We start from the raw sequence: 277913 nt of genomic DNA, 5'->3' as shown, positions 1-277913 counted from the left end.
TTGATCTTTCCAAAACATTAGTGTAACAATTACGTATTTTTCAAATAAGTATACAAAGATCAAAACATTCTCGACCCATAGGCTACAAACAAACAATGATTTGAGGGAGAAAACAAGGCATGCCTTTAAAGGGTTTTGAATGGTTTGGACTGTTAAAACATGATTGCTTTCAAAATTTTCCTTTTCTTCCATTTGATTCAACTCGAAGCCATTTTAAGTGTCATGAGTTTTAGTGATAGGACAGCAAAAGACGGTCGTTTGGAAGATAAAGATGGCCCAAAACCTACCCAAGATAAGCCTTGTGTATAACAATGACATGCTATGAAGCAAGGATTTGTAGTGGACATCACCACCTACTTCAATTAGTGCTATCACCACTCTACATTACATCTAAGAATGTACGTTCCTTATGGCGCTCTTACTATTTAATCAGTTTGTAAAAAGGCAGATTTCAACTGACTGGAAAGCAGATCCGCTCAACTTTCTACTCCTCTTGAGCTGTCTTGTCGTATCTAAAATGGCTTCGAGCATTCTACTACAGTTGTCTACTCACTAAGATGGGTAAGTCATAGATTTACTTCTCAAATGTCACGATTGGTATCAAATCTATAATGATCCGGTCTTAAGAAAGCTTTCTGTGCATCCCTATAAAAGCATTCCCCATCTCTCTCAAGCATTTTGCCAAAGTCATTGCAATTTGAAAAGAAAATTATAAAAGAGTTTATAAATTGGGTCACGTTTTATCTTTATAAATAGAGCAAGTCGAGAAATTGGACAAAGATAAAAACTAGAATATAATCTTCATCTCCGGCCCAATTTAGCTAACAATGAGAAAGCTCCCACGCTTTCTTCTCCATTACACACCAATTCATAAGAAGCCTTATGGACTATATCCGTGAATAAGAACATGATCCTCCATATGATATATATACTGCCCAAGGAAAAGAGCATCATTTCAAATCACAAGTTTATATCAAACTACCTAAATAAGAAAAGATCCATAAATTATCTAAAAATGTTTTCGGGTAGCTAGTTTAGATTTCTAGAATATCAATTTCAAAATCAAATTTCAACACTTCATTTTCAACTCAGATAAATTTAACATAAGTTTTGGCCAAAAATCGATTCGAACTCGTTATTTTCGAGCTTATGGTAATAATTATTCTTGTTGGTCTATCTGAATCCATACCATTTCCTAAGCTAATTAAAGCCTTCCTTGGAACACCTATATTAACCTCTCCTAATCATATGGAAAATGTTACAACAGCCTCAACAACAAATATCACATTCAAATGCATATGTTAAATTGTTGAATTTCCTCTACCAGTGCAAGCTGAAACCTTACTTGGAGCTCCAACGACATCGTCAAGGATCAACTGACAAGCTGAATCATTTATATAACAGTGCATCACGGCCTGGACCGACACCTACGTAATGGACAGGTATGTCAACAAGTTGTTCAATCCTTGATACATATTCTTGTGCAGCCGTAGGAAGGTCAGAATAGTCTCTTATTGAAGAGATGTCACACATCCATCCAGGCATTGTTTCATATTCCACCTACACATAGGAGACAAATGGGAAAAATTAAATTAATGTTGTTAGGACTTTAGAATCAGGTGTTCAAGATCGTCAATTTAAGAAAATTTGAATGCCTAATTTATCATGAAAATGATTGGAACATCAAAGAATACTAACTACAAACAACATCAAAGAATTGTCTTATCTTGCAAATCTTAGTAAAGAGCATATTATCCGAAGCATTCCCAACAGTTTTTACTGAGGCAACAATGAAAGAACACGTGAAAAATGTAGGGAAAATGAGAACAAATAAGAAAAGTAATGCGTAATGCTTGCCTTTATTTGTTCAAGAAGACTAAGATCAGCAGGAAAGGATTTGACTGGTGTTCCATCTGGTGTCTGATAAGAAACCCCCAGTTGAATCTCAGGCAGTTCCGAAAGAACGTCAAGCTTCGTAAGATTCAGAGAAGAAAAGCCATTAATTTGACAACAGTACTTTAGTGCAACTATATCAAGCCAACCACAGCGACGAGGACGACCAGTTGTGGTACCAAATTCATGTCCAGCAGACCTAAGTAGGTCACCTCCTTTCCCTAAGATCTCTGTAGGAAATGGGCCAGAACCAACTCTAGTAGTGTATGCCTTCACCTGCAAAGATCAACAGAGAACCTTATGGGTGTGCATATACAATATATAAACTGTCACTCATGCTTTTCGTTAGTACACCAAAGAATAAGATCAATGATACTTGAATATCATTAAAGCAGACAAAAAAAAAACACTAAGAATATACGAAAATGTCGTGAAAAGTTTAGTAGAAAAACTCACCACTCCAATAAGATCACCCACAACTTTTGGAGCAATCCCAAGACCAGTGCAAATTCCACCCGCTGAAGGACTAGAGGATGTTACAAAAGGATATGTCCCAAAGTCAATGTCAAGCATAGTTGCTTGACCGCCTTCAACCAAAATCTTCTTATTCGAAGAGATGGCTTCATTAATGAAATGCACGGTGTCAGTGATAAATGGTTCCAATCTCTCAGCATATCTTTTATACTTCTCAACTTCTTCCTTCAAAACTTCAGGGGTATAGTTAAAATCTTTGAATCTCGAAGCAGCGTCCGAGAGTAGAAGGTCCATAGTTTGAGGAAGGGTGTCCAAGTGCCTCAAATCTCCCACTCTAACGCCATTCCTAATCACTTTACTAGAGTAACAAGGTCCAATTCCTCTCCTGGTTGTTCCAATGAAAGACTTGGCTAGCTCAGCTTCTCTTAGCCCATCCACCTCCTGATGGAAATCAAACAACAGATGGGCCCGATCAGAAACCAAGATCCTCCCCTTGCACGAGACTCCACTTGCTTCTAAACGATCAATTTCTTCAAAGAAACCAGGCACGTGCACCACAACTCCATTTCCAATAACACATGTAGTATTTTCATTAAGGATCCCAGAAGGGATGAGATGAAGAGCAAACTTCTTCCCTTCTGCATTATATATTGTGTGCCCAGCATTAGCACCACCCTGCAAATCAGTTTGATCTTTCAGAAACCTAAAGTAGCATTCACATCAGGGTATCACATAAAAACACGACAATGGACGCTGGACAATCTATAATCAAAAGCCCTCTTTTGCTGTCACCATTACAAATAGAGCAACACAAGATTAAAGATGATGCTTATATGCTTTAAAAACAAAAAGAAAGCTAAGAAATGGAGACAAAAAGGTCAAACTAAAGAAACAGAGAGGCTGAAACTTGAAACAGGAGAAAACAAGGTTGACAGGCAATAGAAACTAGCAAGTCAATCAATAAATCCAAATGCAATAGCAGAAGCAAAAGAAACAAGATAAAAATCTAAGCCCCAAAACCCTCCAAAGAAAAGAAAACAAAAAAAATAAATAAAAGCAATCAAATCTAGAGAGTACCTGACAGCGAGCGACAATTTCAAAGTGCGGAGCCAGGATGTCAACGAGTTTACCTTTACCTTCATCACCCCACTGGCAGCCCAGCACTCCAGAAACTTGACTGAGTTCCCCAATTCGTTTCAGTCCGTCCTTCTTTGCCGACTCCGGCACACTCACAGACGAACTAACCGCCGCCGCGGGGTTAGCAGAGCAGCAAACAAAGAGCGCTGGATGGCGTCCGGAGACGAGTCTCCGGCATGTCGGCGATGCCGATTTAGTGGCGGGGAAAAAAGTGGACTCGAAAGCAAGGGAAGAGATGTTCATGGTGAAGAAGAGAGGGTTTGACGAGGGTTTAGAGAAGCAACTTGGAGAATTTGTATGAAATGGCGAGTAGGTTGCATTAGAGGGGGAAGGCGCGTGGACTCAAACTCCTTAATTTTCACTTTAAATTCTTAACTTTCACATTAAATTCTTAACTTAGCTCTCATTTTCATCGTTCATAGTTTCTTCCAACTATATTGTGGACATTTTCTCACTAATTTTTTTTTTGAAAATAAGCTCTCATGTTGTGTCTATGTCTTCGTGGAACCATACTCGGGGTGAACGTAAATTATTTTTTTCTTGTAATAGTACACCCACGCGTCTTCATCAACATTGTTTTTTAACCAGAAGACCGAGAGCTAACGATCGAGACTTTGGGCTATCTGGACACATACTTCGTGCAATGGTTCATGTTCTTCAATAAGTTTTAGGGATGTTCAAGGACTCGAGAACCTAACCAACCGAAACTATAAAGGTTGGATTTAGTTATATTTTTTCAATTTGAGTTGGGTCGAATTTTTGAAAAAAATGAAAAATTTGTGTTGGCTCTTCGGTTGACAGTTTTTTTGGTCGAGTGAACCCGAACAACCAAAAAATAAGGTTAAAACTCAACCCTACCCTACCCTCCTATTAAGATTATTATAAAAATTAAGAATATTTAACATTGTAATCCTGTTGTAACTTGTAAATGTTCATAAATGTTCGATATTTACGCTTCATGAGATTTAAGTTATCAATGTAACATGCATGATAGATAAATTGATTTTTTTAAAATTAAAAAAAAAAAAAAAAAAAAAAAAACGACCTAACCCAACTTAAAAATAGAGGGTTAGGCTAAGTTAGGTTGTGAACTCTATTCAAGTTGTCGGAGTTGCTCGGGCACCCGTTCAACAAACTAAGCGTGGAGCTTCCAATCTAGATGTGATGCAACCGAAGATAAACAAAATTCTAAGCTAAACCAAGCCATTTTTTCCCCTTTCTCTCAAGTCAAAGTACAGTATGTGTTAGTCATAAACCATTTCCAGAACAGCATTTCATTTTCTGGTTTGCCTATCAGAAAAACAAAATGGTTCATCACTAAAACCTTTTCCTGAATACATCTCAAACTACTCGAAAAATCGTCGAAACTCTTCCATTGTGCATCAGCACTTCGACTCGGTTCTAGCTGAGTAAACCGGAACCGCCCATGATTCTAACAAGCTTCAAACCCAACATTGTATTGCTGCTGCATCACTTGTACCATCCAGCAAGCAAATACCTCAGCAAGAAACAGAAGCAGCAGAAAACGCCCTGCTCGACGACACGATCGTTAGAAGATTAGACAGAACAAAACATAACGAAGCGTTTGACTAGACTCTGTTTGCTAAATATGGTTTAATCTTCACCTGGAAAACAAGAAGGTAGGTGCAGAGTGATTTCTCTGTTTTTCTCCCAAATATTCGCAAGAAAAAGTTGACAAGTGTTCCATCATTTGTTCCAGTCAGTAGTCCAGTTTGAGGATCAAACCTGAGGGCAAGAAGATAATAATAAGAACACTAAATTATGAAGGAGGATGTCTTTTTTTAGAAGAACATCGAGATAGGATAACGAATACCGAGGTAACCGATGACGTGGACATGCGATAAATCCGAATAACTGCGAACACAAACATATCGCACGTTAAACGATGAACTTATACAGATAAGTCTTACACAGACACAGACAGATAGAGAGTATCAAACCTGGGGGAGTGAGAGAAGGAAGTTAAGGACTTGAGGGAAAAAGAAGATCAGAAGAGTTTCACTGCAGCAATGAAAACCATAACCATGAGTTTGATCCTCTTAAATAGGATCCGTTTGTTTAGTACTTTGTTTCATTTTTCTCCATAAAAGCTCGGTTTCTTAAAAAACGATAAGAACTAATGCAAATAGGGCCCGATTAACGCCAATACTTGAACGTATGGCATGATAAAGAAATCGAGGATTTCTCAAATCCTTGAAACAGTATCGTCGAACAAATGTCGTTCGATTGAGGAGGTTTTTCACGTGGATATGATTGAAGCATGGAATAGGTACACAACATTTCAGTTGTTTAGGCTTGACTGTTACAAATGATATCAGAGCAAGACACATGGGTAGAGTCATACCAAAGCCATCTTCTTTGGCTGATTGGAGATAGAAACGATAGAATTTGAAGAGATAAATGAAAATTGGCATAGTTCTAGAGAGGGTTGCAACACATCTGTGAGATCCCACATCGATTGGAGAAGGGAACGAAACATTCCTTATAAGAGTGTGGAAACCTCTCCCTAGTAGACATGTTTTAAAACCGTGAGGCTGACGGCGATACGGCGATACATAATGGGTCAAAGCGGACAATATCTACTAGTTGTGAGCTTGGGCTGTTACAAATGGTATCAGAGCCAGACACCGGACAGTGTGTCAACGAGGATGCTGGGTCCCAAAGGGGTGGATTGTGAGATCCCACATTAGTTGAAGAGAGGAACGAAACATTCCTTATAAGGGTGTGGAAACCTCTTCCTAGTAGACGCATTTTAAAACCATGAGGCTACAGCGATACGTAACAGGCCAAAGCAGACAATATCTACTAGAGGTGGGCTTGGGCTGTTACAAATGGTATTAGAGCCATACACCAGGTGGTGCGCCAGCGAGGACGCTAGGCCCCAAGAGGGTGAATTGTGAGATCCCACATCGGTTGGAGAGGGGAACGAAACATTCCTTATAAAGGTGTGAAAACCTCACCCTAGTAAACACGTTTTAAAATTATGAGGCTGACAACAATACGTAACAGGCCAAAGCGATCACTGCCTCTCGAGTAACACTACAAGAAAACCTTTTTGTTTTCATTTGTGGTATTTATCAACTTATATAAAGGTGAAGTTAAGCCAGAAAGTGGAATGAAAAGATCAAAACATAGAACAAAGTACACACCTAAAATGGCCTAAAATCCCAACCACAGCCATAGTCATCCCAGCAAAGTATGTGTAGGTATCTCCGACAAAGACCGATGAAGGGTACCTAAATCAAGCAAGCCATCAGAAAGATAAACTGGTACAACCACAAATTTTGTACAGCATGATATATATATTACCAATTGTAAGCAAGCAAGCCCAACGATGTGGCTAATAGGGGTTGAACAAGATAAATAGAAAACGTGTGCGCCTGCTTGTACTCGAGATCCGCCGATGCTCCAATTTGCATGATATTGTGAATCAAGATCTGGAAAATTGGTAAGACATGTCATGCTGAAGAAAAGAAAATTGGATCACATCACTGCAGCTTGTTCAATACTTACAGCAAATGCAATGACAACCGTTTGCCCAACTTCCAAGCCATTTAAACCAGCATGAATGTTAATGGAGTTTGTACAGAACACTGCCAACAGTCCCATATAAAGTTTATATATCCATCCTGCGAATCACAAATTAGCAGAAATTAATAAATAATTGTGAGAAAATGCATAAATAATATTCATGAGCATATTCATGAGCTCATGGAGTCCATCTCTAGCATAAATTATCTATTGACATCGTATTTTTTTTATGATATCGTACATACTATTAATGGCCTGAGAGCTACCTTCTTTCCTTTTTGGATGTCATGGTAGTCTACTAGGTTCTTAGGGGCGTCTATGTAACAGCACAAGCCCACCGCTAGCAAATATTGTTCTCTTTGGGCTTTCCCTTTCGGGCTTTCCCTCAAGGTTTTTAAAACGCGTCTGCTAGGGAGAGGCTTCCACACCCTTATAAAGAATGTTTCGTTCCCCTCCCTAATCGATGTGGGATCTCACAATTCACCTCCCTTCAGGACCCAGCGTCCTCGCTGGCACTCGTTCCCTTCTCTAATCGATGTGGGACCCCCAATCCACCCCCCCTTCGGGGCCCAACGTCCACCACCTCGTGTCCACCCACCTTCGAGGCTTAGCCTCCTCGCTCGCACATCGCCTCGTGTCTGGTGCTGATTCCATTTGTAACAACCCAAGCCCACCACTAACAGATATTGTCATCTTTGAGCTTAACCTTTCGGGTTTCCCCTCAAGGTTTTTCAAATGCGTTTGCTAGGAAGAGGTTTCCACGCCCTTATAAAGAAGGTTTTGTTCTCCTCCCCAATTGATACAAGATCTCGCAGTCTATGCGGTACAAATTTCTTCTCTCATTTCCAAGACATTCAGAATGAACTCCTTAGAGCTAATCCATTCTTTGGGTGCACACAGGTCAAGACCTCTAAGAACCTCTACTATACGATGTCATATTCATGAGCTCTCCAGGCCATTAACAATATGTACGATATCATCAAAACCTCCGCTAATTGCTAAATACGATGTCATATTCATGAGCACACGGATCCCACCTCTACTAATGCATAAATAATCTTACCAAGATCTAAAACATCCATTCCAAGGTATGGAATCAAAGGCTTTGGGATTATAATAGTCGTGTGTCCAGCATAAGCCATCAACAAAGGAAGAGCAGCAAAGGATGGCAATAGCAGTTTCCTGCTCTTTACAACAAATAAAAGAAGCCATTTCATTTAGAACAACAACAGCAGCATGCTAGAGGATCATTCTTAGAAATGAAAAGAAAACTTAAGAGAGAAACTGAGTAGAAAATACTCACACTCTCCAGGGGACATCAAGAACATCATCTACAAATCCAAGCAATGTCATAAAGCAAATAGAAGCCAAAGCTGCATTGTACTCAACAAGCCACTGCATTTGTCACGTTATTAACAATTTAATCTTTGAAAAACATATATAATCCACGGCCACGAAACAGAAAAAGTTAGCTTCCCAGCAACAATGACACGATGAGCATTTTTTTAATAGGCTAATCCAACTTCAAATGGTGAAATTTTTTATAAGCTAGGTTGCTCACATTTGAATCTGATTTGAAGTTGAAGTACTGAAACACGATTGCCACGACCAAGAAAGAAATCCCGACAACAATTCCCAATGACTCAGGCCTGCAAAACATGTTCAAGTATCAGAAAGTGCACCGAATGGTATGTTCAGTTCAAAACACATCATGTGTTGATAACGAATTCTTTATAGAAGTAAATATCCAAAAGCACACAAGAAAATCAGCTTTTTTTGTTCTATCCTCGTTTATTTATTTTATTTTATTTATAAGAAACTGAGATTCGGTTGAGAAATATGAAAGGATACACAAGGACATACGAAAGGACAAACTGCACAAGAAGATCCCAAACCTAAAAAACGGCCTCCGAACCAAACGAATAACCCCTAATTAATACGTTCCCAAAGAACGTCCCGAGACTGATCGACCCCTTTGAAGATCCTACTATTTCTTTCAAGCCAAACACACCTACAAAAAACCAAGCCTGCCAAAGAGATTTTTCTTTATCCTTAAAAGGAAGGAACACCACAAACTCCTCCATCACGGCACTACAATCTCGATTACGAACAAAAGAAACCCGATAGGAGTCCGAAAACTGACCCCAAATCAATTGTACAAACTGATAGCTATAGAACAAATGATCCATATCCTCCCATGCTCCTGTGCACAAGATGCACCATTGAGGACCCAAAACTAGTAACCAAATAAAACTACATTCACAAGAGACAATGAACCAATTCAAAGCTCTGATGAAGCTAATAACCATACCGACGTTTTAGAGCAATAATAATTAGATTGTCCATCAAATTGCTTGTTTTCTTGATCTTAAGCTCAATTTAGTCTACTTGACCCATAAGAATCCCCGTAACCTAATTTAAACTAAAAATACACGCCAGATTCACAGCATTGATCAAAAATCAAAACGAGAACCCACCCAGAGAGTTAATCAGTCTGAATAACATATCTAGCAAACAAAAACAAAATCATGTTCAGAAAATGGCTAAATCAATGATAGTTTTGAAATCACTTACACTTTGACAGCGCCTTGAGGGGTACCCCGTTTGTTGATATCATAGCCAAACAAATTACGCCTAATAACGTATCTGGAAGCCACAGGAATCATCCGCAGAGTGACAAAGAAGCCAGCGAGACTGAGTCCGGCATTAATGAGAATCGATCTTCTAATCTCTTGGTCGATCTTGTAGCGATAGAAGATAAGGTAGAGATATGGAACAGAGAAGAACAGCGCGAGCTTGAAGATGAAACCTGCTTTTGGTGGCGCAATGGGCGGATCATCAGTTGTTGCGGATTTGGTTTGATGGGTTTTGTCAATTTCTTTCGGAGAAGGTTCATTTACTGATGGGTTTGCAGAAGCTCTCTTGCGAGCAGTCATGGCGGACGGTTGTGAGTCTCTGTGCTTCTTCTTCGACTGCAAAATGCAAATCTAAGTTCTTGTTCTTCTGGGTTTTCTCGTTTCTCATTTTTGTCTATTGATTCTGTGTCATTGGACCAATCAAATGGCGACAAGTGATCAAGCTTACCCACTGGGTGTTCGCCATGTGGCGTGTGTCCAAATTTGTATGGTCGACCCATTTAGAACGGGTTTGTTTTCGAAGTTTGAATCTTCATTACCAATTGTCTTAATGATGGAGGTGGAGTGTTGCGTAAAAGCCAAGAATAATAATAAATAAATGTAATTAATTCGATAACATAATTAAATTATATATTTTTAACTCAAAAATGAAAAAAAGAAATTGATCCTGCTATAATATATAGAAATTTTAAACAGCAAAAATATGTAATTGAATTAAAATTGAATATTATTGCACTTACTCTTGCTCTTTTATTTGCAGTATCTTGGACTTTATGCTTAAAACTTAAATTTTAGAATTGAAGAACGGAAAGTCAAAAAACGAATATGCTAGAAAGAAGTGCGGGAGTAAAAAGGAATGTATAGGAATATATATATATACAAAAGGTAAAAATATTTGTTTATTATAAAAAGAAATATTTCTGTGTACTAAAAATGTCAAGTCAACTTTTCCTTAGCTAATTGACTTAAAGAAAAAAGAAAAAAAAAAGACAATAAAGACTAAAATGATACTAAATTCAAACTTTAGAACCAAATATAAGAATAAGAAGCTTACATGTGCCGTAAGCTGAAGAGATCCCACGAAACATCAGCAATCTTCTTTCCATAAAATTATTCTTTACATACTAATGAACCTATATATATATATATATAGAAAGATGGAACAACAAAAGAATTGTCTAACTACCAAATCAGAGTGAGTGAGAAAGAGTAATTTACAAGGGCGAAATGGCTTGGAGACCAAAACTGAAAGCCAACCTTCATGCTTATAGGGACTCGGCAAACTGGGGGGCCTCCATATCTAGTTCTTGTCTCATCACACAGCTCAACAGCCACTCACTGTTGAATGTCCATATGCCTTCTTTTATAGCCATTAACGCTTCCTCCACGTCTTCCTCGCACGCTACAAATATCGTTTCCGATACTCTACTAACTTTACCCAGCCCATTAATAACCTGAATTTTCAAGCACAAAAAGTTCACCAAATAAGAAAAAGATGCATATATTCTTAAGAGGTCAACCGAATCCTACATAAAAAGATTTAAATCTTATTTTGACCCCTAAACTTCAAATCCTTCCATTCTGGTCCATGAGCTCTAAAGGATATTCTATTTTGTCTCTAACAATGTTCCATTTAGTCCAACATAGTTATTAAAATAAAATGTTTATTTTAGTCAGAACTTCAGTAAATTGATAGTGACTTCAAGTATGTATATTTATGTATTAACATAACATATATCCAAATCACAAGTGTAGGAGATGAGTGTTGGATAGACAAATATTAAATAACAAAATAATATATGAAAAGACCACACCAAAATGATATCTATGAATTCAAATATATATTTTAAACATAGGCAAAATGAAATTAAACATATCAAGAACAGAGACAAGCCACACAATGCATCATTGCCACTAGAAAACTATTCCTGCATCATTAAAAACACAGATATATTTGTACACTGATACACAAAAAGGAACTCCAGATTTCGATCGAGAGAAGATCAAGAATTTCAACAAACTAGGTAAATAAAGAAACAAAGATGAACTATGATTCTAGTATGCCTCCTAGTAGCGTATCATTTTTATATAACATGCTCAATTCCTGGAATCAAAACAAGCATAGATGTCAGCAGGTTTTGAGAACTTCAAATAAGCACTACATATTTACACGGGAGGCTAACTATATTATAGTTGTTGAATTCGTAATATAGAGAATCAAACATGCTACATTGAAATTTGTTTACGAGGCAAGATTTGTACAAAAACAGAGAACTTACATTTCCACCGGCTGACTTGACTATCACGGAAAGAGTCTTCGGGGGTGGTTGAGCGTGAGCTGATATGCAAACATCATACCCTTCAAATAAAGCTCCAGGACGAGCTTTTGCTCTGAGAACTGCAGTTTTTAGGCTGGCTCTATATTTGGATGTGTAGTCGTCATCGTTTAGCACGTATGGAAACTCGTCTGTAGATCAAAGAGTTACTAGATTACAAAAATTATGTAATATGAAACACGAAAGAGGTAAGAGGTAGAAAATATATGACGCTCGAATACTAGTAGGTTATTCTAACTCACCTACAAATCTGCCTTCCCGATAGCTTTCTTTTAACCAACTAGGGGAGACAATCCAGGCTCTGTGCAATTGCAATGAACTTTTAATTTTAGTTACAACAGTAATATTCATGAGCAAGAGCACAATGACACGCTTGAAGACACATGATAATACATATGCTCGAAAGTCATGGAACTAAGAAACAAAGTTAGAACACTAGCTTGAAGAAGTAAAATTAGTACAAAAACACAAAATCTTTAGAAACCAAGAAATGCTATTACGATCAAATTAAGAATATTATTAGCATATTAAGTATATAAGTAATTAGCTAGGAAAGTCTTATGATGATTTGCTATAAATAGAGTGGATAGGAAAGAATGAGAGCAGGCATTGGTTTAGTTGCCTTAGGCTTGAATGAGAGTGAGAGTTAGAGTATTCAATAAAGGAAAGGTCTAAATAGCTTGAAATAACTTGAAATATCTTGTAGTTCTTTTAGCTTCCAAATTCAATACTATTTCCATTTTTTATTCAATAAAGGAAAGGTTTAAATGCCTTAGGCTTCTAAGGTTGCAAGACTAACCCCGAACAGAGAGCAGTGCAGAAATTGAGAGTTTTCCGGACTTTTCCTGTTATGACATGGGTGCTTGTACTCCCATCAGATGTAAGAGAGCCACCAAGTTCCTCAATCACCTGAATCAGAAAACAACTGAACATTAGCTAAGTAAAAATTTGGAATAAAAGAAAAAATTCTAGATCAGTATTTAAAAAATATATACAGCTAATGCCATATAAAATAGATACAGAAACATAATAAAATATACATGTGAACATGTGTCCCGAGGACAAATATTCATAATTCAGACAATGATATCAAAATATGTTGCAATACGTTAACAAAATGGTTAGTCTCAAGCTTCATTTGTCCAGTCTAGGTAGGGATATTAATTGATGTTCTAAAAAAATAAAATTCAACTTCCACAGCTTCATTTGCTTGCATAGGATGCCATAACTAAAAAGTTAAAACACTTGCACCAGCTGTCTAATCAAGCAAAATGACTGGGTATGTAAACTAGTAGAAGCCAAATATGCCTCTTAAGGACTAAATGGATAGGTTCAATGACTAGGTATGGGACCTCTTAGCAGAAGTTCATGAGGGGAAACACGTGGTAGAAAATAAATACTTGAGACAATATAGAGAATACTGAGGATATAAAACTTCAAAACATCAATTGAAAAGTTTCAGAAAAGGAACATGAATGATGAACGTTCAAGAAAGTTTATAAAATGGTATCATACCTTCACGAGCTGAGTTTTCTTAGCTTCATCAGCAATATTCATCAACATTATTCTAAATGATTTTCCTAGCGTGTGAAGTCCTTTGCAAACGAGGTCCTTTGATGCCACATTAACGCTTCCAAATTCTTCACAGAAATTTTGTGTATATTTACTGGTTGAAGGATTTTTAGGAGGAACACTAGCCAAAATCTCATGCTTTGGATTGGCTAATGAGCATGCTTGAGAGCAGGTATCAGATCCATTACTTTCAGGAACAAAACTTCTGTTAGAGTCTGGATGGGAATGTTGCAGATGGACTCCTTTTACTTTCTTCGACTTCAGTGAAGAAAGTGATGCTTCCCAACCTCTCTTTGCTCTCTGGGTAGAACAGGGACATTGTATCTCATCTAAATTACCAATATTCTTCGTCAATTCTGCAAAACTAGCTGTCTTGCTGTTCTCTACTTCTGCAAAAAAAACTGGACCATTGCAATCAGGCACTACGTCCTGGTTCTGAGAATCTGTTAGCAACAAACCAGGTTTTAGCCACCGTGACTACCAAAGGAAGGAAGGAAGAAAGAAAGAAAGAAAGAAAGGGGGAAAAAGCTTTAAAACGAAGAAGAAAATCAGGTAGTGGACAAAAAATCAGACATAAATCTTAATTGATTGAGACAGATTCAGCCCAATCTGCTTAATGTCGTTTCCCCAAGATAGACACCTTTATATGTAGACCTCCAATAGGTTTAAATAATAGCTGAATTGAAGAGGCACTTCTCGCCATTCTCTAGCACCTTCATTATTCTTTTTTAATAGAAAAACTGAACTTCTAAGCAAACCTGCATACATACATTTCAACTAATCTTGCAAACCCTATTACATTTGGTTGTCAAAGACACTCGTAATATATTAAATCTAAGTTGATGACCACAAAGACTTGAGCTTATTTTCTCTAAGCCTTTTATTATTTACATTGGCATCTTCATGCTTACAACTTATTATGTCATGTCAAGACTCATTCATGAACAAAATTGTTTAAATCAACCATTATGAGGCACTTAAATAATATATGAAAAGTAACTTTCATGTACTATCCTACAGAAAACCTAAATTATGCATACCATGAATCTTGTTTTCTCCTCCAAGGTGCACCAAAGATACAAACTCTTCAGGTTGGAAATTCAAATTCTCAATGGTCTGCTGGTCAATTGCATTCGAAACCTTGCAACCTTGACTGGCGACACTAGTTCGTTTGGCAAGTTCATACGATGTAGGGACATCAGGCTTTAATAGAGTACATGACTTTGGCCTGTCTGCCGAACACGTTGAACTTCCCTGGTAAATGTGTGAAACCATGAGGGTAGAACCACCCGGAAAGCATAAAGCTCTACGAATGTCAGCTCTAACAGGTATTCTACGAGCTTTTCCCTTGGTGTCCACTTCTGCTATGGACAAAAAACCCTGCATTCACTTCAAATATTAGACATTTTCCATATCCCATATAAACTAATATGCATTTTCAGAAGATATGTAAAAATTGTGTGATGCAAAATTTTATCAACAGAACAAATCCACACCATGTTTATAGCAGATGTGTTCGATCACTAGTACCTGTTTGGACCAAAACCCTTCGGATTCCTTGTCTCCCCAACAGAATATTGTGCGGATCCCAACACTTTGAAGTCTTTTTCTAAGTTCCATGTATAGTATGCGACAAAAACCCTGAAAGAGGCTAGTACAAAAAATGTAAGCTCCGAATCTCCAATGGATCCAATAGCAAAAGGAATTACTTTCCATTAATGATATTCAAAACTAAATAAAGTTAGAACCCTCCACCCCTGAGGTGAGGGGAGGTAGAGGGAGCGAAAGAGACCTTGTGTTGGTAAGCTGAACTGACAGCAGCAAGAGGAATCTCAGCATATTGCGTGTCAGCAGGAACTATTTGGTAGGTAATTGCAGCTATGATCTGTACAAAAAGAAATATACGGGAATTAGAAATCCTTAAAAAAATAAATAATAAATAACATATAAAACCCATTATTCTTTAACTAGAAACAATTCATTCAGATATGTCATGTCAGCACATGAGATTTTATAACTCAACCATGTATGCAGAAAGCATCAAAGATTTACCTTTTCAAACTCCATTGGCTCAAGAAAGAAAACATGTCTACCAATGAGATGTACAACAAGAAGATACAAATTTGAATATAAATGGTGACTAGTACATTCTGAACTTCAATGGTGTATTAATAACAAGAAAAAACAAGGGCCAAGGACATAAGAATCGATGCACGGCAAGCAAAAAAAAAAATTATGAATTCTTTACAATACACAAGGTCATGACCCAGTTTTAAAAAATGGATCCATAAAAAACGCGCCCACACAGGATTTTTGGAAATTGACTATCGAATATTGATATAAGTGATATGAAGATGATAATCATCCTGACAAAACTTGGAGTAACAACAGTAAATGTGTTCAAGCTTACCGTTCCTGGATCAGTTGTGGATTTCAACAGCAAAGTACAATATTTCCTGCAGGAAGGAGAGATGATTGTCAAAAACTTAAATAGCACAGCACTGCATCTAAGCATCATCAAAATAATTTTAGACTGCGAAGATTAGCTTTAATGGATGCAAAATACATATAAATCATCATTGATTACAAGTCATAATCATGCAATCAAAACTAGGAAAGGGTAAGGAAAAAATTCTGTACCCATTAGATACACATTTCTCCATAAAAGTTGATTGCTTTCCAGTATTTGCAGCATAGACCATTGCGGGCAGTTCCCTTTTGTATAATAATAATACTGCCTAAAAAACCAACATTAACAAGTTTAGAAGTGACCACGAAAAGGCTAATTAACTGTGTACCAGGATATAAATCAGAAGTACCAAACCAAATAATATTAATTAGCTCTGGAGATGAAATGTAAATCTGTTAACAATATAATTCTTCGAATAAGTTGCAACTCTTGGTAAAAAAGTGAAAATATAAGGATAAAAATATTGAAAGTTGCAAAGTACAATCTGAAAGCTGCCTAACTACACACTTAACTAGGACTTATGTTGATCAAGGCTAATTGGACTTTCTTTTGATCAAGGCCAATTGGAATGTCTTTTCTTCCCTACATCTACAGTATTCTTTTGGGGGATTCAATTTCTGTTTCTTAACTAAACATGAAGAGGAAAGCAACGTTGTCAAATGGTAAATAATGAATCTATAATTGCAGCAAGCCAGAAGAGAATTATGTCTAATGCTCCAAGCTTTCGTTGAAATTTTAGGACGAAGCAAAGTGGGGGGTTTCAATAGAATTCCTATAATTTGGTTATGTTTGATTTCGTTCACCTCATAAAGTAAGACTACTCTTTTAAAGATTTAAACTCAGATTCTATCAAACGTTAAAAATTACACTTCTATATTTGACATGTTGAACAGCCTGAACTCTAATTAAACAAAAAATGCCACAACGCTTAAGGTAACAGAGCTTGAGCAAAGTACTGCGGTATAATCTTTTCTTTAATTAGTAGTCGTGACAAAACAGCAGCCAATGAAGAAAACCAACAGCAAAAGATAGGCACAGATATGTACCTGAAGATGAGATTTGCTATCACTATCAAAATCATTCGGATTAACGAGCACAAACGAATACTCCCCCTGAGAGTGACATTTCTCTCCCATCCCTAAGCAAAGCCAAAATTAGAAAGAAATAAATCACGTCTATAAAGTCAGAATTCATACAGTTCAAGCATTAATTCTTATTACCTGTTTCATCGCATTCTGGGGGATTAGCATCAACAACATGCCCCTCTTTCCCCACTAGCACAAATCAACAAACAAAAGAATAAAATTAACCAGCATGAGAAACAATAACTCCATCTGAATTATCATAATCCTAATCCGAAAACGATAATCATTGTTCAGTAGATCCAATACTGAATCAGATTTTTCCACAGCGGCAAAACGAGAAACGAAAGAATAAGCCACGAAATCATTCCGAGTATCCACAGAGGATGAGGAAGGCGTAGAAGCATACCGATTGGGGTTCGAGAGCGGCGTGCGGGTCTCTGCGTTCGCGCCATTGTTGCGGGTTGTCGCTTAGCTTCCTGTGGAAGTGTTGGAGAGGAGTAATTTATTTCATTTGGGCGGGAAGAGGGATACGTTCGTAAATAAAATAAATGAGCGGCAGCAAATTATTAGTATCAAGTTAACCTCCATACGTGGTAAATTTCGTGGGAGACTTTTACCGCGCAAACTTAATCCAATTCAACTATTTTTTGTTTTGATTATTTATTCAACTATTTATTTTTAATAAAAATCAAATATTGATATCTAAAATAACTTTTTCCATAATTGATGAAAAATAAAATCAGGGAGTTAAATAAAATTAATATATATATATATATATATAAAATTAAATTGCAAGTAAAAATAATATACCGTCCATCTAGCTACGTATTGTCTGTATCACATGTCGGATGTCCTGATCATGTTTGTCTATAATGTATTGTCTGTATCACTCTCAAATTACCGTCGTGCTACGTATTGTCTATATCACATGTCAAATGTTCGGATCATATTTGTCTATAATGTATTGTCTGTATCACTCTCAACTTACCGGTGCTACGTATTGTCTATATCACATGTCAAATGTCTTGATCATATTTATCTATAATGTATTGTCTGTATCACTCTCAAATTACCGTCGTGCTACGTATTGTCTGTATCACATGTCAGATGTCCTGATCATATTTGTCTATACTGTATCACTCTCAAATTACTGTCGTGCTACGTATTATCTGTATCACATGTCAGATGTCCTGATCATATTTATCTATAATGTATTGTCTGTATCACTCTCAAATTACCGTCGTGCTACGTATTGTTTGTATCACATGTCAGATGTCCTAATCATATTTGTCTTTGTATATCTCTATAATGTATTGTCTGTATCACACGTCAGATGTCCTGATCATATTTGTATTTAGATGTCTTGATCATATTTGTCTAGGACGACTTACCATTTTATGGTCACTTCACAAAAATCATATCTACCTCAACAACTGTAACTAAAATATCCGAGAACGCAACTAATCGTCAATTCTTTGTACCTGAATTATATGTTATTTAAACCATGATATTTCTTTCATTTCTTACAAAGATAGGACGTTATTTTCTTCATTCTCGCTGTTATTTTCTTCATTCTCGCTTATGTTTTGTCAAACATCTCTGGCAAACGTAACTCGAGACTCAAACATACACTAACATTGTCCACAACGCCCGAATTTCTCACGGTTAACTTATAACTGCGTTGAAACGAGTGTTGCAAAAAAAAATCATACAATGCCGACTCGGGTAGACCCTCTACTAGGGTATGAATCTAACCCAACCCAAGTTAGCAGAATCACCCTCCCACATTTAACTAATTTTTGTAAGGATTGAACAAAAAATGCTGCAAATACATCAACCCATCATCCAAACTCACATATCTCCAACTCAATACACTCATCATTCCCACACTCACGCTTTCAATCCTAACCTTATCACTCTTTCCACCCTCCCCATTTTTACACACCCCCAGTTTCAGATCCGCCACTATGCCGCCGCTCACCTCCTTCGGGCAGCACCCCGCCGCCGGCAGCTCCTCCGAGAACCACCCGTCCGCTCTCGGCGCCATTCCCACTCTTCCTCCACATTCAATCATTGTGAACACCGCCCTCCATCCTTCCAGCACCACGTTCCACACCACCCCCACCTCCTCTCCAGCTCCGATCACCACCACCTCGTCGCCGTTGCTGACATTTATGTCGAATTTGAACAGCCCGTTTCGGTCCACCGCTAGCTCGCCGCCGTGCTTCACAACGGTGAACATGGGTTCGGGCACATCTACAAAATTTCATAAGGGTTGATTTCAATACTCCATTTGGTTTTATAAACCCTATCAAATTCGATTTAAATTATAAATTTAGATAGAGCAATTAGATTTTTCCTTTATTTTTTTAAAAATTAAAAAAATTAATTAATTTATGGTAGGTTGCATCCTATTTAAACGAACCACCATGAAAATCAGACTTTCAACCCGACCTCTAGTTCTTGTACTTAATAATTCAAGAATTAAGTTAAGAGAATAAAAATGATTATTACCCTTTTCTTCCTTCTTGGCTCCGGCACCGACAATACAACGGTCAGCTTTGTCGGTGCTGGAGACGCTGATGACGAAGACGAGGTCGGAGAGGCAGAGGATGGGTTTTGAGGGAGCGGGGCGGCGACGAGCTGCAGCGGTGTGGCCGAGGCCAAAGAGGCGGCGGAAGGACACGGGAGGTGACGTGGTGGCGGAGGAGGCGGCGAGGTTAGTGAGAGAAGGGAATTTGGCACTAAAAATTGGCTCCCAGAGATTGTTGGAGGCCATGGAAATGGACCAGGATTTGCAGACGCAGGAGGCGGTGGCGAGTGTTCTGGGGTCGAGGCGTTCGGCGACGAGAAGCAGCACCTCCCACGGCGGCGGGGATGGAGGAGGTTGAAGAGATTGCGCCATGAAGAGCGAAGGAGGAGAATGGATGTCGGTTTGATGAGGATTCGACTAATTTGATTATTTATAGAGTGGAGAGATTTGATTGGTGCAACGTGGAAGTCAAGGGTGCTATTGCATGGAGTCCTTTTGCCACGTCATACAGAATGTTTGGGTGGGAGGGGATCTCGTGTTATTAGATTTGGTGTATTTTTTTATTTTTTACATTTAATTTCTCTTATTTTTAAATTTTCAGTCCTCAATTTCCAAAAAATTATTTTTAATTATTATTATTTAAAATTAAATTACTCTTCAAACTTTGAAAACATGATTTATGTTTAAACTTTGAAAACATGATTTATGTTTATTTATTATGTAAAATTTGAAAGAATAATAAGAAGAAGAAAATGGAAGTCAATGGTTCTTTTATTTCAAATACATTTTATTTTTTTTTCGGTCTTATTTTTTTAGGTATTTTTATTAAAAATTCCAAACAAATAATATGGGTCAAAGTCATCAATTAAACTCTTAAATTATCGTAACCAAAACATTTTATATATTTTGTTTGAAAGTGATGTATAAAGTTATAATCACATATTTAAACTCCTTAAAGTTGTTTATCATCCTCTCAGACTTCTAATATTAAAATAATTTAAACTTCAATTAAAAATTGTCACAAAACTTATTGATTTGGAGCCAAGAATGATTGTCATAGGCAAGTAAACACATCGAGATTTAAAGCCACGAATTCACAAAACATCTCGATTAATGTTCTATAAGATTTGTTCGGTTCGAGTCAACACACAATTGCGTAACCCATCCCAACTCCTATAATTCAGATTGGGTGGGTTTGGGGTTCGAGTTCAGAAAATTAACTAAATTCAGGTTGGGTGGGTTTGGGATGTCGGGTTCGAGTTCAAAATGTCAAGGTTCAATGTATACCTCTCGAAGTGATTTAACAAATTTATAGTGGGCCCTTCTAGTTTCCATTTTTTACATTTATTTCTACAAATAGCCCTTAAACAACTCCAAAATTGAAAGGGACTCCTCACCTTCTTTCATATTTTCTCTAAAGGAACAAATTTTGCTTGACCCATTAGTCTCAATGTGTCCTTTTTTCTTCCTTAAATATAATAATATAAAAAAAGTAGACAACGAAGACTCATCGGTCTCATTTAAAAGCTATTTCCTTTATTTTTACACTGTTTTTGGGGGACGCATAAAGTAAGATGCACAATGGTGAACAAGTGGGCGTTGCAGCAACTTTGCTTTATACACAAGTCACTTTGAACAGAAGATTTTAAAAAGAAAAAGAAAAAACTGCAGATTTGTTCTTGTGCTTATATCAACATGTTAAACCTGAAAATCCAAGCAAGCTGATCATCAAGGAAGTTCTTGGGCCACCTTAAGGAAGTTATTGGGTCCCTTCATTGAGAGAAGCTTGAATAAACTCCTCGAATTCAGCTTCCATGGTGCGGAGGTCTTCGTTGCCTTCAAGATCTAAGGCCTGTGGCAGAAATTCAGCAATGTCATAATCGTCTTCGCCATCCAAGGAGAAGTCGCTCTCTTCTTGGTGTTGGCTCAGCCAGTAGTCGTGGTACCATGTCGAGGTTGTGACCAGTTGCCACCATTGCGGGGAGAAATCCTCCACCTGGTAGGCGGCCGGGATGAAAAGCGGAGCGTTCGGGTTTAGCTTTGATCTTTCTTCGGATGCTAGAGACATTGTTTTGTAATGAAATTCTACGATTGCTGTTTACGGACCTTCAGAACCACAAACAAAATCAGCCAAACATTTAAAATCCAACAAACTAGGCAAATGTGTAAAGCTAGGGCGAACGTTTTCGTTCTTTGTTCTTCGAATTCGCTAAAATTGACCTCGCCAAGTCATGAACAAATCTGATCCAGTTATCTAGATCAATCAAATCAAAATATCACAAAACATACAAAAAAGAAATCCCCGTTCACTACGATTACATCAGATCGCAAAGAAATCAACGCACAAAAACAGATAAATCGAAATCACACAGATCGCAGATCAAGAAATCAAAGAAACACAACCGGATCTAAAGCAAAACCTAAGAGCGCAGATCAAACCAAAATTTCCCTCTCGTTTCGTTCTCCCAGAGCATTCTGGAGATCAAAACGGAAAAGAAAAACAGAAAAGGATACGAAATATTTACCAGATCAACGAGAGAACGGGGAATTCTGGATTGACCGAGTAGGAATTTGGGAAAAACAGTGAGAAATTTCGAAGTCTTATCCGTAGAGACTGACGGATTTCAACGAAGCCCTAAGGTTACCGAAAGAGAAGCCGAGAGGGCTTTTTTATAGGTGGAGAAAAAGAATCTTTTATTTATTTATTTATTTATCTTTCTATTCAAATCTGGCGCGTGAACTTGATTAAAGCGCGTCGTCGTTGTTGTTCCTTGACTTTGACGGATTGTTATCAGCGAGGAATTGGAACATGCCACGTTCGAAATTTGTCTGGTAACGACCGTACCTGAATTTCATGGCTTATATTTGTTTCAAATTTACTATTTTGCCCTTTTTTTTTTTTATAATTATATTGTGTGGGTGGAAAAGAAAAAACGTGGAGATTTACTGTTACTTATTTATGGTGGAATTGCATCGTTTTTTAACGGTACCATTCACTCTCCCTCTCGTAACTTTCTTTTATTATCAATTAATTTTTTATTTTTAACCATTCAAATATGATTTCAGTTCATTTATTTACACCACCTTATTCTAGCGCCATAATATTTAAATGATTTATTCTCTTAAATGTAGGGAGCTATACAGCTGGTCCTTAAAACACTCTTATTGTAATGCTCTAAATTTATTTTCATCACAAAATAAATAAATAAATAAATAAATAAATAAATAAATAAATAAATAAATAAATAAATAAATAAATAAATAAATATATATATATATTATTATTTTTTACCTGAAATTTGTGGCTATTATAGTAATTTTGAATATTATTATGGTAACATTTATTTTATAGGGCTAGTAGAGAAAGGGATGATATTAATATATTTTTAGGTTAAATTAATAAAAATATTCGTAAATTTATTTTCATCACAAAATAAATAAATAAGTAAATAAATAAATAAATAAATATATATATATATATTATTATTATTATTATTATTATTATTTACCTGAAATTTGTGGTTATTATAGTAATTTTGAATATTATTATGGTAACATTTATTTTATATTGCTGGTAGAGAAAGGGATGATATTAATATATTTTTAGGTTAAATTAATAAAAATATTCGTAAATTTATTTTTATCACAAAATAAATAAATAAGTAAATAAATAAATAAATAAATAAATATATATATATATATATATATTATTATTATTTTTTTTTACCTGAAATTTGTGGTTATTATAGTAATTTTGAATATTATTATGGTAACATTTATTTTATATTGCTAGTAGAGAAAGGGATGATATTAATATATTTTTAGGTTAAATTAATAAAAATATTCGTAATTTTTTAAAATTTCAAAAATACCCCTTCAATTTTGTAAAAATTTGAAAATATTTTACGGTTTTAAAAAATACATGAAAAAATGAAAAGCACTTTTGCTCTATCCCATTTCCTATAGGCATCTTCATCTTCTCTCGCAGTTCTCCTCCTTGTACTCTCAGATCCATCGGCGTCCCCGCCAAATCTGACCGTCTCTTGGCCGCAGCCGGCCTTCCGTTTTTATCTTTTCGGTCAGCGGCGGCAGCCGGTGGCCTTGCTCGCTAAGCCCTCTCTTCACGCAGACCTTCACAGCTGGTTGCAAGCGTCGGCGATATCAATTGTAGATATGGTGGTTCCTCCCTCTCACCGCGTGCAGGTATTGCTTGATTTCGAAATAGTCCCATCGATTTCAAACAATTCTGAAATCGAATTACGAGGACCTGGCATTTTAGCTTACAGCTCATGTTTTGTTTCTCCGAACCAGTTTTTGCAATCATCATTGCTTGAATTATGTATCCTTGATATGCTGCCTGAAACCATGGATAGATTTCGATTGCATCGTTGTGTTTCTTTTTTATATTATTGCGTGAAGCGTTTTTTTTTTCTAGGAAGATTTATTCTGGATGGAAATGGTGATTGCAATATCGTGGATGAAATTTCTTTACTACATTTTTCTCAATATGCACCTGAACTTAATCTCCACTAATCTTGCGGGACAAGCACTTAACTCCACAACTAGCATTTAGTTGTTGCAAAACTCTTAAGATTTTAGTAGCTTGATAGGTGGCCACCGTCCAAAGTTCCTTTTACTCATTATACTTTCTATCCTGTGCTACAATTAACGATCATTAGGTCAATCCTACTGATTTGAATTTACTTCATGCATTATAAGGGTAGCTACTTAATTTTGTAACTTATACGGGCACTACTAATTTTGATGTGCAGATTGTTGTAGTGTGGGAATACGTGATTGTACAGAGGATATAATAACCGTGAGGTGAAAATGAAGGGGAAGTTTAGACTATGGTGGCCCAAGCAGCATTCACCATGTGAACTGTCGTCTTTTTGTCTGTTGTTTGGTTGGTTTGTACCTTCTTCGGATTCCCTTGACGTTGTAGTGGCATTCACTTGTAGTGATGATTCACTGTCTCAACTCCAAGGCGACCTCGAGGTATAACGTTCTTCTTCTACACTGTTGATATAAGCTTTGTGCCATTTGTGCAGTTCATGTGATGAGAAATCTTATCAATTCATCATGATTTTGTAGAGTGGAATTGAAGTATCTAAATTTATTCATGATGATGTATGTGAGCGAATTATTAATAATGCTCATGTGAGGCAGTTGAGATGTGGAAAGGAACAATTGAACTATAGAAATAAGGATGGAGAATTGGCGGTTATTTGATCAATATTCATCTTTTAGTTGCTTACATGTAGACAAGGGTGGAGCCCAACACGTTCATTAGGAGGGCAAAATTTTACATTCTACCTTTATAATCTAAGACAAACTATGGGGGAAATTGCTCTCCTTCCTTCCTTCCTTCCTTCCTTCCTTCTTCGCCTCCCCCTCCATATTGATTATTTCTTTATCTCCAATCAACTTGGATGCATAGCTATGACATAAGTTAATGATGAACATACTAAGTAGCTGGACGTAATAAAGAAAAATTGTAATCGAGCACGTGGGGTGTTCAGGCCATATTTCACAAGAATTCATTGCTTTTCTTTTTTAAGGAATCAACTAGGTCATAGTCATGCAATTACTATAGGAGCTAGTCTCTTCTGAGTCCCTGAAAGAACTTACAAGTATGGTTCATTATTATTTGGACCGCTCACTAATATTTTTCGTCATTTCATTTCTTATGATGGGAATACATTTTTAACCGTTATTTTATTCCCAAAGAAAAGTCAAATGAATATATTATTATCGTCTTCCAGGAAGTCATCTGTAATACAAACAGGACCATGCCTGCAATTTTGCGTGATAAGTCAGTGTTTTCTCTACTTGGTCAGTCTGCTCCAAAAGGTTGTAATGGAATTTCTTCAACTGACAGAATTGATGTATTGAATGGAGAAAAAGGTTCTTGTTGTCAACATGAATGCTGGATGAATAGAGACGGTAATGTCACAGGCAGCTGTAGTAGATCCACCGCTCAATGCCATTATTTAGGTGGGTTGTCAGAGCAATGTAGGCGAGTCTATAGTAGGAGCAGTAATTTGGTGTTCTTGGTATTTGATTCTGATAAGAAGCATGGAAAGTCAGAACTATTTTGGATTCCTAAATTGGACTACCTTTGTTGGAATGGGCAGAAAGTGTCTAATTGTGATGTCCACGTATGTAAGTCATGATTAATCAAGGTTTCTTTTGATTTGTTCCAAATCTTTTAACTGTTAAATCTTGGTTAACTGTCTGGTTTGAAATTATGTAGGTCATATTCTATGATCCTCCTGTATATAACCACCATTATTTCTCTTTGCAACCTTCCAATTCATACGAGCAAGAAAATTCATCTTTCAAGAAACCAAAATGGGTTGATGAACTTCAGCAAAAGGAATCAAGTTTTGACTTGGTAATGGAAAATTTAAGGATTCCCGTTTTCAGGCTAGCAGGATAGTAGTTTCTTATATGCCTATTTACCATGTACAGGATACAGTCATTTTGGCTATCAATTGTGCGGCAGCTGCTAAAAGACCACTTGAAAGACACTTGCATGCTAAAAGCTCTCTTCAGTTTTCTATCGTTGACAGGTATTTCTCTTTTGGCTTTGATTCTGGAAACTGAACTCTATAAATATTTACCTTTTTATTTATTTATTTATTTTTGAACAAGAAACCAAATTCCATCAATATTTACTTGAACTGTTTGATGTTCAGCACTTTCTCTTTGCAGGTGTTATTCATTCATGTGGAGTCTTCTGGCTGTGTCTATTGCTTCACTTTCTACTCTCTTCTACATGACTTTTCAGTTTTCTTATAAACTTCATAGTCTTGGACTACAATTATGGACATCTGATGTAGTCTCAAAAATTTTCATGACCTCATACAATAATGCCCATATTCGGTGTTGTCAAATTTTGTATTGGCCAATTATACTTCAAGAGCGTGGCGTGGGGTAAGAAATTCTATTTGGATGTCTTTCCTGGCTCTATTAATTTTCTTTGTTGTGGGGTTTTCATTTTCATAAACAATGAACTGTTTTTTCTTTTTGTATCTTCTACTTGTTTCGGAAGGTTCCTATCAAATGTTGAATATGAGGAGAAAGTTGCTTTACAGAGGCATTCAATGTGGTCAAGCATAGCTGCTGATATTTTCCTGGGAAATGTGGTTGGTGTGGCATTGTTATGTTATGCAGATTCTACTTGTTCATTGATTGTTAACCTTGCTAGGGATGTCACAAATAACATATTGCGTACGGGTTGTGTGTGGTTGATGGGAGTCCCTGCAGGTTTCAAGTTAAACATAGAATTGACTGGAGTTCTTGGCATTGTATCTCTCAATGCAATCCAAATTTGGTCTACGGTTTGGTTCTTTTTTAGTTTTATATTTATTTATGTTGTTAAAGCGCTTGCTATATCGGGGATTCTTTTTGGAGGGACATTGCCTGCTGCATTTACCTCAGATCTGATCTCAGTTGCAAGTTGCCATGTGTCGACTCTTCATTGGTTTTTCTCCCTCATATATTCATCACAGATTCAAGCATTAGCAGCTTTATGGCGCCTTTTTAGGTAACTCCTTTTTGAGACCCATTCTAATTGGGCATAGCCGTTCTGTTTATCATGAAATTGTAGCTAGTTATAATTTAAACTGACACAAGTTTATTACATTACAAGCATGATGGGATGATACGTAGTATGGCCTAAAATCAGTATACTCTTACATATATGTTTAGAGTAGCTTAAAAAACTTCTATGCCTTGGTTTGATAGTCTTGATAGTTTTCTCTTCTGTGTTCTTCTGGAGAAGGGTGATGGCTGGGGTGGTGTAGCCTACCACAACAATATCAAAAAGCTCTTTTGACGCTTGAAACTATCTGAATGTAGATTCTTTAGATATTTGCATGCAGGCTTTCAATTGTTTGCTGGTTTTTGAAAGTTATGGCAGTGCGTTTATTAAAACTAGGAATTCGAAGCCATTCGGCTCATCCCCATGCTTTTTGCAGGTGTTTTTAGTGGAGCCTTGAATTAAAATTTTCGTAGATGATTTCTTATCAATTACAGGGATGCTTGACACAGATTCAAACTTTTCCCATAAATATATACTTTTTTTTTGTATTGGGAGAAGCCGAAGGCATTTGATTGGAGAAAAGGAGAAACTGATGAACTCTCAAAAGAACCTTGAATTAAAATTTTCAAAAGATGCTTTCTTATCGATTCTGACAGAGTTTCAAACTTTTCCCATAAATACATATTTTTTGAATTGGGAGAAGCAGATTGCATTTGAAAAGGAGAAGTCGGTGGAGAGTTTGAAGTTTCAAAAGAGTGTAATATTAGTAAGCGACTTGAAAAACCTTCACCTCTAAAAAGCGTCCTTCCTTCAATGCCCAGACATCTGAGTGAGAATATAGTGAGGTGTGACTTAGAATGGGGTGTAAGGAAGATAATGGCTTAATCAATGATGGGAATAAGTATGTGCGATCCAATCTCTAAGTACATCTTATTCTTTTTTCTTCCTTAACTAATACATTATTGAATATCAGTTTCAGACTTGTTGAATTTTCTTGTAGTTGTTCTTAATGTATCTGAATCTCTTTGCAGGGGTCAAAAACAGAATCCTCTTCGGAAGAGAATAGATAGTTATGACTACATTGTGAAGCAACATGTTGTTGGATCGCTAATTTTTACACCACTATTACTTCTTTTACCCACGACTTCCGTCTTCTATGTCTTCTTTACCATTCTGAATTCATCTATCAGCTTCATCAAATTGCTAATTGAAGTTATAATTTCCGCTATTCATGCTACACCCTATGCCAAAATTTACCTTTGGTTGGTGAAGCGGAAAAGATTTCCATCTGGGATATGGTTTGAAATCATTTCTTGTCACATTAATTCCACGGGTTGTCCAGACAAAAACTTCTCTGAAAACGTCGATTTACCAACTAAGATCTTGGAGCGGAGCGAGGAGGTGGTTGTGGGAAGATCTTCAGTTTTGGTTTCATGCCTTCACAGCAACTTAATGGGCATAGGTCAGTTCTCTATCATAAACTGGACTTTTTGGCGATCTTAAAAGATGAGAAACATAGGCATAAGATAAAAAGATCCTCTCAATATAACTATTTATGGATATCTATTTGTACTTATTTCAGAGTAAATTCTGCTAGTGTGAACATTGTATGGTTATTTTTATCCTTATAAATATAGTTTATAATGAAAGTAAACTATATTTAAGTCCTTGAATTTTAAAAAGTAGTTGCCACATGAAGTTATGGCAAAGCGCTACTTTGAAACAATAAAGAGGTTATGTGATGAATAAGAAAGACTAAATTGAAATACCATAGGCAATGTTTACAAAATATGTTTCATTCTTTTATTTGATAATTATTTTGTGATACTGTAATGTTAGGAGAGCTGGTCCTGCCTCACTACAGAAATATTTTCTCTGGCTTCTCCCAGTCGGTACTAGCTTCTACTTTTCACGGAGTCCTGACAGGAACAAGGTAAAGAAACTGCTTATATTCATTGTGTTACACATCTTACTCCAACCCAGGTTTAAAATGCTGATAGAAATTTCAAAGTCTTGATTCTATGAAAATGACGAAGTTTCGATTTTATGGAAATGTTGATGGAGATATTATAGTAAGATTTTAACAACAAAAAAAATTAAAAAAACAAGTAATTAACAAATAGACTTTTTACAAATGAGTTAAAATACTTATTGTTAGTATTATATTTATATTAGTTACATTTTGTTGCTACTTTTTTAATGTTCATATTGATTCACACTACTTGGACATGTGGTAATATCGGTAGAAATTTAATACTATGGATGTTTTAACTACTACCTGTCTTGCTTCTGCAGAACGACATCGACACTGAAGGCTGGCCTTCCTTCACCGTTGCCTTGGATGTGTCTACCATACAGAAAGTATTGGCATCTATGCCATGATTCGATTCTCACATGCAGGCAAACGCCGCCTTGTACTTCATGATCTGAGCATGCTAAATCCTAGTTTTCAGAATTTCTTTTGAAGTCGAAGCTTGGAATCCGAATGGTCATTGGGGTATGTCTAAAATACAGAGGGTATCAAGTTGCTTGGAATGCGCTCAGATTTCTCCTTGTATTGGCCTTATGCTTAAACTTTTGGACGCTGACAACGAGCAATGGTATCATTCAGGAGCTGCAGGTTCCTACTCACTTTATCTTCCACCTCTAATTTTTTGTTATTAATTGCATTCCGACTGTCACCGTTATAAAATTTATTTACCCTCATAGATTTAGGGCTCTTTATTCATGGATTTGATGAACTTATGTAGCTGGATTTGTGTAGGTTGTATTCATATCGAATAGAAAATTAGTTTTAAAAGTCTATATTTGTATGGTTGGCGTTTGGTCTGTTGGTATGTTAATAAGCACAGACAAATTTTGGCTAGCGCACGTCTGTTCGGTAATAGATGTTGGACACTTACTAAACCACACTAGTTGTACAAAGTATATATAGTTGTACAAAGTTAATATATGTTCAACATTTACCAGGCAGGTGTCGAGCACTCATCAAGCAAATTAAATGAACACATGATACTATAAGATATAAGAAAAATATATATGCAATTTTTGTGTATGAAATACATTTCTAAGCATATAAATGCATAAAATTTAATCTATTATTTTTGAATTTTCTTATATAAAAATGATATATATTTTAATAAACATGCGAGTATTGTAGATTTTTTTTAAAATGATGTGTTCGCTTCATATCATCGTGTTTAAGTTATGTCGAATTTATATATTAAAAAAAATCAATTTTTATTTCCCGAACTTGGGAGTATTCTATCTTCAACCTTCGTCACTCCAAAACCCTAAAATCTAATTTGATAGTTTAGTCTTAGAATCAATTTGATAATGGTCACGTTTATGTAACTCAAGAATCCCTCATATAGGAAGAGCTTTGAGAATTTCTACGTTTTTTCTAAAAGAAAAATAAGAACAAAAATTAATTAAACAAATTGGAGTGGACACAACATAGATAGATATGAAGGCATAGACAGCATGTACCAAAAGTCGACATACATTATCTTAATGTTGCGTGGGCACACCACACCACACCACACTGGCTCGCCTAAGCACCGCCTGTTGTCGCCAACCAGTCGACCTTGGCACCTCATTCACGCCGCTCGCCGCTTAACCACAGAGGATGAGGCTCCGTACGGGCGCCAGCAGCTTACATGCACGTCGTTGACTGCCTTGCTTCGTCGTCACCTTGTGTGGGACTTTCATCCAACCATCAGGACACCAAATTTTTGGAGGTTGAACGTGCTGTCCAACAAGATTTATCAACCTTTTTAGATGAATTAGGATAGAAACCCACTGGTCTTTATGATTTCCATTTTGATTAACATCAAATTATCAACATGTAATTACACTTGTGTTGCCGATGATGAGATAAACTAGGCTTCATTGCGTGTTAAAAGCAGAAGCAAAAGCTCTCGAGTGCCTCATGAAAATTAGTTGCCCATTCTTAAGCAAACCAGAGACCCATTTGAAACAGAGTGGTGGCATGTTTGAGCAGAAGAGAATTTAATGATAACCTTCACTCTGAAGCTGCTGAAGATGAAGAAAGGAAGTGCAGGTCTGTACGAGGCATTTCATCAAACAGGTAAGGAGCATGAAGTGCAGTGGAAATTATCCTCGATTCCCATAACTCTGCATCTTATCTCAATCGGGAGAATGGATTTTTAACGCAATAATTGAAACATAAATTCATCCCAAAATCTCAATAAACACAGAAGAAAGAAGAACGCGGATACTTCTAATCATTTAACCCTAAACCTCCAAACCACCCAAATCTCTGAGATTTCACGCACAAAACCAATGGTTTCTTCCATCACAGCCCACATTTCAGATTCAAAAAGCAAAAAGAAAAAACGAAAAAATAAAAAGAGAGGAGAGCAAAAAAAGTTAATTTAGTCTGTCAGACCGCCATGCGACCATCCCAGGGAGGGCGAACCTACCCGAGAACGATCATCTACAGCCGCAGGACCAAAGGGTCCGTAAACCGTTAGTCACGCTCTAGTCGCACAGCAGTGGTTCATCCACCAGACTTTGGTTCTTGTCTCCTTAGAACTCAAGGACACAGTTGTACAACCTATAGAACAGATCCTGTTCAAGTAAGGTCGTGCCCTAATAACTTCATCTGCTTACTTAAATACGCTTTCTCTTATTCGCCAATTTCCGATGTGGGATATCTGACACACTGACTTGGGCCAAATCAACAACCCTAAATACCCATCAAATCAGCTCGTTTAGAAATTCACAATTGTCAATTAATAATATATCTTTATTTTTTTATGATATTTTTTTTTCATATATATACCACTTTTTTTTTTTTTTTTTTTTTTTTAATAAAAACTATTATATTAAATTATAAAAACTAATCGATGAGATTTTATTAAACTTCAAGATATAAGCAATTTTCTAATTTAACCCATTTTTCATGTGAGAGTTTTTTTTTCTTAAATTAATTGATTTTTAAAATATATAATCACTTTCCATTACTTATTTTTATATATGTATATTACTAAATATGTCTTAACCAATTGAACTATACTCAAAGTTGTCGAGTACATTTGGTATTAAATATATCTGTTAGACAAAATGTCATAACGAATCGTTCGAAATGTGTTTACTAGTATAATCTACCAAATCGGGAAGTGGAATGGATTTCCATTTTCAAGTGAAAGATGTTGGTTTAAACCATGCCTACAAACCGAAGATGATCTAAACAAGTCTTTCAAAGAAGCACGTGAGACTAGGAAGTAGTTCCACAATCTTGTACGCGTTTAACATGCGTAGTAAAAAATCCCGACACGAAATCTAGATGTAATAACTCAAATCCACCGCTAGCAAATATTGTCCGCTTTGACCTGATAAATATCACCGTCAACCTCATAATTTTTGAAACGCGTTTGTTGGTTCCCCTCTCCAACCAATGTGGGATCTCACAATCCACCTCCTTTGGGGGCTCAACCTCCTTGTTGGTACACCGCGCGAAGTCTGACTCTAATACCATTGGCTTGAGCGGTTACAAATGGTATTAGAATCGATCATCGCAAGACACTAGTCGGAAAAGGACTAGACCCTCTCCATAGTAGATGTGTTTTAAAATTGTGAGGCTGACGACGATACGTAACGAGCTAAAATAGGCAAAAGATCAGACCTCAAGCCAACACCATGAGTATATATACTGATAGGTAAGTTATGAAGAACTTCTCTTCTATGATAAACTATATAAGGTGTGAACTAAGAACAACATGCTAAGAAGATGGTGGCTATAAGCTATAGCAAATTCATAAACTTATGAACAAGTTCATCAAGATGATGATTAGCTTACAACAAAGAACTCTATATTCATCTTAGTCTCTATCCTTTACGAGATTTCCGATCATGTTTACCAAAGACGGAGTTCCTTTTGCCATGATTTCAATCCGAGAGGCATTCGATGCGTGCGAGAATAAGGAAAGTCCAAAGAGTAACAGCTCGGGAAGGAACAGTCGAGACGACAAAAAACCGTGCCAATAACGAGGTTCAAGATCGAAAAATGCATCAAAAAACCTTCTTGTTCCCTTTAGATCAAGCTTCAACAAGATATCCATCCCGAAACAGAAAAACTCCCTCTGCCTCCTCCGTTCGATAGGCCATAAATCTCCCCAAACTTCAGACGATATCTCGTCTCCCCTGAAACGTCCATCCGAACCAAGACACCGAACTATTGCACTGGCAACAATAGGTGCTGCTGCTAGAGTTCTTGCTACCATATATCCCGTCGAAGGGTGCACCATCCCCGCCGTTCCTCCGATTCCAACGACTCTTTGAGGAAGAACAGGCAGTTGTCCACCCATTGGAATGACACAGTGCTCATCTTCTTCAATGCTCTTCACTTTTATGCCTAAGTGCTTCAATCTTGCATCCATTCTTTCCTGGATATCGCTCATCTGTAATCCCGGTCGAGCTACCAAAGAAGTTTCTTCGAGAAATATTCGATTCGACGAAAAGGGCATCGCATAAAGAAATGTGGGAATTTTGCTATTTCTCTCCTTCAAAACCATATTGTTATCCAAATGTGAATCCCTCCAGTCCATAAACACCATCTTGTCAACGTCGAACGGATGTTCCTCGACCTCGGCTAAAATCCCGTATGCTACTTGGTAGCCTGGATTGTAAGGCTTATCGTATCGAACGAGGCATCGAGAGAAGCCAGTAGCATCAAGAACAATGGCAGCTTGAATGGTCACACCATCATTACAAATTAACAAAGATTTAAACTCCTCATGTATAACTTTAACAACTTTAGCTTCATGAAACTTAACACCATTGGCAATGCACTTTTGCAACATTTTTGACTTAAGCTGCTTTCTATTAACCCTCCCATAAGGTCGACCAAGATCTTTCGTCGATTGTTCATTCGTGAACACGACAGCACCGGACCATGTCGTGTCGAGACAGTCGAGCAAATCCATTGCCTCGAACTCATCCACCCAAACTCCATAATTGTTAGGCCAAATCAACTTGGGAGATGGATCAATTGAACAAACTGAAAGCCCTGCCTCTGAAACTTGCTGTGCAACAGCAAGCCCTGCAGGGCCACCTCCCACAACTGCAAGATCGACGACGAGGCCTCTCGACGGATCGTACATGGGAAGCTCAACCTCAAGAGTCTCCTTCTTGGCCTCAGGAACAAGCTCCAAAAGAGCACTGCTTCTCACATTGACACAACCCCCTTTTTTCCTTTGAATCTTATGAAACTTTGTACTCCTCAAACCATTCAATTTTTCAGAAACCCCATGTAATGGTTGCATAAAACCATATTTGGTATTGATTTTAAGCAAAGAATCCATGGTTTTCAGCACAAAACTCCCAAAACCCTAAACAAAATACACTAAACAGGGCAACCACAAGCAGAATTTTCAGGGAATCCCCACAGAAACCCAATATCCAGAAATCTCAAGCAAGTATAAGCAGTAAAACGAGGAATCGAAAAGGGGTTTTCAAAAATTTCAAGAAACCCTCAAGAACTGAACAAGAAACAGGATAAATTCAATGGAAATCGGTGTTAAAGATTAAGATGCGTGTGTTTTGAGGCGAACCTGAGGAGGCGGAAGGAGCTCCATTCGGTTCCAGTGGATTGGAGAGATGTGGAATGCGTGTGGCCAGCGCCAATTGATGAACTGACGCTGCCGTCCACTCTTCTCCAAGAGATGGAAATTAGAGGAATTGGAGAAGATTGGGGATTTGGGCGTGTCCCCACTTGGGGCATGGCCCCATACTTGCCAATTAATGGCGGTGATAATAGGAGTGAATATCGCTTGCTCAATTTGATGTCTCCATTGCTTAAAAAGAGTTTGACAATGGTGGCTGTTCTAGTTTTAGATTTAGTGTACTCTCCAAGATGATTCCTCTTTAATTCTGATTACGTCATTAAAACAAAGTCGGGAAAAGTAAACAAGACAAGACAGTCGACAACAATAATAATTAATTAGTTAATGGTGCATTTAATTCTCACACGATGCAATGGTGTCGCTTAAGGTGACAGAACAACCTATGCTCAAGCCTATAGTCGCATCCCCGTTTTAGTACATTTTGAGGCAATTAAGGTATGGTAGGCCTAGACGTGATTTAGCCGAATGGTCATACAAAATCTAAGTGGGAGGAGTTGACAACTGGTTGCATCCCTTACACAGTAGTACATTATGTGGCATTCCATGTCTACCAGGCTAAGCGTAGACATGATTCTATCGAACCGTCATACACTTAGAAAATACAATACAGAAACTATACATCATGAAAGTAGTAAAAGAAAGCAATAAAGTGATACAGCTAAGGATTATATACATTTTTATGCGAACGAGCATGATTTAAGTAACCTATCTTTGAGATTAAGATCAAATTATTAGGATGTAAGTGTAGTTGTGTTGCCGATGATGACATGAAGTAGCCTTCATTGGGTTTAAAAGCAAAAGCAAAAGCAAAAGCAAAAGCTCTCAACTGCCTCATGAAAATTGGTTGCCCATTCTATAGCAAACCCAGAGAGAGACCCATTTGAAACAGAGTGGTGGCATGTTTGAGAAGAAGAGAATTTAATGATAACCTTCACTCAGAAGAAGAAGAAGATGAAGAAAGGAAGTGCAGCAGGTTTGTGTGAGGCATTTCATCAAACAGGTAAGGAGCATCAAGCGGAGTGGATACATATTATATTCTCCACCATTCCCATAACTCAAAACGTAAATTCATCCCAAGATCTCAATAAACACGGAAGAAGAAAGAAGAACGCCGATACTTCTAATCATTCAAACCACCCAAATCCCTACGATTTCACGCACAAAACAAAGGGTTTCTTCCATCACAGCCCACATTCCAGATTCAAAAAGCAAAAAGAAAAAACGAAAAAAAAAAAAAGTTTTTTTGAGTCTGTCAGACCGCCATGCGACCATCCCAGGCAGGGCAAACCTACCTAAGAACGATCATCTACAGCCGCAGGACCAAAGGGCCGTAAGCCGTTAGTCACGCTCTAGTCGCACAGCAGTAGTTCATCCACCAGACTATGGTTCTTGTCTCCTTAGAACTCAAGGACACAGTTGTACAACCTATAGAACAGATCCTGTTCAAGTAAGGTCGTGCCCTGATGCCTTCATCTGCTAAGTTAAACAGGCTTACTCTTATTAGGCAATTTCCGATGTGGGATATCTGACATGACTGACTTAGTGACTTGGGCCAAATCAGCAGCCGTAAATATACCCATCAAATCAGCCCATTTAGAAGTATTTTTATTAATTTAGCTTTAAATATATAATTAAGTCTCAATATCCATTTAAAACAGACGCATTGCCATAAGCGCATACATACCTGTTGTCTCTTTCTCCCCCAAGTCTCCAAATCCTCCAACTCCAATTTCTTCGGCTACCAACTGGTCAATTCAATTCGTTTACAGACCTTTTTCTGTATAAGCGCGGGAAGAATCGATCTTAACCCACTCCACCAGACACCATCAAATGCTCAAGCTTCTTTCTCTCCGGCGATCCCTTCATCTCCACCACCGCCGTCCCCAATTTCCACCCACCGTCGCCTTTTCCAAACCCCCTTTAAATCCCACTCGCCAATTTTCCACTGTTTCTCCTCCACCGCCTTCGTCCTCTTCCGAGTCCGAGCTCCGCAAGTACCTTGGCTATGGCGCCCTAGTCATTTTATGCGGCGCCGCCACTTACTACTCCTTCCCTTTCCCCGAAAACGCCAAGCACAAGAAGGCCCAGATCTTCCGATATGCGCCTCTCCCCGAGGATCTTCATACTGTGTCCAATTGGAGTGGAACTCACGAGGTTCTTACGAGGGTGTTTCACCAGCCGGAGAATTTGGAGCAGCTTGAGGAAGTGGTGAAGGAGTCTAATGTGAAGAAGGCTAGGATTCGGCCTGTTGGCTCGGGGCTTTCGCCTAATGGGATTGGACTGTCGAGGATGGGGATGGTGAACTTGGCGTTGATGGATAGGGTCTTGGAAGTGGATAAGGAGAAGAAGAGAGTTAGGGTTCAGGCGGGAATAAGGGTTCAGCAGCTTGTCGATGGAATCAAGGAGTATGGGCTTACTTTGCAAAATTTTGCTTCTATCAGGGAGCAGCAGATCGGTGGCATCATTCAGGTTATTTTATGAGGATTTCTGTGGTTTTGATGTTGTTCAATTGCTAATTGAAGTACTATGTTGGATTGTCTGCTGCATTTGATCAATTTGAACACTTGAACTTCAATGCCATGGCTGTATGCCGGATAAATATGAGTAGTTGTCTGTCCAGGGCTGTAAATTAGTTTGTTTGCAGTGAAGAAATTTGATCTTACAAGCTTCCCATCTATTTTGATTGGATTGTATTTTGTATTTTGTATTTCTCCTTGTGATAGAATTGTCATGGATATGATTTTAATGGCTGTCCAAGCTTAGAAGTAGTGCTAGTACCATTCAAGAGGTGAATTTTGAGACAAAACATATCTCGTTCGAAAGAGAAACGATCAAATTGTTTTTGTATTCACATTGTACGGGGTAATAATCCACCTTTTGTGGGATTATTCCCTGGAAGAGAACGGAAATAGGCTGCGGATGCTGGTCGTGGTAGGTTCGAGGATCTTTTATTTGTCCTCAACAAAAGCTAGGATATTCATAAAAAAGATTTGATTATTTAGGTGGCAATAACATGTGGGATGAGATGAAAGTTTGGTGGTTTTTATTCTTTATGTAAAGTCTTTTTTAGTCTCCTTTGATTTTGTAACTAAAAGAACATATCATCCTGTCTTTTGGTTTCTTTAATGAAATGTTTCCAAACCTCCTCTCCACAAGGTGGAGATCCTGATATCATGTAATATGACATTTTGATTGTCATGTTTTTTCTTGAGCTGAGCCGATTATGCTTCTAGGTCGGTGCACATGGTACTGGTGCAAAATTGCCTCCCATTGATGAGCAGGTTATTGCTATGAAATTGGTCACGCCAGCCAAGGGTACTATAGAGATCTCCAAAGATAAAGATCCCGAGCTTTTTTATCTAGCTCGCTGTGGTCTTGGCGGCCTTGGAGTCGTCGCTGAAGTAACCCTCCAGTGCGTTGAGAGACAGGAACTTGTGGAACACACGTATATTTCGAACATGAAAGACATCAAGAAGAACCACAAGTAATTATGTACTTTTTGATTGTTTATTTTATGCCATTCTATAGTATGTTGCATACTACAGTTAGAAATGATAGTGTATTGTGATATAATTTGATTTATTTTGTCAGTGAACCGTCTAAGTTCTGAAGTTCTCTATCTTTGCAGGAAATTGTTGGCTGACAATAAGCATGTGAAGTATCTGTATATTCCTTACACGGATGCCATTGTTGTTGTGACTTGCAATCCTATCTCAAAATGGAGAGGTCCTCCCAAATTTCAACCGAAATATACTAGTGATGAAGCCATACAGCATGTTCGTGATCTCTATGTGGAATCTCTTAAAAAATACAGGTTAGTGCCGTCTTCTGTTTGAGTATTTCGTTATCTATAATTTTAGGATGTCGGGAATGGGTTGAAATGGAGATAGTTAATATTTATCATTGTGAGATCCCACATCGGTTAGGGAGGAGAACGAAACATTCTTTATAAGGATGTGAAAACCTCTCCCTAGTTGATGTGTTTTAAAAACTTTGAGCGGAAGCCCGAAAGGGAAAGCCCAAAGAAACAATACTTGCTAGCGGTGGGCTTGAGCTATTACAACGATATTAGAGCCAGACACCGGGCGATGTGCTAGCGAGGAGGCTGGGCCCCGAAGGGGGTGGGGATTAGGGGGGTGTTCTATATCGACTGGAGAAGGGAACGAGTGCCAGCAAGGACGCTGGGCCCCGAAGGGGTTGGATTGTGAGATCTCACATCGGTTGGGGAGGAGAAAGAAACATTCTTTATAAGGGTGTGGATACCTCTTTCTAGTAGACGCATTTTAAAAACTTTGAGAGGATGCTTGAAAGGGAAAGCCTAAAGAGCACAATATCTGCTAGCGGTGGGGTTAAGCTGTTACAAATGGTATCGGAGACAGACACTGGATGATGTGCCAACGAGGAGGCTGAGCCCCGAAGGGAGTGGACATGAGGCGGTGGGCTTGGACGGTTACATTTATAAGGGTGTGGAAACCTCTCCCTACGTTTTAAAAACCTTGAGGGGAAGCCCGAAAGGGAAAACCCAAAGAGGACAATATCTGCTAGCGGTGGGCTTGGACGGTTACATTTATCCTCTTGAATCACTTTTTATTCCTTTTGTTTTGGTTACCCCTTATCTTTTGGTTGATATTCATTTTTTTTATCATGAATTTAAAATTTTGTTCGAAGTACTATTCATTTCATTTGATTGCTTGCTTGATAATTGCAGTGCTAGTGATGAAAGAGATATGAATGAGTTTTCATTTACTGAGTTGCGTGACAAACTACTTGCCCTTGATCCTCTTAACAAAGAGCATGTTGTGAAAGTCAATCAAGCAGAGGCTGAATTCTGGAGGAAGTCGGAAGGATACCGAGTCGGATGGAGCGACGAAATTTTAGGTTTTGATTGTGGTGGCCAACAATGGGTCTCCGAGACTTGTTTTCCTGCTGGTACTCTTGCAAAACCTAACATGAAGGACATTGAATACATAGAGGAATTAAAGCAGCTTATTGAAAGAGAAAACATACCTGCACCTGCTCCCATTGAGCAGCGCTGGACTGCCTGTAGCAAGAGCCCCATGAGTCCAGCTTCAAGCTCAGCTGATGATGATATATTCTCTTGGGTAAACTCTAAACATCAATCTTTAAATTTTCTCTCTTTCAAGTTCTGAATCTATACTCGTGCAGCGATAAAGCGGAATGTTTAGAGATACCCTGCAAGATCTTAGAACTTATAGTTCATCGTCGTTTTTAGAGTTAGATTATGATTTAGATATATGCAAAGTCTTCTTGTAGATTAGATTAGAGGGAATGTCCTCGAGTACGTGGGCTATTCGGCATAAAGGGACAAGCATGAGATATTTTTCAAGACATAGCCCACTGCTAGCAGATATTGTGTTCTTTTGGCTTTACCTTTGGAGCTCCCTTTTAAGATTTTTAAAACGCGTCTACTAGGAGGTTTCCACACCCTAGTAGACAAGTTTTAAAAAACTTTGAAGGGAAGGCCGAAAGGAAAAGCTCAAAGAGGATAATATTTGCACGGGCTGTTACACGTAGTGAAAGTATAAATGAAGTGTCATAAAGTTACTTCTAAACGGGTCAACTCGAGTGTGGTTCGTTGTTTGGTTATGTTGTGCATTTAATCAAGGATCATTTGATGCGAACAGGTCGGAATAATAATGTACCTGCCTACTTCAGACGCACGCCAGAGAAAGGAAATAACAGAGGAGTTCTTTCACTACAGACACCTCACTCAAACACTGCTGTGGGATCAATATTCCGCCTTCGAACATTGGGCTAAGATTGAGGTACCCAGTTTCAAAATCTTGTTTCTAAACTACCTCGAAGTATAACGAACGATTAACCGAGCAAAATGGCGTGAAAAGTTGACGTCTTTGAACGAATGTACTCTCAGGTTCCAAAGGACAAGGATGAGCTTGCAGCTCTTCAAGCAAGACTTAGGAAACGGTTTCCTGTCGATGAATACAACAAGGCACGACGGGAATTGGACCCGAACAAAATTCTTTCGAGTAACAAGTTAGAAAAGCTGTTCGTGTCATCGGACGTGGTCTGAGATGCACATTTGTTCTTAGTGATCAATAAGTTATGCTATATCCAGTTGGGTAGGTGCTGATTTCTTGTGTTTACTGTACATTTTTCACAGGAATGCTGTATTTCTCATCTCCTGTGGTATATTTTTGCCATAAAAAGTCTACTTGTGGAAGGAATTTCTTCACGTCACGTTGTTCATCACAGTTTCAGTTTCAAATAATTATACCAAAATTTTGATACTGATATTTACTTGTGAAAGCTTAGAAAATTGATATAATTATAAGCTTCCGAGAGGTAAATAAGGCTACAAATTGATACATTTATGAACGTTGAAGGTTTTAACTGATATAAATGTTCGGTTATCATTCACTAAATAACCATGTTTCGAGCTTATGTAACATAAAATAATGATAAATAAAGTTAGAAATTTAGATGATATTTTGAAAAATTAATGTTATATATGAAATTTTTATAAAATCACAAGAACTAATTATTATATTTTAGGGAAGAAATTGAAGGTTTTTGAGAATAAGAAAAATTATGTAAAAAATAAAAAGAAATATAATAATAAAAAGATATATTAGTAGTGTGCAATTGTGTATTTCTAAACTAAATTAGCTGATTTGATGGGTATTTATAGCTGCTGATTTGGCTCAAGTCAATAAGTCAGTCAATATCCCACATCGGAAATTGGCAAACAAGAGTAAGCGTATTTAAGTAGGAAGATGAATGCATCAGAGCACGACCTTACTTGATCAGGATCTGTTCTATAGGTTATACAATTGTGTCCTTGAGTTCTTGGCTAGAGCGTGACTAACGGCTTACGGGCCCTTCGGTCCTACGGCCTGGGATGGTCGCATGGCGATCTGACAGACTCAACTCTATTTTTGGTTCTGCCCTCCTTTTGTTTTCGCGTTTTTTCTTTTTGCTTTTTGAATCTGGAATGTGGGCTGTGATGGAAGAAAGCCTTTTGTTTTGTGCGTGAAATCTCAGAGATTTGGGTGGGTTGAATGATTAGAAGTATCGGCGTTCTTCTTTCTTCTTCTGTGTTTATTGAGATTTTGGGATGAATTTACGTTTTGAGTTATGGGTATGGTGGAGAATATAATATGTATCCACTCCACTTCGTGCTCCTTACCTGTTTGATGAAATGCCTCACACAGACCTGCTGCACTTCCTTTCTTCATCTTCTTCTTCTTCTGAGTGAAGCTTATCATTAAATTCTCTTCTGCTCAAACATGCCACCACTCTGTTTCAAATGGGGGTCAACCTGTATGGAGACTTAGAAATGAGAGATGTTCTCTAAGTGCGTCAATGAGGTCTAGCTGGGTCGGCGACAACAACCGATGCTGGGGCAAGCGACTGTTGTATGCGTGTGCTAGACGGTTGTAGGGGCATAGACAGGCAACGGTTGGCACAAAAAGAAAATGAAGGAGAGAAAAAAAGAGATGCAACTGGTGATTGACTGCTGGGCGCTTCATCTGGGGCTGCGTGCATCTCTGAGAGGAGGGGTTGGGCTTAGCTCAGCTGCTACGGTTCTATCTTCCTCCCCTTCACAGAATTTCATCTCTTTCCGTGCCTAATCTCTTACTCTTGAAAGAGTTGGGATACTTAGCATCGTTCCATCTTCTCGCTCCCAAGTAGCCTCTTTAGACCATTGACTCTGTTATAAGACATTGACAAGTGCAATCTCTCGACTACATAGCATCTTCACTTTCATACCGGAAAATCGTATAGGCTCTTTTCATAATTCAAACTCTCACCCAACCGTAAAGATTTAAAATCTGTCACATGTGACGAGTCTGCTATATAATACTGTTATAATATTAACACATGAAACACGTTAGACTTTTGAGAGGGTAAGTGGCAAAGCCAATCGATAAACTATATGTCTAACTCACGTATTGGCTTAATTTCCTTTGGAGCCCAAACTTGAGAGCACCTTCATGAATGCTGTTACCTTCAGCAATACCTTGTCTTGCATCTCAAACTCTAAATCTCTACGTCACACATTAAGCCAATGGTTTTCCAGCATACGATAAACAAACAAAGGGTATAAATTGATACTTACAAAATCACACCATTTTAATTGATATAAATATAGTTTAGGGGTCAAATTAATACCATTCCTGTAACACTTGTAACCTCCAAAATTTACGTTCCTTATTAAGTTCTTCAATTTTGAATTGTGATTTTTTTGAGTGTATACATCGACTATTAGATTAATTTATATTGAAAAAATAGATTAAATTACAAAATTACCCCTCCATAATATAGATAAAAATAGAATTTTAATTCATATATTTTGAAAAGTTTAAATTGGGTTAATAAATCTTGAAAATATGATTAAAAGACTAATTTGAACGAGTTCTCACGATGAGAAAATTAAAATTTAATGTAGAAAAAAAATTAAATGAAAAACAGTGATGGTATATATATATAAATATCATAAAAAATAAAGATATATTAGTAGCGTACAAATGTGTATTTCTAAACTAAATGGGCTGATTTGATGGGTATTTTACGGCTGCTGATTTGGTCCAAGTCACTAAGTCAGTCATGTCAGATATCCCACATCGGAAATTGGCAAATAAGAGTAAGCGTTTTTAACTTAGCAGATGAAGGTATCAGAGCACGACCTTACTTGAACAGGATCTGTTCTATAGGTTGTACAACTGTGTCCTTGAATTCTAAGGAGACAAGAACCTAAGTCTGGTGGATGAACCACTGCTGTGCGACTAGAGCGTGACTAACGGTTTACGGGCCCTTTGGTCCTGCGGCTGTAGATGATCGTTCTTGGGTAGGTTCGCCCTGCTTGGGATGGTCGCATGGCGGTCTGACAGACTAAAACCTTTTTTTGTTTTTTTATTCGATTTTTCTTTTTTGCTTTTTGAATCTGGAATGTGGGCTATGATGGAAAGAAACCCTTTGTTTTGTGCGTCGAATCTTAGGGATTTGGGTGGTTTGGAGGTGAAATTTTGGGATGAATTTATGTTTGAATTAGTGCGTTAAAAATCAATTTTTCCGATTTAGGATGCAGAGTTATGGGAATGGTGGATAATTTCCACTCCACTTGATGCTCCGTACCTGTTTGTTGAAATGCCTCACACAGGCCTGCACTTCCTTTCTTCGTCTTCAACCCAGTGGAGGCTGTCGTGGTTGAAGTTGCAGAATGAAGGATGTCGTCAGGGAAGGACGAGCTTAGTAGGTTTGAGTTTTATTTATAATGAGTGGGTGTGTTCAATTCATTTGAATTACCAAATTAATTTTGATTCTAAATGTTTACCTCTATATCTAAATGTACAATATTTGATTCTTAAATGAGATATGAGATATGGGATCTACTTGAATTATTCACATGAAACTAATGAAGACCACAAAACAAAATTTACATAATAATTACTTCAACCAAAAATATTCATAGCAAGCAAGCCAGCAAGCAAGCAGAAAAGAATAAAAGAATAAAAGAATAATGTTTGAAAGACTGTAGACAAAAGCAAAGCTAAATGTTAGCAACAGCCAATATCTCCTCCTATAAAACGACTAACTACTCTATAGATGATTGATTCTAAAGCCCAAGGTTGCAGGATTCAACAAACTCCAAGTCATAATCCACGTACTTTGTCCAATATGGCTTAAACTGGGAGATAGCAATGTCTAACCATGGCTTCATGTTCCCATTGAAGTGCACAACTGCAGCATTTTCAATCTCTTCCTTGCTAATGCTGGGATTGTAACCGAGTCCGAGAACGTGCCATGTCTTGTCCAGTGGCTTCGTCGTCGACTAAAATGTGATTAAACCAGGTGGCAGTGTCCCCAGTTTCCACAATGTTCGATTCTCATTCTGCACATACCATAATAAATAGTCAGCCAAGATGAAGTTAATTGTGAGTTCAAGTCAGAAACTTGAAATGGGTCTGTCCCATTTCGTCAAAAAAAACTTACCATATTCTGCCAATAGTGATAATCTTCTGTGCAGTTTTCCCTTCTCCATGCGTCCAAATCGAAGAAGTTCATCCCGTAAGCCCACGCACACGCCTTGGGATCGAACTTCTCTTTGATTAACGGATGCGAGAAGTTCATGTACTGTGCATATCTATGGAACGAGCCAAAACAAGTCTCCACTGCACCATTTACTTTCCCATTCATATCAATCTTCCACAGGCCAGTCAAGTCCTTCTGCACCACTATGTCATCATCTAAAAACAAAATTCTGTGTAGTTTTGGATACATCTCAGGCAAGTAAAACCGCAGATGGTTCAAAATCGATAGATACTTGGGGTTTCTGAACTTCATATTCGTCGTGTCCTTCGTTGCATTCTCAACGCTGCTCTCGAAGTAAAACCTCTGTAAATTTGCAGACTCTAATTGGCGAAGCACTGGAACGTAAGAAGAATTCAAGAACTTATAATCCTCCACTGCCTTGACTTCAATGTGAGCGCCATTGTAGTCCTTCAATTTGAACATAACTTGCATTGCTCCAAGATTCATCTTGTCAGTGACAACATGAAACACATGCTTCCATGGCTCTTCGGCGTTCTTCACAGCAGAGTTAACTACCACCGATGCAGCAACGACATTATCCGAGAATATGGCATAATGGTACAGCTCTGGATCCTCTATTTCGGGCGGTACTGGCTTTCCTATATCTGAATATTTTCCAGGATTTGCAATTCTCTCTTCCATCAACCTCATTGCAATGCAATGCAAACTCTTTGGAAGAGACTTGGCAGCAATCAAACTCGAGAAAGCTCCTTGTTTCTTCGCCTTCGTCAACTGTTCATTCACTGCAAAAATGTTATCCTTCAACTTCTGGATCTTAAGTTGATTGTCGAATGACTCTTTCGCTTCAGAAATCACTTGTCTGGTGACTTTGATTCGCTCTTTCACCTCCTTCTCAAGTTGACGAAGCAGAGCCTCATCTAAAGAAGAGGTTCCACGCTCAAAAAGACTACTGTAAGCAGGTTTACTATTGAGATCTGTATAGTTCTGAGCAACATCCGTGCAAACCCTAACGAGCTTTGAGTACTCAAGCTTAAGCCTTCGAGCATAAGATGAATAGGCATGAAGCAAATTGCGATTGTCATCGGCTTGCTTCAGGATCCGATCCAGCCGCGGTTTAAGAGGATCCGATTCCACATCCAATGGAGATCTTCTCACGTAGTTGATCCGATGAGAGCCAGTACCAGAAACAGAACCAGAACCAGAACCAGAACCAGAACCCTAATTACATACAACAAATAAACTACATAACTAAAATCATACTCCAACGAACTTCAACAAAAACAAATAACAAATAAACAACACAATAAATCCAAATATCCGAAAATCAAACGCATTCATAAAAACTAATCAATTTCAAGCAGAATTCCGAATTCGGACTAAACATCAATCAGTGCCGGATCCAAAACACTCCGATTTCCAAGTCAAGTGATTAAAAGAAAAAAAACATAACACAGGCATTAATTACGTTTCTCAGTAAGCAAGAACAAAAAAATCATGAGGACAATGAGTAGAGCAGTTACCGAAAGGGGGAGATTGACAGTGTGAGTACAGAAAGAGATGATCGAGAGAAAGACGACGACGAAGAACGCAACCGAGGCGAGGACTCTGAAGGAGAAGATTCTGGCCATGTTTCGAGGAATTCCTTCCTCTTTTCCGTGAGTTTTCCCCACTCAGATAGAGAGGTTGAAGAACAGAAATTTAAATCAGAATCTAAGAGAGAATTAATAAATATATATATATATATACTTTTAAATTCCAAATAATTTTAATTAATTTTTTTTATAGATATTTTAAATATGATTTAAATAAAATATATTATTAAATTTCTCTCCATTTCATAATTTGTTTAGACTCAAAACTTTTCTGAGTATTTTCTCTCCAGAGACTTCCAATGAGTCGTAGTTTTACGTGTTCGAGTTATAGTGAGGAAGATTTTCAAATCTTGTAGAAGTTTCATATTGTCGAAACACGTACTTCCCGCTACGATTTCTATAGAGGTATGATTCGTATTCTATTCGATTTATATATTGTTTGGTTTATGCTCGTTAGGTGTTCGATGAAATGTCTAAGAGAGACTTGGTTTCTAAGTCAGTGATGTTGTTTGTGGACATGTTCAACAAAATCATGGGTGAAGTTCCGCTCAGCATTGGGACATTAACCACACTCATATCAACGGCAGCGACATCTGATTTGGAGCTTCTGATCCCAGGTGAAGTTCTACCTTCCTTTTGGCTATTAAAACTGGTCTTTTTTTTTTTTTTTTTTTTTTTTATGGTTTTTTGCTTACTTCTTTGTTGGATATGTATGCCATGTTTCTAGAGTTGAAGATTTCAATTATGTTTAGAGAAATTCCTCATAGGTCCGTCGTTACCTGGGGAGGAATGATGTCTAGTTTTATTATCAAAAGAGCAAGTTGAGATCTTCAACCAAATATGCAAGCAGTTGGCATGAAACCGAGCGTTTCAATTGCTTAAACCAATTTGGGTGCTCATTGTCACTGTCCTACTTTTTCAACTACTCGGTATCGTGATCTTGACACGCTCACGACTAGTCTTGAGAGGAACCCAAGCCCCATATTCCTTCTTCGCCCGACTTTGTGGCTTCGTTGGACCTTAGGTGAGGTTTGTCTTCACCCACCGAATATAACTTGTGTGAAATCCATGCTTGTTCGGCCACACATGTTGGCTGCGCATGCATGTACAATCTTCTGCGACCAAATCGACTTGCCTCTACAGTAGGTCAAGTCATTCGGCTAGACCTTGTCCTTACTTGAGGCCAAGGTTTTTCATGTGCAATGTTGCATCTCAAATCATCTTAGTTCTTAATTAACATGACCCACATGTCTTGATGTCATCCCAAGTCATAGGGTGTTGTTAGCCATCACAACTCCCTCGGTCATGCCATCGAGAACAGGCCCACGTGTCGTTCATAATATCGGGACATTCCGAACATCCATCAATCTAGGTTCTATTGAGGCATTGGACCCTCCCGTGTATGTCATATCATTTACAGACTCCGTACCGGATAGTGGGTGTATGATTCAACCTCTGACACATGGGTTAAGGCACAATGTTGGCACGGGACACTGTCCTTGAAAGACCCATTTCAAAGGAAGTCGTCTAAGACACTCATCTTGTAACGCTCGTCCTCACTGTGACACACGTATGTGCCATAAGATAGCTTGCTTAGGCCACAAGGCCAAGGGTGGTGGGGAGCTAACATCATGCCTTCCTTATAGTACATTTTGAGGTATTTCCAATATAGCAGTTATAGACATGATTTTTGCGAATGTACATACGGTGATGTGGATTGTCCATCTGGTGTCCGATCAAACTCCAAATTTGGCGAGCTTTCATATTTTATATGAATGGACTTGACTCCAGAACCACATGCCCAAATTTCCTCTGGAACCCTGACTTTCGAGGCTTAGGTCGAGACCCTACCTGACCCTTCAACAAGCCTATCTTTAACACTCAAGTCTACTCATTGCCCCTATCTTGTTTATCCTCGTCTTCTCTTCAATGCACACGTTATATGGTGTGTTGGATGATGCACCGTCCTCTTCGATCGCATCATAACACTCTTTTATATTGGCCCTCGCGTGGCCAGATGGGCACCACTTGAGGGATGCCGTTTTCCTTGTCTCGACGTTAGAGTCACAATCTACCCTATTCATAGTATGATTGTGACACTCTGCAATGTACATTGTACCTCATCCTAATCTATGGATTGGAAATTGGTCGTACACATTATGAAACATCTCTCATGAGCATGTATGTAAGAGATGGAAGCATTCCTTCTGCTAGAACATGTTGGCTAAAGATATTGTGGCTAAAGATATTGTGGCATGGACTTGGATGATTGAGGGATATGAGCAACGCACAAGCTGTTGGAAAAAGGGATAGTGAAAGAGATAGGAATAGATGAGAATAGATAGAAGCTGCAGTGCTTTATTAATGTCTACTGACTTGATGCTTGGAGGGTTACACAATTCCAGTATTTATAGCTAATACACTGGACCATAAATAGTAAATCATGCAAATCTAGATAAATTCAAATCTACTAACAATCTCCTAAAATCTCCTAAAATCTTGGTAGTTTGAATATTTGAATCGTATCTCAACTACTTCAAATCATATTCATTTTGAATACTTTGAATCATATCTCAACACTCCCCCATGATTCAAAGTTGCAGATGTAAGTACAGAGTTTTTCTTCTGACAAGGCCTTCGTAAGTATGTCTGCTTTAACCCGTACAATGTCTGTCTCAACTTGTATACCTTTGTTTCTTTGTCTTCCTTTATGAATCCCTCTAGCGGTGTTACATAAACCTCTTCTTGTAAATCTCCATAAAACTTTTCGTTTGGTAGGTCAACCATATCCCATGTTCCATCTTTCTTAACGGACTGCATCTCTACTACCATGGCTTTCTTCCCGTCTTCTTTTTCAGTTGCTTCTTCATAATTCATAGGGTCTGAAATAGTAAGAGCAAACTGACATGATGCATATATGTCAGCTAAAGATTTATACTTCCTTGGAGGTGTCTCATCCGAAAGTTCTTCAAGAGAAGAATTGCTATTAAGTGATGCTGAAGATGATGAATTTGACACACTTTGTGTTGCAGTGGATCCACTGGGAGATGCACTAGAGTTGACCCTTGTCTCTTCATTTGGGGAAACTTCAACTGTAATCTTTTGCTGCTCCTGTTCTTTACTCCAATCCCAACTCACGTTTTCATTAAATATTACATCTCTTCTAACTAAAATCTTTTCACTAACGGGGTTGTATAGTTTATATGCCTTTGATTGAGTACAATAGCCAATGAAAATGCATTTTTCAGATTTTTCATCAAGCTTTTGACGAGTTTGAGGATGTTTCAAAGCATAAGCAACACAACCAAAGATTCGTAAATGACTTACAGATGGTTTCCTTCCATGCCATGCTTCATAAGGAGTTCGATTCATAACCGCCTTTGTTGGTGAGATGTTTAATAGATAAACAGATGTTGCTACGGCTTCGGCCCAAAATTGGTTTGGAAGTCTCCTTGCTTGTAACATACTTCTTGCCATCTCCACAATAGTTCGATTTTTTCGTTCAGCGATTCCATTCTGTTCTGGAGTGTAGGGAGCTGTTAATTCCCTTTGGATGCCCTCTTCTTCACAAAAGAGATTGAAATCTTTAGATATGAACTCGCCACCTCTGTCTGTGCGAAGAACTTTAATGTGACAGCCACTTTGGTTCTCTACCATAGCTTTAAAAATCTGGAACTTCTGAAAAGTTTCTGACTTATGTTGTAGGAAGTAAACCCAGCTCATGCGACTATAGTCATCAACGAATAGTAAAAAGTATATACTTCCACCCAAGGACTTCGTTTGCATTGGCCCACATAAATCAGCATGAATTAGTTCTAGATAATGTGAAGCTCTTTTAGCTTTTCCAACAGGAAAGGACTTCCTAGTCTGCTTGCCATAAATGCATCCTTCACATAAATTAGTTGAGTCAATTCTTGGTAATCCGAAAACCATACCTTTATCCCTAAGTATTTTCAGGCCGTTCATATGAAGATGTCCATCACTTCTCCAACTGTTATCACGACCACCATGGAAGTTGCGAAATCCTCCTCTTCCACGACTTCTACCTGCTAAATGAATATTCTCTCTTTCGTTATTGGTTGTCTCCTTCACTTGTAGTGCCTTTTCTTCGTTTCTTTCTGATGCTCTATTGATTCTTGCCTCATGAGCCTGAAGCGAGCCCATCAGTTCATCAACGGAGAGTATGGATAGATCCTTAGCTTCTTCTATGGCGGCCACCACATGGTCAAACTTTGGAGTCAAGCTTCTCAACACCTTTGCAACAATTGTTTCGTTTGAAATTTTCTCTCCATAGGTACGCATCTGACTGACTATTGCCATTGATCTTGACAAAAAATCAGCAATTGATTCGCCATTCGTCATGAGTAGAGTTTCAAAATCACGTCTTAGAGATTGCAATTTCACTGTCATGACCTTTGAGTCTCCTAGAAACTCCTTCTGTAGAATTGACCATGCCTGCTTTGATGTGGTTGCTGCTGCAATTCGTGAAAAAATAGTCTCATGAACTGCTTGCTGAATAATGAATAGAGCCTTGGCATCGTTTTTCTTGGTTTCTCTTAGTCTCTCCTTTTCTTCTATTGTGGGTTCTAATACATCAGCAAACCCGTGCTCCACCAAGTCCCATAGCTCCTGCGATCTGAGCAAGGTCTTCATCTTGATGCTCCACCACTCGTATTTCTCACCATTAAATATTGGTAACAACGGTGCAGAGGAAGAAAAACCAGCTACTGCCATTTTTGTTTTGTGAAAGAAAATAATCACTCGCCCTCGTGTCGAACGAACCTGGCTCTGATACCAAAATTGTTGGAAAAAGGGATAGTGAAAGAGATAGGAATAGATGAGAATAGATAGAAGCTGCAGTGCTTTATTAATGTCTACTGACTTGATGCTTGGAGGGTTACACAATTCCAGTATTTATAGCTAATACACTGGACCATAAATAGTAAATCATGCAAATCTAGATAAATTCAAATCTACTAACAATCTCCTAAAATCTCCTAAAATCTTGGTAGTTTGAATATTTGAATCGTATCTCAACTACTTCAAATCATATTCATTTTGAATACTTTGAATCATATCTCAACACAGGCTAGTGTTGGTCAATGGCATGAAATTGAAAAATTACGTAGTGTTGTGTATGAGAAAGATCTTGTCAAGAAACCAGGTTGGAGCTTCATTTGAGTTCGAAGGAACAATTCATGAACTCGTTTCAGGAGATAGATCATACAGCAAGACCAAGGAGAGTTATGATTTATTGGCATATCTTAATAGGAGAGAATAGGAATGAGTGGTGTCTGGAATAGCCGTTGCGTATTGCCGTTAGCCTCACGGTTTTAAAACGTGTCTACTAGGGAGAGATTTCTACACCCTTATAAGGAATGTTTCGTTCACCTCTCCAACCAATGTGAGATCTCACAATCCACCTTTCTTGGAGGCCTAGTCACTAGTACACCGCTCGGTGTCTGGCCCTAATACTATTTGTAACAACCTAAGTCTACCGCTAGTTGATATTGTCCGCTTTGGCCCGTTATGTATTGCCGTCAGCCTCACGGTTTTAAAATGCGTCTATTAGGGAAATGTTTCTATACTCTTATAAAGAATGCTTCGTTCACCTCTCCAACCAATGTGAGATCTCACAATCCACCTCCCTTAAGGTCCAGCGTCTTCGGTGTCTGGCTCAATACCATTTGTAACAGCCTAAGCTCACCACTAGTTGATATTATTTGCTTTGGGGTGTTATGTATCGTCGTCAGCCTCATAGTTTTAAAACACATCTACTAGGGAGAGGTTTCCACACTCATATAAGGAATGCTTCGTTCCCCTCTCCAACCAATGTGAGATATCACAATTCACTCCTTTTGGGGGCCTAACATCGTCACTGGCACACCGCCCCGTGTCTGACTCTATTACCATTTGTAATAGCTCAAGCCCACTACTAGTTGATATTGTCCATTTTGGGCTGTTACATAACGCTATCAGGCTCACGGTTTTAAAACGCGTCTACTAGGGAGAGGTTCTCATACTCTTATAAGAAATGCTTCATTCCCCTCTCCAACCAATGAGAGATATCACAGTATGTGTTTATTGTTTATCTGTGCAACAATAAGGGTGTCTTATTAAACTTGAAATTCTTTGTCATAAATCTGTATGTCAATGATCCCTCGTAAATTTCTCTCATCTCTGCTCGACAAACCAACTTAGTTTTTCAGTAGTTGAATTGAAACTAGGTTCCACCATGAACTATATTACATGTGATTGCATTCTCCGACCCCAATAATAAAGTCACTTGATGATTAGTGCTAATACTCAACAAGTAACGTCAAACGTATTCGAACGAGATTGAAACGCTAGCGATGTTGAAAACTTGTTTTATGGACACACCATGTAATTGTATATCATGTGGGTGACTGATTTGAACATTGATGATAATTATTGAACAAAAAAGAGGAAAAGGCTAAGACTATATCTATATATATTGTACATATAGGTCTACTGGTGCATCAACCAATATTGCACATAAACCAGAAAATAATTTCTGTACGGAAATAATTATTTATTTTAATAATTTTGCTTCACTTTTTTTCCTCTCTAGTTGATAGAAAGTCACATGTGCTATCAACTTGCACAAAATAAATTATTTTCACTTACCAAAGACAAATCATTGCATATGGTTATTCAATTTCTTTGACCTAGATTTTGAATATATATATATATATATCTATATATATATATATATATATATATATATATATATATATATATATATATATATATATATATATATGAGATGATCGATACATTGGTTAGTTCCCAACGGATGTGTTCAAGCAAGTTAAGATGGCTAAGTTGTCCCAAGATATGGGTTGACATTATGATGCATGGGTCATATTGTTGGGAACAGAGATGATGATGAGATGCGACGTTGTGTCATAGACGATGGAAAATACATGTGTAGGCGGCATGTGTGGCTGAATAAGCTTTGATTTTGTACAAGTGATGTTCGATTGGTGAATGCGAACCTTGCTTAAGTTCCGACGAAGTGACAAAGTAGGGCGAAAAATGTGAATGGGGCTTGAGTCTCCCTTAAGACTTGTCGTAAGCGTGTCAAGATCACGATGTCGCACAATTTGAAGGAGTATGACCGTGATAATTGTCTGTGAGGATGATCTTAAAAGAATTGAAAGTCACTATGTGCACTTTTCTTTTCGGTGGTTCAATCATAAAAACTTTTAAGCATGCTTTCGTTAGAGCAATTTTATGCCGGGTGACCTCTTATGAATTTTCTTATAATGCATGTGAGTGAGGACAAAACATGGTGAAAAAACTCGTGTTAGTATGTGGAGATAGTCTTCACTCTTATGAGCGATAAATAACATAACGCAAACAAAACATGTTTGAAAGACTTGGGTTGGTCTGTGAGTATAAATAGAAAAAAAATTTGTTTATTGAATAAGATTGGGGAAGTAATCATTATCATTATTTTTGGTCCATATATAGGAAAAGAAAATAGGCATTGAATGAACTATGTAAGAGTAGGGAACTCTATCCATTAATTTCCAATTCTATATATCTATGCTATATGACGAATTAAATAGTCATCTATTTTTGAAGTGGTGACGAGTAAAATTTGACGACGGAGTGTCATTCCAATCAGTTGGAGTAAAGTCTCGGGTGCTTATGAGGTGACAGATAATGAGTGGTTAGTTTTTTTTTAATTATTTAAACAATCCTACTTATCTACTATTCATGTTACATTAATAACTAATATCCGTTACAAACATTAAATACTTTTAATTTTCATAATAATCTTAAAAGTAGAACAGGATTGAGTAGGTCTGGTTGAACCGACCAAGAGAATGTCAACCCACAAACAAATCCAAATTTTTTCTTTTCAAAAAATGAACCCAACTCAAATCGAAAAAAATCAAACCCAACTCAACTTTTATGATTTGGGTTAGATAAATGTTTTATTGAAATTTCGGGGTCAAATCAAATAAAGTCTAACGCTTTAAATCAACTAGATTATTCAAGTAAATCTTACCTATAGATCTCTTGAAACAAAACAAAAAAAAAAAAAAGACAAAACAAAAAAATGTTTGACCTTATCCCATTCGTTGACAAAACATGTAACACGCATTGGTTCAAACATAGGACAACCCAAACTTGGTAGCTAGGGTTTTAATCACCATAGCTGCCAGCATTCTTAGTTGAAGAACCAATATATATATATATATATATATATATATATATATATATATATATATATATATATAAATGCATGAAATGATGGGACATGTAATAATGATTTGTAATAAAATTTGAGCCAAGTGTTCAGTAATCATGGGAATTGTGGTACAGTGTCGGATCAGTTCCTTCAGCTCCCATTTGAGCTGAACCAGAATTTGCTCCAAGATTCAAATAAACCAATCTTCCATTGCTTCCATTGCTGCTGCTGCTGTGATCTTCGCTCATTGGAGGATATATTGGTGTTGAAGATGAAGCATTTGCATTGTTGTTGTTCCCTTGTTCTCTTGATATCACAAGTGCTGCTGATTGAACCAACTCCAAGCATAGCCTCAGCTTGTTTGGTTCTATGTGTGTCATCCCTGGGACAGCTCCTTTGAATAGGAAATCCGAGGTTAGGGTTCGGAGAATGTCGAGCGGTGTCACCCCATTGATGGTTCGGATCGTCGGGTCGGCATGGTGGTCGAGGAGGACCGCCACCATGTCCGAGGACACCATCTCGGACGCAATGTGTAACGGGGTTTTCCCGGCTGGCCTGGCCGGGTAGTTCACATCGGCTGCTCCGAGCTCGAGCAAGGCTTTCACGACTTCTCTACTGCAATTCTCGACGGCGTAGTGCAATGCTAATGCCTCGTCGAGATTTAAACCTTCGCCCATGACCATTAGCTTGACGAGCTCTACGTCGGAGGAGTCCAATGCCCTTTGCATTCGATGAATCTTTTGCTCCTCTAGGTCGGCTGCCGCGCCGAGGTGGTGGTGGTGGTGGTGATGAGGTATCGATGATCGACGAGTGAGGGAGGATTTGAGGCGAAGCTCCTCGATTTTGGCGACAACGTCGAGGGGAATGTGTTTCGCTAGAACTTCGGTTGGGAGGCCAGATTTTGCTACTAGATGAGAACAAGTAGTCCATAGATGGTGCATGTCTTGCTTTCTTGATGCAATTAGAACTTTCATTACATCTTCAATTGAAGCTTTCTCCACCATGCTCACCAATTGCTTCTGTTTGTTCCATAATACACCAAAATTATGATCTAATGATTGAACTAAGTCTTTAATCTTCCGCTAAAAGTGCCTAAAAGTGCTTAAAACGCGTCTACTAGGGAGAGGTTTCTTCTCCAACCAATGTGGGATCTCACAATCCAACGTTGTCGCTGGCATACCGTCTGATGACTGGTTCTGATACCATTTGTAACAGTTTAAGCCCACCGCTAGCAAATATTGTTCGCTTTATTGCTGTCAACCTCACGGTTTTAAAACCTTGTATGCTAAGGAGAGATTTCCACACCCTTATAAGGAATGTTTCGTTCCCCCTCCTACTAATATGGGATCTCCCAATCCACCTCCCTTGGGGCTAGTGTCCTTGCTGGCACGCCGTCCGGTGACTGACTTTGATATCATATGTAACAACCCAAGCCCAATGCTAGCAAATATTGTCCACTTGTTACATATCGTCGTCAGCCTCACAAAACACGTATACTAGGGAGAGGTTTCCACACCCTTATCAGAAATGTTTCGTTCTCCTCTCCAACCAACGTGGAATCTCACAATCCAGCATACTCGCTGGCACACCGCTCGGTGACTGACTTTGATACCATATGTAACAACTCAAGCTCAATGCTAGCAAATATTGTATGCTTTGACCTGTTACATATCGTCGTCAGTCTCACAAAACAAGTCTGCTAGGGAGAGGCTTCCACACCCTTATCAGAAATGTTTTGTTCCCCTCTCCAACCAACGTGGAATCTCACAATCCAACGTCCTCACTGGCACACCGTCCGGTGACTGGTTTTGATAAAATTTATAACAACAAAAGGTCATCGCTAGGAAATATTATCAGCTTTGACCTATTACATATCACCGTCAGTCTCATGGTTTTAAAACACATCTATTAGGGAGAGGTTTCCACATCTTTATAAAGAATGTTTCATTCCCCTTTCCAACCAATATGAGATCTCAAGATCCACTCTTCTTGGAGGCCGAGTGTCCTCACTGACACACTATCCGGTGACTGGTGACTGACTCTGATACCATATGTAACAACTCAAGTCCAATGCTAGGAAATATTGTCCGCTTTGACCCATTACATATCACCGTCAGCCTCACAAAACGCGTCAGCTAGGAAGAGGTTTCCACTGTTTCGTTCCTTTTTCCAACGAATACGGATCTCACATCAAGAAAGTGTCTAACAGACAAAGCCACAAGTTCATGAGTTCATGAGAGAAAAAAATAGGACCTGAGTAAGCAAAGCGAGCTGTTCAACTCCAAAAGATCTAGCGGCAGCAAGAGTTTCAAGAACAAGATCAACGGCGGAGGAGCAATGCGTATGCCAACACCCTCTCTCGCCGCAATTCGGCCGTGGCTCATGCTTCTGCGGCAAAATCGAGACTTGCCCACTATACAAAAACTGAAGGAGAAGCAGAAACACCTCATATCCAACACTATTAACCGGGATCACTCCCTGTGGCGGTGGAGGCGTATTAGCCCCACCGCCACGGGAATTCGAACCCAAAACCGAACCGAATCGAGAATCAAGAACAGACCCACAAGAGGAGTCGGAGCTGCAAAAGAACTTCCTAAAGAAGAGGCTGCGAGCGGCGAGGATGCAGCGGTGGGCGTGGACGAGGCGGCCCTCAACGCTGAAGGTGACATCACTGAAGGCTTGGCCGTTGATGAGAAGGTTAAGGTAATCGAGGGAGAGAGATCTTAGGGAGTCTTCAAAGGTCATTGCTGAACAAAGAAGAAGAAAGGAGGAGGTTTTTGAGTTTAGGGTTGAGGGAAATTTTCAATTTTTATTTTTATTTTTATTTTTATTTTTATTTTTGATGGATTGAAGGAGAGAGAAAAGGAGTTGGTGAGTTTAAATGATTGATATCAATATCTGTCGTTGTTGTTCAAGGAAGAACTCTGGATGTTCATAGAGGAGAGAGATGATTATGGTTATGAATATGAGTGACTATTCTGAGACACCGAGGTACTCAAAACAAAGACATGTTAGCATAAATTAATGTGGGGATGTGAGATAGAGATAGTAACCACTCACGGTCTAATAAATATTGTCTGTTTTTATCTATAATGTGTAATTGTCAGTTCATGGTTTTAAAACATGTTTGGTAAAGAGAGATTTTCGTACTCTTATAAAGAATGCTTATTATGTGTAACTCACGGTTTTAAAACGTGTCTGTTAGAGAGAGATTTTCACTCTTATAAAGAATGCTTATTATGTGTAACTGTCCGCTCATGATTTTAAAACGCGTCTGTTAGGGAGAGATTTTCACACTCTTATAAAGAATGTTTATTATGTGTAGCTATCAGTTCACAGTTTTAAAACGTGTCTGTTAGAAAGAGATTTTCACTCTTATAAAGAATGTTTATTATGTGTAACTCTCATAGTTTTAAAATGCGTCTTTTAGAGAGAGATTTTTACTCTTGTAAGTAATGCTTATTATGTGTAACTGTTAGCTCATGGTTTTAAAATGCTGTCTGTTAAGGACAGGTTTTCATATTCTTATAAAGAATGCTTATTATGTGTAACTGTCAGCTCAGGGTTTTAAAATGGGTATGTTAGGAAGAGATTTTCACACTCTTATAAATGATGCTTATTATGTGTAATTGTCAGCTCACGGTTTTAAAACTTGTCTGTTAGAGAGATATTTTCACACTCAGAATGCTTTGTTCTACTCTCCAACTGAGATCTGGTTTAGTTTCCTTGTCGCGGTTTGATTTTTTGAACCTTCAAAAATCGGCTCGTGACAAATTGGTATTAGAGCTAGACACTGGGATATGAGTCAGCGAGGACGCTAGGATCCTAAAGGGGTGGATTGTGAGATCCCATATCGGTTCGAGAGTGGAACGAAACATTCTTTATAAGGGTGTGGAAACTTCTCCTTAATAGACACGTTTTAAAATGGTGAGGCTGACTGCGATACGTAATAGGTCAAAGTGGACAATATCTACTAGCGGTGGGTTTGGGCTGTTACAATATCTTTTATTTATTCATTCATTTTTCACTTACAGGATTGGGCTGTTACGATAAAACTTGCATCCTTCCATTAACCGTAGAGATAATGGTGTTAGTAAGAGAAGTTGTTTTTACGGTTGGTTCAGCTCATAGTTCAATCAACCTCGAGATAACATATCATAGATTTTCAATAGGGGAATCATACTCTTACTAAGATTTTGTGTCAGTTAGAATCGAGAAAAGTAAACGAGTTTTCTCAGTTCTCAGATAAACGTATCCTCTGTCAACGACAATTGACTTGATTTCCACTACTTTTTATCCAAATAATTGTATGAGAATAATCAAGATTAACAATGTGATTAGTAGTACTAATTAACAATAAGTGATCATCAAAACAATTTAGAGACTTGAATAGACCAAATTACACAATGAATCAACTTAAAACCCTAAAAAGGAAGCCAAAAAAAAAAAAAAAAAAATTGTTTATCCCTAAAAGGGTATATTTCAATAATAGTTTTACCATTAGTTATGGACAGAACAGGAGACAAAGACGAGTTGTCAGGAGCGTAGAGGAGGTAGGATGGACAGTTGGTCGGATCTATTATGGATCGTACATGGACGGTAGTTGGAGTCGGCAACTCTCTTAGGGTTCCCTCATCTGGGATCCTTGGAGAGGAAGATCAAGTTGGCCCTTGCGAACAACTTGATGCACTATCTCCCTTCAACCCTTTGAGCGAAATGCGGCAAAAAGAAAGGAAAATCCATGAACTGACCCCATCGTCTCCACTCCAAGGAACTACGAGATCACCCCAAGGACGCCTTCGATATCCAGTGGTCGTAGGCCACCATAGAACCCTGTTCAATAAGTAGAAAGCATTAGCTGTCTGCTATCCGATTAGACAGTAAGGGTCAATCACTCATAGTATCACGTTTAAAAAATACTCATAAACTTTCAAAAGTAACACTAATACCCGTTTAGAGATTATTTATGAGGTGTAAATAGATAATTTCCGCTTATATATTACAAGATATTATTTTTGTAAACGTTCATACTACTTTTAAAATTTAACGTGTATTTTTTAAATGTGATTTTTTTTTTTTGAAAGGTAAGGATTAAATTGTTATAAATTAAAAAAATTTAAAGATTAAAAATGTTATAATAATAATTTTTAGATGTCGTGGAATAAGAGTGATAAAGTCAAAAACCAACCAGTAGATAAGGTTACATATTGACAAGATCTTAGGGCAATATTTGAGTAAAAAAAATAGTGGAGATAATGATAAACTGCAACGACTGTGTTCACATGTGGGAAACAGACCAGTAACAACGCAGAGCTGTGACCCAGATTTTGGTGTATTTGAGCGGCCGGCAGTTGCGGAGACTGGCTACCATATGACGGCGGCCCCGCCGTTGGGTGGCTGGAGAGACGGCTTTTTTTTCTGATGGGGACGGTTGGAGAAAGCATATATTATTTACTTTTATTGACAAATGATGAGATTCTGTTTCCCACTTCCACCTTTATAAGTGATAAGACTAATCATAATTTCCTTAGGCACTAATAATTATTCAATATTAGAAAGTATATTACCTTTTTCGATAGTTTTATTATAGAAATTTTAAGTTTTAAACGTGTTTTGCTCTGAATAATTTTATGTTAGGGAAAAAGCTCGTAGTTAGACCTTGAGTTGGGTCGATCGGTCCGTCTACGGTGAGCATCGATTGGCTCGTCCCTTCTATCGGCAATGCGCTCCTGGCCTTAGCTGGTCGGGTCGTGCCTACGGCGCTGTTAATTTGAAGAAATTAGAGTGCACAAAGCAAGCCTACGCTCTGTACACATTAGCATGAAATAACATTATAGGGTTTCGATCCTACTATGTTGAACTTCGGGATCGGAGTAATGATTAACAGGGATAGTCGGGGGCATTCCTATTTTATAGTCAGCAGTGAAATTCTTGGATTTATCTTAAAAAAAATTTCTAAAAAACATGTGGATGAAAACAAAGCACGTTGAAAGAGCTGATGACCATGTGGTCGGAATGTCGGAGCCATCAGATGTTGAATTTGAATTTTGGGTCTCGGGCGTCATAGAAAAAAACTTAATCGATTGATTGACAACCCCTTGACTATGTTATGATTTTTTTTTTTTTTTGACTATGTTATGGTTTTTGAAGAAGAGGATTTAATGCTATGTTGTACCTTTTTGTATTAACTCTTCAAGGTTACACTATCAAATGCTTCTTATAAGATGTTTTAGGTTTAGATTTCCTCGATATTCTCTAAAATAATGAATTGCATAAGCCTAACAAAATGACTCGAGTAACGGAGAGGTATACCACAACTGAATTAGAGCGCTTTTGATGATCGGACGGTTAAGAAAAGCTTAAAAGAATTGAAAGTTACGACCTATGCCAACGAGATGCACATTTCTTTTCGGTTGCTCAATCATAGAAACTTCATGGTTAAGCATGCTTTACTTGGAGCGTGATCGGTAGAGAATTTTCATAGGATGCATGTGAGTGAAGACAAAACATATTGAAAGGACTCGTGTTTGTATGTGGAGATAGTCTTCACTCTTAAGAAGCGAGAAGTAGGAAATGTGACCATGTCGCAAGGGATGCAGGGGAATGTCGGGGCCATCAAGTGTCGAATCTGGATTTGGAATCCTAGGCATGTGAAGGTTAGATTAGGTCAATAGAAGGGTTTAGAGAATAAAATCGTTTTAGAACTCGATCGCTCCAAATAAAGCATGTTTAATTCATTGGTTCTACCCAGTGCTATATGCAGAGGCACATAATAGAACCTATTGTTGCTGGTACTTTCTTCTCGGTTCCTTCTTCCATAACCCGAGCTCGGAGAAGGAAGAGATAAGAGAGCCCTATGGAGAATGTGATCAGAAATCCATAATAGAGTCCGACCACAACGACCGAATTGATTGCTCCAAATAAAGCATGTTTAACTCATTGGTTCGTCCCCAAATCACATCGGTACTGGTCTGGTGCCATTTTGTCATGACTCATACCTAGGTTTCGATCAGATAACATGGTCAAGTTATTTATTTCTAACTTTTAAGAGTGAAAACTATTTGATATTTGATAGAAGAAAGTTAGTGTCACCGAATAAAACTATAGAGAGAGAAAACGTTAAAGAGTCAGATTGAAAAAAAAAAAAGTCGAGTAATTGAAAAATTTTAGAAATAGAAATTATTTGATAAAGTTATCATTGTAATGGTCGAGCTTCAGGTAAGGGTAAAACCGTAATTTTACTTTCAATTATTGCTTTGATATATTTAAAAAAAATTAAGTCTAGACGTTAATATGATTGATTTGGGCTAGTCAAGCTCGTTAGAGTCTTTGAGCTGAGAACGAAGGTAAATTTGGCCCTTCATTGTTTTCGAAAATCCTTTCGAAGAAGTATATGTACTTTTTCAAAATGTCAACTAGAACATAGCTCAATAGTCAAATCGTTCAAGTTTTCGAGATTGTCCTCAAACCATACCTAAATTAATTACTTAAATTCATCAAATACATACCTATATATATATATATATATATATATATATATATATATATATATATATATATATATATATACACTCAGCTACTTACTACAGCCAAATTGAAAGCCGACAAAGAACAGAAAGACAGTGCAACAAAAAAAAAAAAAAAAAAAAAAAAAAAAACATAGTACTGTGCTAAAACAGTAGCTCAAAGCTCAATAGTTTTGGCTGACCCGTTGTTGTTATGTGTGTAATGATTCCACTTGCATGTCCTGTAATAGACAGCCCTCCTTTTCTAAGCCTCATTACCCCCCTTTGATTTCAATGCTCTAAACATCCCATGCAACCTCCCCATACTTTCCCATGTCTTTTATGTCAATTTCACAATGCCAACTTTGGTTGAGCTAACTCATACGACTACGTCATGTCGTCTTCAAGCTCGATGTGTCATGGATGCATGATATCTGGGGCTCGAGGAAGTACGGAAGTGATATTAATTCGTTGAATTAGACTGATGTTGAGAGAGTCGAGAAAGAAAATTTGAGTTACTCTTTGAATCGTCTAGCATTTGGCAAATGAGCTTTCGTTTTCTCTCATTTGATTATGAATAATAATCGAAAGATGTCAAATGATTCGTATAAAATCATTTCAGGTCTAACGGAAAAGTGAATCTTGAATGATTATATATGAAAATGAGATCCCGATCGACTTTTCTATGACAAAACAAAGATGGATGGTTGAGAGGAACCTCTCTTAGTAGCACGTGGTACGAAACAAACCAAGGTGGAAACTAGTGGACATGTGATGCCCGAGTAAACGAAAAGTACATGAATGAACCAAGATCACATCCAAAATGAGAAATTTTCATACCCTTATAAAAAATGTTTCGTTTCTCGCTCCAACCAATGTGGGATCTCACAATACACCCCCTTAGGGTTCAGCGTCCTCGTTGGCACACCGCCTGATGTCAGGCTTTCATATCATTTGTAACAGCTCAAGCCCACCGCTAACAGATATTTGTCCGTTTTGGCCCGTTACGTATCACTGTTAGCCTCACGATTTTAAAACGTGTCTACTAGGGAGAAGTTTTCACGCCTTTATAAAGAATGATTCGTTCCCCACTCCAACCGAAGTGGGATATCACATTTATATACAAAATTCAAATACTATTGCAGTTTCTCTTTCATGCATTCAATGAAACCTTAATCCCAAAACCAACAACCATATTCTTTCTCCTTTTCCCTCGTTCACTCTCTATCTCATTCTCGATTTCTCTTAATATATGCCCGGACAATGGTTAGCTACAAATTTGAGGTACTTTTACGACTTCTCTTTCATGTATTCAACTGAAACCCTAAATCTAAAACGTTCATATTCTTTCCTCATTTGCTATGTCTCTCTCCCTCATGAAAAGCAAATCAACGAGCTCTCGTCACAATATGATTGTCTGACTACCTATTAATAACGACTCTAAAATTTACCGATTCTCTTAATACGAAGATCGGACAATTTTACGCTCGCTCTCCCCCTCATTCTCTAGTAATTTGGTGTATTTATAATGAAAAGACGTTTTGGGGCCCTTTGGGAGGGTGCATGAAAAGGGGATTAATGGGGTCTCAGCTGTGACCTAATTCTTCACGCAAGCCATGAACATAAGACCAACATAACTTTCCCAACTAAGATCTTAGGGTGCAACATCTATACGTCCCATCACCTTTAATTCCCTTTCTCTAATAATGCATTTTCCTTTGTCCTTTAGATATTCATTCATTTATATTCCAACCTGTTACATGTTCGAGACTACTGCTAGTAGATATTGTCCGTTTTCGTCCGTTACGTATAGTTGTCAGCCTCATGATTTTAAAATGCTTTGTTTTCTCTTCAACCGATGTCGGATCTCACATATTATAGAATCCAAATTACAATCGTTTGTTAGGGAGAGGTTTCTAATAAGGATACCAGCTAGGGTGACTAAATGTAATGTCTCGTACCCAAGATTCGAATAAGGATACGAAATCTAGGTTCGGGTCGTGGGCATTATACAGTCTAAATGGTATTAGAAATTAGGATTTTTTGCAAAGCTAGAGGTTTTTCTTTGTATTGCTTCTTGTAATTGCTTGTTCGGGTACATGGAAGTGATCAATCATTGGATTCATATCAGATACGAAACTTAGCTTCGGGTCGTGGGCATTATACAGTCTAAATGGTATTAGAAATTAGGATTTTTTGCAAAGCTAGAAGTTTTTCTTTGTATTGCTTCTTGTAATTGCTTGTTCGGGTACATGGAAGTGATCAGTCATTGGATTCATATCAGATACGAAACCTAGCTTCGGGTCATGGGCATTATACAGTCTAAATGGTATTAGAAATTAGGATTTTTTGCAAAGCTAGAGGTTCTTCTTTGTATTGCTTCTTCTAATTGCTCGTTCGGGTACATGGAAGTGATCAGTCATTGGATTCATATCAGATACGAAACCTAGCTTCGGGTCGTGGGCATTATACAGTCTAAATGGTATTAGAAATTAGGATTTTTTGCAAAGCTAGAGGTTCTTCTTTGTATTGCTTCTTGTAATTGCTCGTTCGGGTACATGGAAGTGATCAGTCATTGGATTCATATCAGATACGAAACCTAGCTTCGGGTCGTGGGCATTATACAGTCTAAATGGTATTAGAAATTAGGATTTTTTGCAAAGCTAGAGGTTCTTCTTTGTATTGCTTCTTGTAATTGCTCGTTCGGGTACATGGAAGTGATCAGTCATGGGATTCATATCAGATACGAAACCTAGCTTCGGGTCGTGGGCATTATACAATCTAAATGGTATTAGAAATTAAGATTTTTTGCAAAGCTAGAGGTTCTTCTTTGTATTGCTTCTTGTAATTGCTCGTTCGGGTACATGGAAGTGATCAGTCATTGGATTCATATCAGATACGAAACCTAGCTTCGGGTCGTGGGCATTATACAGTCTAAATGGTATTAGAAATTAAGATTTTTTGCAAAGCTAGAGGTTCTTCTTTGTATTGCTTCTTCTAATTGGTCGTTCGGGTACATGGAAGTGATCAGTCATGGGATTCATATCAGATACGAAACCTAGCTTCGGGTCGTGGGCATTATACAGTCTAAATGGTATTAGAAATTAAGATTTTTTGCAAAGCTAGAGGTTCTTCTTTGTATTGCTTCTTGTAATTGCTCGTTCGGGTACATGGAAGTGATCAGTCATTGGATTCATATCAGATACGAAACCTAGCTTCGGGTCGTGGGCATTATACAGTCTAAATGGTATTAGAAATTAAGATTTTTTGCAAAGCTAGAGGTTCTTCTTTGTATTGCTTCTTCTAATTGGTCGTTCGGGTACATGGAAGTGATCAGTCATGGGATTCATATCAGATACGAAACCTAGCTTCGGGTCGTGGGCATTATACAGTCTAAATGGTATTAGAAATTAAGATTTTTTGCAAAGCTAGAGGTTCTTCTTTGTATTGCTTCTTGTAATTGCTCGTTCGGGTACATGGAAGTGATCAGTCATTGGATTCATATCAGATACGAAACCTAGCTTCGGGTCGTGGGCATTATACAGTCTAAATGGTATTAGAAATTAAGATTTTTTGCAAAGCTAGAGGTTCTTCTTTGTATTGCTTCTTGTAATTGCTCGTTCGGGTACATGGAAGTGATCAGTCATTGGATTCATATCAGATACGAAACCTAGCTTCGGGTCGTGGGCATTATACAGTCTAAATGGTATTAGAAATTAAGATTTTTTGCAAAGCTAGAGGTTCTTCTTTGTATTGCTTCTTGTAATTGCTCGTTCGGGTACATGGAAGTGATCAGTCATTGGATTCATATCAGATACGAAACCTAGCTTCGGGTCGTGGGCATTATACAGTCTAAATGGTATTAGAAATTAGGATTTTTTGCAAAGCTAGAGGTTCTTCTTTGTATTGCTTCTTGTAATTGCTCGTTCGGGTACATGGAAGTGATCAGTCATGGGATTCATATCAGATACGAAACCTAGCTTCGGGTCGTGGGCATTATACAATCTAAATGGTATTAGAAATTAAGATTTTTTGCAAAGCTAGAGGTTCTTCTTTGTATTGCTTCTTGTAATTGCTCGTTCGGGTACATGGAAGTGATCAGTCATTGGATTCATATCAGATACGAAACCTAGCTTCGGGTCGTGGGCATTATACAGTCTAAATGGTATTAGAAATTAAGATTTTTTGCAAAGCTAGAGGTTCTTCTTTGTATTGCTTCTTCTAATTGGTCGTTCGGGTACATGGAAGTGATCAGTCATGGGATTCATATCAGATACGAAACCTAGCTTCGGGTCGTGGGCATTATACAGTCTAAATGGTATTAGAAATTAAGATTTTTTGCAAAGCTAGAGGTTCTTCTTTGTATTGCTTCTTGTAATTGCTCGTTCGGGTACATGGAAGTGATCAGTCATTGGATTCATATCAGATACGAAACCTAGCTTCGGGTCGTGGGCATTATACAATCTAAATGGTATTAGAAATTAAGATTTTTTGCAAAGCTAGAGGTTCTTCTTTGTATTGCTTCTTCTAATTGGTCGTTCGGGTACATGGAAGTGATCAGTCATGGGATTCATATCAGATACGAAACCTAGCTTCGGGTCGTGGGCATTATACAGTCTAAATGGTATTAGAAATTAAGATTTTTTGCAAAGCTAGAGGTTCTTCTTTGTATTGCTTCTTGTAATTGCTCGTTCGGGTACATGGAAGTGATCAGTCATTGGATTCATATCAGATACGAAACCTAGCTTCGGGTCGTGGGCATTATACAGTCTAAATGGTATTAGAAATTAAGATTTTTTGCAAAGCTAGAGGTTCTTCTTTGTATTGCTTCTTGTAATTGCTCGTTCGGGTACATGGAAGTGATCAGTCGTTGGATTCATATTAGATACGAAACCTAGCTTCGGGTCGTGGGCGTTATACAGTCTAAATGGTATTAGAAATTAGGGTTTTTTTAATCGAGTAGTTAAAAATAATTTTTGGAAGAAAATCCACTCCATTATTCATCGACTTTGTTTTTCTAATATATTTTGTAAAAAAGAAAAAAAAATGAACTCGATTATCAACTTATTGTTGATTAAAATTGATGAATAAGAGATTTGAATCTTTGACCCTGAGAACTTTCTTTATACGTGTTGAACTGTTTGATGAACAAATGACCTTAATCTTATTATCAAAATGGCAAACTAGATTGGCTTATGATGCTTGAATAGTGTTGATTGAACATATATGTCACGATCCAATTTTCGAGACTTTGAAGTATAGACCGTGGTGCCTCGGGATGACCCTCCTTTGTGATCGTGCAGCTTCCGAACCCTCCTCCACCTCGACCAGTAGTCAACGATCATCTGAAAATGAGAAGTAGAATCCGGTGAGTATAAACATACTCGCCTAGTGCACTCTTGTTATTGGAAGGAAACTTTATAAACCGATAGATTATAAGTTCCGTTGTTATAAAAGTAATCGGTTTTTCATTCATTAACTCTAAGTTACTTTATTATAGACTTAAAGTTGCACTTTTATACACTGTAGAACAAGTTATGGTCGTGAGTATAACTATTACAGGTAAGTCGGTCCTCAACGAGTTGTTCATAATTACATCTGAGTTGAAAGTCTATTATATTCTATAATTACATTGTATACCTCATGTACTATTGATTCTCTATTGAACAATTCAACCCAACCGTTGTTCATACTTCAAGTATGTTGACGCCTCCAACTCAACCCAATTTGAGAGTTAAGAACGTATAGATTGATCGTTAAACTATGTTTAGAGTTAAGCTCACCGCTAATAGATATTGTCTGTTTTTGCCAATTACGTGTAATCATCAACCTCACGACTTTAAAACGCATATGTTAGGGAGAGATTTTCAAACTCTTATAAAGAATGCTTCGTTTCCCTATCCAACCAAGGTGGGATCTTACAATCCACCGTCCTTGGAGGGTCAATGTTCTCGTTGACACACTGTCCGGTGTTTGTCTCTGGTATCATTCGTAACAGTCTAAGCCCACCACGTCCATTTTGACCTATTTTATATCATCGTTAGGTTTACCGTTTTAAAGCAATATAGGATCGTAAAAGTGTATAATGGTTTGATTGGTGGGGGAGAGAGAAATTATAGAGTGGGTAGGGAGGTGTTATTGGGAAGTCGTGTGATGGTTTAATGATTTCATAGTTGATATGACAAGACAGTCAGAAAAGGAAAAGAAGAGGTAAATGGTGAGTGTTTGAATTGACCTATCAAAACCCTTACACCACACACTCACTGATCATCACAGATTCAAACTCAGTGCTCTTCCACCTTCAAACCCTACCTTTGTTCGGTTCAAGTTCTCTACGAGCAAATATTATCCTTTTTAAACTTTCTCTTTTGGGCTTCGATCAGTCCAAGCCCTCTGTTAGCAAATATCGTATTTCCCTCAATGTTTTTAGAACGCATCTAATAAACAATGTTTCGTTCTCCTCCTCAACCAATGTGATATCTCACCATCCACCCACCTTGGAGGCCCAACGTCCTTACTGGTACTCGTTCCTCTATCCAATTGACGTGGGATCTCACAGTCCACCCCTTTTTGTGGCTACCCAGTATCCATCCGTCTGAGTCTGATATCATTTGTAACATGTCAACCCCACCGTTAACAACATTTCGAGTTTCTCCTCAAAGTTTTTAAAATATGATCTTAAAATCAGTTTGAATTGGTTATTGAAGAATGATATAAATACACAACAGATTAGCACTATTGATGGACAGTGAAACAGTGAACAAATTAATTGGTTGTGTAGGAGAGAGTTGCAGAAGGCACTGATTCCCACGTGCAAACTGAGGGCATGCACGTGACAATAATACGACATGGAAGAAGATAAGGGTTAGAGAAAGGGGTGGTGGGAGGAGGTTCAAAATATGAAGAGAAAGTTAAAGGAACACTCACATGTCTTGTCTTTCTTTGTTTCAACGTCTCTCTCATTCCTTTTGCCTTTTCAACCTCTCTCTTATTTATTTACTGTTTGGAACTGAAGTTGGGCACTGACCCATTTTGTATTTTATGTCCAAACCAACAGCTCTGCTTCTTTGACATGTCCAACGTATGTGTTCTTTGAGATGTCCAACGTATGTCTTGTCTTTCTCTTTCTCTTTCTCTTTGAGATGTCCAATGCATGGGTATTACTTTATTTCAGATGCTTTCATTGTCTTCTAAATTAAACCTATATGGTTATCCTCCTTTTCAACAAACAAACCTCAATAAAGAACGTTCTTGTATAACAGTCTAAGCTTACCGATAACATGTATTGTCCTCTTTAGGCTTTCCTTTCTAGGCTTCGGGCTTTTCACCTCAAGGTTTTAAAACATGTATACTAGAGAGAGGCTTCCACACCCTTGTAAGAAATGCTTCATTACCCTCTCGGCCAACAGATGTGTGATCTCACAATCTAACCCCTTGGGAACCCAACGTTCTCGCTGGCCCACCGGCCAGTTTATAGCCTTGATATCATTTGTAACAGTCCAAGCTTACCGCTAGAAGATGATGTCTTCTTTGGACTTTCACTTTTTGATTTCAAGGTTTTAAAACACGTCTACTAAAGAGAGGTTTTCACGTCTTTATAAGGAATGTTTTGTTCCCCTCTCCAACATATGTGTGCTCTCACAATCCTTACCCTTAAAAGCCCAGCATCCTCGCTGGGACACCGCTCGGTGTCTGACTTACCATTTGTAATGACCGTAGTCCACCCTAGCAGATATTGTCCTCTTCGAACTTCCCTTTCGGGCTTCTTCTCAAAATTTTAAAACGTATCTACTAAGAAGAGGTTTTTACACCTTATAAGAAATGTTTCACTTGTACTCATCTCGAGGTACGTTAGTATCAATATTGCTATTGGGGCTTAAGCAAATATGAACCCTACCATTAAAACATACACTTTTAAAGTTGGCTATGAAAGACTGAGACAGCAAAAGCAATCTAGAGAAGGAAACATTTGTTATTGTGCAATCTATGTTGCTGTTCACATTCCATCACTTTTGGACATGTTCTGCACGCTAGCTCATCTTCTACTAAACAGTATTTTCCTTAAATCAAATTTACTTCTTTTTACAACGTTGGTACGATATCATAAATGACTCATTATGAACACGTGAGGGTTCATGCCTCGATAGTAATTGGATGATTGGGTGTCTGAGATGTTCCAACGATAAAGTGCACTCATGGGTCGATTCTCAATAAACATATTTGAGCGAACAGAGAAAGCTGATGGCGTCCCGTGACTTGAGATGACATCATAAAGCATCAGTCGTGTTGTTGAGAATCACGATGGGGAGATGAGATGCAACGTTGCATTTGAAAGATATTAACCTTGTGCAGAGGTAAGGTCGATCATCATGACTTTGTTTAGAGTAGAGACAAGTCAGGTAGAGTCCAAGAAATTGACACATGCACGCCCAAGTTGTGTATATAGTTGAACAAGCTTAGTTTCTACATAAGTTATTGTAACGGCCTAAGTCTACCGCTAGCAGATATTGTCGCTTTCCCTTTCGGACTTTCCTTCAAGGTTTTATAACACGTCTATTAGGAATAAGTTTCCACAGCCTTTTAAAGAGTGTTTCATTTTCCTTCCCAACCAATGTAGGATATAACAGTTATGTTCGGTTGACGAAAGAAATGGAGCTTGAGTTCTCTTTAATACTTATCATGACCGTGTCAAGATAAGATCATGACATTACATGGTTGATTAATACTATTGGATGCTCGTATTTAATTAATTTCCAATAAAATGAAAACAAAATGAAAGGTATATATATTTTTGGTTTGGTTGAGTGGGAAGGGACAAGCGTGGGGCTGTCTTGTCATATCAGTGTACTGACTGTCCTCTCTTTGCCTCTGTCCCCTCTGTTCTTTTCACTGTTCTTTTTTTGGGACATCTTCTATTTTTTTCAACTACTTCCCTTTATTTACCATTTATTTATGGTATTTTTTCTTTCATTAATTCCCCTTTATTTATAACTATTGGTTTTTTTTATTGATATTTATTTGATATTATAGAAATATCCATATCCAACTATCCAATTTACAGACATGTAGGCCATCAAAAGCTATGGAGAAACAAGGAAAACTGCATGGCCCAACAAATCATTCATCTAAGCCCATAACCTTCGCCCTTTCCTTTTGGGTATCAATGATCTGAGTAGGTTGTTAAAAGCGTGCCAATATCAATGTAGTAGAAGCCAAGCCAAAGTCTACCTACGGTATGATGCGTTTAGTGATATGTTTGAGATAGAATACGAGAAGAATGCACAAAATGTGATGTAATGATAAGAGTAGATATGTTCACGAAACGTTAAGGTTAGGTTACGTACCGAAGTGCTATGGATATGAGAGATTGACAAAAGAATACGATTAGATTATGGGTAAAAAGAGATAAAGTGGAAGGGAAGTTTCAGCTCCCAACCATGGTTTTGAGTGGAAGGTTATTCAAATCTAGATCGAATAATAGTCGAAGTCATAGGTTTTCTAAAGCTGGCAACTAGGTTCTATTAGCTCAATCAAGCTCATCGCATGGTTCTTATAAACCATCTCCTCAAAGTTCATAATTCCTCGTGATCTAATTCTTCTGAGCTCATTTCATTCATAGGTTCTCATCATTTAGCTTTTTTGAGCTCACTTCCAGTGTCGTTAAGGTTATTCTACTTTACTACCCTGCAATCGTTTCAAGTCGTACATATAATTCTACGAGGCACGAGCTCATCATGATTTGAACTCACAACTCATATACATACTATGTTAATCGAGATAATCTACTATTAGAGATGAGTTGACAACTCTCTAATAGTTCTCATAATCATAAACATTAACTCAAACTCTAACAACTTACTATGGTGTTTGGAAGATTTTGAAGATTTTAGCTTACTTTTACTTCGAATGATTGCAAATATCATCCATGTAGTTGCAAATTCCTAGCGGTAAAAATGGTGCATACCTTCATATTAGAGATGTTCATTTAACTCGTCGAGAACAAAGAGGAGTGAGGAGTTTTCTCCTCTTTGACTCGATAGAGTTGGGGACGATGATTACACTCACTCATCCCACTCTCCTCGACAATAAATGGAAAATTTTTGTAAGATTGAAATAGATAATGGGAACGGAGATAGAAAAGCAAAGCAGTAGTAATAAACAAAATTTTGATACAGATATATACACAGTTCCACTATCAAAATCATCCAAACTGCGGCATTTCAAGTGTGATTAGCAGAACTCGAGCTATGGAGTCCTCACCTTGCGACGATGCTTGTTCTTCCCATTTCCTACTCCTACATTGAATGAGATATCATCTGGCATTTAAATTCATTGGAGGAAGTAAAGAAGACATACTTGAAGACAAGGAAGGAGTTCGACGAAATTAAGAATCAATAAATAGTTGATGATCTTGGCCATTGTGTTATTCCTCGGAATGATTCACCAGATTGTTCTTGGGAGGTTGTTCCTGTATGCAGCTCTTTGGTGTAGCATCTTCTTCAGATGCCGAGCTAGCATCGATATACTTCTCCGAACAGTCGATTTGCAGGCATTCAACTTCACTGTTTTGAGTTTCTGAATCATGGGTCCGACTTGTCAATGTCAAATCTTCCTTCTTTACGACGTTAAGCACGATCCCGTTAAGTATTCTTTCAGGCTGCAAAAAGTCTCCTTCAGTTACAACAATGCTTGAAGAAACTCGATGGCCGAGCTCTCGCATGTCAAAATCTGGGCACTCGGAACTCCGGTCAGACGTGGTTCGAGGACTTTGAGAATTTTGACTGCCACCAAATGGGTGAACCCCATTGGAATTAGCTACCAAACCTCTATTGAGGTCATCAAGATCCAAATTCTGGACAAAGTCTATGAACTTATTTGCTGATGATGTCCTCATCAATGGCCCACCAGATCTAGTCCAAGTATTCAAATCAATATTTTCTGATTCGCTATCACTACCATCAAACATAGTACGGTGAGTTCGCAACATTCTTCCCGTGGATCCTGAACCGATCGATCCACTAGGACCTTGATGGCAAGTCAAAGAAACATCAGAAAGACATTCTTCTTCGAGGGAACCAGACGAGTTTTCTCGTGCAATGCAGTTCCAGGAGGGAATTCTTCTTGAAGCGCTGAACTTGACAGGGGCTGGAGAAACATGTGAGGCAGCAGCAGCGGCAGCAGCGGCCCTCTCAGCGCTCCTTTTCAACCTCCGCATATGGTTGAGAATTGTAACACATTCATCTAGAGCAAGCTCAATGCCACAGTTGGCTTTTATTGCTGACAGCTTCTCCCAGGTGCACCTCCTACCTTGGTTCGCCGACTTTTGAAGATCCAAATGCGTAGGATTTTGTATAATTTTAGAGTACTGCAACAAAAGGAAGTTCTTCAGCAATGACACATTTGTTGTTCTAAAATGAGTTTGTAGCATCTTCTAGCATGAAAATACCTGAGCAAGAGTTGCTGGCATGACGACTGTGACGTCTCCTTCCCAATCTTGAGCAAAAAGCTTCGCGATTCCTCCCAATGGAAAACCGAGTTCCAAAAATTGGTCGCATCTATGTTTTACCTCCATTTCAGCAAGATGAGCAAGCTACATAACCAGAAACATCATGATAGAATTAACAAATAACGCATAAAACATAATGCTAGATTGAAAATAACTTATCGATTCATAGAACTGATGAACAGAGAGGGACAGAGACAGAAGTTTTATAAACAGATTGAATAATTGAAAATGTCTATAGCAGCCCATGAAAAAATAAACCAAGTAGCAAATCTATTCTCAAAACTCAAGTTCTATTTAACCTATAAAAACACATCCTGTTCGAGTAAGGTCGTGGTACGAAATGTATTTTGATATATATGGAACACTTAGATTCATATATTTTTGACATACAGTGCAGGAAAACAGGGATATAAGAAGAAAACTAGTCAGAGCACATACAAAATAAGATTCTGAGAGTTGTCATACCTTGCCAGCAAAGTTTCCCCCACAAGCTCTGAAGAATTCTTTCATTCGCAATAGTGGTGCGATATGGGGATTTGCCTGACTGACAATGAAATGGTTTACATTGAACAATTCTTTCAATTGAATCATCGGCAGATCGATCTCCAAGCTGCCATCTCTCCATCGACGTACAGATGCGCCTGAGCCCTCTTCAGGATCCAAATTAAAAGGTGGATGATAGGGAACAATCTCACCGCTTCTGTTCTTGGCCATTAATTCCTGTGCCTCAAAAAGGCCAGGGAATGCACAAGATGCTGTCACAGCACTCCATATCACAACATGAGGAGACGTTAAGTAGTTAAGACATCTAGGCGGCTCGTGCTTCCTCGGGGAACAAACTGTTATCCCAAGAATTCTACCTGTCATGTCATAAGCTTCCTGAAAAGTCAGGTTAGAAGTGAGCTGCCTTAACATCATTTGTAATTGTCGAATCTCGTGAACAGCCCCTTGTATCATTACCCTCCTTACCACAGTAAAAATACCGCCCATCTGGTCGAAAAACTGAAATGAATGCCAAGAGTCATCGAAAAAGCTTTGTAGCTCAGGCCAGGACCGAGTGGCAACAACAGCACATATGATGGATCCTACACTAGAACCAGCTATTATTCTAGGCAAAAGTTTATGCTCTACCAGAGTTTTAACCACTCCTGCATGAAAAGCTCCAAGTGAAGCACCTCCACTTAAGAGTAGGGCAGTCCTTCCAAACGCATGCCTCGTTTCGTGCATGAACGAGAGTTTCTCTTCCAATAACAATTCTTCAGAATCCGAGTCACAAACCAATCTCAATTGAGTCGAAACCTCATTTATGTACTCCTTTATGAGTATCGGAATTTGAAGCCTACCCTTGTGTAGTTCAGGGTTGCACATATTGCCAAGATTTCGGAAAAGATCAGCTCTCATCCAAAACATTATATCTCTAAGAGATCCCTCCTGGCGACGGTGTTGAAGCTCTTGAAGCTTGTTCCTCACCAACTCTTCATCATAGAGGTTCGACTCATTCAACTTTGGAGTCTCTTTATCAAGCATTTTAGCAGCATGAGCCCATTCCTCATAGGTCAATGCAGTTCTCATCATGTTTCTCCAAAATTTCCTTCGGTACGCCAATTCGGCCCTCCCTTTCACATTCGTGTACCGTTTCAACAAAAAAGCAATAACAGTAACCATCGCCAATATCCCCTGTGGATTTCTAGGATGCATCCATGATAATATGGGTGCTAAGATGGCCTTAAATCCATAGATAATATTCAGCAAAACACGAAATAGTTGATGCCTAAATTGCGACACCGATTTGCAAAACAGGATTCTGAAAGCAATTGTTCTACCTACAATGGTTGAAGGACCAATAGAAAAGGAACCAACCTTGGCCTCATTACTAATTTCCATAACTCTAAAAAGGAACTCAAGCAATCTGTCACAGGCTAATAGATTCCACACTCAGTTCTCTGTGGAGGTAAGACTAACAGATCTAAACATGAAAGAATGGATTGTGTAACAGGACAGGAAAATCAGGATTCTACAAACTTCAATACAATGGCTATGATCAATGGAAACAAGAATCGATCCCCAAATAAATTAAGAAGGCATGTAAAGTTGCACCAAATTCACAGCACACTCAATCCTTCAGCTCTTCAAAATAAATTACTAGAAGAAGAACAATGTAAACGGCAGTAATAAACCTGAATATGGCAAAAGATTCCTCAATCTGAACTTGTACAACAACAATGGATCCTCAAATCCAAAGGAAGTCCCATAAGAAACGAAAATTTGAGTTGCTTAAACGACAAGCAACGCCAAATATAACGATCAATCAGCCTCCCGAATACGAAATTCACCCACCAATCTGTCGCAATCTTCGAAAATCTAGAAACTAAATCCCCAAATCAGAAAAGAGGTAACAGAATATATACGATCAGCAAAACAGAGAGAATGCAGTGAATGTGGAGAAGAAGGCAAAGAATGAAGAAAGAAAAACACGAAAGTGAGGGCCCAAAAAGAAAGTTCTTATTGGGAAACGTGAAGAAGATAACGATAATGATAATAATGGCGAGGATTGAAGAAGATTCGATGGGGCAGGCAAGAAGATGGCGCCCCCCACAATTTGGGAAAATTTGGGTGAATCGTCTCTGAATTTGGAGGTTTCGATTTGAAGGAATTTCCGGGAAAATTTGGGTGAATCGTGTCTGAATCTGAAACTTTGGATTTAAAGGAATTTCCGATTGCTTGTTGAGAAGAAAGGAAGCTATGGCGTCAGGTTTTATATTAAAAAAGTTTATTTACGTGATTTTAGTGCAAGCCACAAAATTTGGTAAATCATTCCTTTAATGCCACTTTTTCAATGCTTTTCATATATTTTTAATGAGTTCGGTCTAATAAATTCGAAGTTAGTTCATATAATTTGTGGTGTTTATATGACTTATATGTTGAGGATTATTCGAACTGAGTTACACATTGGTTAATTTAGTGGAACATCATGGGTTTACAAGTAAAGTAGGTAGTACTATCTCCATTGATATGAGGCCTTTTGGGGAAGCTCAAAGCAAAGTCATGAGAGCTTATGCTCAAAGTGGACAATATCATATCATTGTGGAGAGTCGCGATTCCTAACATTATAATCTAAACAAGTCGAACTACTCAGCTAATTTTGTCAAAGGGTTAATCTTATTCCCATAAGTGACATGAAGGTACTCTACTCGTTTGAACTCTACATGTGAGGCCTTCTCTGAAGAAGAATGCAATTATAAAGGGAAATGGGTATCATTGATGCTTTCATCCTCAGAGTAGCACAAAAAAGAGTCCCCTTCTTGGTATCCATAGGAATCATCGAGAGAAGAAACCCAAAGGTCTTGAATGGTATCCATAGGAATCATCGAGAGAAGAAACCTAAAGGTCTTGAATTGCCACCAAAAGGTCTTGAATTGCCACCAATCAACAATGTGAACGGTTGAGCTCTGTCCGTTAGCAAAGAAACCATCCTGCGTTCAATCCGTTAGAGGCAAAGAAACCATCATGCGTTCAATCTTTTTGTTGCTTGGGGAGGTAAATTGGGGAAGAAGAGGACTTGGAGGCCTAGTCGACGAGTACCCGATTCACACCCGGATCATTTTCATTGCATCCTATACTCAATCCAAACCGTTATCTATCTACCATTGGTCAAATCAATCCCCTTTCAACAACATTACCAGAAGCCAAAGATACTCGGATTCCATTTCCTAGTACCATGACCAAAATGAACTCCTGCTTCCATCATCTCTTCCAAATGGATGTTCCAATATCTTCTTGTCATTTCTCCCCCCACTTCCTCGCTCGCTTTTTTTAAGAAAAATAAAAAAGAGACGAGCTGAAATAGAAATAAATAATTGTTCCCATGGAACCTTATCCTCTACCTCTACCGGGGAGTGACTGTTGATACACGATCCAAGCCCATTAATTTTTTTCTATTCGTTATTATCTTATTACCAAATCAACGCAGATAGTTAACAGGATGACTCCACCTTTATAAATCATTAAATCCTAGAAATGCTTGTTCTAATGATATAAATTCGTTGAAATGCAAAAATGAAATAATTCCTTGTGGTGGAACAAAATATCTCTCATTTCCCCCTCGAAAAATTGCTTATAAAAATTAAGTTAATTATATATATATATTTTTTCAATGAAAAGCTAAAAATTAATTTGCTCGTGTTTTTAATGGTATAAATATTCATTTTAATTTTTAAAATGAAGATTATAATTTAATAATATATTTTTTGTCGGTTAAAGTCAGAGGTAATATTTTCTTTGGTGAAAACGTGAACGGCATCCGAAGAGGTTGCCTGTAAGGATGATAAACGACGTCATCTCTAGACCCTCATAAATACTACTCTTTTTTTTTTTTTTAATGAAGCAATGAAATAATAATCCTTTTTTTATACACAATAATTCAAATCTTTCCTAATAATGGATTGATTTTGCTTAAAAAAATTATCATCCAACAAAGTCCCCCTCCGCTAATTTAGGGAATGATGAGTTTATAATAAAAAAATACTATCTTTATTGGTCTGAGGCTTTTTGGGAAAGCCCAAAGCAAAGCCGAGAGCTTATGCTCAAAGTGGACCTTATGCTCAAAAATACTATCTTTATTGGTATGAGGCTTTTTGGGAAAGCCCAAAGCAAAGCCACGAGAGCTTATGCTCAAAGTGGACCTTATGCTCAAAAATACTATCTTTATTGGTCTGAGGCTTTTTGGGAAAGCCCAAAGCAAAGCCACGAGAGCTTATGCTCAAAGTGGAATATCTTGTGGAGAGTCGTGTTCATCTAACAATGTTTAGGAGTGTTCATATCACTCGATAACCCGAATAACTCAACATTTATTCCATACAAATGATTGCTTGAAATGACGAAAAGATATCCACAAACCATATATGGAGTAAATATAGGAAAACCAATGCTTCTTTCTTTTTATTATTCCTTTTCTGGAGTCGGTGATAATAAGAGATAAGAGTAGAATCAGTCCCAGCACAAATTCAAATGTTTTTCAAGAAGAGAGGGAATCTTTGCCAAAAAAATTAACCTATAAGAGTGGGAGATTAGGTTTCTTTATCTATTTGTTAAGGAGAACGTGTAGAAGATAACTAATAATTGCCCCAACTATCAACATTAATTCTAAAGCTTCCTAGACTCTACTTGTTATTAGCTTATTTCCTCATCTCTTCAAGACTTGAAAGCAAATAAATTACTACTAACCTTTACTTGGAAGTTAAATCTTGCAACTACTTTGGGCCAAGTTCTCGGCCACGCTTAGCAGCAGCGACGACAGCGTTCATAAACATGCCACGAAGTCCTCCCTTCTCTAGTTCATGGATACCAGCAATGGTGGTTCCACCGGGTGATGTAACATCATCTTTAAGCTGTCCTGGGTGCTTCCCAGTTTTAGTGACCATGGAGGCTGCACCTAACACCTGTAAACAAATTCTGAATCATTTAATTCCAATTGGTAAATTTGAAGCAGAGAGATTTGAATTGTTTTTCCAGAAGCACATAACTATGCTTAGCATGTTTCACTAGGTAAGAAGTCATATGGCGCTAGAGGAGTTAGAGCCTAAGGAAACCTACCTAGACATTGGAAGACCATGAGAGTCCATGACTATACCAGCTTGAGAAATGTTTGTGTAATGCACGCTCACCGGAAATTCCGATTCACTAGAAAGCCAAAAATGTTCTTTTCTTCCTTCAAATAGACGAAATGCAATGTGATAGAGGTGGGGATGTGGACAAGCTGAAGACTTCAGAGATCCTACCTAGATCGGAGTCTGTTTTGATTGTATCTACTTTTTGTGTTAAGGGTTTTGAAACTGGATCTTATTGTACATATATGTAAATTATGGTTGCTTTTGTTTTAAACTAATATTAAAATATGAAACGTTTCTATAAAATTAATCCGTGCCAGTAGTAGAGCTATGTGAATCAGGCTTTACATTGAGAGGGTTACAGTCTGAGACAAACTATCATCTTGCACATATCATTTTAGAGTTCATTGTATAGGAAAATCAGATGGGAGATAAATAGGGAATGATTTTCAGAGAGGGGAAAGGTCTATAAACTTTAACAACATTCCTTGCATAATGTGAAAATTTGTATCATCCTCAGGTTCTACATCACATCTAATAGATAATACAAGGTTCAAATATGCAAGAAGCGTCGGCTTATTCAGTTATTTAACTATATATATTGTAGAGCATCTTCCATTGGAAATTTAATTTTCTTTTCAGACCGTTTACTTCTTAACCTTTTGACATCGACATCAGAAGGCAAGTTCGATCTTTTCCTTATTTCAAGTTTGATCGTTTTTCAAATTATAAATCACATTGTAAGATAATGTATATCCATTCCTGGCGCAAACAATAAGGAATGTCCAAACAAATAACCATGCTTCTTTTCTTTTCATTTTTAAACAAAAGGACTCTATGCTCTTTCTTTATTTACTGAAGTGGTCTATTTGTGCATATCTTGCTTTTAATTATGTGACTACGGTACACAACATTAATTACTTTAGACATAGGTCATGAGATGAATTTGACTCACAGTTTGTGAAGCTAGACCCATGGCAAGTTCTCGTGGTAGACCTGCAGCGACTCCTCCATCAGCCAAAGCTTCAATTGCTAGGAAAATGTATGCTGGTCCACTACCACTGCATATTTCCATGTACATAAAATCGTATCTATCAGCTGGAGAATGCCGATGGTACCAAAATTTGGAAGGAAATTTAATTGAAATATGCATGAAAGAAACTGCAAAAGGATACCAATCGTCTGAAAGGCTTAGTTCTCTCCCAAGACTATATAAAAATATGCTTTTCTCTAAACCTTCAAACCCAATTCATTAATGAACAGTCCTATGACAAACCTCCTAACTAATAACTAATATGTTCGGTAGCAGTAATATTAAAATAATATTCTAATAAAATAAATTTTCTAATAACATCCTAACATTTATCTTAATTGTATCCCCAACAAAAGTAGGCTTCAAAATGATTAGGAGGTGGCAATAGAAAGAAGAGAATTTTGTGCTCCGCTAATTTGAAAAACTGTGGGATTCAGCTTTTACAACATACTACATACCTCAGACCAGTGATTGCATCAAACAATTTCTCATCAGCCTCCCATATCTTACCCACAGATCCAAATAATTTAGCTATTAGTTGTCCATCCTCCTTTAACGCACCTTCTCCAAGGCTCATAACTAGTCAAACAGAAGCAGAGTACATATCTTAACATTGGTCCGTATATAAGAAACAAAATGGTGAAAATTGCAGGGTAAAACATTAATGTACTTTTTGTTCTTTTCCATGCTATGCACCTAGGTCAAAGACTAATTGAAAATCATGATATCTATCATCGACATCGTGTAATGAAGTAGTACTGAAGCTGGTTAATATATTTTGCAAGTTTGATTTGGCTTGTTGGATGAAGCTTCTTAGTAAGTAAACCAAATTATCAATCAGAAAGTTTAACAGAATTCTGCACAAACATGCTAGTATTTCAACAGAAGCCTCAATTCTCATGAAGATACGTGGTCTAGATATAGGAGAGAAAAAAAAAACCTTCATCCTCAAATTATTTTCATTATTTTTTTATAAAAAGTTCCAAGATGCCTATATCTTTCTTCCTATAAAACTCGTAGTGGTACAATACACGCACCCTGATTGGCCAATTAATTGCATCCCTCACTTCCATTTGCGGTTTTGACTGCTAGATCATACATTATAATATAATCAAAGACCGGTAAAATCAATTATATTATCCACTTTACAAAGTAACATCTTCTGGAAACAGGTATGGGTGCGGGAAGTGATATTAAATTTAAACATAATAGGAAAAGACAATACCTGATGCAGCCTCACCAACAGCCGCTGGGGTATTTGGCATAACTCTAATGAATCGGTTATGACCTGCCCATTCCTAAATGTAAAGAGCATTACTCCAAGGGCAATTTGTACGTAGAAAATGAAAAATAAAAGGTACAAGTATGTGATTAATGTGAAACTTTGTAGCAAATAGATGAGATCATAAAAAAATATAGTGAGGTTGAGATAAATTTTTAGAGTAGAACATTCTTCCATAAGCACTAACAGAAAAACATTTTTGGATGATTTTTGGAAAAACATGATTTTAAATATACGTGTGCTGTAACATTATAAACATTATTATTACTTTACTCCCGTCGGGATAACTCTGACCCCTTCTCTCGTTCCCACCTACGTATATGGGATATTTTAAGAAGTGAACATCTTTCTTAGTCGCAGAGTCCGATGTAGTAAACACTCTTGAAAGAGGCACTAAGCAAGTGTTTCTCCTAAAATCACTTTACGAGCCTTTATGTACTTCTAGAATTTTCAAAACCATTTTTTATTATCTAATGAAACACTTCAAAAATTCCGGGGTTGGTATTTTAGCACATAACCCTCAACTTAAAATACTTCACGAAGTCCAAAAAACAAGTCAGTAAAGTCAAGAACCTGCAGATCCTGTAGCTTTACTCCAGCAGCAACCGAAACCAAAAGCTTCTTCCTCGAGAGTTGAGGCCTCAGTTTCAACACCACATTCTTAACTGCAACCAATATAAGTCATTAGATGCTTTACAGCTCGCAAGTAGGATATAAAGCACTTCAACATAAAATTGATGGAGAAAACATGCTTTTTAAGCAAGAGTCTCAAAAAACAATTCATTACAACCCCAACAAATCACAAATGAAAGCATCACAATTAATCATTTCGACATACAAATCACCAGAGCTTCTATCAAAACGTCTAGCGACATTCCTCTACTGATTTTGTAAGCATTTTTCAAGAAGATAATGAGTGTTCGAGGAACACGGCTCTCCACAATGGTATGATATTGTCACTTTGAGCATAAGCTCTCATGGCTTTGCTTTGGACTTCTGGAGAGAGTATTCTTTGTTTATAAACCCATGATCATTTATTCTTTGTTTATAAACTCATGATCATTCCCTAAATTAGCCAACAATGAGAATACCACGAAAAATGAATGAATAAACAAACGAGGAAAGCAGGATCGCAATAAATGAAATGAACAACAGCCGTACCGACTTGAGGTTTAACAGAGAAGATGATTACATCACTTTCTTCAACCACCTGGTCACAAGCAATCAAAAAAGAAAAAAGAAAAAAAAAAGCAAAGGAAGATTATGGTTATGTAATAACACATAGACTGCAAAACAGAGGACTCGACTAGAAAGATGAGTCAGAGGACTCGACTAGAAAGATGAGTCATAATCTTACGTTGTTGTTCTTCGGGAGGACTCGAACCCCGAAAGATTCGAAAGCAATGCCGCGACTAGGGTTAGAGTGAACAGCCGTGGAGATTCGAGAAGCAGGTAAGAGGCCAGATTGAACAATCCCCTTCGCTATACTCTCGGCCATTTTTCCAGCTCCGATGAATCCTAAATTATAAGAATCAACTGAAATAGGAAGGATCTCCATCGATTCCGATCGAAAACTCTCCTCCGGCTACCGGCTGCTGTATCGTAATTCACCGTGGCGGCTCAACTGCGAAATGCCGTTTTCAAGAGTCCAAAATCGCTCCAACTTTTTTGAATCCTTTTCTTCTCTTTTTTCTATTTTATACTGTGTTTTTGAAGTTAAATTACATTTTTAGTTCAATTTTTAAGTCAAAACCCTAAAAAATTAATATTTTGATTCTTTTCTTAACGAGCCACGGAAAATATCTTATTTCGGATGTAGTCTCCGTTCATTCACGTACCGCTCTTCTACTTTGGCACTACATACCCACCAACTATTACTTTAGTTCGTCCCTGAACCAAATCCTACTACTAGTAGACGTTCTACTGCTAATATCACGTGTAACCCTTCATGCTCGGATTTAGAATCCATATTCGATATTTAATGATCCCGACATTCTCCTACATCTAATACGACATGATCGTGTTACCTATTTAGTACTTCTAAAGCGAACATTACTATCCTCACAAACCAACATGGGTTCTATTGGGTTTTTTACCCTCGTAATATTTTATTGATATGATTCATTTCGTAATTTTAATAAATGATTTGATATAATTATTATGAAGTATTTAATTTCTCTTAATTTATTATTATAAGAGATTATATATAACTAGATATTAATATTGACGTGTTAAGGATGAGAAATATAATTGGGAAGGTGTATATGTTTATTGATATTCATGGCTTAAATAGGATGTAAGCTAGCAACTAATACGAACAAACGAGTAAAATATAAAATAATTAAATATTGAGAATAAAATAAAATATACGGTAAATCAAATCATAAATAAAGAATATTAAAATATAATATCTCAGATATATTCTATAAATTTAAAAATGTTATTTTTATTAGTCGGAGAATAATAATAGGAAAAAATTATAAATTTAATTAAAATTACAATAAATGCATGTATTTCAAGATAAAAAAAATATATTTTTAAATTAATTTAATTTAAACGAATTCATAAAAATTTCATTTATTTTGTTCATTGAGTTAGGTTCATCCAATTTTTCGGATTACCCGGTTTCTTTGAACCCATTATAAATATCTTGCCTTCTCGAAACGTCCAAAATTCAATTTCTTCTTCGTTCATCATCTGTTTCGTTTCTTTGTCATTAAGATTCGGTGGAGATTTTATTGGATAAATTGGAAATTTTGATTTTTCTGAGATTCACGGAATCATCGGATTTAATGGAAGCAAAAATCGGCAAATTGTTCGAGTCCGTTACTTCGTTCTTCGGCGGTGGCGACCAGATCCCTTGGTGTGATCGCGACGTTATCGCTGTGAGTTTTCTTTTATTCTCTCAGATTCTCGTTTTATCATTACAATTTCTGGTTGGTCTCTGAGAAACCGAAAGAAAGAAATGGAGAAGAACTTGGCTAGGTTAAATTATGTCTTACCTCAAATTTGGCGGATTGGGTGAAGCATAAGCATTCGATTCTCACATTTGTCGATTAATTTTGGCGTGCTTAGATGCATCCCTGGAAAAGGATATGCGGTAGAAGTAATTAAACCCTGTAAAAGAAGAGATTGAATGTCTCCATACAAAAATTGGTGTATAATCGATCCAGGTTTATGGGGTGGAAGTAATTTGAAACCATGGTGAGATTGCAAATTGCAACATTTTATTTGATTTAGATTGCATATTGAAAATGCAGGGGTGTGAAAGAGAAGTTGCAGAGGCCAATGAAGGTGCCTCTGAAGAACGGAAGAATGAAAGCATCATGAGGCTATCATGGGCACTTGTTCATTCAAGGCAATCGGAGGATATTAATCGTGGCATTGCAATGCTTGAAGGTAAATCTTCTGCAAAGAATTTCTATGGGTTTTTTAGAAACAGTATTGAATTGTCTTCCATATTCGTTTTGTTGTCAACTTCTTGGTTAAAAGCTCATCCCTTCCCTTGATCGTACTAATTCAATCTTAAGACCATCTAAACAATTCCCTTTATTTATGACCAACATCCATAACAACTTCCCTAACTAATTACTAGTATATCCCCTAATACCATTACTATCACAATCTTGTCATTGATGACTGTGACATTTATGAGTGACGTTTTGTAGGCTATTAACTATGAAGATGGGTGTTTAATTCTTGCTGCTATCTGCTATGACCTGAAAGGCCAATTTGTGTTCTCGATTATATGAATTGCTTCTGTCATCCAGAAAAATATTTTCATTTTTTATTATTCCAAATATAGTCCGACTTCCAAATTTGTGTCATCGAAAAAAATTTCATATGCGGTATGTGTGAACTTGGAAACTTGGAAACGAGAACTCAAACTCTATAATCAACTTGTCTTGGAATTCAACTAGGAATGAGCTTTGACCTTAAAATGGGAGAAGCTACTTCCAGTTGAAACCTTTTCTTCTTGCTTGATATATATATTCACGTTCTCAAACTTCAGTTTGTAGTTATTTAAGATTAGCCATTTTGCTCAAGCTTATTATTTTCATGGTTCAGTTTTTAAAGTTGGATTAGCGTGTCATTTTGCAGCTTCCTTAATCAATGCTAGAACCCCTTTGGACCGGAGGGAGAAACTTTATTTGCTGGCTGTTGGATATTACAGAAGTGGTGAATATGCAAGGAGTCGGCAGCTTGTAGAACAATGTTTAGAGGTTTGTTCTTTCTTAGGCATGCAACTTGGTATTCTGCCAGCTATAAATTCAATGGTGACATTGTCTTGCTTCAATTCCTATCTAATTTAAATGCTTCAGCTTGTAATTTTGTTTGTTAGATCATGCATTTCCTTTCTGAACCATACTTACAAGTTACATGTTGATGAAATCTTAAACTATATCATCGTAAGAAGTATAGATACGGACACGAAAAGACACGTTAATGTCTAAAAAAAACTAGGATACTGACACGATGGTTGCGAGTGGTCAACAATGTTTCTTGTTAGGGGTTCTATATTTCATAACTTCCTGTCCTTCTGTTTTTTTTGTTTTTGTTTTTCTAAATTTAAATGATTTAGGCTTTTTGTTTCAAAATGTATCCAAGTCGTGTCTAGCTATCTCCAAAATTAAAAAAAATTTAAAAAAAAATGTAAAATAGTGTCGTGTCCGAAAGGTGTCCAGATGTATGTTTATCGACACGTGTCTGAAGCGTTTTCAGATGTATCCGTATCCAACACATGTCGAAGCGTGTATTCTTATTCGACACGTGTCTTGTGTCCGGATTTAACCGTATCCGATAAGAATCTGACACAAACACTCGACCTGAACTTAAGTGTCCGTGCGTCATAGATATCATCTATGATCCTATTAGTAAAAAGATCATTCCAAAACATATGGTGCACGACTCATCATACTTTTTAATCAATCAAAGGCATATTTTGATGAATGAAGGAATGACCCTTGGCACTGATTGACTTTGTTATAACTGAATTCCTTGGGTTTTTGTAGATTGCACCTGATTGGAGGCAAGCTTTAACACTTAAAAAGACTGTAGAAGACCAAATTGGAAAAGGTATAATGAAACATAAAATACCTTTTCTTGAATCTCTTTTACTGTATCGAATCATATGCTGAAGGAATTTGGTTCATGGTATGTCAATTTGCAGATGGAATCATCGGTATTGGCATTACAGCTACAGCTGTGGGACTTGTAGCTGCTGGGATCGCAGCGGCAGTTAGTCGAAGAGGTTGAAATCTACACTCTCACACCAAAATATGCACACAATTTAAGTGTTTCCCTCAAGAATGGTTGTCTAATATTATCAGTTTCGCCATGATAAGCATGTAATATTATCAGTTTCGCCTCAAGAATGATTGTCTACTAGGTGACTCCTGTATCTTCTTCTTTTTTTTTTCTTTATTTATTTTTCTTTTGTATGAGAAATACTCTCTGTTTGTATGCATCTTTCCCCAATGTTAATTTTTATTCTAGTGCTGAAAATGTTGGTGAAAGATTTTTGTTTGGAAACATTAGGTCATCCCTAAATTATAGGGATTGTTATAGGGGTCTCCCTGCTAGAAAACTTGTATCCCAACTCTTCTAAGAGTTGTCGAACGGACCAAGCTGAAGCTTCGGCCCTACGCTCTTACATGTTATGCTCAAACTTGGTGTTAACTTTTCTGGAAAGTCCTTGCTTATTCAAGAAAATTAACACCTTATGACCACCTCTGATAGAAACTGGAGATGCTTTCTGAGAAACTCTTAGACAGTTGATTTTGACTTGATCACTCGAAACAAGTTTGAAATTGATTGTGCGATGAAGTTGATATGTGGACAAAATCTTCTCATTTTATTGACAATGGTTGCTAGTAGCTCACAAGATGGGGATAGGGACCTAAAAGAATGTTATCATGCTAATCCTCAATAACCACAGGCAAGAATTTATAGTTTCTTGTTATTTTCTCTTTTAGTTCAATCATATCAGCTTAGCTCATTACGATCTAGACAGCTCAGCTCATTACGATCTAGACACATTACGATCTCGACAGGTGCATTGTAAAGTAGAACAGGTGCATTATAAAGAAAGAGGATAGATTTTCTTCTCAAAGATGAGTCGATTATTCACTGAGTTAGATAAATATTTAATGTGTTCTTTAATCGAATAAGTTATTTTTATTTGAGAGACTATATATTTTTTGGACCTAAGTTGATCAAACAACTAAAAGTGCCCAAAAGATGTCAAACCTAACACCAAGACACCTAAAATGGAGCAACAGCAAATGTGCAATGCAACTATAAAAACGGACATATGTAGGAGGCATATTAAAATGGTACTAATGGTTAGCTCATTTGCTCATAATTTCTACGCTTAACTTATTCATTCATGTTCGTCACATCGTGTATCAAATCATTCCTGGTTGGTCAAACCAATGTGCCACATTAATATCGACATAAACTTTTGATAATAAAATTTTAAAGCTTTTGAACTAAAACCCGTTATTAACTTCATAAGATTAGAGTTTGATAGATGAAAACCGTGCATGGAAAATTAAAACACTATCCATTTCATTTCAACACATTTCTTGAAGCCAAAACTCCAACGATTTTGCACTTACATCAAGAACTCATGAACAACAACAAAAAGGGCACCTTATCAATCCATTCTCATTGCACTTAGAGCACCTCCTCAACCCTCCATCTTGCCCAAACAACTTCCTACTCCCATTGCAATTAGGACATGGCACAAACCTAGCATCCCCACACCTTTCACACATAGACCTCATTCCCGCCGCCGGGAACCCCTCCAACATTCCGGCCAACTCGCCACCCTCGTTCATTTGTCGAATCTCCTCCGCGCCACCCACGTGCTTCCCGCCGATGAAAACCTGCGGTAGGCTTGTGGGCGCCACCCCGCCGAGCTTCGTCTGCAGCTCTTTTTTGAAGAATGAATCCATTGAAATGTCCCTCTCATCTACCAAAACTCGAAACCCTCTGAAGATTGTGCGAACCAAACAGCAATCCTCGTAGGTTTTTCGGATTCCTCGAAGGCTTGTGAAGTATATCACTATTGTTCTGTTTTGGGTGTCCAGGAAGTTGGGCGACCAATGATTTGAAAATGATGAGCTACGGCGGTTTTGTGCCTGATGGAAGCCGAGTTGCCGGGAAGATAGTGCTCTGGTGTATGTTGAAGCCACGTTTGGATCTAATTTTGCGAGAAGGGATTCCTCTGAAATGAACTGCCAGAATGGTTTCTTCGGCGACCATGGCGGAATTGAACTGATTTCTTCCTCCATTTTCGCCGGACTCTTCTTGACTAAGCCTTCAAACCGGTTTTCCGAGGTGGGTTTCGCCGGGATCGAACTGGGTTTGGCCGGAATTGAACTGGGCTTCACCGGAGTGTGATCAAAATCGGAGTTGAACTCGTCGTCATCAAGGCCATCCATGAGTTCCCATGTGTTGATAACAGAGTCAGGGGAAAGGGAAATCTGGTCGGAGAAATTGGTGGGCTTTTCAGCCTTAGCATGGACAGCCACCGCCGCCGGCCGTCCAGAAAACTGGGAATTGGTTGGACTGTCAATGAGGAGAAGAGAGCCATAGGTAGTGGAAGTGAGAGAAACCAAGTGGTGGGTGTCGCCCTTCTTCGCCGGCGGGTGGTGGACAATCGGAGTCGGGAGAGAGAAAGCCCGCCCAACCGCCGGCGAAGAACCAGCCGATCCATAAGCCGAAGGAGAAGAGAAAGATTCAGAATGTCGGGAGGGACGAGCGGCGGCGGCGGCGGCAACAGGCTTTGAAGCAGAGCAACCCATGGAAAAACAGAGAGAAATAGAAGAGGGGGGCAGAGCAACAATGGAGTTTTTCTCTCTCTAGAAGGAAGGAGGTGAGGTTTTTAGAGAGAGAAAGAGGGGGTTTGGTGAGAGAGAGTAATCAGAAGGAGTTGGAAAATGATGGGTTTAGGGAGTGGCGACGAAGGAAGAAGATGAAAAAGGGAATCAATTCATAATTAAATTTGAAAGTCCGGTAATTTAGTTGGGGATTTAGGGATTTTCTTTTTTTATTATTATTATTTATAGAAAAAAGAATTCCAATTATTATTATTTTCTTTTTTAACATAAAATAACATAAAATATAAGTTATCCTCAAATTAACGAGGTATAAATTTGATTTTTTTAATTTTTTTAGAATTTTAATAAATATCATGAAAAAAAAATTAAGTGATGCAAGTATAATATAGGGATTATATTTTAATTTAAAAATTAAACTGTTTTTTTTTTAAGTTTAACTTAATATATATATTAGGACCCAATGAATTAAAAAAATAACCCATTCATAATTTAATTTTTTTTATAATAAATTATTTATAAAAAAAAATTAGTTGAAAAAAAGAGAGAAAAATAGCCAAAAAAAACAACATTTTAGTTTTGTAAACACACATGAAGGTCATCTTCAATCAACGTCAGTTTATTGAAAAATAATTATTATATATTTTTTTCTTTTTCTTTTTACGACAAGAAAAAGTAATTTTTACTCCAAAAAGCTGAATTTCTCAACTTTTTAATATTTTTTAGACAAAAGATTTCAAACAATAAAAAGTGAAACTTTTGAAATCAAATTCTTTTTGGAGGTAAAAAGTTTTGAATATTCCTAAAGTCTATTAATTTTACATATTTGAAAACTAGAAACCTGAAAGGGTAAAACTAAAAAAAAAAAAAACAAGAGGAATAAAAGAAAAATAAATATATTAAAATGAAATTTAAAATATTAGTTTTATGAAAAATCCTTTATTCAAATTTAAAATAAAAGTAATTGAGTAAAAATAAAAAATAAAAAAAAATTAATTTCAAACGAAAGATGAAGTAGAATGAAATATTGAAATGGCTCGTCACAACATGACTGTCTCAAATAATTGTTGGATATGAATTCGATATATATTTTGTTGTTATTTGTTTCTGACATCATTTAACAATATGTAAAATTACCCGTTGTACTGTGTTAGGCTTTCTCGCATTTTCGGGCAAGAAGACGATGAGGATGGTGTGAAATAGAAGAGGAAAAAGGATGGGGAAAGTTGGCATCAAGTGTACTCCAATAAAACAGAGAATTGAAATGGACATATCAAAGGAAAGCATGTGAGCAGCCAAGATGGTGAGATTTTTTTGTGCCTTTTGAGTTTCTCTCTGTGCCTTTTGAGTTTTGTAATTGTGTCTCAGCTGTTCATGTGTAGTGCTTGTCAAATCCAATTTTCTTCTAAAACCCTATCTCAATCCACTCAACTTTCTATATCATATCCATAATAATCGTTATATTACACCACATTGCTAGCATATATTGTCCGTCCGTTTTAATCTGTTACGTATTGTTATCAGCCTGATGATTTTAAAATACGTTTATTAGGGAGAAGTTTTCACACCCTAAAGAATGTTTTGTCTCCAACCGATCTGAGACCTTACAATTCTCCAATCCTCCCCCTTAGACACTAGCATTCTCACTGACATACCGCCCGATTTTGGATTTCACAATCCACCCCTTTTAGAGGCTAGTGTCCTCGCTGACATACCGCTCGACGTCTGGCTCTTATACCATTCGTAACAGTTTAACCGCTAGCAGATATTGTCTGCTTTAGCCTGTTACGTTCTGCTGTTAGACTCATGGTTTTAAAACACATCTACTCGAGAGAGGTTTCCACACTCTAAGGAATGCTTCGTTCCCCTCTCTAACTGATATGAGACTTCACAATCCACTCCCTTTATGGACTCCACATCCTCACTAGAATACTGTCCGGTGTCTGACTCTGATACCATTTGTAACAACTCAAGTCCACCGCTAGCAAATATTATCCGCTTTTGTAACACACATGAAAGAACACCTTTCAATGTGCATTCAAGCTTCAGGGAGGTTCAAAACAAACTTGCAAACAGCAATAGAATATGCAAAATCTTCATATCAATGCTATATCATTTCCATTTCAACTAACAAAACCATTTATAACACCCTAAAGAAAAGTTGCAACGGTTGTCAATACGATGATCACCGAAGAACAGATTCTTATCGTATCGTCGTTTTCTTCATCTCCATGCTACATTTCAAGAAGTTCCCCCCCCCAAAAAAAAAAAAGGGCTTCTTTCAAGAAAAAATTGTAAAACCATGTCAACCCACCATGAGGCTGAGATTGTCTTTAGATTACTTCTAAAAGAAATCAATAATTCATAAAGGCTTCAGAAACAAGGCTGGTTAGCTCCACAATGTTACAAGAACTGTTTATATCTCATCTTCTTCATCATCGAAAGGGTCCAATTCAGGATAGTCACCAACCTGGAACACATTCAAATTATAATAACCAACATGAGGAAGATGGCAGCTATTCAAGTAAAGGAGGGTCGAAAACGAGGACACGAATCTAGGCACCTTAACCTATTCGATACTCAAAAAAATTCACAGGCTTAAGACTTTCCAACTCGATTCACAGATTATAAATGTTAATATGAATTGAATTAAGCAATGGGCACGATCAAAGAATGTCGAATTGGCGATGCTTATGTCTCAAGCCTACAACGATGCACGAAGGGGTTAGGTGTACTCAAGCTGTTACATTTGGGGGAAATGGTTCACCTTCCTAATTTCCCATAAACTGAATAAATCCATTGGTCCTTAAGCAGTAGATTGCTTCCAAATTTTATAGCATGGTATATTACAAAAGTTCAGAATTAAAAAATTGCCATGTAACATACTATTTGCAGTTTAAAAGTTGGAAAACAGATTAATGGAGCTGAAAATCAAACCTTCACTTTGTCGGGCCTAACCATTGCACCATGAAGAGGAGGGCAGTCAAAATAGCGGATCCCTTTTACCCTGACGAATTTACTAATTTAGCATCATATAGAATATGTAATAAAAGCTCTGAAGTGAGTGATAAAAGCTGGATTCTAACAGCTATCAGAATTTTAATCAAATAACACAAGTGAGTAATAGTTTTATCAAACTATAATACAAGAAGTAGAATTTTTGTATGAAGCACTAAATCTTAAAGAATTTAAGAATGAGCATAGTGAAAACTGTCCGGTAACAGAACAGCAATATGAAACAACTTATCCAAATTAAGCGGACCATCGTAAGATATGTGTTTCAATGTTTATAGTATTTTTTCTCCCTCTAAAAGGAAGGGTAAAACATTTTCATGCACATTTTCAAGAATGCAAAAGCCCTATTATGAAAAAACTTCATCATGACTTTCTTTTGGAATATGTGGAAAGAAAGAAATAAGAAAATATTTGCAGAAAAGACGCAGACCTACACAAAACTTTTCGACAATGTTGTTTACCAAGCTATATCTTGGTGTAAACTGTTTAATATTTTTACTTCCTATAGGTGTACCTCCCTCCTTGCAAATTGGGAAGGTCTTTTGCAAACACCACGGATTATACATCCCTTTTGTAAATTTCAATCATCAATGAAATTGTCTCTTATAAAAAAAAAAAAAAAAATTGTGACTATCAAAGTACTAAAGTTTCTAACAATGAATAATGAAACGAGGTATTAGGAAAAACAAATCAATCACATGCAGCAGAGAACAAAGGATTCTTACATGCCATCATTTTTTCCCAATGGCTCATCATATTGAACTCCAACCCAAAAACCAGGAGCAAGCGATTCGGCCCGGCCAACAAATTTTACACTGCCCCTTATCTTCCCGGGCTCAACTTCACATCTATCAGCTACCTATAATATGTAAAAGTCTAAGTACAAACTGTAGCAAAACGGGATTGAAGGTGCAGATGGTAAATACTTCACCCATAAAAGAATTTCAAGCCACAAGAGCGAATGCTAACTATAAGAAGACCACATCGAGTAATCTGTCGTGATTCAAATATGAATAAATACGAGAAGCAGGAATTCATTAGCATGTCTCCTTTGTGTTGTTCACAAAGATATCATTATGTTCAGCAAGGTCTACTATTAAGCATTCTATCCAGCCAAAATAAGGGCGCTTAAACCATGGTTTTGTTCATCTTCATGGAATCTTGGAGATGAATTGCAGATCCAAGTTAACGGGTACCAGGAAAGACGGAAAATCATATGTTAGCATTCAGTCTCATCCACAGAATTTCATTCTAAATAATTCATTTCCTTCATGAATTAGTATGACAGCTCAACTCTTTAAGATAAGAATTTCCATAGGTTTTTAAGATCACATCCATCATACAAATATAAAGCAGGTAAGGTAACTAACCTTTATATTTGCACAGAGTTCTTCCATGTAGTTATCAGATATCTGAAAATATGTGGCTAGTCAGTAAATATAGACCAAAAATTATGAGGATAGAGATAGAAACGTGTCTATAAAAGGGATGCAAGACAAAACCAGGATTTCAAGAATACTAAGAGATGTCAGTTTCACAACCCCACTTAACTGATGTGAACGAAATTACTAGGCAGCCTATACATCATCATTCACAGTTCACACTAACTAACAAATTTCAAATAGATTCCAGTTACAAAACTCTACTTAACGGCCAGGAATTGAAGTGCCTCCTATATCATTAATCACAGTTCACGCAAATGAATAAAATCTCTATTGATATTGTTAAGTACAAAAGTAAAATATATGAAGCTTACTTTACTTTCATAAGCTGATGGATTCTGGGATGCCAATTTTTCTTTAAATTTTCGGAATGTATCTGAAAAAAAGAATCCAGAAGAAGGTCAGTTATGCACAAAACCTTTTTTTCCATAAAGAACTATTTCATTGAAATAAATGAAATACACAATAGGCCGATAAACCAGAAGAGTGACGAAAAAATATCTCCAATTGGTTCTTATAGATGAAAGAAAGTAGATACAAAAGTAATTAGATGATTAAATCTAAGACACTAAAAGATGAAAAACTATTGGATCCAGAGTCGATCCATTGCCAACTATTACCCAAAGAAAACCGAAACCGCTACTCATTAGCACAAAGCCCTTTCTTTTTCTTGCATTATTAAGAAAGTGGTGCACAACTTTTAAATCCCCAAAAGCTTTTTAAGTAGCAGCATACTTCAAGGATTAAGAAATGCAGGTTCAAGACAAAGTTTGAAGATGGTTGTCAACTGCAGAGACCCAATACCTAAACCTATTGATATTATAACAGTTGGCTCTGAGTCCTCCCCCTATGACCCACAATGGCCCATTGGGGGTTTAGAGGGTCCTTCAGTGCAGCCTATTTGACAAGCAATGAATGAACTACATACAAGCTCTGCAAAAATACTAACCATCACGTTTTTCATAGGCTTCTTCAGAGATTTGGTACTTCTCCACTAGTGAGGTATCTTCAAGCCAACCACCAGAAGTAACTGATGAGGGGTCGAGATCAATAATATGTAGCCGGTACCTTAGCAAAGAAACAATGCACACCGTCTAATGAAAAACATAATCTCATATTAACCATTTATTGAGCAGAATTTCAAAGTGAAAAACGAATCAATGTAAAGAATTCAATGAAAGAAGAAGCGGTACCCATCTAAGGGAGAATAGAACCCCAAGGGAAAGGAATTATCCGTCAAATCGGAAATTTTAGCACCAGAATCATCATAGAGTTCAAGGCACATGGAGTTTACAGAAGTACCACACTTCTTCCACAACTTTTCCTTTACAGATTCCACGCTCATCTACAATTAATAATTTTAGACAAAATCCACAATAGGTAATCTTTAATCGATGCAACGAAAGCTACAAACGCGCTTGATCTTTGGAAAAGGAACAAACCTGAAGGGAAAAGCGAAAATCGGAAGTGAAGGACTTGAGATTGGCATGGGTTACTCGCAAGAGTACAGATTCATCCGTTTCGATCTGCTGCAATCGAGACGCCATAGATTTGTTCTTCTTACACTTCTTCACCTCTGTTTCACTTCCACACTCCCATGAATAACTAAATTTCGAGAGTAAAAAATGGAAAATTCCAAAATTTAGGGACTAAAAAGTAAAAATGTTATATTTTGAAATTTATTAATTAAATATAAATTATCCGCATTTTTTTTTAAATAATTTTTTTTTAAAGATAATTCTTTTAAGAATATTTCTTTATTTGTTTTTAAAATTCGTTTGTAATGGTTATCTTTATTTTATTTTATTTTATTTTATTTTTCATTTTCATTTTTTAAAATTAAATGAATATCAAAATTTAATATAAATTTAATATTTTATTCATAGTTTAATCCCTTAATTAATTTTTAAGGTTTAAAATTAATTTTTATAAAGTTTAGGGATAAAAATTAAATATGAATTAAGTTTTTGTAACCTACTACTACTGTTTACGTCTCCTTTTTCCCTCTCCCATATTTGCCGCTCGACGGAACGCCCCCACAGCCTCTCCTCTGCAACCTCACGCCGACCACCGTCTCCGTCCCTTCATCACCTGCTTGCTCGCGCTCAGGTCTGCTCTTTCATTTCTTTGATTCCTTTTTTTTTTTGTTTCTCTGATTCAACCAACTTGTAAACAGGGTACATCTTTTTTTTGTTAGTTCAAGCTTCACTGACAGCGAGAGGTTGGCTATGGCCTCCGCCGCTTCCATCTCTTTAAGGTGCATCGCCAATCATCTAACAGCTTCTGATTCTGCTGCACACTGTAACGTAACTACACCTTTGCACTTTTTTCTTTTGTTTCCTTCCCCTCACTGAAATTGTCTATTTAGTTTCTCCGAAACGATTGGAATGTGTAAATGAGGGGCCAAGTTATGATTTCCTCTCAAATTTTCTGCTTGTGGATTTCTTATTTTCATGACGTTTGGAATTTGTATCCGATTGTCGGTGATGGTTCATCCGTTTTTATGTTCTTGATTGGGTTTGGCAGGGATTCAGTGCCAAGAACTTGCTGGTGAGGTTTGGATTCCACAAGCTACCGTATTCGAGGTGTAATCAATTGTTGGTTTCGAAGAAGTGCTCTCTTGGTAGAGAGATGGATGTTAGCACGTCGACCTTGATTGAGGATGTCGGTCAGTTAAGTTAGCTTTAACTATTATGTATAGAATGAATGAATTATTCTCTCATCTTTGGGCTCACATTGACGTTTTCTTGCTTTAGAATTGGAGGAACAAGAGCCAAGCATTTCGACTATGATAATGAATTTTGAAAGTAAGTTTGATCCTTACGATGCTGTTAGCATTCCGCTATACCAAACTGCGACCTTCAAGCAAGTAAGTAGCAACAAATGTTTTATAATAACTTTAAATCTTGTCCTTCCCGACCCCAAAGAAAGCTTGTCCTCAAGCTTGAATTGTGGAAATTGTTTGGTTATATCCTGAACATTTTCCCAAGAGACATCAGCAGGTGAAGAGTGGCTCCAGTCTATCAAAACTTCTAACTGTCTAGCTTTAAATCGATGGTCCAATATAGCAAGTGGTTGAGGGTCAGGGGCTGGAATTGGAGGAAGTTCTAGATTATGATTGACACTGCCTTCATGGTATGGTTTGAGTGTGGAAATGTGGAAAATTGAGTGTAATTTTAATTCGGTTGGTATGTCTAACTTATAGGCCAGAGAACCATTTCGTTCTAATACTTCAAAAGGCCCAAAGATTTTTGCGGCAAGCTTTTGATTTTTCCTTGAAGCTAACAAAGACTAGTGATATGGTTGAAGATGTAGCAAGACTTTGTCTCCAATATTGAACTCTAATGGTCGGTGTGATTGATCATATCGATCCTTCATTCTGTTTTGAGCTTCTTGAAGGTTGTCTCTAAGGATTTGCAACATGGAGAATGACATCCGTAGCCTCAATGGTAGAATTTCTAGGAAGATAAGACAATAGTTGTGGCGGTGGTCTCCCATAGACAGTTTCAATTGGTGTGGTCTTGAGTGAGGAGTGGTAGCTCGTGTTATAGCAGAATTCTGCCCCTGAAAGCCAATCACACTGTTTGTTGGGTTGTGTACTTGTGGAACACCGCAAATACATCTCCATTGTTCGATTGGCGACTTCCGTTTGCCCGTCTGATTGTGGATGATATGCTGAGCTAAAGTATAATTTAGTTCCACACAAATGAAATAATTCCTTCCAAAAGGAACTTGTGAATGTGACATCCCGATCACTGATCAGATTTTTCAGGCAACCCATGTAATTTTAAAATATTATCAAAGAAAGATCGAGCTATACTTATGGCGTTATATGGATGGGATATGGCTAAAAAGTGCCCGTACTTAGAAAACCTGTGGAAGACCACCGAAATCACAGTTGACTCTGGAGGATGGAATTCCTTCAATGAAATCAAGTGAGACATTCACCCAAATTTGTTGTGGGATTGGCAAAGGCTGTAACAAACCAACTAGCTGCAGCGTTTCTGTTTTGTGGCGTTGACAAACATCACAAGCCCTTATGAAATCTTGCACCATGTTTTTTATCCCATGCTAGAAAAAATCTCTTGTTATCTGATGTAGCGTCTTTTGGTAATTTTCATGGCCTTGGTTGTGAAGTGCGCTAATCACTAATGAAATTGACGGAGAACCAGTAAGAATATAGACATGATCCTTGAAGAAAAGAAGCCCTTGTTTAAGACTCCAGCAGTCTGCTGAATTACCATTGTTTAAGGCGAAATTAGCTGTTGGACTAATTCAGATTGTTGCTGTTCCTTCCGTATTTCATCAAACAAATCCAAATGAGGCATGAAAATTGCAAAACGAATCTTCTGGTCTGCATCTCGGCGCGATAACGCGTCTGCCACTATGTTGTTTTTACCCGCCTTGTCTTCCACAGTTAAACTAAAGGGCATCAGCTTGCTCACCCAATGTTGTTGAGGTGATGAGAATGTGCGTTGTTCCAGCAAGAATTTGAGTATATAATGGTCTGTTCGTACCAAAAACTTCATGCCCTATAGGTAGGAATGCCAATGTTTGATGGCCTTTACGATCCCAATTAACTCATTTTTGTATGTTGGAAGACTGATGTGTCGTGCTTCCATCGCTCGGCTAAAGAATGCTATAGGTTTGTTTTCTTGTAGTAGAACTGGGTCCAATTCCTATGTCTGAAGCATCACACTCGATAACAAACATTAGTTCAAAATTTGGGAGAAGTAAAATAAGTGTGGTAGTCATTGCTGACTTTAGCTCATCAAATGCTTGAATTGCTTCATTTGTCCATTGAAAGGAATTCTTCCATAGCATGGCAGTGAGAGGTGTGGCTATAGTACCATAGTTAAGCACAAACTTTCGGTAATAGTCCGTGAGGCCCAGAAATCCTCTCAACCCCTTAATTGTGTTGGCTTGGCTAGTTAGTAATTTCCGCAATTTTGGTGTGGTCTACTTGCACTCCCTCTTGTGAAATGATGTGACCCAAGTATGGAACCCGAGTTTGTGCAAAGGTGCACTTGGTGCGCTTCAGGAACAACCGATTGTGTGCTAATATGTGGAACACTTGGCGCAAATGATGTAGATGTGCCTATGTTTGACTGAAACGAGAATGTTGTAAAAGAAAACCAAGACAAATTTACGTAGTTGATCTTTAAATACCTCATTCATCAAGGTTTGAAAAGTGGGTGGCGCATTGGAGAGCCCAAACGACATAACCAAAAACTAGAAATGACCGTGGTGAGTTCGAATGGCTGTCTTCTCAATATCGAGAGGATACATGGTAACTTGATAATATCCGGATAGCAAGTCTAACTTTGTGAAGAACTTTGTACCTCCCAATTCTTCAAGTAGTTCATCCATATCTGGTATTGGAAATTTGTCTTTGATGACCTTTGTATTGAGTTTCCTGTAATCCACACATAAGTGTCATGAATTATCAGCCTTCAGAGCTAGAATTACAGGAGAAGAAAAAGGAGATCGGCTAGGACGAATGATCCCTTGTTGTAGCATGGCTGCACATTGGTGTCCTATCTCATCCTTTTGTCCGTGGGATATCTATAGGGGCGCACCACCACATGTGTAGCGGAATTCGGTAATCACAACGGCTAGGAGGCATCCCCGTTGGTTGATCGAAGAGAGCAACATTTTCCACTAGCAATGTTTGAAGTTGCATGTCCTCGAAAGTGGTTGGATGCAAGGAATTGGGTTCAAACGCCTTCTGGGATGGTTTGGAATGTATTCCTTTGAGCTCCACTTGGCTTCCCTGTATGAAAAAAGACATACACATGATATTGAGGTCCCATAAAATAGGACCCAATGTTCGCAACTATTTAACTCCGAGGACAATGTCGAACTCCGTCAATGGTAGCACGAATAAGTCCACTGTGAAGTTGTCGATTGATGTCGGAAAAAATGTTGACAACGACTAATCCAACCCAAGGGGTCTTCCAACCCATTGAAGCGAGGGAAGTCAAGTTTCATGAATTCAAGTACAATCAAGTTTCTTCCAGAATTGTCAGAAATGGTTGCTCCAGAAATTCCCTTTTATCTCTCCTTGTTTTTGCTTGACTTTCGGCACTTGAAGAAGTCAGACCATTCTTTGTGGATTCCAAGTCAAGGGACATAACATCTAATTTCGCACGAATCTGTTCAACCTTCTCATAACGCGCTTGATTAGCCTACTCTTTGGATAAGAGTAAATTGAAGGGTTTGGTAAGCTATTTCTTGCACAGATTCACCCATAACTGCTGGCTCTGATACCATATTATTACGGTTCCAAGTCTGGGATCGAGTTATGGGTCTCTCGTAAGTGGAGGTAGACGGTGTTTGTGTGGGGGAAGAAGTAGAATTCTTCTTTCGACCAATTTTGAATAATTGTAAGGCTCAAATAGAGGGAACTTTAACACCTTTGAGTTAAAGTAGTCAAGACTAAATTGGAAATTTGTAAGTACCATCTTCATTGATGTTATATGACTATTTATACAAGTTTTATAATAACCATTGTACATCAATAAAATCATGAGTCATGAAGGATCATCCTCTTAAAACAAAGGAAATAACTAAAAATAACAAAGGAAATAACTAAAAATAGAAATGAAAATGATGTCTTTACAACCATTGCTATATCAATGGAGCCACAACTCAATCCTCCTAAAACAAAGGAAATAACTAAAATTAGAAATGAAGGTGGAGGACTCTGCATAAAGAAAAATTTAACTCATGGGTTCCATCGTGACTGCTTCTTTTTGCACGAGTGTAACGTGTGTACACTTGTAGTGACATTGTATCAGATTGTCTATTGTGGTAATGGCTTTCAGGAAGTTTTGGTTTGAGAGAAACTAGAGGGCTTTCAGGAAGTTTTGGTTTGAGAGAAACTAGAGGGTTTTCAAAGAGAGCATTTTCATGAGTTATGTGATTTTATTAGGCTCTTTGAATCCATCTGATTTTTTTTTTCTCTAATTTTTGTGTAATTATAGTATGGTACAAAGCATGGCTAACTGGGATCCTTTCCGTAACCTTACCTTTGGGATATCTCATCTCCCCCTTCTTTTTTATGACTTTGCTCCTTCAATATACCTCAAAGTAACTAGATGCTTGCACCGTTGCAGACTTTCGTCCCATACGCCTCACGACCGGTCTATATAAAATCATAGCAAGGGTATTATCAGAACGCCTTAAAAAGGTTCTCCCCTTCACAATAATGGGGCAACAAACAATTTTTGTTGAGAGGCGACAAATTCTTGATGCATCCCTCATGGCCATAGGAAAGAAAGAATAAAAAAGATGTAGTCATTAAACTTGACATGGAAAAGGCCTTCGACATCGAAAACATTCTTGTGGCAAAAGGCTTTGGGCCAAAATGGCCAAGGTGGACTAAAGGATGCATCTCATCCACAAATTTCTCCATCATCATCAATGGAAGACCAAGAGGGAAGATTTATGCCCCCACTGGGCCTTAGACAAGGAGATCCACTATCCCCTTTTTTCTTCATCATGGTAACGGACTGTCTCAGTCGCCGACTGACAAAAACAGAATACGAAAGGCAGATAAAAGGTTTTCAGATTGGTAATGAAGGCTTGAGCATCAACCACCTTCACTTCACAGATGACACCATCCTTGCCAAATGGATATGGAGAGATCATCATGAAGAAAAGGACTTGTGGTGAAATCTTATAAAGGCTAAATATACTCCTACATCAAACAAAAATCACCCCCTCCATCTTCTACAAAAGGGCCTTGGAAGTACATAAAGAAATCTCATCACCAACCGAACTCGCCATAAGGTGGGGAATGGGGGAAGCACATCATTTTGGACCGACCCATGGATTGAAAATACCACGCTAGCCTTGAAGTATCCACTTTTGTACAGGCTTTCTCTCAGCAAAAAAGCCACGATTAAAGAAATGTGGAATGTTGTCAACAAATTTTGGGACCTGAAGCTTGGTAGGAATTTAAAGGATAATGAAGCAATGGAGTGGGCCGAATTAAGCCTTGACCTTGCCCCTGTGGTATTGTCAAACAAAGAAGACTCACTAACTTGGCTCTCCACGCTAATGGGGTCTTTTCTACAAAATCCTTGATGATGGACATGGGGGAAAAAGTAGAAGCAATAAATCCCACGCTAGAAAAGACAATATGGAAAGGACATCAACCTAAAAAGGTGAAGTTCTTCCTTTGGGAAATAGCGCATAAAGCCATCAGCACAAGTAAAAATCTTAAAAAAAAGGATGTTTTACATTTCTCTTTCCAAATTGGTGTCCATTATGCAAGAAAGAAAACGAATCACAAAGTCACTTGTTTATGCAATGCACATACGCTCAGAATTTTTGGACAACGATTCTCAATATGTTCGGATGGCATCTCACATTTCCCAGGGAGGTAAAGGATTTTTTGGATATGACCTCAATGTACCACCCTTTCAAGAACACAAAAGCCCTATTATGGAAAAACATCATCATGGCTTTCTTTTGGAATCTATGGAAAGAAAGAAATCAGAGAATATCTGCAGAAAAGACGTAAACCTACACAAAACTTTTCGACAATGTTGTTTACTATATCTTGGTGTAAACTATCTAATATTTTTACTTCCTATAGTTATACCTCCCTCATTGCACATTGGGAAGGTCTTTTGTAAACACCATGGATTATACATCCTTCTTGTAAATTTCAATCTTCAATGAAATTCTCTCTTATAAAAAAAAATGTTTTCAAAGCCTAATTAATCAGTAAAGGTAGTAGTAGTTCAAATGGTCACAACTCAAACCTGTAAATTTTTTTGAATGATGTAAATTACTATTATTCTTCTAATTCTTACCTGAGTTGTTGAGACTTTAAGCTTTCATGGTTCAAAAAAGGGCATCAGTCTCGAGGCCAAAAGTTGGAGCCTAGCTTTGAGGCATTAGCCTCAAAAGCCTTTTAAAACATTGCTAGGGATTGAAGCAAAATCTTTAAAAGATGAGAGACTAATGAATAATATTTGACAATTTGGGGACCAAAATACGTAAATTGCACCTAAATCTAGGGACCAAAATAGGATTTAACTTCTATAATAACCACAAATTTTCAGTGTCTGAGTTACTAGTTCAATTTTAGATTTTAAACTAGTCTGATCTTGCGATACTTGCATCTAGTCAGGTATGTCATGACCACTTGGTTGAATACAAGCATTATAAAATGACTACTTGGACGGAGGCTGAATGAATGTATCCCTAGTGTTTATCGGTTTATTGCATCCTGTAGGTGAGCTTTTCATGAGATTGGAACTGAGATAACTAATTGTTGGAAATGTGTAACTCACTGCAATTCCAAGATTCGAAGTACATTTTTTGCTACTAGAACTACCAAACATCTGGCATTGTAATTTTTTTGTTTTCTACTTTGATCTTTTCTTTTGCGTTCTCTATCTTGTTTCTTGTATCTTTATTGACATTGTGAATTCTGTGGCTTCTTATTTAGTTTCCATTTCTTCACTTTCTATGCTTTGCAGCCTTCGGCAACAGAAAATGGCCCATATGATTACACCAGAAGTGGGAATCCTACACGAGATGCTTTGGAAAGGTGTATTATGTCCTATGTTCTTCTTAAAAAAGGAAAAAGGGTGCTGTGCCGGCACTTATACAGCATCCCCTCTCCACCCAAAATAATTAAAACCCTTGTTCTGTTGTTCATTTAGCCTCTTAGCAAAGCTTGAAAAAGCGGATCGAGCATTTTGCTTCACCAGTGGGATGGCTGCTTTAGCTGCAGTTGCTCAACTTGTTGGAACTGGTGGGTTTTGGTATTCCACTTGTGTGGTCGTTTTCACTTTTGAGTTCGTATGATTATTATATATGGTTCAAAGTCAAATATATAATATATATGATTATATTTTGGTTCTCTTTCGTTTCTATCTCAATGAAAAGTTGGTTTTTCGATGAAAAGGAAATCATTGTTATTGGTTCGAATTCGATCCTGATGGGGGAATTTTCTTTGTGACCTCTTGACCGTGTTCAGTCTTGTTCTTTTCCTTTTGAATTGAAGTCTCTTTTTATAGTTAATGATGGGATTGCTTTTTGGATGCCCTTGTATTCTTTCATATGAAAGTTTGATTTCTAATTAAAAAAGAAAAGAAAAGAAAAGAAAAACCATAAAAAAATTTATTTTCGTGGAACCTTAATTCTCCTTACGTAACTCACCCAGGGCATCCTTTAACCAAGATTTGGGGCTAGGCAATGGCTTAGTGAATTAAATTCAGCTTTTAATGAAGGAATTCCACTCGGCTAATTCTATGTCTAAGAGTCTTCTTTTAGCTCCAAATCCTAGGTCTGAGTCTTTTTGTGATGTCCCACGTTGGTTGGGGAGGAGAACAAAACACCTTTTATAAGGGTGTGAAAACCTTCCCCTAGTAGACACGTTTTTTTAAAGCCTTGAGGGGAAGTTCGAAAAGGAAAACCCAAAGAGGACAATATCTGCTAGCGGTGTGCTTGGGCCGTTACAAATGGTATCAGAGCCAGACACCGTGTGATGTGCCAGCGAGGAGGAGGTTCCCCGAAAGGGGTAGACACGAAGCGGTGTGCCAGTAAGGACGCTAGGCCCCAAAGGGGGGTGGATTTAGTGGTGCTCCCACGTCGATTGGAGAAAGGAACGAGTGCCAGCGAGGACGCTAGGTCCTGAAGGTGGGTGGATTTCGATGTCCCACAGTGGTTGGGGAGGAGAACAAAACACCCTTTATAAGGGTGTGGAAACCTTCCCCTAGTAGACGCGTTTTAAAGCCTTGAGCAGAAACCCGAAAGGAAAGCCCAAAGAGGACAATATCTGCTAGCGGTGTGCTTGGGCCGTTACACTTCTAGTTTGCACTCGATCATTTTTTTTTATTTTTGGCAAGAAACTGTGCTTTCATTGAGAGAAAGCCTGCACTCAATAGTGACTTCTCCCTTTTTTCAAGAAACTGTGCTTTCATTGAGAGAAAGCCTGCACTCAATAGTGACTTCTCCCTTTTTTGAGAAAGACTACAAGATTCTGGAAATAGCAGAGAAAGGAGTTTTTATCAGCCTAGCATCTTCCAAAAAGTGGGTGCATCTTCCCCTTGTAGTTTTAAACATAAAACCTCCCATAATCTCTTTCAATTTTTGTTAATTGAAATCCACCCATGTTCTTCCTTTTTTGGACCTTGTGCTTCTTTGTCATTCACCCCCTATCCTTTACTCCTTAAATAGCTGCTATGGCACTTCCCCGAAGTCTGTTTTTCTCAGTTCCAAACTGTCACAACCATTGAAGGAGGGTTATGCTCCTTTGTCTTAGGTAATCTACACCGATTCTATCGTGTTGTGTTTGGTGTGACGTCCAAACTCCAGTTTACTAAGTAACCCCCGGTGCATAGGTAATAAGCATTCAATGTGTATTATTGAATAATCTCATTTTTCAATTATTCAACCATTTCATTTTACCAAGTCCAATGTTAGTTAGATTAGTCAACATTTCTATGTTCAATGCAACAACAAGATGTAAGATGTTATTTGTAACAAGTAGTTTTGTTGATTGGTTAATTGGTCACATTTTATTCAGGAAAGGGGTTAGATTGATATTAGTCTGAATACAACAAAATAATTCTATTAAATCTAATAAGTACCTTGTGTCAAAATTGAGAAATTCTATGGCTCGAATCTTTAGTATTCTCTTATTTATTACCTGTGTCTATTATTTAGGTAGAATACCGTCACCCATTCTACCCACTCCCAGTTGTCCAAATCTACCCTCATTTTGTTCGTCAGAAGCTCCCAAAAGCTAACTGCCATTTTATTAAGGGGAAAACGAAGACAAAGAGAATTGAAAAGTCTTCCCACTTGACAACCAAATGAAGAACCATGGAGGTTCACCTTGGAGGACTACAATTAATGCTGATTAGGGTGGATTTAGAGACATTATATGACAAATTGGGGCCCATAAAGAAAAGGTTTAGAATCCTTCAAAGCAATCAATCAAAGCAGAGTTGAGATCAACATATTCTGGCAACTGGTTGACCATACTACATTTGGTAGTTGAGGTAACTTTTAGGATGTTAAATCCTAGGTTGGTGGTTGTTAGATGAACACGACTCTCCACAACTGTATGATATTGTCCACTTTGAGCATAAGCTGGGGCCTCCTCAAAGGGCTTCTATCAATGGATATAGTGTTCTTTGATTATAAACCCATGATCATTCCCTAAATTCGCCGATGTGGGACTTTCATCCAACATCTCCCCTCAAACAAAGTACGACTCTCCTTAATCGATGCTCGACTCCTTTTCTTTTGGAGTCTTAGTCATTTTTTTACTATGCCTTCGAGGAGCCTCGACTCCTTATTCTTTTGGAGTCCTTTGTTCGACATTTGAGGATTCTATTGACATGGCTAAGTTTAGGGCATAGCTCTAATACCATGTTAAATGAACACGACTCTCCACAATGGTATGATATTGTCCACTTTGAGCATAAGCAATCATGGCTTTGCTTTGGGCTTCCCCAAAAGGCCTCATATTAGTGGAGATAGTATTCTTTGATTATAAACCCATGATCATTCCCTAAATTAGCTGATGTGGGACTTTCATCCAACAGTTGTCACTCATTCCCTCTAAGCCTTTTATTGTTTACATTTACCCTCATTAACCACAGGGGTAATCCATGGCGGTTTATGAAACTACTCCTTTTGTTGGTGGTTGATCCATGTGAAGCTTTTTGTGCGATGTGTCATTTTGAAAAATTCTGAGCTTAGGCTTAGGGAGAGACTATGAGGTCTTTTAAGGTGTTTGTAATCTAAAGTAGTATCACAACTTTGATTAAAATAGAGGTAGTTCTTTGGAGATGTGTGAAATTCCTATAAAAACTTCAGGCAAATCTTTGAGAAAGAGCTTATGGGAAGCTATCGTTGTGAGAACGGTGGTGAAATAACAACTCGAGGTTAAAAAGAGGCATGGTGAGGAAGGGGTGGGGTGGGGTGGGGTGGTGGGTGGGGGTGTTGCAAAAGGAGAGAGAAGAAAGCATGGTTGCGGTTCCTTCATGCTGTTGATCTTGTCAATTTGTATATGAATTATTTACTTGCAATCTCTTTCTAACAGGCGAGGAAATTGTTGCTGGTGATGATCTTTATGGAGGCTCTGACCGGTTGATTTCACAAGTGATTCCCAAACGAGGAATTTTGGTCAAGTAAGCTAAATATTGTCATCATTTTTGTGGTGGTCCCACTTTGAGGATTAAGATTGTAATGGATTTAATTTGCAGACGCGTGAACACAAGTGACTTAGATGAGGTCTCATCTGCTATTGGCCCTCTAACAAAGCTTGTGTGGCTGGAGAGTCCAACCAACCCAAGATTACAAATATCAGATATTCGGGTAAGGTCTGTTTGTAAAGAATTATGGGAATTCATGCACAAGTAATTTGACTTTTCACAATGCACTTAGCTACTGATAATTTTGAACTTGTAAGCCAAAATAATTTATTGCATGGAAAGATATTCTTCCTTTGGATTCAGTTGAGCTCCTCCCCTTGGATCCAGTTGAACATCATGAGGAGTTTCAGCTGGTGCTGCGAGGAGGCAATTGGAAGACTTCTTAAATATTTTATTCATCCTTTGATATTTTGGAAATGGATTGATTTGACTTTTAGTTTGTCTCATTCAAATATATCCATAAACAGCTGGCAGATAATTCAAAACTATTCTTTTGAATATCATTCCAGTTGACCACGAAATAAAAATTAATTTAGTAGGCTTATGGGTATTATTTAAATTTATAAGAATCCCTGTCCAAGCTATTAAACTAAGGCTCTGTGTACGTAACAGATTACGAAATTCCTTGAATTCATGTTTTGAAAATTTTATTGCTTATTTTCACCTCAATGGCACACAAAGGAGCTCTAGAAGCATTTATGTGGAAAGGAAGGGTTAAATTAAGTTTTTTTTCCCTCGTATCTTTGCACTTTAGACAATTGAGTCTCTATAAGCTAATAGATTCCCCAAACATTACGTTTGTGTCCAGTAGTATCATATTGTTAACTTCATTAGTTTTATACTTATGCCAGCAAATGTGTCAATATGTAAATATCAAGCTGTCAAAGGTAGCGCTAGTGGCCCATTAGACACAAACTTTGCAAGTTTTGGCTCCAGAAGTCGAGCTTTAAAGAGAATAGACCAAATATTTATTAGACACATATCAGACACATCTTAAACATAATAAATAGATGTAAAATGTAATATAAGACAAAAGTATTAAAATATAAATTTTAATGGTGAATACATCGAACTTATTTTTTAAGCATATAACTGCATAAAATTATTGAATTTAAATATTCTTGTCATATAAAAATGATTTATATTTTAAAAGAATATATATTTTAATAAATGTGCCTTGCCATTTTTGTGTCATAGATTTGAGAAATGACTTGTTAATGTGACTGTGTATTGTCATCTCGTATCAGTGCCTTGTATTTGGATATGTATTTGTATTTGTATTTGTGAGAATGCTATCGTAGCAAGACTGGGAAATCTGGAAAGGAGGAAAGGGAAGAGTATTAAAAAAAATTATTTAATTCTTCTTTTGCTGAGATTAGCATTCTTTAAAGATACTGAAGGGGATTTGTTTCATTGTCTTGATATGATTATCTTTTCAACCTCCAATTGAAGTTCTGTCACCAAATCCCTCTGTTTACTGGAATCATGCAAATTGTTAAGTTGAATAGAAAACTATGCCTTCCACCTGTTGTGTATATCATTTTTCTTTCCACTTCAGAAAATTGCAACAATGGCGCATAAACATGGGGCTCTAGTGCTGGTAGACAACAGCATATTGTCCCCTGTGTTGTCCCAACCACTGGAACTTGGGGCAGGTATCAAGAATATTTCCCAACTTCAATGTTCAGGCATTTCAATATTGCTTTGAATATTACTCACCCAGGTCTTTGATTGCAGACATTGTTATGCACTCGGCTACCAAATTTATTGCTGGACATAGTGATGTAATGGCGGGTGTGCTTGCTGTTAGGGGAGAAAGGTACTCTTGTACTATGCTTTCGGACTTGTGAGATGTATATGTAATTTCTTTTTTATAATTTCCATTTATTTGAAGTATTTGACATTTTAAAGAAAAATCGTGTATAACTTTTGTGAGTCATTAAGCTTGATTTTTACCTTGATTTTTACTTGATTTAGTGTCTTAGAAGATCTAATGGAGCAACATTAGGAGATTTAATTTGTGGAGCAAAGATTCAAATTTAGGAGATAATATCTTGATATTTTAAATCTAGATGATTCTAAGAGTATACAAGATAAGAGGGAGGATCACAAATGTATGGTTCACATTGTCTAGCCTCTATTATAAATACCCCTATATCCCCATCAAGTTTTTAATCCCAAGAATTCAATAAAATAAATGCTACAGAGCATCTTATAAGTTCTCAAGTAGGGAGAAACTCTCCCCTCCCCCTTGAATTAGGCTCTTTCTCCTTCGGTTATTCATTTCAGTGTACTTCGATCGAGAGTCAAAACCAACATCTGGTATCAAAGTTAGAATATCAAAATAAATGCCATCATCACAAAAAGTTGTCGGAGACGATGTGACAATGATGTAGAGTGGAAAGGAGGGAGTGTAATGCTCCAGTACCCGTTACTCACGGAGAGTAACTACGCAGCATGGTCAATAAAGATGCGTGTTAATTTACAGGCACAAGGCGTATGACATGCTACCGAGCATGGTGGCAAAGTTGGGGAACGCAAGGACAAGATGACTCTTGCTACCATCTACCAATTATTCCTTGACGATCTTCTCATGTTGACAAGGAAGAACTCAGCAAAGGCAGCGTGGGAGATACTGCAAACAATGCACATGGGAGTGGAATGGATCAAGGAAGTAAAGGTGCAGACCTTGAAGAGTGAGTTCGAGGTTATCTGCATGAAAGATGGTGAATCAATAGACAACTTTGCCATGAAATTGATGACAATCGTCACTGACATCTGTTTGTTAGGCGACAAAGTGGAAGAGATCTTTGTCGTCAAGAAGTTCCTTCGAGCTGCCTCTGAGACTCATGTAGATCATTACCTCCATTGAACAGGTCGGTGACCTCAGGAACATTTCGGTTGAGGAGGTCGTTGGTTGTCTTAAGGTCCATGAGGAGATACTTAGCGGCTACGACGACAAAGAGGAGGAGAAACATCTCTCATTAGCACACGAGGAATGGTTTGCACTGATGAAAAAGAAAAATGTAGCTGATTCTTCTTTTTTAGGTACGAAGGGACGCGATAGCCACAACAAGGAAAATAGAGGCGTGGGTGTAGCTATGGTTGTGACCGGGGATGTGGTGGTAGAGGAGATCGTGAAAATCCTTCACAAAGTCATGGAAGGACAAGAGCATGATCAAGTGTTACTCTTGTGGAAAATATGAACATTATGTGGCAGACTGCCGCAACAAGGAGCGTGATGAGGAGGTCGAAAAGACTAAGATCTCACACTGATGTTGGTCGAAAAGATGTCCAACCTGTTGATGCTCAATGAAGAGAAGATAGAGAAGACCAAGTAGAGACCAACATGTGATACCTAGACAACGAAGCGAGTGACCACATGATCTAAGATCGAACAAATGTCAAGGAATTTGATGAGAAGCTCATTGAAAATATGAAGCTTGGCGACGGATCAATTGTATCGATTCAAGGTAAAGGATCCATCTTGTTCCAATGCAAGAATGACGATCAATGTCTACTTACCAAAGTATATTACATCCCGAGGTTGAAAAGTAATATTATCAGGCTTGGTCAAATGACAGAAGAAGGCAACCGAGAGTGAAGTTAGTTGGATTGTTCCTCAAGATGTTCGAAAAAATGGAGCCCTGGTGATGAACTTAAAACGGTCACAAACCGCCTATATAAGATACAAATGAACAACCATCAACATCTTTCAGAAACCTCCATTGGCATTGGTGGCAATAAAGGGAAGAAGGAACCAAAAAATATAGCTATGAAGAAACCGGAGGATACTTCAATCAGCAAAAAGTAATCTACAAGTCGGTGTATTTCATCATACTTGCCATCTCAACCAAAGAGGCCTAGATACAGGCTTGAAAGGAAACAAGAATCGTTGGATTGGAAAAGAAAATATTGAACTGTCTTGTCTAAGTTGAAAGCTGAGGAAGATCCAACTAATTCAGAAATTTCCATTTTGAAGTCTAGGACTGGTGCTGCTACTTGGAAAGAAGCTCTGTCTGTTCAAGAAGTGGCAGAATAGTGGATATTGCTTTAAGAGTGTTAAAGCTGCTCTTGAGAAGGCTACACTAGAAGAACGCACAAATAAGCGAACAAGGCTTAGGGAAGATGATTTGAGGAGAGAATTCTTCAGTACTTCGGCTGAAAGGAAGATGGATTGAAGGACAAGGTAGTGAAAATTGAACAAGCCGAGCAACATTTGACATTTTAAGGCTTGAGCTGAAAGCTGCCAAGTCAAAAAACTGGGAGTTACTTGAAGCGAAGAATCTCGAGCAAAGTCAAGTTGACGGGGGAAGATTGTGAGTCAATAAGCTTGATTTGTACTTTATTTTTTTTTAGAAGATCTAAGTTGTGGAGCAAATTTAGGAGATTTAATTTGCAAGTTTCAAGTCTTTTTCTCCTTCGTTTCGGTGTACTTTGATCAAAGGTCAAAACCAACAACTTTATGTCTTTGAAATGCATATATTTTAGTTTCTATGAAAAAAATTTCAGAGTTTGTTGTTGAGAACCCCAAGGTGGAGTATATTTTTCAGAGGTTTTTGTTGAGAACCCCATGGTGCGTTTCAAGGTGCCAAAAGAGTGAGACTTTTTATATGGTCGCTTTCCTATAGGAGGCTTATTATGGCTGAGAAGGTGCAGAGAAAGTTCCCCACTTGGTCCTTAACCCCCTCTGTTTGCAGTGTATGTTTTAAGGAGAGCGAGACAACGGACTACATGTTTCTCCATTGCCCTTTTGTTTAGCTTGTTTGTTCCTTGCTGATTACTTTCGATCTGGCTGGTTTTCTCTCTGATAAGGTGAATTCGTGGATGGCGGAATGTGTAAGAGGAAAAATATTTAGGGATAAACCTAGAATTCCATGGGGCCGTGTGGTTAGTGCAGTTTTTGAAGGAGAGGAACATTGAGAATAGAAGCATGGCAGTCAATTCTTTTTGGATTTTGGGACAGCATACTACTTCTAGGTGGTGGATAAACCTTGAAAAATTCATTTGTAACTATAGGCTCCTTGTGATTAAAATTGATCGGATGGCTCTCATTGTGTTTCTTATTTCTTTTGGCAAGGGTTTCCTCAACTCCTGGCCTTAGGATGTTTACCTTATTTTATTTATTTTTTTCTGGTTTTATAATTCATATCCTTTTGGTTCTTCTAAAAAAAAAATCAGGTGCATCGATTTTAGTTTGATAATGAGGCAAGAAGTATCATTGTGAAATTAAATCACCCTTCACCTATTCTAATGATATAAATTGTATGATAGCAGAGTATCTACTTCCCATAAGAAATGTTGGATGGGAAGAATGCAGTGGATCTTTCTGTAAATAGCTTCTTTTGTGAGTAGATTACATTTATGTTTATTTGTTGATACTGCTTCTTCATAGCTTAAAATTGCTCGGAAGTCCTTGTATTTAAAAAATCAGAACTTTTTTTAGGGTTCCCTTATCAGTCATGGCTTTTTAAAGGAAGAATCTATTTGTTATTTCTTTGGTAGCCACACTTAGAATGACTGCTCTTTCTATTTTCTTTTTATCTATAATTTGAGGACTTATCTGCGTACTTCATTTTGTTTATAAAATTTCATTATCAACAAATAACATATCAATAATGTTTGTGATAACTGGGCTGGAAATAGGGTGAATTTTACCAGCAAGTAGGATGAATTTACAGAACATTGGAGAGTTTCTAGCAACTTTTAGTAGTTTTTCTTTCTAGGGGGTTGAAGTGTGGACTTGGGTATTTGGGAGCAGTAACATTACTTTTTTTTTTTTTTTTCTCTCTCTCTCTCTTTCTTTCTTTCTTTTTATTTGTTTTTCTGTGCGTGTGAAAATTAGAAGCTGTCCAGCTTAAGCTATTATACTCTTCTGAATCACTATCCAAGACTTTTGTCGATTGCTTTAGCCTTTCAGGGAGGCAATTTTTCCTGCATATTTTACTAAAGAAATTTGAACTAGCGGTCTTGTTCAGAAAAGAAAGATATCGTCCTTGGATTTGACCGGATGGATGCATTCCTTCTTGCTTTCACTACATGTTCCGGAACCATTTGTTCTGATAACTCAATTTGCTTTACCTTGTTCCCGTTGTTCCAGCTTGGCAAAAGACTTGTATTTCCTCCAAAATGCAGAAGGGTCTGGACTGGCTCCATTTGACTGTTGGGTTTGTTTAAGAGGAATCAAGACACTAGCCTTACGAGTTGAAAAACAGCAGGTGCCGGTTCTGACCTGTATTTTATACTTTTCTCCCTTTTTATAAAAATATAAAGGTCAGTCTCAGAAACAGCAGGTGCCGATTCTGACCTGTATTTTATACTTTTGTCCCTTTTTATAAAAATATAAAGGTCAGTCTCAAAAACAGCAGGTGCCGATTCTGACCTGTATTTTATACTTTTGTCCCTTTTTATAAAAATATAAAGGTCAGGCTCAGACTCATAGTCTCAGATTCATGATTGCTTTCGTTTTACATTTATGTCATATCTTGCATCCTTGTTAATTTTTTGCTACTATTTTGTGTTATGCTTCAGCTCAAATTATAATGCTCCTTGAGGCCAATTGTGAACAATTGAACAACTTGTGTGTTCCTGCCAAATCTGCTATCAAGTACTTTATTAAAAAAATTATACTTCTCCAATATTTTAGTGATTGTAGGATATCAGAAATCTGTAATTTGAGGAAACGACATTATTTGTACGGTTCATTGATGTTTCATTCTCAGTCGCAACGTGTACTTAGTCTAACGGACTAGATGGTATACCTACTATGATGTGGTTCAGCATGTTGGAATATCACAGGTCCTATGAGATTTCTGATATCAAACGTTATAGGTTGAAGTGACAAGTCTTTGTGGAATTTGATGTGGGCATAAGTTGGATTCATCTACCCCACTGTGTATGTATAATATATGTCAACTATCTAAGAATACTATATTATTATAATTGTAATTTCGTAAATACATTAGTTGTGTTGTCCTTTGTTGTGGTTTTGACTACTGGATTCTGATAATGTATTTAATGTAAACAGTAATAACATTGTTTATTTCATTATTCATCTGTACATGTATATATGTGGATGACACCATTCATTTCTCAGTAGATTGATGTCGTTGACAGGAAAATGCACAGAAGATTGCTGAGTTTCTCCATTCACATCCACGTGTGAAGAAAGTGTTCTATGCAGGTCTTCCTACTCATCCTGGCCGTTCCTTGCATTATTCTCAGGTACAATTAGAATCAGTTTAAGCTAGCCTGTAAATTCACGGATATCAAAAAGAAAGAGAAGAAGAGAGAGTTAGTTAACCATGTAACTTTCTTTATGTTCTTAGGCAAAGGGCGCAGGAGCAGTATTGAGCTTTTTGACTGGATCGTTGGCTCTCTCCAAGCATATTGTTGAAACTACCAAGTATTTCAGCATAACTGTCAGTTTTGGTAATCATATTCTTCCCTTTGGAGTTAATTACGCACTTTTTCATGTGGACTAGTGATTAGGGATAGTCATATAACAAGTGTCGCACAATTGATGTACCGCTACCGCAAGAGTGCGATTGTAACACTATGCTTACATGCTTACTTACAACCACAAAAGATATGCTTCTCCATCCCATTGAGTGTGGAATTTCCGTCACTCATCCTTCTTTTATGGTTAAGAGTTTGATTACTATTATTTGTGTTTACAAGTTAAAAAGGCTTCTGATACCCCTACGTTTTGAAGTTTGATTTTGATGCTTAAGAAGAATTATGGTTTCCTCTCTTTGTAGGTAGTGTGAAGTCCCTTATAAGTATGCCTTGCTTTATGTCCCATGCAAGCATACCCGCTGCGGTACGGGAAGCTCGAGGTTTAACCGAAGATCTGATTCGCATATCAGTTGGTATTGAAGATGTGAATGATCTCATAACTGATTTAGACAATGCACTCAGAACTGGACCTCTGTAGAAGTGAGGAACATTCAAACTTGAAACAATCTGCAGCTTGATGAGATGATGATGATGATGATATTGATGAAGATTGTTAACTTCTGTAAAGGAAGTGAGAGTGGTATATGCAAAGACTGGCTTTTGGGTACTTGATGATGGTGCAAAATATTCATGATTGGCTTTTGGTGGATTTTTAAGATTGAAAATGATACACTTTTATCTTGATTGTTGTGACAAGTTATGAACTCAAAATGCTTTGGATCAACTTTTATAAGCAACTTAATATGTTTATTAAATTTTAACACTTCATTATTTACGTAACACTATTATTTATGAATGTATTAAAATTTATGGTAGGTTTTGTTTTATTATAAAATTAAACAACTAACAAAAAAAATTACTACATGCATTCATTTATCATAGATTTCAAAATTGAACAATCAAATTCGTTTTCTGTGATATTTTCACTGTTGTTATCGGATGCTGGCTGCAACCTACCACCTGTCACGACGCCCACATCACTGCCTCTCCCACGCCTCCTCTCTACTTGTTAAGTTCTATATCTATAAATCGAGGATTGTTCCAGTCACCATGTTCAAGGTGGGGTTCGAGTGGATATCATAGTAACTGTGGGCATCTAATTTCTTCACCTAAAATCCCCTCTTGAATCAGAACTTGACACTTATTAAGAGGTATAAAACCCACCTCAAGAGGTTTCTTTAACTAGAGACAATATAACGACCCAAGCCTACTGCTAGTAGATATTGTCTTCAATGTACAGTCAAAAGCCAAAAGTTAAAAGCCAACAAGCTTTATGTATCACTCTTACAATCTACACTCAACACAATAATCAGATCATTACAATAATCACTTCCAATACCGCAATCATCAATCAAAACATCAAAACATCAAAACATCAAACATCAACGGTTAGTTTTAGAGACTTTAATCACTTGAAAGCTACAAGGTTTTCAGAATCACTGAGAGTAATCAATCAGGAGCCTGTGTTCTCAAGGAAAATTCCTTACCCGCCGATGTCAGTGAAACGGGCGGGCGCATATATGATCAGTAAGTTTCAGATTCAAGAAGCTTCTCCAGCCCTACAACGCAATGTACAATCATCTGTGCAAGTATAGCAACAAAATGATGATATACGATGCATCTCTATTATCAGGTTGCAGCAAACCCATGTGCCTTTATCATATACAACTGCTTAAAAGTTCATCACTAAGCAGCTGGAAAGCTCCAAATGTCTGTGAAGATGCATTACATAATATACATTTCTCCTGCACTGCAACAAAGAAAAGAAAATCATGTTAATTGACATGATTATACAGATTAATATTTCCACCATTTCATGAAGCCAAGCATTCTAATTCACATCTCATTTCCTAAAATCCTATAGCTGGAAACTCGTATATTGTTGGTATATGTAAAGACTGCTTGGTATGTCGGTCACGAATTCTCCTTCTATGCTCTATTGTTTACAGCAGGTTGTCCATCTTAAACTTGCTTGGTACATCCTACATTTACCTGGGTATATTGATGAAAACGAATCGTTCAAGATCGAAAGTCAATCCCAGATTTTTTTTTTTTTTTTTTTTTTTTTTTGGTGCTAGTGTACTGTTCCCATCTTCATGGTTAAAAATTCTTCGTTAACTGGAGCAGATTCAATAGCAAGGATATTCACCCAGCTGCTCAAGCAGCCGATTCTATTATGGGCATGAATGTGCAACCTACAGACTCGCAAGTTTTTTTCCTCTACTTCCCACCGTGGCAGCCTAACTATAAAGCGTAAACATGATGTCTTTTTTTCCCAAACTTTTAAATAACACAGTTTCTCAATGAAAAACTTCAGTAGACCCACAAGGAAGCCTATTCTTGTAAAAAATAATAGGATTCCAAACAAAAGTGCTTTCATGATTTCATCACATTGGAGAATCAATGGGCAGCCCCCACAATTTCAGTGGACCAACTTTGAAAGAACGGTCAAAGAAAAGCATACATTTAAAATGATCGATTAAGCACGAGATAACTTACCAGCTAATTGTGTCTGAACTCTTCGTAACTCAAGCTTTTCGATACACTGTCCAACCCTTTACCATCTTTAAATACGAAGAAATTTTAAGTCAATAACCATCTGTTGAATATTACAAGCAACGATCAACGGATATAGAAAATCATTACCAAGACGGTCTCCATTCTCACAAGTATCAAGGATGTTATCAGCTTCTGTTGGTAAAAAAGGACATCTGCCATAGCTCTCTAGTATATCTGAAGTTCAAAGTAATGTTGTTAAGACCCATAATACATCTATATGGTCCTGGTCCACTCACTCTCCCTCGGGAAAAAGTTCTGAATTCATTTATTTAGAAATCTTCTCGAACATCTCTTAGAACTGAAAATTAAGAGACTAATTCATTCTAAATTAAACTGACATAGGAAATGAGAAAAAAAAGTACCTGAACCCTGAGAAAAGTCTGCTGTCAGATCTGAGAGACTAAAATTCCTGGTAATTTGATTAATGAACCCAAATGAAGAGGGATCCGGATCGAGTAGCGATTCGTTGAAGGATGGTGTGTTGGAATCAACACTAGCAAAAGATGCAACTGATGCATTACCAATTGATTGACGTGCATCAAGGACGTTGCCCTCTGTTCCGAACATGTAAGGAGAACTGTTTGAATATCCAGTTTCTACTTTGATCATCCCTCCATTCATTCCTTGAAACAGACCCATATTTGAGCTCTGTGGTGCAGCATCGTTCCTGGCATGAGAAGACATGTCCACGGCAGTGTGCATGGATGAGTGTACAGGTTGGGTACCATTAGAATATGCATTGCCTAAGCTGACACCAACAGGGTTGTCTATGTCATCTTGTTTCAGAGCAGGTCCTGTATGCTCTGGTGCGTAGCAACTCTGGGGTACTGTTCAAACAAGGTACATTGAATTGACAAACTCCAAATAACAGTTGAGGAATGAAAACCTCACAAGATCATCGATATATAAAAATGGTTATAGATCCCGTGGAATAGAAAATCTGCATCAGTATGAATCACATATTGACAACGTGGGGTACTTGATAGATAATAATTTCATGAAGCATTTTGTAAGACGCATAGAATAAACTCTAACATCACAAGATTACTTTCCACTTTCCACCTTCTTGTAACAGCCCACCCACCGCTAGCAGATATTATCCTCTTTGGGTTTTCCTTTTCAGGCTTACCCTCAAGGTTTTTAAAACGCGTCTGCTAAAGAAAAGTTTCCACACCCTTATAAAGAATGCTTTGTTCCCCTCTCCAACCGATGTAGGATCTCACAATTCACCCACTTCGAGGCCCAACGTTCTGGCACTCGTTTACCTTTTCAATCGATGTGGGATCTCACAATCCACCCCTTCTCGAGGTCCAACATCCTCACTGGCACGCCGCACGGCGTCCACCCCCCTTCGGGATCACCATTCTCGCTGGCACACCGCCCAGTGTTTGGCTCTGATACCATTTATAACAGCCTAAGCTCACCGCTAGCAAATATTGTTCTCTATGGGCCTTCCCTTTCTAGTTTCTCCTTAAGGTTTTTAAAACGTGTCTGCTAGGGAGAGGTTTCCACACCCTTATAAATAATGTTTTGTTCCCCTCTCCAATCGATATGAGATCTCACAATCCACCCCCCCTTTGGGACTCTGATACCATTTATAACAGCCTAAGCTCACTGCTAGCAAATATTGCCCTCTTTGGGTTTTTCCTTTCAAGTTTCCCCTTAAGGTTTTTAAAACGCGTCTGCTAGGGAGAGGTTTCCACACCCTTAAAGTTTCCCCTTAAGGTTTTTAAAACGCGTCTGCTAGGGAGAGTTTCCACACCCTTATAGAGAATGTTTCATTCCCCTCTCCAACCGATATGGGATCTCACAATTCACCCCCTTTGAGACCCATCGTCCTTGCTGGCACTCGCTCCTCTCTCCAATCTCCAATTGATTTGGGATTCTATTTGAATCTCCAAAATAGAAACTACAATATTATCGAAACCAATACCTTGTGAATAAAAGATCTTCCACCTTTAGAACTAATTTAGAGAGAGAAAAATATGTTATTCTAGTATCTTTTTTTGTTGTTGATAATGAAAAACCATTCAGTAACATCAATAGTTCATGAGTGAATCTGATGATACCTTTTTTCTGAATCGGGAATCAAGTTCATTAAGGAAAAAGGTTTTTGAATATCAAGAACTATAATACGTAACAATTAAAGTTGAAGTGACTGAATCAATGCTGATCCAGAAATTATAGAAAGTGGCTTTGTAAATAAAACACTAACAATATATTCGTCAATCCACAATGAAAATTCTAAATCAATTAAGTATTCAATGATTGATATGCATGAATCATGGATGCTCAACTATCTGTCCTCGGAGCCTATTTGCCTTTTCTTTTTCCATAAATATCGAAAACATTTGTTAAATAAATGAAATGAGAATTTAAGGCAAGACACGCTAGAGAGACCGAAGGTAGTTCTCTGTGCACCCCTTCGCCTCAGGACCTACACCCGAGGCTCCTGTCTCCGACATCAGGGGCTCCAAAAGAATGGATTGATTAAGGTGACAGAATGTTTTTAAGAGACGTGAAGACAAAAGATTACTGAGAGAGTTTACGAGGTGGTCTTTCTAGAAATGTTAAACAAAAGTTTTTCCCTCGACTCCAGTCCTCCATTTTATCTCTGTGAATCAAGGAGAAAGGGGGAATTCTGAGATAAATCATATTCTTGTAAACCCTACTATTCTTTAAGAAAAAAAATGATCATAAATCAGAGTTTCTTCCTTTGTTTAGGAGAGAAGCTGCTTTATCCGGATCGAAAAAAACATATTTGTATCCTGTATTTTATCCATTTAAATATGTTGGGCTAAGTTAGGTGATGCAATGGAACTGAATCACTTAAAGAACTGGCATTGGGGTTTGAAAGCAGAAGTAAGGAAATTCAAAGCAAGGAATGGAGTCTAAGGTTCAGGATTAAATGAATTTACTCAATGTACTCTCTTGTAAGTTGGAAATGCTTTTAGCGCGTATTCAAAGTTTCGGAGGTTTTTGGTTTCACGTTTTCCTTTGGACTTTATCTTCTTATGTAGTTTCAGATACAACTTGTACAAGCGCTCAGGAAGAAAGGCATTGAGGACAGGACTAATCCCGGATAGGGAAAGAAACCATTCATTCCGGGACATATTCAAAATTTTAAAAAAAATGAACTGACTTATTAGATATAAAATTGAAATTTACGTCTCATGAGTTTCTCAACTTTAAATTTTATGTTGAGTAAGCCTGTGAATTTTAAAAAATGTCAACTAGGTCAAAGACCGATTGGACGTCAAATTGAAAATAAAGGAACCTATTTCTCACATTTTTTAAAGTTTAAGAACCTATTTGACACAAAGGTGAAACACTTTTTAATGTACATAGACCAACCAAATAGACACAATCCTAAAATTTCAAAGCCTAAACTTGAAATTTAAGCTAATAATAATAAAATCCCTCCAATTTGGACAAACCAATGATTAAACATAATTACAGGAACTCCCATCAGGAGAGCCCTGACTATATGAAACAAAAGGACGTTTATCCCAACTAAATTGCAATCCTTTTCCGATAATTGTAAAATCCTCCTATTTCTCTCTTCCCAAATTATCCAAACTCGCAAAATGCATTACACAGAATCCAGCTTTACTGACAGCTCATGTTCGGGCATGAAGTCAACAGGTATGCTCGGGCATGAAGTCCAATAATACATATTCATTTGGCTTCCTTTGTGATAAGGATTATAATGTTCTAAATGTTCCAACTAGACCTATTACACGATCCAAGGCCAAGAAGATTCAACAAACATTCATTCTTCATCTACAAATTTGGATAGGCTCGGTTCAACCTTCATTTCATGTGTTACAAACTGATTCAATTGAGGAAGGATCATTTGAGCTTCAGAAGTAAATATTTGCACAATTGAAGTGAAGAATGAGGTTTGATTGATAATTTATTTGCAAACTTTATTTTATTATTTTAATTCCATTTAATTCCATAACTTCTTGTAGTGGGCAAAAGGGTGGGAAATTACTTGTAAGAATGGTTATAACATATTTTAGTGGACATTTGAAGGGCAGTGGGGAGTAACTTACCAATCATGGCCACTAACTTCGTTTAGTAGCCATTCGAAGAGTTGAGAGTTCCTTTGTGGAGAGACTATAAATACCCACAAATTAGTATGTAAAACGCAAATTTTTTATGAATCTCAAGTTGAGACTTTCAGCCTTAGAAATTTGAACATTATCTTTGTCATTTCTAAATTTCAAGCAATTCTTGTGGTAGATTGCATCCGAGGCGTTAGCCTTGATCAAGTTCGATTGTGGAGTGACTCAATTTAGAACAAGGTTCCAAATCTTGCTTCTAGATGGTAATTTAATTCTAGCCTTATCTCTTGGTTGATCCAAATTTTGTATAAGAAGGTGTTAGTTTCTTTGATTCAAGGGTTCTTACTTCAACAAAAGCTTGGATCGTTGAGCTGAGGATTAGGATTGCCTTATCACTTAGTGTTGCTCAGAAACAAACGAGACGTGGCTTGGATTAATATTAAGAAAATTCCTTCATTTTAATGCCAAGATGGTACTCACTAGGCTCAATTCCAAGAAAGAAAACCGACGTTTCAGCACAAGGTAGAAAGCATCGGGGTTTGAACGGAAAGTGTCTTTGCATAAAATTTCCATGAGGCAACTCTTCCTCTTTCAAGATGTCTCACTAATTGTGAAATTAAGAAACAATGAAGGAGACATACTTAGGCATGTAATAACATACATAATATAATTATCCTCAGTCACAAAAGAGCAAAAGAGCTACGCTAACATCCAATATATAACAATCCAACGAGTAAGAAATGAAGATGAAGCTCCCAACAAGGAGGAAAGCAGTCTTACTTGGTTGGACGTGGGATCCATTAGAACTAGATAACGCAGTCACAGCACATGGATGTATCTGGTGCATCATTCTCGCTTGCTGTTCAAGCAATCGGTTGAATTCAATAATCTGGCTTTTCACCATCAGTCTCAGATAATATGCATTAAAGAATTCCTGATTCTCCTCTTCAAGCTTCTGCCAAACTGGAAGACGAGCAATGCAAAAGGTTTTGACAACAATTGAAGAAGTAAACACAAAAGGATGGACTAAAACTGTTCACAACCTTACATGTATGCTTTGTTGTGTCCACTTATCAACCATGGGTCTCAAATTTACTAATTTTTCCTTTTCAATCCACCTAAAATCATCCTTTCATTGACAATATACCAAGTGTTGGGAGCATTTATTTAAGATCTTTACCTTTTCTCGAGTGTTGGATAAAGGCTCTAAAGACAATATCGAACAAATGTGAATGGGAGTGAAGTTGGAAACAAAAGCAAGGCATTAAAAGCTACTCCAAAAGAGCATTTGGTTTGAAAAAAACCTAGGAATCTTCAATGAAAAATTGCTTGAATGGTTTGAAAGATGTTACATTGTGAAACAACCATCTTTATTAACCAACAGGCATCTTCAAACATGCCTTAGAGACTTAGAGCACAACCATTCAATATAAAGACATTGAAAAGGAAAATTTTTGAGCTTCAACACGGCAAGAACCAAAACTTAAAATCAAATCTCCATGAGGCCTTTTGGGTGCACCCAAAAGCAAAGCCGTGGACAGTTTCATACCATTGTGGAGATATGTGGAGGTTTCAATTGTCCTTAAAAATACTTATCTCTCGCAGTTTCCTAGCTATTAACCTAGGCAATACATATGACATATAGGTTGTTTTCTCTTCGTGCAACAGCCCAAGCCCACCACTAACAGATATTGTTCGCTTTGGGCCGTTATGTATCATCATCAGCCTCACAGTTTTAAAACACGTCTTTTAGAGTTACACAACAGAACCGATACTCATCCAAATATTGTCCTCTTTGGGCTTTCCCTTCTGGGCTTCCTCTCAAGGTTTTTGGGCTTGTCCTGATGGGTCTCCCCATTACACATCTCCTAGGAAGAGGTTTCCATATCCTTATAAGAAATGTTTCATTCCTCGCTTCAACCCATGTGGGATCTAACCCATTAGCTTAAACTTTTAGGTCTAAAGGTAGTTTTAACATGGTATTCTAGTCATTCCTAAAGCTCGGCCGTGTCAACGAATTCCTTAGGTACCAACAATGAAATAGTGAGCTTGAACAGACTGGCAGTGTGTAACCGTCCAAACCCACCGCTAGCAGATATTGTTCTCTTTGGGCTTTTCCTTCCTAGCTTCCCCTCAAGATTTTAAAATGTGTCAGCCAGGAAGAGGTTTCCACACCCCTTAAAAAGAATGCTTCGTTCCCTTTCCAACCGATGTGGGATCTCACACAGTGTGATTCAGAGAAGAGGAATTGGCATGGATAAGAGCCAATTCTGAGTGTAGTGGAAATAGTCAAGAAATAGAATGGTCTATTACACGAGTAACAAGAGCTTATCAACAAGAAGGAATTTATCTTTTGAAGATTAAAATAAAATAAAATAAATCCAATAATCCATTCAATAGAATGTTGATTGAATGCTCGACCACTCAGATACTCACATGACTTGATCGATGATTATTTGAACAAGATAATGAGTATACAAGTAAGAACAACTATGTCCCAAAAGCAAAGTCACGAATGCCTACAAGTGACCAAAACTATGATAAATATCATAAATCTACCAAAACTATGATAAATATCATAAATCTACCAAAACTATGATAAACATCATAAATCTATCACCCACAGATTAAACAAGTAAACAAGGGACCATTAATATGTATGGAAATAAAAATTTGATACATGATTACCATGCTCTGTGAAACTAGGGTCAATTTTTTCGTGATTCAAAAGTGTTTCCACAACTTCTTTTCGGTTCATATCAAGCTGAAGGCATCGCTCTATAAGACTTCGCACCTAAAATAAAAACATAAATAGCTGGATGAGATTAGTCACCTTAAAATATAAACATAAGCACGACATTTTTCGTTCTAAGCTATTTCACTTCTCTAATATTTTTTTCTCATGTTCATGAAACAATATTCTTTTAGATAAAATAAAGATCCAATTCTCTAGTTTTCCAACAAATGTGAGAGTTTCGGGATGTCCATTACGTCACTGATAGACACGGACAACTTGCCTAGAAAGATTATTCAAGCTTCACAACATACATGGCTGACAAAACGTTTCAGCGTAATTTCAACTTTGAGTGGCTAAATGTAGCATAGATTGGCATGTACAGGCACAAATATCTCATATGACAACACCAACAACACGATCCCGAAAGGAAATTAAGGAATTTGTTTCATTAGCCTATAAAGTCAATTCATCTAACCTCACAAGTTCCTCAAGATCATGGCCAAACTATTTATGATGGTCTAGAACTTCTCTGTCATCTATTTCTACAACTAATATTCAGTTATCTAGCTTTTGAGCATCAGTTTCTTTTCATCCAATTCCCTGGGATCTATTGGGTTGAAAAAGAGACAAGGAATAATGAGCAATTTAGAACGAATGTGCGGGTCATGAAGTGTCTGTAAGTTCAAAAACCAGCTTACCAGTTGAATATCTTGACGTGAGACCCGTCTAGCAGTTCCGGTTGACATGTTTCCAAATCCAGTGCATAAGAATTGAATTGTTCAATCAACTGGCAGATCGTATTCGCCTCAAATATTCCACCCTCGCATCTAGTAAACAACCATAAACAACTAAGAATCTTACGCCAAATGAATGAGAAGTAGATCGATACATACATCAAAAGCAGTCAAGAAAGCCTTATTTATGCAGGAAACTTTAGTATTTCAACCCTTTTACGAAATTCGTGTTTCCTAATGACGGGGAAAACCATTAAAATTTCCAATTTTTGAGCCCTCTATTTAGTTTATTAAGGAACACAAGAAAAGTCACAATTTACAAAATTGGGCAACAGAAATTGATAGTAGCAACTAGCATAAACTTTGAAGTATACTCACAGTACAACTTTACATGAAGAAGTCACATTTAAATCACAACAATTGATACTGATGTAGTTTATAAGAATTAAAAATTAGTGATGTAGTTTAAATCACAAAATGCTAAGCAGCATTTTATTAAACAAATAAAGATCCCAATCCCAAACAGATATCCAATTTAAAAAAATCAAAACAAGTAGCAAGAAATAGCGGCAACAAGGTGATGTCAGAACTGCTCAAACACAAATTATACCCTAATCTTAACATTTAATGTCACAATCAGCCCTCGACACCACTCCAGCTAACAATTCAACACCAATCACAGCCAACAAAAAGCCATTACAAGCTACAGTTCCCACGCAAGAACACGAACAGAAAGATCGCCCGAGGAGGAGCCAATTTCATCCAAGCCCAATTCACACAAACGGGATAAAATCCAGAACAGAACGAAACCCTAACAAAAACGCACCATTGGAAAGCTTAATTATGTCTTTATTATCTCTCAGCACCCTCGAAGGCATAAAATATGCAGACAATCAAAATTCAAGGGATCGAAAACGCCAAAAAGAAAAAGAGTAGAGACAACAAGCAAAATTCATCGAAGTTACCAGTTAGTAGGTTGATTCCAAGAGAAGTGGAGATCTTCACAGCAAAAAAATGGGAATATTTATCATCCTAGAGAGAGAAAGAGGTGAAAAGCAGGAATTTTCGCTTTACATTGTGGAAGAGAAGAGGGCGAGCTAAAGGAGCACTGTGCGATCAACAACTGTGTAAGAATTTTCCCGGCTTCCGGGTATTTATAGCAGTGGTAATTTTGTAATTTTTGGCAAACTGTATTTTTTTAGTTATCGGTTTTTATTGGAATTAATTTGGAAAATGTGAGAATAGTGCCACGTGGGCAGTTGATGAAGGTTCTATGGGGCCCACAAAGGCCGGATCAAATTGGTATTGGTACCATTATCTTCCTTCTCCACCGGTTGATATGATTCCATAAAGTTTTAATTTTTTTTTAACTGTGCCACGTGTCTTCCTATAAATCAAAATTTACCTCTAAATTTAAATCAATTTTTATTAAATTAGTAAATTTATAGATTTTTTTTTTTTTTTGTTTAAATTACTTGATTAATTCACAAAAATTGAATAAAATGTAAAAATACAATCGTGACTTGGTAGGTATGAATAGTGGTTCACTTTCATATACACCGACCCTTCTAAAAGATTCATAGCAAGAAGGGAATGCAAATAAATAATATATAATAATTTATTTTCCTTTCGTTTCATATCTACATGAATCAGGCACATTTACAAGGTCTTACAGTTATACATATTTTCTTTTGGGGACATTTCTATGATTCGCAAATCGTTCGAACCATTATAATAACATCATAGCATATAGCGTCTATAGTAAGCTCACAAACCTTTATTGCATCTACAGTAAGCTCGAAGACCTTTATTGCAGTATGATTGGTTATAAACTTGTTCTTAAGTTCTCCCTATTCTTACTATTTCTTGATGATGTTTACTCATGTGTACTGTAAAAACGCTTAAATCGAGTTAAATTTAAGTAGATGAATTCTTAAATACTAATTTCAAAACTGAAACAATGAAGATTTGGCGAAAGTAATAATAATAACATTGAAGTAAAATAAAATTAGGAGAAAAATATAGTTGAAAGAAGTTGGGCTAGTTTCCAAAGGCCCAAAAAACAAATTAAAACCCAACAATTTAAGTGAAATAATACTTTTATAAAAATTATCATGTGAAATAAAAAAATACATTAATTATTTGTGATTAATAATTTATATAAAAAAAAAACAATACTAAATTTGTAACATGATAAAGAACATAATGTATAGAACTCAAAACTTTTATTAACGACAAAGTTACAAGCAAGAATTAGAATATTAAAATGCTACAACAAAATATCTTAGAATTAGTAATCGTCTTGCTATATGAATCGAGAGACACATAACCTGACCCGATGATACTCGTATACAAGAGCGCGAAGTAGCTAACCCGTCAGATGCTAGCAGCCCTACACAGTTCTTCCCATCAGATGAGAAGATCATAAGCTTTTGTAAACTGGAATGAATGAGGTTAAGAAACAAGAATGAAATCTTTGTCTTTTAATTTTTGTTATGATTTTGATTAGGTTGACAAAATTGGGAAGGGAATATTTCCATGAGAGATATGTATACAGGAAAACCATTCTGATCTCTACATTCCTACTGAGAGCCTGTATTAACCAGCATCATCAGGATGGGAAGAAGGAGATAAAAATCAAATCAAATCAAATGTAAAAGAAAGAAAAGGAAAGGAAAGATTTCCCATTATTCACTACACCATGGTTGTAATACCATTGTATCTAGGCCTTGTTCTATCTGGTGAAAGTCCATCTTCCATTGCCTTCCTCTTGTTGTTGTTGTTCGATTGTTGCGGCGGTGTTGGCGGGAGCAATTGCAACTGTTCTTGCTCCTGTTGCGGCGTTGGTAACACTGGTACTGATTGCAATCGATCTTGATCTTGATCTTGCAGCGGTGTTGGCACCTGCTGCGATTGCAATTGTTCTTGTTGTTCGTGTTGTTCATGTTGTTGTTCATGTTGTTGTTCATGTTGTTGTTCATGTTGTTGTTCATGTTGTTGTTCATGATGTTGTTGCTCTGGTGCTTGGGGTTGGCTTCCTGAATCAGGCTCATCTTCCTCTGTTCTTTCTGGTTTGTCACATTTGAGTTTGGTTTTCAACATGTGGGGTTTAAGCCTGTTGACGTCCGAAAGTCGGACCGGTTTCAAGAAGAACTCTTCTGCTCCTTCTTCTAAACATCTGTTTCCAATCATCAAAATTGATCCTTCAATCAGATTCAAACCTCAACAACAACACTCATAAAACCAGAATCTCAGAATTTCAACCAAATCTACTCTTCAAGACACACTTGCATCATCATCATCATCATCATCATATTTCTTTCTTTTTTTGTTCTGTTCTTACCTATTGATTCTTGCAGGTACATTCTCAGATGACATAATCACAACAGGTATGTTTCTCAGAGCCTTGGACCCCTGCAAACCCAGAGGAAATCCTTCAGAAACACTTCCTAGATTTAGTCTGTTTGACTGGAAACTAATTTGTAATAATTCCATATGTAGTTCATTGGATATAATGTTACCAAAAACCAAAGGAAATCTCAAAATCTATGATACAACAAGGACCCAGATTGGAAACATTCTACTTTTGGCATCAGAAAAGGGAAATTTCTCCTCAGAGGCATTTTAACAAACACTTGGTGTGCAGTACAAAAACAGAAATGGTACTATGAGGCAAAATACCTTGATCTTCTTCAACAAATCATAGCCAGTCATCCCAGGCATACAGTAATCAGTAATAACAAGATTCACATCCACTTCCTGAAGAAACCCACAACAGAAAAGTGAACAAACAAGAACCCCAAAACAAATTGAAAGGAAATCCAAAACATTTAGAAAAAACCAGATCAAAACCCAAAACAGAAAACAAACCTGATGATGATGATGATGATGATGGTGGTGGTGGTGGTGGTGGTGGTGGTGGTGGTTAGGAGAAACATAGGGAATCGAGTTATTTCCAGGATCATACCTCAAAAACTCCAAAGCCTTACTCCCAGAATCAACCGTAGTTACTGCCAAAGAAGAAGGAACACAAAATCAATTCATAAAAACCCCCAAAATCCGAAAAGAACTCACAAACGATTCGATTCATCCAGTCCACATACCTTGAAAAGAGGAGGTTTTAAGGAGACGCTCAATCAATTTCCGATCGATGACGCTGTCATCAACAGCAAGAACATGGAATTTGGAGTCGGAAACCGTGCCCATTGCAGCAACAGAAGATCCCATAGCAGAGAAAAAGAAGGGGATTTTTGAGAGAAATGGAAGCGGAGGAGTCGATTTAGGTGGGGTTTTGAAAGAGAAGAATGTGGGAGAAGAGATGAATAGCTTTGTACTGCAAACAAAGACCCACCAAAATCCACATCCCACAAAGCAAGATCCGACCAGATTTCCTCACCAAATCTCCCAATATTTTCCCAACATCATATACTTTCACAAAATAAAAAAACCCATTTTTCCTTATAATAAGGTAGGAAAAATCACCCCATGTTTAATTTTTTTTTATAATTATTTTTGGGTATGAGTTGGATATTAGGTCGTAACAATTAAAAAAAAAAAAACATTTCTTTCCGACATAAACGACCTGAAAACCTGAAGTGAATATTTGAATATCCAACCAAGAAAAGGATAAGATGTCTTAAACGTCGAACAGTTCCATAGTTAAAAGATTCAAATTCTTAATAATAAAATCGAATCTATTATAGGCAAAAGCGTGTAGGTCTTTTATTTAATGAGTTGTAAATTTGAATTTTGCATTATATTTTTACGATGATAAATAATATTAATTAATTTAAAAAATAAAAAGATTTTTCTTTGTTTCTTTTTTTGAGTATAAGATTTGATGGGATTTATTTACACAAAAAAGGGTTGGCATTGACATTGGAAGGGAATATAAATTTATAAAGATGGAAATTTCCTTTTCTTTTATTTATTTAATTATTTTATTTTATTTTATTTTATTTTATTTTATTTTATTGGATCAAAGTATAAAGTTATGAAATGAAAAGGAAATGAAGGGAAAGAGAGAGGGGAGAGTGTGGGCCACCCCAAATCCTCTAAAGAGATACAGTTGATGTCAGAAATTAATTTCTTTTTCTTTTTTTTTTAATCAACAAAAAAAATAATAATAAATTAAATAAGTCGAAATAATAGAAATTAGACAAGTAGATAATATGGTCATGTCAGAAATGTTATCGTTACTGTAACTATTATCCGTAAAAAAAAATTACCACAATGGGGTAAGAAAAAAAGTGGAAGGAAATTTCAATTGATTCTCTTTTTTGAAAGATATGCTTTAGATGAATGTCTTTGTCAAAAAGTAATTTGAATGAGTTGAAATTATAGTGGGTTTTATTTTATTTTTTTTACTTATTTATTTTCTTTTATGATTAAATGAAAATGTTGACTTTTTATTCATTATTATTTGAAAAACAATGTCTCGACTTCTAGAACTTGACCCGAGTCAACTAAATTCGATGGACGGTTTAAAATTCATTTCGGGATTATTTAGCTTATAGAATAATTATTGACAATTCTATGATTTTTCTAAAAATAAAATAGATATTTTTGAAAATTAAAAAAAAAAAAGTGAGGTAATAAAAAAAATTAATATTTGAAAACATAAAAATAGCAAATAAAAGAAATAAAGAATAAAACATAAATGTGTATCCTTTGACAGATTTTATATGGACCACTAAGATTTTATATTAAATTTTTTCAACTACAATATTGATATTAATGTCATTAATGAAAATTTTGAATTATTTGCCTTTATGAATTAAATCTAATAATGCTAACATTTAATTTTTCTTTAAGTTTTAACCTATACTTATCTTCATTTTTTAAATTTTAAAACTTTATATTTATTTTTTCATTAATCATATATACATATATTCATGTAAATATCTATATACATTTAACATAAAATTTAGCTATTCAAATAGAAAATTTAAAATATAAGAATTAAATATAAAGAAAATGGAAGTTTTTTTTAAAAAAAAATAAATTTTAACTTTTACCTTTTTAATTATTAAATTTTTATTTTAAAAAAGCTAGTTAAATTATAAAAAAAAATGAGAAAAATGTTTAATAAATTTCAATTTTATTATAATAGGTCATTGACCTATTCAATATCTATATATATTTTAAGTAATAGATCCACCCAAAATTAAAAATTAAATATTTAAGATTACATTAAATATACTAAATTAACTGTATTTTTTTTTAATTTAAAAATGTCAAGAATCAATTAAATAAAAATGAAAATTTAAGATATTTTAAATTTTATTTTGAAAATGTATAATATATATATATATATATATACTCACACTTTAAATATTGATAGAATAATATATATTTTTTAATGGATAGAAAATAGTTTAATAAACTTTTTTTATTCCTGACATATTCAAACATATCTGTAAAATAAAATAATTAGTATATTTGACTATGCAATTCATTATTATTTTTCTTTAAATAACTATTATCGAAAATTATTTTAATGTATTTAATTACTTCCAACCATTATTAGTCATTTTATTTTTAATAATTAATAATAATATTTGGAAATTTATTATTATTTTACATTTGAATCGTGATATGTCAAAATTATGGCTTCTTTTTTTTATTATAAAATTGTAAAATAAGCTTTAATTTTTTTTTTTTTTTAAATATAAATATTTATTTATTTTTTTAAAAAAATAAAGTTAAAAGGGTCTCTTGTTTGGGCCCCACTCACCCCATTCTGTTGCATTTTTTTCTGAACGTGATGGCTGATCTCCTACTGCTCCCCTCCATGGACCACCGTGCCCTTTAACCCTTTTATTTTCTCCTTTTTCATTTTCTTTTTTAATTACAAATTTTTAAAATTTTAAAATATTTATCGAGTAAAAATGAGATATATGAAATTGAAACCATATTCAGATAAGACGGATCGTGAGAATATCAAATTATGGTTAAGTAAGGCCAAGAAAAATTCATAGTTATTATCTATATCAACAGAATTTGTCAATCCATGGTTATACCGTAAATTTATAGAGGTTGTAGCAGTAAACCAGTCTCCTATGATAAAATAGGTATCAGATCCCACATCAGTTGAAGAGGGGAACAAACCATTGTTTATAAGGGCGTGGAAACCTCGGATTAGCACACATGTTTTAAAATCGTTAGGAGAAAGCTGGAAAAGAAAGCCCAAAAAGGACAATATCTGCTAGAGGTGGACTTGGACAGTTACAAATGGTATTAGAGTTAGACACTAGGAGATGTGCCAACGAGAACGTTAAGCCCCGAAGGGGGGTGGATACCGAACGGTGTGCCAGCAAGGACACTGGGTTCCGAATGGGGGTGGATTGTGAGATCCCAAATCGATTGAAGAGGGGAACCTACGCGATGTACTAGCAAGGATGCTGAGTCCCGAATGGGGGTGGATTGTGAGATCTCATATCGATTGGAGAGGGGAACGAAGCTTTTTTATAAGGGTGTGGAAGTCTTCCCCTAGCAAACGTTTTAAAACCTTCTGGGGAAACCTAAAAGGAAAAGCCCAAAGAAAACAATATGATCGAGTAGTGGGCTTAAGCTTTTACAATAGGCACAAGAAAATAGCAATAGACCAGACCAACTAACAAAAACGAAACCGTCTCTTCATAACCATTCATCCACAATATTGAATAAATCGTCTTCGTCTCTAGTAAATTTACCAACAATTATTTTCATTGTGACTCTCCTATTCAACTCACGAGAAATAAAAATACATACCGTCCGAAACAGAAAAACAAAACCTGTATCGAGCAGCAGAAGGATAATTTAGGTACGAATTTTGAAATTGAAATAGTCGGAAATCTTGGAGAAGATCCCAAGATCACAACCCTACAATTGTAAGATTGTAATAGGCTTTGTCCACCTCTTAGGGAACCTTTGCACATGTTCTACTTTCATTCTTTCATCATCACCTTTGTCCCTACCATTCTCTTCCCTACTCATCAGTATTATTCCATTCATACGATGGTTCGGGGTGCATTCATACGATGGTTCGGGGTGGCTCGCACCCTAGGTGGTGCACCTGAGCCAGAATGGGCTAAGTTGTTGTAGCTAGTTGAGCGTTAAATTTCTAATATGAACTTAAATTCCGTTACTTTTAGAATTTTAACGAAAGAGTGACCATTTGAAAAAGCTCGCTTTTTTATAATGTAAATTTGAGAAGTTTTAGTGGGGAGAATAGGCCACGTAAGACCCAACCACATGGGGTCTGCCACAGACAATATTGAAAGGCATAGTACCCATTGGCTTTGGCTTTTTAGCAAACATAATATGGTCCCAATTTTTTCCTTGTCTTAGGGCTTTCTCTTTCATACATGGTCCCCTTTTCTCTCTCTCTCTACCCTTTTTTCATCTGAACCCACATATAAGGTCATTCTCTGCATGTATATGAGATGATCTATTAGGGTCGTGCCCTAACGTTACGGGACTACATGTTGCGGTTACACCCTGCATGTATGACATGATTTATTGAGTTCGTGTCGTATAGGATATGAACTCCCCTCCCCCATCATTAAAATGATGCGAGTAAGATTCAAAGTTGAACGAATTAGGAGGTTGATGTCAAGTGTTACAGTCGCACTCATGCAGCAACTAGAAAGCGGTTGTGCGACACTTGTTCTAACCTAGTGAACAAGTCAGCCGTAAGAAATTTGGATTCGCGGACAGTATCCGCGTATGTTCGAGTCTCGAGTCACGTTTGCGAGAAATGTTTTAAAAAACGTGAGCGATGAAATACATTTGAAAACAACGGCTGAAATAACATATAACTAAGGGTATGAAGAATTGACGACTAGTCGCATCCCCTATAATACATTTTGGGGCATGTTACCCGTATAATAAAATTTTAATGACTATCAAACTAAAAGTCGTATAATAACAAAATAAATATAAAGTCAAATCATAATTTTTTTAAAATTTTATCGGTCGTTAAAATATCGAAAAAGCTAATATTTTCGCACCTATTGAAAGGATAAGTTGGGTAGTTGTTGACATTTTTATTGTATTTTAATTTTTAAAAATTAAATATATTCATAAATGTAAAGCCCTACCTAATTAGCTTGTTGAACCAACTCCATCAATAAACAAAAATTAATTATTTATTATAAATATTATTATGTAACGTCTCATGTCTAGGATTCAAAATTTGGGGTGGAACGAAATATTCCTTATAAGAGTGTAGAAACCTCTCTTTGACATATGTGTTTTAAAATCATGAGGTTGACAACAATATATAACGAGCTAAAACGGACAATATCTACTAGCGGTGGACTTTGATTGTTACAAATGATATCAGAGTCAATCACGGGATGGTGCAAGACACTGGTAAAAGTAGGGCTAGACTCTTTCTATAGTAGATTGAACCAAAGCAGACAATATTTACAAGCGGTGGACTTGAGGTGTTACAAATAGTATTAGAGCCAATCACTGAACAGTGCGAGACACTTTCCATAATAGATGTGTTTTAAAACCGTGAGGTTAACAACAATACATAATGAGCTAAAACGGACAATATCTACTAGCGGTGGATTTTGACTGTTACAAATGTTATCAGAGTCAGTCACTAGATGGTGCAAGACACTGGTAAAAGTAGGGCTAGACTCTTTCTATAGTAGATTGGATCAAATCAGACAATATTTACAAGCAGTAGGCTTGAGGTGTACAAATGGTATCAGAGCTAGTCACCGAACAGTGCAAGACACTGGTCAAAGTAGATGTGTTTTAAAACCGTGAGACTGATGACAATACATGATGGGCTATTATTTTGAGCTCGGAGCTTCAAACTTCTCACACCCATTTGTTATACTGAAAAAAAAAAAAGAAAAAGAGTTGACAAACAGAATTACGCTCGTGTTAACATTGTAATATAAAAATGAGGAAGAGTTTAGTGACCGAGAATTCTCGTGCTTCCTCATATATTGAAGGGTTGTAATATAAGATGGCTTAAAATGAGGTGTTTAAAAGTAGAGGGCAAATTAAATGCATCTAATTAAACAAAGTTTATAAATGTAGTGACAACTAAGTATAGGGTTGTGAATGATTATTCCATTATTATCCAAATCTGAAAATGAATAAAATAATAATAATAATAAAAAAAAAAGTATTAATAAAAGGGACAAGTTGATGAAATGTTATATAAATAATTGGTAAATATTCCCAAAAGATCTGAATGCCAAATCATATCTTATGGAAACTATATAATATACAATAATTAATTCAACCCTCTTCCTTCCCTTAATCAACCTTATAATTGGTTGCACCTGCACAGCTACACCCATTATTAGGCCTTTCTAATATTTACTTTTTTTTTTTTTAAATAAATATATATATATGTATTTATTTATCTATTTTAATATTGGTTCTTAATTTTTGGTATTTTCTCCAATTTCATCTTCTTTAATAAAATATTTGAGTTTTTAGTTAAATTTTAAAAATAAAACCTAATTTTTAATTTTAAAAATTTTGTTTGATTTTTAAAAACATATATAAATATGTCAAAATAATATTTATATGGTATATTTTATTTTAGATCGATATATTTTTTTAAAAATAGATAAATATATATATATATATATATATATATATATATATATATATATATATATATATATTCTAATATTGATTTTTAATTTTTTTGGGTATTTTCTCGAATTTCATCTTATTTAATAAAATATTTGAATTTTTAGTTAAATTTTAAAAATAAAACCTAATTTTTAATTTTAAAAATTTTGTTTGATTTTTAAAAACATATATAAATATGTCAAAATAATATTTATATGGTATTTTATTTTAGTCTCGATATATTTTTTTAAAAATAGATAAATAAATAAATAAAAATATATATATATATATATATATTATAATATTGATTTTTAATTTTTTTGGGTATTTTCTCGAATTTCATCTTATTTAATAAAATATTTGAATTTTTAGTTAAATTTCAACAATAAAACCTAATTTTTAATTTTCAAAATTTTGTATGATTTTTAAAAACATATATAAATAACCGATAACAAAATACGTAAAAATAATATTTATATGGTCTATATATTTTTTAAAAAATAGATAGATAAATAAATAAATAAATATATATATATTTTTTAATATTGGTTCTTAATTTTTGGTATTTTTCCGAATTTCATTTTCTTTAATAAAACATTTGAATTTTTAATTAAATTTCAAAATGAAACTTAATTTTTAATTTTTAAAAATATATATAAATAGCGGATAATAAACTTTTTTTTTTTTTTTTGGTATATTGTTTAAAGTTTGAAAAGTACAATTATCTGAAAAATAAAAAAATAAAAATAATAAAAAAAAAGGTAGACTTTTTTTGGTCTTAATTATTGTAAACCAAAGTGTGAATTTTGAATACCGTTATTTCTTTAATTATAGAAAAAGGGCAAGTTTTGTTTAAATAATTATTTTATAACTATTTCAACTCAAAAAATTAATAAATTAATTATTAAATTGCATTTATTTAACTATAAACATAAACCTTCACCCTCTTATTTATTATTTTCTATTTATTGAGTCAAAACATAGGGTATTTTCAATTTGATTATTTAAATTATGTTTTCAATTTCTATAGTAAGTTGATCGTTGACGTTAGAATATTTCTTTGGCCCCTCTTTTGAAATACGCTACTTCATAAAAAATTGAACAAATGAGCCTTACCGTGTGTGAGATTCCACATCGATTGGAGAGGAGAACGAAACATTCTTTATAAGAGTGTGGAAACCTCTCCCTAATAGACGTGTTTTAAAACTGTGAGGCTAATGACGATACATAACGGGTCAAAGCAGACAATATCTACAATAGTGGGCTTGGGCTGTTACAAGTGGTATCAAAATCAGTCACTGAGCTGTGTGTCAACGAGGATTCTAAGCCTTAAAAGAGAGTGGATTGTGAGATTATATATTGTTTGGAGACAGGAACAAGTGCCATCGAGGACGTTGGGCCTCGAAGGAAGGTGAATTATGAGATTCTACGTCGATTGGAGAGAGAAACAAGTACCAACGAGAACGTTGAGCTATGAAAAAGGTGAATTATGAGATTCCATATCGGTTGAGGAGAACAACGAAACATTTTTTACCCGAGTAAAACCAACGTTTGGGAAGCCATCAAATTACCAAAAGAAAAAGGTTGTAATGATAAGATAAGGTTAAAGTAAAAAAAAAAAAAAAAAAAAGGGGTTGAATTCTTGGGATTGGAGGCAATCTTTCATTGTAAATTGTAATTATTGGTAATTTAAGAGTTTGAGAGAGAAAGATTAGTGCAAGAGTTAATGCTGATTTTAGGGGAAAGATGTTCCCATCATTCTCTTAACCCTACGTGGAAGGGGAAAATCAATCATTTTACTTCACCTTAATCACCATCTTCATCCCGAGTATTATATCGTTAGGACACGACCTTAGTAAAATTCGATACCTGCGTAAAATTACTCTAGATGTGTGCTTTCATTATGTAGGACACGAACAGTGAGGCCCCACATTGGTTGAAGAGGGAAACGAATCATTCCTTACAAGGGCGTGGAAACTTCTCTCTAGTAGACGCGTTTCAAAACCCTGAGGCTGACGGTGATACATAACGGACTAAAGCAAACAACATTTACTAGCAGTGGGTTTGGACTTTTACAAATGATATTCGAGCTAGACACCGAGCGATGAGTCAACATCCTCCCAAAGAGGGTAGATTGTGAGATCCGACCTTGGTTGGAGAGGGGAACAAAGTATTACTTACAAGGGTGTGGAAACCTCTCCCTAACCGACGCGTTTTAGAACCGTGAGACTGAAGTGAGCAATATATGCTAACAGTGGGTTTGGGCTATTACACGATCCTAATGGAATCACACCATATACATGTAAAGAGTGACGAACCATGTGAGTTCATATCACGTAAGGCATGACCCCATGGCTACCAACTTTGGTATAGGTATACGGACCCTGTCAGTCTAGATAATTCACTTATAGTGATTAGTAAGCGTCTCTAGTAGTTTCCATGCAATACAATAATCACAAGTACGAGGGGAGCGACCTTGCAGCTACCAACTAGACAAATTCACTGCTAAAAAATAGTTGGGGACCCGTTAATAGTCCTCGTACACAACATCGTGATCGAACAACAAGGACACTATTTTATATATTATACATAACCTAAAAGGATAAGGGTGATTTCAAGTGTCCTTTGGGAACCCTAATGGGTCACCCAAAAGACCTCCCCATACCAAATGGACTGAAATCACAAGAGATTTGTTTTCAATATTCTAATTACTTGTAGGTTCATGAATACATTTTTTTAATCAAAATCATATGTTATATATAATTGTTGAAGGCCATGTGATCAAATCAATCCATTTAATATCATTACGAAGGGTTTGTTAACCTTGCATCACGTCACCGACACATGTCATAATTCCAACACGATGTTTAATGTTTGGTATTGAACAAGTCAAGTTTAATGACTTGAAATTTTTCGCCCCGAGCTTGCTAGGACCATAGTGAGAATATCTGCACGTTGCTCTATGGTATAGATGAATTCCACAACGATGTGTACATGTCTAAGCTTGAGCACACCAATGGCTCGCATCCCTCAACACACGAGCACGCGTTGTTTCGTAATTTATTTTTATTTGAATTAAATAAGTTTTGGGTGCCAATTAAATTGGAGAATTTAGAGATTTGTTTGTGAGTTTATAATAATTATAAGCTTAAAGCTTTTGTGTACTAAGATTCCATCTATTTTAACAGCAAAAGGTAAGAAACAAAGTGTGGTTCAAAATTAAAGAACAAACACATGGAATAGAATAAAATAAAACCCTCAAATTATAGAGAATTAGCATCTCTCTATTTGGGCCAGGCCCATTCTTAAATTTTCCTCCTTATGGGCCTTGTTCGGCGTGCCCGAATGTCGGGCAAACTAGAGGTGTCCATTTTACCTGCGGTATCTGCCCGGAATGGACAAAAAATGTGAGTTGATTATCAAGAGTAATATTTTCAACCACAAACTCAAAAAGAAAAATGAAAATAATAATGAAAAGCACAAAGAACTCAACAGAACAAATGCACGCGATCTCAAAGATGAGCGAGATGATGGAAAAGATGGACCGGGATACAACAATCATCCTTCTAGTGATGAAGCTACCTTGGATGAGGGAGGGTTCGAGTACGACTACCCACGAGAGACTTAAGAACAAACCTTCTATTTTTTCACAATTGTCCCTACTTCGAATGAGGTGTAGGTGACCTCATATCTAAAGGGAAGCATAGGTCGAACAAACCTTCTATTTTTTCACAATTGTCCCTACTTCGAATGAGGTGTAGGTGACCTCATATCTAAAGGGAAGCATAGGTCGAACAAACCTTCTATTTTTTCACAATTGTCCCTACTTCGAATGAGGTGTAGGTGACCTCATATCTAAAGGGAAGCATAGGTCGAACAAACCTTCTATTTTTTCACAATTGTCCCTACTTCGAATGAGGTGTAGGTGACCTCATATCTAAAGGGAAGCATAGGTCGAACAAACCTTCTATTTTTTCACAATTGTCCCTACTTCGAATGAGGTGTAGGTGACCTCATATCTAAAGGGAAGCATAGGTCGGAAGCTAGTTCGACGTTGACCTCACTATTTTTATTGAGGAACAAACATATTGCCGTCAACTTCACGGTTTTAAAACACATCTACTAGGGAGAGGTTCCGCACTTTTATAAGGAATGTTTCGTTTCCTCTCTAAACAATATGAAATCTCACATTTAGACACAAGGATCAAAACTAAAAAGATAGAAAATAACTGAGGCCGAACAAAGGTTTTCTCATGGGTGAGATTGGGCACAAATGAAAAGGCAAATTGGGCAAAAGTCCAAACCCATCTCGGCATCAAGCCGATCTGAGGACACCTCGAAACGTGCATCTCTCGCACTCGTAGTCTAATGAATTTAGAAAAGCTCGAATTCAGCTCGACTAAAGCTTGATTTTCATGTTTCAAGATGATTAAAATAAGATAACTAAAACATTTAGAACTTCATTCATTTAACCAAAGAATAATTGACTAAACAAAATTAAGAAGAGAAGGAACAAGAAGGAGAATAGTATGGTTTGATGAGTGAAGTTAAGCTAAGACCCCAACAATTTGCTTCACAATTTAGTCGGGTAAACCATGGCTCCATTTGGTTGATAATGGCCTTCCTTCCCCTTCCCCTTCCCCTTCTCCTCGTCTTCCTCCTCATTCACTTGATTCTCCTTCTGGTTCACAAACAGACCAAACTCCCCATCCCCATTATTATTCATCATTGGCGACTGCCACGCCCCCTGCGCTCCATACTGCTCCGCCATGAACGCATCGTTAAACTTCTCGCCCCTCTCCTCCGCATCCATACACCCCTGTTGCACAACCAGCAGTGACACATTTGTCGCAAAGCTTGACGTCACCAGCGCATCCCCCAGCACCCCCAGCTCTGGTGAGTCGCTCCACTCCGACAGCCCCGACACTAGTGGAGACACCATCCCTCTGCCCCTTCCAACAATGTACAGATTGAACTCGTTTTCCAGTGTGCTGATTGCCTTGAGCGTTTCATCCCCGTTGTTCACCGCCACTTCTGCGTATCCGATTGATGGGTTGCTTGAGATTTGCAGCAGGAAGTTTTGTATATAATCGTTGTCAATCACCTTCTCCTTCTCTGCTCCTGCTATGGCTGTAAGAATCTCGACGTTTTCTTCTCCAGGGAAGTCTGTTATGCTCATTTCTTTGACTTCGTCTCCAGGGAGGAATCTTACGACGGTTACCAGGATGCCTGGATGCTCCGACATTCGCCATGCGTAAGCCAGAGCTTCTCTGTCGTCGGGGCCACCAATGAAGAACAGGGCAAAGCTTTGTTGCAGGCGGCTGGAACGACTGGAGTCGGAGAGGCTGGTGGCGGAGAGGCCACGATCAACAAGGACAGCGACTGAGCAAGGGGCATTCATCATCACATTGTTGTTGACAAGCCCAATTGAGGGGTTCCCATCTTCCAATCCGCCATCCAGGGTGGGCTGCTTGTGAAATGGGAGTATGATCAAGTGGACGCGCTTCTCCGCCGCAATGCCACAGATGTCGTCGTGCATTGTGGCATATGGCGACACCGCCGTGAGGGAATGGACAGTGACACCATTGCTCATGTTCTCAAACTTATCGAACGCATTGATAATGTGGTCGGTCTGGACCTTGGCTTTGGCAGAGCTGGCTTTGCATTGGCCATGGACGATCAACATTGCTGTGGCACGACCGGCAAGCTCGACCAGGTGAATAGCGAACACTAAGAGGGGCGATTGCTTGGTGGGGTTGGAAGCTCCAAGGAGATGGATGATGCCATACACATTGCGGGTGGAGTGCACACAAGCAACCACTCGGAACTCTGCCTCTGGTTTGATGCTTTGAATGGTTCTGTACCTATTTTTCCTCGATGTCTTGACTGATTTGTAGGTAAAAGCCAAGGTTGGTCCAATCAGAGCCGTCATTACCCAGAAAGACATGATCATCACCGTGAAAGTGAGAGCACCCAAAGCCTAGCAAACCACAGAAAACTTCAGTCAATTTAGATTCATTATTCGTTTACAAAGCTTATCGTTTGATTACCTGCATATCTCGTCCGGCGCTGATGATTATCAAGGCAAGCAAGCCTTTGGTATTCATGAGTGAGCCAAGAGTCAAGCCTTCTCGCGGTGGCATGTTGCAAAAGATAGCCACAAGGAAAGTGCTCACAATTTTGGCCGAGGTAGCCAAGAACACGATCAACATCACCAACACCCAATCCGAGTCTTTACAAATGCTATTAAAATCCACTCGGAGGCCAGTCACCAAGAAAAACGTAGGCATCATAATTGATTTAACCAAATCTTCCACCTTCCCCATGATCAAGTCCTTCAGCTCACCCTTGGGCATGATAACTCCCCACATGAATGCCCCCACGATCGAATGCGAGCCACATGCGTCGGTAATCAACCCACACGCCACGACGCCCGTCATGACAAAGCAGATATGGAACTCATTGTAGTTCCCATCCTTGCTGCTAACGCGAACGAGCCACTTGAGTGCAGGGCGGAAGAGGAAAAGGCACATACAGACGAAAACAAACGTGGAAGAAACTGCGTAGTATTTGCCTACATTGCTTATTGACATGGTGAACACAAGAAGCACCCAAGAGCAGAGGTCTGTGATAATAGCGGCAGATAAAGCAGTCCTACCGATCTCGGAATGCAGAAGCTTAACGTCGGAGAGGATCCGCGACAGGTCTGGGAAGTTGGTGGTGGCTAAGGAAATGCCCCAAAACAAAGGCCCATGGGCGGTGGCATTTCCCATCTTAGGTTTTTTCTGGTTGCTGTTCATCAAGTGATGCAAGCCAATCCCAATAGGAATTGGAAGAAGAAGACCAAGCACAGCAATGCCAATGGACTTCCCTCCAGCACGCACAATTGGGGCCATGTCCAGCTCCAATCCAACCAGAAATATGTAATAAACCAAGCTCAAATTCGCTACAGTTTCCAATGGCAACAAGCTCTTCAAAGCAAATATGTATTTCACAAAAAAATCGGTCAGCCCCAGTAGGGACGGCCCCAGCAACACCCCAGCCTTCACCAGAAACAAACAAACAAACAAACGAACGAACAAACAGAAGTCAACTTTTCTCACAGGAATTTCATCAAACACGTAGTGGGCATAATCAAAACATGAACATCAAACGAAACTTACAAGAATCTCAGCTACAATGGGCGGTTGGCGCAGGGGTCTCAAGAGGAAAATGAGGGCACGAGAGAAGAAAATAATAAGGCAAAGTTGGAGAGCAAATACAGGGAGAGTTGTAGCGACAGGATTCTCGGCCCGCCATAGAGAACCTTCGTGGGTTATATTGCTATTGTAACATACCAACATGTGATCATCGAACCTACCTAGTGTAGAATACTCGACAGGTTGTGGCCACTGCATTGTTGAGCGTCGCAACAGCCGAAAACGATAGGTTCCGTCTCCGGCGAGTCGGCCACAACCCTGTCGAGCGAACAAACAGAGGAAGACGAAATTCAAACCGCAATGGAATTTTAGTCAGAGGGATGATGATTGATTGTCGGGGTAAATGAAGAAGTGAGAGATTTGGGGAAGAACAAGATTAGATCGTTGCAAATTCAAAAAGCAGAATGGGTTATTTATGAATTCCTCACCTCCAAAGGTTTGTCTGTTTTTCCGTTGCTGCCATTGTTATCGATCGGTTGCGCTGCTGTGTTAACGACCCTACAAACCAAATGGGGAAAATTCCACAATATTGTTTGTTCGTTGACACAAAATCAACTTGGCGCCAGGCATTATGACCCAACTTTCTATTTATTTATTTATTTATTTATTTATTTATTTTATCTAATTTTCGGTGGTTGTTCGTGTAATTGGATGATCCGAGTTGAGTTGGATTATATCAGTTCAGGGTCACGGTTAAATTTTTTAAAAGATAAAAATTAAGCCCACACAAGAAGTTCATAACTCATTAAAGATTAAGACTGAGTTGCATATGATTATCTTGTAAAATATTAATTTTTTTGATACAATATTTAATGTGACTCTATACAAACTCATTGTATTGTATAATAGTATTGTATTGTATGACACTCTCATGTCCCCCACGTTAACGATTTGAATTAAATATTATTTAAAATAGGTTAGTATTAATAGGGTTCATACTACAAGATATCTTTTATTATTATTATTATTTAATATAATATTTATTTAGTTTATCCAGTTGTCCATATATTTTGATGTTGGGCCATCATCATTTTCGGCCCACGCCTAAATAAATAAAATAATTAAATAAATAAAAGGAAAAAGGAGAATGGCTTTGTAAAAGGGGACTGCAGATTTCTGTAAAACGGCACCGCATCATTATGCCTAAAGCTTGTGGTCTCTTCATGACAGCCTACGAAACATGTCATTGATTTTAAATTAAAAAAATTAAACAAATTAAAAAAATTAAAAAAATTAAAAAAATTAAAAAAATTAAAAAAGAATTCCCTCGCTACTGGGCCCCACCCTTACCGTCCTCCCATTTACAAATACAAATTTATATATTTAAATTATATATTAAAATAATCTTTAATTAGATAAATAATAAAGTTCTAACATAAAATTAATAAAAAAAATTCTTAATTATTTATTTATTTATTTGCGTTTCAAATGATGAATGTTACATATCGCCGCAGCTCCTAACCCACTCTTTAAAATTCCCTCTCTGAATCCCCACGATCTCCGCCATCACCACCGCCATATCCATTTCTCTATCAACCCTAAAACCCTTTTTCTACTTTCTCCATTTCTTTCCCTTTCCCTTTCCCCACCACCATGGCTGACCAAGAAGTTCTTCTCACCGATGTTCCTCTTGCTGAGAAGGCTGATAGGAAGGACCTTCCACTGCTACCGGAACCGGTGGAAAAAGAGCCATTCAATGCTGCTACTCTGCCTCAAGGCGACGTTGCTACTGCCACGGAGGCTGAAGTTTTGAAGTCCGGCGATGGTGTGAAACTCACAGCTGATGTTGATTCTTTTAAGGAAGAGAGCACTAAAGTTGCCGATCTTTCGGATTCCGAGAAGAAGGCTTTGGAGGAGTTTAAGCAGCTTATTCAGGAAGCGCTTAACAAGTTCGAGTTCACTTCTCCTCCACCGTCATTCACTGCCAAAGTTGAAGATACTGTATTGGAGGCCGTGGTGGAGAAGACGGAGGAACCGATTGATGATTCTCTGAAGCTCTCCGATGAAGAAGAGCCACTGAACTCCGAAGCTAAAGTCTCCGAAACGAATGAAGATAAGGAAGCAGAAAATACCGAGAAATCAAATGAAACGACGCCTCCTGCGGCTGAGGAAGTGCTGGTCGCAGTGAAAACTGAAACCGCCGTGGACGACGACGGAGCAAAGACAGTCGAGGCAATTGAAGAGACTGTCGTTGCCGTCGCCGTCTCCGCCACAGCACCATCGGAGGAAGGCGTAGAAAAAAACGCAGCCAACTCTGAGCCAACTTCGGCGGCGCCGGAGGAGGTTTCAATTTGGGGGATACCGCTACTGGCGGACGAAAGAAGCGACGTCGTATTGCTGAAATTCCTCAGAGCAAGGGATTTCAAAGTGAAAGAATCGTTCGCGATGATCAAGAACACAATCCAATGGAGAAAGGATTTCAAAATCGATGAACTGTTAGAAGAAGATTTAGGAACCGATTTGGAGAAAGTAGCGTTTATGCATGGATCAGACAAAGAAGGACATCCAGTTTGTTACAATGTGTACGGTGAGTTCCAGAACAGAGAGCTTTATCAGAAGACATTTTCCGATGAGGAGAAACGGCAGAAATTTCTCCGGTGGAGAATTCAATTTCTGGAAAAAAGCATTCGGAAACTGGATTTCACTCCTGGTGGAGTCTGCACGATTGTTCATGTTAACGATCTCAAGAACTCACCAGGGCTGGGAAAATGGGAGCTTAGACAAGCAACCAAAGACGCCGTTCAGATCTTCCAAGATAACTACCCAGAATTCGTTGCCAGACAGGTTCTTAATCCAACTATAATTATTGTTATGATTATTATCATGTGATTAGTTGATGATTTTCTATTCTGATTTTGGATTTGGTTTTGAATCTGGGTAGGTTTTGTTTTAATCAATTTTCCTAAATCCAACTACAAATGTTGTTATGATTATGATGATGTGATTATAGTTCATGATTTTTATTCTGGTTTTGGTTTGAATTTGGGTAGGTGTTTATCAATGTTCCTTGGTGGTATTTGGCTGTGAATAGAATGATTAGTCCATTTATGACACAAAGAAGCAAGAGCAAGTTTGTGTTTGCTGGACCTTCTAAATCTGCAGAGACCCTTCTCAGGTACCTTCTTATTTGGATTGATTACAGCTTTTTGTTTCTGTAAATTGTAAAAACGATTACTGACCTTAAATTCAGGGACAATGTTCTTAAATTCTCTGATTCGATGTATGTGAAAAATGAGTTTTAAGTTTTTCTATGCAATATATGTATATTTTATTGTAATTGGGGAACGTGGGAAGATTCGAAATGGGTGTAACTCTGAATTCTTTTGTTTGGAAGTCTCTTGGGGAAGAGAAGAGAATACAAAATTTAAATTTTACAAGAACATTTGGATAAAATACTGAGTTGATAGATAATACACACACAGATACGTAACAGCGCAAGAGCTGCCAGTGAAGTATGGAGGAATGAGCAAAGATGGGGAGTTCGAGACATGTGATAGCGTGACTGAAATTACGATGAAACCCTCGGCCAAACACACTGTGGAATACCCAGTCACTCAGGTTGGTCTTTTCTTTTCTCTTTTCCTTAAATTCCAAGAAAGAGTGAAGATTAAAGGTTTTTTTTTTTTTTTTTGTTCGGATGAGTAATTAAATGGGAAAATTGTAGGTAGGGTAAACAATAAATTTGTTTTGGATCAAAACAGAAAAGAAAAAAAAAAGAAAAAAAAAAGGGATATTTGTGTTAAAAGATGTGCATTTGTTCATTGGATTCTCTGGAAATGGCAGACGAAATGGGGCATGAGGAGTGAGGGCTCAGAGTCTTTATTTTAAAGGGGTGTTGGAAATTCCCTGTTGTGTTTTGTTTTTTTTTTTTTACCCTTTTCTTCAGGTTTGGTTGTAAGAAAACAGAAGAGTATAGCATCATATCTCGTATTCTGTGTTCCACATCACATTGGATACTTGAATTAATTTTGGATGTGTGTGTGTGTGTGTGTGTGTGTGTGTGTGTTTACTAGGGATGCGTGGTTACGTGGGAGGTTAGAGTGGTGGGATGGGAAGTGAGGTACGGCGCAGAGTTTGTGCCGAGCCAAGAGGGGGGAGGAGGAGGCGGAGGAGGAGGCGGAGGAGGAGGCGGAGGAGGGTACACAGTCATAATCGAGAAGCCTAGAAGAGTAGTAGCAGCGTCTGATCCTATTGTTTCAAATACCTTTAAGACCTCTGAGCCTGGTAAGCTGGTCCTGTCCCTACACAATCCCACCTCCAAGAAGAAGAAACTCCTCTACCGCTTCAAGACCAAATCTCTTTGATAATCCTTTCCATTCCTACATTCTTCTTCTCCTTATTATTATTATTATTATTATTATTATTATTATTATTATTATTACTATCCTCCCTTTGTTATATATGGTTTTAAATTATATGAACTCTTTATGAGAAGAGGTTTTGTCAAATCACAAGGTAGGAGTCCTATCTCTTAAATAGATTAAATTAAATTAAATTGTACTAAATTTGTAATTTATTTTTGAAAATATGTGAACCTGATATTATTTTTTTAGGGGAAAGCTTTTAATGGGCTCATAATCAAATCAAATCAAAATTTTGGGCCCTAATGTTTAAAATGGGCCGTCAAACCAAAATTTGGGTTTATTCCAAATTTAGGATAAAATTGGAATGTTGTATTCAAATCAATTTGGACACAAGTTGGACATATAGGGTCATTATCACTATTTTTCAAATATTTATTCATTTTTCCTCTATGTTTCTTTTTCAACACTAACTTTCACAATATCTCCCTTATTTTATCCACTTTTTGTTGTCCTATTTTTTCATTTTTCTTTTCTCTCTATAACTAACCAACTGCAAATAACATCTAGAGATACCGATCCAAATAAGTGTGTATGTACACTGGTTGTATTCGATTGGATTGAAGAGATCTTTTGGACCAATCCAGAGTTTTCGATTGGATATTTATAAGTCACCTCATTGATAATCACAAACGTTAAATATTTTTAATGATAGTTTTAAAAATAAATTAAGGTTAGGTTGGATTGAGTTGTAACCTTATTTTTATGTCGGTCGAGGGAGATTTAGGAAAGGTTTCAAATGGTGATGGCATGGCCACCACGTTGCCTGTTTGGAAGAAAGTGTGAATTTTGAGCTTATCATTTTTGAATTATGGCACCAACTGTCCATTGCTCTCATAATTCATCTCCCATATTCCTCTTCACTTTTTAAATCTTATAAATACTTTTCCATTTTATTTTAATTTAGTTCTCAAAATTTTAAAGTATAGAATGGATCGAAAATGTGATCCAAGTCCTACTCCATCCCCTTTAATTTTTTGGTATATTTAATATTATATATTTAAAATTTTAAATTAAAAATAAAGTAGGGTCGAATAGCCTTATAAAACTACATTACGCCTTTTATGAATCTCAATTTTGTGTTACAGTTATAAACTAAACATACTTTATATATTGCTTTATTTGATCTAATGTGATTTCGAGCCTTGTACTTGTACTTGATTGAGGCAATTCAAATACAAAACGAGTCTAAGCAAATTATAATTTGGTCAAGTGATGTTTGAATCTCACCTAAGTGGGTGAGACCTATTTGATTTGGTATTGATTCTCCAACCTCTAGATTAGCTCATGGGGTCTCACCGTATCGAACTAGGTTTACTAGGCAGGTTTCGGGTTTACATAATTGGGCTACAATCCACCTAGTCACATTGGTTGAGTTGTCGTCTTCTAAATCAAGTGCTTCTTGTCTCATTTCATTGATTAGGACCCACCTAATTGAATCGTTCGAACCCACTTCGATAATTATTAATGTTCAAAGAATCTCACCCATAACATTACATATTTCTTATTATAAAAAAAAACCATCATAAAGTAAAGTTTCCCTTTCCAAATATCTTCCATTAGGTCTTCATAATAAATAACTAAACTAAATTTAAAGTGAAGCTTATCCTTTAAAATTCATCTACTACAAGCCAAGCCAAGCCAGGATGAGTTTGTTGACTCTCAACCAAGAGAGACCCAAAGAATTAAATTGATAATCCAAAAAAGTTAGCTTCAAATGAAATCAATCAAGCAATGAATCGCCCACTTGCTATCATATTCCACGGCTGCCTTTTTGCAAATTTCTTTAGAAAAAAGAGCTCCTCGCACTGCCGTCACAGGTCAAGGAATGGAACGGTGGTGATGAGGAAGGGGATATTAGAATTAGAACAAGTGTGAACCCTCAAAAAGAAAACAAAAAAAAAAACCCCAAAATTCAAAGGGTACCCCCACATCTTCTCTCCTCACCAAACGGCGTTTTTACAGATCCGAACACACTTCCCATATTAAAGAACCCCAAAAAAGTGAGTATCAAAAGGAAAAACGAGGTGGGATTTCAATTGAAGAGGCAGTGATTGGATTCTAGCTGGTGCTTGTGGATTCCCATACCCTCTATTCAATCGCTTTCTTCGTGTTTGTAAGCCCAATTCCACGTGCTTTCTTTCCACTTCTTTAAGTTTCTATAAGTATTACACCCTTTTTCGTATATTTCAGATCTGATCGCGAAACCCCATTTGGTATTTTGAATCGAATGAGCTTAGAAACCCTTTCTTTATATTGCTATTGATTTTTGTTCTGTTTTCTTCTTGTGGGTTTGTGGACGCTGTTTGATTCTGCGTAGAAATGGATAAATATGAAGTTGTTAAGGATTTGGGTGCTGGGAATTTTGGGGTTGCTAGGCTTTTGAGGCACAAGGAGACCAAAGAGCTTGTCGCCATGAAGTACATAGAACGTGGTCATAAGGTTCATTCTGTTCTTGATTCAATTCATTCGTTGTTGCTTTGAGATTAGCCTTGTTTATCATATGGATGGCTTAATTGGGGGGTTTGATGCTTTGTTGTATTGACAGATAGATGAGAATGTGGCTAGAGAGATTATTAACCATCGATCGCTTCGGCATCCCAATATCATTCGTTTCAAGGAGGCAAGTTCTTATGTTTTTTGAGGTTTCTGTAATCTAATATCATGCAATTGGTGAAGTGTTGACGAAGCTGTTGCACTATTAAATGCATCAAGTTTTGGATTAAGAAATAGATTTGAAGTTGGTTTATGATTTGCAGGTTGTTTTGACGCCAACGCATTTGGCTATAGTGATGGAATATGCTGCTGGAGGAGAGCTTTTTGAAAGGATTTGCAATGCTGGACGTTTTAGTGAAGATGAGGTCTATTATCTACTCTCTCTCTCTCCCATGCACTAGGAGTTACTAGCTTTATTTCTGAGCGGTTTCCTTGGGGTGATGTGAGATCTCATGTTGGTTGAGGAGGAGAACGAAACATTCGTTATAAGGGTGTGGAAACCTCTCCCTAGCAGACGTGTTTTAGAAATCTTGAGGGGAAGCCTGAAAGGGAACGTCCAAAGAGGACGATATCTGCTAGCAATGGGGTTGGGCTGTTGCAAACTATATTAGAGTCAGACACCAGGCGGTGTGCCAGCGAGGATGCTGGACTCCCAAGGGGGTGGATTGTGAGACCCACATCGGATGGAGAGGGTAACGAAGCATTCTTTATAAGGGTGTAGAAACCTCTCCTTAGCAGACGCGTTTTAAAAACCTTGAGGGGAAGCTCGTTCGGGAAAGTCCAAAGAGGACAATATCTGCTAGTGGTGGGCTTGGGCTGTTACAAATGGTATCATAGCGAGACACTAGGCGGTGTGCCAGTGAGGATGCTAGACCCTCAAAAGGGGTGGTTTTGAGGCACCACATTGGTTGGAGAGGGGAACGAAGCATTCCTTATAAGGGTGTAGAAGCCTCTCTGTAGCATATGTGTTTTAAAAACCTTGAGGGGAAGCCTGAGAGGGAGAGTCCAAAGAGGACAATATCTACTAGTGGTGGGCTTGGCCTGTTACAAATGGTATCATAGCGAGACACTAGGCGGTGTGCCAGTGAGGATGCTAGGCCCCCAAAAGGGGTGGATTTTGAGACACCACATTGGTTGGAGAGGGGAACGAATCATTCTTTATAAGGGTGTGGAAGTCTCTCTCTAGCATATGTGTTTTAAAAACCTTGAGGGGAAGCCTGAGAGAGAGAGTCCAAAGAGGACAATATCTGCTAGTGGTGGGCTTGGGTTGTTACAAATGGTATCATAGCAATACTCTAGGCGGTGTGCCAGTGAGGATGCTAGGCCCCCAAAGGGGGTGGATTTTGAGGCACCACATTGGTTGGAGAGGGGAGCGAAGCATTCCTTATAAGGGTGTGGAAGCCTCTCCCTAGCATACGTGTTTTAAAAACCTTGAGGGGAAGCCTGAAAGGGAGAGTCCAAAGAGGACAATATCTGCTAGTGGTAGGCTTGGGCTGTTACAAATGGTATCAGAGCCAGGCACCGGGTGGTGCGCCAGTGAGGATGCTGGGCCCCCAAGGGGGTGGATTGTGAGACCCCACATCGGTTGGTGAGGGGAACAAAGCATTCTTTATAAGGGTGTGGAAAGCTCTCCCTAGCAGACGCGTTTTAAAAACCTTGAGTGAAAACCTGAAAGGAAAAGCCTAAAGAGGACAATATCCGTAAGCCATGTTTAGAGAGACCCTCCAATTTGTAGGTTCAAGCCGAAGGCTCGAAAACTTCATGGCTTAAAATCTTTGATATCTCTCGGAATTGACCTTTGGGGTGAGCAAGGCCTTCCTAGGAACTAGTGGGGTGGACTACGAGTATAATAGAAGAATTGCTAGCTTTGTGAGCTCATGTAATTCTCTTATCTTATTTTTACAGGCAAGATATTTCTTCCAGCAGCTGATTTCTGGAGTCAATTATTGCCATTCAATGGTAGAATTAAAAGCAAACTAAGCCTCATATGGTTTCTTGTTTAAAAATTCTATACCATATCTTACTTGACACGATGCGTTGCAGCAAATATGTCATAGAGATTTAAAGCTAGAGAATACCCTTTTAGATGGCAGCCCGGCTCCACGCTTGAAGATCTGTGATTTCGGCTACTCCAAGGTGTTTGAAGATGAGAAATTTATTCGATCATTTCTCGTTAACATGCTCTTTGATTCATTTTTTCTCTGTACTTATGCTGTCGTATTGTTCGTTTCTTCTGTAGTCATCGCTGTTGCATTCAAGACCGAAATCAACTGTTGGTACTCCGGCGTACATAGCACCAGAGGTTCTTTCTCGACGAGAGTATGATGGAAAGGTACGTACGTGCATATTTTTCCAATTTCCTTGACCTTTCAAGATACGTTCACGTTTTCACGGTCGTTTATATCAAGAAACACCTTCCTTTTTGGGGATAATCGAGTTCTGTTTTCCATTAATTTGAGCACAAAGATTTGATTGTTAATCATGGCTCGCATTGTGCATCGAGATAGTATGGTTATCGGTATCATTAGAACGATTTGGAAACGGATTCTGTTTGTTCAAACACTGAAATGACTCGATCTTCTGTTTCGTCGTGTGTAGTTGGCAGATGTATGGTCATGTGGAGTGACTCTCTATGTTATGTTGGTTGGTGCATACCCTTTTGAAGATCAGGATGATCCTAGAAACTTCAGGAAAACCATTCAGGTTCATCTCTTGCCCTGCTGCATGGTAATGTTAGTAAAGTGATCATCTTTCTCACTTTTTTTTCGTTATCCTGCAGCGAATAATGGCTGTACAGTACAAAATACCCGACTACGTTCACATATCTCAAGATTGTCGACACCTACTGTCTCGCATCTTTGTCCCGAATCCATCAAGGGTATTTTTCTGTCACAAAATTATATATTCTTATCATTACCTTATTTTCGAGTTCTATATAAAATTATCGCCTTTCACTTCATATCATTAGTTTTGTTTGACATTCTGAATCTTGTGAAATGGTACAATAGTAGCGTAGGAGCGAGCTCGATCGGTCTTAATGAACTCTATAACATGCAATTCTTATTGAAATTTGATGCCAAAACACAAGACCCATCTTTGTCTCTCTAAATTTGGTGAAACTGCTTGAAATATCTGAAGTTTGTCCTATTTCCTAGCTCATAGAGTGATTATTCTCAACTCGAAGTCTCGTGGGAAACGAGCCGAAAAGGGTTTCTAGCAGCTAGTTTATTGTCTTCAATGTAGAGTGAGAACAAAACACGCTTCACTTTTGTCCTCAAATGTCGACACCCCATACAAATTCACTACCTTAGACCATCCTTAATAGGTTCTAACACGAGGATAAAATTCTAGATCTTTCAAGTGATATCTTTTTCGAGTTCATATATCCTCGAATCCTACGTTTAGTTCAACGCCTAAATATGAGTTTCTCGCTCGTCTTGATTTCATTATGATGTTTTGAACTTGATACGACAGAGAATCTCACTAAAAGAGATAAAGAGTCACCCATGGTTCTTAAAGAACTTGCCAAGGGAACTGACAGAATCAGCCCAAGCCATCTATTACCAAAGGGGTAGCCACCCGAGCTTCTCGCTTCAAACGGAGGAAGAAATCATGAAGATCGTGGGGGAGGCAAGGAACCCGCCCCCATCGTCAACGACCGTGAAGGGGTTCGGATGGGGAACGGAAGAGGAAGACGAAGAAGGGAAGGGAGAGGTGGAAGAGGAGGAGGAGGAGGAGGAGGAGGACGACGAAGAAGACGAGTACGATAAGAGGGTGAAAGAAGTGCATGCGAGTGGAGAATTCTTGATCACTTAGAAACAGAGCATAACATAGAGTATGTGGTGTTGTTATTATATTGTTAAGGTTGGTCGTTGTTATGTGTACAGTAGTGTTGAATAATTATGGCTCTCCTCCACCCTCCTCCGCATAGCAGACTTAAAGAGTAAGTTCTTAATGTGTTCATATATTGTTGGTTAAAGGTCTGCAAACTCTAAAAGCTATAATTTCTCTCTCTATTGTCACTTCTTATTGTGCTACTCAATAATTCAATGTAGTTGGACTTGTTTTTGTGTTTCTTTACCTGTTTCTATCTCTCTTTAACACTTCATCTGCTTATTTTGGAGGGCTTTTATGTATTAGGATTGGATGATTTGCGTTAAATGAACACGACCCTCGATGATTAACTTGCAAACTAAATTAGACATTGTCGATCTAATAAAGACCGACCTATCTAATAGTATACTAAGAGGTACAGTGTGAGATCTCATATCAATTGAGGACGAAAACGAAACATTGTTTATGAGGGTGTGGAAACCTCTCCTAGTCCAAAAAGGACATCTGATAGCGGTGGGATTGGACAGTTACATTCAACATGATCGCTTCCAAAAATGATTCGAAGATAACTTTTTTGATAGAGGAAAAGACTAGGAGATTGTAAGAAGAAAGTATCTACGTACCTTTTATTGCCTACACAAGACTTTGTTCATGTAGTGCGATAGTCGAATGGTAGTGAAGTGGAGACGAATGACAACGAACTCAAACGATGGTAGATGGCGGTGGTTCACACGAGGAAAACGAATCAAATTGAAGCACACTACGGGCTTGTATTGAATTTGAATATGACTAGGAGAGGAGAAAACTTGTTCATATAGTGTGACAGTCGAACAGTGGCGAAATGGAGACGAATGACAACGAAATAGAACGATGGTAAATGGCGGTGGTTCGCACGAGGAAGATGAGTCAAGGAAGCCGAACACTCGACCGGATATGAAATCGAACCATACTACGAGCCGAACGTCATAGACCCAAGACCAAAATTAGGATTAGGTCAAAAATAGCATTTCCTTATGAAAAAAACAAACAATATGAGTTGTAATGGAATTTTGATTTCACAGTTTGTTTGTTCTAACTGTCGTATGAGTTGTAATGTCATATGGGAATTACAATCCTTCCTTTCTTCTTCTCTCTCTCAAAACAATGCTGCAAGGCATCATCGTAATGGAGAAGCCAGGCACCCAAACTCCTGTCAAGTGCAAGCCTTTGACGACGTTCGTCCAAACCGACACGACCGCGTTTCGAGAGATCGTGCAACGTCTAACCGGGCCATCGGAAAGCTACACGCTGCCATCGTCGAAGGCCGCGGGATCAAAGAGGCCGACCTCAACATCCAAACTGCATGAAAGGAGGCATTTGACAAGACCAAAGCTACAAATTGTGAAACCATCTCTTTCCCATTTCAAGCCTCCTAGCTTCATTACGAGCCCGATCGGGACACCACCGAGAGCTGATCATCCTAGCTTCATTACGAGCCCAGTCGGGACACCGTCGAAGATCATGTCGAAGCTGTCGATTGGGGACGGGGAGAAGGAGCTGAACAGCATTGAAGAAGAGAAGGCAACGAGAGAGAAGAGATTTTATTTGCATCCATCTCCAAGGTCCATGCATGGCTCTGCCCAACCAGAGTTGCTTTCATTATTTCCTTTGGAATCTCCTAAAAAAACAAGTCAGAAACCATGAAATAAAATTAAAGGGAATTGATTATTTTTAATTTTTATTCGAAGCTTTCTCTCGGCGTGCCCGAGCCATGACTGTACTCGAGTTTTATCGTACTTTCGTATTAGATTACACGACTCTAAGCTAAACGACTGGACACTTCAAACACAATAGGAATAACTTCATATTAAACTCTTATGCACCCGAAACACCCTTTAAAGTAGATTTTGTCAAATTCACAAATTTTATTATAGGTTAACTATCGTTGAAATATCATCACTAGCCCAATAGACCAAGAATTGTGCGAGCCCATTATATATTTATTTTAGGAGAAATTTTATATTTTAGGAAAAAGATTTAGATTTGTTAGACTCAGATTGAGTAGGCTCTAGAATAAATACCCTCCACCCCACCTAGGTTATTCATCCAAGAAATCCAAAAGTATTCAACAGAGTGGTATTCTACTCTCGATTGGTCTTAATAAATAGTGCGAGTGTTTCCCACAAAGAGTTGTGTTCAACAACTACAATCGAGATTTTATTATCATCATCAACTTTACTCCTTTTACAAGTCAATCATCCGTGTTCATTTTTGCTCTCCAAAACTACACTCAAATAAGCATAAAAAAACATTAAGAAACGAAGCTAAACTAATAAAAACGCCTAATATCCTTAAACTTTCCAAAAATTATAAAAAATATAATTACATTTGTTTTGAAATGAAATATCATTACGTTACAAAATAAAAAATATTCATCCAATTTTTAAAATAGCATTACCTTTAAAAATAAAGTTCAAATTATTCTTACTATAAATATATAGACAGACGAAAATCGTCATTGATATCTCATAGATTATATCCAAACTTTTTAATGTTATTTCTGAAAGTTTATGAGTATTTTTAAGCGTGGTATTAATGATAAAAATATTTTTTAATTTTTTTAAGAAATATGAGAGTATTAATGAAAATTTTGTAAATTGAACAATTTTGCTTTCTACGTATAAATACCAAAGCAATTCTCCAAGAAGAGGGGAATAAAATCTTTGCTTTCTACGTATAAATACCAAAGCTTCTTCTAAACTCTACCACCAATTTCTCCCTTTGCGCCTATCTTAGATTTGCAGGAAGAAGAAATGGCGACGCCGGCGGTAGTGGGGGGTCCCGGCGGAGGAGGAGGAGCAGCAGTAGCACCAAGAGCAGGCGGACAGCAACAGCAACAAGGAGGCTTCGCTCAGTCTCTTACTGGAATCATAAGGATCGCAGTCTTTTGGTACTTCGCTTCTAAATTCTTTGCTCCCAAGAAGCCCTCTGATCCTGCTATTCTAATGTCCAATCTCTTTCAGAAGGGTGAACCGCTGGTAAGTATGCACTTGGATTGTTAAATGTGTCGTTGAATAATGGAATTGAATTGAATGTTTGATGATTCCGTTGTACTTGTTGTTCTCCCTGTTCTGTATTGCGAGTAATGGTTTGAACAATTTTGGATTTGATTTCCTTGAGAATATTTATATTTTGTTTGTATGCTGGATGCTTTTCTCGGAAATTCGAACTGAGCCTGCTGGATGCTGAGAAGAGTATGGAATAGCTTTTTCACTCTAGAAATTTTAGTCGGTTACTTATGTTTCCCGATGTTTATCGTTGAAGATTGAAGTGATTGGAAGTTCATTTTCGTTGCACTCAATTCATATGTATACGAACGTGTATGTTAAAAAACGAAGGCATTTCATTTTTTTTATTCTAATGTGACGACCACCTAATCGTACTAGGAAACTCATAGAATTTTTATATTTTAGTTCGACAGCCACCTTGGAGTTCGAACTCATTCCCTCTCTCTTTACTTCTTTTTCTTCTCTAGTCTGAATGACCTCTAGTAGCCACCATGGTGGTTCGAAGGCAATTGTTGAATATTATTCTTGGTGAACTGGGAGTTTCCTGATTTGATATTTAAGCTGTTATTGCTGTAAATAATAAAACTTAACTGTTCTTAACATCGTAGGACAAATGTGGATTATTTTTGTCTAATTTTTACTTTTAATGATAGATCCTGTTACCAGTTGCATTAATTTCCTTTAGGATATGTGGGTGTATCTTTCTGAGCATGAAAGGTTTAATGACTTTGGAGATGAAGATGCGCTTGTTTGGCATGAGAATGGTATACCTTATGCTGTTTGGGGGCAAGAAAGTAGCAGGTCTCTTTCATTCAAGTACTATCCATCTGAGGTACTGTTGAACTTATTACAGAAACATCTGTATATTGTTTTTTTTAGTCCCGTTTTTCATCCATGATGTCGGAGGGTTTTGAGGAAATAGCTCTTCTTATAGGCTTTGAAACAAAATGGAACCTTGTATGCACATGTCTTCTTTGCACGGTCAGGATACACTCCAGACCCCAATGACCCAGAGTTTCAGCCTCTTGCTACATTTGGAAGGGCACATCGTAAGATCAAATTTTTCTCCTTGTTATCTTGAGCGTCAGATTTTTCTGTTTCATCTATGATCAAGCAATGCATAATATATCAGCTCTTGAGGATGTGTACTTCTATTCATTTCAGCTATCGTGATGTATTTTCCCAAATCAAAAGCAGGTAAAAGGAGGAGTTTATTGGGTAGTTCTGAAGGTTCTGATACTGGTGAAACTCTGAAAGAGGTGATTCCTTTGTAGTTGAGTAGTGTGTTTTGATAACTTTTGTTCACTGATATAAAAGTCATGCAAAGAGATTCTAATTAGGCCACACACCCTTGAGCGATCAGATGCTTTCTGTGCCTGTTGTTTTGTTTGAACGGGGTTTTCTATGATTACAATGGTCTTCTTTTGAGGAGAATCACATTTATTATTAAGATTGTCATCATCATGTACAATTCTTTCTCCCAAGTCACCTTTATAAACCAAAAGACGATTCTCTAGAATCTGCAGAAAGATTGTAGTCACACTTTCTGTTTTTGATGCGTATACTGTACGTGACAGGGAGAGAAGCACGTTGATTGGATTGGTTAGGCTTATATAGTTCAAGTGTATAACTAAATACTTTCACGGCATATTGATGCTTTTGGCATTTAATTTGCTACAGAAGTACCTCTGATAGGGGTCAGATATATTACAAACGCTCCTTATGGGCACCAGGATATTTAAGGTCTGAGTTTAGTAGAATGACATGAAATAATTGTGTATGGGGATCATAGTTTTAGTGTGTATTTTCCATTATCTATCCAATGATTCAAATTGCACTAGCATTTCTGTTCTGTTCTGTTTTGCTCTATTTTTCTTTACAGATTTCATTTGATGGTAATCAATACTTGATCAATGTTCAAGAAATATCATTCTTATTCGAAACAAATGTCACTTTTTGTTGCTCAAGGTTATTGATGATGACCAAGTTGATCTGAAAGATGACGGTCCTGTGGAGTGGGTTTCCTATTGGAAACCAAATGTTACTGTTAATCTAGTCGATGATTTTACCCGGTATGTTTACAATATTTTAGTCTTTAATCTCTGCAAGTTTCTAGAGCAATAAAGTTATGAAAAATTTGATGTTTCGTATCTTTTTTTTCTTTTATCAATTTCTTGTAAAATTTAATTTTTTGCTTTTATGATAAATATTCTTTGTACTTTACTTTTGATAAATCAAATACGTGGGATCTACTGTGATAGTTCTCTTGGGACCTAATCTACTATGATGGATCTTTCAGCATATCTATCTATTTCTGTAACTACTGTCAGTGGCATGAAGCGTTGCTAACGTCTATTTCTTGTCCCTTGATATATATATATATATATATATATATATATATATATATCTACACACGTATATATATAAAATAACTGTGACCTCATGTTTTCATCTTTATCTCCTTATGTGGTGCATTAGTCTCGTTCCAGATCTACTAATGCTTAAGAATTTTCTTTTTTTTGCAGATATGCTCATAATGGCGTCCCACCAAATATTGCTCCTTGTATCCTTTTATGTTCCTTTGTCCATCTTCATGAATATGGTTTTTTTTTTCTTGGTATCTCCAAGGTGGTAAAGTAACAAAAGAAATATGAAAGTGGTTGATTGAAGTTCCTTTTTGTAATTTGGCTCCCTTTTGCGGGCTTTCATTTTGTTTGCCTTATATTCTCTTTTTTTTTTTTTCTCAGTGAATGTTGGGCTATTCATAGAAAAAAAAAAAGTGAAAGCTTAATTTCTTTTAAGAAAGAAAACTATATACCACAAAGCAATAAGATAAACCAATTACAAAGTTTTGTTTTTTTGTTTTTTGGCAATGAGTTTAAATCAACACCAGTACACCTTTTAGTGTAACCATGATTCGTGAACATGAAAGTAAATAGTTATTATGCTCTCAGAATTTTTTTTGGGAATGTTTCCTTCATTTATTGTTAATGAAAGTTGGTTTCTTCATAAAAAATTATTTCTGGAGATGTTTGTTGGTGGGTTTGATTGACACTATATAAGGGTTGAAGATATGAAGCTCCTTGAACAGATTCTTATCCCCGGAGAAGATTAAAAGACTAATCTCTAGTTGTGATGGGAGTAAGGGTCTTGATGGATTTTTTATGGCATTTTTTCAAGAGTAAATGGGATCAGTGTTTTTAAAGTTGAGGTGCACTGAAATACAAATTATAATTTCTTTGTTTCATTTAGTTATGCTTCTCTCTTAACCAACTGGGAGAGCCTTTTGTACCATGGTTTCTCCTTTTTTTTTTTCTTTTTCTTCTACAAATTTCATACATCAATGAATTTTTTTCTTTTTAATAAAAGAAACCCTATATTGAATAAATCAATGAAATATAGAGAAAAAGTGGAAATTGCAATGGCTTGCTGGAGATTTGAGTTACCTTTGATCAGTATTTTGAAGCGTATTCCTTTAAATTACCCTGTTTGTATAATTATTTCTCGTCTCATGTTGCCAACGATTAATTGAGTAATTGTGTAAAATTACATTGTTGTGTAGCAAGAGGTGATTTTTCATGGTTTAATGCTATTGATTTAGTATTCTTTGCATGAGGAAGGTTTGTTTGTTCTGAATGATTGACCCTATTGCCACAACGATGGTTGCATTCTCGGTCTCACTTCTTTTCCTCTTCCCAAAAGCTCTGCGCACAATAAATATTATACTCTCTGTCTTTCTTCTCTTTATTATCCTGGTAATTGCTGAATTGGCATAACAGTAGGCTGGAACATCATGTTAATGCTGATGGATAGATATCGTTTGACATGCCAGGCGTAGGAATTGAAACAGCAAATTTAGCATTGACTTTCTTGACTTAAGTAGACTTGAATGTTGAGCCCACTACAGGAAACTACTATCCAACCATTTTCTTCAATGACTTTTGGCTACTTAGAGATAAGTTGGTTCAAATTAACGGGACAGTGGACGAGCTGGTACTTAACCTGGAAGTTGCTCCCATAAGCATGACCAAGTGGCAGTTATTCCTCCAGATCGATCAGTCATTCCAGATTCACCGTAGCTATGGAAGCATGCTTGAAGGTGAGGCAGATGAGTTGAAGGTACTGACTCTCTTTGAACTTGGGTTTCTTTCTTAAGTATTCTTTAATTCTGGGGAGTGGTATTTGTTTGAGATGTTAGGGGGAAAAGAGATGATTTTTGCGATTAAAGGGTAAGGTAGAATCTCCCTTCCCGACATGTGACCATGTGAGAGAATATTCTAAAAAAAAGATTGGTTCTGACCATCACAGTTTCAGGACTGGAATCTATGCGATATTTAGGACTAGAATACTCTGAACTGTCTGAAGCTTAAAAATTCTACTTAAATATAAATAAATTCCAACATGATAACTCTCGCAGACGAATATATATTTTTTGCCTGGAAGATTTAAGTTGAAACTTGTATAAAAAAGGAAGCTATTAAGGACTGAATTAACCAAAAAAAGACCTATATTATGACATCATGGGTGTTGCATGTCTACTTTGTTGTTCTCTCTCTCTCTCTCTCTCTCTCACACACACACACACACACACACACACACTTTTCCACACATTTCCATTATGTGGGGAGGAATCGATAAGGTTGGTGATTGTGTGTATTACTTGGGCTCTTTGGCTGTTAAAATCAAAGAGTTTCTTCATTTATCTCATTCTTGGTTTTCTGGATTCCCGTAAGTATTTTATTTATCTCTTAGCTTCTGGTTGAGTTAGACTCCTAGTTATCCATTGCTTCCATAATGTTGCCGATATTCTAATTTTTCTTGAGAAATACATTTTGTTCTTATTAGTATGAATGATAGCATCTGTCTTTTCTATTTCAAAAACTTGAAAAAGAAGTGTGTTGCTTAAACGTCAATGGTTAGATAATTAATGCAATGAAATACTATTTTTCTCCGCCCAATTTTTATCCAAATGGTGTTTTGTGAATTATGTTTCAGAGGGTGTTCTTGGAAGGAAATCTCTATCTCCTGGCAGTTACTATGGTTGTCTCATTACTTCATTCGGTTTTTGATATGCTCGCCTTCAAGAATGGTAAATAAATGTTTGGTCGCTATTTTTTTAACGAGTTAGTTGTTTATAATCTTGAGAAACAACATATGGGCTTTGCTAACTTATGTTATTGGTTTGTACTTCAGATATACAATTTTGGAACAAAAATAAGTCTATGGAAGGACTCTCTGCAAAGTCTGTCATTGTCAGCTTTATATCTCAACTGATTATCTTCTTGTATCTACTTGATAATGATACTTCTTGGATGATACTTGCAAGTTCTGGCATTGGTTGCTGTATTGAGTTTTGGAAAATAGGAAAAGCTATGCATATTGAGGTAGCTATTCTGTTTAATTTCTTCATTGCTCACAGATTTTGTTTTTTTTTTTTAATAATATACATCCATATGTTAGTATATAATGGCATAGCATCTTAATAAACAGCATGCTTTCATGTTTGCGAATTTCTCTCTTCATGCACTCCTTATTGCAGACTTTATGTGGTGCAAATCCTTAGGCTTCCTTTTATGGTTGCTTAGTTCTTTTGTTCGACTCTGTTTATTAGTTTAGTTAGTTGTACCTGCCATTTTCTTTTAATGGGAAATGAACTGATGGGAATCAGAAATTAAAATGGAAATAAGGCAACTTGCCTTTACATCAGGTGAACACTAAAGATTGGGAGAATCAGAATATGTAGCAAATCAAGCTGTAAATTAGGAATATTATTTTCTTGACATTTACAGCTGCAATTCCTTCCTACGATTAGGCTAATTGCTGATTTTTTGGATCTAAGATTGGAATCCCTTTTGTATACATATTTATATTCTCCACTCAATAGTATATCAGAAAGTTGCTTTTTCTCTCATACCCAGTTACATGGGATCAGAGCTAGGCTGTTAGAAACATTGATTGTTAGGTTTAATGCTTCTTAAAGTGGAAATAGTATTTCTTAGAGGAAATCCGAAGGACATTCCATAAAGAAGTTGTCCCCCTTTCCTACCTTTGGAAAAAAAATGTAGATGAGTTGCTTCACGTTATTAATGCATCTCCAAGGACCTTTAGATGAATTTAAAGACTTTCTATCTTGCTTCAAATCGAAGTGATATGGTCCATACTTTGTAGCTATTACCTTCCTCCTGAACGAATTCTTTTCATGGTGGAAGTGCCAAGTCCACTCAGACAGTAAGCTATTATTCTTTTATTTGATACCATAGATTCCCAAAGCACCTTCCTCTAGAAGGTGTTTAACTGTAGCCCATTTGACAAGATGATAGAGATTGTTGAGATAAACCTCATTTTAGAAGTAACTAAATCTTCTTATCATAGCGGTGCAACTATGTATCTCCTCTCATTATCATTTTCCTTTCATTCCAGATTGATGGGAGTGGAAGGATATCGATGTTGAGATTTGATCCCAAGTCATATGCAGGAAATAAGATATATTTTCCTTCATTTGAGTTTGAAGTTATGCTTCGAATCAAGAAGCCTATATTCCGTTCCCACAGAAATGATACCATGTATCATGGGTTTTTATCAACCTTGGTAAAAGGTATGCCATGGCATAGTAGTAGGGTAGTAGAGTTGAGTGGTTGTGCTCTGTATTTGCAAATGGGTCCACACACTCTCAGATACCAAAAGAAAGAAAAAAAAAGTTTATTTTAGTAGCTTTCTTTTGCTGATGATTTCATTCGTCTATTATTCATTCTCTCTTATTTCTGTAAATGAGTCCCTTTTCTATCCATAATAGTATAAATGTTGTGCATGCCTTTTTCATAACATAGTGCAAGTACCTATCTTCTCTCATTATCATTTTTTCTTTCTTTTCAGATTGATAGGAGTGGAAGGATACCTATGTTGAGGTTCCGTGATCGTGAGTCATATTCAGGAAATAAGACCAAGGAGTACGATGATCTTGCAATGAAGTATTTGTCCTATGTGCTTTTCTTTCTTGCTGCTTGCTCATCTGTTTATTCACTCATGTATGAACAACATAAGAGCTGGTATTCTTGGATTCTCTCTTCACTTACAAGCTGTGTATACATGTTCGGTAAGTCACTTTAAGTGCTTTTATGCATGCTTTCTCACTTACTATGCTCTTAATCTTATCTGATGTGTGATTTTACTCAAAAACCTGATTCCTTTATTAAAAAATGCATTATGTATATTTTTTCTTATTGCTAGAGGTTACTTGTCCTGGTGTAACTGGTATTTTGGTATTTTGGTTTGTGCGAAGAGAATGCATCACGTATTTATGCACAAAATATTATGTTTTGGTGAAAACAAACAAATTGCTTGTAAGATATTTCATCCTCGAGCATTTAGGTGCATATTAGTGGATCTGCCATAGATTTCTACTGAGATTGTACGTTTTGGTTTTCTCACTTATGTGTTTATTATACTGTCATATACTGAACTTTTTGTCCTTTTTTTTTTTTTTGTTGCCAACTTTGCACATAAACTATTCCATTTGGAAATATGGAAGTTGTTGGTTTTCATGATGGTGAGATGCAACTTTTTTCTCTAAACAGGATATAACTTTTTTAAAGTTGAAATCTGTGTGCGGATATGTATGGTTAGTTTCAGTAATCAATATTGGAAGAACTGTGTTGAAAACCACTGAATAGTTTTGATTATTGAATTTGGATTCTTTGCAGGCTTCATTATGATGTGCCCTCAGTTGTTCATAAACTACAAGCTCAAGTCTGTGGCCCATCTCCCCTGGAGACAGATGACATACAAGTTCCTTAATACCATCATTGACGATCTATTTGCTTTTGTCATAAAAATGCCAACCCTACACAGGCTTTCGGTGTTCCGAGATGGTGAGAAGTTTCTCGATCGAAGTCCCTTTTTTGTTGTTGTTGTCGTCACTATGAAATAATATTCATGGAAGAGTTATTTGATGGCTGTAAATTGGTTGCACTGCAGATATCATATTTCTTATCTATCTATATCAGAGATGGAAATACCCAGTCGACAAGAAACGTATAAATGAATTCGGTTTCGGCGGTGAAGAAAATGGAAGCGACGAAGCAACAAATGCGAATGCCATTAAAGACGACGACAAGAAAACTAATTAACTGTGAGTGCTTACATGTAACATTACATTTTTTAGAATGTAGAATCCAGTGAGGCAAGTGAAGAGGCATTTTAGTAAGTATTTTTCAAGGTTTTGTTTCTGATTGCCCAGTTCTTATAAAGGATTCATGTTTTAAGCCCTTCTGCATTGGTTAGTGATATCTTCTGTCTTCGAAATAAAATTATGAAATCTGCCTCTGATATTCACTTATGGCCCTGTTTTGGAGTGTATTACCATCGTGTAGATATCAATTTAGGTGAGCTATTACGGTTGAGGATGGAGAGGGGAAGTTATTATTGTTATTATTTTGTTGAGTTATAATCTTCGAATTGTTCCAACTGTTTTAACTAATCAAGTTTTAGTTAGGGAGTGGCGCCAATCAAATTAATCCATAATGGTTTGGAGGAAAATGTATCTGGACTTGGTCGACCTGACTCATGTGAACTGATCGTGTCGTTTTTTAAAATCTAAATCCCAACGAGATTTGGAATACTCCTAAAGGATTCATAAATACCATTCTTTCAACCTTAATAAGATATAATGTTTCTCATTCTCAAATCTCTTAACATACCCAAATTCTCCGTGTTAACTTAAGCATCGAAACATGTGTAGCCTTGCAAGCTAATTTTTAGAGCGAAAGTCAATTGTGTTATCTTTGTCTGAAAATTGACAACCCAACCATAGTTCAAGTATTTTATCATGAACCAAAGTGTGATAGACATGAATCCCACGAACCAGTTACAAAATTGACACGAGGGTTCAAATGGGCACAACCGATAAAGAATCAATCCACTCCTCGAAAAGTTCATTAGGAGTTCTGCGTTGTTAACTCCTATTTAAGAATCTAAACGATCTAGTCATAGAAATAAATGTAATGATAATATAAGGACTGGAAGATTAAAGTAAAAGTAAGAAAAGAAAAGAAAAAAAAAAAAAAAGAAAAAGAAAAGGATTGAGGACCGCACCTTCCTTTATTAAAAGAAAGCCCTCTCTCCCTCTCCATTAAAATCTCTCTCTCTCTCTCTCTCTCTCTCTCTCTGAGAAACTCTCTCCATTAAAATCTCTCTCCCCTTTCCACTGGAACCCTCTCGAACGACCAACGCAACGCAACGCAACACAACACACTCACTGAATATATATATTTTTATGAATTAAAAAAAAAAAGAAAAAAAAAAAAAGAAAAGGAAAAGATTCGAAGAACCCGAACCGAAAGGGGCGAAGAAAAAAACCCTAAACCGCTATCGTTGTTGAACCTTCCTCCCCCGATCTCTGAGTCTAACCCTAATCTCCGCCGTCTGTTTCTCTCTTCTTCCTTGGATTCAGCCTCTTTTTCATCCCCACCTCTCAGCTATGGTCGTTAACGCCCGTCCCCTCAAGAGAATGAAGAGACGTGTTACTGCTGATCTCTTCGACTTCCTCTCTTTCCCTTCCTCCTCCATGTCCACCTCCGCCACCGATCATGATTCCGACCACGACCACCTCTTCACCGGCCCCTTCCGGACCAACGTCCACACCTTCCTCACCAACCACGCCCTCCCTCCTCCCCCTTCTTCCCTCTTCCCTCACCTCCTCACCTGGCAGATCCTCTTCCGCGTCGGCGACCTCCTCGACGGCTCCGATTCTCAACCCGCCGTTGTTTATCTCGATATTGTCGAGGAGGACGTCGCCAGATCCAGATCCGTCTACTGCGACCAGTGCCGTGTTGTTGGTGAGTCTCCTTCCACTCCTCGTCTCTCTTCTTTTTTTCGCCTCCTCCGCTTTGTTTCTCGTCTCCCGCCGGTCACTTTTTCAATATCTCGCGATAATTACGAGATTTTGATATGGGGGGAGAACTCATTTCCTTTTCATGTGCGGGCCTTGATTTGATGGTGTTCAAACAACCCTTCGATGCGTTACACGTGGCGGGTAGAGAAAATTGGATATTATGTCAATGTCCGAGTCATGAGTGACAGCTATTTCGGAACTTTGGGAGTACGGTGTCGCAGTGGGTGATGAGTGACTATGATCATGATCTTCTTTTTCTTTTTTCTTTTTAATTTCTTGTTATTGATTTTTTACTGTATGGTCTAAGTCTAGTTATTGACTATGATAAGTTCGAATTACAACACCGTAAGGAGAGATTCTTCATGTAAAGTGGGTGGGCGGAGGAATCTTTTTTCTTTAACAGAGAGAAGATAGGAATAGATGTGGGTCATTTTCATGGAAATTGAGGCTTGTTTGTTTGTGGATACAGCGCCCCACATCTCGGAAAATGTGACAAAATCCATAGTTGCGTGTTCCTCTTTTCCTTCTGTATACAAAATTATTTCATTCAACTCTCCTCTGGCCCCATTTCGTTTACTGTTTTTAAGTTTGGAACAGTTTGAGTTTAATACATTTTAGTTGTAAGGATTTGGGTTGTGATACCCTTGTGATTACTTTTCGAGAACGCCCAAGAGTGTGTTTTGTTTGATGTATGATGTATGATGTATGATGTATGATGTTTGATGTGAATTGTTTGTTGTTTGTAACTGTATGCCAATGATTAGGGTGGAGTGCACATCCTGTGTGTGCCAAACGATACCATTTCATAATAAAAGCTAATGGAAGCTCCATTGGAGGATATCATAAGCCATGTATGTGCTGTGGAGACGTCTTGCATCTCTCCGAGTCCAAGTGAGCTCATTAACCACACTCCTTTCCCTGGTTTATGGTTGTTCTGGACTGATCAATCCAGATTTTCTATCAATTGTTACCTTCGTTCTTCCTTTTTATCTCAATGGGTTTTGAGTGGTTATCATGATTTTGAGACTAGAATTGAGCTTAGATATGGACAAATCATCGCCTATAAGCGTTTCTGCTGGATAATCTACAAAATCCTTTGCCTTCATTATGTAATTTAGAAAATAAACTCTAATCTATTAGTCATATGAATGTGTGCAAAAGTGGATTGATATTTCTGGGATCAGATCACTGCTCTACTAATTTATCTTTCCTTTCCATTAAGATAGTATTACAGAATAAATACTGCCCAAATTCATTTGCTTCTGTTTGCATTCAGTTCCTGTTTATTTTGTGTTGCGAAGAAATAAAATTGTTATAGTTGGATGATGGCCAATAGCCATACAACCAGCTTTTTCCCTCTTTAGCGATTAATTATTTTGGCCCTCTTAGTCTAAGCATTATTTCTGCTTTTGTTTTTTTCTCACGATTTTGATGAGTTTTTGGTTATATTGGGTTTCTAGATGCAAGTCGTGCAATCATGTAACAAGCACAGATGATGTTGAAGACTGGGTGTACCAGCAGTTAGAGAACAATACTCATCTTTTACATGCTGTGGTTCACTCAAATGGTTATGGACACCTTCTCAGAGTCAATGGAAGAGAGGGTGGTTCAAGGCACTTATCAGGATGCCATATCATGGATTTTTGGGATCGATTTTGTAAAATGCTTGGAGTGAGGTAAGGCATCACTTTCACTATAGTGAATCCTTTTCAAAATTTGTTTAAAGAACATCGTTTTTGAGTCAGTTCTCAAATTTACTTGTCAGTGTCTTGCTTTTGTTGATCTCTGGATGCTCATGTTTGCTAACATTTAAGCTGTATATGGAAAAAGCATTCTGAATTTAACATTTAGGCTGGTGGAGATCTGACTCGAAATGATTTATTATGTTTGAAACCTGTGTAATTAACAAATTATGCATGATGGATGAACCAAACTGCTCGAAAGAGACCTTAAGTTCTGTAGGTTTTTTCTTTGGGGAGGATATGTCAACACCCTTTCCTTTTTCAGTGCTGAAAAGGTGAAAGTGGCATATTCTTCCTGATGAGTTTAGTTGATTTATTTGTGTTATGGGTACATGGAATGAGTGAATTTTCTTTTTATTGTCTTTGAGCAGAAAGGTAAGTGTGATGGATGTGTCTAAGAAGTATGGGCTCGAGTACCGGATGCTTCATGCTATCACCAAGGGCCATCCATGGTATGGCGAGTGGGGTTATGAATTTGGTGCTGGTAGTTTTGGAGTGACTCTTGATGCCTACAAAATGGCTGTTGAAACCCTCTCCAGCCTTCCTCTCTTAATCGTTACATCACAAGGACGGAAGCCTCGTTCTCAACTTCAGGACATAATTTCATATTATCAGTCTTTGTCAGAGCGTAAGCTTGTTAATGTGAGAGATCTCTTCAGGTTTCTGATGAGCTTAATTCATAACATTCGTAAGTCATCGTCAACCATTAATGATGTAACGGATGAAAAGCAGCAGTCGAGGGTCTTGTGCTCGTGGACTAGAAGTGATGTTACACGTGTTGAAGAAGCAATGTTGAAAGTGCTGCATGCAGTATCTGGATCAAATTGGGTAAGTTGGCGCACCCTTAGAGGTGCTGTGTGCAAAGCAGGTCCCCCGGAACTTCTTGATTATTGCCTTAAGAATCTTGGGGGTAAAGTATCATCTGATGGGATGGTTGTTAATTCTCATCGCAATCCTCAATCAGGTGCTTTTGAATACAGGTAAATGAAATGCACTTTCGTTTATGATTTTTTCCATGTTGTTACAAGTGTACTTTGTTGGAAGGCTCTGTCCATAGTGTGTGTGGTCTCTCTCAAGGGGTATCTTTGTTATGCAGGCTCGAACCGGGCAATGTTTCATCGAATACAGCCACTGATTGCACCGTGTCCTCCATCTCTAGCTTCCCATCTGAAGAAAATCTTCTGTTGGACTTGAGGTTTTTGTACGATGCCATGCTTCATCCACACTCTATGGTAAACTATGGGCCCCAGGCAACAAGGGATGCAGCGGTGAGCTCAGCCGTGAAGCTGATAGACTGCAAGCAGTTTGTAAAAGATTATAAACCTGAGAAGCTACTGACCAAGTTGAATCCTTTTTCGATATGCCTCTCATGTGAGGTTGAAGTTGTGGAAGACTCGAAAGACAATTCCTCAAGACCTCCTCCGGAACTAGTTGTACTTCCATCTAATGCAACCATGTCTGACCTGAAGCTTGAAGCATCAAAAGCTTTCCAAGATGTGTACTTGATGTTCAAAAGATTTCAAGTAGAAGAGATAGTGGACCATGGCGGTGTAGATGATTCCACCCAGGTCAAGCTATTATTCGGACAAACCGAATCAGTACGTGTGAGAGGAAGATGTCAAGGGAAAATGGCGCTGAACAGGTTCCGAATGGAGAGGGGATTGGAAAGGTGGACTGTGGACTGCAGTTGCGGAGCCAAGGACGACGATGGGGAGAGAATGCTAGCTTGCGACTTGTGCAACATTTGGTGGCATACGAGATGCTCAGGGATTCAAGACTCGGACAATGTCCCAGGGAAATTTGTATGTTATAAATGCAGAAGCTCGATTGTTGCGATGAATACGAATGGAGAAATGGAGACGGATACTCTATCTAGACTAGGGTATGTTAATTGAGATTTTTAATTTGTAAATAGTTTTGGTTTTGGGTTTGGGTTTTTGTTGGGGAGAGGAGGGTAAGGGAGAGAAGGATGAAGAGTTGATTGATTTGTTGTTAGGAGGAGGTGGGGGTAGTGAATGTGTAGATGTGGTGAGAAGTTGGGCCAAAATCAGTGATTAGATTTGCTTCCTGGTTTTGTTATTCTTGTGTATATGATGTTCAACTGATAGGCGAAACTTGGGATTTATATGACACCCACGGAAGGACAAAAAAAACAAAAACAAAAACAAAAACAAAAACAAATGAGAAGAGAGACAAAAAAAAAAAAAAAAAAAAAAAAAATCAATATTTGGTGAGGGTGTTCATGTTTTGATCAAACAAGTCTTCACTTAACTTCCAATTCCATGATATTTCTTCCAGCTACCATTCCAAATTGATGACTTAACATAATGAATTAAAAATATACTTGAAGAATGCATCATAGTCGAGATAGAAAAACTTGGTTCAAATGTTTTACATAACACGATATAGTTTCAACTACAAAAAGTATTCTAACATAAAAAGATTTCGATTGTGAAAGATAGTCACTCATATCGCACGCCATCAAACGCGGTAACGTCCCAACATATATTTTTAAGTAGGAAACTTATTAAATGTTAATGTAATTCATATGAATGATGATGTTATTGCAAATGGTTGAAAGTTGGATTTTAAAAAAAAAAAAAAAAAAAAAACAAAGAAATTTAGTCACTCCGTGAATATTTAGGTCAAGAGTCTACTTCCTATAAAAACTGTTAAACCTAACCAACGGGAACGGCCGACCTTCATCCTCAACTGAAGTGCCACTCACCAGTTTCTTCCTCCAATGACTTCCAGGTTCTCTAACTCATCACCTTTCTTCCTCTCTTCTCATCAAGTTTCAAATCTCTTCTCATTCCGCCCTTTCCTTTTCATTTTTAAATCTCAGGCGATTGAGAGCTTTCAAGCGATGGATGGCATCCCAAGGCATTCAATACAGCGACGCTCTCGAATTCACGGATACCTGCGACGATGGAATTGCCGTCAAAGCCTTGTGCGATTTGCGGGAAGGGGATGTTGTTGCAACCATTCCTAAACTTGCTTGCCTCACCGTCAAGACCAGCAGTGCCTGTCCGATCATAGAAGAAGCCGGTTTGGGTGGCTATTTGGGGCTTTCGGTTGCTCTTATGTATGAGAGAAGTTTAGGGGAGAACTCTAATTGGGCTGGCTATCTCCAGCTTCTGCCCGACAAAGAGTTATTACCCTTGCTCTGGTCTCTGGAAGATGTGGACCAGTTTCTTTGTGGAACTGAGCTACACAAGGTACGTCCAGTTCTTTTTTCTCGGCTTCTATTTTGATCTCTGCTCTGTTAGGGAGTTTATGTATGGAATTATGTGCGAACATAGAATTAGTTTTAAGGTTCTGATGGATTCCTTCGCAGCTATTGTACATCTAATTCACGAGGATGATTATATTATGACACTTCTCTTTAGTCTTGGAATGTATATGATCCATCGACTTTGTAATTAACTCAGAAATGTGGTGCCAAGAATTGCTTGGGCCTCAAATCTACCTCTGGGCTTCCCATTAATAATAATCGGGTTGTTTACACTCTATAGTGCTTTGTACGCACAAGAATTAAGAAACTAGAGATCTTGGTTATAATTAAGTTCTCGGATTGGTTAGACAAGGAGGGTGCCTTGAGGTCGGGGGGGGGGGGGGGGGGGGGGGGGGAGTAAAACTTGTTGGAAACTGAAAGCTAAGGACTGTAAGTGTGTCAGCAGCATTACCATACTTCCCATTTTCAAAAAATTGTGAGGCAATTAAGAGACTTGTCATTCCGGGTTGCGCTTTGTGTTTTGAAAACACTGCTGTGAACCAGAACCTTTGGCATACAAAATTTTTATCCAGGAAGCTTCAATTAATGCTGTCGTAGGCCTTCTTGATATCGAGAAGATTTCAACAATCAAGTTCTTGCTTCATCGGGCTACAAGAAGGTGATGAAAGGAGCTGTTGGTATTTTATTTAAACGTGTATTTTTGACACAGAAGGGTATATTCCTATGTGTTCAAGAACTGAAGAGGGATAGGGCTATCCTTCCTAGGAGATCTATCAGCTGGAGAGAGAGGGATGTATGTGACAAGATTCAGAAGTCCCAATAGTTTTTATTTACATTATGTGCTGTATATACAAAAATCTGTAAAAAAATTCTATTCATAATGGTCTTTCAATTAGTGAAAGAAAATACTTGAGGTCATATGGTTTTGTGTTTACTTCCTGCCTTCAAGTAGGTTCACTATTTTGTTATTTCTACTTATGATAAAGCGATGATGCAGTGACTTTTAAGTGTAATCTATGTAGATGATTTTTCTTACACTTTTAGGCAGACGGTAAAAGAAGACAAGACCCTTATGTTTGAGGACTGGAAAGAGAATATCGTGCCTCTTATGATGTCTGCACCTTTGATGTTCAGTCCAGAATTTTTTGGCGTTGAACAATATTTTTCTGTGAGGAGCCTCATTTCTTCTAGATCTTTCGAGATTGATGACTTTCATGGGTTTGGGATGGTCCCTTTGGCAGATCTGTAAGTTAATCCTTCTTCTAAATTGTTATCAATATATATACTTACCATTTTCAATTCTATGCATTATATATGGCCTCTAGAGTGCGGGAGAGGTACTAAGCTTATGGAAAGTCTGGCCAAATGGTAACTATTTTTTCTAAACTAAATAGTAGCAAATAGAGTTGCTTTGAGTCCTGTCAAGGACTTGTTTCTCAAAAGGATCCACCTAAAAGTGGTGGAGGAGCTTTGAGTCCTATCAAGGACTTGTTTTTTCATCTCATTTTTCTTGTCATGTGTCTTTGTCTCGTCTCGAATTAGGTATTGGAGATGCTTAGGATTTAGGCACCTGTTATGAATTATTTATACCTGTTGAATTATTGATCCTTAAACTTACGTATTATCTGTTTTTCACTTTAGTTTGAATATTTTGTTTGTCTGAACTTTTATAATATTATATTTTGATCTTCTGGTTAATTTTTCATATATATATATATATATATTTACAAAATCTTTAGTCTGGCAGTGTCCAATTTAACTATGGTGTAAAAGTTAAGAATTTTTTGGGAACATCCATGATCAAAAGAAAATATTTGAAGACAAACTTCTTGAATTTGGTATAGTGGGTCAATTTTTACCTCAAACTTTTAATTTAATCAAATTGGACTTTAAATTTAAGTTTCGTGATGTTTACCTTATGTTAGGTTTTTGTTTGAAGAATCAGTAAAAAGAAAAATATTCTGACATGTGTTCAATGGACTACATGATCAAAGGCTCTATGAAATTGTTTTGAAGAAGGATGAAATTTTGGTTAGATTTTTTTATTTATTTAGTTTTATTATTATTATTTTGAAATTGGTGAGTGTTGGTAGATTCATTGAGGACTAGAACTTGAAATTTTCTCGTATTTATAAATATAAAATCTATATTAGAATAAGTATGATGCTCAAGGAATAAATTGGAATTTGAACTTGAATAATCATCATGATTCAGTTTGAATTAAGAACTCGGTGTTTATCATCTCTCATTCAATTCATTGAAACCTAGGTTTAACCACAAGACGAATGCTGAGGATGTACACTTTACCTTGGTGTCTTCTGATGTCGAGTCTGATAATAGTACTTCTGACCTAAACGATGTACATCCATATGACGATGAGTCCAAATGCTGGAATTCTCCTCCGGACAAAGAAGAACCAGATTCTCTTCTAACTGAGCTAAACAATGCATGTGATACTGACTCAAGCTCTTCGGAACTCGGAGGTGATCCCACCACGCTTGAGATGATCATGGTGAAGAATGTCAAAGCTGGTAATGAGGTTAGTTTTTCGTTTCGTTAAATGAGAGATTTTTCTCTTCACTCATAACCAAATCTTGTCGACCTCTGTGGTTGCCATGAAAATGTTCAGTTGAAGGGGTTTGGAATAACTTTTTCGTTTCTTCTGCTGGACATTAGGTGTTCAATACATATGGTTTGCTCGGTAACGCTGCTTTGCTACACCGATACGGATTTACAGAAGCAGATAATCCCTATGATATCGTTAACATTGATTTGAAGCTGGTTACTGATTGGAGTTCATCTCGATTTTCGAGGCGATACAGTAGAGTAAGAGTATCACTATGGAGAAAGTTGGAGTACTGTGGTTGTGGCAATGAAGACACTGAATATTTTGAGATATCATACGATGGGGAACCACAAACTGAACTACTGATATTAATTTACATAATGTTGCTACCAGAGGTTGCATTTAATCACTTTGATATGACTACATCAGTATCAGGGAATTATAGTGGCGTTATGTTGTATCAAAAAGGAAACAACATCTGGGTTGAAGATTCAAAACTTACCCGGGATGTATTGTTGACTAAAGACGTTCGTAGAGCTCTCGTGTCGCTTGCAGATATGCGGGAAAGCTTATACGGTTCAAGATGTTTAGAAAAAGACGTCGAGATGGTATGTAGCGTACAAGATAGGAAGTTATATCATTCTTGGATGCTATGTGAGAGCGAGAGGATGATTCTGAAGAAACTCAGAGCTTATGCTGCTGTGGCTGGTCAGTCGTCAAGAACTGGAAGGCCATCGTCTCTGAGGAAGCACAGATGAACAAGTAATTTCATAATTTATGAGCTCATTCATCTTCAAATTTCACTCTCAATCATTTTTGTTGCTTCACTTGAATCATTCTACTTGTCGCCCAATTTTTGTGTTCTTGTTTCTCCATCTCTACTCCTAACATTTGTTATTTTGAGGAGTTTGTCACCAAGGGATCCTTTAGAAGAGTGTTCATTGTTTCAAATATTGCACTTCTCAGGTAGTCTTCAAAAGTAAAATATAACAAGATTGATAAGTGACAACAAAATGAAAGGAAAGATTAAAAAAAAAATCTATCCTTTCGGTGATCTCGACATTTCTAGCATGATAGAACACATACTAGACACGTGGCTGATCGAACTTCTTTGAGTGTAAGTAGGTAGAAGAGATGGAACGCAGCGTATTATAAGTATGATCAAGTTATATACATATATAAGTGTAATAGACTCGTACCGTTCTAATTTCTTTTAGTTTAACAAAAATGGAGAGCTTCGAATCTCATAGAGTTCGAAAAAATTTAGCATTTATATTGGCCTAAATTAATAAAAATATTTCTAAATTTTTTTTTTTTTGTTTTAAAAATGTGTAAACTGGTATTTCAAGAATCTTAAAAAAAAAAAATTTAAATACCCTTACCATTGTTTTTTAGATAAAAATACATACACTTAAAACTTAATTTTTTTTTTTTTATAAAATTTTAAAAGTATTCATGATTTTGGTATTTTTAAGATTTTTTAAAAAATGTTAAAAAGGAGTTTTTGAAAATTTTAAAAACAGTAGGCATTTTTTAAAAGAAAAAAAAAGTTTTTAACTAAATTTTTGAAACATTTGGAGGAGTATTTTTATTTTTATTTATTTATTTATTTTTTTTTTTGGAAAGTTTTGGAGTATTTTGATCTTAAATTGAAATTAGTTCTATGAAATGTTTTTTTTTTTTAATTTTTTTGAAACTGTAAAGATATTTTTAATTTTTTTAAAAGTTAAAGTATTATTGAAATTGGTGAAAATTGAGATTTAGAAAGATGGTTTTTTTTTTTTTTTTTTTTTTTTTTTAACTAATTTGATATTTATATTAATTATATATATATATATATAATATTTCCATTAGGCAAAGATTGAAAGAAGGTATGATCGTCGGCATTAGGAAATTGCCTTCAATACTTGGAGCTGCTCCATTGCAAAGCCATCGACGTTTGCCAACGAAATTGAGGATGGGCCAACATAATTCTGAACATAACGCTTCAAAATCCAATCATCAATCGCGCGTCGATAAGTTTTCGAAAGTTATCCGCGACGACCACACTGGTAATGCTGAATTTCAACTCATTTCCTATTCTACTTATACCTGTTCAGTCATGTTTTGGCCCTGAAGATTCGTCTATGTGATATACTGCCGTTTGTGGGATGAATAGTGTAACTCAGGGACAAGCACATAATTTGAATCGGATTTTTTTCGGTTCCATTTCAGGAACTTTCGTTGATTGGTTTTGGAATTGGATGAAACGATTGATAATATTTGCTTGACTTTAGAACTCTTTTGAATAGCTTAAGCAGTCAATAATTGTTATAGAATTGTTCGACTTTAGAACTCTTCAAACCAAACATCTTTTGGAAGCTCAACCCAAAGCAAAGAAACAACATTGATTGATCTTCAACCAAACCAGCTCTTCAAACCAAACACCTTTTCAAAGCTCAACCTAAAACAAAGAAACAACGTTAATTAATCTTCAACCACCCCCAACTCTTCGTGCAAAGTGCCAGGGTCGTACATTTTCAACCTTGCAGTTTCGTGATCTTGACACGCTCACGACTAACCTAGAGAGGAACCCAACCCTATATACATTTTTCGCTTGCCTTTGTGGTTTCGTTGGACCCTTAGGAGAGGTTTTTCTTCACCAACTGAATATAACTGGTGTGAAATTCAAGCTTGTTCAGCCACACATGCTGCCCGTGCATGCATGCTCAATCTTTTGCTACCCCACTGACTTGCTTCTACACTAGGCCAAATCATCTGGCTTGACGTTGCCTCTACTTGAGGCCAAGGTCTCTCATATGTAACGTTGCATCTCAATTCTCATCTTAGTTCCCGATTGACATTGCCTTCATGTCATGATGCCATCCCAAGTCTCGGGATGTCATCGACCATCATAGCTCACTCGGTCTTGCCCATCAAGAATGGGCCTATGTGTCATTCATATTATCAGGACCTCCCGAACGTCCATCCATCCGGACTCTATCGAGGCATTGGACCCTCCCTTGTCCATGTCATATCATTTATGGACTCTGTACTAGATAGCGAGTACATACCAACCTCCAACAAATGCTTGGGGTGCATGTCAGCTCACTTGTGCCGTCCGATACTATCCTTGAAAGACCTATTTCAAAGAAAATCGCCTGAGACACTCGTCTCGCAATGCTCGCCCTCATTATGATACACGTATGTGCTACAAGGTAGCTCGCTTAAGCCACAATGCCTAGGGGAGGTGGAGAACTAACACCATGCCTCCCCCTAAGGTACATTTTGAGGCATTTCTAATCTGGAAGATGTAGACATGATTTTGGCGGACAGTCATACGGTATCGTGGAGCATCCGTCCGGTGTCCAATTGACACCATATTTGGTGAGCTTTCATATTTCATATGGATGGAGTTAACTCTAGAGCCACATGCCCAAACTCCTTATGGAACCCCGACTTTCGAGGTTAAGGCCCGGAGTCCTACCCGACCCTTTATCAAGCCTATTTTTGTCCCTCATGTTGACATCGTTGCCTCTGTCTTACTTATGCCTCAACTTGACTTCAATGCACATCTCTTTGGTGTGTTAGATGATGCACCGTCCTCCTCAGTTGCATCATGGCACTCGTCTGTCTTGGCCTTCACGTGGCCGGATGGGCGCCACTTGAGGGTCGTTGATTTGCTTGTCTCGATGTGAGAGTCACAACCTACTATCTTCATAGTATGGTTGTGATATTCTCCCACACTTAACTAGTCGTCGTCCTTGATGACTTTCTTGGGGCTTAATTGCTCCATGGATTGTGACACAAAGCACCGTAGTATAAATTCTGCCATAACCAACTAAACAAAATTAAAAGAATCAACTTGCACCAACGGCACTTTAAGCAAAATACCCATTAAATTTGAAGATACATGCAAGAGATAACCTTTTAATGACTCTTTAACCACCACAAACACTTCATGCAAAACATGTATTAATATCTCTATGGAGGGTAAATTACTTAATTATTAATCTAAAGGCACTTTATAATTTTATAGGGAGTGTAAAGAACCTATTAATATCTCTATTTGGCTCTTGCACTTTTGCTTTACAAGATTGGACTTTTGTTTGGGTGGTTTTGGTTGAAATACGATTATGCCTTGAAGCATTCAAGATTTATTATCCTTGTTTTCATAGGACATCCATTCAAAGCAGTTGCGAAAGTTTTGTGGCTGTCCTTCAACTGTTTTCTTTTAGTCTTTATGGTGTGAAAGGAATGGAAGGGTCTTTGGTGATACTCGATCATCTTTTGAAGTCTTCATGGATTTAGTTTATTTAATGCTGTTTATTGGGTGTTTGGGGTTTTCCCCTTAATCATTTTATTTATCAATAAAATTCGGCTGTTTCTCTCTCTCTCTCTCCATATATACATATGTACTGGTTTACTAGAATATTTGTCAATATTGATATTTTATTGATAATATCCATAAATTGAAATCTCGATATCGACTTTGATATTTTCATTCTTGCATCCATTGTGCTCATGCTCTGAAGGTTTACTAATTAGGTGGTTGGGAGACATGCTGGGAGCAAGGGCTGACACCATGGGACCTGGGACAACCAACTCCTGTAATTAGTCATCTCTGTGCAATGGGAGATCTTCCAAATGGTCGTGCCCTTGTGCCTGGATGTGGAAGTGTATGTCATTTCGTTTTTTTATAATTTTATTTTATTTTATTTATTTATTATTATTATTATTTTTATTTTTTTTTGTAACAAACGAAAACTTTTTGTTGAAATAATGAGACTAATGCTTAAAAGACACAAAACTCCGCAGAAGAGTGGAAAAGAACAACTAAGAGGGATTACAAATAAGTGTATAAAAAACAATTCAAGTAATACTAAATCCTCTTCAATAAAGAGCCTAAAATAATTATCCAATCGAAGTATTGAAATAAACGCTAAAAACACTTAGCTCCGAGCAAAAGAGACTGACGGGGAAGGAAGATATATTGCAACTAAGAACATTTATTTATGCACATTTGTTCCAAAAGGAGAAAAGACATCTAATAACTCAAAACCAACTCAAATACACCCAAGAGTACAAAAATCCAAACCACCAAATAAACATCCCTATAATCTCTCAGAAAAAGGCTTTACAAAAATGACCCACCTCGGAACTCCAAAATTAATAAAGAATTGAAATTGAAAACGGTCTTCAAGGCAACAAGAAAAAACACCAGATTACCAAGAAGTAATTCTCGTTGTTGAACAATAAAAACGGATGATGCTAGTGATTGTGAAACTTCAAGTGTATTGCTTTTATCAAAACCAAAGGACTTTTAAATGCTTCTACAAAAGAGTCTTCAACCTAAAATTCATCATTTTGTATGTCAACTAAATGTGCTTCAGATTCCTCACTACTGAGACTAATTTCAAATGCTTCATTAGATTTAATAACATTAACAATTGGAAAGGAGATAGAATCCTTAGTGGTGAGAGAGCTAATAATACCTTTGGTTCAAGTGACATTTGAACATGAAGGAGTGATCAGTGAAAGAGTAAAAAAGTTAGTAGGTTGAAGGGGGTTGATATAACTTTATAGAGGAAGTGAGGGGCCGAGTGTCACGGTCATGCTCGTCTAAGGCGTGTTGTCCGTGGCTGCATGCCCATGCCACACCGAACACTTTATTTAATTTCATGTTGTATTGCCTTACTATTGTATTTTCTGTTTGTATGACTACTTGCGAAATCATGTCTAGGCATGCTAGACCTGATTCGCCTCACAATGTACTATATGGGGGTGTGACTAGTTGTCAACTCCTCCCCCTGATTTTGTTTGACTATTCGGCAAAATCACATCTAAGTCTGTCAGACTTGAATCGCCTCAAAACGTACTATAGGGGGATGCGACTTTGCTCTTGGGGGTGTCCTTATCCAAGGTCACCCCATCGCCTATGAAAGTTGGAAGTTCAACGATGCAGAAAGGAGGTACACTGTCTCTGAAAATGAAATGTTCACCGTCGCCCATTGCCTTAGAGTCTGGAGACAATATCTTTTGGGATCCCACTTCGTGGTGAAGACGGATAACGGTGTCATTTGCCACTTCTTCGATCAACTCTGGTGCAAGAATTGTTAGCCAACTCTACAAAAGTAGAAACTTACTCTTAACTTCAAAAAAGTAGCAACTTCAATCGACAACTTAACATATCAGCAACTTCCCTAAAAAGTAGGATCCTCGGCTGATTCAAAACCAAAACAAACTTGTAGCTTGAGGCAATTAACAAGTAGAAACTGAAACGAGGCATTCAAACGTATTAAGCTTTCTTTTCAAGAGATTAACAGAGGAATATATTTTGGAGAGATTTCATTACACGGATACTTTAAATTATTTACATTCTATAATTCATTCCTTATCTCTGAACCTAGCCTGAGGATAAGGGCGATTTTTCCCTTTGTGCATAGCAATTAGCTAGAATCATACTATTTCTTTTATAGAAAACATCAAAGTTTTTAATATGACAGGGCTATGATGTTGTACAAATGGCAAGCTCTGAACGCTATGTTATTGGATTGGACATATCAAACAATGCCATACAAAAGGCAAGAGAGGTAATAATATTATATTTCTGCATTTAGCTTCTTTCCAGAGCCAACATAATGAAAAAACAAAGGGAAATTTAGGACTTTTGGGAACTTTTGTACGAGAACTATATTGTGAATGTAGTTTTGGAACCTTAGCTGATATTTCTTCTTATCTGTTCTATAATTATTCGAGGTTTATTTTATTCCAACTTTTATTATACTTAAATGTTAGTTATAGTATATTTGTTTAGTTAGCATTTCCCTGGTAGCTTCTGCTACCTTATTTGTCTTCAATCTTTTCCCCAAGTCACCTGTATTCATAATTGCATCTCTGAATTGAAGAACTTAGGTTTAGTGGGAATTTTTCGTTCATGATTATTCTCCAATTGTTATATTGGATTTTTGCGGATTTCGCTATACTATAATTGGTTACCTTTTCTCTAATATTCCAATATTGATATCAGATCCAAGTTGAAAGGGGATTTAGTTTTGTTTATGATTTATTCTTTAAAATTAAACTTCGAATGTTTAGAATTATTTAATGAAATCCTTTTTATATCCTTCGTAATGCTATGAAACTTTGCTTGTATTTTAGGTATAATACGAATGAAGTCTCTGCAAAATTTCGTGCACATTGGTCAAGTATATTGAGTTATTTTCCTGAAACGTGAACCATTGTGCTACAATTTTTTTTACTTGCAAATTACTTTTCATTAACTTGCCTCTTGCATATGAAGCTTACGTGTAAAGCATGTTTGAAAACTTTTTCAACAATATATCATATGCTTAATTTGGTTTGGAATGGAAAAGGTTATGGCGGGTTGAAATTGTGGCATAAGCTATTGAAATTGAGTTTGAGTTTAGGGTTGGCATGAGTGTCCAAGAGTCATTTAGTCACATTTATCATAATTTACGATCTTTTTTGTTTTTTTTAGAGTAGACCCAAATGAAAAAGAAAAGAGAGAAAGGGATATTAAAAAAAATGAGCCCACAAAAGGAAGTTCCATTAATGGAAGGGACTTCAATCAAGTAAGACAAGACCTAAAGAGTTATTACAAAAAAGATTGACGCCCAAGGGGAAACATTAAACCTTGCTAGACACCATACCTCTGAAGTTCTCTCACTCCAAAGTTCCCACCGTAAGTGCACACCCCAGCTTCCCACAAAAACCTTTCTTTCTCACGAAGAGGCAGATAAAGGAGTATGAAAAGGCGGATTGAGTAACTCCTCTAGGCTCAAATGTGACAAACGCCCTATAGTCGATAGCCCACATGTGCCTCCATCTCGACCACTACATCAGGCTCCACCTGAAAAGAAAATTGAGGTAGTAAGGTTGAGTATAAAAATACTCAGTAAGTAGCTTGCTAGTAGTTCATTATTCATTTTTAAGTCTTAAGAAATTTATTTCCTTCGTCCAGTGTCTTATTTTGTCTTAGGAGTTTGTTAAGTTTGTTCCTAATAATAAGTTCTTCCTACGTTACACTCTTGGTTAGTTTGTTCCACCCAAGCTCAACTTGAGGTAATTTAGGGAAGATAATTCAAGTTCTTAGTTCTTGATCCAATTTAGACCTCCAACCCTCAAATTTCTCTTGAGCTCTCTAGGTCTTTTAAATTATCATTCTGCTACTCTCTTTCATCATCATCATCATATATATCGTGGAACCTCGAGGCGCAAACTCAGTTATAAGTTTTCATAAGGTTTATTTCTTCTGAAGTTTAGCCAACTCTCAAGGTACTACTAAGAACCTTTACCGCTATGACGGGTTCACTAAGAGGAAATTAATTGGCAAGCTCTTTAATAATTCCCACAAAGTACCGTCATGAATCATAAGTCAATTCAATAGTTATCCGGAACCCTAACAATTGAGTCAGGTTTACAACTATGGCTTAGTTGGCGAACCCTCAACCGTCCCCGTATAATTGTATAAACATCTCATGTATGAATAATGTTCAGCCAACTTTCAAGGTACTACTGCGGACTCTGCCGCTCGTGACAGGTTCATTAAGAGGAAATTAAGTGGCAAACTCCTTAATAATCCCCATAGAGTACCATCTCATAAGTCAGTTCTATAGTTATCCAAACCCCTGACAATCAAGTCAGGTTTACGATTAGGGGCTAGTTAACGAACCCCTAATCATCCCCGTATAACCGCATAAAAATCATGTATGTGAATAAATCATGAATAGAGGCATAGTATAGTGACCTAAACATGGATACTTGGTTACATTTACATTCAATTTTAGAGTTCAATTCATTCATTTTTTGGGAAACGTGCATCACAGCAGTTCAACATGTTTTTCATAGATCAAAGTTCAAGCTCAAATTTTGAGGTTGCTCGTGTTTGGGACAAAAAAGTCACTTAGGAGAAGCAAAATGTAAGCAATTGTAGCAAGAAGCAGTGCAAAGGCTGCATATCGAGCTCTAGCTTTGGAAACTTGTGAAGGGATGTGGATTTAGAAGTTTTTTTAAAGAACTCAAGTTGAAACTCGGAGTTCATTCGAAATGTTTTGTGATAGTCAAGCAACAATGAACATAATAAGGAATCTTCTACATCATGATAGAACGAAGCACATAAAGATAGATCGTCATTTCATATCTAAGAATGGCCAATTGCATAGTGGTACTAAACTATGTTCCATCTAGCATCAAATTTCTGGCGTTCTTACCAAAGTATTCCGGATGAGAAGCTTGAAGAATTCAACTCCAAGCATGCTTTGTATTCCTACCACATATCCGTTCAGGAGGCTTTTCAAGTATGCTATGTATGCGGGATATATAACAAATTTCAAAAGTTCAATCGAATGGGTATATATAATCAAGATGTGGTGATAGTTTTTCACTTTTCTTAGATCTTTGGGTAATTCATTTCGTCCATGTGAAAAATGATGTTATAAGAATACTGAGAGTGTGCATCAAATATTTCCTTTCATGAATGGATATCAAATAATGGAGATTACACACTTGCATTCTGCTTATATTATCTGAACTGAGGTGTTCCCTCCAGACTCTCTGTTACACTTGAAAGTAATCTCATTTCTACTTTTTTTCTTTTTCTTTTTTGTTTTTCCCTTACAAACTGCAGCTATCTTCCTCATCGCCAAAGATTAGATACTTTAGCTTCTTAAAGGAAGATTTTTTCAGTTGGAGACCTAAGGAATTGTTTGATCTCATTTTTGATTATACGTAAGTTAGAGTTAATGACAAGCTTATTTTCTCTTGGAAGAATCCTACATGATGATTATTGGAAGCCGTGCAGGTTCTTTTCTGCTATTGAACCTGCCATGAGAGTAGCTTGGGGACAACAGATGCAGATGCTATTAAAACCAAATGGAGAGCTTATAACACTAATGTTTCCAGTAATCCTCTTTACTTAAACACAAATATTCTCTTACATTCTTTCCTTTTATGTTCTATGGATTATTTTTACAAGCCTAGAACGCAAAATTTCACCTCATATTTCACTGGAAGTTTCTCTTCTTAAGTTGAATTTTCTTTTCTATGACGTTTTGTAACTTTAGGGCACTTTTGTCTTCTCTTTCTGTATAATTCTTTTTCTTGGACTGCCTTGTCATTTCTATTACAATAATTTTCTTTTAACAAAATTGTAAAAATGTTACGACACATTTTCTCGTCATTAAGTAAACAGTCATTTGTTTGATTTTATTTTGTATATCTGTTTTTGATTCTTTCCTTTATTTCATGTTTTAAATACAATTTTTTGGCTGGCAGATTGATAACCATATTGGTGGACCACCTTACAAAGTTTCAGTTTCAGAGTAATTCTCAACCTTCACTTGGAATTTCTTTTCCTACTTGTTTAATTGCTCCTTTCAGTTCAAATATTTATCTAGATGTTTTCCTTTTTTTCCATTTAGAATCTCACTCCTTTGTCTTTGAAAAAGAATTCATGGTTATAAATACTAGAGATCAGGCTCCTTATCTTTCCTTGTTTTGTACCTATTTTTAACCATTATTAAAATGAAGATGAGTTAGTTGTAGGTGGCCGATGGAAGCATCCTTATCCATGGGGTGATACTGAAGATGAGAGAAATATTTTCTGTGAAAGGTCTTAAGTGGGTTTGCGGTGAGAGATCAATTGGTGGAATCGATTGTTTTTTCTTATCCTGCTTTCTGCTTCTTTTAGAGCCCGATGGTGGATAAGTTTAAAGCCAAGTTTGACAAATAGAGGAACCTCCTTTTCTCATAAGCGGTACATCGGCTTTGGGTCAGTCTATCCCAACAGTACGCTCGTTTACCGTTTCTCCCTTCTTAGGGCACCAATTAAAATTGTTTACTCAATGGAGATACTTGAGAGATTTCATTGGGAACGGAGAGGGGTTTATTGTCTCGTTAGCCATTTGGTAAATTGGAGTTGTACCCCTCTCCATTCAGTAGGAGTGGAGTCTTGGGGTCGGTTCTAATTCAAACAGAGGAATAATTCCTTCCTTATGGTCTGGAGCTACTTGGTGGTGTGACCAAAGCCATCGAAGGCAGGATGGGGGAAGGTCGTGGTCGAACATTGCCAAGATATCAACATTTTCTTCAAAAAATTGAATTTTAATGTTATGAATGGTCAAAGGATACACTGCTAGGAGGACATTTCAACCCTTTCATTACGAATGTTTTATGAAATTTATAAGCTTTCCTCAAGGAAGGGTGCCTCCATTTCAAATTGCTGGGGTGAAGAACATCAAGATTGGGATTTAGAGGGGAATTGAGGCTTGTTGAAATAAACAAAATACTTTAATGAAATAGAATTCAATACTAAACCAAAGATAGACGAGTATGGTCGTCAATAATGGTAACAAACCAAAGACTAAATAGTTTTCAAATGGAACCTTAGTTATCGAGAAATCAAATGTCGTTTAGGAATTTGTTAGGAACTTCTTGGCATGTCGTAAATATCTAATCTTGGTCGTTCAATGCAACTTGAAGTGTGTTTTTGTAATCTTCATTGTCTTTCTGTTCAGGAGTGTATCTTATCTTCCCTTTTTCATTTATAAATGGTTCCTCTGAAATGATATTATCTCAAGTTTCCCTGAAGAAAAAAAATATATGTTTCTTACCCTTGTATGTCTGTGTGGCTCTTCCATAAACCTGGCTCATAATTACATGGTCTACTGAATATTGATAGGTACGAGGACGTACTACTTCCATTGGGCTTCAAGGCTGTACTTATCAAGGACAATGAACATGCCATCCCACCTCGCAAGGTAAAAAAAAAGGTTTTATTTGGCATCTCAACTTTAAAAATTGTCTAATTAATATACAAATATTACATCTAGGAAGGAAGTCAGGTGCACAATGAGCTCTATTTGAGATTATTTGAGTGTTATGGCTAAACTTGGGAATATGCAACATTATCCATGTTCTGCAATTGCTGAATGTTGAGTATGATTAACGGAAATTTCATGACAGGGACGAGAGATGATCGGAAGGTGGAAGAGGAGTTTGGCCCACGCTTCACTCTAAATTGAAAGACTTCAAGACCACAACTTCTAAAACAATTACAAAATTTTATGTTAAAACTGTGGTAAGTAGCTAAATATCCCAAGCGGCCCCTGGTCTTTAAGTTAGTTTTCTAGTAGTCTTTTAAGGACCCTTAAAGACACAAATTTAGTGACTATAAGTATAATTTGATGTAATATTAAATTCAACATTTAGATTAAAAATTAGTAGTAAATAATGATAAATTTTGTAATATTTTACAAACATCTCTCGAGCTATAAAAGTATTTTTATGCCATTAATTTCCATTTACTAAATGGAATAAAAATGGATCTTATATGGGTGATATAATACTACTTTGTAATTGTTATAGATGATTTGATCGAACATATATGTTTGGGATACCTTATATTATGCGTTTATATAAAAAAAATATTTAATTTTTCTTCATAAATCTATTATTTGAGAAAGATGGATTAGTATTACAAAATGATCTTTAATGTCATGAATGTCTCTTTGTTCAATTTTTATTTTTATGTTTATTAATAAAAATGAATTATATTTTGAAATTTTAATTGATATTACTTTAGAAATAAAATCACTCAATTTTGTGAAGAAAGACGCACATCTAGAAATGATTTTTTTTTTTTTTTTTTTTTAATTAAGGTTATTGAGCAATTCATGAACAAAATGAGAGATGAAAATGGGTTTGATGAGATGTTTAGAAAGAACTGAAAATCACCTCATTCTTTTATTCTTATGCTTATTCTCTTCTAGTAAATGTGACCTAAAAGGTCCAAAGATATCATGTAATCAGAAAGAACAGGGAAACATTCTACTTATCAAACAAAATGTTTAAAGCCTGAAAAGGGTTGTATTACAAAGAAAAACAAAAGGGTAGGATACCTTCTCCCATTATACAAATGCTTGATTTCTTATCTATCTTTAATCCAATAACGTTACATAAATATTGCTGGCTAAGACTTGCAAAGCTCTTAGTAACGTCTACTCAGTGCTCGTGTGATCAAATCTTTGGGTGAAAATAAATATTGCTGGCTAGGCCTTGAAGCAAGCCCAGTTTTCAAAAAAGAATAACATGAGAAAGATGGTATGGTTTTATTACCATCAAACACAACTACAAAAGAGCCGAAAGCACTCTTTTCAAGTACTTGTCCCAAAGCACGAAACATCGAAATAAAACAATAGTACTAATGCAATCTTACCAGAGATGAATGGAAGTGAAGAGTCAAGAGATGTTTGCGTGTTTTAGGGAGGTGGCGGTGACAAGGCCGGCGGAGGTCCGCATCGGATGGGGACCCAACATAGCAGTGCAAGAAGCATCTGTCTTCAGATGAGGCTGCACCATTTCCCATATTTTCTTCTTCTGAATCTGTGGAATTAATTTCGCAACAATAATCTCCATTCTCCACATTACATCCGTCCATATATAATGAAACACAGCAGCACAAATTATACAGCTTATTTTTGATTCGTCACAACAGGTGTTTATAATTGTAACAAAAATATTATAATTGTAAAAAAAATATATGTGCATACTATACATTAGCTACCAGAATAAACTATACAACAACCAGGGGTTGAGGAAATGGATTGGAACTCCGTGGTGGCTGCATGTAGAGAACATTTCACTAAGAACAATAAAATCTTGTGAGCTTCTTGACAACTAAATTTAATAAGCCAGGTGATTATCTTGTCAGAGTACTAGTATGGTATGCTGTGGGCTCTGTGGGAAAGATCGGTATGTTAATAATAAGGGAATACCGGTAATTAGTTAAAGGTGTCGTGGTTAGAAGATTCCACCCTCAAGATTCCAAATAAATAGGATAACTCAGACAAGAGAATGTCGTTAAGGTACAAGTTCTCCTCCAAACCGAATTACAAGGTAGATCACAAACCTTTTTTTTTTTTTTTTTTTTAATGACAATATGTGATCTAATATGTGATCTCACGAGTGAGGGAAACAATGAATGAGTGCATTATAGAATCAGATTGGGGAGGGAGATGGAAAGCACTTGTTCTTCTTTTGCTCTTTTGCAGCAACAAGCTGGAATAAGCTCCTCAACGTCTTCAATCTGTCGTATGTCTTTCGTGAATACTGCCTCAGATGGTTAGCTTTAGCTTATGCAAGGAAATTTTGGTGGACAAGCTAAAGTCTTATGGTTCAATGTGGTGGCTAGTCTTACTTTTGAATTTACAGAATGAAAGGAAATCGAGAACCTTTCAAGGGAAAGATTTCTGCGACTGGGATTGAGTAAAGTTTCACTCTTCCAATTGGAGCTCCCGTTATGATGATTTTGTAGTTACATTTGTTCTCATATTTATGCCAATTTGGAATCTTTTTCAAAAATCCCCTCGACTGTTAGAAGATATCTGATCTTATTTTTTGTACATTCCAATTTGATTAGTATACACGCCTCATTCCTTATCCAAAAAAAAGAATCATATTCCAAGACTTGCGGGATGGATATCAACAGCATCACCATGATATGGTTTTAAGGCCAATACTATCTTGGATGAGAGATTTGGAATCCTATTCAACACGTTGCCTCACTTTTGGCTTCCACTTACCTTGCCAATAGAGATAATTCTTTTATTACTGTGAACAATAGGGGACACTCGTAATTGTTATTTTTATTTGGAAATGGTATATTTTTATTACTCATATATGAGTTTGTTGATAAATTGTGGGGGCAGCTTTCACGCCTTTTGGTGTCTTCAGTGAATTTCTACACTTTCATCTATTCTCATGAAAGTTCTCTTTCTTAGTTCAAAACAAAATGTTTAGTGTAGTAGGTAGAACTCTCTGATATAACAACAGGGTCATAAAAAGTCGGAGCACATCAGACATGAATCTTAAGATGTAAAAGCACAGCTACGATAAACACACTAGTTATCAACCACATGAAACTTTTTGTTTCCTTTTAAAATAAAAGAAAAAAGAAATCTACCACATGTAGAGATGGAAAGCCTCCATGTAATGGTTTTGAAATCCAGAGTTAAAATAATTTAGGTAATTAAGGGTCGTAGATTTCTCAGTGAGGTTATGCTAGACTACGCACTGAAATATGTACACTATAAAAGGGCATTTTCAGTCTTGCAGGATTCAATTTAAAAAAATAATAAAAACAAATAAAAAAAATCTATACCTGGTTGGCCGTAGCAGCATCGGGTTGTTTTTCTTTGTCATCTTCAGATCCAAACCATATTCTTTCACCTGGAATAGAGTCTTCAGGGGGCAAAAGAAGCTCAACGTTCTCGTGCAATGAATCAGAAGCAGCCATTAGCATTCCAGATGACTTGATGCCCCGCATATTTCTTGGCTTCAAATTTGCGAGGACAACAACTCTTCTATCCTTTTTGTTGGTTATTTTTGCATCAAACGCGGGAAAAGGATATCAATAACCATATATAAAATAAAAACTTGATACAAATTTAACAATATTATCTGTGACAGACCCATTTAATCTATAATCCATCCAAACTTACGAGTTTTCAAGACCAATTAAAAAAAACCATAAATATAGCAGAGGGGGAATTCATTTACACGCTTTATGAGCATTGAAATTCTTCATAACCCTTTTGAAAAAAATGAAATTTCAGTAAGATGATAAAGCTGAAGTACAAAAATGAGGGAGCTGTTGTTTTTCCTCTAGCTTTTCTACTCTAGAAACTGATATCTAGTGTTTGCTATATGAAGGAGTTCCTAAATTTTCCATTTCTTATTGTCCAAAGAGGAAGATTGTGTCCTCTTCAATGTTGAAAAATAAAACAGCTTACAAGAGAGGAGGAAAAAGAAAAGACTCCAATGAACTACATGCCAAGGAAATCAATATATAAGTCAAGAAACAAAATGAATATACACTACATAGGCATCTCTACACCGAGTATCAAGTTTTGCTGTTGAATTAGAAATGAGGAGAGTTTCTGTTTTAGCAAAGTACCCACGATTTTCATTTTTTTTTTTTTTTTTCGTTTCTCAATCAGAAATTGCATCTATTCATCATTAGTTCACTGAAACGGCCATCTGAAGACTTAGAAAAGGGCAAAGTTTAAGTACCAGAAGTTGATCGAGAGGGATATATTTAACAAGGCCACTGCAAATAAGCCTCGGCTCGGGTTCACCAACATCAACCTCTTCTACATAAAGAGAATCAGCCTCCTGATGTCTCCAAGCCTTAATGATTCGGCCAACCCTAATATCGAGCATGTCGGCCGCATCCTTGATCTTCTTTTCCGGATCATCGTTGTGATTACCATCGTCCTTATCCGACGATGATGAAGACGATGCAATGGGGGCGTCGCTAGTGGCAGGTTCAGTCGATGAGGCAGTGCAAAATGAGAATGGAAACCGCGCACCATTTCTCGAGATTGTTCCTCTGGTTTGTTGAATGGAGGCGACCTTATCCTTATGAAGATATGGGCGTAGAGCAAAGAAAGGGCGAGAATGGGGGAATTTATGGGAAAGTGAAGAAGAGAAGGAAGAGGAGAAGAAGAGGAAACGGGCATTGGAGGCAGTTTTTGTAACATTTGCGATTGCAGCTGCCGTTGGGAGAGACGCCATGGTCAGAGCCTGTGGTTCACACTTGTGAGTACTACACCAAAGATGTTACCCTTTAGAGTACAACTCTTCTTTCAGAACACACAATACAGAAAAATATACAAAAGTACTACTTTCTCAACACATTGGCCTTGAAAAACACCAACAACAAACCAAAAAATACTACTCAAATACCTCATCACACACACTTACACAAACTCGTTGAAACACTCAATAAGTCTCTTAACCCCTTCAACACCACTCAACTAGCTGAAAATGGGAGACGACTAAATTTACTCAAAAAACATAAAAAATACAAATAACAACAAATAATTGCCCTCGGGCTCTAGTATCATTCAATATAGAACACGATCCTGTCTCGGGAAAAGGCGCATTAGTTATATCAAACTAATGGAATTATCCCACGATAGATGAAACACTGAAAGATAGACCAGTGAAACACGGAAAGATAGACCTGTGGTGACCTCTATTTACGCCGGACTTCAGATAAGGTAGTTAGGATCACAGGCGTGAAGGAGACAGGATCACACATTACCGTTAGAGGACTACTCAACAGGATGAGATAAATAGAATACTATCCACAACTAGTACTTCAATTAATTATCTTAACCCTTAGAGAACGACTCTAACTTGCTGAAAATGTTAGCACTGAGACCCATCTCATCAAACAGCTAACGCAAGGAATCAGGCAGCTGGACGCATGTACAATGGGGATGACACGACCTCCATTCCGGTGTGCAGGATCCTCTTTTTGGAGTGGCTACCCATCGCTCTTTTTGGTGTTTTTGGAGTGGCGGATTATTGGTTTTCTGTGTAATATACATAGCCTATTACCCACAATTCCTATTACCGAGAGACAGGAAAATGAAACCGGAGAAAGAAAGAAAAAGAAAGAGGCTTTCCCGTGTTTCAGATGGTCAATTCCAAAAATTTGGTTACTACTTTATTTTTTTATTTATTTATTTTGTGTACATCTCATACTTAACCTTTTAAAATATTCTTAAAAAAACTTTTTTTAAATATTAAAAAAATATTAATTAATTATTTTTTAGTATTTTATGAAATTCTAAAGTGTAAAAAGAAAATTAGTATTAATATTTTTAGTATTTTTCAATTCAAATGTGATTCATTTGCATGTGTATGGCACTAGCCTGTGCATATGAATTGGATCCTTCTCCTTTTCAACCTTGATTGCAAGTAAGGTTAGAAGTCTATGTAATTGCCCATATATTATGTGTATCATAAACAATTTACGCATGCAATTATTTTGTTTTGATACATCAACTCCAGAGCCTACACAGTGTGTGTGCTTCATGCATAAAATCAATTTCAATTCTACTACCAAATAATTATTCCAATTAAAACTTCATTAATTTGTGTTTAAACAGGGCACTGAATGGGTGTATCTTATAAATCCTATTTTAGAACCAACAACCTTTTTCTAGTACCAAACTAAAGAAGAATAATACACAAAACAAAAATCCCACATACAGCACCCACGAGGAACGGTTGGTTTTTTTTTTTTTTTTTTTATATAATAATAACAAAAAGTGGAGCAACTCCTTCTACTAATACCAAAATCTGACCAATAAAAGCTTCTAACAACCATAAATAAACTTGAACTGAGCTGAGAAGAATCATTTTTTTCAAGCAACTACGTTGGCTACCACCATTTTATGAGGCTGCTCAAACACAAACACACGAGTAGAAAAAAGAGGATTTAAGTATTCATATTATTTAATTGAAAACTAATTAAACCTTCAAAAAATTACAGCTTACCGCAGCTAATTCCTGCTCGTGTTTAGGAATAAACGCAGTATCCACCTTCCCATTTTTGAAATCCTGCAACACAACGCAACGCAATGGCAGTAATCCTAGTTAGCAGAGGCATTCAAAAATTTGACAATCCTAGTTAAAGTTGTATTTGAAACCTGATGAAATGTTATGGATTGATTTGAGTTGGATTCATAACTTGACGAGGGTTGTTCAAGTTATAGAAATCTACTATTGGTCATAAAACCAAACTTAACCCATTAATACCCCTGGCTAGTTAGCATTTCTTATTTATTTAGTGAGTGCTAAATCAACGCAAATGAGGAAAATCATTTGATCGCAAATGAAGTTCAAAACTAACAAAATTTCCAATAAATTTACAAATGCAGAATCCAAGTTTTTCTTTACCTCTACATCAAGAATCAGCTTGTGGTAGTCAATGGTTGTAGGAACACCTGTACAATAAATAACACCAATAGATTCAGCACCACTAATTAATGTCCATCAAAAACCTATTCCTCTTAGTACACACCAAAAATAAATAATAAAATTAATAACAAACTTGGTTCCATTACCGGTAATAATAGTATCATCAAGAGCCCTTTTCATGCGCTCAATTGCCTTCTCTCTTGTTGGAGCCCAAACAATAAGCTATAATAATAACCACCAACACATTAGTAAACTACTTAGCTGACTATTCAAATATACATGACAAATTTTTAAATATTCTATGAACATGGCCTGAAAAATCAAGCCTGCCTAACCTCTGGGTAAATAAGATTATATTTCAAACGGAGAACCCAACCCAACCCAAAACATTCGTGTGATTTTAAAACATCTATTCGGTTTTAGTAAAGATCTGTATCTATGATATAGAAGGCGAAGCCTAACTAAGCCGGACAATATATCATAAAATAAATGCCCTCTTCTTCTATGCACAAACACTGATCCCCTAGAAGCATGCGTATATAAGGAGCCCTCCGTGTCGTCCAAGTCTAAAGCTACAAATAACATAAGCTCAAATCGAGAGCAAATATCAGGCAAAAAAAAGTTCGGAAATTAAAAGGAATAATCAGACAAACCTTTCCGAGAAGAGAATCATAGCTTGGAGGCACTACATAATCAGTATAAACATGGCTATCCATCCTAACAAATGGTCCTCCTGACGGCAAGTATGCTGTAATTCTCCCTGTCAATTGAGAGGAAAATCATGCCTATAATTACCTTCGAACCTTATTGCTTCATCAAATTTTCATTTTCAAAGTTAAAATCAGAAAGTCAGCTGACAGACTGCCAATCTAGAATATATTTTCAAAAGACACGATCAAGAATATGGTGCAATCAAGCAACACATGCACTAAGCGGGTACCAGAAGAGCTTGGATAACCTGTAGTACATCCTTGTAGCATCATACCTGGTCCAGGTCGAAACCCTTTAAAGGCATCTTCTGCATTGATGCGGCATTCGATTGAGTGTCCGCGAAGCACAATATCTTCCTGTAGATAACCATAGACCAAAGGTTGACAAGCCATTCTTAAACAAACCTTCACTTACAAAATATCTTTTTGCCTACCTGTTTGTATCGAAGTTTTTCTCCCATAGCTACGCGAATTTGTTCCTCAATCAAGTCAACTGAGGATATCATTTCTGTCACAGGATGCTCCACCTGTTGTAATCAATAACCCATAAAAAAAGAAAAGAAAAAAAAAAGGCATGTCATCTCATTGTACTAACAGATATATTGGTCTATAGAATAAGATTTCAATTTAACCTGGATCCGAGTGTTCATTTCCATGAAGTAGAAGGAGCCTCTTTCATCCAACAGGAACTCGATCGTCCCAACCCCAATGTAACCTATAGAGGCAGCAGCTGCAACTGCTGCATCACCCATAGCTTTCCTCAACTCCGGGGTCAAGGCAGGAGATGGTGCCTCCTCTAGAAGCTTCTGGTTCCGTCTCTACAATAGTGAAATAATTTATATATAAACTTTCTGCAGAGTACAATCAAGTAATAATCTTCTTATTTCAAACTTGGTCATATTTGTAAACTCAGGATCTTCATGCAAGTCAGAGGTACATTCACGTACAACATACATTCAGTTAGAGCTTTAGTACATGGAATTTGGAAGCTATATGGATTAATAGGATCCTTGAAGAACTGAAAATATCTCAAGAGACACCTATACAGGTTTATTGTGATAACAAGGCTTAGTCATAATCCAGTTCTACATGATACAAGCAATTCATAAAGGAGAAGATTGACGCAGGTATAATATGCATATCTTATCTTCTGACGATAGAACAAATGACTAATAAGTTAAGTAAAGGCCCTTCAAAAGGACAATTCGAAAAACTTCTCAACAACCTGAATCTGGAAGACACCTACAAACTAGCTTGAGGGAGGGTTGAATTTTCTTTATATTTTGAAATATTAGATATGTATTGTTTGTATATTTGTCATATATATCTAAAAGAAATTTTCTTTACTGGTGGTGGGTCTTTCCTCCATATAAGAACTTACATTTGGTTTATAATATAGAAGAAATACATCAATATTCTCTTTCCAAATTCAAGTGAAATAAATCGAAGACCTTTCCTCAACTCCTCTAGAAAGGAAGAATTTCGGCATTCTCACTCTCTTTTAATTCGAAGTTTCCCCAAGTTCCATTAAGAAACCTTTTTCATAAACATAATTTAAATTTTCTTCTTATTTCCCAGTTACAGGAATTTTTGGTGTGCTTACTCCAAATACATTCTTGTTCTTATCAATGAATGAATGAACTGTTTGGATTTAGATAAGTGCACACAAATCTTGAAACAAGCTCAGCGATCTTAAAAAGAAAAGAAAAATATGAAATAATAAGGCTAAGCAAACCTGAATGCTGCAATCACGCTCTCCAAAATGAACAACATTGCCATACTTATCTGCAAGAACCTATATATGCAGAAGGTGGACAAATGATAAATCAAGCAGCTATATACAGTTTTACGTTTAAAAAGAAAAAGAGGAAGAAAGACATATACACATCATATAGCTCCAGATTACTGATTGAAAAGGATCTGTGTCCGGCCTCAAAACAACATTGCCAACCAAAACATGCCGTACTATATAAAACTACCCACTTGTAATGATTAAAATAAAATAAAATGAGATAAAAATGAACCCTGAACTCTTGATCTTTTTGCAAAATCCTAGGCAAGTGACTACCACTTGAGCTCATTCCCTCTAGAAGCCATTGTTATTTATTATTCCAGTAAATTGAAACTTTGACTATTTATGTTTATTTATTATTCCTTTTTTTTTTTTTTTTTTTCTAATGAAACTCTATCTTGAGATTGAGAAAAATGAAAGAATATACCACAACAAAACAAAACTAGGAAGAAAAGTTCAAGAGAAAAGGAGCAAAAATAGAAACCTAACAGACTACAAAAGTTGCAAGAAAGGGTCTAGTCAATTAAAATATCAATATCCATTCCAGTCAATAATATTCCATTGAGTTCAATATTCAATGAACAAGTTTCCATTCTATTTATTTCCTTCAATATTGTTGATTTCTTTTGTTTGATCATCCTTAACTGCTAACTATTTCTGTGAAATGTGAATATAAATTGCTTTCTTCTCTACTAAAATATAGTGTCATTGAATAATTACCTGAAACTCAATATGCCTTGGATTTTGGACATACTTTTCAAGATAAACGCCATCATTCCCAAAAGCAGCTGCAGCCTCACTTTTGGCTTGCTGCAATAAAGTAGTACTACCAAATATAATTAGAAGCTCCACCTACTCTGTATTGTACATGTAGTTCAGGTGTACCACTCTGATAGGGAGACATAGTGAAATATCCAGTTCAAAAAGTAAAACTTATGAACGAAGCTTAGGAATATATTACTCTTTACCACATAATATAGACTTCCAATAATGATGAATGAACAAAATATTGGAGGAATTTTATATAAAGTTTCTACGGGAAAATGCTATCATAGAAATTGTCTGGGGCATTTTGACAGAGAAATTATAAAATCTGAATGGATATTAAGAGATAGAAAGAAAACTTCGTAAGTGCTTCAGTTCAAAGTCTCCCTTTGAAGTTCTCTTTCAAAGTAATTTTATATCGATAATTCTTTTTGGGAAATTTTGTCATACCCTTGCCTTTTGCAGAATGATCTCTAATAACTGGTAACTTTGTTCATATAATGAAAGACTGCTCCTTTCTTAAAAGTATATAGATATTGAAGAACAAGAATTTTTTTCCTAGTGAAAAATATAAATATTTAAACTACAAAAAGAAGGTATTCTTTCAGTAAACAAATTGCATTAGCAAGTACCTGCAACAACTTCACAAATTCATCAGGTTCTTTAGCAAGTCTCATACCACGTCCTCCACCACCTGCTGTTGCCTTCAAAGTAAACAATGTTGTCAGTTGAAAAAATTGATCACAGATGAGAAATTCAATTCAAATGCAACATTGTACGGAAGAACTATATGCTGTATTATTTAAGCAAGATTAAATCAGACTCGGACCTTTTTGGAGAACTATTATACTTCATATACAGAAAGCAGTACACATAGAGCATAGATTGCAGAGGGCATGTTGTAGGTTGAAGAATTTAGAGATTGCTGACTAAAACATAAAGCAATATTCAAAAACCAGTGTCCCTAATTATGGTTCGAGAGAAACCAGAGGATTTTTTATGATGAACATAGTTCATGATTTCTGAATTATGGGTTTGAGAGAATTCAGAGAATATAGTCCATGGGTCGATCGATACGAGTAGCCCATCTTAAAGCCTCCCATTGGTGTTCTCTTTCCATTTCATTTTCTGGATTTTCTTTGCAGAACATTTGTTTAAATTGGAATTCTCTGTTTTCTCCTTTGTAATTTTTCTTACCTTTTTTACTCCTGAAGTTTGTATTTTTTGAGCATTAGTCTCTTATTAGCCTCTATTCATTTTTTTAATGAATTTTTTTTTTTCTCATGTTAAAAAAAAAATAAATCAATGTCACTACTTTAGAAATGAAACCATGTTACTTTTTTTTTTCTTTTGTAAGAAACAAAGCTTATATGGAAAACAAACGAAAGAGTACACAGGCATATAAAAAAGAACAAGTCACAAAAGAAGGAAGTATGACCATACTTACAAGAAAGACTCCAATCCAAAAGAACAAGACCAGGGCAAAATGACTGATACCCACAAACAAAAATTATAAATCTAACCACCTCTCAAACATCCTCATCTAATCCTTCGGCCTCTCTAGAAAATCTTATTGTTCCTCTCAAGCCAAATACCCCATAAAGCAGAAAAGAAACTAGCATGCCACAACCGAGCTTACAAAAGAACTTCAATTACAAACAACCTCTACGAACCCCAACACAAACACCAATGGAACCAAAATCATGTGCCAAGCAAATTTGAACCACTTTTTTATATTTCTTCTCCCATGTGCTCAATGATTTGCATATCTGTTTGCTAAATGGCCCAAATCTATTGCACCCAATAAAAGACTTGAACCAAAACCAGGTGCAAAGTACTCATTATCAGGAAAAACACACCATGCTGACACAACAAACCTTTGAACATCTCCAGTTGTCTTATATTTCTCAAATGGAACCAAAAACCTTATAAGAAAAGCAGTCTATTTAGCTAGAACTTGGATATTTAAACCTCATTTCTGTCGTTCTTTAAACAAACCTATACAATTTTATCACAATACCTTGATCATTACGGGATAGCCAATTTCCTGTGCGAGTTTGATCGCTTCTTCAGTGCTCTGGAATATGAGATATCCACGACAAATTAAAGTTATGAATTATGAAACAACATATACTCTGCTAACTCTTGCAAATAATATAATGCCCACTGACCAACGGCATACCTTTAAAAGACCGTCACTTCCTGGAACAGTTGGTACACCTGCTTTTTTCATTGTCTCTCGGGCAGTTGCTTTGTCACCCATAACTCGAATGCTGTCAGGCTGCACAATGCAACAAGAATTTCACAGTTTTCCCCACAAAATGTATAGAAGATAATGGCAGCTTATAATGGAGCTTCCACGTGAGCCACATTAACTAGGAAATCTTGAGTACTTACATTAGGTCCAATAAAATTGATTCTATGTTCTCTGCACATTTCAACAAATACTGCATTCTCAGCGAGGAAGCCATAACCAGGATGCAGCATTGTACATCCCCGACTGATGGCGGCAGAGAGGACATTTGGGATCACCAAGTACCTGGTGAAGCAAATTCGTTATTATCATACGTAGAATATGTCCAAAAGATGAACAAATCATGAGAAGATAAATAACAAATTTTTTGGGCAAGAAAGAATATTTATAAGGAAATAAAATGTCTAAAATTTAGTGAGATGAATATGAGATGTCTTTCTTTCTTTCTTTCTTTTTCTTTTTTTTTTAATAAGAGACAATTTCGTTGATGTTTGAAATTTACAAAAACAATGTATTATCCATGAAGTTTACGAAAAAGGTCTTCCCAATTTATAATGAGGGAGTTATAACTACAGGAACCAAAAGTATGCAATTTACCCAAGATATAGCATGGTAAACACTATTGTTGAAGGGCTTTGTATAAGTTTGTGTATTTTCCATGAATATTCTTTGATTTCTTTCTTTCCAGATTCCAAAGGAAAGCTATGATGAGATTTTCCAAGGCAGAGCTTTAGCATTCTTGAAGGGGTGGTATGTTAAGGCTATGTCCAATAAATTCTTTACCTCTCTAGGAAAAGTGAGATGCCACCGGAAGATATTGAGAATCCTTGCACAAAAATTCTAAGCGTATGTGCATTGCATAAATAAATGGCTACATGATTCGTTGTCTTTCTAGCATAATGGGCACCAACTTGGAAATAGAGTCATGTACGACATTCTTTTTTGTAGATTTTCACTTGTGCTAATAGCTTTATGCGCTCTTCCCCAAAGGATAAACTTCACCTTTTTAGGGTGGTTTCTTTTCCATATTGTCTTTGCTAGTGTGGGGTACTTTTACTTTTTCCCCTATGTCCATCATTTTGTAAGGAAGAGACGGTTAATGCTAGGAAGATATGTCAATGAGTTTGCTTCTTTAGACAATCCAATTGGGGCAAGATCAAGACTTAATTCGGCCCACTATGTAGCTTTGTTATCCTTTAGGTTCCTACCAAGCTTCAAGTCCCATAAATGGTTGACATCATTCAATGTTTCTTTGATCGTGGCCGTTTTGCTATGTTCCAAGAAACTTTCAAAGAATTTTACCTTCTAGATAACATTTTTACAGGGGAGACACCTAACAAATTAGATAAGAGAATTGTATCTTCTGCAAACTGAAGGTGGTTGATGCTTAAGCCTTCGTTACCAACTTGAAAAACCTTCATCTGCCCTTCATATTCGGTCTTGGTGAGTAGAAGCAATCCATCACCATTATGAAAAGAAAAGTGGATAGTGGATCCCCTTGTCAAAGACCGCATGAGGCATGGATCTTCCCTCTCAGTCTTCCATTGACAATGATGGAGAAATTTGTAATGAAATGCAGCCAATTATCCATCCCCGCCATTTTGAACCAAAGCCTTCTGCTACAAGAATGTTTTCGAGGAATATCCAATAGACATTGTCAAAGGCCTTTTTGTTTCTTTCTTTTCCATTCATCTAGAAGTTCATTTGTCATGAGGGATGCATCGAGGATCTATCATCCCTTTACAAGAGCTATTTACTGCCTAGTACTCGTGAAACAGAGGACCCTTTTAAGGTTTTTTTATAGCACCCTTGCTATGATTTTGTATAGTCCATTCATAAGACTTATGTGGCGAAAGTCGGCAACAGCGTGACATCTATATTTTTTAGATCAAACAGATGTATGTTTCATTTAGGTTGTCATTGGTAACTCTATTCCTAAAAAATCTTGGAAGACTCTCACGATATCGGCTCTCAAAGTGTTCCAACATTTTTTTAAAAAAACTGAAGAACAATGCTCTATCATAAGCTACAACTAAAAACACGAAAGGAGGACATTTGGCTTAGGGTTGGCTTGTTTAGCTAGGGGTAAAAAAGTGAAGCTTGCATTTATACACAAACAACCCAACAAAAGCTCATGATATGATAAAGACCATGGTTCTAACGTAGATTAATCAGTTACGACTGAGGAATACGGATTAAACTCGTAACCCTTAACCAAGTTGAATATTTTATGAAGCCCACGTATTCGGTGCATGCCACAATCCATAATGTGAATTGATCTCGCAGTATCTTCGTTTAAGTATCAGTAGAAAAGGTGAAATATGAATAAGATGCCTAGCTATGGTTCTGATACCAAGTATTAGAGGTGAAAATTGAGCAATTGAGACCATAAAAGGAAGCATGGGTGCCTGCAGCAGGGCGATGGTGAACAAAAATATAATCGAGACAACTTCATAGTGGGAATAAAAATAAGATCAATAGAGGTGCCTTACGATTGGCTGCTTGGTGCTTCACCAATGCAGACGGATTCATCAGCCAATTTTACATGGAGTGCGTCCTTGTCAATAGTTGAGTACACAGCCACACAAGGTATTCCCAATTCATGAGCAGTTCTAATAATACGAACAGCAATTTCTCCTCTATTAGCCACCAGAATTTTATCAGCACGGCACATAACTTGAAGGCTTCCCTTATTCTTCCACGATTTACGACTATATTGCACACCATTAGCTCCCTGTCTAGGAAAACTGACTTTCTTCGCACCCATGAAGGAACAGTGCGAGCTCCTCAATCCATTGGTAGTCCCGGCAAATGAACCCTTCATGTAAAAACAATGAAAACAAAAAACATCTCAAAGTCATATGAAATGGACAAAGAAATAGGCGAAATCATGCGAATGTAAGTGCGAATCAGGATTGGAAGACGAGGGAGAAAGACACAGACCGTGAGAAAGGGAGCACGAGCGGACTTGCAGAGAGGCATTGCGGCGTCCATGGATGAGAATGAGAGGGAAAGCGAGGAAAATGAGAGGAGAATATAAAGGGAAGCGAAGAAGGGGGAGATTTGAGATTTCAGATTTTGAGGGAAAGAGGAGAAGGCAGTGAGTATAGAGGTGTCGATGAAAACAAGAGAGATCTGATAGGAACCTCCGCCCCCACCTAATACTTAACTAAATTCATGTGAACCGGTTCAAGTTTAAACTTCAAACCCAACTCGTCTCCTTTGGTTTATAGGTTTTTTTGCCAAGACAAAAAAAAAAAAAATATATATATATATATATATATATATATATATATATATACATGCATATAGTTCTCTTGTGGGAGCTCCCGCCCGAGAATGAACGTAGTATCTTATTTTGCAAAATGGGTCTTTTGTGCATAATTCTTGGTTACGTTTGTCCGAAGTGTTGCGCCAAATAGGGGATAACCCAATGTCAGAGGAAGGCGTTCTGTACCGAATCGAACTGACAAACTGCACAATAGGACATATGGGATACTTCCGATTAGGAGCTACCCCTTCCTATCCCTGATCTTTCTGATTTTTTTGTTTCCTCGTGCCTGGACAGGCTTTCGGTGATGCGTATATGAGGGTTTCCCTCGCTCGCTGTTTCTAGTGTAACTATTCCTAATAGTAACTGTTCTTAATGTAACCATTCCTTGTGTAATTGTTACTGGTGTAGTGGGTTTGAGTGTAATAGAGGTTTTAAGGGTATTTCCCTCCCGAGATTGTCTTGATTAGGGGCATCCAACATAATTGATTTTAATTAGAAATGTCTACGGGTGGATATAGTTGATTCGTTAACTAATAAGAGAAATTTTTCATTTCCGTCTAAATGACAGTTATCTTCATTGTTCGAGATGGATTTTTACAGGTTAAATGAACATCTCCAATATAGTCGAGTGTACTTATTTCTTTCGTATTAGTACTACAAAAATGTTTTAAATTCTTGAGATTTAAATTTATTTTTATTTGTTGATACATTTTTTTTTTAAGTTTGAATTTAGTTTCTATTACATGGGATTTAGTTTCTAATATTTAAATTTGAATTTCAATTAATTATTTGAAATTAGTTTATAATATTTTAATATAAAATTATATAGCAAGATTTGTTTGTCACGTCCCATTATGTAATGAACACAAATTTTTATAAAACTAATGGAATAAAATTAATTGCATGTAACTATCTATTCTTGATCACCACGACGTCAAAAACTGTACAAGGAGCTTTAATTTTTACACGAAGAACGAGAATAACATGTGGCTTGAGTATTTTAAGAAATAATCAACAAGTGAACCCACACACAGAAAATCGTGGAGGGTCCTATCATTTCATAAAAATCTTTTCATCATCTTGAACTTTGCTTTCCAATCCGGGATAAAATTGGATATGCAGTACTTTTCCATACATGACCCACATACGCGCACACGAACAACCGAGGCAAACGTATACATACATTTGCCTCTAGCCTTCAGCTGGTGCATACTCACATTGTTAGAGCCACGAAGGGAAAGGAGATAACATAGTACCCTATCATAATATTGTCACTATTTGGGAGCCCAACGTCCTCACTGGCACAATGCCCGTGTCTAGCTTTAATACAATTATTGTGAGATCTCACATTGATTGGAGAGGAAAACGAAGCATTCATAAGGGTGTGAAAACATCTCCCTAACAAAAGCATTTTAAAATCTCTCCTCGTTTTTACGACAAAAAACAAGGTATAGTGCAACTGTAATCCTAGTAAAGAGACGAGCTCTTATACCATAAAGTTTTTCTTTATCAAGCTTGTCCCAGATAGTCTCGGTCTAACCAAACAACTAAAATCAAGAAAAGTAAACCGAGAACTAACCATCCTACAGGTGACATACTGGCAACGACATAAGGATAAAAAGAGCGTGTGGAAGTTGAACAACAATGCTACCTATGTCCAAGAATGATGAACCATATGACTTGGCTCGATCTAATCCTCGAGTTAAATACTCATATGACACAAACAACTAGAGGATCATGCATTACAAATTGTCCGAAATCAATATAAATTCAAACTTTTATTAATAAAAAATTATTAATTCCATACAAATGCATAATAAACAAAGGTAAATGGGAAGATATTAGTTAAAGTTGGTTAAGTCGGTTTTTTGAGGCTTCGCATCTGCCACGTGCCAAAAGGAGAAAGGGAGCTGGTGAGTGTAGTAAATGAATGGCGTGTGAGATTAGCTTTGCTCAGACAGATACTTTTAGAGTTTATAGAGAGGGTAATAAAAAAGAAAAAAGAAAAAAAGAAAAAAAGAAAAAAAGAAAAAAAAAAAAGAAAAAAAGCGTTTTGGACAGCGTAGATCCATGGTGTTGGCGGTGCAGTTGCTTTCCTGTATAAGCCTTTTCTTTTGCTGAAACGCCCATTCTCTCACCTAAGGACAGAGAGACAGACACGCTGATTTCTAGAGAGAGAAAGAGATTCTTCTCATTTCTTCTGTTCAACTTCAATCAACAAGGCTACCCATTATTTGTTTCTTTCTTCATTATCCTTTCATTACTCTTAATCATTCATCATTACGCTAACCAGAGTGGATTCAATCCTTCTTTTACCCTTTTTGGCCCATCCCCAATTCTTCTTTCTTCCTCAAATGCTGATGCTCTTTTAGGGTTTTCCATTTCTGTTCTTTTCTGTAATTTGGTAAGCTTAACCCCCTCTTCTTGCTTGTCTGGGTATCGAGATCTGTGTTCAACTCCTTTCGTTTTGATTTAGTTTAATCTCTTCTTTGATTCCTATGGCTTTGTACTAGCTCGATTTCGAATTCAGTACCACTTCTGTTGCCTTCCTTTTAATTTCATTTTATGCGCTTTCTACTTCTCTCTTCTAAACATCAGCTGAATCCTATTGTTATTGTCATTTTGTTTGGGCTCTGTCTCTCGTCTTTGATTTTCAACTTTTTGTTTACTAGCTTCTTATTCAATTGTATGGTAAGGTTCTTAAGCTTGGATTATGTTCTTCCCATTTCAGAGCGGCTTATGGTTCCCTCATTGGAAGGCCTTCTTGATTTCTACATGTGCTTCTGTTGGTGCAGTATGCCTATGAAGTTCCAGAGATTATAGAGCATTGTGGGTTTTGATTTAACTGCCGCTTTGTTGCTCCTATATTGATCATAAAAATATTGAAGAGGTTGTTGATCTCTGTTAGTTATTCTACCACTCCCTACTTTGTTTGTTTATTTATTAATTTCCTGTTACTGAGATTTTTTATTTTCTTTATGTATCATGCTCAATAATAGTTGTTCATGGAAGCATCAGAATGTGAAGTTTCTGTTTTCTATTAATGAATGGTGCATTGCTTAACCTAACAATGGATCTGTTAGTTGGTTCTTCCTTTGAAAAATTACAAGGAATTTCACCATTTATGTTTTCATTGGTCGAATTTTGTACTTCCTTTGAGTTTTTGCTTTGTCGATAATCCGGTCTGGGTTAATTCTGTGCTCTCCCTTACCGGTTACCTTATTCCTTGAGTAGGAATATTGCCTACGTTTGGAGTAAGAATCTAAAGACTTTAGATATGGTTTCTTCTCTTGCAAGTTTCTGTTGTTAATGGAATTTGATATGTTTCTAATACTTCTTTTAGCTCGGAGGATTCCTGTTAAAAATTATCACTTGATTACCATATCATTCCAAAGTAAATATTTTCCGAGTCTTTGAGATATTATAGATGTCCTTTCACTTTGGAATCTGCCTCTTCTAATCTTACGTTTTATTTTGTTTTTCTTTTTCAAACCAAAATTATGGATTATAGAAAGATGGCTTCTGAGCTAGTCAACTCTGCAACAAGTGAGAAACTGGCTGAAACAGATTGGATGAAGAATATTGAAATCTGTGAATTAGTTGCTCGTGATCAAAGGTGTGCCATGTAATATTCTCGATGTATAGTTTCCCACTTTGTTTGGTTTCATAAGAAGGAGACTTATTTGGAGTTTGTCTAAAAAGCATGCATGTGTAGATTAGATTTTAAAGTATGCATTTGTTTACTTCCAAGCCAGACTGCTTTTATTAGATAGACGGATGACAATTTGAAAAAGGAGATGGTCTTATTACTCTTAGTTGTAAGATTTATGCTGACAATTTTGTCATTGGTAAGAAATACATTTTATGATCATGTCATTTCATCAGTATTGCTTTCTTTGTTCTAATTGTGCAGGCAAGCTAAAGATGTCATAAAAGCAATCAAAAAACGTATAGGAAGTAAAAACACGAACACCCAACTTTATGCGGTTTTGGTAAGAAAACATTTCAATATTAGTTATGTTGATTCTATTTGTCATTTAATATAAAATATGTGCCTCCTTTCATGTTTTATGAGCCAAGTTCACTCAATTAGGATAAGGTTTGCAAATCACTTCTAGGCCTTTTATCGTGCATCACGAGTAAGAGAGAGAGAGAGAAAGAGAGCATATGGATGGTGAAGTGGCAGGATTGGAAATATTTGCCCTTAATATCAATAATGGAAGTCTTTTAGGGTATTGAAATTCAAGTGGTCACAGATTGAAGAGTGCATTCTAAGTCATGTGGGAAAGCCCTCAAGACTTCCAATCCTGCCATGTGGGAAAGCCCTGAAGACTTTCACCGTCCAAGTGGTCACAGATTGAGGATTTATGGATGACAATCGATGTGTGATGACTATGTAGTTGGCTGGAGATGACCTTCAACAAAAAGGGAGGGATGATGCAAATTTGTAATTTAATATTCTACGTTGGGAATGGTGAGAACACTAGTTTTTCGGGAGGATCACTAGCTGGGATATTGTCTTATGTAGACCCATTTCCGATGTTTATATCTTTTATCCTCAATGGGGTTGCATTTTGGTGGCATTTATCTTGCCTTCTATGGGTAGTTTTTCCTCGCCTTCTCTTGATTTTGTCTGCCCTTTCTTTAATAGGAAAACAACTAATGTGGTGGGTTAGTCTCATTGCAAGGGAATTTTTCGATTTGAATGAGGAGTGATGTTTCGTTGTTGGTCTTCTTGTTCTTCAACGTTTTTTTTTATAGTTCCCCTTTTCATTTTTTTTGTGACATTGCCTAGGTCACCTCTTAATTCCTAGGTATGGGAGGTGAAAATCCAAAGAAGGTCATTCTCTTTGCTTGACTAGTTTTACTTGGAAGGATTAACACTATGGTCAGATTCAGAGGCAATGGAAGGATTAACACTATGGTCGGACTCAGAGACACTCATCTTTTTTGTTGCGGCTGCACTGTTGCATTCTATGTAAACTTGCTGCATAGGATCTTGATCACATTCTCTAGTGATGCATTCTTTGTAAATATGCTAACTATCCAACAATCTCTAGCCCAAAGTCTGACTGAAAATCCTCCACCATTGAGGTCGGTAAACATTTTCAATGGCGGCCATGCGAAGATGTCAAAACTTGGCAAAGATGGCAACACTTCTTCTCCATCCGTTGCTCTTGTATCCACTTATTTGCTGAAGCTTTTTTTTCAGTGCCTCCTCATGCCTCCCAATCATAAGTCGTACTAGGATCTTAGATTCCATAGCTACAGCCTTTGGCTTGAGAAGACCACCAATGCGAGAGCAACAAATCGTAGTAATTACTAGATTAGACTCACGAAAATGTTGCAGTTGTGAAAGTTTTGTTATAAGAGACAATTTCATTGATGATTGAAATTTACAAGAGGGATGTAATCCATGGTGTTTACAAAAGACCTTCCTAATTTGCAATGAGGGGGGTATAACTATAGAAAGTAAAAATATTAGATAGTTTACATCAAGATATAGCTTGGTAAACAACATTGTCGAAAAATTTTGTGTCTTTTCTGCAGATATTCTCTGATTTCTTTCTTTCCACAAAATTCCAAAAGAAAGCCATGATGATGTTTTTCCATAATAGGGCTTTTGCGTTCTTGAAAGGGTGGTACATTGAGGCCATATCCAAAAAATCCTTTACCTCCTTAGGAAATGTGAGATGCCATCCGAATACATTGAGAATCGTTGTCCATAAATTATGAGCGTATGTGCATTGCACAAACAAGTGATTTTGTGATTCGTTTTCTTTCTTGCATAATGGACACCAATTTGGAGAGAGAGTGATGTAAGACCTTTTTTTTTTTTTTTTTTTTTTGAAGATTTTCACTTGTGTTGATGGCTTTATGTGCTATTTCCCAAAGGAAGAACTTCACCTTTTTAGGTTTCCATATTGTCTTTGGACATTCTTTTTTTGAAGATTTTCACCTGTGTTGATGGCTTTATGCGCTATTTCCCAAAGGAAGAACTTCACCTTTTTAGGTTTCCATATTGTCTTTGCTAGCGTGAGATTTATTGCTTCTACTTTTTCCCCCATGTCCATCATCAAGGATTTTGTAGAAAAGACCCCGTTTGCGCTGGGGAGCCAAGTCAGCGAGTCTTCTTTGTTTGACAATACCACAGGGGCAAGGTCAAGGCTTAATTCGGCCCACTCCGTTGCTTCATTATCCTTTAAATTCCTACCAAGCTTCAAGTTCCAAAATTTGTCGACAACATTCCATGTTTTTTTAATCGTGGCTTTTTTTCTATGAGAGAGCCTGTACAAAAGTGGATACTTTAAGGTAAGCGTGGTGTTTTCAATCCATGGGTCGCTCCAAAATGACGTGCTTCCCCCACTACCCACCTTATGGCGAGTTCGGTTGGTGATGAAATTTTGATGTTCCTTTATGTACTTCCAAGGCCCTTTTGTAGAAGATGGAGGGGTGATTTTTGTTTGATGTAAAAGTATATTTAGCCTTTATAAGATTTCGCCATAAGGCCTTTTCTTCATGATTATATCTCCATATCCATTTGGTGAGGAGAGCTTTGTTCTTCTTCCTTATCGAGAGAAAACCGAGGCCTCCCTTTTCTGTTGGGAGGTTTATACTATTCTAACAAACAAGGTGTGCGCCATCTTTCCATAAGTAGTTTCTGAATAGTCTTTCTATATATGCGGCCACTTTTTGTGGCATTTTAAATAGAGACATGTAGTAAGTAGGGAGGTTGGATAATGTGGCTTGTATTAGAGTGAGTCTTCCGCCTTTTGAAGTATAACGTGATGACCATGTTGACAACCTTCTTTCTATTTTCTCAATAATAATCTTCCAGAAGGAAAAAGATTTGTGGTTCCTTTTAGAGGTAGTCTAAGTACATATTTGACCATTCTCCCTTTTTACAACCATATATGCTAGCAAATTCTTCAATGATCTCTGTTTTTTGGAGATTGATATTTTGTCCAGAGAACCTTTTGAAGGTTTTTTGTAACGGCCCAGATCCACCGCTAGTAGATATTGTCCTTTTTGGGCTTTACCTTTCGGGCTTCCCCTCAAGGCTTCAAACGCGTCTACTAGTGGAAGGTTTTCACACCCTTATAAATGGTGATTTGTTCTCCTCCCCAACCAATGTGGGACATTACAATCCACCCCCCTTCGGGGCCCAGCGTCCTCGCTGGCACTCTTTCCTTCCTCCAATCGATGTGGGACCGCCCTCAAATCCACCTCCCTTTGGGGCCAGCGTCCTTACTGGCACACCGCCTCGTGTCTACCCCCCTTCGGGGAACAGCGAGAAGGCTGACATATCGTCCAGTGTCTGGTTCTGATACCATTTGTAGCGGCCCAGATCCACCACTAGCAGATATTGTCCTCTTTGGGTTTCACCTTTCGGGCTACCCCTCAAAGCTTTAAAACGCGTCTGCTAGGGGAAGGTTTTCACACCCTTATAAATGGTGATTTGTTCTCCTCCCCAATCAATGTGGGACCTCACATTTTTACTGTCTCAATCATGCCTTTTATGGAAAAGGCATCAACCAAATCAGAAAAATGGATTGTGTCATCTGAGAACTGAAGGTGGTTGATGCTGAAGCCTTCATTACCAATCTTAAAACCTTTTATCTACCCTTTGTATTGTGCTTTTGTCTACTGAGGCAATCCATTACCATGATGAAGAGAAAAGGGGATAGTGGATCCCCTTGTCTCGACCCCGTGTGACATAAATCTTCCCTCTCGGTCTTCCGTTGATGATGATGGAGAAATTTGTGGGTGAGATGCATCCTTTAATCCACCTTCGCCATTTTGAGTCAAAAGCCTTTTGCCATAAGAATGTTTTCGAGGAAAGTCCAATCAATCTTGTCGAAGGCCTTTTCCATGTCAAGTTTCATGACTACACTTTTTTGTTTCTTTCTTTCCTATTCATCAATTAGTTCGTTGGCCGTGAGGGATGCATCAAGAATTTGTCGCCCCTCAACAAAAGTTGTTTATTGCCCAGTTATTGTGAAGGGGAGAACCTTTTTAAGGCGTTCGGATAATACCCTTGCTGTGATTTTATATAGATCGGTTGTGAGGCTTATGGGACGAAAATTTGCAACCGTGCGAGCATCCAGTTTTTTTGAGATCAAACATATGTATGTTTCATTCAGGTTGCCATTAATAACTCCGTTTTGAAAAAAATCTTGGAATACTCTCATGATATCAGCTCTCATAAAGTTCCAGCATTTTTGAAATTTTTTTGAGGTAAAACCATTTGGCCCTAGAGTTTTGTCGGAGCCCAGGTGCTGAATCGCCTTCCCCACCTCTTCTTCAGTGAAAACAACCTCGAGGGAGGCAGCTTGCTGTTGATCAATAGGATTCCAGTCAAGATCGTCGTGAGGAAATTTGCAGAGGGCATTGTCCTTTGTGTATAAGGACGTGTAAAAGGACACAAATTCTTTGACAAATTCTTCTTTGTTTACTAGACTTCTGCCTTGTGTGGATAGAATTTCCATGATGGTACTCTTTCATTTCTTTGTAGCCATGATGCGATGGAAATGAAGTTAGAAAATTATTTCTTGAAAATAATAGGTACAAGGCTAGTCTAAATAGTGATTACAGGGAAAACAAACTTGGAAAGAAAAAATTTCATACAAGGAAACAATTACAAATTAAGAGCTCATTGCAAATAACGAGATAAAATATACAATGAATCTGTGTAAATTATAATTCGACAGATAGAAAGACTTTTTCCATAGCCTTCAATGAGTATTCTTGTGGAAGTCGAGCTCTGATTCACGAGATTGGTCGGAACTCCACCCATTCCCTCTTTGTCACATGGCTCTATAGTTGTTAGCCTCGTCCTTCAACACCCTTTACAAAGAGTGTTTTTCCTCTGGATAGAATAATCGAAGAATAAGAATGGGTTTTTTTGTCGAAGTCAACCGGCTTGATAATAATGGGGGTCAACATTGCCTCTTGATCTTGTTCCATTCCATCTGGGGCGATCGGATAGGACAAGTAGAAAGAAATAAAGAAAGTTTTTTTTTTTTTTTTTTCTTTTGATGAAACTGTTTCGACCCATTCAAAGTTTGGGATTGAGTTTAATTCATTGGATCTTCAGCTACCCGAAAGGAGTTTTATAATTTTATTTTTGTATCTCTTAACTAATTGGAGAAATATTTTGGTACACTTCTTGGTATTTGCTTATAAGTTTGATACCTAGTTGTCTCTTTGTTATATTATTCATAATTCAGTACAAAGCATATTTCAATATAAGTTTGCTGCTCTATGCTGGACACAACACCATCAATATTTGATCTTTTGTGCAGTTACTTGAAATGTTGATGAACAATGTTGGAGAACCGATACATAAGCAGGTGATTGATTCAGGGGTCCTCCCAAGTCTTGTGAAGATAGTGAAGAAAAAGGTGTAAATTTATTCTATTTTACTCTCATTGAATACTTGACCAGTAATTTTTCTTTAGAAGCATGAGTACAAACATGGTTATGGTCCTTATAGATATAGCGGCATGTCATTTCATACAGAATTAGGACATAAATACAACAATAAAAAATATATCTATTAAATGTATTTGAATATTTTGTAATACAACAATTCACATTAGATATTGATTTTGTTGTATAATCTACAAGGCAATGTAAAAGAAGTGATGTAATTTCCAATTATGTAAGTAGAGGATGCAAAAGAAATCCAAATCCAAGTCCAAATAAAAAAATTTCTTAACAATTCAACGTTTGAATCGAAAAGTCCCCTTCGTTTTTTTTTTGTTTTTTTATTTATTTTGTATTTTTAAAATACATAGAGAAGAAGGGAAAAGAGACAATGGGAGGGTGAGGTAAGAAAAGAGAAGATCAAAAAAAGAAAAAAGAAAGCCCGGTTTCTTATCGATAAAAGAAAAGAAAAATAGACTGTCACTTCATAATGATTGCCTTGGTAACAATTATCCCAAACCAAGGGCACCCCTGGGGACGGAACAAACACAAACAACGTTTTTTCAAAAAGAAAAACGAACTTAATACTCTAATATAAGCGTCTAAGTGTGGTCAGAGTCCATGTAACCGACATTTGGGTGGTAGCGCTTCATAGCTTTTCTAGTGGTATTTTTATTTCTTCTTTGCAATTTCTTGATTTTTATATTTTTGCAGTCTAACTTACCAGTGCGAGAGAGAATATTTCTCCTCCTCGATGCGACACAGACAGCTCTGGGTGGTGCTTCTGGAAAGTTCCCTCAGTATTATCAAGCATATTACGATTTGGTGGTAAGAAATTGCCCTCTTATTTGCTATATACCTCTTTGATTAGAAGTTATGTCTTTTGAAGCAATCTAATCATGTCAAGAGACTGAAATCCTTGTAGTTGGGCACTGTTTATAGTTCCAAGGAATGGAAGAAAATCATTAGTAGATCAGAATAATATGTTTGATTCTAATTGGATGGATGCACGTTGTTAGTATCATACAAAATTTATAATTGATATAGCTTGATGCTTGTTGAATAATAATAGTCCTTATAGGTTTATGAGTAAAAGATATTTTGGTTGCTTATAATCTTCAACTTCGTAGATTGAGTATTAGATTTCATTCCCACACATTATTATTTATTACACTAATAAAGCAAAAACGAAAGGTATTCTTCATAATTAAAGCAACAATATAGCTTAGCCGGTCACCTGAAGAGTTCCATTGAAAAATCCTTGGTACTTCATGAAAGAAATATTAGGTACTCCAAACATATGACCTACGTCTTGTGAATAAATACAGTAATTTTGGATATCTGGATACTTCGATTAAAGTCTTCATTTGTTTCTCAGAGTGCAGGAGTCCAGTTTCCTCAAAGGCCTCCTGCTACTCCATCAGATAATGCTACCCAGCAGCATACGAATAATCTACAAAATGGAGTAATAAGATTATCTGAGCAGGAGGATGCTGCTAGTGTGGAACCTCAGCCGTTACCAGAATCTAGGTATATTTTGTTCAGCTCATTCTGCTGCACATTTCAGTCTTGTTAACAACTTCTTTCCTTCTTTTTTGTTGGGGGGGGGGGGGGGGGGGAAGGTGTTATATGAAACCTCTCCCTAGCATACGCGTTTTAAAAACCTTGAGGGAAAGCCCGAAAGGGAAAGTCCAAAGAGGACAATATCTGCTAGCGGTGTGCTTGGGCCATTACAAATGGTATCAAAGCCGGACACCGGGTGATGTGCCAGTGAGGAGGTTGTTCCCCGAAGAGGGGTAGACACGAGGCGGTGTGCTAGTAAGGACGTTGGGCACAGAAGGGGGGTGGATTTGGTGGGGGTCCCACATTGATTGGAAAAAGGAACGAGTGCCAGCGAGGACGCTGGACCCTGAAGGGGGTGGATTATGAGATCCCACATCGGTCGGGGAGAAAGAACAAAACGCCCTTTATAAGGGTGTGGAATCTTCTCCCTAGAAGACGCGTTTTAAAAACCTTGAGGGGAAACTGGAAAGGGAAAGCCCAAAGAGGACAATATCTGCCAGCGGTATGCTTGGGCCGTTACATGTTAAGTCCTAGAAACTTATACTTGAACCATTTATAAAATTGCAGTATCCTTGTTCATAACCATAATTAAAGGATAAGGAAGGCTGTTCTATTAACTGGTGATCCTCATTCGTCCTCAGTGCACGTGCATTTGTTTCTAGGTGTGGAGCCTTTTCTTCACATTAGTTTTCATATCTGAATTTGATCCGGTGCTATTTTCCATACCATTGGAGTGGTGATGGTAGCAAGTAGGCAGAAGGTTACTAGTGGCAACTGATTATGGTCATTTGTTGACATGACGGCTAAATTAATATAAACATAATATAAAAAACCTTTTTGTTTATTGTTGAATTAGTAAATTTCAAATAAACTTATCTCGTACAAACAAAAGAACACATAGAATGCTGCTGGGTAGACAAGAACACATAGAAACCATTTGGTATGCAAATGCTCTGAAGAATAGTAGTGGATAAGGTTTTATTCTTGTTTTGGATACATTTTAGAAATCTAGCATAATTTAACTTTGAGTAAAATCATTGCTTATCCTGCCTGCTCTTTGCTCGGTTATTACGCAGAATGTTCTTATCATAGTTAAAGTTTTTCCCCCCCCTCTTGTGCAGTATAATCGAAAAGGCGAGCAATGCATTAGAAATTCTCAAGGAAGTTCTTGATGCCGTAGATCCTCAGCGTCCTGAGGTACTTTCCTTTGCCAGTTTGACTCTCTAATAAGCATGGATTCCGCTTTCTGCAAGAGAAAATAGGTTGGAAAAGAAACATATGAATGTGTGGGTAGTAGAGGCTTATCTTAAGTTTTCTCAAACTCTAAAACATGAAAGGGAAAAACTTACACACATTATTACAATATAATATCAACGAATGAATATAATAAGGAAAACATCAAAAAACATATACCAACTCCACTCAAACTGGTTCGAATTTGTGTTGCCCTACAACCAAGTAAACACGTCTCTTCAAGTAAGTCAATAGTATTTCCTTTGTCTGAGAAGGATGTCTTTATTTTGACGTGTCGAATTTTATCGCTTAGAAATACTCCAAAATTTCCATGTCTTTGATTTTTTGCAAGTATTTTCTTTAAATTATTCACTCCAATCTCATCATTACCCGTAAGAATAATATCATCAACATATACCATTGAAACAACCATCTTGTCAATTTTCAGTATGTCTATAGTTGGTATGATTTGCTTGACTTTGAAGAAAATCATAGCTTGTAATTGCGTTCCCAAAAACGTTCAATTGATGTTTTCATTAAAAAATTGAAAGTATTCAGAGAGTTCTAATTGAATGCTAAACAAAAATGACAATTCCGATGTCACATATACAAGTAGAGATTTGAGATAATCATGCAATACCACACCTATTGAAATTAACGCCTGTCTGATGAGTTAAGTTATTTGGTTATTTTTCGGCCTCTAGCATGCATCTTTAACTCGGCCACATAAAACCATATCATTTTAACTGCTATATTGCTACTTTACAGGGGGCAAGAGATGAGTTTACACTTGATCTAGTAGAACAGTGTTCGTTTCAGAAGCAGAAACTGATGCATCTTGTCTTGTCTTCTCGGTATGGTTCCATCTTCTCCTGTTTCTTTGACATCGCATTACTTCGGTTTATTGTCATGACATTTAGTTTTTTACTTCTACAAAAAGAGACTTGGTAACTACAACATGAATGGTCATTTTTCCTGATTCATTGGAATACGTTGCTACATTCTTTCAATTGTCTGTCCTTGAACTCTCTGATATGCAACTCTGTTGTTTCGAATTCTCGGTTCTTTTCGTATATTGTGGTTGAAATGCTCGTTAACTTGGCCATAGCTATCCACTATGATAATATTGTCGGTAGATAGCACTAATATATTCTTATGAAAAAAAAGTGCTACGTACTCGGTTACTTGCAAATGTCATCAAACCATATAGCTCTGTTGGTCTATCGTTGAGATTCCCGCTTATTTTCACGTGTTTTAGGGATGAGAAGATTGTCTGTCGTGCCATTGAATTGAACGAGAAGCTCCAAAAGGTCCTTGAAAGACACGACGCCCTTCTCTCGGGTCAGTTTATGTCCACTCATAATCAGTTCAACGGCGAAGAAGTCAGTAGGTCGAGAGCAAATCATTATAACCAAGATGAAGGAGAAGATGAAGAGGCCGAACAACTTTTCCGAAGGTAATACATATCTTCCAATGCATATTTTTTGTGTTTTATTAGATCATTCCAGTCTACTATGGTGTCATATAAGTAGAAACAAACTAAGTAGAACAACAACAGGTTGCGAAAAGGAAAAGCTTGTGTAAGGCCCGAAGACGAAAACGGTTGTTCAGAGCGACCGTCATTGGGTTCACTAGGATTATCAATTCCAGTGGAACGTGCAAACCGTCCAATCATTCGACCAATCGACGAGAAGGTGTCGACTACATCGGATATGCCGCAGGGTCAGGGCGTTGTAATACCACCACCACCAGTAAAACATGCAGAAAGGGAGAAGTTCTTCAAGGATAAAAAGACGGGCGGTGGAGTTAGTGAGCACATGAGAGGCCTATCTTTACATAGTCGCAATGCCAGCAGCTCTCGCAGTGGAAGCATAGATTTGAGCGAGTCCTGAAGAAACGGTGTGAACAAGAAAGGTAATAGGGTTTGTTTGAGAGTGTGGTATTTAATTTATTTTCACTTCAACTCATTATTTGTAAAGTTGAGCGTTTGTTGTATGAGTTTGATGTTATTTTCACTTCCATATTTGAGCATATTGTAATTTGGTCTTCAATTTTTAAAACTAGCTATTATATAGGCTTTATATTTTTCAAATTAACTCTTTTTTTTTTTTTTTTTTTTTTTTTTTTTTAATTCTTGAAATTCATTTATAATTTATTACATTAAATGTTATAATTGTTCGACGAACACGACTCTCCACAATGGTACGATATTGTCCACTTTGAGCATAAGCTCTCGTGATTTTGCTTTGGGGATTTTTTGTTTATAAACTCATAATCATTCCCTAAATCAGCCAACGCGGGACTTTCATCATCCAACAATAATCACATCACACCTTTTTGGAAGGAGTTTCATAAATTTATTTTAATAATTTTAAATAGGAAAAATAAACTAACAAACCACAGTTGACTTTGACTCTCCACAAAGTTTATTCACTTACATGAAAGGCAAAAAGATTATAATTTAAATAAAAGTTTATTTAGTTTAAATAATTTTTGAAGGAAGCATAAAAGCACGAATCTTTTTTTTTTTTTTTCCAAGTTTTAAATTTTTTAGTTAGAAAAATAATCCTTAATCTTGATTAGACAAAAGGATTCTCAAATATTTTGGAAAAAGATTATATATGGGAATAACAATGTTATTAAAATTTTATATAAATAAGGTATTTTCAATAATTTTATTACATTATTTAACTTAACATAATTAAGTGTGGTCAAATATATTTATTCTTATTAAATTAGATTACTAAAATAATTTTATATCTCAAAATTTAAAATTTAAAATTTATTTTGTAATAAATCTTAATAATTATCATCAAATAAATAATTTTAATAAAATTATATAAACTTTATGATAATTTATATTTAAAAAATTAAATGTGGTAAATTATATTAAATGAGATATATTTATAAATTTTATATTGTTATAATAGTTTATTAATAAAATTAAAAAAAAAAATCATATATGTATATAATAATAATTAATTACAATAGAAGAACTATTTTGAATCAATTAATCGTATTCTTTAACATAAATGCATTTCATTGATAAAAGAGAATAGAATTATAAAAGTAAGAGAATCGATACTAATATAGAAAGTTGAAAAAATAAAAAAAAATTCATATTTAGAAAAAGAACAAATAGGATAAAAGAAAAAGAAAAAAGTAAGTACAAAATCAAAAATATTCGAGAAAAATAAATAAATGGAACAAAAAAAAGAAAGATTTTAATAACCGTTGTAATAACAATGCGCGAGAATTTGAGACGATAAATTAAATCACATCTCATTTTTGGATCTCAAGTTTTATGGTAACGTTTAACAAACTTCTCTTAAACCGTAAAAAAAAAAATGTGACAACTGCAGCATTAACGAGAATACTCACTTTTTTTTCCTATCATTTTGGTGAGTAAAATTAAAAGTGTATTCTAAACTCGAATAGACTCAATCCAAATTATAAGGGTTGAATGATGGAAGTCCCATGTCGGCTAATTTAGGGAATGATCATGAGTTAGTAATACTATCAAAGCAAAGCCATGAGAGGTTATACTTAAAATGGACAATATCATACTATTGTGTAGAGTCGTGTTCGTCTAACATTAACATCTTAGATTGGGTCGAGTTACAAATGAAAAGTATTTTTTTTGCATTCTAATCCATCTTGCCTTGCTGTCAATGCCGATCTGAGTATATAAAAATGAAAATGGCGTTTCATCCTAATCCGATGAAGGTATGTATGTATATATATATATATATATCTCAATCCAACTCAACCAACAATCATTCTCATTTTGTTAATCCTCTCTCCCTTTCTCTCCCCATAGCAGCTAATGGCGTTTTTCCCCTTCATCCGGAGAGCCGTCTCCGCCAAACTCCTCTCTCAATCCCACTGCTCTGTTTCCAAGTCCCTTCTTCATCGTTTTTCCCCTGCTTCTTCTCCACACTCCTTTCATTCGCGGGGAGAATTGGCCTCCTACATGCGTGCAGCTATGTTCACGGATCCCAATAAGCCGCTTACCATTGAGGAATTCAACATGCCCCGTCCCAAAGCTGGAGAAGTCCTCATCAAAGTCAAGGGTTTGCCCTTCTTTTTAATCCCTTTTGTTCTTACTCTCTCTAATTCTGCGTTTCTGCGACTTTGGAATCCTGATGCACTTCTTCGTCAATTCTGATTTATAATAAACATTACGTTTCCACATGCAGCTTGTGGAGTTTGCCATTCTGATCTGCACGTTATGAAAGGCGAGCTTCCCTTCCCCAGCCCTTGTGTAGTTGGACATGAGATCACTGGTGAAGTTGTTGAGCATGGACCGCTCACAGACAGTAAGACCATAGAAAGGTTGTATTATCTTAACATTTTCTTAATCACAATTATTATTCAGAATGCAATTTTGTATGAATGATTAAATATTTCAAGCTCTTGTTCATTGCTGATAATTTAAGATTGTTAAGCAGGCTTTTGTTTATCTGCAATAAATGAGGGACATACCGGTTTATTGGTTACATTTTCTTGCTTTTGCAGACTTCCAATTGGAGCTCATGTTGTCGGAGCATTCATCATGCCTTGTGGAAACTGTTCCTGCTGTTCAAAGGTTAGTACCTCTGTCATGCTTCTGCTTGCTTCTCTTCAGTCTATTATAACCCTTTAATCCCGATTCTTGAGTTTTGAAATGCCTACTGATCATGTCTATGATTAAACATATGGAGAACTAATTTGATCAGTTTGATTACTGAATTGGGGAAGGGCCATGATGATTTATGTGAAGATTTCTTTGCTTATAACCGGGCCAAGGGGACACTTTATGATGGTGAAACTCGGCTGTTCCTTCGCAGGGATGGTAATATATGTTATCATTATTTAACTTATCTAAAATTATACTTTTGTCAATGTTGTTTTAGCTGAAACTTTTCAGATGCCTTACGAGAATGGAAGCTCTAAAGTCTGTGGGGTGCTAGTTAATGAATTGTTGAAGTTTAACACCTATGGCTTATTGTTATATTTATTGAGCCATTTTTATAGAAAGGGGTTAATTACATTCCAAGTCTTCCACATCCTGCTTTTCCTTTCTGTTTTGTCTAAAGCCTTCTATCAAGGGAGGGGGTAAAAAACCAAGAATAAGATTATAAGATACGTGTGTAGTCCTGGTTCCTAGAACCTTAGGTAGGGAACCGTATGCAGTCTTGCAGTTCTCATAGTTAATTGTTCAGTGCGAGGTTTATATATACATATGGATTTTTTTTTCTCTCTTTTGTATGGGTTTAATGACTTCTTGTCGTATTTCTCTTTTTGGCACTCTTTTATGTTGTTTAGTTATTTCCTTCCCAAGTCTACTCTTTTTTGTCTTTGGAAGCTTGTATATCTATTCTCTTTTCAATTGTCTCTGAAATCTTGTTTCTGTTTCAACATAATAATAATAATAATAATTTTCTGGGTGATTTATGCAATTTTTTTCCTGTGGGATCCCATATCGGTTGGGGAGGAGAACGAAGTATCCTTTATGATAAAGGTGTGGAAAACTCTCCCTAGCAGACACGTTTTAAAAACCTTGAGGGGAAGTCCGAAAGGGAAAGCCCAAAGAGAACAATATCTGCTAGCGGTGGGCTTGGGCCGTTCCAGTTACCCATGAAATAACTTATTGTTGCATAGTTAGTTAGAATATTGTTTTGGCAACTGTATATAGAAGCCAACTCCTGTTCCTGGACTATTGGGACTTTATCCAGAAAATGCATATGCTTGTTAAGGATCGCACTGAACTTGATTGATTAATAGGGAAGCAACATCTTTCTTGTTTTTAGTTTCTATGGGTGATTTTTCTCTTATTCTTAGTTTTTCCTCCTGCATATCTCTTACATTTTTCTCTTCTGTGTGAGAAATTTATATATGTTTCTATTAGATACCCGAGCACGAAGAAAACAAGACAATAACAATATCAAAGACAATTACGTTATAAATAGAGTCTTGAGAGAGCTCTCTCTCACCCAAGTTCCAATGTGGATAATCCCACTAAGATCATCCCTTTTTAAGAACCCTACCTTCCATATATATAACCAAGACACCCTTATCTAATTACTACTATGCCTTTACTAATATCCTATTAATATTCCCAACCTACACCTCACCAGTACTCTCACAGTTTCTTGTGACTTTGATGGTTATTTCAATTTCATTGTAATCTTTGATTTTTTTTTTTTCTTTTCTTTTCTTTTCTTTTCTGAGTTGGGGGTTTCATAATCTGCATACAATTGAATGTCACTGTTTGAACTGAAGAGGAGTGTAATTTGTGTAGGAAAACCCATATTCATGTACAGTATGGGAGGCCTTGCTGAATATTGTGTCACTCCAGCCAATGGAGTGGCAATTTTACCAAAATCGGTACCATATGCGGAGTCGGCGATTCTAGGATGTGCAGTTTTTACTGCTTATGGTGCAATGGCCCATGCAGCCAAAGTGCGCCCAGGGGATTCTATTGCTATTATTGGAATTGGAGGTGTCGGTTCAAGGTAAACAACTATATCTTCCATCAGCTTCCACTTCGTATTTCCAAGTCGTGTTTTACAATTTGATGAATATCTAATTGTTTGTGTGGATATTCATTCTAATGCCAAGTTATCTATGGACTTGGCTTGATTTTGTTAGATCAAAGTTCCTTTCGATAGCTTTTGGGACGTTTGTTTTGTCTGGCTTGTTTTTTTCCCCTTATTTATTCTTTCATTTTTCTCATTAAAAGTTTGGTTTCTTACCCCCCCCCCCCCCCCCCCCCCCCCAAAAAAAAAAAAACAAAACAAAACAAAACAAAAGATACAAAGATGTTGGGAATGTGTTTCAAATACACAAAATATTAAATATTCAATAATGCAAAATAAATAAAACACATGAGTTGACTTCCATCCACAACTGCATCGTATGAATTCCATTCACAATCAATTGATTTCTTGTAGCAATCTCTCGTTTGCTTTAACCATATTAAATCACTCATTGAATGATGGGAATTTTGGTGAAAATCAGAGCATTCATCGCCTAAATTATAAAGATATGGCATTCAAGCAGCATATTAGGAGCATGTAGTCTGAAAGTGTTCATAATTTCCAATCTGGTGTATCTTTATTTATTTATTATTATTATTATTATATATATTTTTGTAACATTATATTTCTCCAGTTGCTTGCAGATAGCAAGGGCATTTGGTGCTTCTCATATTATTGCCGTTGATGTTCAGGATGACAAACTGCTAAAAGCGAAGACAAGTGGTGCAACACATACCGTTAATTCTCATAAAGAAGATGCAATTGAAAAGATCAAAGTATGTACTTCATTCTTTAGGACTTATCCTACGTATCATGGATGATTGGATGCCAGTATAGTATGCACGGTAGATGGAGTCATTTTCATATATTCATATTTTTGTTATAGTTATTGCGTCTATTTGTTTTTGTGTGTGTGTGTGTGTGTATGTGTGGGCACTGTGTTAGATTGAGATGATTTTCTTTTTTTTTTTTTTTTTTTTTTTTTTTTGCATTCAATGTGTGAATTTTCTTTTACTTAATCTCATGCTTTAAATTATTTGTGTCATGGTTTTCCTGCGTCTCAGTACTTCATGTTATTCAAATTTTGTGTTTTTATTAAGAAAAAAAAAAAAAGTTTATTATTCAAACTTTGGGAGGGATACTTCATGGAAATATGCTTGAAGATCTTTTGGTTGAGTCATCTATCAGAGAGATCTTGTTCAAAGTTGCTGGGCGAATGCTTTAGGCCAAAGCTCGATTCAGTTTTTGTAGCTTTGTAGGAGTTTGGCTTGACGGTTTCTCGAGTTACTTTATTAGTTTGGTTGTTTGACTTACAACTGTCACAACAAATGCAATATTTGGTTGTATGCCATATAAGTACATAAGTTGTGTTCCCAGCAGCTAAAGTACTGTTTTTATGTATGCATCTGGAGGGGCATTTTTTGTGATTCCATATTGCTGCAATGTAAGTATGTGAGGTGCTGACAGGAAATAACAGGAGGAAAGGGGGTGGACATTGCTGTGGAGGCATTGGGAAGACCACAGACATTCATGCAGTGTACTCAAAGTGTGAGGGATGGAGGTAAAGCTGTAATGATTGGTCTTGCCAAACACGGATCTGTAGGCGAGGTTGATATTAACCGCCTTGTTCGTAGAAAGGTTAGCCTTTTCTTCTTTTGGTTATTGTGATATCCCACATTGGTTGGGGAGGAGAACGAAACACCCTTTACAAGGGTGTGGAAACCTTTCCCTAGCCGACGCGTTTTAAAGCCTTAAGGGGAAGCCCGAAAGGGAAAGCCCATAGAGGACAATATCTGCTAACGGTGGGCCTAGGTCGTTACAGTTATGTTCTCTCCCTGAGATGGCATTCATGCACGTTTCTTCGATGTCAGTTTTCTACTTCTCCAATTGAATTCGTGTGTGTAGCTTCAGTTGTCACTAACATTGATACTGTCACTAACAATGTTTAAGAAGGCTTCATGAGCTGGATGTTTTTGCCTCTTTTTTAAGCACAATATGAGCCGAATTTGTTAATAATGTGTGTGATTCAAGTGGGGATGTGAATTGATGATGCAGATACAAGTGGTTGGGTCTTATGGAGGAAGGGCAAGGCAGGATCTGCCCAAGGTGATTAAGTTGGCAGAATCGGGAATTTTTAATCTCAACGACATGGTTTCTCGAAAATACAAGTTCGAGGAGGCAAATGAGGCATTTCAAGATCTCAACGAAGGAAAAATCATCGGTCGAGCTGTTATAGAGGTCGCCTAATCCCTCAAGCTGTTGTAGAGGTTGCCCCCCAGTCCCTTCACTGCCCCAAATCAGTACCTTTTAATTTATGTGACACTCAAATAAATATTATGAGATAAGCTTTTTTTTTTGGTTTCTCTTGTGCCCTTTGAACTTTGGTTTGGTAAAATCATCATCGTCCCGGGTTAAAATTCAAGGATCATCATTGTCCCGGGTTAAAACTCAACGATGTATGTTTAGTTTATTTTAGTTCCTTGAATAACAAAACCATTAGTGCTTCCACAGGGAAAACAGAGCAAGAAAAAGAGAGAATAAAGGAATTCACTTCCAAGGGTAGACTTTTTTTTCCCCCTCATTTATGGCAAACCTAACCAGATCCATATCCGAGTAGAAAATTAGGACATTTGTTTTTTCTTTTATTTTCTTCTTTTGAGAAAAAAGAAAACAAATAAAGGCATTTCCATCCTCATTATGGGAATGGGTATGGAAAACTCTCATTTTATTCGAACTTCTAATGTTAAATTGATATCTCTGTTAAATCAAGATAATCAAAATATTTTTTTTCAAAAGTAAAAAATGAGTAACTAAACTAAATATATATTTTTTTAAAAAATCTAAAATAAAGAGACTTAATTGAAATGAAATTAAAGCCTAAAACTTGAGTGGGCTGCATATGTCAGCCGACCAAGTTTATCAAAATAATTATTGACCAATGAATTATTTAATCCTGCAAAATTGATTGAATCAACAAACATCCAAAAACTTAGTTGGAAATTGGAATGGGTGTTTAAATAAATAAATAAATAAATAAATAAATAAATAAAACTTAATTAAAACCGATTTTCTCTTGTAAACACGTGAAAGTTGAAACTTCTTAATAAAGTCGGTTCGTAATAGTGTTATATTTTATTACGTTTTACCTAGTTTTCATTTCTGGAAAAGCAATACATATAGTCAAGTATTGACCCCATTGGTTCAACCGTTCAATTAAATAGGTTGATGACGGTTGTTGCTTGTGCTCAATTTCTAATCAAAATTAGGACCCACTCACCACATTCAACATATAAAAAAAAAAAGAAACTCATTCACTACTCGGATTGGTATGTGAGTGCTAACCTGTGTTGTACATAGTACTACACCAATCTAGCCACCTCTAGCTTGGATTCAACGAGAACAATCCTAATATTTGTTTTGTAAAAAACTTAGATTTGAAAATAAATTAGGGAGAAAAGGAAAAAAAAAAAAAGAAGGAACAAAAAGTCAAGAACATAAACCAAAGAGGGAGGGAGTTGGATAGTGGAGTCTCCAAAGCATTTATTATATTACCAAGAAAAGGAAACACAGCTCTCCTCTCTTACTCCTTTCTCCAATAATGCTTCAAAATTTGCTCCATTCCTTCTTCAATTCAAATCAAATCAAATCAAATCAAAGCAAAGCACTGCATGGGATTTGCTCCATTCCTTGCCTTCTCCCTTCTCTTCCCTTTCTTCACCTTCCTCTCTTCCGCCCCTTTAGCCTTTCACGCCGTTTACCCCAATTTCACAGCCTCCAATTTCAAGTTCATAGACGACTCCGGCGCCTTCTTAGCTTCTCTCAACAACACTTTCACTGCCTCAATCACCAATTCTAAATCCGACTCCTCTCACTACTTCTTCCTCATCACCCATGTCGTTTCCGACACCGTCATTTGGTCCGCCAATCCCTACAATCCCGTTTCCATTTCCAGCCCTCTCACTCTCTCCCCCGCCGGCCTCTCCCTCTCCGACGACGAATCCGGCGCCGTCGTCTGGTCCACTCCGCCTCTTCCCTCCCCTGTCGCTGCCATGCACCTCCTCGACTCCGGCAACCTCCTCCTTCTAGACCATGCCAATGTTACCCTCTGGCAGAGCTTTGATGTTCCCACTGACACCATCCTTGTCGGACAGCGCCTTCCAGTTCGAAATCCCCTGTTTCCGGCTACCACTGAGGACGATGACATGTCGTTTCGGCTTCTCCTTACTGATGACGATTTGTTGCTGCAGTGGAATCAGTTGACTTTCTGGAAATTGTCCATGGATTTGAAGGCCTTTAGACATTCTTACTCTCCGGTTTCCTTCTCGGCCATTAATGGCTCTGGGTTTTATCTCTTTGCATCAGATGGATCAACGGTTGTGATGCATCTCAGCTTGAATTCCAATTTGGGGGAGCTTTTTAGATTTGGGAGACTTGGGTTTGATGGGAGATTCAAAATCACGAGCTTTGTGAATGGGGGTTTTGTCGATGAATTTGTGGGTCCGTCGGAGTATTGTCAACTTCCGACACCTTGCGGGAAGTTGGGGCTCTGTTCTTCTGGAACATGTTCTTGTCCTCCCAGTTTCACAGGAGATTCACAGAACAAAAACGGTTGTGTCCCCACTGATTCATCCATTTCTCTTGATTCTCCTTGTGGTAATGTTAGTAAGGCCAATGTTGCAGGGGAGTTGAATTCGAGCTTTTCGTATTTGAGACTAACTGATGGTGTTGATTATTTTGCTAATAACTTTATGGAACCTGAAAATCATGGTGGTGACTTGCAATCCTGTAAGGATTTGTGTTCCAGGAATTGTTCATGTTTGGGGATTTTTTATGAAGATTCTTCCTCTTCTTGTTTTCTTATTTGGGACAAGATTGGTTCCATTATGTCTGCTAAGAGAAGTCGTGTCGGATACATAAAAACTCTCCAAATGACTCCCATTTCTGAAGGAAAGGGTCGGAAAAGGATTCCACTGGTGGGTCTGATATTGATTCCTTCATCAGCAATCTTTCTTGTGATTGCAATTGGTGTCCTACTCCTCTGTTTTCGAAGATTGAGGGTGTTGGCGACATTGCAGCAGCGGTCGGAGTCTTCTTCGTCGATGGAACTGGATATGACGTTGATTCCGGGGTTACCAGTCCGGTACGGCTACGAAGAGATTGTGACTGCAACTGACAATTTCAAAACCCAAATAGGGAGTGGCGGGTTTGGTACGGTTTTCAAAGGAACTCTTCTAGACAAAAGTGTTGTGGCAGTGAAGAAGATATCAAGCCAAGGAGCGCAGGGAAGGGTGAATTTTTGTGCAGAGATTGCTGTGATTGGGAATATTCATCATGTAAATTTGTTGAGATTGAAAGGGTTTTGCGTGGAAGGGAGGCAAAAGCTTTTAGTTTTGGAGTATATGAATAGAGGGTCGTTGGATAAGGCTCTGTTTGGGGATGGCCCTGTGTTGGAGTGGAGGGAAAGGTTAGAAATAGCATTGGGGACTGCTAGAGGGCTTGCTTACTTGCATAGTGGGTGTGATCACAAGATCATCCATTGTGATGTGAAGCCAGAGAACATACTTTTGAGCCAGAGTTTGGGGGTCAAGATCTCGGATTTCGGCCTCTCCAAGCTTCTCACTCCAGAACAGTCGGGGCGGTTCACAACCTTAAGAGGAACTCGAGGATATCTGGCACCGGAGTGGCTGATGAGTTCGGCCATCTCTGATAAGACGGATGTTTACAGCTATGGCATGGTGTTGTTGGAGATTGTTAGGGGGAAGAAGAACTGCTCCTTTGAGGAGAAGGATGGGGAATACTTCCCTTTGGTTGCTTTGGAAATGCATATGATGGGTGGAAGGTACTTGGAGTTGGCGGACCCGAGGTTGGAAGGGAGGGTGAGGGGTGAGGAGGTTGAGATGCTTGTACGAGTGGGGCTATGCTGTGTGCATGAGGACCCGGCTCTGAGGCCAACTATGGCCAATGTTGTGGGGATGTTGGAAGGAGGGGTGGTGGTGGCGGTGGCTAACGCTAACCCAATTCTAGAGTCTCTCAACTTCTTATACCTATATGGCAGCAAATTCAGTGAGCCCTCAAACCTGACTCCCCAAAATCAATCTGCGTTGTGGAGAGCATTGGTGTCAGCCACAACAACAACAACACAGCCTCATCCTATTCTTGGCAACCACAAGAGTAATAGCCATCTTACTGCTTCCTCTCACCTTTCGTCCCACCAACTTTCTGGTCCCCGATAACGATGGCAACAGCGTAGCGTCTTAGATTCACCCTTTGTGTATATATGTCTTTCTTTCCTATCATATTTTGTCAACATATGCAACATATATGTCTTTCTTTCCTATCATATTTTGTCATATGGGTCACTTGAAAATTATATACAATAGTTGATAGACAAATAAGATTTCAAGGATCATATTACAAAACCTCTTTTTCAAGCTTCAAAACAGCCATAAAAGCTTCCTGGGGTACATCAACTCTTCCAATCGCTTTCATCCTCTTCTTTCCTTCAGCCTACAGCTTAGAAATTGTCAGTGCAAATGCAAAGGAAAATTGGCAAATGAATAGCTAATTCTCATCTCATCGTCTATCCATGTCAAAATAACACACCTGTTTTCTAAGCAATTTCTTCTTTCTTGTAATGTCTCCACCTAGAAACAAAGCATAAACGAGAAATTTTACCAGCTGCCCTCTAATAATGTCGAACTTTTATGATATTGATAAGCAGTGACCCTCGAACATAAGAGAAAGTGATAAAAGTTTATCCAAAAATAGAAATAACAAATAAAAAAAGATATCCTGTCGCTGCAAGAAGAGTTTCTCACCGTAGCATTTGGCAAGGACATCCTTTCTAATAGCAGATATAGTTTCACTAGCAATAACTTTAGAGCCAATACATGCCTGCCATGTCAGGAAAAAAAAAAAAAAATGGAAACAGACGTTCCCCATGAAACGAAAAGAAAAGAAAAGATAAGAAAAGATAAGAAGAAAAGAATTATCAAGAAATCAAAGAGAGGGTGATTTCAGTCTGGTACACATGACAATCAGATTGGAGCTATGCGGAGCTGACTTTTCCAGCAATATAGAAACTTCAAAGATACATGTGCACAAGTTTTTTTTACAAACGACTTTTCCAGCCGTTGAGTCATCCTATTCATATTTAGCTATACTAATGAAAGAGGAAAAGTTTGAAGGTGTTTTAGTTTACACTAATATCTTTCGACAGTAACATCAGGCTAAGAGAGGGCTATCAAAATACCTAACATATTGTTTCCTAGATAAGAATCCCATGGAGACAGCTAATCGGGCATAAATTTAAACAAGGAGGAATTTTTGGGCCCCACAACTGTAGCAGGGGTCCCTTACTCGAGTACCAGGAACTACTTGGTTGACAAACATAGCTTTTACAATTGCTTTATCAACTTGTTGATGTTGTCTAAACTAGTAATGAATTAACAAATATGGGGCATGAAAGAGTGGGAGAAGCATATGTAAAAGAGCAAGGGGCATGAGTACAAGAGGCAGTAAAGTGAAGACCCTCGTGATTTGATCTTATACAGCAGATAGAGTCCAGTTGAGGCACCTCCCGGCCCTACATGGTCCTATGTCCTATGGGTGTAGCCGGTGTAAAACGGCAAGCAAAGACCCCAATCATTTGTTGTTTCTATCCCGCTAGCTACGCTCCTATGGAATAATATTCTTGCAGGTTTTAGCCTTCAATGGGTGGGGAATTTTTTCATTATCCCAGTCTTGCGCCAAATCTTTTGCAGAATGCCCTTTCTGCTTCAGAATTTGGAGCTTTAGCTTCTAGCCTGTGCAGCCTACTTGTCGGTCCTTTGGATGGAGAGGAATGACCGCATTTTCTCTAGAACAGAAAGTCCCATGAACCAGCTTTGGGACAAGATTATCTGCTCCTGTCTGTGGGCTAAAGATCTAAATACTTTTGTAATTACTTCACTCATTCTTCTTAAATACAGACTAAACGTAGAGCATTTGTGCAGCTTTCCTAGTTCTTTGTATTTTATCAATATCTAAAGAAAAATGCTAGTTTCGTTAAAAGAAAGAAAGAAAAAAAAAAAAAAAAAAAAAAAAAAGAAAGTAAAAAAAGGAAAAAAGTCCGAGTTCATCCATCACACCTCATCACAACTCAACCCAAAAGCTTAAACTGATGAGTTATGGTAAATTTAATCATATGAATACTTTAACCCCTCCTCCCTTTTAGATTTGGATTTGGAATTTGTATAAAGTCCAACAAATGGAAATCCTTATTGACGAGGGAGAAAATGACTTTATTTATTAGAGTTCGAATATAGGACCTCTTGCTCTTATACAACCCAAAAGCTTAATGCGATAAGTTATGGTAAATTTAATTATATCCGCAATCAATGTAACTTACACTTTTCTTGGAGGGGATAAAAGAAAGTGGGGAATATTATCTTTGGAAAAAAAAAAAAAAAAAGTAAACAATGTGCATCTTCTTTGTTTCATTTGGTTGATATTTGTAATGTTTTTAAAAAAATAATGCAAGTCTTTTCTTAGAAAACAAAAAATAAATAATATATTGGTACCTTCAAGTGGCAGAAATTCAAAACATTTGGACCAAGAAAATACATAATTAAGCCATGTAACTGTTAATGTCAATCACAAATATTATCATGTGTCGAGAAAGGAAATATTAATTTTACCTGAATAGGTACTTTAAACATTTGTCGCGGTATCAGCTCCTTCAGCTTCTGAGTCAAAGCTCTTCCAACGGAATATGCCTGAAAATGGTATTTCTTGTCAGCTTCATAGCATAGCAAGTTGGTCTAAGCCAGAATAAGTAATGAAGCATTTGCTCAATCAGCGGACTGACAAAAGACACTCGCATAGTGCCTATGTCAAAACTATATAAGACAAAATAAAGTCTATTGAAGCGTTGCTTTGAAATTTCATTGTCTTTGGACCAGAAAAGGAAGAAATGCTATACCTACCTGGGGGAAAGTCAAGGAACGTCCGGACTCGAAAAGTTCCAAGCCCAAATTATAGGCGTTGTTCGCCAATAAATATATATATATATATATATATAGTACAACCTAACTACAGAAAATGACTCTAATCCACAAAAAAAAAAAAAAAAGAAAAAAGAAAAAAAAAGAAAAAAATCTAAGATCACAAGTACGAAAAGTCGTGAAGATGAAGCCTACTAGGAGGCATTAAACCTAGCCACCTCCCAAACTTCCTCATCGATCTCTCACAACTAAGACCATTTACATTGACATGTTATAAACATTTCTATCGATATTTTCATAAAATCATATTTGTGTCAAGATTGATATTACAACTTTAAACACGAGAGAATCCCTTTGAAGCACTTACCAGCACTTGGTAAGCGTACAGATTAGTCCTCACCAAGTAGCTTAATTATTTAGAACGAAATGAAGAAAAGTGTGAAATATGGAAGCGGCAGAGTCAAAAGGGACAAAATCAGAAATAAGAAGAGTAAGGAGGATAGAAAGGAGATACTCTCAAATATCTCCATCGACCTTCTAGTACCCTAAGACTTTTTTAAGAGCCAGACGACTTTGATCCACCAACTAACAGAAGAAAACAGACAGCAGGACAATAACTAACTAATTATGCATCAAGTTTAGCATTACATAAGTTCCTACTCATCCAAAGAAAAACACTACTTTATGAAGAGAGAAACCAGGAAGGTAGAAGCTAACTATACCTATCCAGAGTAATAACCAATACATGCTCGAAATTGATACCAGATTATATCATTTTATTTTTGGTTTTTAATGAGTAACAAAAAAATTATTTCTCGAATGATAGCAAGTATTCTTGTTATAAATATTACCTTATTGTTGTGCACGATTGTTGCCAATGGTTCCACTCGGTCACCATTTATCTGAATATCCAGTTTTATCAACTCACTTTCTCTATATCTGAAAGTCATTATGCAATTTTAATACGAAAAGTTAGAAGCACATCTTTAACAACCAAGAAACAAAAACTACTAAAAATTTTGACACATTTTCTTTATACTTGTGGTTTTCCTGGAATTTATACTCTTTATTTTGAAATCCTATCTCAAAAATTCAAAAAACATCCAGTTTGTGTTCGAAGATAGGTGTTGAGGGGAGTGTTAAACATATGACATCCTGCATAAGGGAAGGGTTGATGACAAATGAGTCCGTTACTTCACGCCCATCTCTGGCCCCTAATATATATGAAAGCGCCTCTTCTATTCCTTCTCGTCCATCTCAGTTACAATTATTTCATTCCTTGTTCATCTCACTTTAACCGTTTTCAATTCAGTACAAAATAATAACATGATTTTGTCCCCATAATTGACAATGTGGACATATCCACCAAGGATGCTTATATGTGAGATCCTTATTTAGTAATAGAAAAGCTTCTCTACGAAAAGAAAAAATGCAGCAAGAGTGATATTGATTGCATCATTCTCAAAAATCAAATCCACTCTATTAAAGAAAAGTGTACATGAACGATTTAGTGCTTTTACCCAGTAAAAGAGTATTCCATGCTTGCATAACCTTTGCTTCTGGATTTTAGTTGGTCAAAGAAATCACCAACCATCTGAGGGGAAGGGAGGAAATATATATCAATACTCACCACAAAAATAAAACAAAATATTGGAAGTTCATAGATGTTGAGATTTGAGAATATGAAGCTTATATACTTCGACATTTAAAATCTCTTTTAATTAAAGTCAGATTATTAAACTTTCATTTTCTTTTCCTTTTTAAGTTTTTTTTCAAGGATGTTCGGTTTAATTCTCAGCTTTTGTCTTTCCACTTTAAGTTAACCTTTAATGTTGTTTCTATATCAGCTAACTAACTTGTATCAGCTAACCAGCTCATATAAGAAGGCAATCAGATGAAATCATTACCAACCAACATTTCATAAGTTCAACAATGGCTAAATCGCATAAAATACAGCATCGGTGTTCAGCATTGAAGTGAGACAAACTTACTTCTGCTAGTGGTAGGGCATAGGTGATTGATGCTCTAATTTCGGTTATAAATTTCATTTCTTGAAATTCTCCTCTTCTTTCTTGGGCCAACTCCATCAGGGGTCCAATATACTCCTTTGGCGTAAGCATCTCAATCTATGATTAGGAACAAAAATAACACATTATATTACTTGATATATTAGATAGATATAGCTTTGAAGCACAAAAGTTGACCTTGACAAACGGCTCCTCAATTGACCTTCTTTTTCCAGGTTCAGGAAGCAAAGATGGATTTGAGCATTCAACCTTCAGAAATGAGAATTTTGTTATAACGTTAGCAAGAGATTAACACAAAGTTCAACTTCCAAAGAAGGTATTATTTATCCCATCCTATGATATTCACACACACATACGCGCATATGCATAATGGCATTCAATGAACAAAAAGAATGAAGGGGGCAGGAGCATCAATAATTCTACATTGAATCTTCCTTTCTAATTACATAACATATTCAAGTGCTCAATGAATTAAAAGGTGATGCAAAGATCAGTGGTCAACAAGCACCACTAAAATGTCACTGTAAACAAATAATAATAACAATAAATTTAATTTAACTCTTTAACCAAAACTCATTTCTCATCAAATTATTTTATAAAATGTATTTCCTTAGATCAATTAGTCACCTGTTGGATTAAAATTTTCATTATCTTTTCCATGTCCTCACCCCACCCCTTTTTTAAAGGTTTCTTTTCGTCCTTATGAACCCAGTGATTCTTGTTGGTAATCTCACCCCTGCTCATGAATATGTCACTATTCTCCTCGTTGCATAGTATAAATCAGAAAATGGGTTCCATAGCCTTTATGCCAAATCCAAAAGGGTATAGGATTTGAATTCCTAAAACCTCTTTGATACGCAAGCAGCTATATGATAGCCAAGCATTTAGTTAACCATCGTCATACTAAACATGCGGAGATAGACAGACACTAGTAAAGAAAGAGTAGAAGGGAAAATCATCTCTCTAATTTTTACACACTCTGCGCAATAGATGGCTAGAATTTTCATGAAGGCCCTGTCCAGGATTATATTTGAAGAATTGAGAGCCAAGTTTCAGTTAATCAATATACAAGACACAACTTGAGGGAGTGTGTTATAAGATAATGAGCCTCTTTATTTTACTTCATCAACTTTTCAAACCCTTCCTTTCATTGTTGGAGCACATACTTTGTATTCCCTAAAATAACCACATGGCTATGCTAATTCCCGGAACTAATAACCTTCCATATTTTTTATTTTTTACTTGTATACAGATTATTAATTATTTAACCACTTATTCATAAGGAAACCTACAGTAAGGATATGATGTTCAATCTTTGGTACAAGTGATTCGATAATTAAAAAGAAAGATTTTTTATTTTTATTTTATTTCATTTTTTTAAAAAATTAATAGCTTTGGATTGATTCAATCAAACTAATTTTAGAATTCATGAACTAACCAAAGCCTTTGTGTTTGGCTAATAGAATTAATTGGGTCATCAAGTTCTTTAAACACCGCTACAGAGAACTATTGAAATCACACGTCACTCTAGATTCATAATTACAGCAAGTAGTAAATATATACTATTTTCATTCTTCTTGCTACCATATGATAATGAAGCATAAGTCTAAGGATAGAGGAGAAATTACAGTTTCACCGTTTACACAGTTAACTCTATATACAACACTTGGAGCTGTAGTTATCAGGCTCAGGTTGTATTCTCTTTCAAGTCTTTCCTGTATAACAGAGGCATTTATGAGAAAATTTTGTTTTTAACGTTTGTTTCAATGCTGTTAGTACATAGTAACGACTATGAAGCCAACAAATTTCTTTATGAAAACAAGGTAAAAGAACCTGGACGATTTCCATGTGGAGAAGACCTAAGAAACCACATCTGAAGCCAAAACCCATTGCACTTGATGTTTCAGGCTCAAACTGTATGAAGTTAGAGTGCCAAAATGGTCAAAATTCATATTAGATAGAGGTTGCCATCACACAGATTGCAAACAATATGGACTGGAGTCGACATAAATGATTAAAATAGCTGAGGAAGTGTAGTGGAAAATTATAGCAAAACATATGCCAAACGAAGAAAGGAAAATCAGATGAAATGCACGAAAAGGAAAAATCACATGAAAAGGATGCAAACACGTATGCTCAAAGATCACTGCATAATTTCTTAAAATATAACGCAGTCTATTTCTTCCTTTAACCAAACAAACTTTTTTTCTTTCTCCTTTTTTCTTTCCGTATTCATGAATGTTTGAACCATCTACATATCTTAACTCAACTCATGAAACAACTATCTGACAATTATCAGAAAACTCAGTATTTTAGTCTACTATGAAGGTGGCCACCATGAGTTTTGAATAAGTTTCTCCCGAAGTCCGTTCACTATTTTTCACTTGTCCAAATGACCATTAGGTAGTTGAGCTAACTAAAATAAAATAAAATACAAAAACTGGTTTTCCATCAACGCTAAATTTCATATGATTTGTATCTATTTCCATATGATTCTACGAATGAATGCTACATTTAACCACTTGTCAAAATATCAGCTAAAAGTTTCTCGGATGGAAGAATCTGAACCAGTCAATCCTCGAGTGTAATGTTTTCCAGTTTCTACATTTTCTCTTTGATTTAACCATGTAAAGCAGGTCTCATGATTGGAAAAAATCTTGTTCTGGCTCAATGAAATTCAATTGTCGAGCAATTTAAACTTAAGCCTTAATTGATCTATTAAGATGAAGAGTCATGTAAAGAAATACCGATAAAGGATTTTCCACCGTATTCCAGCGTAACAGATCTAAATAATTCAATTCAACTCCCAAGAACCCCACCATCAATGCATTAAATGTTTCTTAACCACCAGAAACTCTTAATGCAAGGGACCTCACAATAAGTAACCTTTCTGAGGAATCTATATTAGTAGAACTCCAATCAAGAACTCTTCAAACAAGGCAACAATTGAACCTATTCCCCAACTCCACAACAATGAAGATAATGAAGGGTGAATGAAGAATTTGAGAGAAAAATTGCTAGTTTCAATAATAGTAAATATAATAATAGTAATAATATTTTAACTATAAAAAAACGAGGACATACTAAGAACTTCTTAGAAGGGGAGTTTTTCTCCTTCATAGAACAACATATGAAGATACTTTCGGTAAGAAGTTGGAAAAAAAATTAACTTTTCCTATCATAAAGACGATACTCCTTATCCGAGATTTTGCCAACTCAACAAGTATAATGAACCGTATATCTACCATCAATCACATTTAACGCCCATGAATAAAAGGGGTGCAATTAAACATATTAAAATAAAAGGGACTAAACTGAAACCTTTTAAATGATAGAATCAAACATTAAGACTTTATGTTGTAGTAAACAAAACTGTCCATAACAGAACAACTAAAGTGAGGCAAAGTATTTGTAATGTAGATGTATTAAAGAGTCAAAATTGAAATATATAAAAGAGAGTTAATCCTTCAATAACCTTCAACGCGGCATCATTAAGTTGCAGCTTTTCAAGAGCATCACGTAATTCTGGAAACCTGAAAAAGTAGAGCACAAAAGTTTAAGTTAAGCAGAAGCAAACAGATCATTACTTTGTAAATTTTTAGAATATGGTAAATAAATTAGCATAAGCAAGGATCAATACTGGTCTGCATCAACTGGAAAAAGGCCACAGAATACCATTGGAGTGACTTCCTCATATCCAGGTAGTGAGTCTTCGGCCTTTCTACTAAAGTGAGTAATGGTGTCCCCAACTCTGGCATCAGCTACTGATCTTATAGAAGCTGAAAGATAGCCAACCTGAAAATGAACAGGGCAAGAAAATAGAATAGTGTTGAAAATGAGTGTCAAAGTTGGGACATCTTTGTAAACAGCTCTTCAGGAAAGTTAGATAATATCTTCCACAGTTTATTCTTTGATCCCCAAAGTTCAGGGTAGGAGTTGAGTAGATAAGTTTTTCTTTTTTTAGCCTTTCTGGTGTAGGCTAAAGAGACTAAGGAGACTGGCTAAAGAGACTAAGGCATGCCTTATCTACCAACAAAACAAAGTTGAGAAGGCAAAGGTCTCGGGATTTCTCGAACCCTTGCTGGTACCAACGAGACCTTGGGAAAGTGTGTCATTGGATTTCATCACACATTTTCGTAAGAAGGAGAACACGAAACAATCCTGTTTTCCACTCTGATACCATAATCCAACGACACTTTCACTTTTTGAATTTAACATGACATAATCTTTAGATGTAAATAATGAATAAATATTTTAAATCTTCATGGTATCAACACCTATAAATAAATCCTAGCCAATGGTCAAAAACCCAAGTTACCACTCATCACTAATGCAACCTCCTCACAATTACCCCATCTAGGTTTGTTCTTGACTTGCTTGTGGGAGTTTGTGGTTCATGTTCTAGATTTTTGCTGATCGGTGGGTAGGCTAGTTGGGTAGTGACAAAAACTAAAGCTGTGTTTCACATCCCAACCCCTAATGGTTCACAAAGCCCTAACTGCCCTAGGAAAAATTCTAGTGCTTTGATACTACATTAATGTGAGAGCAAATAGCAGAAATAACTCTACTTTGTCTACAGTTTAATACATATATGCATACATGGAAGCCCTAAACTAAATATCGTATAATTATAATAAAAATGACAAAAGACTAACAGGTTCCCATTTACGAATATACTATTAAAAATACGTGGGGATCACTTAACTATATAAACAATTGCCCAATCAATCATTTACCTCTCCAGCATAAAGTTCCTCCACTTCCAACTGATTGGGAGATAAGACTCCAACCTCATCAGCAAAATAATCCTGTGGATAAAGTGGCATTACAGTTATTAGGGAAAAGGAACTTCAAGAACAGAAAATGCTTCAAGAAATAAAAGACCTTAATCCACTTTCAGCTAAGACAATGCAAAAATTCAAACTTCTCAATGTTGGGAAGAGAAGTAAGAAATAAAATGAGGGTAAAAAGAATATTGAGTGTCTAGAGAATTTACCTTTCCACTAGCCATGAAATATACTCTATCACCTTTCTTTATTCTCCCATCAACAACTCGAAAGTAAACTATAACACCCCTATATGAATCATAATAACTGTACAAAAGCAAGATAACCTCATTCAACATCTGTTCAGTTCATTATTATTAAGATTTTGATGGCAAAACCATAAACTCAAAGCATATAATCGGCGCAAAGTTTTTATTTTTATTTATTTTTATGAGAAACAAAGTTCATTTCATAGAAGATATGAAACTACAAAATCTATATATAATATATATATATATATATATATATATATATATATATATATATATATATATATATAGAGGGTAGGCAAGCTAAACCCCTAGCCAAAGAAGTTACAAAATGTAAAACTACAATATAGTTATTAGTGTGCAAGAAGTTAATAAATAGTCAATGATGCGCTAAAGCAGAGTCTTCCAATATAGCTGTTGAATTTTAGTCTGATTTTAAGAGAAACATACAAACATGGAAGCAATTTTCTGTTAAGTTATAAAGAAAATATGGGAACATCAACTATAAAACAGGTTTGCTGCTAAGGCAGAACTTTTAAATTGAAGATATTCAGTGTAAATAAGAGTCATTTAAACATAAGCATATATCGAGATAACTAAGCTAGTTGTATACCTATCAAATATTAATGCTCTGAGTGGCCTATCAGCAGTATTACGAGGTGAAGGAACCCTTTCAACAATCGCATTTAAAATTTCAGTTATACCTATCCCCTCCTACAGGAGAAAAAAAAAAAAAAAAAATCAGAAAAAGATTGGTTCCTTGAAGTAAGCAATATTGATTATTCAATTATCTGAATCCAAATGTCAGAATACAACAACAATAAAAGAAATTTTCAATTTTAGCTATAAACTTGTCATGTCGAATCAAATTTCTCCATATACTTTCAATTCTATCAAATTGAACCCTAAACTTAGACAATTGTTCAAATTCTTAACCTCTATTCAATTTTTGTTGATTCACTCGCCAATTGTAACAAAAAAGTTTAAGTTATCCATAATATCATTAATTTCAATAAAATAAAGTTTTTCACAAAATAAAGTTTGATCAATGCACAAATTAACCACTTTCTCAACGTTGCTAAAACTCGCAAAATTTCAATAAAAATTAAGCTCTAATGTTAATTCTTCTAAAAATATGAATCATATGTGTTTTGTTATAGTTCGTGGAATGAATATAAGAATACTTTTTATCACAATCTTTCACAGAAACTTATCCGAAGATAAAAATTACAACAACTTAGAAGTTTAAGATCAAGATTGCAATACTTATCTAAGTTTGAGGTCCAATTTGATGGAATTGAAATTTTCTGATTTCTTATCAAATAAACACATGCATATATGGTCTCCATCAGTAACCAGCCATTTAATGGACAAGAAGAGCAACTATGAATAAGAAAATACTGAAAACTAACCTTTGCTGAACATTGTATCGCATTACTACAATCAAGACCCACAATCTGCAATAAACGTGAAATATTATAAACTTAATTTTTTTCATTTTAGAAAAAACATAAATGTAGATGTAAGTACTTTTAAAGTTACGCAAGTTTTCTCTAAGTCCTTGTTTTATTTTTACTTTTTTATTAAATTAAACAGCCAAATCAAGTCAAATGAATAAACAGACAAAGGCTCAAGTTCGTATTATAAATAAATAAACAAAATTACAGTGAACCCTTAAATGCATGAACCGCAACTTATGCCAACTCTAGATGCATGAACTGCAACCTCAAATGGTACGTTAAAGTCTAGTATGGCTAGAGTAGAACTGGTACTAAACTTGTCCTTAAGAATAGTGAAGCTTATATGTTGTTCATCTCCCCAAAGAACTTTCTTTGGATCCAAAAGGATGACATCAAAATGGAGTCAGCCGCTCTCAGATCCTTTTCCCATTTATATGTTTGTCTATTTTCAGAAATAAACATCTTCCTCAAATGCCCTTATTTCTATGAATACTTGATAGCGTCAAAAAAGATGTTGCGAAACAAGTAACAGCTGGTCTCTCGAATTCATGTTGATTTGTGAATTCCCTCATCATGTTAAGTACATACAAGTGGTTATACAGAAAACCTGTCATGGCCCTTTTAAGACACCTTTTAAATTGGTCAATCATTCTGATATCCTCTAAAATTAAATCTAAACAATGAGCGGCACATGGTGCCCAATATAAATATGGTTATTTTGCATCCAAATATTTACCAGCTAGGGCATAGTTTGAGGCACTATCGACACTTTGCCACAGTTAAAGCATATCTCCGAATAAGAATTTGTACCTTTTCATTTCATCAAAGGAGGGGGGAGGGGGGGGGGGGGGGGGGGGGGATATATTGTTTCTTTCTATGAAATTAAAAAAACTAAAATATAATGAATAATATTAAATGGTCGAACTGTTCTATCCTTGCCAGTATTTCCATTGACAACATCAAACATAAATCCAAGATCAGAGTATTCCGGCTCAACAAAGGAAAGCATTAGTACAGGCAAAAGTGATGGTACATGAAATAAAACTATTCTTTTTTATTTATATTGTACCGACCTCTTCAATCTCCTGCGTAACACGAAGTGGATCAGCACCTGGAAGATCAATTTTATTTAAAACCTGCAACATATTACATCAATAACTCATCAATCAAATTAGTACGGTTGCTTTTGGAGAAGAAATTATTTTCTTATTACTCAAACAACACAATAATGGGTAAATATAATACAAGAGAAGTTTCAACTAATGGGTAAATATAATACCAGAGAAGTTTCAACTAATGGGTAAATATAATAACAGAGAAGTTTCAACTAAGGAAATTACTTATAAAAGGAAATGGCATTAGAAAAATACTCAAGGACTATTAGAAACCCAATTACACTATTTATAAATCTAATCCCTCAAGCTAGGTTGTACATAGATTATAAGCCAAGCTTGGAGTTAAATTCATCAATGCAATATCCCTATATATATTTCCATTCAGTTAGTTCTCCGGCCCAACTAGCATCAATGTAGAGTTCAATTTTGTTAGACTTTGTTAAACAATATTCATGATCTAGAGTGTCTTTCAAGTATCTTAAAATCCTATTTATAACCCTAACTGATGTTTGTTCGGGTTATTCACATACTAAAAACAATACTAACCGTATGCAATGTTTGGTCTAGCATGTGATAAGTAAGTTGACATTCCCACAAGTCTTTGATACATGCTATTGTCATCTGGAATTACCCCTCCACTTTGGTGTTGGACTAAATTTGGATCTATAGGAGTTTCAACAAGCTTACATCCAGGATTTCCTGTCTTCTTTAGTAAATTTAGAATATGTTACTGCTAAGAATTGACAATACCACTTTTAGTTCTTGCTAAAACCTAGAAAGTATCTCAAACTTTTTAGGTTCTTGTTTCAATTTGATGGTTTAGAGGAAGTTTTCTCTTCAACCGAAGCCCAAAATAATTGGGACTTTGGGTTGCCCCCCAATGTCCCAAATAAGTCACTGCCCATCTCCCAACATCACAACCCCGAATTCTGGCAGCTAACAACTCTCACTTTAATCAATATTACTGCCTGAAATGGCGATCTTTTCCCTATTGATCTTGAGCCCAAAAGCAAGCTCAAAGACGTCGATAATCTCCTTCAACTTCTTAGACTTTTTGTCATGAAAATTTAAGAATGAAAGGGTGTCATCTGCAATAGTAGAAGGCTCACATGGTTTTGATTCATTCACACCACAAAACCATTGATACAGCATCTGTCATACACATTCTCCAACATAGCGCTTAACACATCTACAACAACAACAAAGAAAAAGTTCAAGGGGTCTCCCTGTCTTAGATCCTCGACAGTTGAAGAATCCACTTGCCCTACAGTTTACAAAGACTGAGAAGGAAGTGTTAGTGATACAACCACTTATCCCCCTGATCCACCACTCTCCAAAGCCCTGCACAAAACATCAAGAAAAAAAATCCAAGACCACCATGTCACAGGCTTTTTCAAAATCTAGTTTGATCACCTATCCTTCTTCTTTTTATCTCTATACTCTCTGGCTAACTCTTTCTCCGCAAGTATGCGTAAAGAATCTACCTACTAGTTATAAAAGTTGAATGATTATGAGAGACTGTGTAAATAAACTTTTTATGGATCAGTTATTTAGTAATATTGCATTGTCCTGCAGCACTACTACTTGTCCATGTTTTCAAAGTGCAAGGGGGCACTCCAAGGCAACAATTCTCTTGATTGCCTTAAAGTGACAGGCACTTCGGGAATATTTGGGCATTCCTATGTTTTGGGCATTCTTGAGGTTTGAACGCCACCAAGAAGATGTATATTGTACATTGGCCCAAGAAACGGAGAAGGGGAAGCATCAATAAGAGGACTTTGTGACACTGGAGAAGTTGAATAAAGGAGAATCTAAGAATGGAGAAGGAGAATCTAAGAACGGATAAGGGGAATCTAAGAATGGAGGAGGAGAACAAAAATAGAATCAACAGCAGATGAGCCTAGGATTGGAGAATTCTGAAGGTTAGAGTTATCAAGAAGGTAGGAAAAAAAAGTTAGAATCAAGACCGACCTATTCTTTGTAAGAAATGAAAGTTTTAATTGAAAAAATGGAAAGAGGTTTTATTAAACCATTTTTAAAGTTTGATTAATTAGATATATATTTAAAAATTTAGAGATTTATTTGACACTTTGTAAGGTTCAAAGACCTCTTACACACAATCCAAAGACCAAAGTTATATCTTTTTATTTTTTTTTTATGAATAATCAAATTTTCTTTGAGAACCAATGACATAATACAAGAATGTATAAAAAATAAAGCCCACAAAAAAGGAGTCAAACCAAGGAAGGAAATGCCACAAACTTATAATTAACCTCAAAAAGTATTATTAAGGGCATAGCCGATCAAAACTATCTTATTATAATTATCAAGTGAACCAAAATGTGGCACCAATAACAAGACATAAATATAATTCAAAATGGTAAAACATACAGGAATAATTTCTAGGTTGTTCTCCAGAGCCAAATAGACATTTGCCAGCGTCTGTGCCTCCACACCCTAATACAGATTTGCACAAGAGTTACACTAAGCAAAAGATAATACAAGTTTAGCTACGACAAAAAATTACAAAAAAAAAAAGGTCAAGATTTGTGAAGCACAATTAATGCACATAGATTTCCTACAGATGAATCAAGTTGGAAGACAAATAATCAACTATAGCTAACGCAAAGAAACCATCTAGATTGACATACCTGGGAAGCATCTACAACAAGAAGAGCACCTTCACATGCAGCAAGAGATCGAGAAACCTAGCAAAAAGGGAAAGTTAAATGAAGTTGAAATATTATTGCTAGGTAAGGTATTAATCTCATGAGTCATACTTAACTCCAAAAGCAAGGCATTTTACCCTTTTTTTTTTTTTCCCCTTTTTAGAACAAGAAACAACTTTTCATCAAGGAAATTAAGGATCAGAAAAGAGACTAATGCTAGAAAAGATACAACCTTCACTTGGGAGTGAAAATTTGACAAAGAACAACAAAACAACTAAAAAGAAATATAAACATCCCAATGTAAGTAAAATGTCAAGAAAAGAATAGGCTGCAAATGATTTGGAAACTGTGCACTAGGATTTTTTTTTTTTTTTCTCGATAGGAGACAATTCCATTGATGTGTTGTCCATGACGTGCATAAAAGACCTTCCCAATTTATAATGAGGGAGGTATGACTATAGGAAGCAAAAAATGGCGCGCTAAGCAATATTTCCGAAGAGCCTAGTAAAGTCTGAGTCTTCACCATGAATACTCTTTGATTTCTTTCTTTTCATAGATTCCAAAAGAAAGTCATAATGAGGTTTGTCCATAGAGCTTTAACCTTCTTGAAGGCTTTCAAACATGCTGAATTGAAACTCTCAAACCACAGAAGATGACCTTTATTATTGAAGATCCTCAAGTTACTTTCCAATCATAACTCATAAAAAAGAGCTTTGATCACATGAAACCAAATGAGGTAAGGCTTCAAAGACAATGGACCCAAGAGAAGCTGAAGCATGTTGCCTTCTAAATTTGAAGACAACACACACTTTATCTTGAAAAAACTAAAACATCTTGAACCAGCAATCCAAATAATAAGAGCATTAAAAAAAGAGTTGATTGAGAGAATCCCCATCCGCGTAACAAAGTGAACAAACTGAAGGCATAAGAGAGGAGGAAATTTTCGTTGGCTTTCAGATTGTACTCTAGTGAAATTTCAGACCAGATGGAATTGCTTGTCTAGATTGAAAATAGTAGAATGTTAGTTTCCAACCCTCATCCACCGCTGTCTTCTGCTTTTGGTTAGTTTCAGTCATTGTCAATCCTCTTTTTCTAGTGTGATTCATTTTCCAGAGTTTGTTCGTTATGGAGTTTATTAGTTGCTGCATTTGAAATACATATTACTGTATTTGGTATGAGAATGACTTGTTTTTCATTGAAGATTTGAAGAATATGCAGAAGCCTCATCTTTCTATTTCTCATGTGCGCTGGTTTAAGTTATGTATGGTTGATTTATTGCAATCTCCGGTGCATTTGTCTTTCATAAGAAAATTAGAGATACTGATGGAACCATTGAGTTATCAACGTTTAGAACCCACCAAGGCTGGTTTTTTTAGTGTGCAGTCCGGTTTGTTTCTAAAGGAGGAAAACTTATACATGTTTCAATCAGTTTTGCTAAGAAAGGTTGGACAGTTTTCTGAGAAATGGTAACGGATTTCTTTTGAAATATGAGGAAAACGTGTCTCTGCAAAATGTTTGAAAGGTCACTTCACTGCCCTTGATTGTTGATCAATGCAACATTGAACCCAACAAAGTTCACTGTACTAAAATCTTACTCCCTTCCTCTCTAAATCTTACTCCCCTCTAATCAGCTTACATCAGAAGAAACGGCTCCCAGCTGTGTAACAGAATCAACCAATCAATCAGTTTTGAGTTTAAGTAGCTTGAAAATTGACTGTAAGCCAGTTTGCAACTATAACGATGAAGCCATTGTTGAAGACTCATTGTTTGCAAGCTAGACTCTCTTTTTCAGACAATGATTTTCTATCTACATAACATTCAGGTTTGCATAATTTTTCTTCACTGATTAAGGCCAGTGGTCTTCAATTCCGTGAAATTATTCCCCTCTTTTTAGGGAATCAGTCAGAAAAATTAATTATAAGTTGGAACCATCTTTGATATACTATGAACATCTTTTCTTGGAACAAAAGGAGTTTGGGGGATGGATCAAAGAAAGTAGCCTGAAGAATTTCTGCAAAGCATTTGCCGGGATAGTGATGATTCAAGAGTTCAATTTGTCATCAGTTGCTCAAAATGCAGAAGGATCTTTTTGGAGAGGGTATTGCTTGTGTTCATGTGGAATCCTTGGTTGTTCAAGAGGTTTACTGATTTTGTGGATTGAAAGCAAGGTGACCTTGTAATTGAATTTATTTGTTTGTATTTTCTTTTGGAAAGGAAAAGAGGGTGGAAAGGTATCTCATTTGTCATGCTGGAATTCAGTATCTAAATCTCAATCTGTTGATGGTTTGTGATTCATTTCCCTTTTGATTGGCGTACTGCTGAAAATCATTGTTCTAGCTTAAGAAGCCTGTGGTTGAGTTTTTCCATAATCTAGTAGCAATTGGAGCTCTTTTCTTTGTGCAACTTAGTTTTGGTTTTCAGGCATTCACATCTCGGCTCTTGGATGATTGCTTTCAGAAGACTTTTAAAGGGTGGGGAAAGTTTCTTACTCCAAATAAAGTTCAAAAAGTTCTCCCTGGGCCGTAGAATGAACAACTATGTCTCGATTTAAAAGAAGAATCAATTCTGCTTTATTATCCAGCTCAGAAATTATTGAAATACAGGACAACTTCATCAGCAAACCACTTCTTTTTAATTGTTTTTAAATTTTGAGGTTTTGAAGCAATAACAAGCCTCATCCATAAGATCGATCTTCTGCAATGGATTTCTCAATAACACTAACGCAATCTGGTAAGCTCATCCAAGAATTAAAAAACCGAAATGGTGAAGGCCCCAGCAAAACTTCCAGCTTCCAAAAGAATTGGGAAATGATAGGAGAAAATCCATACCTTTTTTCCGAAACCATCGTGGTATCAAAAAGCTATCCCATGCTTTAGAAATGAAGAAATGAATCAACAAAGATTGCAGATTATCATCCCCTAGCTTAGACCAAGTAAATTTCCATTGAAAAGTGGAACTTCCATAAGACCCATTTCATCAATTAATTTATTAAATTGCCTCATCCCTTTTGTTTTGATCTCACAAGGAATTCTCTCATGAACCCAGCGACTTATGTTGAAATCAACTCCTAAACACCATGGAATACCCCAATATGCAAGAAAGGAATTCAACTCATTCCACAAATGCTTTCGTGCTTAAGAATTATTTGGGCCACACAGAAATCCAGCATGTTTTATCATCTTGAAAGGAGATTTTAACCAATAAGGTGTAACCTAATCTAGGAACCTCCGGAACCCACACCTTACTTTCATCCCACGTGATGAGCATACCCCATGATCTACGATAAAATTCAACATGAACTCAATTAATTTCATTTGAACTCCACATGGATTTAATATTCTTCTAGTGAAAAGATCCGTCTTTTTGTTTCTTGAATAAGAAGTGTATCTGGGTTGAGTAGCAAAACATTCTTCAAGTTGGTTCTTTTATAGTAATCCCCCAACCTTGTATTTCTAGATAAATCTTCATGGAAAAAGCATAGTGGAATACAAACAACATATATGATAAATCACCTTACAAGTCTTTTGAGGATTGGGAGGAGAAATCTCACAGAAACGAAGACCACTAGCTGTAATGTGGGAGGAAAATTTACATGGATCAGTGTGTACACCTGAGACTATTTCATCATTTTCCGAAGTATGAAACAAGTTGGTCAAGCTATTTGCACGAGGTTCTTCAACAAATGCCTTCTTGAATTGACTCTGTTGTATCTAAAACACCAAATCTTCACTACTTAAACTAACTTCAGATTCTTCATCAGATTCATTTATGGGCTCTGAAGTCTGAATTGGGATCCAAAGAGGTGGTGGTTGAATAAAGCTTTGGGAAAAGGAGATGTCCAAACTGTGTCAAAACTCGAGTGGCAGCTTCTTCTATACATCCTCATTATGAGTTGTAGAAGCTTGAATGGTCAGAATAAATTTTCCTTGGATAAACTCAGAAAATATAACTAAAAAATTATCTTTTATTTCCTTGACCGTTTGTTAAACTTATCAGATGAAAATCCCTCACTGAATTTACAATTTCCCTCTTGTGAATTAAGCAAATGAAGTTATCTTGAAGACACGAATTGAGATGATAATTGGTATGAAATTCAGCAAACAGACAGCAGATCATACTATAAAAAGTCCCAAAATTTGATGAAGAGGGCACTTTAGAATTCATATAATTAATTTGTAATAACTAAATGGAAATCAAGTGCTTGTAATTTGTAATTTAAGAATTGATAAAGGACGTGACTAGTCCAAAAAATGATTCTTTGGATAATGCCTTTCTATCCCTATTCTATAAGTTTTGTTCCACCACCTTCCCTCACACTATCAACAATGGGATCCAACAAGACAATCATTCAAATGCAAGTATAACTTCTGAACATTGCTGAAATAAAGACTTGCATGAAATTACCTCATAAGAGAAGTCAACGTGACCTGGTGTATCAATCAAATTCAAGCAATATGCTTCATTCTTATACATATAACGCATTCGAGCTGCCTGTCAAATTGATAGTTAAGACAACTAACACAAGCTAAATATTAGAAATCATGACAAAATTAATCGACATTACAATGCAAAAATATTAGAAGTCAATACATGAATGATTGTTTCTGAAAGGTTAGTCCGTTACTAATAGCTTGATAGACTCTTTGCCTAAGGAATGGGATATTATTTTTTTTTTAAACAAGAATCGAAATTTTTCATTGAAGAGATGAGAAAAGACTAATGCTAAAAGTACAACCTCAAAGGGAGTGAATAAAAAATAAAGAAAAAAAGATTACAGAGGGTTGTCAAAGTAATAGCATATAAAGACATACGCAAAAGACTTGGATAGAGCGCATCAGGAAGAAACCTTTAAATGAGTAGAATAAAAACAATCAACCCTAGATAAATGCTTATCTGCGAAATTTTTTTGATTCAATTTCATCCAAAATCCAAAAAAAGACCTCCACCGCATTGAGATGGGCAGCTTCAAAAATTTTACACCAACAAATTTAACAACAAAGCAATCAATATCATAAATGAGACTGAATCTACTTGATTCTTTCTTTCCTCAGGAGCAGAAAAACAAGCCTTGAAGACATCTATCAGATTACTGAGATTAGAACAAAAAACAAACAGTGCCCATCAAAGAGAACCATCCTGAAGAAGAGTGATGAAAAGCTGCCCCACACCCCGGCTGCCATAACCAGTTGATAAGGAAACAAGAAGAAGATGGACCCAAAAAAAAAAAAAAAAAAAAAAAAAAAAAAGCCCACGCCTGCTACCAATTCTATTTATGAGTCCACCCCTACTGCCGTAGAGTTACCAACTAAACCGTACACTCCACCTCCATTGCCAGATTCATTGTTCTCTTAGGTATATGCTAGAAGAAAAAGTCATTTCAGAACCGGTGCAAGTCCAAACATTCAACTCTACTCAAAATGAGGATGTAACACAAGTACCAATAGATGATAGACCTAGAGCTCTCCGAAAACCTACTACAGGATGCACAGAACAACCCTTATGACACCATTTGTCGCTCAAACCACAACATGAAATGCTATTCGGGTAGTAGCGGATCAAGGTATGCAACAAGCACAAGTCAAGATAAAGGGCTCTGGTCTTGGAAGAGATGCAGTGTTAAGATCTATTCGTAGAAGCGATATACTCTTAAGTTTCATACGGGATGTAACCCCTATGCCACATAATGGTTGTAGGCCCCCGAAAAAACGACGTGTAAAAATAAACAATGAAGAGAAATTTCACCTGTCAAACTATATCTCTCTTGAAAGACTATCCCACAAGAGTTTCATTGCGAGTCTAAACTCAATTGTTATACCTAACACATTTTTTGAAACTTTATCCAAAGGAGAATGGCAGGATGATAAAAAAGAAGAAATGTCTACTTTAGAAAATAATAACGCGTGGGAAGTTGTGGATAGGCCAAAAGGAAAAAATATATAGTTGGGTGTAAGTGGCTTTTCAGAGTGAAGTACAAGGCTGATGGAACGTTGGAAAGGTATAAGGCAAGATTAGTAGCTAAGAGATACACTCAAACTTACGATATAGATTACCATGAGACATTTGCCCCAATTGCAAAAATATTGTTATACTTAGATGCCAACTTAAATTCAACTTTCACAGTATGATATGAAAAATGCATTTGCTAAATGAGGAAATCTACATGAGCATTCCTCCAAGATTTGAAAGCTCAAGAGGTAAGGTATGCAAATTGAGAAAGATTGTATGGCCTAAAACAATCACCAAGGGCGTGGTTTGGAAAATTCACAAAGGTAACGAAGGAATGTGGGTATAAGCAAAATCAAGGAGATCACACTCCTTTTATCAAGTATTCAGAATCAAGGGAATTTAGTGTTCTAGTGTATGGAGATGACATCATAGTCATTGAAGATAATGAAGAAGAAAAACTTAAACTAAGAAAAAAAATTGATGAACGAATTTGCAATCTTAGAAGGCTAAAGTACTTCTTCTATATTGAAATAGCGTACTCAACTCAAAGTATTTTCATATCACAATAGAAATATGTGACGGATTTATTGATGGAAATGAGAAAAAACAGATGTATCCACATCAGAAATTGGGAAAGTCAAAAGAAGAACCTACGGTGAACAAAGAAATGTACCCGAGGCTAGAGTTATGTGAACTTTTATGGTTAAAGATAATCCTTGATGACCTACAAATTAAGGAAAAAGGTCTGATAAAGTTGTATTGTGACAACAAATCTATAACACCTGGAATTTTAAGAAAATAAATAACAGATTTTTTTCTAAAAAGATTTAAAAAAAGAAGAAGAAAAGGAAAGAAAGTAGAATGGCACGCATGCAAGTTAGAGAAGATGACTGTACAATCAATGATTAGTTTCTTGACTTACATTCCTTTCTTTTTTGAACGAATTTGAAGCTAGCCAAATTTCACTAGTGTTATTCTTTTGACTTAATTTAGGGCATATTGAGGAATTTTAGAGAAACTTGAAATATCCTCATAGACCCGAAACAAATTCGAGAAGTCTACAAGTAAGTAACCATATGGAGTGAGTTTCTCAGAAATACTTGTAGGAGTCGATTAGGATTGGGAGCAGTGATTGAGTATTATGTTTAGAAGCCTAATTTGACCTAGTCTCATGATAATTTTGTTTAGATAATGTGAACATTTTACAACTTAATCCTATTTACAGTTATATAGCTTTATCACGTAATGAACATGACGAGCATGTTGTATGCTTTTATAAGTTATTATGCATGATTTAGGGTTTAGATAGCCTACTATTGCCCAGTCATGAGTTTGGACTATTTCTATGTGTCATAAAGTGCTAGTAATGGTTTCCATAGACTATGAGTTACTATTTCACGTATTTTGGTCCTAGCACCTAGTCATGAGTTCCGTAGCCTCTTTGGTTGACTAGGTACCTTGTAGGGACGGATCGGGCGTAACCCCTAACCAACAGAGGTTAAGGTCTACTTGTTACACATGGCTTAGTTGTCACCTATAGAGAATTTTTGGAGTCATAGAGGGTATGCTACTGAAGTACTTACAGTGGTGACTAGTGGGGAGAGTCATGGTCTTTTTACTCTTCAGCTTGAGTGGCGTAGTGACAAGTAGTTTTACTTGAGTGGCGTAGTGACAAGTAGTTTTACTGTTCTAGCCTGAAAAAGCAAAGTAACAGGTACTTACTATTCCTAAGATAGGTAGTTTTTCTGTTCTAACCCGATGAGGGTACATGAGCAGGTAGTTTGCTATCCCAGCCTGGAAAGGACATAGTGGTAGGTAGTTTTACTGTTTTAACCCGATGAGGGTACATGAGCAGGAAGTTTACTATCCCAACCTGGAAAGGGCATAGTGACAAGTAGTTTATTGATCTTAGGAACAAGTAGATGTTGCCCGGTGTCACAAGCGCACTCTTGCGGTAGAGGGACAACGATTATGCAGCATTTGTTCTCTCCCAGTAAACAAGTTAGCCGTGAGAAATTCGAATTTCGCAGAATACGTGGCGTATGCTGAAACCTCGGGTCACGTTTGAAAGAAATGTTTTAGAAAATGTGAGCGAGGAAATACGTTGAAAACAATTTGAAAGAAAGCAATGTTATAAGCTAAAAGAGATTAGGCAACAACAACGACTTTGATAGCATATTACCCGATTGGGAATAAGTGACAACTAGTCATATCCCCCTATAGTACATTTTGGAGCATTTTAGCTCGGGAGTTAAAATGAAAGCATGTAAAAGAGGTTTAGAACGGGCATGCAGCCATGGACAACATATCCTGGAAAAGCATGATCGGGACGTCTGACACGCAACCATAGACAACACGCCTTGAACAAGCATGACCGTGACACCCGACACCACTAGGGAGAATCCACTGATTAGAGCTCAGTAGGTAGTTATGTATGGAGTACGATAATTATTTAGAGCAAAAAGGGCTCCTCCAGACTTATGAGTATTACCCTAGGGTCCTTCCATAGGTCACTTCAACTCGAGGTGCACTTTGCACAAGAATGACAAAGGACCTAGACATACATGAAACCTAAAGCCAAAAGAAAATAGAAAACATCTAGGTTGTGAACTTGAGAGGGATTGAATACCCGTTAAAGGAGGTATGTTGAGGCAAGTTGTACAGTGACCTACCAAGTTTGGTATAGTTGTTTAGCCATAGTTTGGGTGATCGCTAAAAACAACTATGAGCACATAGCTTAAGTTTTCGTGTATAGGGTTAAGTCCGACAAGAGTCTACAAGTAGGTTGCTTACTGAGTATTTTTATACTCATTCCATGTTATTCTATTTTTGTTTTCCCGATGGAGTGTAGACCACTGCTAATGGCGGGAGCGTGCGGAGCCATGCAGTTGTAGGGGGTGCCCTTTAGATCGAGTCATCTTCCTTCTTGTCATTTATTATTATTTTAAATGTTATTGCTCGAAACTTAGGTATTTTTTGTAGACCATTTTGATTTGACTCCGCGGATATTACCTTTAGAATGTTTTTATGTCGGTTTTGAATGCATATTTAAATTTTAAATTCTTTGTCTCCTGTTTCGCAAAAGAAGATTTTACCGCCTTTTTTACCTTGCGTGCATGGCAACCGGTGATGTGGTATCGAAAATCAGGTCATTACAACATTAACTATCAGTATTGCCCATAATCCTATCCAGCATGATAGGACAAAATATATTGAACTTGATTGACATTTTATCAAGAATAAACGAGAGAAGGAGATAGTATGCATTAATTTTATGTTATCACAACTTCAACTAGCAGATATACTATCAAAAAGACTTCACAGAGTTGGATAGGAAATGAATGATATCTATTCCTCATCTTGAAGGAGATTGTTAAAAGAATAACTTTAATTTAAGGAATATTTACTCCCATCAAAGAAGTTGGGTAATCCCATTAAAGAAGGGAAGTAGTTGACCTCCTAATTTAGATTGATTGTTATTCAGTATCTAAGAATTTATTTTTCAAGTTTAAAATGAATAGAAAGTAAGATAATTTACACTGGCACACACCTACTTTATGTCAATTGAGCTATGTATTGCCATTTGGCAGCTTAGCTTGGGGACAATAAATTCCCTTATTGATAGGAATTAACAAGGTATATAGTGGTCAGTTTAAAGAGTGCTAAACTGGGAATGTTTTATTTCTTCCATTAGCCAACAGCAACCGTCTTATAATAAAGCTTGGTGTAAATACTTGATTTTGCCAAATCTCGCAGTAGCCTAGAGAATTGGAATAAATGGTTGATTGCATCAAAGAGAAACCAAATGAACAAACTGACCTGCAGTTTAATTGTGATGCCTCTTTCTCTCTCCAAATCCATGTTATCAAGAAACTGATCCTTCATTTCTCGCGTCTGAACGGTACCGGTCATCTGAAGCAATTTATCCGCCAAAGTTGATTTACCATGATCAATGTGCGCAATAATGCAGAAGTTTCTGATGTGGGATATAGGAACCTGCATTTCAGACCTCAGAAAGCCATACCAAATTCGGTTCCCACAAATATGATTCAATTAAAACAAATGGAAACTGAGGAATTACTCGAGCACATTTTAACATTGAGAAGACAGTTGCGGAGGTTTAAAATGAGCATCCAAGAAGCAAATATATTCCGGCAAGCACGAGAGAAAAATAAAGACGGATAAAATTGTAAACATTGTGATAGAGAAAGAACCTTCAACAATCGATTCTGGCCGGCTTCAGCAGCGCATTTAGCATCGAAGAGATGTGTTCCAGCAGTCTGACAAAGGACCTTGCCTCTCGTTGTTGGTGTTGAAGAAGAGGAAGAGGAGGAAGTGGAGAGGGAGGGAGAGAGTGGGAGTGGAAGTGTTGGGCAATGGAAGAGGGTGCTTCGCCTTGATTGGAGAAGACGACGATGTTGAGTGCATGTGGATAAGAGAGGCGCGAAGGAAAGCTCAGCCGCCATTGTGGTTCTTAGTTGTTTCGGAGCCTTCGCCGTGGGCTTAGTTTGTTGGCTTCGGGATGAAAGGCTTCGGGATGGTGTGCGTTTGTTTACAGCCACATAAAGTGGGGAAGATGTGCCGTTTTCCCACCACACCATTTCTCCGTTCTATTTTTATTTTTATTTTTTGAATCTTAAATCTGTTAATATTAAACCGTGTATTGGAATCATAAGGTCGACATCTGAATTAATTACAATTAAAAAATTGTTTTAAGGATATGAGTTGACTTCCAATCTCTGCTTTAATTTATCAGGTCCTAAAAACAATAATAAAATTCTTAAAATCCTCACAATAAAATCATTTCTTAATGAAGTTTGCAATTTAGCATTTTTTTTTACATTTTAAAAAAAAGTAATGTTTTTTTTTTAAATAAAATTATTAAAAAAAATTATGAATTATTTTCTCTTCTAAGGCATGATCATAGGATTTTGTGTAATAAGTTTTTGATATTCAGCAACCGCTGTCAAAAAATAATCGCAATTACTTCTTCCACCATTTGATTGAAAGCAAGGCCACCCATATAGTTCTACTTGTCTCATCCATGGATGGAAAACTCCATTTCCATCTATACAGTCAGATGTTAAGGGAGTCTTCTTCCCTACCTGCAAATTCCCATATTCTCGCACAACATAGGCTAAATTTGATTATATTATGTTATGGTATGATATTGTTCACTTTGAGCATAAGCTCTCCTTGGCTTTGTTTTGGGTTTCTCTAAGAGGCCTCATTATCAATGGAGATGTATTCTATACTTATCAACCAATGATCATTATCTAAATTAGCCAATGTGGAACTCCCTCCCAACAATTCTCAACATGTTACTACTGAAAAGGATATTCATTACTATACTAATTTATTGTAGCATGTACAAGAACAAATTCTAAGAGGATTCTCGAGGATAGGATGCTAGCATGTAGGCTTCAAAGTTTCACCTCCAATCAAACTCAGCAAAATGGTGGCATTATTGAAGGTAAAGAAAAAGACATCCAAATTTAATGGGACAAGAAACACTTACGAAATCTTCAAACACCATGTTGCTTACTTAGAAAAAGTTACAAAACCAAAACTCCATAATTTTGCATCTTCTCTAATCATTTTGAAAGCCAATAGATAATGAGAAACAAGGTACATGCTGCAATGACTCCAGACAGAATAAGAGTGTCCCTTGACCGCCTTCTTCTAATTGAACCTGATTATGACATCACAAACTAATTATTATTAGCCCTAAACGAACAGGAAATAACATTAAAATCACCAAACAGTTTATCCTATGTTTATAAATTTACCTAGGAGGCCGCGTATAACTGGGAATTTGTCACTTAGAAGCTTCACTTTTCCTTGAACATCTCCAAACAAAGCCCTTTGATTGCCCAAGACTGCCCTTGTAGTTTGAGCTTGACTTATTACTTCATCCATCTACAGAACAGAACACAAATTAAAATAAATAAACGTGAAGTACGACAAAACATCAAAATCCATGAGTAAAACGGTTATTTTATACAATATTAATGCTAAACTACTCAATCCCTGGACAATTGAGCGTTTCTAAATTTCAATTTTAATGGTCTACCTCTTTGGTTTTTAAGCTCAAGGCGCATATGAACTAAAACCAGACACGAGGGAAATGGTGAAAGACAAACATAGATTAATAATTAAAGTTGGATGTTTCGGGATTAGTGCACTTAAAAAAAATTTATTCTACCAAATATTTTTCTCACCATCTATAAGAGTTGATTTTTGCACATCTAGGAGACAACCTAATGCTCGTAAATGTCTACCATGTATATTCTCACATCTTGATTTTACTAAAAACATTTTGCGGCAAGGTTCTGTTCTCCCGAGCCATGAAAAAAAAAAGGGGGGGGGGGGGGGGGGGGGGGGGGGGGCTGCACTTGGGGAAGGAATTGAAGAAAGAGACAAGATAATCAATAAATTTTATGGAGGCTTACATGAGCTATACTTCCATGAATAGCAGCTCTTTCCCGCAGTAACTGCATCCTCGGTGACATGGTTCCAGGTGACTGTACCAAACACATTGGGTGGGAGTCACTTGCAAAGATGCATTAAATAACATCTAAGTAAACATATTCCATGTAACAATGTCAACAAATTCGGTTGTGCTAACCTTATACTCATTGATGTCGTCCCTAACAGAACTCAAAAGTTCTGCATGTTCCCTCATTGAGTTAATGTTTCCTTTTATTCGTTTGAATTCCTGAAACACACGGATGCCATTCATTCTTTATTACTTCAATGTTGTTGAATAAAGCATTTATGAAGAAAGTAGCAAGGTGATACGTGAATCAAGAAAAGCAAATTACATATGCAGATTCAAGTTTCAATCAGAAATTAGAATATGGCACAGCAGAACCATGAAGTCAAATCATTATCTCATATTTAAAGTTCATCGATGCATTATAACTTTTCACTCAAATATTTCTTGAGTAACAAATATATACATACAGAGAATATTTTGGATATGGTGATAAATATGAAACCATTTAGCTCATGCACGTTTGATAAAATCCCACGGGCAAAATTAAGATAGTAGAAACGAAAAATAGAATCGCATAGTATTGAAATATATAGGTAAAGAAGTACAATAACCCCAAGTATAGCCTTTGAGGTTTTAGCAACCTCCCCTATTCGTATTCTCACTCAAGCCTAAATCAATCGCCAATTAGCCAATTCCCTTCATCTCCTCCCATGCGCCTATTTATACCCAATTGGCTAATGACTAATAGACCATTGATGCTCTAATAATATTCCTAACTACCCAAATGTCATTCCCTTCATTACCTGCCCTTAAAACACACTTGTCCTCAAGGCGTGGTTAAAAAAATAGGTTTCTTCCAAAGGATTTCAAAACTGCAGACAAAAAAGGTCAACTTCTCTCTCTCCGTCTTTTCTCTCTTCTTCTCTTTCCTTCTTTATTTCTTCTTTTTTCAACAAATATTCACGTAAGCCAATCATCTAATGCCCTCCAGAAATTTGATTTTTAGTCTTGCAAACATTTTGTATTATAAAGCTCAGTTGGATCTGGAGAGTGCAGCAGTCAGCAATGCACAGTGGTGGATGATGGTCAATGACAGAGGAAGAGATGGAGGACAAGTAGATATCTAGCGAACATCTGCGCACACAGACATGGAAGAGGATAGCAGTAGCATAGGTGTCTTGCAGCAGCCACTAGGTACTTACTCTCTTCACATGGGTAAGGTGTTGCCACATTGTGTCGGGCTTTCAGTTTAAAATATAAGGCAACTTGATCTCAATAAATTTATGTATAGTCATCCAATTCAACTCATTCAACCCAAATGTTTCACTCTTTTCAAGCTCTTTGCCCTAGTGTCTTCCAAAATATTCTCCATGACATTTCATTTTTTTCCTTCTTTCTCTCGCGACCCTCCTCTACCTTGATTGGCTGCTGCCTCCAGCTAGGCCAGACCTCAACGTCTCTGCAAACCATCACCTCACATTCTCCCCCGGCATCCTTTTTTTTTTTTTTCTTTTTTTTGCCTACACTGTTGTAATTTCTTCCTTTTTAAAGCACCCTGGATGTAATTTCTTCATTTTTTTTGCCCACTTATCCTAATCCTTCAACAAAGTTCATGAGTTGATACTATTGTATTCTAACAACTGTAGCAATAGGGGATTGACACAATAGGAAGTTTCCTACATAACCCATTTACTCCCTTCTTAAGTTCAAATTCATTCAACTCATTTTTCATTAGATAGCTCCATGCTCTATGTGGTCCTTTACAAAATAAAAACAACCGATATTGGTTGAGTTATTTGAGAAGAATCAGATGTTATCTTGCATAACCTTAGTCTTCCTACATTTTCATCGTAGTAAAAATGTTTATGCTGCTATAGCTTGGCATCCCAGAACTGGTATATGCCTATAATACCCACTCTACCTTCTTCTAGGTTTTTCAATGCCTTGAAGTATTCTTCAATACCCCATAGAAAATTATTTGGTTCCTTTGCTTGCCTAGAACCATTAAGCACCTTAGGTTTTAGGATTTTCACTTCGATAGACCCAACGGTATCTTTCTTGGGAGTCCTTACAAGAGCTCTCTTTACCAAAAAGAACTTTTTTCTAAAATCCAACCATATCTAAACCTTACTTAAGAGAATCAAGGTTATTCTTTAACCTTTTTTAGTAGAAGTATAAGTAATGAAACCACCTACCATTGCATTAAACTGATCCTTCATCTTCATCATAAAGTTCTTAAAAGATAGTTCAATTCTCTAATACTGTCATTATGTTTAGTCACCTAAATAATAAGAAGCAAAATCCTATTATCCTGTGCATTATCCAAACAACCCTCCAACTGGCTCTCACAGTTGCCAAAAGTTTCTGACATATTCCTGGGAACAAGAGAGAGTTACCAGCCAAGATAAGTCATGCTTTGATATCACTTGTCACAAGGTTAAAAATCAAGATTTTTTTTTTTTTTTTTTTTTTTTTTTTTTTTTTGAGCCTTGTGTAGCACTCATAATCTTCCTAATCAACCTTGAACACAATGGGAAAAAGGGATACACACAATGGGAAGTGAACCATAAAATTGAAGAGCCAAATTTCTCATTCTGATTGTTTCACTAAAAAACTCAACATGTAAGGTTGGAGCTAAAGGAAAACGTGGTCACCAACCTAAAACTAAACATCCCAGCAATGGGAATCAGCAGCGTGCTTTATATGTTGCTGAACTCTAACAAGCTTAGAATTTAAATGATCTAAGATGGCATCTCGATTATACAAACTCCAAAAGGAGTGAAAGAGAGTAAAGAAAACAACAACATCAAGACCAAACTAAGAAATAAATACATAAAATACCAAATGAAAGAACAAAATACATAACCAGACAGCAACAAAAGAAATAATGAATGATATAAAAAGCTCTAGTTCAAAAAAAATGGTATCTTGATTGTATAGTAATTGATCCACTTATAGAAAACATAAGGAGATATAAATGATGAAAGAGGAAGGCCCTGGTGGAAACATGATAAGACGTGGTGAAGGCTTAAAAAGGTTAGAAAGGTGGGTTTTTTTAGTTCAGATAAAAGAAGGCACCTCGTTCAGGACATTGGGGTTCTGTCAAAGAGGATTACAGCACATTGTTCATAAAGCTTCCAAGTAAAACCGAATAAAATGTACCCCAAGAAGTCACATGTTTTCTTGCTCAGTCAACCCTTTCCTCCTATTCACTATGCATTTCTTCAGATAGAATTTGATAAATTTCATACCAAAGACCCAAAATAATTGCATTAAGATCACAACCATTAAGTTGAATCAAAGAATTTGGAACTTTAGATCATCAATACTCATTAGGATCTTGGTCATAATAACAATTCTTATTAAAAGAAAGTCAAAAACCTGTGTAAATTCATGGAGAATATCCCTGTGTCTTGCTAGTTTTTGATTTATAGAGGTAGCTGGTGCTGCAAATGCAGCACATCGACTCATTGAATCATTAACGTCCAACAATTTCTCAAGTAAAGATTGGATTTCCATTTCCATAGACTTCCATGATCTGTTGGGACCAACAGACGGTGAACTAGAATCCACATAACCTGATCACAAACACACAAACCATCATCCACACAATCTCATCTAAAAACAAAGACCACAATATAAAACCAGTATACTTAATCAAGCGACACTTAATTTGGGCTATGAAAAGGGGAAAGATTTTGAAGCTATCTAAATACAGAACGTGTAAAAGAATCATGTGACTAAAAAAATATATATATTCAAGGTTTACATTTAGCAAGCTTAATCAAAGTAATGCTGAAATTGGGACTGGAAGTACAAACATTCAAATCATTGGCTTAGATTGAGGCAAAAGATACTTTTCCCTTTAGTGGTGGTTGAGAGGTGCATAGAAAGTTTAGGGTTCTGGATATTCTTTTATTAACTTCCGAACTAAAATATGTTCCAGACCAATTTATATGCTACAAGGCCGGTTTGATGTTTTGGGATCATCAAACGATTTAAGAACATAAGTCAATGGATTAAACTTAATTTATCAGTATGGTATAAAGAACACAGATCAACGAATATGCTTGTGAAGCATAGAAGGCGTAAGTTAGATCTGATTTCAACTTCGAATATCCAAAAAGTCAATGTCAATTCGTAGGTTCCATTGAGGGAATTCTACATAAATTATTCTTACGAAAAGAAAGGGAAAAAAATGTGAACTGTAATGCAAAAGTTCCCGAAGCACATTGATAAGAATCTAAAGCCCCGATGGAATTAGCAGTTGCTTTTGGGAAATCATTTACAGCGTAAGGATCCAAGATCAGATAACAGATAAATATCATCATCTTAACAAATTTCAGTAGTTAAATCTTTGATTTGATTATTCATATCTCAGTAATCTAAGAAATGTAGCTGGAGTTATCCTCGACCATCTCACATAAACACTACCATTGTTCCACAACAGAGAAAGGGTCACTTCCATCCATCTCTGCAGGATGAAAACTAGTATCGACTGAAAATTACAGCTCTACCAAATACAAATTACATACAGCGATTAAAATCCGTAAAGGGCTAAAGAATCAGAGATCGGTGAAGTGAAGCAAAAAGGAAGAAAGCGAACCTCCTTGAGTGAACCTGGTACCGAGCTTCGCATAGGAGGAGAGCTTGACATCGAGATCGCCCTCGATCTTTCGAGCCTCACGCCTCAGCTCCTCCCAACCGGACTCCTGCAATTCAAGGCTCTGATCTGTCATTGCCATCTACAAAATTCACACCCGAAACTCATTTTGGTTTAGTTATCAGTATAGCAATGCTTAATTGGGCTCAATGCCCTTTCCATACTTATTTGTCAAACTGCTCGTAAGGTAAGGTATCTATATCCGTACTACAATAAAAAAGTAAGTATATTGAAAAATATATATATTTTTTGACCCTTTTACCATTAATTTTTTAGTTAATTGCAAGTATGTAATTTATTTATAACCCTTTTAACCCTTTGTTTTAAATAATTAAAGTTTTTAAAATTTAATAAATATCCCTCCTTTTTTTTAAAAAAAAAAACTCTTATTAAGTTTTCAATAAAAAAATATTAAAGTTTTGTTTTTTTTAAATATTTTTGAACTTTTAAAAGTTTCAAAATACTCCTATGAGTAAGAAAATTTTAAAAACTACTCTTACTATTAACTTTTAATGTATTATAGATATTATCATATATTTATCTATTTATCTATAGATATATTCAAATCTCTAAAATCTCCCACAATATATATTTATCTATTTGAATCTTATTCAAATACGATAGATATGGTTTCCTCTAGTATAATTTATTTAATACATGATAAGAAGGAAGGATTCACTCCACACCATAAGCATTGGTGTCTTTTGAATTTATTTAGATTAAACAAAATTAAGGCTAAAACAATTAAATATCTCGAAATAAATTAAGATGCTTTTGGCGAGTCTTTAAACTTCTCACTTTAGCTCGTCCAACGAGGTCGAATATTCCATGCTTTCACAAATTTTTCGTTCCTATGTTGTACAACCATCAGTTCGGCTTCTTCCTTATACTGTTAGATAATAAATCACTATGTGGGCTTCTATGAGTCAGCTTGACAAATAAATATTAGTTGGCGGAATCCCTATTCGTCCCAAAATACCAGATACAATGTCACACAGACAATCAACATAATTTAAGAGAAACGAGATGTCTGAGAGGTCTGAGATGTCTTTGATGTCTTAGATGTCTGAGATGTCTGAGATGTCTTTGATGTCTGAGAGGTTTATGATGTGTGAGATGTGTGAGATGTGTGAGATATTTGAGATGTCTTAGATGTCTAAGAGGTCTGTGTTAGGATCGATATCAGTCGTTAGCTCTGATATCAGTTGTTAGGATCACACAACAACGCACACGCTCGATCTAGATGAACACAAAGAATGGGATAGAGAAAAGTGCGAGGAGAACTTTGGCTAAAAGAATTTGTCTTTTTATTAATGACTTCAGGTTACAACAAGAGAGAGTACAGAGAATAGAAAAGTACATCTTCAAACCTCTACCGGACCAGATATATATATGGTTTAGTTTACTATATATAGCTTTACCAGATTTAGCCATCTACTATATATAGCTATTTACCATATATAGCTTTACCGGATATAGCTTTACCATATATAGCTTTACTATATATAGCTTTACCAAATATAGCTTTACCGGATATAACCGTTTACCAAGCTATAAATAAGTATCAGGCTCCATAGCCTAACAGTCTGAGATGTCTGAGATATATGGGAGGTCTGAGATGTCTGAGAGGTCTGTGATGTCTGAGTCTGAGAGGTCTGAGATGTATGAGATGTCTGAGATGTCTGGGAGGTCTGAGATGTCTGAGATGTTTGAGACGTCTGAGATGTCTGAGAGGTCTGAGAGGTCTGAGATGTCTGAGATGTTTGCGATGTCTAAGATGTCCGAGATGTCTGAGATGTTTGAGATGTCTTAGATGTATGAGAGGTTTGAGATGTCTTTGCTGTCTAAGATGTCTGAGATGTTTGAGATGTCTGAGATGTTCGATAGGTCTAAGATGTTAGAGATTTCTACGAGGTCTGAGATGTCTTTGATATCTGAGATGTCTGAGATGTATGAGATGTCCAGGAGGTCTGAGAGGTCTGAGATGTCTGAGATGTCTGAGATGTCTTTGATATCTAAGATGTCTGCGATGTCGAAGATGTCCGAGATGTCTGAAAGGTCTGAGAGGTCTAAGATGTTTGAGATGTCTAAGATGTCTAAGAGGTCTGAGATGTTAGAGATGTCTGGAAGGTCTGAGATGTCTGAGATATTCGAGATGTCTTAGATGTCTACGATGTTTGAGATGTCGAGATGTCTGAGATGTTTGTGAGGTCAGAGAGGTCTGAGATGTTTGAAATATCTTTGATGTTTGAGATGTCGAAGAGGTCTGAGAGGTCTGAGATGTCTAGAAGGTCTGAGATGTCTAAGATGTCTGAGATGTCTGAGATGTCTGAGATGTCTGGGAGGTCTGAGATGTCTGAGATGTCTTAGATGTCTGAGATGTATGAGGAGTCTGAGATGTCTGGAAGTCTGAGAGGTCTAAGATGTCTGAGAAGTCTGGGATGTCTTAGATGTCTGAGATTTATGAGGCGTCTGAGATGTCTGGAAGTTTGAGAGGTCTTTGATGTCTGAGATGTCTGAGATGTCTGAGATGTTTGGGAGGTCTGAGAGGTCTGAAAGATCTGAGATGTCAGCGATGTCTGAGAGGTCTGAGATTTCTTTGATGTCTTTGATGTCAGAGATGTCTGAGAAGTCTGAGATGTCTGATAGGTTTAAGTTCTCTGAGATTTCTTTGATGTCTGAGATGTCCGATAGGTCTAAGATGTTTGAGATGTCTACGAGGTCTGAGATGTCTTTGATATCTGAGATGTCTTTGATATCTGAGATATCTAAGATGTCTAAGATGTCTGGGAGGTCTAAGAGGTCTGAGATGTCTGAGATGTCTTTGATATCTGGGATGTCAGCGATGTCTGCGATGTCTGAGATGTCCGAGAGGTCTAAGAGGTTTGAGATGTCTGAGATGTCTGAGATGTCTGAGATGTCTGAGATGTCTGAGATGTCTTAGATGTTTGAGATGTCTTAGATGTTTGAGATGTCTAAGAAGTCTGAGATGTCTGAGAGGTCTGAGATGTCTGAGAAGTCTGAGATGTCTGAGATGTCTGAGAGGTCTGAGATGTCTTTGATGTCTGAGATGTCTGAGAGGTCTGAGATGTCTTGGAGATCTGAGATGTCTTGGAGATCTGAGATGTCTGAGAAGTCTGAGATGTCTGAGAAGTCTGAGTTGTCTGAGATGACTGAGATGTTTGAGATGTCTAAGATGTCTGAGATGTTCAATAGGTCTAAGATGTCTGAGATTTCTACGAGGTCTGAGATGTCTTTGATATCTGAGATGTCTCAGATGTCTAGGAGGTCTGAGAGTTCTGAGATGTCTGAGATGTCTCAGATGTCCGAGATGTCTGAGAGGTCTGAGATGTCTGAGAGGTCTGAGATGTCTGAGAGGTCTGAGATGCCTGAGATGTCTGAGATGTCTGAGATGTCTTTGATATCTGAGATCTCTGAGACATCTGAGATGTCTGGGAGGTCTAAGATGTCTGAGATGTCTTTGAGGTCTGAGAGGTCTGAGATGTCTGAGATGTCTGAGATGTCTGCACTATCTAAGAAGTCCGAGATGTCTGAGAGGTCTGAGAGGTCTGAGATGTCTTTGATGTCTTTGATGTCTGAGATGTCTGAGATGTCTGAGAGGTCTGAGAGGTCTAAGATGTCTGAGAGGTCTGAGATGTCTGAGATGTCTGAGATGTCTTAGATGTCTTAGATGTCTTAGATGTCTGAGATGTCCTAGATGTCTTTGATGTCTGAGATGTCTGAGAGGTATGTGATGTCTGATAGCTCTGAGATATCTGAGATGTTGAGATGTCTGAGATGTTTGTGAGGTCTGAGAGAACTGAGATGTCTGAGATATTTTGATGTTTGAGATGTCTGAGATGTCTGAGATGTCTAAGATGTCTGGGAGGTCTGAGATGTCTGAAATGTCTGAGAGGTCTGAGATGTCTGAGATGTCTGAGATGTCTGAGAGGTCTGAGTGGTCTGAGATGTCTTTGATGTCTGAGATGTCTTAGATGTTTGTAGTGTCTGAGATGTCCGAGATGTCTGAGATGTCTAAGATGTCTAAGATGTCTTAGATGTCTGAGAGGTCTGAGATGTCTGAGAAGTCTGAGATGTCTGAGAAGTCTGAGTTTCTGAGATGTCTTAGATGTTTGAGATGTCTTTGATGTCTGAGATGTCTGATAGGTCTAAGATGTCTGAAATTTCTACGAGGTCTGAGATGTCTGCGATGTCTCAGATGTCCGAGATGTCTAAGAGGTCTGAGAGGTGTGAGATGTCTGAGATGTCTGAGAGGCCTGAGGTGTCAGAGATGTCTGGAAGGTCTGAGAGGTCTAAGATGTCTGTGATGTCTGAGATGTCTGAGATGTCTGAGATGTCTGAGATGTCTGAGATGTCTTAGGGTTCTTAGATGTCTGCGATGTTTGAGATGTTCGAGATGTCTGAGATGTCTGAGATGTTTGTGAGGTCTGAGATATCTTTAATGTCTAAGATGTCTGAGATGTCAGATATGTCTGGAAGGTCTAAGATGTTTGAGATGTCCGGAAGGTCTGAGATGTCTGAGATGTCTAGGAGGTCTGAGATGTCTGAGATGTCCGAGATGTTTGAGATATCTGTGATGTCTGAGATGTCTGAGAAGTCTGGGATGTCTGAGAAGTTTAAGATGTCTGATAGGTCTGAGAGGTCTGAGATGTCTTTGATTTCTGAGATGTCTGAGATGTTTGCGATGTCTGAGATGTCTGAGATGTCCGTGATGTCTAAGATGTCTCAGATGTCTGAGAGGTCTGAGATGTTTGAGATGTCTGAGATGTCTGAGAGATTTGAGATGTCTGAGAAGTCTGAGATGTTTAAGAAGTCTGAGTTGTCTGAGATGTTTGAGAGGTCTTTGATGTTTGAGATGTCCGATAGGTTTAAGATGTCTGAGATTTCTACGAGGTCTGAGATGTCTTTGATATCTTAGATGTCTGAGATGTTTAGGAGGTCTGAGAGATCTGAGATGTCTGAGATGTCTGAGATGTCTTTGATATTTGTGATGTTTGCGATGTCTTAGATGTCTGAGATGTCTGAGAGGTCTGAGATCTCTGAGATGTCTGAGATGTCAAAGATGTCTGGAAGGTCTAAGAGGTCTTAGATGTCTGTGATATCTGAGATGTCTGAGATGTCTGAGATGTCTGAGATGTCCGAGATGTCTTAGATGACTTAGTTGTCTGCGATGTCTGAGATGTCCGAGATGTCTGAGATGTCTGAGATGTTTGTGAGGTCTGAGTGGTCTGTGGTCTGAGATGTCTGAGATGTTTGAGAGGTCTGAGAGGTCAGAGATGTCAGAGATGTTTGAGATGTCTGGAAGGTCTAAGAGGTCTGAGATGTCAGTGATGTCTGAGATGTTTGAGATGTCCAAGATGTTTTAGATGTCTTAGAGGTCTGTGACGTCTGAGATTTCCGAGATGTCTGAGATGTTTGTGAGGTCTGAGAGGTCTGAGATGTCTGAGATGTCTGAGATGTCTGAGATATCTTTGATGTCTAAGATGTCTGTTATGTCTGAGATGTCTGTTATGTCTGAGATGTCTGTTATGTTTGAGATGTCTGAGAGGTTTGAGAGGTCTGAGATGTCTGAGATTTTTGAGAGGTCTGAGATGTCTAGGAAGTTTGAGATGTCTGAGAGGTCTAAGATGTTTGAGATGTCTGTGATGTCTGGGATGTCTTTAATGTCTGAGATGTCTGATATTTCTGAGATGTCTGAGATGTTTGAGATGTCTGTGATGTCTTGGATGTTTGAGATAACTGAGATGTCTGTGATGTCTTGGATGTCTGAGATGCCTTAGATGTCTGAATTAGCTGAGAGGTCTGAGATGTCTATGAGGTCGGAGATGCCTTTGAGGTCTGAGAGGTCTGAGATGTCTTAGAAGTCTGAGAGGTCTGAGATATTTGAGAAGTATGAGATGTCTGAGATGTCTTTGATGTTGAGATGTCTGTGAGGTCTAAGAGGTCTAAAATGTTTGAGATGTCTTTGATCTCTATGATGTCTGAGATGAATGAGATGTCTTTGATTACTACGAGATCTGAGATTCTGAGAGGTCTAAGATGCCTTTGATGATTGAGATGTCTGAGATGTTTGAGAGGTCTGAGATGTCGGAGATGTCTGAGATGTCTGAGATGTCTGAGATGTCTGAGATGTCTGAGATGTCTGAGATGCCTGAGATGCCTGAGATGTCTGAGATGTCTGAGATGCCTGAGATGTCTAAGATGTCTTAGAGGTATGAGAGGTCTGAGAGGTCTGAGATGTCTGAGATGTCTGAGAGGTTTGTGATGTCTGATAGGTCTGAGATGTCTTTGATGTCTCAGAGGTCTGAGATATCTTTGATGTCTGAGAGATTTGAGATGTTTGAGATACTGAGAGCTCTGAGATGTTTGAGATGTCTTGATGTCTTAGAGGTCTGAGATGTCTGAGATGTCTCAGATGTTTTTGATGTCTGAGATGTCTTAGAGTTCTGAGGGTTGTGAGATGTCTAAGTTGTCTGAGATATCTCAGATGTCTCAGATGTTTTTGATGTCTGAGATGTCTGAGATATCTGAGATGTCTGAGATATCTGAGAGATCTGAGAGATCTGAGAGATCTGAGATGTCTTTGATGCCTGAGAGATATGAGATGTCTTAGATGTCTGAGAGGTCTGAGATGTTTGAGATGTCTGAGAGGTCTAAGAGGTCTGATATGTCTTTGATTACTAAGAGGTCTGAGATTCTGAGAGGTCTGAGATGTTTGAGATGTCCGGGATGTCTGATATTTCGAAGATGTCTTTGATGTCTGAGACATTTAATATGTCTAAGATGTTTGAGAGGTTTGAGATGTCTAAGATGTTTGAGATATCTCAGATGCCTCAAATGTTTCTGATGTCTGAGATATCTGAGAGGTCTGAGAGGTCTGAGATGTCTGAGAGGTCTGAGAGATCTGAAATGTCTCAGGTGTTTGAGATGTTTGAGAGGTTTGAGAAGTCTGAGATGTCTGAGATGTATAAGAGGTCGGAGAGTTCTGAGATTTCTTTGATGTTTGAGAGGTATGAGATGTCTGAGAGGTTAGAGAGGTTTGAGATGTCGTATTTTAACCCAACATATGTATAAGACTCATCAAACTTGAGCGTTCCTTACAGATTCGTTGAAAAAGATCGAAAGAAAAAAAGGTTATTCACATAATGATTTAAGTTCATCCATGGGGTCTTCTCGATAGTGTTGAGGTTGTGAAGTCTTATAGACACGAGTAAATGTTTTTTTTTTCTTCTATATTTTAAGCTTAGGACAATCTTTAGTGGATATGGTATGATAGTAAAACGAGAAAACAACTTTTCAGATTGAGTTAACACCCTGTCTCAAAGGGGAAAAAAATTCCACTATAACCTATGGAATTTGACTCCAAAAGCGACCGGAAGCGAAAGTGCGTAAATTTTGTATTTTAACCCAACATATGTGTAAGATTCATCAAACTTGAGTGTTTGTTATAGATTTGTTGAAAAAGATCGAAAGAAACTTAGGTTATTAACATAATGATTTAAGTGCTTCCATGAGGGTCTTCTCGACAGGGTTGCGGTTGAGAGGTCTTATAGACACGAATAAATATTTTTTTCTTGCATATTTTAAGCTTAGGGCAATCTTTAGTGGATATGGTATGATACTAAAACGAGAAAGCTACTTTTTAGATCGAGTTAACGACCCTGTCTCAAAGGGGAAAAAAGTTCCAATGTTAACACCTATGGAATTTGACTCCAAAATGGCCTGGAAGAGAAAGTGCATAAGTTTCGTATTTTAACCCAACATATGTGTAAGATTCATCAAACTTGCGCGTTCCTAACAAATTCGTTGAAAAGGATCAAAAGAAACTTAGGTTATTCACATAATGATTTAAGTGCCTACATGAGGGTCTTCTCGATAGGGTTGAGGTTCTAAGGTCTTATAGACACGTATAAATGTATTTTTTCTTCCATATTAAGCTTAGGACAATCTTGAGTGGATATAGTATGATACTAAAACGAGAAAGCATTTCTTTAGATCGAGTTAACGATCCTGTCTCAAAGTGGAAAAAGTTCCAATGTTAACACTTATGGAATTTGACTCCAAAATGGCCCGGAAGCGAAAGTGCATAAGTTTCATATTTTAACCCAACATATGTGTAAGATTCATCAAACTTGAGTGTGTTTTACAGATTCGTTGAAAAAGATCGAAAGAAACTTAGGTTATTCACATAATGATTTAAGTGCCTCCACGAGGGTCTTCTCGACAGGGTTGAGGTTCTGAGGTCTTATAGACACGAATAAATGTTTTTTTCTTCCATATTTTAAGCTTAGGAAAATCTTTAGTGGATATGGTATGATACTAAAACGAGAAAGCAACTTTTCAGTTCGAGTTAACGACCCTGTCTCAAAAGGGAAAAAAGTTCCAATGTTAACCCCTATGGAATTTGACTCCAAAAGTGACCGGAAGCGAAAGTACATAAGTTTCGTATTTTAACCCAACATATGTGTAAGATTCATCAAACTTGTGCATTCCTCACTGATTCGTTGAAAAGGATCGAAAGAAACTTCGGTTATTCACATAATGATTTAAGTGCCTATATGAGGTTCTTCTTGACAGAGTTGAAGTTGTGAGGTCTTATAGACACGAATACATGTTTTTCTTCTTCCATATTTTAAGCTTAGGACAATCTTTAGTGGATATGGTAGGATACTAAAGTTATAAAACTACTTCTCAGATCGAGTTAACGACCCTATCTTAAAGGGGAAAAAAGTTACTATGTTAACACCTATGGAATTTGACTACAAAATGGCCCGGAAGAGAAAGTGAATAAGTTTCGTGTTTTAACCCAACATATGTGTAATATTAATCAAACTTGAGCGTTCCATACAGATTCGTTGAAAAAGATCGAAAGAAACAAAGGTTTTTCACATAATGATTTGGGTGCCTCCATGAGGGTCTACTCGACAGGGTTGAGGTTGTGAGGTTTTATCGACACGAGTAAATATTTTTTTTCTTCCATATTTTAAGCTTAGGACAATCTTTAGTGGATATGCTATGATACTAAAACGAGAAAACAACTTTTCAGATTGAGTTAACGACCCTGTCTCAAAGGGGAAAAAAGTTCCTATGTTAACACATATGGTATTTGACTACAAAATGGCCCGGAAGCGAAAGTTAATAAGTTTTGTAATTTACCCAATCATATGTGTAAGATTTATAACACTTGAGCGTTCCTTATAGATTGGTTAAAAAAGATCAAAAGAAACAAAAGTTTTTCACATAATGATTTGGGTGCCTCCATGAGGGTCTACTCGACAGGGTTGAGGTTGTGAGGTCTTATCGACAAGAGTAAATATTTTGTTTCTTCCATATTTTAAGCTTACGACAATCTTTAATGGATATGGTATGATACTAAAACGAGAAAAGAACTTTTTTAGACCGAGTTAACGACCCTGTCTCAAATTTGAAAAAAGTTTCTATGTTAACAGCTATGGAATTTGACAGCAAAATGGTCTAGAAGCGAAAGTGAATAAGTTTTGCATTTTAGCCCAACATATATGTAAGATTCATAAAACTTGAGCGTTCCATACAGATTTGTTGAAAAAGATCGATGGAAACAAAGGTTTTTCACATAATGAGTTGGGTGCCTCAATGAGGGTCTACTCGAAAGTGTTGAGGTTTTTAGGTCTTATCGACACTAGTAAATGTTTTTTTTCTTCCATATTTTAAGCTTAGGAGAAGCTTTAGTGGATATTCTATGATATTAAAACAAGAAAACAACTTTTCAGATCGAGTTAATGACCTTGTCTCAAAGGGGAAAAAAGATCCTATGTTAACACCTATGGAATTTGACTGCAAAATGGCCCAGAAGCGAAAGTGAATATGTTTCGTATTTTAACCCAACATATGTGTAAGATTCATCAAACTTGAGTGTACCATACAGATTCGTTGAAAAAGATCGAAAGAACAAAGGTTTTTCACATAATGATTTGGGTGCCTCCATGAGAGTCTACGCAACAGGGTTGAGGTTGTGAGGTCTTATCGACACGAGTAAATCTTTTTTTTCTAACATATTTTAAGCTTAGGACAATCTTTAGTGGATATGGTATGATACTAAAATGAGAAAACAACTTTTCAGATCGAGTTAACGAACCTGTCTCAAAGGGGAAAAAAGTTCCTATGTTAACACCTATGGAATTTCTTTGCAAAATGGCCCGGAAGCGAAAGTTAATAAGTTTCGTATTTTAACCCAACATATGTGTAAGATTCATCAAACTTGAGCGCTCGTTACAGATTTGTATCAAAAGATCTAAAGAAACAAAGCTTTTTCACATAATGATTTGTGTGTCTCCATTGGGGTTTATTCGACAGGGTTGAGGTTGTGAGGTCTTACCGACACGAGTAAATATTTTTTCTTCCATATTTTAAGCACAAGATAATATTTAGGGGATATGCTATGATACAAAAATGAGAAAACAACTTTTCAGATCGAGTTAACGACCCTGTCTCAAAGGGGAAAAAGTTCCTATGTTAACACCTATGGAATTTCACTGCAAAATGGTCCAGAAGCGAAAGTGAATAAGTTTCGTATTTTAACCCAACATATGTGTAAGATTCGTCAAACTTGAGCGCTCCTAACAAATTGTTGCAAAATATCTAAAGAAACAAAGGTTTTTCACGAAATGATTTGGGTGACTCAATTGGTGTTTATTTGACAGGGTTAAGGTTGTGAGGTTTTATCCACACGAGTAAAGGTTTTTTTTTCTTCCATGTTTTCAGCTTAGGACAATCTTTAGGGGATATCCTATGATACAAAAACGAGAAAACAACTTTTCAGATCGAGTTAACGACCCTGTCTCAAATGGGAAAAAAGTTCATATGTTAACACCTATGGAATTTCACTGCAAAATGGCCCGGAAGCAAAAGTGAATAAGTTTCATATTTTAACCCAACATATGTGTAAGATTCATAAAACATGAACGCTCCTTACATATTTGTTGCAAATGATCTAAAGAAAAAAGGTTTTTCACATAATGATTTGGGTGCCTCTATTGGGGTTTATTCGACAGGGTTGAGGTTGTGAGGTCTTATCCACACGAGTAAAGGTTTTTTTTCTTCCATGTTTTCAGCTTAGAATAATCTCTAGTGGATATGCTATGATACAAAAATGAGAAAACAACTTTTCAGATCGAGTTAACGACCCTGTCTCGATGGGGAAAAAAGTTCCTACGTTAACACCTATGGAATTTCACTGCAAAATGGCTCGGAAGCGAAAGTGAATAAGTTTCGTATTTTAACCCAACATATGTGTACAATTCATCAAACTTGAGCGCTCCTTACAGATTTGTTGAAAAAGATCTAAAGAAACAATGGTTTTTCACATAATGATTTGGGTGCCTCCATTGGGGTTTATTTGATAGGGTTGAGGTTGTGAGTTATTACCGACACGAGTAAAGGTTTTTTTCTTCCATGTTTTCAGCTCAGGACAATCTTTAGTGGATTTTCTATGAGACAAAAACGAGAAAATAACTTTTCAAATCAAGTTAACGACCCTGTCTCAAAGGGGGAAAAAGTTTCTATGTTAACACCTATGGAATTTCACTGCAAAATGGCCCGGAAGCGAAAGTGAATAAGTTTCGTATTTTAACCCAACTTATGTGTAAGATTCATCAAACTTGAGCACTCCTTACAGATTTGTTGAAAAAGATCTAAAGAAACAAAGAATTTTCACATAATGATTTGGGTGCCTCCATTAGGGTTTATTCGAAAGGGTTATGGTTTTGAGGTCTTATCGACACGAGTAAAGGTTTTTTTTCTTCCATGTTTTCAGCTCAGGACAATCTTTAGTTAATATGCTATGATACAAAAATGAGAAAATAACTTTTCAGATCGAGCTAACGACCCGATTTCAGAGGGAAAAAAAGTTCCTATGTTAAGACTTATGGAATTTCACTACAAAATGGCCCGAAAGCGAAAGTGAATAAGTTTCGTATTTTAATCCAACATATGTGGAAGATTCATCATACATGTTCTCTCCTTACAGATTTTTTAAAAAAGATCTAAAGCAACAATGGTTTTTCACATAATATTTGGGTGCCTCTATTGGGGTTTATTCGATAGGTTTGAGGTTGTGAGGTCTTATCCACACGAGTAAAGGTTGTTTTTCTTATATGTTTTCAGCTTAGGACAATCTTTAGTTGATATCCTATGATACAAAAAGGAGTAAACAAATTTTCAGATCGAGTTAACGACCCTGTCTCAAATGGGAAAAAAGTTCATATGTTAACACCTATGGAATTTCACTCCAAAATGGCCCGGAAGCGAAAGTGAATAAGTTTCGTATTTTAACCCAACATATGTGTAAAATTCATCAACTTGAGCTCTCCTTACATATTTGTTGCAAATGATCTAAAGAAACAAAGGTTTTTCACCTAATGATTTAGGTGCCTCAATTGGGATTTATTCGACAGGGTTGAGGTTGTGAAGTCATATCGACACGAGTAAATGTTTTTTTCTTCCATATTTTAAGCTTAGGATAATTTTTAGTGGATATGGTATGATACTAAAATGAGAAAACAAATTTTCAGCTCGAGTTAACGACTCTGTCTCAAAGGGGAAAAAAGTTCTTATGTTAACACCTATGGAATTTGACTGCAAAATGGCCCGGAAGCGAAAGTGAAAAAAATTTATATTTGAATCAATTATATGTGTAAGATTCTTAAACTAGAGCGTTCCTTACAGATTCGTCAAAAAAGATCGAAAGAAACAAAGGTTTTTCAGATAGTGATTCGGGTGCCTCCATGAGGGTCTTTTCATAAGGGTTGAGGTTGAGAAGTCTTATCGACACGAGTAAATATTTTTTTCTTCTATATTTTAAGCTTAGGACAATCTTTAGTGGATATGGTATGATACTAAAACTTGAAAACAACTTTTCAGATCGAGTTAACGACCCTGTCTCAAAGGGGAAAAAAGTTCCTATGTTAACACCTATAAAATTTGACTGCAAAATGGCCCGGAAGCGAAAGTGAAAAAAATTCATATTTTAACCATATATATGTGTAAGATTCTTAAACTTGAGCATTCCTTACAGATTCGTCGAAAAACATCAAAAGAAACAAAGGTTTTTCGGATAGTGATTCGGGTGCCTCCATGAGGGTCTTTTCATAAGGTTTGAGGTTGTGAAGTCCTATCGACACGAGTAAATGTTTTTTTCTTCCATATTTTAAGCTTAGGACAATCCCGAGTGGATATGGTATGATACTAAAATGAGAAAATAACTTTTCAGATCGAGTTAACGATCCTGTCTCAAAGGGGAAAAAAGTTCCTATGTTGACACCAATGGAATTTGACTGCAAAATGGCCCGGAAGCGAAAGTGAAAAAAATTCGTATTTTAAGCAGTTAAATGAGTAAGATTCTTAAACTTCAGCGTTCCTTACATATTAATCGAAAAAGATCGAAAGAAACAAAGGTTTTTCAGATAGTGATTCGGGTGCCTCCATGAGGGTCTTTTCATAAGGAATGAGGTTGTGAAGTCTTATCGACACGAGTAAATATTATTTTTCTTCCACATTTTAAGCTTAGGACAATCCTTAGTGGATATGGTATGATACTAAAACGAGAAAAAACCTTTTCAGATCGAGTTAACGACCCTGTCTCAAAGGGGAAAAAAGTTTTTATGTTAACACCTATGGAATTTAAGTGCAAAATGGCCGGAAGCGAAAGTGAAAAAAATTTGTATTCTCAACAATTATATGTGTAAGATTCTTAATCTTGAGCGTTCCTTACAGATTCGTCGAAAAAGATCGAATGAAACAAAGGTTTTTCAGATAGTGGTTCGGGTTCCTCCATAAGGGTCTTTTCATAAGGGTTGTGGTTGTGAAGTCTTATCGACACGAGTAAATGTTTTTTTTCTTCCATATTTTAAGCTTAGGACAATCCTTAGTGGATATGGTATGATACTAAAACGAGAAAACAACTTTTCAGATCGAGTTAAGGATCCTGTCTCAAAGGGGAAAAAAGTTCCTATGTTAACACCTATGAAATTTGAGTGCAAAATGGGCCGGAAGCGAAGGTGAAAAAAATTCATACTTTCACCAATTATATGTGTAAGATTCTTAATCTTGAGCGTTCGTTACAGATTCGTCGAAAAAGATCGAACGAAACAAGGGTTATTTCAGATAGTGATTCGGGAGCCACCATGAGGGTCTTTTCATAAGGGTTGTGGTTGTGAAGTCTTATCGACACGAGTAAATGTTTTTTTTCTTCCATATTTTAAGCTTAGGACAATCCTTAATGGATATGATGTGATACTAAAATGAGGAAACAACTTTTCAGATCGACTTAACGACCCTGTCTAAAGGGGAAAAAAGTTCCAATGTTAACACCTATGGAACTTGAGTGCAAAATGGCCCGGAAGCGAAAGTGAAAAAAATTCATACTTTCACCAATTATATGTGTAAGATTCTTAATCTTTAGCGTTCGTTACAGATTTGTCGAAAAAGATCGAACGAAACAACGGTTTTTTCAGATAGTGATTCGGGAGCCACCATGAGGGTCTTTTCATAAGGGTTGTGGTTGTGAAGTCTTATCGACACGAGTAAATGTTTTTTTTCTTCCATATTTTAAGCTTAGGACAATCCTTAATGGATATGGTGTGATACTAAAATGAGGAAACAACTTTTCAGGTCGAGTTAACGACCCTGTCTAAAGGGGAAAAAAGTTCCTATGTTAACACCTATGGAACTTGAGTGCAAAATGGCCCGGAAGCGAAAGTGAAAAAAATTCATACTTTCACCAATTATATGTGTAAGATTCTTAATCTTGAGCGTTCGTTACAGATTCGTCGAAAAAGATCGAACGAAACAACGGTTTTTTCAGATAGTGATTCGGGAGCCACCATGAGGGTCTTTTCATAAGGGTTGTGGTTGTGAAGTCTTATCGACACGAGTAAATGTTTTTTTTCTTCCATATTTTAAGCTTAGGACAATCCTTAGTGGAAATGGTATTATACCAAAACGAGAAAACAACTTTTCAGATCGAGTTAACGACCCTGTCTCAAAGGGGAAAAAAGTTCCTATGCTAACACCTATGGAATTTGAGTCCATAATGGCCCGGAAGCGAAAGTGAAAAAAATTCGTATTTTCACCAATTATATGTGTAAGATTCTTAATCTTGAGTGTTACTTACAGATTCGTCGAAAAAGATCGAGAGAAACAATGGTTTGTCCGATAGTGATTCGGGTGCCTCCATGAGGGTCTTTTCATAAGGGTTGAGGTTATGAAGTCTTATCGACACGAGTAAATTTTTTTTTTCTTTCATATCTTAAGCTTAGGACAATCCTTAGTTGAAATGGTATGATACTAAAGCGAGAAAACAACTTTTCAGATCGAGTTAACGACCCTGTCTCAAAGGGAAAAAAGTTCCTATGTTAACACCTATGGAATTTGAGTCCAAAATGGCACGGAAGCGAAAGTGAAAAAAAATCGTATTTTCACCAATTATATGTGTAAGATTCTTAATCTTGAGAGTTCCTTACAGATTCGTCGAAAAAGATCGAGAGAAACAATGGTTTTTCCGATAGGGATTCGGGTGCCTCCATGAGGGTCTTTTCATAAGGGTTGAGGTTGTGAAGTCTTATCGACACGAGTAAATGTTTTTTTTCTTCCATATTTTAAGCTTAGGACTATCCTTAGTGGATATGGTATGATACTAAAGCAAGAAAACAACTTTTCAGATCGAGTTAACGACCCTGTCTCAAACGGGAAAAAAGTTCCTATGTTAACACCTATGGAATTTGAGTCCAAAATGGCCCGGAAGCGAAAGTGAAAAAAATTCGTATTTTCACCAATTATATGTGTAAGATTCTTAATCTTAGGCGTTCCTTACAGATTCGTCGAAAAAGATCGAGAGAAACAATGGTTTTTCCGACGGTGATTCGGGTGCCTCCATGAGTGTCTTTTCGTAAGGGTTGAGGTTGTGAAGTCTTATCGACACGAGTAAATGTTTTTTTTCTTCCATATTTTAAGCTTAGGACAATCCTTAGTAGATATGGTATGATACTAAAGCGAGAAAACAACTTTTCAGATCGAGTTAACGACCCTGTCTCAAAGGGGAAAAAAGTTCCTACATTAACACCTATGGAATTTGAGTCCAAAATGGCCCGTTAGCGAAATTGAAAAATATTCGTATTTTCACCAATTATATGTGTAAGATTCTTAATCTTGAGCGTTCCTTACTGATTCGTCGAAAAAGATCGAGAGAAACAATGTTTTTTCGATAGTGATTCGGGTGCCTCCATGAGGGTCTTTTCATAAGGGTTGAGGTTGTGAAGTCTTATCGACACGAGTAAATGTTTTTTTTCTTCCATATTTTAAGCTTAGGACAATCCTTAGTGGAAATGGTATTATACCAAAACGAGAAAACAACTTTTCAGATCGAGTTAACGACCCTGTCTCAAAGGGGAAAAAAGTTCCTATGTTAACACCTATGGAATTTGAGTCCAAAATGGCCCGGAAGCGAAAGTGAAAAAAATTCGTATTTTCACCAATTATATGTGTAAGATTCTTAATCTTGAGTGTTACTTACAGATTCGTCGAAAAAGATCGAGAGAAACAATGGTTTGTCCGATAGTGATTCGGGTGCCTCCATGAGGGTCTTTTCATAAGGGTTGAGGTTATGAAGTCTTATCGACACGAGTAAATTTTTTTTTTCTTTCATATCTTAAGCTTAGGACAATCCTTAGTTGAAATGGTATGATACTAAAGCGAGAAAACAACTTTTCAGATCGAGTTAACGACCCTGTCTCAAAGGGAAAAAAGTTCCTATGTTAACACCTATGGAATTTGAGTCCAAAATGGCACGGAAGCGAAAGTGAAAAAAAATCGTATTTTCACCAATTATATGTGTAAGATTCTTAATCTTGAGAGTTCCTTACAGATTCGTCGAAAAAGATCGAGAGAAACAATGGTTTTTCCGATAGGGATTCGGGTGCCTCCATGAGGGTCTTTTCATAAGGGTTGAGGTTGTGAAGTCTTATCGACACGAGTAAATGTTTTTTTTCTTCCATATTTTAAGCTTAGGACTATCCTTAGTGGATATGGTATGATACTAAAGCAAGAAAACAACTTTTCAGATCGAGTTAACGACCCTGTCTCAAACGGGAAAAAAGTTCCTATGTTAACACCTATGGAATTTGAGTCCAAAATGGCCCGGAAGCGAAAGTGAAAAAAATTCGTATTTTCACCAATTATATGTGTAAGATTCTTAATCTTAGGCGTTCCTTACAGATTCGTCGAAAAAGATCGATAGAAACAATGGTTTTTCCGACGGTGATTCGGGTGCCTCCATGAGTGTCTTTTCGTAAGGGTTGAGGTTGTGAAGTCTTATCGACACGAGTAAATGTTTTTTTTCTTCCATATTTTAAGCTTAGGACAATCCTTAGTAGATATGGTATGATACTAAAGCGAGAAAACAACTTTTCAGATCGAGTTAACGACCCTGTCTCAAAGGGGAAAAAAGTTCCTACGTTAACACCTATGGAATTTGAGTCCAAAATGGCCCGTTAGCGAAATTGAAAAATATTCGTATTTTCACCAATTATATGTGTAAGATTCTTAATCTTGAGCGTTCCTTACTGATTCGTCGAAAAAGATCGAGAGAAACAATGTTTTTTCGATAGTGATTCGGGTGCCTCCATGAGGGTCTTTTCATAAGGGTTGAGGTTGTGAAGTCTTATCGACACGAGTAAATGTTTTTTTTCTTCCATATTTTAAGCTTAGGACAATCCTTAGTGGAAATGGTATTATACCAAAACGAGAAAACAACTTTTCAGATCGAGTTAACGACCCTGTCTCAAAGGGGAAAAAAGTTCCTATGTTAACACCTATGGAATTTGAGTCCATAATGGCCCGGAAGCGAAAGTGAAAAAAATTCGTATTTTCACCAATTATATGTGTAAGATTCTTAATCTTGAGTGTTACTTACAGATTCGTCGAAAAAGATCGAGAGAAACAATGGTTTGTCCGATAGTGATTCGGGTGCCTCCATGAGGGTCTTTTCATAAGGGTTGAGGTTATGAAGTCTTATCGACACGAGTAAATTTTTTTTTTCTTTCATATCTTAAGCTTAGGACAATCCTTAGTTGAAATGGTATGATACTAAAGCGAGAAAACAACTTTTCAGATCGAGTTAACGACCCTGTCTCAAAGGGAAAAAAGTTCCTATGTTAACACCTATGGAATTTGAGTCCAAAATGGCACGGAAGCGAAAGTGAAAAAAAATCGTATTTTCACCAATTATATGTGTAAGATTCTTAATCTTGAGAGTTCCTTACAGATTCGTCGAAAAAGATCGAGAGAAACAATGGTTTTTCCGATAGGGATTCGGGTGCCTCCATGAGGGTCTTTTCATAAGGGTTGAGGTTGTGAAGTCTTATCGACACGAGTAAATGTTTTTTTTCTTCCATATTTTAAGCTTAGGACTATCCTTAGTGGATATGGTATGATACTAAAGCAAGAAAACAACTTTTCAGATCGAGTTAACGACCCTGTCTCAAACGGGAAAAAAGTTCCTATGTTAACACCTATGGAATTTGAGTCCAAAATGGCCCGGAAGCGAAAGTGAAAAAAATTCGTATTTTCACCAATTATATGTGTAAGATTCTTAATCTTAGGCGTTCCTTACAGATTCGTCGAAAAAGATCGAGAGAAACAATGGTTTTTCCGACGGTGATTCGGGTGCCTCCATGAGTGTCTTTTCGTAAGGGTTGAGGTTGTGAAGTCTTATCGACACGAGTAAATGTTTTTTTTCTTCCATATTTTAAGCTTAGGACAATCCTTAGTAGATATGGTATGATACTAAAGCGAGAAAACAACTTTTCAGATCGAGTTAACGACCCTGTCTCAAAGGGGAAAAAAGTTCCTACATTAACACCTATGGAATTTGAGTCCAAAATGGCCCGTTAGCGAAATTGAAAAATATTCGTATTTTCACCAATTATATGTGTAAGATTCTTAATCTTGAGCGTTCCTTACTGATTCGTCGAAAAAGATCGAGAGAAACAATGTTTTTTCGATAGTGATTCGGGTGCCTCCATGAGGGTCTTTTCATAAGGGTTGAGGTTGTGAAGTCTTATCGACACGAGTAAATGTTTTTTTTCTTCCATATTTTAAGCTTAGGACAATCCTTAGTGGAAATGGTATTATACCAAAACGAGAAAACAACTTTTCAGATCGAGTTAACGACCCTGTCTCAAAGGGGAAAAAAGTTCCTATGTTAACACCTATGGAATTTGAGTCCAAAATGGCCCGGAAGCGAAAGTGAAAAAAATTCGTATTTTCACCAATTATATGTGTAAGATTCTTAATCTTGAGTGTTTCTTACAGATTCGTCGAAAAAGATCGAGAGAAACAATGGTTTGTCCGATAGTGATTCGGGTGCCTCCATGAGGGTCTTTTCATAAGGGTTGAGGTTATGAAGTCTTATCGACACGAGTAAATTTTTTTTTTCTTTCATATCTTAAGCTTAGGACAATCCTTAG

The 277913-nt window shown here is 36.9% G+C and overlaps 33 protein-coding genes, 3 non-coding genes and 1 pseudogene across 56 annotated transcripts; 15 read left to right on the top strand and 22 right to left on the bottom strand.

Annotated features, from left to right (window-relative positions):
* Window positions 1–1108: 1108 nt before the first annotated feature.
* LOC111782074 (adenylosuccinate synthetase, chloroplastic) lies at window positions 1109–3799 on the bottom strand. The gene is made up of 4 exons (XM_023662854.2): window positions 3445–3799; window positions 2350–3042; window positions 1858–2169; window positions 1109–1560 (listed from the first exon to the last, which is right to left on the bottom strand). The coding sequence occupies exons 1-4, from the start codon at window positions 3745–3747 to the stop codon at window positions 1390–1392; spliced, it is 1479 nt and encodes a 492-aa protein (XP_023518622.2). The 5' UTR covers window positions 3748–3799; the 3' UTR covers window positions 1109–1389.
* Window positions 3800–4690: 891 nt separating this feature from the next.
* Window positions 4691–10071, bottom strand: LOC111780917 (uncharacterized). The gene is made up of 11 exons (XM_023661272.2): window positions 9631–10071; window positions 8618–8705; window positions 8360–8451; window positions 8120–8238; window positions 7039–7154; window positions 6835–6962; window positions 6675–6761; window positions 5466–5526; window positions 5339–5379; window positions 5130–5250; window positions 4691–5034 (listed from the first exon to the last, which is right to left on the bottom strand). Exons 1-11 carry the CDS (start codon window positions 9990–9992, stop codon window positions 4975–4977), a joined length of 1275 nt encoding a protein of 424 aa, XP_023517040.2. The 5' UTR covers window positions 9993–10071; the 3' UTR covers window positions 4691–4974.
* Window positions 10072–10767: 696 nt separating this feature from the next.
* Window positions 10768–17676, bottom strand: LOC111781171 (N-acetyltransferase). 3 transcript variants are annotated; one of them, XM_023661625.2, is made up of 13 exons: window positions 17562–17676; window positions 17291–17344; window positions 17117–17208; window positions 16241–16338; window positions 16011–16056; window positions 15393–15485; window positions 15131–15241; window positions 14641–14980; window positions 13544–14043; window positions 12828–12937; window positions 12271–12329; window positions 11972–12159; window positions 10768–11146 (listed from the first exon to the last, which is right to left on the bottom strand). In XM_023661625.2, exons 1-13 carry the CDS (start codon window positions 17605–17607, stop codon window positions 10958–10960), a joined length of 1926 nt encoding a protein of 641 aa, XP_023517393.2. In that variant the 5' UTR covers window positions 17608–17676; the 3' UTR covers window positions 10768–10957. The 3 variants fall into 3 exon arrangements, with proteins under 3 accessions (XP_023517393.2, XP_023517394.2, XP_023517395.2); XM_023661626.2 differs by having other exon boundaries at window positions 13544–14001; XM_023661627.2 differs by having other exon boundaries at window positions 13544–13989.
* A 1037-nt stretch (window positions 17677–18713) lies between these two features.
* LOC111781947 (putative F-box protein At5g04010) lies at window positions 18714–20060 on the bottom strand. The gene is made up of 2 exons (XM_023662691.2): window positions 19670–20060; window positions 18714–19411 (listed from the first exon to the last, which is right to left on the bottom strand). Exons 1-2 carry the CDS (start codon window positions 20058–20060, stop codon window positions 18948–18950), a joined length of 855 nt encoding a protein of 284 aa, XP_023518459.2. The 3' UTR covers window positions 18714–18947.
* A 1144-nt stretch (window positions 20061–21204) lies between these two features.
* On the bottom strand, window positions 21205–22372 carry LOC111782259 (protein EARLY RESPONSIVE TO DEHYDRATION 15). The gene is made up of 2 exons (XM_023663097.2): window positions 22214–22372; window positions 21205–21794 (listed from the first exon to the last, which is right to left on the bottom strand). The coding sequence occupies exon 2, from the start codon at window positions 21754–21756 to the stop codon at window positions 21448–21450; it is 309 nt and encodes a 102-aa protein (XP_023518865.1). The 5' UTR covers window positions 21757–21794; window positions 22214–22372; the 3' UTR covers window positions 21205–21447.
* Window positions 22373–23623: 1251 nt separating this feature from the next.
* On the top strand, window positions 23624–30050 carry LOC111781634 (N-acetylglucosaminyl transferase component family protein / Gpi1 family protein). Of its 2 annotated transcripts, XM_023662321.2 has the most exons (10): window positions 23624–23891; window positions 24461–24686; window positions 25454–25849; window positions 25945–26085; window positions 26163–26263; window positions 26406–26627; window positions 26746–27240; window positions 28269–28699; window positions 29077–29170; window positions 29533–30050. In XM_023662321.2, exons 2-10 carry the CDS (start codon window positions 24519–24521, stop codon window positions 29660–29662), a joined length of 2178 nt encoding a protein of 725 aa, XP_023518089.2. In that variant the 5' UTR covers window positions 23624–23891; window positions 24461–24518; the 3' UTR covers window positions 29663–30050. The 2 variants fall into 2 exon arrangements, with proteins under 2 accessions (XP_023518089.2, XP_023518092.2); XM_023662324.2 differs by lacking the exon at window positions 23624–23891 and having other exon boundaries at window positions 24516–24686; window positions 25570–25849.
* Window positions 30051–31636: 1586 nt separating this feature from the next.
* LOC111782345 (small nucleolar RNA U3) lies at window positions 31637–31848 on the bottom strand. Its single transcript, XR_002813094.2, has one exon. It is a non-coding gene; the product is annotated as a small nucleolar RNA U3 (small nucleolar RNA).
* Window positions 31849–32984: 1136 nt separating this feature from the next.
* Window positions 32985–35040, bottom strand: LOC111781078 (lycopene beta cyclase, chloroplastic). The gene is made up of 2 exons (XM_087120329.1): window positions 34815–35040; window positions 32985–34606 (listed from the first exon to the last, which is right to left on the bottom strand). Exon 2 carries the CDS (start codon window positions 34563–34565, stop codon window positions 33084–33086), a length of 1482 nt encoding a protein of 493 aa, XP_086976455.1. The 5' UTR covers window positions 34566–34606; window positions 34815–35040; the 3' UTR covers window positions 32985–33083.
* Window positions 35041–36132: 1092 nt separating this feature from the next.
* Window positions 36133–36343, bottom strand: LOC111782347 (small nucleolar RNA U3). The gene has a single exon (XR_002813096.2). It is a non-coding gene; the product is annotated as a small nucleolar RNA U3 (small nucleolar RNA).
* A 194-nt stretch (window positions 36344–36537) lies between these two features.
* Window positions 36538–41161, top strand: GLDH (L-galactono-1,4-lactone dehydrogenase). Its single transcript, XM_023661495.2, has 6 exons — window positions 36538–37355; window positions 38120–38370; window positions 38515–38700; window positions 39595–39988; window positions 40532–40672; window positions 40780–41161. The coding sequence occupies exons 1-6, from the start codon at window positions 36717–36719 to the stop codon at window positions 40936–40938; spliced, it is 1770 nt and encodes a 589-aa protein (XP_023517263.2). The 5' UTR covers window positions 36538–36716; the 3' UTR covers window positions 40939–41161.
* Window positions 41162–43550: 2389 nt separating this feature from the next.
* On the top strand, window positions 43551–43762 carry LOC111782346 (small nucleolar RNA U3). The gene has a single exon (XR_002813095.2). It is a non-coding gene; the product is annotated as a small nucleolar RNA U3 (small nucleolar RNA).
* A 522-nt stretch (window positions 43763–44284) lies between these two features.
* On the bottom strand, window positions 44285–46620 carry LOC111781076 (galacturonosyltransferase 8). The gene is made up of 3 exons (XM_087119841.1): window positions 46442–46620; window positions 44862–46139; window positions 44285–44760 (listed from the first exon to the last, which is right to left on the bottom strand). The coding sequence occupies exons 1-3, from the start codon at window positions 46547–46549 to the stop codon at window positions 44701–44703; spliced, it is 1446 nt and encodes a 481-aa protein (XP_086975967.1). The 5' UTR covers window positions 46550–46620; the 3' UTR covers window positions 44285–44700.
* A 2132-nt stretch (window positions 46621–48752) lies between these two features.
* On the bottom strand, window positions 48753–51166 carry LOC147786565 (uncharacterized). Its single transcript, XM_087120205.1, has 2 exons — window positions 49074–51166; window positions 48753–48807 (listed from the first exon to the last, which is right to left on the bottom strand). The coding sequence occupies exons 1-2, from the start codon at window positions 51164–51166 to the stop codon at window positions 48753–48755; spliced, it is 2148 nt and encodes a 715-aa protein (XP_086976331.1).
* Window positions 51167–54777: 3611 nt separating this feature from the next.
* On the bottom strand, window positions 54778–57781 carry LOC111781075 (BTB/POZ domain and ankyrin repeat-containing protein NBCL-like). The gene is made up of 2 exons (XM_023661493.2): window positions 56991–57781; window positions 54778–55756 (listed from the first exon to the last, which is right to left on the bottom strand). Exons 1-2 carry the CDS (start codon window positions 57480–57482, stop codon window positions 54845–54847), a joined length of 1404 nt encoding a protein of 467 aa, XP_023517261.2. The 5' UTR covers window positions 57483–57781; the 3' UTR covers window positions 54778–54844.
* A 14403-nt stretch (window positions 57782–72184) lies between these two features.
* On the bottom strand, window positions 72185–76447 carry LOC111781840 (triacylglycerol lipase SDP1). Its single transcript, XM_023662553.2, has 3 exons — window positions 74214–76447; window positions 73689–73832; window positions 72185–73607 (listed from the first exon to the last, which is right to left on the bottom strand). The coding sequence occupies exons 1-3, from the start codon at window positions 75630–75632 to the stop codon at window positions 72666–72668; spliced, it is 2505 nt and encodes an 834-aa protein (XP_023518321.2). The 5' UTR covers window positions 75633–76447; the 3' UTR covers window positions 72185–72665.
* A 2214-nt stretch (window positions 76448–78661) lies between these two features.
* Window positions 78662–83356, bottom strand: LOC111780984 (pyrroline-5-carboxylate reductase). The gene is made up of 7 exons (XM_023661367.2): window positions 83027–83356; window positions 82831–82879; window positions 82243–82334; window positions 81613–81685; window positions 80846–80966; window positions 80310–80415; window positions 78662–79186 (listed from the first exon to the last, which is right to left on the bottom strand). Exons 1-7 carry the CDS (start codon window positions 83225–83227, stop codon window positions 78998–79000), a joined length of 831 nt encoding a protein of 276 aa, XP_023517135.2. The 5' UTR covers window positions 83228–83356; the 3' UTR covers window positions 78662–78997.
* Window positions 83357–84299: 943 nt separating this feature from the next.
* BIGYIN (Tetratricopeptide repeat (TPR)-like superfamily protein) lies at window positions 84300–87174 on the top strand. Its single transcript, XM_023661420.2, has 5 exons — window positions 84300–84554; window positions 84930–85068; window positions 85771–85892; window positions 86682–86745; window positions 86840–87174. The coding sequence occupies exons 1-5, from the start codon at window positions 84462–84464 to the stop codon at window positions 86923–86925; spliced, it is 504 nt and encodes a 167-aa protein (XP_023517188.2). The 5' UTR covers window positions 84300–84461; the 3' UTR covers window positions 86926–87174.
* Window positions 87175–88217: 1043 nt separating this feature from the next.
* Window positions 88218–89652, bottom strand: LOC111781878 (uncharacterized protein At5g39865-like). The gene has a single exon (XM_023662604.2). The coding sequence runs from the start codon at window positions 89478–89480 to the stop codon at window positions 88299–88301; it is 1182 nt and encodes a 393-aa protein (XP_023518372.2). The 5' UTR covers window positions 89481–89652; the 3' UTR covers window positions 88218–88298.
* Window positions 89653–91608: 1956 nt separating this feature from the next.
* EMB2804 (tubulin folding cofactor B) lies at window positions 91609–95587 on the bottom strand. 2 transcript variants are annotated; one of them, XM_023661381.2, is made up of 8 exons: window positions 95413–95587; window positions 95164–95315; window positions 94920–95038; window positions 94285–94346; window positions 93899–93940; window positions 93254–93387; window positions 92451–92520; window positions 91609–91983 (listed from the first exon to the last, which is right to left on the bottom strand). In XM_023661381.2, exons 1-8 carry the CDS (start codon window positions 95515–95517, stop codon window positions 91930–91932), a joined length of 738 nt encoding a protein of 245 aa, XP_023517149.2. In that variant the 5' UTR covers window positions 95518–95587; the 3' UTR covers window positions 91609–91929. The 2 variants fall into 2 exon arrangements, with proteins under 2 accessions (XP_023517149.2, XP_086975990.1); XM_087119864.1 differs by lacking the exon at window positions 95164–95315 and having other exon boundaries at window positions 95413–95583.
* Window positions 95588–95929: 342 nt separating this feature from the next.
* Window positions 95930–115381, top strand: CBL (cystathionine beta-lyase). 6 transcript variants are annotated; one of them, XM_023662874.2, is made up of 14 exons: window positions 95930–96079; window positions 96168–96276; window positions 96497–96638; window positions 96727–96839; window positions 103468–103538; window positions 103654–103745; window positions 107049–107136; window positions 107212–107323; window positions 108719–108815; window positions 108898–108979; window positions 113261–113378; window positions 114277–114384; window positions 114489–114591; window positions 114921–115381. In XM_023662874.2, the coding sequence occupies exons 2-14, from the start codon at window positions 96199–96201 to the stop codon at window positions 115094–115096; spliced, it is 1380 nt and encodes a 459-aa protein (XP_023518642.2). In that variant the 5' UTR covers window positions 95930–96079; window positions 96168–96198; the 3' UTR covers window positions 115097–115381. The 6 variants fall into 6 exon arrangements, with proteins under 6 accessions (XP_023518642.2, XP_023518643.2, XP_086976127.1 ...); XM_023662875.2 differs by having other exon boundaries at window positions 95945–96079; window positions 96147–96276; XM_087120001.1 differs by having other exon boundaries at window positions 95951–96079; window positions 96168–96227.
* Window positions 115382–115812: 431 nt separating this feature from the next.
* LOC111782088 (uncharacterized) lies at window positions 115813–125855 on the bottom strand. The gene is made up of 8 exons (XM_023662872.2): window positions 125684–125855; window positions 124683–124811; window positions 123936–124041; window positions 122028–122210; window positions 117540–118004; window positions 117265–117351; window positions 117118–117182; window positions 115813–116368 (listed from the first exon to the last, which is right to left on the bottom strand). Exons 2-7 carry the CDS (start codon window positions 124728–124730, stop codon window positions 117121–117123), a joined length of 951 nt encoding a protein of 316 aa, XP_023518640.1. The 5' UTR covers window positions 124731–124811; window positions 125684–125855; the 3' UTR covers window positions 115813–116368; window positions 117118–117120.
* A 1071-nt stretch (window positions 125856–126926) lies between these two features.
* On the bottom strand, window positions 126927–129159 carry LOC111781821 (two-component response regulator ARR8). 4 transcript variants are annotated; one of them, XM_087120004.1, is made up of 6 exons: window positions 128822–128957; window positions 128589–128728; window positions 128400–128477; window positions 128062–128132; window positions 127706–127896; window positions 126927–127660 (listed from the first exon to the last, which is right to left on the bottom strand). In XM_087120004.1, exons 1-6 carry the CDS (start codon window positions 128943–128945, stop codon window positions 127413–127415), a joined length of 852 nt encoding a protein of 283 aa, XP_086976130.1. In that variant the 5' UTR covers window positions 128946–128957; the 3' UTR covers window positions 126927–127412. The 4 variants fall into 4 exon arrangements, with proteins under 4 accessions (XP_086976130.1, XP_023518303.2, XP_086976128.1 ...); XM_023662535.2 differs by having other exon boundaries at window positions 126927–127896; window positions 128822–129159; XM_087120002.1 differs by having other exon boundaries at window positions 126927–127896; window positions 128400–128481; window positions 128599–128728; window positions 128822–128955.
* Window positions 129160–139751: 10592 nt separating this feature from the next.
* Window positions 139752–143077, bottom strand: LOC111781817 (cation/H(+) antiporter 15). Its single transcript, XM_023662529.2, has 4 exons — window positions 142939–143077; window positions 142475–142768; window positions 141362–142354; window positions 139752–141291 (listed from the first exon to the last, which is right to left on the bottom strand). The coding sequence occupies exons 2-4, from the start codon at window positions 142706–142708 to the stop codon at window positions 139885–139887; spliced, it is 2634 nt and encodes an 877-aa protein (XP_023518297.2). The 5' UTR covers window positions 142709–142768; window positions 142939–143077; the 3' UTR covers window positions 139752–139884.
* An 866-nt stretch (window positions 143078–143943) lies between these two features.
* On the top strand, window positions 143944–146879 carry LOC111781819 (patellin-3). The gene is made up of 4 exons (XM_023662532.2): window positions 143944–145294; window positions 145501–145625; window positions 145933–146068; window positions 146524–146879. Exons 1-4 carry the CDS (start codon window positions 144104–144106, stop codon window positions 146812–146814), a joined length of 1743 nt encoding a protein of 580 aa, XP_023518300.2. The 5' UTR covers window positions 143944–144103; the 3' UTR covers window positions 146815–146879.
* Window positions 146880–148595: 1716 nt separating this feature from the next.
* SNRK2.5 (SNF1-related protein kinase 2.5) lies at window positions 148596–153441 on the top strand. Of its 2 annotated transcripts, XM_023662533.2 has the most exons (10): window positions 148596–148987; window positions 149192–149313; window positions 149420–149494; window positions 149631–149732; window positions 151273–151326; window positions 151411–151503; window positions 151607–151699; window positions 151966–152070; window positions 152147–152245; window positions 152842–153441. In XM_023662533.2, exons 2-10 carry the CDS (start codon window positions 149194–149196, stop codon window positions 153181–153183), a joined length of 1083 nt encoding a protein of 360 aa, XP_023518301.2. In that variant the 5' UTR covers window positions 148596–148987; window positions 149192–149193; the 3' UTR covers window positions 153184–153441. The 2 variants fall into 2 exon arrangements, with proteins under 2 accessions (XP_023518301.2, XP_086976067.1); XM_087119941.1 differs by lacking the exon at window positions 148596–148987 and having other exon boundaries at window positions 149182–149313.
* Window positions 153442–153647: 206 nt separating this feature from the next.
* Window positions 153648–154896, top strand: LOC111781822 (VQ motif-containing protein 31). The gene has a single exon (XM_023662536.2). The coding sequence runs from the start codon at window positions 154294–154296 to the stop codon at window positions 154882–154884; it is 591 nt and encodes a 196-aa protein (XP_023518304.2). The 5' UTR covers window positions 153648–154293; the 3' UTR covers window positions 154885–154896.
* Window positions 154897–155875: 979 nt separating this feature from the next.
* LOC111781818 (uncharacterized) lies at window positions 155876–164512 on the top strand. 2 transcript variants are annotated; one of them, XM_023662530.2, is made up of 12 exons: window positions 155876–156218; window positions 156934–157080; window positions 157183–157297; window positions 157413–157507; window positions 158217–158320; window positions 158774–158811; window positions 160132–160367; window positions 161244–161337; window positions 161442–161632; window positions 163122–163341; window positions 163949–164116; window positions 164223–164512. In XM_023662530.2, exons 1-12 carry the CDS (start codon window positions 155994–155996, stop codon window positions 164372–164374), a joined length of 1785 nt encoding a protein of 594 aa, XP_023518298.2. In that variant the 5' UTR covers window positions 155876–155993; the 3' UTR covers window positions 164375–164512. The 2 variants fall into 2 exon arrangements, with proteins under 2 accessions (XP_023518298.2, XP_023518299.2); XM_023662531.2 differs by having other exon boundaries at window positions 156076–156218; window positions 156902–157080.
* A 1030-nt stretch (window positions 164513–165542) lies between these two features.
* Window positions 165543–170011, top strand: LOC111781422 (PHD finger protein At1g33420). Its single transcript, XM_023661989.2, has 5 exons — window positions 165543–166081; window positions 166902–167028; window positions 167598–167813; window positions 168251–168859; window positions 168976–170011. The coding sequence occupies exons 1-5, from the start codon at window positions 165724–165726 to the stop codon at window positions 169772–169774; spliced, it is 2109 nt and encodes a 702-aa protein (XP_023517757.2). The 5' UTR covers window positions 165543–165723; the 3' UTR covers window positions 169775–170011.
* A 469-nt stretch (window positions 170012–170480) lies between these two features.
* LOC111782265 (SET domain-containing protein) lies at window positions 170481–174631 on the top strand. The gene is made up of 5 exons (XM_023663105.2): window positions 170481–170633; window positions 170725–171097; window positions 172163–172359; window positions 173383–173653; window positions 173791–174631. The coding sequence occupies exons 1-5, from the start codon at window positions 170623–170625 to the stop codon at window positions 174436–174438; spliced, it is 1500 nt and encodes a 499-aa protein (XP_023518873.2). The 5' UTR covers window positions 170481–170622; the 3' UTR covers window positions 174439–174631.
* An 893-nt stretch (window positions 174632–175524) lies between these two features.
* LOC111781882 (putative thiol methyltransferase 2) lies at window positions 175525–186001 on the top strand. 2 transcript variants are annotated; one of them, XM_087120173.1, is made up of 8 exons: window positions 175525–175731; window positions 178208–178338; window positions 180166–180252; window positions 183309–183409; window positions 183483–183582; window positions 183956–184002; window positions 185361–185439; window positions 185512–185643. In XM_087120173.1, exons 1-8 carry the CDS (start codon window positions 175554–175556, stop codon window positions 185566–185568), a joined length of 780 nt encoding a protein of 259 aa, XP_086976299.1. In that variant the 5' UTR covers window positions 175525–175553; the 3' UTR covers window positions 185569–185643. The 2 variants fall into 2 exon arrangements, with proteins under 2 accessions (XP_086976299.1, XP_023518377.2); XM_023662609.2 differs by lacking the exon at window positions 185512–185643 and adding an exon at window positions 185645–186001 and having other exon boundaries at window positions 175526–175731.
* Window positions 186002–186770: 769 nt separating this feature from the next.
* Window positions 186771–190319, bottom strand: LOC111782240 (Nucleic acid-binding, OB-fold-like protein). Of its 2 annotated transcripts, XR_015414278.1 has the most exons (4): window positions 189752–190319; window positions 188841–189047; window positions 188132–188262; window positions 187646–187874 (listed from the first exon to the last, which is right to left on the bottom strand). XR_015414278.1 is itself a non-coding variant. In XM_023663073.2 (3 exons), the coding sequence occupies exons 1-3, from the start codon at window positions 190253–190255 to the stop codon at window positions 186920–186922; spliced, it is 855 nt and encodes a 284-aa protein (XP_023518841.2). In that variant the 5' UTR covers window positions 190256–190315; the 3' UTR covers window positions 186771–186919. The 2 variants fall into 2 exon arrangements, 1 of the variants encoding a protein (XP_023518841.2); XM_023663073.2 differs by lacking the exons at window positions 187646–187874; window positions 188132–188262 and adding an exon at window positions 186771–187063 and having other exon boundaries at window positions 189752–190315.
* Window positions 190320–191601: 1282 nt separating this feature from the next.
* Window positions 191602–201126, bottom strand: CAC2 (acetyl Co-enzyme a carboxylase biotin carboxylase subunit). Its single transcript, XM_023662544.2, has 16 exons — window positions 200919–201126; window positions 200468–200793; window positions 198119–198260; window positions 197904–198002; window positions 197742–197798; window positions 196354–196425; window positions 195677–195766; window positions 194900–194959; window positions 193797–193982; window positions 193599–193691; window positions 193440–193521; window positions 193108–193214; window positions 192601–192676; window positions 192434–192480; window positions 192032–192094; window positions 191602–191934 (listed from the first exon to the last, which is right to left on the bottom strand). The coding sequence occupies exons 1-16, from the start codon at window positions 200967–200969 to the stop codon at window positions 191899–191901; spliced, it is 1587 nt and encodes a 528-aa protein (XP_023518312.1). The 5' UTR covers window positions 200970–201126; the 3' UTR covers window positions 191602–191898.
* A 2223-nt stretch (window positions 201127–203349) lies between these two features.
* Window positions 203350–215555, top strand: LOC111781844 (ENTH/VHS/GAT family protein). 5 transcript variants are annotated; one of them, XM_023662559.2, is made up of 11 exons: window positions 203350–203653; window positions 203981–204152; window positions 204761–204865; window positions 205163–205241; window positions 210555–210653; window positions 211393–211506; window positions 212057–212208; window positions 213363–213438; window positions 214243–214328; window positions 214733–214930; window positions 215033–215555. In XM_023662559.2, exons 3-11 carry the CDS (start codon window positions 204765–204767, stop codon window positions 215364–215366), a joined length of 1239 nt encoding a protein of 412 aa, XP_023518327.2. In that variant the 5' UTR covers window positions 203350–203653; window positions 203981–204152; window positions 204761–204764; the 3' UTR covers window positions 215367–215555. The 5 variants fall into 5 exon arrangements, with proteins under 5 accessions (XP_023518327.2, XP_086976244.1, XP_023518324.2 ...); XM_087120118.1 differs by having other exon boundaries at window positions 203351–203653; window positions 203981–204139; window positions 204765–204865; XM_023662556.2 differs by having other exon boundaries at window positions 203352–203653; window positions 203981–204139.
* Window positions 215556–217241: 1686 nt separating this feature from the next.
* On the top strand, window positions 217242–222357 carry LOC111782156 (GroES-like zinc-binding alcohol dehydrogenase family protein). The gene is made up of 8 exons (XM_023662963.2): window positions 217242–217547; window positions 217674–217809; window positions 217993–218062; window positions 218215–218308; window positions 219758–219971; window positions 220630–220771; window positions 221463–221633; window positions 222051–222357. Exons 1-8 carry the CDS (start codon window positions 217301–217303, stop codon window positions 222240–222242), a joined length of 1266 nt encoding a protein of 421 aa, XP_023518731.2. The 5' UTR covers window positions 217242–217300; the 3' UTR covers window positions 222243–222357.
* A 1284-nt stretch (window positions 222358–223641) lies between these two features.
* Window positions 223642–226362, top strand: LOC111782153 (G-type lectin S-receptor-like serine/threonine-protein kinase At5g35370 pseudogene; annotated as a pseudogene).
* LOC111782154 (Small GTP-binding protein) lies at window positions 226307–251784 on the bottom strand. Its single transcript, XM_023662962.2, has 22 exons — window positions 251446–251784; window positions 251051–251227; window positions 245690–245776; window positions 241268–241324; window positions 241008–241073; window positions 238575–238637; window positions 237454–237498; window positions 236655–236755; window positions 236003–236099; window positions 235743–235814; window positions 234647–234801; window positions 234482–234539; window positions 232840–232920; window positions 232635–232721; window positions 231184–231255; window positions 230971–231105; window positions 230500–230573; window positions 229831–229918; window positions 228674–228751; window positions 226814–226889; window positions 226599–226639; window positions 226307–226502 (listed from the first exon to the last, which is right to left on the bottom strand). The coding sequence occupies exons 1-22, from the start codon at window positions 251695–251697 to the stop codon at window positions 226407–226409; spliced, it is 2058 nt and encodes a 685-aa protein (XP_023518730.1). The 5' UTR covers window positions 251698–251784; the 3' UTR covers window positions 226307–226406.
* An 864-nt stretch (window positions 251785–252648) lies between these two features.
* Window positions 252649–258546, bottom strand: GOS12 (golgi snare 12). Its single transcript, XM_023662938.2, has 6 exons — window positions 258337–258546; window positions 257112–257308; window positions 253860–253949; window positions 253684–253755; window positions 253021–253150; window positions 252649–252923 (listed from the first exon to the last, which is right to left on the bottom strand). Exons 1-6 carry the CDS (start codon window positions 258473–258475, stop codon window positions 252826–252828), a joined length of 726 nt encoding a protein of 241 aa, XP_023518706.1. The 5' UTR covers window positions 258476–258546; the 3' UTR covers window positions 252649–252825.
* Between the last annotated feature and the right edge of the window lie 19367 nt (window positions 258547–277913).

The sequence above is a fragment of the Cucurbita pepo genome, chromosome 19 (assembly GCF_057944985.1).
Source record: "Cucurbita pepo subsp. pepo isolate OVF chromosome 19, ASM5794498v1, whole genome shotgun sequence".
Lineage (NCBI taxonomy): Eukaryota > Viridiplantae > Streptophyta > Magnoliopsida > Cucurbitales > Cucurbitaceae > Cucurbita > Cucurbita pepo.
This window is presented reverse-complemented; position numbering and strand designations above follow the sequence as displayed.

Excerpts from the sequence above, each read along its gene's own strand:
- EMB2804 (XM_023661381.2), bottom strand. The coding sequence starts at position 95,517 with ATGGCGTCTCGATTGCAGCAGATCGAAACGGATGAATCTGTACTCTTG. Across the intron at positions 95,039-95,163 it reads TTCTATTCTCCCTTAGATGG|GTACCGGCTACATATTATTG; the intron begins GTACCGCTTCTT and ends TTCTTTGCTAAG. Across the intron at positions 93,941-94,284 it reads CATCAGCTTATGAAAGTAAA|ATATCTGATAACTACATGGA; the intron begins GTAAGCTTCATA and ends ACATATTTTCAG.
- LOC111782074 (XM_023662854.2), bottom strand. The coding sequence starts at position 3,747 with ATGAACATCTCTTCCCTTGCTTTCGAGTCCACTTTTTTCCCCGCCACT. Across the intron at positions 2,170-2,349 it reads TGGGTGATCTTATTGGAGTG|GTGAAGGCATACACTACTAG; the intron begins GTGAGTTTTTCT and ends TGATCTTTGCAG. Across the intron at positions 1,561-1,857 it reads GTCTTCTTGAACAAATAAAG|GTGGAATATGAAACAATGCC; the intron begins GCAAGCATTACG and ends TCCTATGTGTAG.
- LOC111782240 (XM_023663073.2), bottom strand. The coding sequence starts at position 190,255 with ATGGCGTCTCTCCCAACGGCAGCTGCAATCGCAAATGTTACAAAAACT. Across the intron at positions 189,048-189,751 it reads TCCCTCTCGATCAACTTCTG|GATAGAAGAGTTGTTGTCCT; the intron begins GTACTTAAACTT and ends ACCAACAAAAAG. Across the intron at positions 187,064-188,840 it reads ATGCTGCTACGGCCAACCAG|ATTCAGAAGAAGAAAATATG; the intron begins GTATAGATTTTT and ends TTAATTCCACAG.
- LOC111781819 (XM_023662532.2), top strand. The coding sequence starts at position 144,104 with ATGGCTGACCAAGAAGTTCTTCTCACCGATGTTCCTCTTGCTGAGAAG. Across the intron at positions 145,295-145,500 it reads CAGAATTCGTTGCCAGACAG|GTGTTTATCAATGTTCCTTG; the intron begins GTTCTTAATCCA and ends GAATTTGGGTAG. Across the intron at positions 145,626-145,932 it reads TCTGCAGAGACCCTTCTCAG|ATACGTAACAGCGCAAGAGC; the intron begins GTACCTTCTTAT and ends ATACACACACAG.
- GOS12 (XM_023662938.2), bottom strand. The coding sequence starts at position 258,475 with ATGGCAATGACAGATCAGAGCCTTGAATTGCAGGAGTCCGGTTGGGAG. Across the intron at positions 253,756-253,859 it reads ACGACATCAATGAGTATAAG|TCACCTGGAACCATGTCACC; the intron begins GTTAGCACAACC and ends TGTTTGGTACAG. Across the intron at positions 253,151-253,683 it reads TTCATGGAAGTATAGCTCAT|ATGGATGAAGTAATAAGTCA; the intron begins GTAAGCCTCCAT and ends TCTGTTCTGTAG.
- LOC111782259 (XM_023663097.2), bottom strand. The coding sequence starts at position 21,756 with ATGTCTCTAGCATCCGAAGAAAGATCAAAGCTAAACCCGAACGCTCCG.
- BIGYIN (XM_023661420.2), top strand. The coding sequence starts at position 84,462 with ATGGAAGCAAAAATCGGCAAATTGTTCGAGTCCGTTACTTCGTTCTTC. Across the intron at positions 84,555-84,929 it reads GTGATCGCGACGTTATCGCT|GGGTGTGAAAGAGAAGTTGC; the intron begins GTGAGTTTTCTT and ends TTGAAAATGCAG. Across the intron at positions 85,069-85,770 it reads TGGCATTGCAATGCTTGAAG|CTTCCTTAATCAATGCTAGA; the intron begins GTAAATCTTCTG and ends GTCATTTTGCAG.
- LOC111781882 (XM_087120173.1), top strand. The coding sequence starts at position 175,554 with ATGATCGTCGGCATTAGGAAATTGCCTTCAATACTTGGAGCTGCTCCA. Across the intron at positions 180,253-183,308 it reads CCATACAAAAGGCAAGAGAG|CTATCTTCCTCATCGCCAAA; the intron begins GTAATAATATTA and ends TACAAACTGCAG. Across the intron at positions 183,410-183,482 it reads GATCTCATTTTTGATTATAC|GTTCTTTTCTGCTATTGAAC; the intron begins GTAAGTTAGAGT and ends GAAGCCGTGCAG.
- GLDH (XM_023661495.2), top strand. The coding sequence starts at position 36,717 with ATGCTCAAGCTTCTTTCTCTCCGGCGATCCCTTCATCTCCACCACCGC. Across the intron at positions 37,356-38,119 it reads AGATCGGTGGCATCATTCAG|GTCGGTGCACATGGTACTGG; the intron begins GTTATTTTATGA and ends TTATGCTTCTAG. Across the intron at positions 40,673-40,779 it reads AACATTGGGCTAAGATTGAG|GTTCCAAAGGACAAGGATGA; the intron begins GTACCCAGTTTC and ends ATGTACTCTCAG.
- LOC111781822 (XM_023662536.2), top strand. The coding sequence starts at position 154,294 with ATGTCATATGGGAATTACAATCCTTCCTTTCTTCTTCTCTCTCTCAAA.
- LOC111781078 (XM_087120329.1), bottom strand. The coding sequence starts at position 34,565 with ATGGATTCTTTGCTTAAAATCAATACCAAATATGGTTTTATGCAACCA.
- LOC111781075 (XM_023661493.2), bottom strand. The coding sequence starts at position 57,482 with ATGACCTTTGAAGACTCCCTAAGATCTCTCTCCCTCGATTACCTTAAC. Across the intron at positions 55,757-56,990 it reads AGCTCGCTTTGCTTACTCAG|AAGCAATTGGTGAGCATGGT; the intron begins GTCCTATTTTTT and ends TGGAACAAACAG.
- LOC111781821 (XM_023662535.2), bottom strand. The coding sequence starts at position 128,945 with ATGGGATCTTCTGTTGCTGCAATGGGCACGGTTTCCGACTCCAAATTC. Across the intron at positions 128,729-128,821 it reads TAAAACCTCCTCTTTTCAAG|TAACTACGGTTGATTCTGGG; the intron begins GTATGTGGACTG and ends CTTCTTTGGCAG. Across the intron at positions 127,897-128,061 it reads GTACCTGCAAGAATCAATAG|ATGTTTAGAAGAAGGAGCAG; the intron begins GTAAGAACAGAA and ends GATTGGAAACAG.
- LOC111782265 (XM_023663105.2), top strand. Across the intron at positions 171,098-172,162 it reads GTGGAACTGAGCTACACAAG|ACGGTAAAAGAAGACAAGAC; the intron begins GTACGTCCAGTT and ends ACTTTTAGGCAG. Across the intron at positions 172,360-173,382 it reads ATGGTCCCTTTGGCAGATCT|GTTTAACCACAAGACGAATG; the intron begins GTAAGTTAATCC and ends ATTGAAACCTAG.
- LOC111781844 (XM_023662559.2), top strand. The coding sequence starts at position 204,765 with ATGGCTTCTGAGCTAGTCAACTCTGCAACAAGTGAGAAACTGGCTGAA. Across the intron at positions 204,866-205,162 it reads TTAGTTGCTCGTGATCAAAG|GCAAGCTAAAGATGTCATAA; the intron begins GTGTGCCATGTA and ends CTAATTGTGCAG. Across the intron at positions 205,242-210,554 it reads CCCAACTTTATGCGGTTTTG|TTACTTGAAATGTTGATGAA; the intron begins GTAAGAAAACAT and ends TCTTTTGTGCAG.
- SNRK2.5 (XM_023662533.2), top strand. The coding sequence starts at position 149,194 with ATGGATAAATATGAAGTTGTTAAGGATTTGGGTGCTGGGAATTTTGGG. Across the intron at positions 151,327-151,410 it reads TCAATTATTGCCATTCAATG|CAAATATGTCATAGAGATTT; the intron begins GTAGAATTAAAA and ends GATGCGTTGCAG. Across the intron at positions 151,504-151,606 it reads GTGATTTCGGCTACTCCAAG|TCATCGCTGTTGCATTCAAG; the intron begins GTGTTTGAAGAT and ends TTTCTTCTGTAG.
- LOC111781171 (XM_023661625.2), bottom strand. The coding sequence starts at position 17,607 with ATGGCGCGAACGCAGAGACCCGCACGCCGCTCTCGAACCCCAATCG. Across the intron at positions 17,209-17,290 it reads CCCAGAATGCGATGAAACAG|GGATGGGAGAGAAATGTCAC; the intron begins GTAATAAGAATT and ends GGCTTTGCTTAG. Across the intron at positions 16,057-16,240 it reads GAGAAATGTGTATCTAATGG|GAAATATTGTACTTTGCTGT; the intron begins GTACAGAATTTT and ends TCCTTCCTGCAG.
- LOC111781076 (XM_087119841.1), bottom strand. The coding sequence starts at position 46,549 with ATGGCCAGAATCTTCTCCTTCAGAGTCCTCGCCTCGGTTGCGTTCTTC. Across the intron at positions 46,140-46,441 it reads CTGTCAATCTCCCCCTTTCG|GGTTCTGGTTCTGGTTCTGG; the intron begins GTAACTGCTCTA and ends GTATGTAATTAG. Across the intron at positions 44,761-44,861 it reads ATCACTATTGGCAGAATATG|AATGAGAATCGAACATTGTG; the intron begins GTAAGTTTTTTT and ends TGGTATGTGCAG.
- LOC111780984 (XM_023661367.2), bottom strand. The coding sequence starts at position 83,227 with ATGGAGATCCTTCCTATTTCAGTTGATTCTTATAATTTAGGATTCATC. Across the intron at positions 82,880-83,026 it reads TCCTCCCGAAGAACAACAAC|GTGGTTGAAGAAAGTGATGT; the intron begins GTAAGATTATGA and ends GCTTGTGACCAG. Across the intron at positions 80,967-81,612 it reads TGTTGGTGAGGCTGCATCAG|TTATGAGCCTTGGAGAAGGT; the intron begins GTATTGTCTTTT and ends CTGTTTGACTAG.
- LOC111781817 (XM_023662529.2), bottom strand. The coding sequence starts at position 142,708 with ATGCAGTGGCCACAACCTGTCGAGTATTCTACACTAGGTAGGTTCGAT. Across the intron at positions 142,355-142,474 it reads CCATTGTAGCTGAGATTCTT|GCTGGGGTGTTGCTGGGGCC; the intron begins GTAAGTTTCGTT and ends TTTCTGGTGAAG. Across the intron at positions 141,292-141,361 it reads GCGCCGGACGAGATATGCAG|GCTTTGGGTGCTCTCACTTT; the intron begins GTAATCAAACGA and ends GTGGTTTGCTAG.
- CBL (XM_023662874.2), top strand. The coding sequence starts at position 96,199 with ATGGCCTCCGCCGCTTCCATCTCTTTAAGGTGCATCGCCAATCATCTA. Across the intron at positions 107,137-107,211 it reads AAACGAGGAATTTTGGTCAA|ACGCGTGAACACAAGTGACT; the intron begins GTAAGCTAAATA and ends TTTAATTTGCAG. Across the intron at positions 108,816-108,897 it reads ACCACTGGAACTTGGGGCAG|ACATTGTTATGCACTCGGCT; the intron begins GTATCAAGAATA and ends CTTTGATTGCAG.
- CAC2 (XM_023662544.2), bottom strand. The coding sequence starts at position 200,969 with ATGGACGCCGCAATGCCTCTCTGCAAGTCCGCTCGTGCTCCCTTTCTC. Across the intron at positions 193,983-194,899 it reads AGCGTGATTGCAGCATTCAG|AGACGGAACCAGAAGCTTCT; the intron begins GTTTGCTTAGCC and ends TCACTATTGTAG. Across the intron at positions 193,522-193,598 it reads AAAAACTTCGATACAAACAG|GAAGATATTGTGCTTCGCGG; the intron begins GTAGGCAAAAAG and ends GGTTATCTACAG.
- LOC147786565 (XM_087120205.1), bottom strand. The coding sequence starts at position 51,166 with ATGAAGACCTTGCTCAGATCGCAGGAGCTATGGGACTTGGTGGAGCAC. Across the intron at positions 48,808-49,073 it reads GTGTTGAGATATGATTCAAA|CTTGTGCGTTGCTCATATCC; the intron begins GTATTCAAAATG and ends TTTTTCCAACAG.
- LOC111781947 (XM_023662691.2), bottom strand. The coding sequence starts at position 20,060 with ATGGCGCAATCTCTTCAACCTCCTCCATCCCCGCCGCCGTGGGAGGTG. Across the intron at positions 19,412-19,669 it reads AGCCAAGAAGGAAGAAAAGG|ATGTGCCCGAACCCATGTTC; the intron begins GTAATAATCATT and ends GAAATTTTGTAG.
- LOC111781878 (XM_023662604.2), bottom strand. The coding sequence starts at position 89,480 with ATGGGTTGCTCTGCTTCAAAGCCTGTTGCCGCCGCCGCCGCCGCTCGT.
- LOC111780917 (XM_023661272.2), bottom strand. The coding sequence starts at position 9,992 with ATGACTGCTCGCAAGAGAGCTTCTGCAAACCCATCAGTAAATGAACCT. Across the intron at positions 8,706-9,630 it reads CCTCAAGGCGCTGTCAAAGT|GCCTGAGTCATTGGGAATTG; the intron begins GTAAGTGATTTC and ends CATGTTTTGCAG. Across the intron at positions 5,251-5,338 it reads CCACGTCATCGGTTACCTCG|GTTTGATCCTCAAACTGGAC; the intron begins GTATTCGTTATC and ends TCTTGCCCTCAG.
- LOC111782156 (XM_023662963.2), top strand. The coding sequence starts at position 217,301 with ATGGCGTTTTTCCCCTTCATCCGGAGAGCCGTCTCCGCCAAACTCCTC. Across the intron at positions 217,810-217,992 it reads GACAGTAAGACCATAGAAAG|ACTTCCAATTGGAGCTCATG; the intron begins GTTGTATTATCT and ends TTGCTTTTGCAG. Across the intron at positions 221,634-222,050 it reads ACCGCCTTGTTCGTAGAAAG|ATACAAGTGGTTGGGTCTTA; the intron begins GTTAGCCTTTTC and ends TTGATGATGCAG.
- LOC111782088 (XM_023662872.2), bottom strand. The coding sequence starts at position 124,730 with ATGTCAACCGGAACTGCTAGACGGGTCTCACGTCAAGATATTCAACTG. Across the intron at positions 124,042-124,682 it reads CACGTCAAGATATTCAACTG|GTGCGAAGTCTTATAGAGCG; the intron begins GTAAGCTGGTTT and ends TTTTTATTTTAG. Across the intron at positions 118,005-122,027 it reads TGGATCCCACGTCCAACCAA|TACCCCAGAGTTGCTACGCA; the intron begins GTAAGACTGCTT and ends TTGTTTGAACAG.
- LOC111782154 (XM_023662962.2), bottom strand. The coding sequence starts at position 251,697 with ATGGCGGCTGAGCTTTCCTTCGCGCCTCTCTTATCCACATGCACTCAA. Across the intron at positions 238,638-241,007 it reads ACAACCTAGAAATTATTCCT|GTTTTAAATAAAATTGATCT; the intron begins GTATGTTTTACC and ends AATATGTTGCAG. Across the intron at positions 235,815-236,002 it reads ATTTCATGGCTAGTGGAAAG|GATTATTTTGCTGATGAGGT; the intron begins GTAAATTCTCTA and ends CTTTATCCACAG.
- LOC111781422 (XM_023661989.2), top strand. The coding sequence starts at position 165,724 with ATGGTCGTTAACGCCCGTCCCCTCAAGAGAATGAAGAGACGTGTTACT. Across the intron at positions 167,814-168,250 it reads TGTAAAATGCTTGGAGTGAG|AAAGGTAAGTGTGATGGATG; the intron begins GTAAGGCATCAC and ends GTCTTTGAGCAG. Across the intron at positions 168,860-168,975 it reads TCAGGTGCTTTTGAATACAG|GCTCGAACCGGGCAATGTTT; the intron begins GTAAATGAAATG and ends TTTGTTATGCAG.
- LOC111781840 (XM_023662553.2), bottom strand. The coding sequence starts at position 75,632 with ATGGAAATTAGTAATGAGGCCAAGGTTGGTTCCTTTTCTATTGGTCCT. Across the intron at positions 73,833-74,213 it reads GGGGAAACTTTGCTGGCAAG|CTTGCTCATCTTGCTGAAAT; the intron begins GTATGACAACTC and ends CTGGTTATGTAG. Across the intron at positions 73,608-73,688 it reads TGCCAGCAACTCTTGCTCAG|TACTCTAAAATTATACAAAA; the intron begins GTATTTTCATGC and ends CTTTTGTTGCAG.
- LOC111781634 (XM_023662321.2), top strand. The coding sequence starts at position 24,519 with ATGAAGGGGAAGTTTAGACTATGGTGGCCCAAGCAGCATTCACCATGT. Across the intron at positions 24,687-25,453 it reads AACTCCAAGGCGACCTCGAG|GAAGTCATCTGTAATACAAA; the intron begins GTATAACGTTCT and ends ATCGTCTTCCAG. Across the intron at positions 26,628-26,745 it reads CTTCAAGAGCGTGGCGTGGG|GTTCCTATCAAATGTTGAAT; the intron begins GTAAGAAATTCT and ends TTGTTTCGGAAG.
- LOC111781818 (XM_023662530.2), top strand. The coding sequence starts at position 155,994 with ATGGCGACGCCGGCGGTAGTGGGGGGTCCCGGCGGAGGAGGAGGAGCA. Across the intron at positions 157,298-157,412 it reads TACATTTGGAAGGGCACATC|CTATCGTGATGTATTTTCCC; the intron begins GTAAGATCAAAT and ends TATTCATTTCAG. Across the intron at positions 157,508-158,216 it reads CTGGTGAAACTCTGAAAGAG|GTTATTGATGATGACCAAGT; the intron begins GTGATTCCTTTG and ends TTGTTGCTCAAG.